This window comes from Nomascus leucogenys, chromosome 4 (genome assembly GCF_006542625.1).
Source record: "Nomascus leucogenys isolate Asia chromosome 4, Asia_NLE_v1, whole genome shotgun sequence".
Taxonomy (NCBI): Eukaryota; Metazoa; Chordata; class Mammalia; order Primates; family Hylobatidae; genus Nomascus; species Nomascus leucogenys.
Genome location: NC_044384.1, coordinates 83,585,647 through 83,790,471, shown reverse-complemented (window position 1 = coordinate 83,790,471; position 204,825 = coordinate 83,585,647). Strand labels below are relative to the sequence as shown.

The window sequence follows — 204,825 nt, the reverse complement described above, 5'->3', positions numbered from 1 at the left end:
GCAGTGAGCCAAGATTGCGCCACTGCACTCCAGCCTGGGCAACAGAGCAAGACTCGGTCTCCAAAGAAAAAAAAAAGAACAGTGCCTGGCTACAGAATAAGAACTACGTGGATTTATTAAATCAAAATCGGTGCACAAATGATCATTCTTAAGAGTGAGTGCTACAGAGAACACAAAAGGCAAGACACAGAGAGATGACCTGGGAGGCAGGGAAGGAAAGCACTCCCAGAGGTGAGTGGTTAGTGAAGGCCTCTCAGAGATGGGGCAAGGAGAAGCCTAGGGGGCACAGGGCGCCACACAGGGCAACAGAAGATGCAAAGGTCCTGAGGCCAGGGCAAATTTAGAATTTTTTTTTTCCGATGGAGTCTTGCTGTGTTGCCCAGGCTGGAGTGCAGTGGTGCGATCTCGGCTCACTGCAACCTCCGCCTCCTGGGTCCAAGCAATTATCTGCCTCAGCCTCCAGAGTAGCTGGGATTACAGGCATCCACCACCATGCCCGGCTAATTTTTGTGTTTTTAGTAGAGACAGGGTTTCAACATCTTGGCCAGGCTGGTCTTGAACTCCTGGCCTCATGATCCACATGCCTCAGCCTCCCAAAGTGCTGGGATTATAGGCGTGAGCCACAGCGCCCGGCCCAGGATTCTCTTTATCTTTTTGGGCCGGGAGTGGGGGGGCGGGGGGCAGAGTCTCACTCTGTCGTCCAGGCTGGAGTGCAGTAGCGCGATCTTGGCTCACTGCAACATCTGCCTCCCAGATTCAAGCGATTCTGCCTCAGCCTCCTGAGTAGCTGGGATTATAGGTGCCTGCCACTACGCCCGGCTAATTTTTTTTTTGTATTTTTAGTAGAGATGGGATTTTACAATGTGGGCCAGGCTGGCGTGAAACTCATTACCTCCAGTGGTCCACCTGCCCTGGGCTGCCAAAGTGTTGAGATTACACAGGCGTGAGCCACCATGCCTGGCCCTGGCCCAGAATTTTTTTTTTTTTTTTTTTTTTTTTTTTGAGACGGAGTCTTGCTCTGTCACCCAGGCTGGAGTGCAGTGGCGTGACCTCGGCTCACTGCAAGCTCCGCCTCCCGGGTTGACGCCATTCTCCTGTCTCAGCCTCCCGAGTAGCTGGGACTACAGGCACTCGCCACCACGCCCAGCTAATTTTTTTTTTTTTTTTTTTTGTATTTTTAGTATAGACGAGGTTTCACCGTGTTAGCCAGGATGGTCTCGATCTCCTGACCTTGTGATCCGCCCATCTTGGCCTCCCAAAGTGCTGGGATTACAGGCGTGAGCCACCGCGCCCGACCTTAGAATTTTCAAGCAACCTAAGGAAGGCTTTTTTGTGCTCTAAGTGTCCTTGCCTGTAAGGTAGGGGGGATGAAGTGCCCTTGACTTCCCAAGGTTACTATGCAGATTGAACAATATAATCCTCCCGGGTTGGCCTTGAGTCTTGTCAGACCTGAAACTTATGACAGTTTGAGAGCTCGCTTTGAGAAAAGAAACACACAAAAATGAGGTGTGTGGCTTTAGAAGGAGCACAGATGGGTTCCCCGATGTTTAAGCTGCTTTAGTGTTACAGTAAAGCCACCTCTGAATACCCAGAAGTGTTAGCTCTTATAACTTCCACCAACTCAGTCTTCTCCAAGCCTGTTGGCGGACTCAGAGGAGGACAGGGAGGCAGCCACTCTGGCCGGCCAGGGCCGTCTTCCCAGGTCCCTGGAACACCAACTACAGCTGCATCCTGGCCTGGGCATCACGTGACGTCCCAGAGTGATTCATGCTGCTATTTCAGTGCTGCTGCAGTCAAGGGTAGGGAGAGGCATGGTGAGGCTGTATCTGGAATCAACTTGAAGGCCGTAGTTCCTGCAGCAATGGCACTGAAGGTACAGTGAGGGTGACTGAGTCTCAGCAGAGCAAATTCCCAACTTTAAAGTTTTCTCAGTATCAGAAAAACTAGAAGAGCTGGATCTCAATGTAGGTGGGGAGTAGAGGATTAGGGAAGGGCTGCAGCTCAGAATTTGGGCTCTGTAGACCTGGAATTTTTGTTTGAAACTCCTAAGAAATCTCTTAATTTCTTACTTAACTGAGTGATCCTAACTTGTAGCTCTTCTGCAAAGATAGAATTGGCATCCTCATTAGTGGGGAAAATAAAGTACTGTAGAGTTCTGTCCAATTTCGAGGACTTGTATAGAGCCAGGCACTGTGCCAGATGCTTCAAGAAATAAAATGATAATTATTATCTAATAATTATTAATCAGAGAACCCTGGAGTCCAGTCCTGGGCCTTGCTATTCACACCCACCTCCCTGGGAGATCCAGCCAGTCTCGTGGCTATAAATGCCATCTCAGATGACTCCCATAATTCTGTCCTCTGCACAGATCTCACCCCCAAGTCCCAGACTTATCTATCCAGCTGCCATTTTGACATCTTCGTTTGGATGGCTGACGGACTTCCCGGGGTGCTCAAATCATAACTCCCAATATCCCTTTCAACCCCGCCTGCCCTTGACTTCCTCTTGCCAATGGCATCATTATTCTTCCAGCGGCTCAGGCTGAAAACTGTGGAAGCATTCTTGACTCATCTTTCACAGCCCACATCCAGTCCATCAGCTAATTCCATCAGCTGGACGCAGACCCCCGGGACCCCCTCAGGGTGTGGGGGGAAGGAGTGTTGCTCCTTGGGCTGGTAAATGGCCAGAGTCAGAGGTGACAATGTGCTAGGACACCCTGCAAGGGGCCCCCTCAGCCTGGGCACCCAGGCCATATATAGCCTCTGTAAGATGTGGGGTTGGGTTGGGGGATGAGAGGAGAGACTCTGTATTTCAGGGGACTGCTGAGGTGAGGCCAACTCGGCAGCAGCCACGGCACACAGTGGATCAGAGCCCTTCCCAAGGGTTAAGGACCATGTGAACTGGGAACGGGATGAGTTCCTCACAGCTGAGTAGGATGGAGGCTTACAGTCAGAACAAGGTGATCCCAAGGCAATGGTTGGTTTTTTTTTTTTGAGACAGTCTCTTTCTGTCACCCAGGCTGGATTGAAGTGGCGTGATCTCAGCTCTCTGCAACCTCTGCCTCCCAGGTTCAAGCAATTCTCCTGCCTCAGCCTCCCAAGTAGCTGGGATTACAGGTATGTGCCACCACGCCTGGCTAATTTTTGTATTTTTAGTAGAGATGGATTATTCCCATGTTGGCCAGGCTGGTCTTGAACTCCTGACCTCAGGTGATCCACTCACCTCAGCCTCCCAAAGTGCTGAGATTACAGGCATGAGCCACTGCGCCCGGCCAAGGCAATGGTTTTCAGCTAGGGTGTCCCCAGCTGTCATTTGGCAATGTCTGGAGACATTTTGAGTTGTCATAACTGAGTGTGTGTGTGTGTGTGTGTGTGTGTGTGTGTGTGCGCGCGCGCACATGCTGTAGTGGCCAGGGATGCTGCTAAACACCCTACAAGGCACAGAATAGCCATCACAATTATTTGGCTCCAAATGTCAATAGAGCTGAGGGAGAGAAATATTAATATAAACACAGCAGTTCCTGCACACCTGAGATTGAGGCTCAAGGGTGAAACCTGCCTGCTACGTGGCAGGCAGATTGCAACTGACCACAGCTAATAATATGACACCCAATGGCAAGAGAAGGACGTCAAGGGTCACTGAGGGAGATGAAAGATGGTGCATATTCGTTGACACCCCCTCATTGTAAAGTGGGAGGTCTGTGTCCCCTCCCCTTGAATTCCATGGAGTTGGGACTACTCTGACCAATAGAATACAATAGAAATAACATCTTGCAGTTTCCAAGCCTTACAAAACTGGCAGCTTCCACTTCCTGTTTCTTGGGACACACTGTCTTGGAGCCTGTGCTGCCACTGAAGAAGTCTGAGTGCCCTGAGGCCACCATGGTGTGGGGAAGCCCACGCTAGCCTTGTGGCAAGCCAACTGTTCTGCAACGCAGCGTGGGCTCCAGGTAACATGAAGGAAGCTGTCTTGGGCCCTCTAGCCCAGCCCAGTCTCCAGCGAATCCCACTGAGTGACCCTAGTCGAGGCCACATGGAGCAGAAGAATCACCTAGCTGAGCCCTGACCCACAAAATCTTGAGATGGAATTAAATGGCTGTTGTTCCCAGCCAGAAAAGCAAGGTAACTTAAGGTAGTTTGTTCCACAGCAGTAGATAACTAGAACAGTCACCCCCAAGGATTTTTACCTGCACTTTCCCCCTTGCCACGTATGGCAGAAATTCTCGGGAATTCTCATGAGCCAGTGTCATGCTAGTGCTTGTTGCATCTGCTCCTCTCCAGCCGCCCCAGCCCGCTGATCCAAGCACTCTCTAAAATGACTCCTGTTGTGTCGACTTCTTCCCACCAGGAAGACGTTTCCTTCACTGCCATGTGCTGGACCCCAGTGCAGAGCCCAGGGCATTGTCAGTGCTTAGTGTTTGTCGAATGAGCCAGTGGAACTGGTCACCCTCCACTGCCCTGGGGGTCCCTCAGCCTCTCCCAGAAGGTCCCTTGGACCTTCCCTCTGGGCTTCCTCACTCCCTTTTCTGCTTATTCTTTTCTGAGCCGAATTGTTGGAGCCCCTCAGATCCAAATGGCCCAACCCCACTGTCTCCTTTCCAGCACCTCTGTTGAGAAATACCAAGTGGTAGAGAGTGTGCCTGTGTGGTCGTGGGTGGGATACGTGCCTCTTCTACACCACCCGTAGGAAGGTACGCTTAGCAATAGCTATTGAAAACACAAAAGTGATTCTGCTCTTAGGAATGTCTCCCACAGGTGATCCTAACCTGGTGGCACAGGACATCTCATGCAGGACTGTCTGGGACAACAAAAGGGTTGGAAACCACCTGAGTCCAACCATGGAGGACACTGGAAAACACGATGCTGCCTCCATAGGATGGGATATTGTCAAGTGTGAAGAAACAACATTTGGGTAGATATTGACATGGCAGTGACATATGGTAGAATGAAAAAAGTTAGCGGTTGTGATATTGTGAATATAATAAGTATGCATATTTGGGTTTCACTTCCAGTTCCTGGCACAGAGCTCCTGAAACACTTGTAATTTCTTGAGTGATAGTGGGAGAGGAGCATCTTTTGTTATTCATAATGAGCCCCTTATTTATGCTAATGAGGTGACTTGGCGCATGAGGGTGGTAGCCAGGGGAAGGGGAACCCAGGAAGTGATTAGAGGGGGGAGGGGAGATGGGGTGGACATTGAGTTAATCACCAGTGGTCAAGAATTAATCAATTACACCTGTATAATGAAGCCGCCATAACACTCCTAAACGAGGCCGGATATAGTGGCTCATACCTGTAATCCCAGCACTTTAGGAGGCTGAGGCGGGTGGATCACCTGAGGTCAGGAGTTCAAGACCAGGCTGGCCAACACGGTGAAACCCCGTCTCAACTAAAAATACAAAAATTAGCCGGGTGTGGTGGCACACGCCTGTAGCCCCAGCTGCTCAGGAGGTTGAGGCAGGAGAATCGCTTGACCTGGGCGGGAGGCAGAGGCTGCAGTGAGCCAAGATTGCACCACTGCACTCCAGCCTGGGTGACAGAGCAAAATTGCATCTCAAAAAAAAAAACAACAAAACACAACAACAACTAAATGACAGGGTTCAGAGAAGAACATATGGAGGTGCTGGGAGGGTGGCGTGATCAGAGAGCACTTGGAGGCTCCGCATGCTGCCTTCCACACCTTACCCTGTGCATCTCTTCCATCTGGCTGTTCCTGAACTTGTATCCTTTATGATAAACCGGCAATAGTAAGTAAGGCTGGGTGCAGTGGCACATGCCTGTACTCCCAGCTACTCGGGAGGCTGAGGCTGGAGGATCGCTCGAGCCCAGGAGTTCAAGGCTGCAGCGAGCACCACTGTACTCCAGACAGAGACACTGTGTCTCAAAAAAAAAAAAAAAAAAAAAAGTAAGTAAACTGTTATCCTGAGTCCTGTGAGCTGTTCTAGCAAATTATTGAACCTGAGGAGGGGGTCATGGGAAGCCCCAATTCGTATGTCAGAAGTATGGGGGACCCAGGACTTGCTCCTGGAGTTTGAAGTGGGGGCAATCTTATGGGACTGGGCCCTTAACGTGTGGGAGCTGATGCCAACTCCAGGTTGATAGTATCAGAATGGATTGAATTGTAGGACACCCAGATGGTGTTGGAGAGTTGGTCAATGTGGAAAAAAAAACCCCACACATTTGGTGTCAGAAGTGTTGTGAGTGAAAAAAAAAAAAAAAAAAGAGCATAGTAGTGGAACAGTGTGTATGGCTGAATCCTATTTTTGTAAAAATAAAATTATGTGTGTATTTCTTCACATATGATTATACATGCAGGGAAAAAATCTACGATACGCAGCCAGTGGCTGAAGGAATTACCTCTGTGGACTGGGAACAGGGAGGTGGTGTGCTGTGATAGTTTGCTGGGGCTGTCATAACAGAATGCCACAGATGGGGTGGCTTAAACAACAGAAATGTATTTTCTTACAGTTCTGGAGGCTGCAAGCCCAGGTTCAAGGCATCAGCAGGTGTGGTTTCCTCTGAGGCCTCTCCCCATGGCTTGCAGATGGCTGCCTTCTTCCTGCATCCTCACGTGGTCCCTCATCTGCACTCCAGCATCCTTAATGTCTCTCTGTGTCCAACTTTCCGCCCCCCGCACTTTTTTTTTTTTATGGATTCCACCCAGACTGGAGTGCAGTGGCGTGATCTCAGCTCACTGCAACCTCCACCTCCTGGGCTAAAGTGATTCCCCTGCCTCAGCCTCCCTAGTAGCTGGGATTACAGGTGTGTGCCACCATGCCCGGCTAATTTTTGTATTTTTTTTTTTTTTTTTTTTGTATTTTTAGTAGAGACGGGGTTTCACCGTGGTCTCGATCTCCTGACCTCGTGATCCGCCTGCCTCGGCCTCCCAAAGTGCTGGGATTACAAGCGTGAGCCACCGCGCCCGGCCTAATTTTTGTATTTTTAACAGAGACAGGATTTCACCATGTTGGCGAGGCTGGTCTCAAACTCTGACCTCAAGTGATCCACCCGCCTCGGCCTCCTAAAGTGTTGAGATTATAGGCGTAAGCCACTGCACCCAGCCCCGAACTTTCATTTTAAAAGGATATCAGTCAGGCCAGGCGCGGTGGCTCACACCTGTAATCCCAGCACTTTGGGAGGTTGAGGCGGGTGGATCACTTGAGGTCAGGAGTTTGAGACCAGCCTGGCCAACATGGTGAAATCCTGTCTCTACTAAAAATACAAAAATTAGCTGGGCGTGGTGGCAGGCGCCCGTAGTCCCAGCCACTTGGGAGGCTGAGGCAGGAGAATTGCTTGAACCTGGGAGGCAGAGGTTGCAGTGAGCTGAGATCATGCTACTGTACTCCAGTCTAGGCAACAGAGCAAGACTCTATCTCAAAAAAAAAAGGACACCAGTCAGACTGGAGTAGGGCTCACCCTAATGGCCTGATTTTAACTTAATTACCCCCTTTTTTTTTCTTTCTTTTTTTGAGACAGAGTCTCACCCTGGCTTGAGTGCAGTGGCGCGACCTCAGCTCACTGCAACCTCTGTCTCCCAGGTTCAAGTGATTCTCCAGCCTTACCCTCCCAAGTAGCTGGCATTATAGGCGCATGCCACCACGCCAAGCTAATTTTTGTATTTTTTAGTAGAGATGGGGTTTCTTCATGTTGGTCAGGCTGGTCTCAAACTCCTGACCTCAGGTGATACACCTGCCTTGGCCTCCCAAAGTGCTGGGATTATAGGTGTGAGCCACCGCACCCAGCCTTAATTACCCCTTTAAAGGCCCTATATGCAAATACAGTCACATTCTGAGCTACTGGGGGTTAGGGCTTCAACATAAGAATTCAGGCAGACACGATTCAGCCCATAACAAGAGCTTTCATTTTTTTTTTTTTTGTAGAAACAGGGTCTCACTATGTTGCCCAGGCTAGTCTTGAACTCCTGGGTTCAAGTGATTCTCCAGCCTCAGCCCCGAGATTAGCTGGGGCTACAGGTGCACCAGCATGCCCAGCTAATATTTTTACTTTTATTTTTTTTTTAGACGGAGTTTAGCTATTTTTGCCCAGGCTGGAGTGCAATAGTGTGATCTTGGCTCACCACAACCTCTGCCTTCCGGGTTCAAGCAATTCTCCTGCCTCAGCCTCTGAAGTAGCTGGGATTACAGGCATGCACCACCACGACCAGCTAATTTTGTATTTTTAGTAAAGATGGGGTTTCTCCATGTTGGTCAGGCTGGTCTCGAACTTCCGACCTCAGATGATCTGCCTGCCTCAGCTTCCCAAAGTGCCGGGATTACAGGCGTGAGCCACCGCGCCTGGCCAATATTTTTATTTTTTGTGGAGTCAGGGTCCTACTATGTTTCCCAGGCTGGTGTTGAACTTCCAGGCTCAAGCAATCCTCCTGCCTTGGCCTCCTAAAGTACTGTGATTCCAGGCCTGAGCCACAGCACCCTGCTGGCTTTCACTTTTTACTTTATTTCTATGCTGTTAAAATGTATTACAATAAACATTACTTTTAAAGAATTTTGTGCACTTCAATCCAAATGTCCCTGAAGCATCTACCTCCTTCCTGGGCCTTCTCTGAAGTCAGAGTAGGGGCAGCTGAAGCCCTCCCTCTGCCGACTCCAGGGCCGAAACCCCCTGGCCCACTAAGGCCCTTCCCCTGGGGAGGGTGGTGTGGGATAAGAATATTCAGGGCCGGGCGCGGTGGCTCACGCTTGTAATCCCAGCACTTTGGGAGGCCGAGGCGGGCGGATCACGAGGTCAGGAGATCGAGATCACGGTGAAACCCCGTCTCTACTAAAAATACAAAAAAATTAGCCGGGTGTGGTGGCGGGCGCCTGTAGTCCCAGCTACTCAGAGAGGCTGAGGCAGGAGAATGGCGTGAACCCGGGAGGCGGAGCTTGCAGTGAGCCGAGATTGCGCCACTGCACTCCAGCCTGGGCGAGAGAGCAAGACTCTGTCTCAAAAAAAAAAAAAAAGAATATTCAGTATTTGGCCCTCTCAAGAGGACTTTCCCAGACAGCTGACATGGTTTTCAGATCACTCTGCCAAACATCATGTAGAGGCTGGGCACAGTGGCTCACGTCTGTAATCCCAGCACTTTGGAAGGGCAACGTGGGTGGATCATCTGAGGTCAGGAGTTTGAGACCAGCCTGGCCAACATTGCAAAACCTCGTCTCTACAAAAATACAAAAGTTAGCTGGGCATGGTGGCATGCGCCGGTAATCCCAGCTACTCAGGAGGCTGAGGCAGGAGAATCACTTGAACCTGGGAGGCGGAGGTTGCAGTGGACAAGGATCGCACCACTGCACTCCAGCCTGGCCAACAGAGTAAGATTCCATCTCAAAAAAAAAAAAAAAATCAGGTGGAGGGGCATCCTCTGTTTTCTAGGCTCCTGGTTGATAGCTTCAACTCTGGACATTTAATACCTTGTAATCCATCCTTCCCTTGTATACCTCTCAACATAATGACTGTACCATATGGCCAATGAAACGGACAGTAAAATGAAACATAGGCAAGTAATAAAGTGAGATATGAAGAGAGTAGCACAACCTGGATGAGGGTGGAATGCAAAATTGTCATCAGACAGAGAAGATGACAGGAGGACCTGAGAGCTGGAGGGATGGACACTTATCTACTCAAATGAGGCAATAAAAAGTAGAAAGATGGCAGGGTAAAAATGGGGGAGAGTTACCACTTGAAAGACTCTCAGGAAACAGTGATGCATCAGACTTTATCATTAAGTCCCAGGGGAGAGGAGTGGATCTGGGGATCCCTTTAGATATGGTAGAATTCTCCTGGGTCCTGCTCTGGTCTTAAATCTCAGACCAGTAGCAGGAAAACCCTAACTGTACTGTGGTCCTGCATGTCACTGCAACTTCAGCCCTGCTGTGATGGTGCATCTGCTCCTCTGGATGGCTTTGCCACCTTGAAAGGTGAGACCATGTGGAGCAGAGCCAAGGGGCCTCAGCTGACAGCCAGCACCAACCATCAGTCACGTGAGTGAGACCACCTTGGACCCCCAACCCCAATTGGGTTGTCAGATGACTATAGCTGCAGGTACAAGAGTGACCCAGTGACACCAGCAGATGAACCAGCTAGCTTAGCTCAGCCCAAACTGCTGACTTAGAACTGTCGTTATGTTAAGCCAGTAAATTTTCAGTGACTCATTACAAAGCAGTAGATAACCGTGACAGTCTAAGAGGATCTAAGTTTGGAAACAGGATTGAATATTTAAGATAACTGATTTGCCACATTTATAAGTTTATTAGTATATAAGAGTTGCTTGGCTGGGCACAGTGGCTCATGCCTGTAACCCTAACACCTTGGAAGCTGAAGCAGGAAGATTGTTTGAGCCCAGTTGTTTGAGACCAGCCTGGGCAACACAGTGAGACCCAATCTCTAAAAAAAAAAAAAAAAAAAAAAAATTAGCTGGGTGTGGTGACACACACTTGTAGTCCCAGCTGCTCAGGAGGCTGAGGCTGGAGGATCGATTGAGCCCAGGAGGTCAAAGGTAGTGAGTCATGATTGCTCCAGACCCTGTAGACGCTGTCTCTGAAAAAAGGAAAAAGAAAAAGAGTTGCTTAAGTGATAAGAAAAAAAAAAAATCCTTGTAAGTCTCTTCTGCTGGGAATTTGAGGTGTTTGAGAGGATCAGCTACTTTAAGTCTGTAAAATATAGTTTAAAATCTATTAGAGGATTTAATTACCTGTTTGTAATTGGCATTAATTTTTAGAAGAATTTAATCTGTTGAACTTATGAGTTAATTAAATATTAAAGAATAAGTGAACATAATTGTTCCTACTTTTATAAAAAAATTAGTAGGCTTATACATAGAAAACTAGATTTACAAATTGCACTTGGATGCTTAAGAAAAACTAGTTTTTAAAATTTATATGTTTAATAAATACAGTATTAATTTAAACACGAGCAGCAGTAGGTAGCTTTTCTCTGCACAAAACCCCCTCTCCAACATTAAAAATCCTCAACTGACAACACCCTAAGTCAGAGCCCCAGCGGAAGATTCAGCATTCCATAGACTTCCACACCTTTGCTTCTGTGGGTCTCTCTGCCTGGAACGCCCCCAACGCATACACACCTTCCATACCTGGCAAAATTTTACTTTTTCCAAAAGGTCCAGCTCAAATTCTATGAAGATATCCTTCCTCACTAATGTTCACAGTCCTGCTGCCTGGCCACGACCACTTACGCATGCGACCCAGGCCTCCAGTAGACCACGGAGAGCTGTTAGCAGGGACCTTCACTATCTTTGTGACAACAGAGCTGAATCCCAGCAAAAAGAAACAGTAGCGCTGGTACACAGTGGGCGTCCAGAGTGCTTCAGCAGCCTGGCCGTGTAGGACATAGGTTTTGGAGATTTCTGAGCAGGTGAATAACACGATATAAATGTTTTTTTTAAAATACATGTTTGTTGGCCGGGCACAGTGGCTCACGCCTGTAATTCCAGCACTTTGGGAGGCCGAGGTGGGTGAATCATCTGAGGTCAGGAATTCGAGACCAGCCTGACCAACATAGTGAAACCTCGTCTCTACTAAAAGTACAAAAATTAGCAGGGCGTGGTGGCGCAGGCCTGTAATCCCAGATACTTGGGAGGCTGCCCCTTGAACCTGGGGGACAGAGGTTGCAGTGAGCCAAGATCATGCCATTGCACTCCAGCCTGGGCGACAGAGCCAGACTCCGTCTCTAAATAAATAAATAAATATATGTTACTTATTTATTTTTAGAGACAAGGTCTCACTGTGTTGCCCAGGCTGACCTCCAGCTCCTGGACTCAAGTGATCTCCTTGTTTCAGTTTCCCAAGTACTTGGGACTGCAGGTATGACCCACTACACCTGCCTTATTTTTTTTTATTATTTTTTTTTTTGAGCGGGAGTCTCACTCTGTCACCCAGGTTGGAGTGCAGTGGCACAATCTCAGCTCACTGCAACCTCTGCTTCCCAGGTTCAAACAATTCTCCTGCCTCAGCCTCCGAAGTAGCTGGGACTACAGACGTGTGCCACCATGCCCAACTAATTTTTTTTTTTTTTTGTATTTTTAGTAGAGACGGGGTTTCGCTATGTTGGCCAGGCTGGTCTCGAACTCCTGACCTCAGGTGTTCTACCCGCCTCGGCCTTCTAAAGTGCTGGGATTACAGGCGTGAGCCACTGCACCCCACCTGAACACCAAGACTTTCTTATGGCTGGGGCCCCTGCCTCTACCTCATCATCCTCACTAGACATTGCCAGGAAGGTTGCACAGGGCAGAATAATGGCCCTCCAAAGATTCCACATCCTAAATCCTAGAGCCTGTAAATATGGTACATTACACGGCAAAGGGGAATGAAGGTTGCAAGTCAGCTAAGTAGAGAAATTGTCACAGATTATCTAGGTGGGCTCCATGTAATCACAAGTGTCCCTGAAGATGGAAGAGAGAGGCAGAAGGAGAGTATCAGAGGGAAATGCCACTACAGAAGAATGCTCAGATGCAAACGCGCTAGCTTTGAACATGGAGGAAGAAGTCTCAAGCCAAGGAATGTGAGTGGTCTCTGGGAATCAGAAAAGGCAATGATACAGGCTCTCTGCTAGGGCTTCCAGAAAGGAACATGTCCTCATGTTCCCCTTGATTTTAGCCCAGTGATACCCACATCAGACTTCTGTCCTACAGAACTTTAAGATACTAAATGTGTGTCATTGAAGCCAGTGAATTTGCGGTAATGGTACAGCAGCAATGGAGAAGTAATATACTGCATCACCCACATGCCTCATTTCACCAATCAGTGACACCTGCTTAACCATTTTCCAGACCACAGATGGGAACCAAACAGACCTGGACCCAAGTCGGGGCTGGGATCCTGACTTGACCTTGGGCCAATCATCTCTCTGCCTGGAGGTGGTGAGAGCTGAGGATGTAACGGGCTAATGGAGGTAGTGGGAATGGACATAGAGGGCTTAGCTCAGTACAGCTGGGACTTCGTGCATGTAGGTGTTGGCTGTCGTGGTTGCAGTCAGCAAGGTCCTTTTACTCTGAGTTACTGGAGGGGCCACAACTAGTGAGGTGACCTGGAGCCTGACTCCTACATCCTGAACCATGCCTTGCTGATGTTTTCAGGAGAGGGTGCAGGCCTTGCTGGTGGTCCTGGAATGCTGGGGGCCGTGGGCTCTTCCTTCCTGGTCTCTGGCTCCCCTTTGCCCTCACTCCCAGGAATGATGACTGCCTACCCTGCTGCTGGCAAGTCTATGCTGATCCTCTCTTGGGCGGATTTAATGTCTGGAGTCCAAGGCTGAGCCCGTGTCACCATCCCAGTGGTTCCATCTGCATCCATGGCAGGTCAGGGATCCTTGTACGGCCATCCAGTGTTGTTGCCACACTCAGAGCCAGAGGCCTGGAGCACAGGAGCAGGTTTGCAACCAGCCAGACTCTCTTGTTCCTAGCTGACAGCTCAAGAAGCTTGAGTCTCAAGGGGCTAGGGCACCCCAGGGCAGCAACACTAGTACTAGAACCTTCTCCGAAACCTGGCTCGTTCCTCCCTGGTATTAAAATATATTCATTATTATTATTACTTTTGAGATAGGGTCTCACTGTGTTGTCCAGGCTGTAGTGCAGTGATGCCATCATGGCTCTCTGCAGCCTTGAACCCTTGGGCTCAAGTGTTTGCCTGCCTCAGCCTCCGGAGTAGCTGGGACTAGAGGTGAGTGTCTACCACCATACCAGGGTAATTTTTTTGTGTGTGGGCGGGTAGAGATGAGGGGGTCTCACTATATTGCCCAGGCTGGTCTTGAACTCCTGGCCTCTGATAATCCTCTTGCCTCAGCCTCCCAAAGTGCTGGGATTACAGGTGTGAGGCACCTATTCATTATTCATTATTACATTCATTATATTATTATAATGGCCCGGCCTGTATTCGTTATATTTATCATAATATTAATAGTACATAAAAATATATAAAAGTACTTAAAAATCCATCCTCGTGTATTTTTTTTTTTGAGACAGAGTCTCGTTCTGTCACCCAGGCTGGAGTGCAATGGCACGATCTCGGCTCACCACAACCTCCACCTTCCGGGTTCAAGTGATTCTCCTGCCTCAGCCTCCCGAGTAGCTGTAATTACAGGCATGCACCACCACGCCTGGATAATTTTTGTATTTTTAGTAGAGACGGGGGTTTCGCCATGTTGGCCAGGCAGGCCTCGAACTCCTGACCTCGTGATCCACCCGCCTCGGCCTCCCAAAGTGCTGGGATTACAGGCGTGAGCCACCGCGACCGGCCGATTTTTGTTAAAAAACAAACAAACAAAAACCCCAAAAACAAAAAGAAAAACAAAAAAACCACACACACACACACACACACACACACACACACACACACACACACACACACACACAGAAACATCACCCCAATCCTTCCACCCTTGAATGCCACTTGAAGCCCAAGTTTCCTGCCTCCAAATTCCACTGTTTCCACCCTCGACTCCCCTCCCCAGCTGTCCTAGATTCTGCTCCAGCTGAGCCTCGGCCCCGGGGCTGTTAAGAGGCAGAGGCTCTGGGGAGAAGTCCCCAAACTGGATTTACCCGTTCGTCGCACCTGTCCCTAGGAGGGCGGGCTGGGGTGTGGAGGCGGTGCGCTGCTGACCCATGGGGAGAGAAGCCCGGGTCTCCCAGGCTGCAAAACGCTCGGCACCGCGGAAGCCGCGCCAGGCTCTCCCAGCTCGATACGCAGCGGCCGGCGCGCCTGCTCCGCCGCGGAGCCGAGCGGCAGAGGGGCCCGGGGCTGCGTGGGAGGCCCGGGGGCTTCAGCCCGTGCCGGGGAAGCTGAGGCTCAGCCAACCAGAAAGTTAGAGGCGGCGGAGGTCTCGCGGAGGGGAGGCACCTGGCGGCCACGGGAGAACTCGGAAGGGCTCAGGCGTGGCTCCACCCGCGACACTGGGAGCCCGGGCGGGCGCGCACGTGTGTATACGAATGCGTGGGCCCATCCGGCAGCCCGGACTACAAGTTCCAGGGTGCCCAGCGGCGCTCCCGGGTTTTCTGGCCGCGCCGCCCGCTGGCTCCGAGCAGGTCGCCGCTGGCTGGCAGTCGCCACCCGGTCCCAGAGTAAATAAGGGAGAGACACTCCCGAGCGCCGTAAATAGAGTCCAAGTGGGCGGAGAGCCGTCCCGCGCCGCCCGCTCATGTCTCTGCAGAGCCGACTGTCCGGCCGCCTGGCACAGCTGCGCGCGGCGGGGCAGCTGCTGGTCCCCCCGCGCCCCCGGCCCGGCCACTTGGCGGGTGCCACGAGGACCCGCAGCAGCACGTGCGGTCCCCCGGCGTTCCTGGGCGTGTTCGGCCGCCGCGCGCGGACCTCGGCGGGAGTTGGGGCGTGGGGGGCGGCGGCGGTGGGGCGGACAGCCGGGGTGCGCACTTGGGCCCCCCTGGCCATGGCGGCGAAGGTGGACCTGAGCACCTCCACCGACTGGAAGGAGGCGAAATGTAAGTGTAAGCACGAGGGGGCGCGAGGGAGAGGGCGGCCTCACGTGGAACTTCCCGGCTGGGCAGCCCCCAACGAGCGAGCAGCCCCTTCCACCCGAGAGACCTGGGGAAGTTGAGGCCCCATCTGCCCTGGAACGGACCCCTCCTCCCCATTCACAGCCCCCCCCGCCCCCCCGCGTGTTCCCAGCCCCACAGAACAATTCACTCCAGACCAGGTCCAAGTGTCCACGCAGGGGCAAGCTTGAGGAAGGCCGCCTCCCATAGCCCCCCCCGCCCCGCCGCGTGTTCCCAGCCCCACAGAACAATTCACTCCAGACCAGGTCCAAGTGTCAACGCAGGGGGAAGCGTGAGGAAGGCGGCCTTCTTTACCCCACTGGCATGGGTCACAGGGCACCCCAGAGATTGTGCAGGACCTACCACCTTCCTCCCCTGTGCAGGAGGAAAACTGAGGCCGAGTGCCACAGCTGGATTCCCCAAGGTCACTCGGAGCTGGTGGCAAAGTGGAGGTTATGATCCTGGACTCTCCAAACTTTGCACAGTGTGGTTCTTAAGTGCTCGGGAATGGGCTGAGGGAAGAGCTCCGAGGCTGGCGTCCCACCTGGCGGGGCACCTAACCCCACAGAGTGACCTTCCTGGGCTGGCCTGGCCTGCCTCCACCCCACCCCAAGCCTGCACTCTGATGCCTTCCTGGGCACGTGGTCTGGCGCCCTTTTCCCCTTCTGGCTGGCCTCTGGCCACTAGTGAGCAGTTTGCTCATACCAGGAACAGAGGGTAGAGGAGCAGGGCAGAGGTGGGGTCTTGTCCCTGTGACAACTGATGACACCCCCCAAGAATCACACCACTTCCTCTTGCTCCTGGAGGGGGCATGAGTCCGGGGCCTGGGAAGGGAGAGAACCCGAGCTGCCGCTGCTGAGCCCCAAATAGCCCTGCCGGGCACCCAGCTGCCCCTGCCTTTCAGGGCCTGCCTCCTGGGATCCTGTGACTCTTCCCGGCTGGATCTCCTTTCAAAAGTGCAGGGAAGTGGCTAATTGGCTGGGCCTCCATGGTGGAGTAGGTGTGACCTCCGGGCTGGGCAGGCAGGATGGAGGGTCCTGCGGTGTTAGGGGTGAAGAGAAGATGGCTTTCTCGGGACCAGAGGTGGAAATCAAAATGATTTACTCCTGACATGAATTGCGTGGGCTGCGCCAGGATCTAAAAGTGACGGCTGAAAGCACCGACTTTAGTCTGTGAGCAGATGGAGAACTTGTCAGGCACTTTTCCCTTGCCCCAGAACAGCAGGAGGAGTTGGGGGCTGGCAGAGACCCCTGGAGGGGGAGCCACTGTCCCCACAGAGACCCCCGCTCCCCTGAGCACTCTCTCAGAAGACAGCAACCCAGGAGGGTGGGAAAGAGCTAGGGAGACAAGGCGCCCAGGCACCCGCTCAAGCGCTGCCGCTGTTTTTAGGATCCAGCCACCACAACCCCACTCCTTGGTGCCAGGAAAGCAGCCGGACTTTGTGATGGGGCTGGGGTTCCTGGGCTGCTGTGTTGTCACTGGGGTCTTCCTCTTTGCTTCAAGTTGGGATTTCCAATCATGCAGCAAACTTTTATTGAACGCCCTCTAGGTGGTCAGGCTGGGGACTCAGACGTGTCAGATAGGCAAGGGCCCTGCCCTCATGGAGCTTGTAATCTGGTGTGAAGATTACAAAGCATCTATTGTAAAGAATGTGTTCTAGAAGCTGAGACAAGGCCGGGTAACCTCAGTGCTGTGAAGACACCATAGCAGATGGGGCCACCTGAGCTGGGGAGATCAGAGGAGGCGTCTCAGGGGTGGTGGCCTGAGAAGAGGCATCCAGCTGGGGAATGATATTCCAGACCTGTTATTGAGTGACAGTGGGCCAGACCCAAGGAGTGGGGCTGGTCTGGGGCTCTGCCTGCTACTGAAGCCACAGTTAGAGGGACCCTTTTGGGGGTGAGACGTGGAGATCTCCCAATAGTTATCTATTTCTGTGTAACAAAACACCCCGAACCTTAGTGGCGTAAAACAGCAAACCTGCATTCTCTCCATCTCTTGAGGGTAGGAAACTGAGAGAAGCTTAGCTGGGTGGTTCTAGCTCAGGGTCTCCCTCCCCTGAGGCCGCGTGGGACTTGGTTAGGGCCGGAGGATGGGCTTCCTAAATAGCTCCCTCCTGTAAAATGGCATTTGGTGAGAGGCCTCAGTTGGTCACTTTGGGGCCTCTCCATGGGGCTGCTTGAGTGTCTCACACGGGATAGATGTCCTAAGCCTTTCCCCCAGAGCATGTGCTCCACGAGAGGGATCGTGAGGAGACCCCGATGGAGCCACAGTGCCTTCTTTGTAACCTCGTCTTCAAAGTCTCTCCTGCTTTATTCTCGGGGTCAGAATCGAGTCAGGGAGTCTGGCCATACTCCAGGAGAGGGAAATTAGGCTCTACCTCTTGAAAGAAAGAATCTCAAAGAATTTGAAGGTGTGTTTTTGTTTTCTTAAAATTTTTTTTTTTTAAAACAGAGTTTCACTCTTTTTGTCCAGGCTGGAGTGCAGTGGTGTGATGTCACTGCAACCTCTGCCTCCCAGGTTCAAGTGATTCTCCTGCCTCAGCCTCCTGAGTAGCTGGGATTACAGGCACCCGCCACCATACCCGGCTAATTTTTTGTTTGTTTGTTTGTTTGGTTGGTTTTTTTTTTTGTTTTTTTTTTGAGATGAAGATTCGTTCTGTTGCCCAGGCCGGAGTGCAGTGGTATGATCTCAGCTCACTGCAACTTCCGCCTCCAGGGTTCAAGCGATTTTCCTGCCTCAGCCTCCCCAGTAGCTGGGATTATAGGCGCGTGCCATCATGCCCGGCTAATTTTTTTGTGTTTTTGGTAGAGATAGGATTTCACCGTGTTAGCCAGGATTGTCTTGATCTCTGGACCTCGTGATCTGCCCGTCTCGGCCTCCCAGAGTGCTGGGGTTACAGGCATGAGCCACTGGGCCTGGCCAATTTTATTAATTTTTTTTTTTTTTTTTTTTGAGATGGAGTCTTGCTCTGTCGCCCAGGCTGGAGTCCAGTGGTGTGACCTCGGTTCATTGCAAGCTCCTCCTCCCGGGTTCACGCCATTCTCCTGCCTCAGCCTCCAGAATAGCTGGGATTACAGGTGCCCGTCACCACGCCCAGCTAATTTTTTGTATTTGTTAGTAGAGACAGGGTTTCACTGTGTTAGCCAGGATGGTCTCGATCTCCTGACCTCGTGATCTGCCCATCTCAGCCTCCCAAAGTGCTGGGATTACAGGCGTGAGCCACTGTGCCTGGCCAAAATTTTTAAAATGAATTAAAATTTTTTTTGAGACAGGGTCTCGCTCTGTTGCTCAGGCTGAAGTGCAGTGGTGTAATCATAGCTAGCTGCACCCTTAAACTCCTGGGCTCAGCGATCCTCCTGCCTCAGCCACCTGAGTAGTTGGAAGTACAGGCGCGCATCACCATGTGCAACTAATTTTTTTTTCTTTTGAGACAAGGTCTGTTGCCCACGCTGGAGTGCAGTTGTGAGATCTCAGCTCACTGCATCCTCAACCTCCTGGGCTCAAGCGATCCTCCCACCTCAGTCTTCCGAGTAGCTGGAACTGCAGGCGTATGCTACCACGCCCAGCTAATTTTTTGTATTTTTTGTAGAGAGAGTTTTGACATGTTGCCCAGGCTGGTCTCAAACTCCTAAGCTCAAGCGATCTACTCACCTCAGCCTCCCAATGTGCTGAGGTTACAGGCGTGAGCCATGGGCTGCTAATGTTTTAAAAACTTTATTGTAGAGACTGGGTCTGACCATGTTGCCCAGGCTGGTCTCAAACTCCTGGCCTCAAGTGATCCGCCCACCTCAGCCTCCCAAAATGCTGGCATTACAGGTGTGAGCCACTGTGCCTGGCCAAGTGTATTTTTTAAGCCGTCACATTATGGGAGATCTGGGGGGCTGCCCCAGCTGGACTCTGCCTTTGATTAGGGTCTGAGCCGTGGCCCTTGAAGACCGCTACACTTTTCATCGTTAATTCAAATCACACTTTTAGCCAAGTTACATGTGACAGTCAAGTGCTGCAAGTGTAGAGATCTTCAGTGCACAGCATATGCAACTGTGCAGCCACTACTTGGATCAAAAGATAGAGCATTGCCATCACGCCAGAAGTCGCCTCTTTTCACTTGGTACTGTCTGGAGCTAATCACTCTTGTGATATCTGTTCGTTTTGTCTCTTCTTGAAGTCTGGCTCCTTTTACTCAATATCCAGCCAGTTCATCCACGTTATTGTATGTGGCAATGGTTCGCTCTTTTTCATTGCTGTATAGTGTTCCAGCATACGAATGTACCACAGCTTGTTTCCCACTCTTTTGTTGTTTTGTTTGGTTTTGTTTTTTGAGGTGGAGTCTTGCTCTGTCGCCCAGGCTGGAGTGTAGTGGCACGATCCTGGCTCATTGCAACCTCCGCTTCCTGGGTTCAAGCGATTCTCCTGCCTCAGCCTCCCGAGTTGCTGGGATTATAGGCACCTGCCACCACGCCTGGCTAATTTTTGTATTTTAATAGAGACGGAGTTTCACCATGTTGGCCAGGCTGGTCTCAAAATACTGACCTCAGGTGGTCTACCTGCCTCGGCCTCCCAAAGTGCTGGGATTACAAGCGTGAGCCACCATCCCGGCCCCCAGTCTTTTGTTGATAGGCATTTGGGTTTCTTATGAATAAAGCTGTGCTGAATGTTTTTTTTTTTTTTTTTTCTTTAGACAGGGTCTCATTCTGTCGCCCAGGCTGGAGTGCAGTGGTGCAATCACAGCTCACTGCAGCCTCCAACTTCTGGGCTCAAACCATCCTCCCACCTCAGCCTCCTTAGTAGCTGGGACTATAGGCATGTGCCACCATGCCTGGCTAATGCTTTTAAAAATGTTTTGCAGAGACAGGGTCTCGTTATGTTGCCCCAGCCTGGTCTCGAACTCCTGGGCTCAAGTGATCCTCCCACCTCCGCCTGCAAAAGTGCTAAGCGCTGAGATTACAGATGTGTGCCACTGTGCCTGGCTTCCTGAACATTCTCTCCATGTCTTTGATGGACATGTGCTCTCATTTCAGGGCTGTACCTAGATAGGTCTCCAAATACTTGTCTGCCTGAATGGATCCTCTCTCAAAGCCTGGCACACAGTAACCAAACTCACAAGAGACTGATGTATACGTCAGAAGGCATATGTGCAGTTTGTGGTGGGGAAATATAATGGCAGTGGGTCTGAAAACTCAGGGGTGTGCCTGAGCAGAGCCTCCTTTCCCTATGGGAAAGCCTCATGGAAGCCAAATTGTAATCTTAGGATTGCTCAGAACATGCGATCTCATCCAGGGCTGGTGGAGTGATTTTGGAAGCCTCGCCCTGGGCAAGGCAAGCAAGCTTCCCTGCTTGAGAAGGGTCAGCCCACCCACAAGGATCCCCTTCCCAGGGCATTTGCTCGGTATTTCCATCTATATGCAGTGCTGAGTGCCTGCTGTGGACCCATGTAAGGATGCCCAGCCCATGGCCCAGCTTGTCCTCCAAGCTGATGGCCAAATTCAGCTTGCCCCTGGACACTCCTTTTCTTTACCTCCAAGCTGATGCTCATTTCCATGGGCCCATTCTCCCTCTAGGTATGTACATACCTTCAGGCTGGATCTTCCTGGCTGGGAGACTTTCAGTCTTTTGGGGACACTTCAGCAGTGTCTGATTTTACTAGCCAGGAGTTACTTTCTCTAGTTTATTTATTTTTATTTATTTATTTATTTATTTTTTGAGACCAAGTTTCGCTCTTGTCGCCCAGGCTGGAGTGCAGTGGCGCGATCTCAGCTCACCGCAACCTCTGCCTCCTGGGTTCAGGCAATTCTTCTGCCTCAGCCTCCCGCGTAGCTGGGATTACAGGCATGCGCCACCATGCCCAGCTAATTTTGTATTTTTAGTAGAGACGGAATTTCTCCATGTTGGTCAGGCTGGTCTCGAACTCCTGACCTCAGGTGATCCGCCCACCTCGGCCTCCCGAAGTGCTGGGATTACAGGAGTGAGCCACCACGCCTGGCCTGTTTATTTATTTGAGACAGGGTCTCACTTTGTTGCCCAGGCTGGAGTGCAGTGGTGGTATCTTGGCTCACTGCAGCCTCCGCCACCCAGACTCCAGCAATCCTCCCACCTCAGCCTCCCGAGTAGCTGGTATTACAGGTGTGTGCCACCACACCGGCTAATTTTTGTGTTATTATTATTTTTTCTGAGACGGAGTCTCTCTCTGTCACCCAGGCTGGAGTGCAATGGTGCAATCTCGGCTCACTGCAACCTCCACCTCCTGGGTTCAAGCGATTCTCCTGCCTCAGCCTCCTGAGTAGCTGAGATTACAGGCCTGTGCCACCACACTGGCTAATTTTTGTATTTTTAGTAGAGACAGGGTTTCACCATGTTGTTCAGGCTGGTCTCGAACTCCTGACCTCGTGATCCACCTGCCTCAGCCTCCCAAAGTGCTGGCATTACAGGCGTGAGCCCCTGCACCCGGCCTAATTTTTCTATTTTTTGTAGAGACGGGGTTTTGCAATGTTGGCCAGGCTGGTCTTGAACTCATGAGCTCAAGCAATCCACCCACCTCAGCCTCCCAAAGTGCTGGGATTACAGGCATGAGTCACTGTGCCCGCCCTACTTTCTCTCATTTAATACCCTCAGTTTTGAGGCACTTCGTTATCCCCCCGGGAGTGCCTTTTCATCAGAAGATCATGGAAACACCCTCACTGTAAAGGCAGTTGGGCATGAGGGACTTACGGTTGGGCCCTTGTCAGTATCTGGCTCTGTGTCATCACAGGAGGGACCTGGCTTTGGGTCCTTGTTCCAAAACCCCCTGCAGGCAGAGCTGTGAGCCACAAAGAGCAGGGACATTGTTGTCGTCAGATGTGGAGATGTGCTGCTGCTTCCTCACTCTCCAAGCCTCAGTTTCCTCATCTATAAAATGGGACCAATGGCACCTGCTTGGAGGTTGTGCTGGGATCACATTAGAAACCACTTTGGGCCAGGCGTAGTGGCTCACGCCGGTAATCCCGGCACTTTAGGGGCCAAGGTGGGAGGATTGCTAGAGCCGAGGAGTTCGAGACCAGCCTGGGCAACATATCAAGACCTTGTCTCTCCTAAAAATAAAATAAAAAAAGGAAAGAAAAGAAACCATTTTATATACCATGGCCCAGAATGGGTCCCAGCAGCCCCCCTTCCTTGTCACCCCTCAGGCCCTCAGGCCTGTCTCCTCTCTGCTCTGTGCTGGCTGTGGTGACACTGGGCTCTTGTAGGCTTGTCTCACATGCTGGGGCCCCGAGCCTGCACAGCCTAAGCCATCCTCTCCTTGGTGACTCAAGGTGGGGCTGCTACGCTCCAGCCTGACACCACACTGTGCAGAAGCCAGGGCTAATTTCAGCCCCCTGGGATTTCATCCAGAGTGGATGGCTTATCTGATTTGACTGCAGCACTGGCAAATTTTCCAGGTACCCCGGGAGTCGGGGGGCTTCTCCCACCTGTCTTCTGGGGACACAGCCTTGCCAGTGCCCTGGTGTGGGCAGAGACAAGGGGGCAGGGGAGAGGAGAGGGGCTCCAAGGTGCTGCGTGCTCTGTGGACTTTGACAAGACCCTGCTCTTGCGGGCTGGTGAGCGCAGGTGATTAATGCCCCTGCCACTGAGTCTAAATGCCGCCACATTCTGGGAGCTCAGCCTTCATCAGCCCTGCCCACCTGGCATTCTCTCTGAGAGGAGCCCCGCCTTGGCACCCCAGCCTGCCCTCACCTCTCTGAACACCATCTTGCAAAGTGCCATAAAGATACTTCTTAAAACACATCATTGAATTCTCGTTCGCCTGCTGCACTTTATGGTTCTGGCGGAGCCTGCTTCCTCCTGCTCGGCTTTCGTGCCTGGGAGCCGCTGGAAGCTTCGTCCAGGGTCAGGCCTCTCCATCAAAATTTACTGCGGACATCTTTTTACAACACCTGTCTCACTGAGCTGTGAAGTACTCTCGCCTCTTCAAAAATGAAAGAAAATGAAAATGCATGTTTTACATCTTTTATAAAAAATAAAATAAAACTCACTTGTGCTTTAAGTCTGCATTTGTCCTTCTTACAGGAGGAGGTGGGAAATGTTAGAAATTCATGGGGCAAGGCCGGGCGCGGTGGCTCACGCCTGTAATCCCAGCACTTTCGGAGGCTGAGGCGGGTGGATCATCTGAGGTCAGGAGTTCAGAACCAGCCTGGGCAACATCGTGAAACCCTGTCTCTACTAAAAATACAAAAAATTAGCTGGGCATGGTGGTGCATGCCTGTAATCCCAGCTACTCAGGAGGCTGAGGCATGAGAATCGCTTGAACCCAGGAGGCGGAGGTTGCAGTGAGTCGAGATCGCGCCACTGCACTCCAGCCTGGGTGACAGAGTGAGACTCTGTCTCAAAAAAATAAAAAACAAAAACACAGAAATGCGTGGGGCATGTTCCTGGCTTAAGGCCCCTGTTTCTCCTCCAGGGGGAATGAAGAGGGGCCTGGCGGGCGAGGATTGCCGATAGAGGGCACGGAGGTGAGATGCTGAATGGGCGTGGTTGGCCTTTTCTTTCTCCATAAATCAGAAACCAGTGTAGTGTGTAGCTCTTTGGGGATCAGCCAGGCCACAGCCTTGTTCTGGTGGTGAGGACACACATGCTGTCTGGCATGCTGGCCTTCTGAGGTATGCACTTGGGTCCATAGACTAGAAGGGACAGGCTGACAGATGTCCTCAAGGTCGGCGCCCAGCCGGCAGGTGGCAGAGCCAGCATGCTGTCTCTGGGAAGTGGAGCCATCCTGTGGACTTTGCTGGAGAGAAGGGGCTGTGTGGGCTGTGGGTCACTCAGGCCAGGCCACCATGCTTAGGGAGGACAGTGTGGGAGCAAGCCCAGGTTCCTCTCACTTGTGTGTGACCAGGGGCAGGTCACTCTGCCTCTTCTCTAGAACAAGGTGGTGGCATCTGCCAGATGATACCTGCTGGGGCACCTGAGGTGTCTCTGGTCACCCTGGTCTAGTTCCATGGGATTCCCAGGGCCTGCCCAGCCAGAGACACTTCAGCAAGGCCTCTGGGGTCTGTCCGGGTCCCAGCCCACCAGTCCCACCAGCATCACTGTGGGTACCTGACTTTCTGGCCACAGGTCCAGCCATCTGGGAGTGCTCACAGAGTGGCATGCCAAGGCCTCACAGTGGGGAGGTCACAGTTGCGCAAGGTGACAAATATGGGGACTCAAATTATTTATTTAGAGACAAGGTCTCGCTCTGTTGCGCAGTCTGGAGTGCAGTGGCACAATCACAGCTCACTGCAGCCTTGACCTCCCAGGCTGAAGCAATCCTCCTGCCTCAGCCTCCCAGGCAGTTGAGACTACAGGCACATGTCCACCACGCTCAGCTGATTTTTTTTTTTTTTTTTTTTTTTGAGATGGAGTTTTGCTCTTGTTGCCCAGGCTGGGGTGCAATGGTGTGATCTTGGCTCACCGCAACCTCCGCCTCCCAGGTTCAAGCGATTCTCCTGCCTCAGCCCCCTGAGTAGCTAGGATTACAGGCATGTGCCACCACACCCAGCTAATTTTGTATTTTTAGTAGAGACAGGGTTTCACCATGTTGGCCAGGCTGGTCTCAAACTCCTGACGTCAGGTGATCCACCCGTCTCGTCCTCCCAAAGTGCTGGGATTACAGGTGTGAGCCACCATGCCCGGCCACTCAGCTGGTTTTTTGTATTTTTTGGTAGAGATGGGGTTGCTCCATGTTGTCCTGGCTGGTCTTGAACTCCTGGGCTCAGGTGATTGGCCTGCCTTGGCCTCCCCAAGTGCTGGGGACCCAAATAATTAGAAAAGCTCCTCCGGCTGCTGTGTCCCCATGTTGGAAAAAAGAGTTCTCCACAATTTTGTCCTGTTTGCTTTGTTCTATTTGGGCATTATTTAGCCGCCAGGAAGGAGTGAGTGCGTCTGGCGTGTAGACCGCACTTTGCAGCGCACAGCCACCTTCTCTTTGACCCTCCCAGCAAGCCTGGGTGTTAGCAAGGGAAGGTCTGCCTTGTCCCTATTCTAGAGATGGGAAAACCAAGGCTCCAAACTGAGCATGATGTTGGGAGGTCATGAGCCCAAACCTGGCGGAACCTATAACAGAAGAGAAGGCGCAGCCTGGGTCTAGGCCGGCTGCCACCAGCATCTGTCCATCCTCAGACGGGGAGGCAGACCTGGAGAGACCGACTGGCCTCACTTTCTCCACCCAAATGCTCTCTCTTTTTTTTTTTCTTTTTTAACTAGAGGATCATCTCTGGTTCCCTCTTACCTCTGGGCTTTTGCACATACTGTTCCCTCTGCCTGGAAGACTCTGTTCTTAGCAAACTCGCCCTCAACCTTTGGTCTTGGCTCATTTATTCCTCAGCACACCCCTCAGCCACCCTCAGGTGCCCACGCACCATGCCAGGTGGTGGGAATCTGATGGCAAACACAACAGATCCCCTATGGAACCTACAGGTCAAAATGGCCAAGATCAAGAAAGGGGGCCGGGCACCGTGGCTCACGCCTGTAATCCCAGCATTTCGGGAGGCTGACACGGGTGGATTGCTTGAGGTCAGGAGTTCAAGTCCAGCCTGGCCAACATGGTGAAACCCCATCTCTATTAAAATACAAAAATTAGTTGGGCGTGGTGGCGCACGCATGTAATCCCAGCTACTAGGGAGGCCGAGGCAGGAGAATCGCTTGAATCCAGGAGTGCAGGTTGCAGTGAGCCAAGATTGTGCCACTGCACTCCAGCCTGGGTGACAGAGTGAGACTCCATCTCAAAAAAAAAAATAAAAATAAAAATAAAGGAATAAATGTAAACAAAAGCAAACTATCCCATATCCTACAGAGCACAGCAGGTACAAAGGGCCTGGGGCAGGAAGCAGCCTGGCTGTTTGGGGAACTGGTGTAGTGGGGAAGGCAGCATTGGGAGTGAGGTGGGAGAGAGGCCAGAGGACTGGCGTTTGAATGCAGTTTTGAACAGAGAGGGGGATGTCACCTGATTTATGTTCCCAGGATCCATGGCTGCTGGTCAAGAACAGATGGGGATGAGATGCTCACGGGGATCAGCTGGGAGTTGGGAGTGTCTGTTGGGATCTAGGGAGCCATGAGGAAGGCTCGGCCCTGGGGGGTGAGAGGAAGGCTTGGTTTCTAGGGTGTCACGGGGATCAATCCAACAGGGCTGTGGCTGGATGGGACGTAGGGAGGAAGAGGATGGAAAGGGAGGGACCCCTGGTGCCGGGCCCCGAGCAAAGAAGGGGGAAGAATGGAGGAACAAAAAAAATGATGTTTTGGGGGAAAGAGTCCAATATTCTGTTTTGCATGCCTGGGCTTTGGGGAATGAGAGCAGGCAGGCGCTGTGGGGGTCAGAGGCTCAGAAGAGAGTGGAGGGACAGCCCCGGAGGTTGCTCGCTTAAAGAGGGTTTTGAATCTGTGCAACTGATTAGAAGACCTAGGGAGGAAAGCAGCAAGGACACATCCTGTCCACAGGGAAGGCAGGAGGGGCCATGGTATGGGGTGTGGTGACCTTGACCTTGACCTTGTTGGAGGGAGGGACCAGACTGCGTGGACTGAAGGGAGCATGGGAGGGAGGAAGTGGACACAGCGGAGGAGGGGGCAGCTGCAGGGGCGTGGAACGCGGGCGTCGAGGGAGGGGATGGGTATTATTTGAGGGCAGGCAGGACAGCCTGGTGGAGGGGTACCTGCAGCAGTGAGTCCTCTGGGAGGTGGGCCTGGCAGGTGGCAGTGCTGGCAGGAGGGACCTTCATGCCCAGTGACCTGAGGGAGGGAGGACAAGGTGCGGGCAGGTGGTGGAGGTGCCCGGCTCGGTGGGAGAGGACAGCAGCTGGAGGAGGAGTGGGGGCAGCTGGGGAGAGGGGGGAAGGTGGGGTCCACTGCCAAAGCAGCAGCTGAGTGGCCAGGCTGACAGAGCCCCCATGGGGTAGGTGAAAAATTTAGAGGCAGCTTTCTGCTTGGTGGTGAGATTTCCTCCAGTGATTTACAGCCCCTGGGACCAACCAGAGAAATTGGGATCACTTCCTCCCTGAAGCTTTCCTGGCCTCCCCTCTTCTTGGTCAGACTCCAGGACCTCACCTTGGTGAAGGTGAGGATGCTTGATAAATATTTATTAACTGACTTATCGGCATTCGAGCTGCCAATGAGAGGTGCAGAGCCCAGATGGAGTGGCCTCTCCTCCCTGGCCTGTTCTTTGCCCTCAGTAGGTGGTACCGGCTGCCAGCAGCTCAGCCCTTTGTCACGTGCCAGGCTAGCCCGGTCCACTTCCTGTGAAATGCAGGAGGTAGCTTCCCACAGCCTCATTATACAGAAGAGGACAGCAGAGGCTTGGGAATGCTCCTTTCAGATGCCAGCGTCCCCTACCCCCACACAAAGGAGTCTTCAGATGGGAGCCCCTGGCCTGCTCCTCAGGTCCTGCTGGGGTCACGTGCCCAGCAGGGAGGCTGGCCTCTTGAAAAGAGGGGGGCAGGGAATGGGCTGTGAGAAGTGAGGGACTCTAGTGATGGAGGGGCCAGCAGAGGCCCCTTAGAAAGAAGGCACATGGCAGCCGGGCGCAGTGGCTCACACCTGTAATCCCAGCACTTTGGGAGGCTGAGGTGGGCAGATCACGAGGTCAGGAGATCAAGACCATCCTAGCTAACACGTTGAAACCCCGTCTCTACTAAAAATGCAAAAAATTAGCCAGATGTGGTGGCATGCGCCTGTAGTCCCGGCTACTTGGGAGGCTGAGGCAGGAGAATCCCGGGAGGGGAGGTTGCAGTGAGTCGAGATCATGCCCTGGACTCTAGCCTGGGCGACAAAGCAAGACTCTGTCTCAAAAGAAAAAAAAAAAAGAGAAAGAAGGCACATGGTACCCTCTTTTTTTGGCAGAGTCTTGCTGTGTTGCCTAGGCTGGAGTGCAGTGGCATGATCTCAGCTCACTGCAACCTCCACCTCCCGGGTTCAAGTGATTCTCCTGCCTCAGCCTCCTGAGTAGCTGGGATTACAGGTGTCCACAACCATTCCCAGCTATTTTTTGTAATTTTAGTAGAGACGGTGTTTCACTATGTTGGCCAGGCTGTTCTCGAACTCCTGACCTCAGGTGATCTGCCCGCCTCGGCCTCCCAAAGTGCTGGGATTACAGGCGTGAGCCACTGCGCCTGGCCAGGTGAAAGCATTTTCAATCTGGTTATAGTGCCCCTGGGATGAAGTCAGTTCCCCACCTCTGTCACCCCACAAATAATTTTATTCTCCTGCGACCTGGTACGTGCTGTTCCTGCTGCCAAACACCCTTTCCAGCCCTGGCTACTTCCCACGCCTCTTCCGAGTCTCCCTTGAGCCTCCCCTGCCGCCCTGCCTGGTCAGGTTCCCCAGGGAACTCCTCTGCCAGCCCCTGAGTGTCTCATAGCGCGTCTCAGAATTGGAATTGCTTGACTAAAGTGCCTGGACCAGCTTCTTCTCCCTGGCTGGGTTGTAGATTCATGAGGGCCAGTGCCAGGTCAGCCCGCTCAGTGCATCCCTGGCACTGAATGCAGGACCTACTTGTGCCCAAACATGTTTATGGAAGAGGGGGCAGAAGTGGCTGCCAGGAGAGGTGGCTCTGGCTTGAGCAGCAGTTGGGGCTGACCAGGGGTGGGCCTAGCCTTTTGTGGTGACCCCACCTTTGCATCCAGCAGGGACTCTGGACTGGGCCGCTTGCATGAGTTCTGTCATCTAATGCTCTTGGCATCCCCGGGCTATCACCATATCACCACTGCCAGCAGTGGTTAGATGAGGAGATGGAGGCCTGGATGATGAAGTGACTCTGGCCGGGAAAACACCCTGCTGTGTGAGGGTGGCCTCCCAACCTCCCTGAGCATTTGTGGAGGGACCTACCTGTCCCCCTCACCGCCATGTGCATAGAAGCTTCCAGGCTGCAATCCTTCCTTTCTCACCACCTCCTCTAATTGCTCTCCCGCCTCTACATACTTTTTGATGCTTTTTGAGTCTCTCAATTGTAGCCTTTACTGTTTGCCGTGGGGGCTGCCCCATCCCGGGAGCCTGTGGTCCAGGGTGCCAGGCTGGGCTGAGAGCCTGGGTGTGCAGGCGGCCTCTGGCCAGCAGGGGGAGCCCGCGAGCTGCGAGCCTGGCCCGGCGCGGTCGGGGCGGGCCCTTCTGAGACGGGTTCCAGGTTTCTGTGCCTGGTGCCACCCCCAAGGGAAGGCGGAGCCCATGGGACAGTGCCCAGGCAAGAGGAGGCGGCCAGGGTGGACCCAGAGTCTGTGAGCGGGTGGGGGGTGCCTGGCTCCTCACTCAAGTCCCTGCTGTGTGAGGGTCGCCTCCCAACCTCCCTGAGCCCTGGTTTCCTCATCTGTAAAATGGGAATGATTCCAGCCCCATTGGTCATGCTGGGAGCCCTCAGCCGCTGCCGGGGGGATGTTGGGGACAGGTGCCAGGTCCGCTTGGTCCTGCAGCTCCTGGAGGAGGACAACTGTCCCGCTGCCTGCATGCAGTGACAGTGAGGGCAGAACTGACTGGCAGTGGGACTGATGGATAATGTCACTGGCTGAGTGCTGCCAACCAGCTTGGCCTTAGTGTGTGGGAGGAAGCTCGGAGCTGTTCCGCAGGGGACATCTTCACCCCCGTTCTAATCAGGGAGAAACGGGGGACCCAGAGAGATGTGGACGCTGCTGGAAAGTGGCAGAGCTGAATTCATCGCAACCCAGGTCTGCGATGCCTGAGCCAGTCCCTCAGCCTCCCCAGACCTCAGTTTCCCTCGCTGAACAAAGAGAGCAGGACAAGATGTTCTAGGGGCCTCTGAGGCTCCCCCAGCATGCCTGCCCTGTGTGCCCAGGGAAGGATGGACAGGAAGGGCTGGTTTGCATTCTTGGATGAGGCAAGAAGGGAGATGTGGGGGTGCAAGCCCTGGGCCCGTTCCTCTGCCCCCACCCTGACCCTCCTTCCTGCCTCTGCAGCCTTTCTGAAGGGCCTGAGTGACAAGCAGCGGGAGGAACATTACTTCTGCAAGGACTTTGTCAGGCTGAAGAAGATCCCGACATGGAAGGAGATGGCAAAAGGTAGGCCCTGCTCGGGGGAGGCCCTGGTGGGCAGGCTCCAGACCCGTGGCTTGGGAGAATCGTGTAGACAAGAAGAGCAAGTCCAGGGGCGTGTATCGAGTGCTTGCTGCAGGCAGGTGCTCTGCGTGTATCACCTCATTCAATTATTTGATTTTATTTTTTGAGATGGAGTTTCACTCTTTTTGCACAGGCTGGAGTGCAATGGCGCGATCTTGGCTCACTGCAACCTCCGCCTCCCGGGTTCAAGTATTCTCCTGCCTCAGCCTCCCGAGTAGCTGGGATTACAGGCATGTGCCACCACGCCAGGCTAATTTTGTATTTTCAGTAGAGACAGGGTTTTACCATGTTGTCCAGGCTGGTCTTGAACTCCTGACCTCAAGTGATCTGCCCACCTCGGCCTCCCAAAGTGCTGGGATTACAGGCATGAGCCACCGAGCCCGGCCACCTCATTCAATTATTTATATATTTATTTATTTATTTATTTATTTATTTATTTATTTATTTTAGTTTTTGAGATGGAGTCTCACTCTGTCGCTGAGACTGGAGTGCAGTGGTGTGATCTCGGCCTACTGCAACCTCTGCTTCCTGGGTTCAAGCGATTCTCCTGCCTCAGCCTCCTGAGTAGCTGGGATTACAGACATGCACCACCACGCCTGGATAATTTTTGTATTTTTAGTAGAGATGGGGTTTCACCATGTTGGCCAGGCTGGTCTCAAACTCCTGACCTCAAGTCATCTGCCCGCCACGGCCTCCCAAAGTGCTGGAATTACAGGCATGAGCCACTGCGCCTGGCCATCTCATTCAATTATTAACACAAGTACAATTTTTATCCCCATTATATGGTAGGAAACAGAGCCCTAGGTTAGGTGAGCCACCTGCCCGAGATTACTTGCTTGTGGGGAGCTGGGGTTTGAAGCTGCGATTTGATTGCTTACAGTGGGGTGTGTTGGTGAGACAGCAGGCCTGGTGACCCGTAACCCTGGGCAAGTCCTTGACCCAACTAATCCCAGTTTCTACCTCTGTGAAATGGGATGGATGATATTGGCACTGTACCTGCTGGTGGCCTTGCTGTGAAGATGCAAGGAGTCCCCGCGTGATTTTAGCACACAGTAGGTGCTTGTCAGCATGGGTTCCTGGTACTGGGTCAGCAGTCATGGTGCTGCAGGCTGCCTCTGGAGGTGGAGGGAGGTCGATAGGGAAGGCCCTGGCCCCTGGGCCCTGGATGGGTCCCTCTGCTGTGGGCAGCCTCTCTGTGACCTCCCCGGCCCTTCCTTGTTCCAGGGGTGGCTGTGAAGGTGGAGGAGCCCAGGTATAAAAAGGACAAGCAGCTCAACGAGAAGATCTCCCTGCTCCGCAGCGACATCACCAAGCTGGAGGTGGACGCCATCGTCAATGCCGGTGAGTGGCTGGCCTGAACCAGAGACCTGGTGGCCGCCCTGTTACCTTTGCTCTGCTCTGCTGTGCCAGGCCTGGGTGGACGCCACCTGGCTCCAGTGAGGCTCGGGTTGCTGGCGAGGACGGCCTGCTGGCGCCATGGCAGCCCAACGCGTCGGCCACTCAGGCTCCTCTTCCCTTGAAACCCTGACCTGCTGTGTCGGGGGCGCCTTGCTCCACTGAGACCCATTAGTGGCCGGGGAAGGAGGAGAGCTGGGCTGAAACTGGGCTGCCCTGCCAGGAAGGCAGAGGCCACAGCGGGGAGGTCTGACCTTGGGGGCCACAGAAGCCCCAACCACCGCCTGCCTTCCTCTGCCTTTGGCCTGGCCTGCCCCCCCTTCAGACCTGGGCAGGTGAGGGAGCTTGCCGAGGGATAGTGGGGGCAGAGAGGTCCCCTGTGGCGCCCTGGCAGCTTTCCAGTGCCTGGAAACAGGAGCTGCTCAGCTTCCTGCACTCGCTTCTTGCTGGCTTGGCAGTTTATTGTGATGAGTATGGGAGCCGGCTGCTTCTTTGTGGGAGGGAGGAAGGGGGCTGCTACTTCACGCAGCTAGTGGTTGTCTGGCAAGGTCAAAGGCGCCAGGAAAGACGCCATGCCTTTGGCATGGGGTGCCAAGGGCTGGTTAAGTCCAGGAGGTGGCTTGTGGAACAGGTCGAGCGGCGGCTGAATCCCGGCCCTCGCCCGCCTGCTCGCTCGCTCCTTTGCTTACCTGGCATCTGCACCAAGCATCGGAGGAAGGGGGGGCTTCTTTCTCAGACCCTGAATGTTGGGGGGCAGATCCTGTCGTCTTGGGCTCCAGCTCACAGGGAAAACCCTGTTGTGCCAGCCCCTCCCTAACCTGTGCAGGCCCAGGGCACCCCCGGGAGCTTCTCGAGTCTCCTTCGTCCCCACTTTGCGCTTGTAGTGGTTGTGCCTGGCCCCAGCACTGTCCCCCAGTGACTCTGGGGCGTGGTGGTGCCAATGCTATGAGCATTTCCGTTAATCTCTGTGAGTGACGGGCTTTAGGATCCGGAGAGGGGAGGTCACTCGGCGGCCCCAGGCCTGGTCCATGGGGTCTGAGTTGTGTTTCCTGAAGCAGCCTTGCTCTGTGCGTCTTCCCACCATTGACTGCAAAGCTGGATAGTCATATGGGGGTGCCTTGCCCACACATTACCTGTCTAGGCACACAGGTGACAAGTTACACGTAGGCAGGAGTTTCTGCTCAGAGTGGCTGGCTGAGGGGAGCAGGGAGAGCTAGGGTCCCCTTGGGCTTCTGCAGGTGGTTCTGGTGTTTCTCTAGGGCCACTAGGATGAGAACTGCTAGTCCATCTGGGTACACACGGCTAAGACAAAGCCACATCTGGGTTGGCAGAAGTTACAGCGGCCTAGGGGAGAAGGGCATTCTTGCTGCCTGTGCCCAGGAGGGGCTGGCCTGGAGCAGAAGGGCAGAGCCTTGGGGCTGTGGCTGAGGGGCGAGTCAGGCAGGCCAGTGGGTACTCCAGCCCTGCCAGTCACTGGCAAGCATGTGAGAGGTACCCCAGCGATACCTTCTTGCTGAGCTGCAAAGTGGCCAGAGGGAAAATGAGGCATCTTGTGAGCTCTGTCCCCCCTGGGTTGGTGGTTGGCTGCAACATGGGCCAGGAGAGAGGGTACAGAGACCAAGGTGGGGTGTTGATGGGTGCAGATGGAACGGGGGCACTCTGGAGGCTGCACCCGGGCTGTGGGCGTGATTAACGCTGCTTCCTAAGTGCCCTTGGGAGTCACAGGCTTTGGATGCAGCAGCTCCATCAGAAGCGCTTTAGTGCCAGCTCCATTTGCACCAGGGCCAGGGCTGGAGCAGTGCTGGCTGAATTTCTCTGGGGACTCCCCTTCTCTGTGTCCTTGCCTAGGCCTCTGTTTCCTCCTCTGCACAATGAGGGTGTCGAAGAAACCATCCGTCAGGTTACTGGGGGCACTCGGAGCTGATGCACGTGACGTGCAAATGATGCACGTAACTCAGCACCTGGTGGAAACCAGGGCTCAGCACCTCGCACTGGTGCTGAAACTGGTGTCATCAGCGCCGTTCTGGGCATCACCCCTGTCCTGGGGGTGCCGAGGGACATGGTACCTCCTGCAAATGATCAGCTTTCGCCTCCCCCTGCTTGCCTCAGTTTACCCACATACCTCTGTGTGTTCTCCTGGGATCTTTTTGTTCTAGACTCTCACAGCCAGGAGGACCCGGTACCCGCCTGGAGTCCCAGGGAATGATGGAGGCAGGGTCTGAACACGGGCTTCCCACACAGAGCCCAAGTCTCCTTTCAGCCGTCCAGGGCTTTGTGGAACCCCAGCGTTCAAAGTGGCCTTGGCACTGGTCAGACTTCCAGGGTCCTGGGTGGCCTTAGCTCCCACCCCAGCCCCTTTGCCCACCAGGGGGCAGCAGAGATTGCAGTTCCCAGGAGCCCATAAATCAGCCTGTTTATTAGTGGAATAAAAGTCGTCGGCAACGGCGGGGCTTTTTGGGGCTGCATAAATCTGCGTCTGTGCCTCGTGAAACCCATATGTGCTTAATTCATATGTAAAGTTTCAAGCAGGAAGAGAATACGTGTCCATTAAATTCTATTTGACTTGATTATAATCATTAGCCGTGAATAATTGCTTCTCAGTGCCTACCGTGGAGCCACCACAATAAGCCAGAGGAGAGAGCAATTATCTTGGGGTGGGGATTTTTAAATTTATATTTTTGAAGCCAGGAGCAGTGCTGGCCCCGCGGGCATCAGTGGCCCATGGAGAACGCCGTGGGTCACACTGGGCTGGGAGCTTGAGATCTGGATTTTGTTGTGGGGGGCGGTTCTCTTTGTTCCTGCTGCCATATGGGAGGGGCTGTCGCTGCCTGGGCTTAGGTCCAGCTGCAGGGATGTGGAGGGGAAGGGTGCAGTGGGAGCTAGGAGATGGCTGTGAGGGAAAGGAGGCGGGGGGAGCTCCCAACCCCCCACCCTCCTTCATCCTGAAAAGCTGTGGGCTTGAAGAGGCCTCCAGCCAGGCTGTGGGCATCTCTCCTGCCACTCAGCAGGGCCCTGGGGATCCTTGGAGAGGGAAGTTGCCAGGTGTCCCCCTGCCCGTTCCCCTCACTCCTTCCCCTCCCTGAAGAGGCATCTGCCTGTGACCTTCCTCAGGCCTTTGAGAATCTGACCCTGGGCGGGACGTAGTAGCTCACCCCTGTAATTCCAGCACTATGGGAGGCCGAGGTGAGAGGATCACTTGAGCTCAGGAGTTTGAGACCAGCCTGGCCAACATAGTGAGACCCTATCTCTACAAAAAAATAAAAAAAAAATAGGCATGGTGGTGTGTGCCGATAGTCCCAGCTAGTCAGGAGGCTGAGGCAGGAGGATTGCTTGAACCTGGGAAGTTGAGGCTGCAGTGAGCCATGGTTGTGCCACTGCACTCCAGCCTGGGTGACAGAGTGAGACCCTATCTAAAATATATATATATAATAGAACATCAGATTCTGGGCCAGGTGTGGTGGCTCATGCCTGTAATCCCAGAACTTTGAGAGGCTGAGACAGGCGGATCACTTGAGGTCAGGAGTTTCGTGACTAGCCTGGCCAACATGGCAAAATCCCATCTCTACTAAAAATACAAAAATCAGCCAGGCATGATGGCACGCACCTGTAATCCCAGCTACTTGGGAGACTGAGGTAGGAGAATCACTTGAACCCAAGAGGCTGAGGCGGGAGGATTGCTTAAACCTGGGAGGTCAAGGCTGCCATGAGCCATGATTGTGTTACTGCCCTCCAGCCTGGGCAACAGAGTAAGACTCCATCTCAAAAAAAAGAAAATCAGACTCTGAGGCTGCACATGGTGGCTCACTCCTGCAATCCCAGCACTTTGAGGGGCTGAGGCAGGAAGATTGCTTGATCCCAGGAGTTTGAGACCAACTTGAGCAACACAGTGGCACCCTATCTCTACCAAAAAAAAGAAAAAAGATTAGCCAGGTGTGGTGGTGCATGCCTGTAGTCCAGCTACTTGGGAGGCTGAGATGGGAGGACTGCTTGAGCCTGGGAGGTCGAGGCTGCAGTGAGCTGTGACTGTGCCATTGCACTCCAGCCTAGGCAACAGAGTGAGACCCTGTCTCAAAAAACAAATAAAAATAAGAAAATCAGATTCTGTTTCCCTACTGATCTCCTGGCATTTGAAATTCAGGACTGGTTTCCACTCTTACATTATTGGGCTATGAGATGTGATTGGGATGTGTGTGATGGTGTGTGTGTGAGGTCAGGAGTTCGGCCTGTGTGTGTGGTGTGTGTGGTGTGTGTGTTTGTGATGTAGCGTGTTTGTGTCTGTGCTTGTGTGATGTGTGGGGTGTGTGTGATAGAGTGTGTGTGTGAGGTCAGGAGTTTGGCCTATGTGTGGGGGGGTACGTATGCATTTGATGTGTGTGATGCATGTGTGTGTGTGTCTGTGCTTGTGTGATGCGTGGGGTGTGGGTGATGGAGGGTGTGTGTGGTGTGATGTGTGTTTGTATGGGATGTGGGGGGAGTGAGGTGGGAGGTTGGGCAGAAGCATAGAAGTGAGGATGCCGGGCTGGCGGGTGGCAGGGTTTGAAGTTACAGGGACGGGACAAACCCCCACACCCTCAGGCACAGTGCAGGCCTCCCTGGGCCCTGTCCCCGTGGGCTGCCAGCTGAGGCCGCTTGCTTGGGCAGCACCCGGGAGAGTCTCAGGCTCCTGCCATCTGTGCCGGCCACAGCTCCTGCCCACAGGAGCATGGCGCATCCATCTTAATGAAATTGGGCTGCCGCGTGCAGGAGATAAGCCAGGGAGCCCTCGCAGGCCCCCTCTTCTGGAGGAGGAGATTCTCAGAGCCGGTGCCTGCCTCTCCAGCCTTGCTTATGACCTCGGGCCTGTTTCTGGGGAGAGCTCCAGTCTCAGGGTCTCCACTAGGGGGTGCTGTGGCTTCCAGGGTGTTTATGTCTCCTTTTCACCACAGGGGTGCAGTGACCTTGACTAGGCCACCTCCCTGCCCTTGAGTTTCCTGGTGCATCAGACCTGTGTGTGTGGACTTCTTGTTCCTGACAGATAGCAGAGTCCTGGGCAGGACATGTCTGGGCACAAAGAAAGATCCCCATTCTTGGCCAGGCACGGTGGCTCAAGCCTGTAATCCTAGCACTTTGGGAGGCCGAGGCGGGAGGATCACTTGAGGTCAGGAGTTTGAGACCAGCCTGGCCAACATGGTGAAACCCAGTCTCTATTAAAAATACAAAAATTAGCCAGATATAGTGGCACGCGCCTGTAGTCCCAGCTACTCAGGAAGCTGAGGCAGAAGAATTGCTTGAACCTGGGAGGCGGAGGTTGCAGTGAGCCGAGATTGCACCACTGCACTCCATCCTGGTTGCTGGGTGACAGAGCAAGATTCCATCTAAAAAAAAAGAAAGATCCCCATTCTTGGCCAACCCAGGGGTCCGGCTGCCTGGCTTTGGCCTTCATGTCATAAGAGGACAGGGCAGAGATGGATGAAAGTCTTTGTGCAAAGATGGAAGGGATCTTTTGCGTCAACGCCAGCCCAGAGCAGTGAGCATGGGCTGTGCGCACCATGGCCAGGAGCAGGTCGGGGTCCCAGCGCCCCTGCTGGCCACTCCGTGGCCTCTACTTCCTCATCTGAGAAATGGCATCAGCATCAGTTCCACCACAGGGCAGGGTCAAGGAGGACAGGAGTTCAGGCCTGTCCAGCCCTGGGCCCAGGGCCTGGCACATGGAGAGTCCCCAGGAAATGATTACTGGAAAGTCAGGAGCGAGAGCAACTAAGAAGAGTATAATGTGACAAAGCGCTAGGAGCAAGGTCTGAACAAAGTGCCACGCAACGCTGCAGGGACCAATTAATTCTGCAAGGAGGTGGCAGGAGGTGAGGCGGGTCGGCAAGCCTTTGAGGGGCCCGGGTGTGCAGCAGGGATGGGTGGGAAGCCATGTTTCACAGCGACAAGCCGACCTCGCAGGGAGATTTTTAAGCCGCTTATTTATTTAAAATAAGTCATGAAGTGGCGTTCTGTCTCCTTAAGTCTTAGGGCTTTGATTTGTGAGAATCTGCTGGCCGCTTATCACCGCCCTCCTCCCAAGCACCAGCAGCCCCTGCCTCATCCTCTCCTGCTGCCTGGAGGGCCCAGCAGAGCCTGGCCTGGTGAGAAGGAGCAGGCCAGGACCTGAGTCGCCACCTGAGCGGCCACCCGCCCCTGCGCCTGGCCGTCCCCGGGTGCCGCTTGGAGTCAGTGATTTAGAGACCGCCTTGATGGACTACCAAGCAGGGGGCCCGCAGGGATGCGGACTGCCTTGTGGGAAGTGATCTGACGCTAAACTGTCGCCGTAAATCGCTTTATCTGTCACTTCAGATTTAAATGTGTTTGCTGAGGCTTGCCGGCCGCCACGACAGCAGAAACCTCTCCGCAGTGGGCAGGGGAGGTGGCCGGGCCAGCAACGAGCCCAGGGCTGGCTGCATAGCAGACTTTGCTGCTGGAACCTGCTAGCTGCACGGGCCTGGCCCTGGGCTCCCTCCTCCTCAGGGGAAGCCAAGCGCGGGTGGGGCCAGGCCACTTTCCGGTGCTCCGGCCACTCTGGATGTGTGCAGTGCTCTCAGAGGCCCGAGAGGCAGGCAGGATTGTTACCCCATTTTCGGGGATCGAATAACAAGCCCCACCTCAGTAGGTGACTTCAGGCACTTTCATCCATGCAACATACATAGATGATACGGCTGCTGTGCACCACTCCGTGGGGTGGGCCTGGGCTGCAAAGGACACAGTCTCTAATTCCAGATAAGGAGTGACATGTGTGAATGGAAAAGGAACCATGGTGCATGAGAGATAGGAGTCTGGCCTGCAGGGGAGGGAAGCAGTGGGGAAGGCTGCCTGGAGGAGAGGGTGCTTGGGTTGGACGGGGTGCTAAGTCAGAAGTCGGGGCAAGAGCATTCTGCGGGGAGAGAGCACAGACAGGGAGGGGTGAGGTGGACAGGACGCTGCGGGGAGGCTCTGAGAGGTCTGGAATGAGCCACGGCCCGGGCCTGAGTTGGGGGGGCTTGGTCAGATCACTTGGGCTGCTGGGTGGAAAAATGGGGGCAGGGAGCATAAGATAGTAAGGACAGGGAAACCTAGAGCTTGGGGTGGGAGGTGTCTCCTTCTAGGTCTAGGCTGCATCCATACCCTGTGCAGTTAGCCTCTCTTGAACTATTTCAGTCTCATTGTGCTAATGGTGAAATGGAGGCTCAGAGATGTGAAGCAACTTACTTAAGGTCACACAGCTAAATGGTAGTAGAGCTGGAATGGGAGGTTTGCCAAGCTCCAGAGCCCCCAGGAAATTGTGTGTGTGTGTGGTGTGTGTGTGTGTGTGTGTGTGTGTCTCAGGGTTGAGGGAAGGAAATACCTCCTCTCTGTTCTCGTTTTTTTGGCTGATGAATTTGAGTTCTGAGAGTGGGTGTGTCCTGTCTGTCCTCATGGCCAGGAAACTGAGAGGTGGGGCAGAAGTTTGCCACAGGGGGGAGGGGTTGTTGTAAAAAAGATAGGACCAACATCTGAATCTGGGCTCCTGGGTCCCCTGAGGCCTCCTGGTGGGCTCCAGCTCCTCAGCCTGCCCGGCATCCTGTGTCCCAAGCCCCTTCAAGTCTCCGGCATGCCCCATGGAGCCCCGGCTCTGGAATGAGGGTAGCCTGTCACCTGCTGCTTGGTACTGAGTGTTCCCTCTGCTCGACACGCTGCATACGTTGCCTGGTGTCTGAGTCAGGCACTGACATTTCCCCCATTATACAGATGAGGACACTGAGGACACTGAGGCACCCACGGGTCATGGCTCTGGGTAAAAGGCAGGGCTGGGAATCAAACCCTCATCTTTCAGATTTGGGGTTTAAGAGAGAGACCATCAGGTTTTTTTCTTTCTTTTTCCTTTCTTTCCTTTCTTCCTTCCTTTCTTTCCTTTCTTTCCTTCCTCTCTTCCTTTCCTCCCTCCCTCCCTCCCTTCCACCCTCTCTTCCTTCTTTTTTTTTGACAGGGTCACACTGTTCCCCAGGCTGGAGTACAGTGGTGCAATCATGGCTCACTGCAGCCTCGACCTCCTGGACTCAAGTGTTCCTCCCATCTCAGCCTCCTGAGTAGCAGGGACCACAGGCATGCCACCCCTCCCAGCTAATTTTTTTATTTTTTGTAGAGACGAGGTCTCGCCATGTTGCCCAGGCTGATTTTGAACTCCCAGGCTCAAGCAATCTACCTGCCTCAGCCTCCCAAAGTGCTGGGACTACAGCCGTGAGCCACCATGCCCGGCCCAGGTTTGCTCTTTCGCTAGCTCCCTCTGGGTCGTCTGGAAGTGAGGGGCAGAGTTGATCAGGGGGGCCAGTCAGGATGCCTGGGGTCCAAGAGGCCCCTTCCCCACATTAGAAAGCCCGGAACACCCAGACACGGCCAGGAGCTAATTTCTACCAGTGCAAGAGGAGGGCGGCTCATCCCCACAAGCTCGGGCAGTGGTTACATAAATTCATAAATGATGGATCCCTCCTGAATTATTGAGATGCCCTCATGGGCTCGCAGGGCCTGGTCCAGTGAGTGGAGCATTGGCCAGGGGGTGGCACTCAGAAAGGACCTTCCAGGGTCCTTCCATCCCAAGGTCTTCCGCCCAGTCCCCTGCTTCTTACCTGAAGTTCTTCTGTCATTTCCACGGGGAATGTGAGAGTAGACTGTGGACCCAGTAACTCTCTGTCCTGGGTTTCAGTAGATTTCTTTTGTAAATTTTTTTGTAGAGGTAGGGTTTCCCTGTGTTGCCCAGGCTGATCTCAAACTCCCGAGCTCAAGTCATCCTCTTGCCTCGGCTTCCCAACATGATCGGATTATAGGTGTGAGCCACCATGTCTGACCTGATGTTTGTTGAATGAATAAGTGACTCCATGCCCGTGAGACTTGGTCAGGTGGTGGGAGGGGCTGCACGAACCAGTGACACCCTCTAAGTCCCCTCCTCCTGCCTAGCCCAGCCCCCTACCCCACCCCCTGGGCCTGAAGGGGCTGATCCATTTTACAGATTAGGACGGTGGTGGGCATTTCTGGGTCCTCGTGAGGTTCCTGGCTCCTTTCGAGGCGCTGGAGGTACAAGGCCCAGTGTAACCCAGTGCCTGCCCTCCTGGCATTTGGAGTCCTGTAGAGGAGGACAGGGGAGGATCTGAAGCCCAGAGGGGGACAGTGACCTGTTCAGGGTCACACAGCAGGAAGGTGGCAAAGCAGAACTGCAAACCCAAGGGCCTTTTCTCCCCCTTGCGGCAGACTCGTAGTTAGAAAGCCCCAGCTAGGAGTCTGCTGCCCCCACATGGGGTGGCCACCCTGCCTCCCACCCTGTGCCCAGTGTCCCGAGCACATCCTCTCTGGCCCCTTCCTGTCCTTGAGGCCTCAGTGCCCACACCTGTGCCCCTGCCTGTGTCCCCGGTGTGCTGTCCACCCGAGCGCTGAGCCGAGAAGGCCGGAGCTTGTGGGAATGTGTGTGTTTTGAAATTAATGGGGACCATTAAATTGGCCAAGCATGAAAAGGGCTGGATCTGCAGCCCTTGGCTCGCTCTCCTGGAATGATCCGCCAGTTCCTTGGCAAGGCGCAGCCGAACTGGTTTCAGGGCTCCCCAGGAGGCCGCGGCTTGCCTGCCCGTTTAACGGATGGGTACTCTGTGTGCCTAGAACATGAAGGGGTCTGGCTGCAACAGCACACGGTGGCCACAGTGCCCCCTCTCCCCGGCTCTGTGCAGATGGCAGTGTCTGTGGGTGCGTTGACTTGAATCTTTGCCCTAGACCTCTAGAGTGGGTTCAGACACACTCCAGACCCTGACCCTGGGGCTTCCTGGATGAGTCCTGGCCGGGCCTGGTCCCAGCTTGGCGTGGATTCCAGGACATAACAGGATTAACAGTCAAGGACCCAGGCCCCGTCTCCTCACCTCCCCCACCGCAAATAGCCCCATCTACTGTGGATTCTCCATGTGGACATTTTCTTAAAGATAGGGTCTTCCTCTGCCACCCAGGCTGGAGTGCATTGGTGTGACCACAGCTCACTGCAGCCTTGACCTTCTGGGCTCAAGCAATCCTCCCGCCTTAGCCTCCCGAGTAGCTGGGACCACAGGCTCAGGCAACCATGCCCAGCTAATTTTTGTATTTTTGGTAGAAGTGGATTTACACCATATTGCCCAGGCTGGTCTCAGACTCCTGGGCTCAAGCGATCCTCCTGCCTAGGCCTCCAAAAGTGCTAGGATTACAGGTGTGAGCCACTGTGCCTGGCCATATGGGACATCTTGTAACTGAGAGTTGGAGTCCTGGGTACAAGTCCTGGCTTCACCATGTACCAGCTGTGTGACCTTGGGCAAATCACTTAACCTCTCTGAGCCTGTTTTCTTGTCTGTAAAACAGGGATAAGAGTGCATGGGGACCCAGCCCCCAGCACTGTGGGTTTGAGAAGAGACCGCTTGTGTAGCATGCTCAGTACAGTGTCTGGCACAGAGCGAGCGCCCAGGAGATGCCAGCTGTAGTTCTTGTTGCCGTAGCTGCTGCTCTGGAAGGGCTGCTGAGACCCGCTGAACCAGGCATCCTATCAGCCAGCACCTGCCCTGCACCCAGCACTTGGTGGGGCTGGGAACAGGGGAATGGTCCCTCTATCCTGAATGGGCTGAAGGCACCTCCTTCCCATATTCGTGGTAGGGAATCGAGTCACCTGCTGGACCTGGCATGGCCGAGGGGACGGCCCTCTCCTGACCGCCAGAGTCTCTTGGATGGATTTCCTGACCATGAGGGCGCAGGGCAGGCAGACTGAGCCCCTCACTCCCCACTGCCAGCAAGGCGCCTGCTCTGCCTTCCATTGGGAAGGATGTGTGGTCACATGGAAACGGCCTGTGCAGTGGGGCATGAGGTGGGCTAGGACAAGGGATGTCCCCAGGGAAGCCATGTGACTGAAGTGGCCCTGTCAGGGCCTGGTTGCCATCTGCTGAGGCCTAAACTGCCAGAGAAGGCCCCTGAAGGCCTTCAGGGGTGGGGCGGAGGGCGCTGGCATGTTTGGTTGGCCAGCTTCGGAGGTCCCACCCAGAGGCCAGGGCAGTGGCTGCTTACCAGACAGAACTGGCTAAGATCTGGTTCCACCACTATGTTGGGCAAGCCCCTGCCTCTTTTTTTTTTCTTTTTTTGTGAGATGGAGTCTCACTCTTTCACCCAGGCTAGAGTGCAGTGGCCCAGTCTCGGCTCACTGCAAGCTCCGCTTCCCAGGTTCACGCTATTCTCCTGCCTCAGCCTCCCAAGTAGCTGGGATTACAGGTGCCCGCCACCACGCCCGGCTAATTTTTTATATTTTTAGTAGACACAGGGTTTCACCGTGTTAGCCAGGATGGTCTTGATCTCCTGACCTTGTGAACCGCCCGCCTCCGCCTCCCAAAGTGCTGGGATTACAGGCGTGAGCCACTGCACCCGGCCATCCCCTGCCTCTTTAGGCCTTGGGGTTTCCCATCTGTTCCTTATGGGGGCATTAATAGGAAAAAAATGCATTACTGCCTGGAAGGCCCAGCACACTGGAGGGGCTCATAAACGGTAGTGATTGTTATTAGCAGTGAGGGATCTCACTTTACCACCCATAGGACTCTGAGCCCCTCGAGGGCAGGGGAAGCTCCATGGACTCTGGGTCTCCGTCCCTGGACAGGGCTCCTCCGCGGTGGGGGCAGCCCAAGCATGCCTGCCCCTGGAAGGACATACAGGAACTCATGATGGCTCATGGCTAAGCAGGCTGCCCTGGTAGGCACGGCTGTGTGGGGGTCTCCTGCTCTGTCCACTCCTGCTCTGTCCACTCCTGGCAGGGGCAGGGATGCGGCTGTTTATATCCGCGCCGGGTGTCAGGAGATGGAAGCTAGGGAGGACGGGAGGATGCAGGAGCATGGAGAGCATGTGGGCTGCAGATCCGGGGGAGGATGGGCTCCAGGACGGAGCTTGTCCTGATGGTGGTGCGGGAGGCAGCAAGCAGAGGCAGGGCTGAGAGGTCACTGGTGGCTTCCTCCACTGAGGCATGGCTGGCATTCCCTTCGGTTCATTAAAACCCATCAGTGGGCCGGGCATGGTGGCTCACACCTATAATCCCAGCACTTTGGGAGGCCAAGGTGGGTGGATCACCTGAGGTCAGGAGCTCAAGACCAGCCTGGCCAACATAGTGAAACCCCGTCTCTACAAAAATACAAAAATTAGCTGGGCATGATGGCAGGTGCCTGTAATCCCAGCTACTCGGGAGGCTGAGGCAGGAGAATTGCTTGAACCTGGGAGGCAGAAGTTGCAGTGAGCTGAGATGGCGCCACCGCACTCCAGCCTGGGCAACAGAGCACGACTCTGTCTTAAAAAAAAAAAAAATTCCCAATCAGTGGCACCCACCTCCTGGCGGCAACAAGTGTCCCTTGAACGCCCATTCCCCACTCTCCTCCTCCCCGCCGCTGCCTCCTCCTCCTCTTTGGACACTGTAATTGCGGTAAAAACCAGAGTCGAGCGAGCAGCATCGCAGGTGGGGAGAGAGGCCCGGCTGTCAGCCATTCCTCTGCCAGCAGGGCCCGCGGCTGTTTTATTATTGCCGCCTGGCTGTATTTCAGGTACAGTTTAAACATCATCAAACGCCACATCCCTTTTGAAAATCAAGAGCTACCTTGCTGAGGACGTTGAGGAGAAACAGGAACATTAAAATCTACGAAGTAAATGGCCCAGAATTGACATTTGTGACGAGAGCTTTGCAGCTTCAATTGTCAAAGGAGCTAAATCCCCTCTGGCAGCCGGCAGGTTCCCCATGAGGGTCACAGGAAGGTGGAGTATGTTTGCCCGGGAGGAGACCAGGCAGTGCTGGGGAGGGGGTTCTGTGAGTCAGCTGACTGCCTCTCAGGGCCTCCCTGGCCTCGGCTTCCACCCAGCCTCCTCTTTCTCCTAACAAGGAGGCAGGAGTCTTCCGGTGTGCATGGGACAGGGCTGGGTTCAAGTCCTGCTGTGGCCACTTGCTAGCTCTTGTGACCTTGGCCAGGATACACCTCTCCCCTGAACCTCAGTTTCCTCATCTGTAAACCCAGGAGAGCGATGTCCCCTCTGAAGGCGGAGGACGGTGCATGCAAACACTTGACAAGTCATTGGAATTCAGTAAATGGTGACTACTGTCACCAAGGAAATGGGCATGTGAGCTGGCATTAATTTTTTAAAAAACATTTACTTATTTCCACCGAAAAATAGGAACAGTAAAATTGAGAACCATTAAAACAGGAACAAAAAGAACCAAGCCACAGCAGGGGATGCTGAGCTGGGTATCTCCTAAGAACTGTGCTCCTGGTCCCACCTGGAATTCTGCGGCCTGGATGCCCTCAGCACGTGCTTTCCAGGCCACCAGCCTCTTGCCTGGTTCCTGGTCACAGCCTGCTCTCTGCCCTGGCACCTGCCACTCAATGCTGGTGTGTGGCCTTCCGAGGAACTATGGCTCATATCTGCCCTTGTAGTTTACACTCTCGATGGCTACTTGGGGGTATCTTGGCTCCTGGTATCCTCTCCTGACCCGGCCCAGATGACACCTCAAAACTAGGCTGAGCAAATCTGTTGCAACTGAATATGAGATGCAGCTTTGAGCTTCCCAGCAGCCACTGCAAAATTTGTAACAAGATTTTAGGATCCATAACTCCAAGCTTGGAAGTCAATTTAAATTTCGGCTGAATGCCTCCTTTTCTTTCTCCTCTTGGCCTTTTTTCTTCATTTTTCCTCTCTAGTATCCTCACCAACTATTCTTTATCTCCCCCAAGGGTGGTTTATCCCTTGCTCCAGAGCCCATCCCAAAGTGCTCGCCCCTCACATGGCTGTGCCCCAGCTCAGGAGACCCCCCCGCCGCTGCCCTCCTACTTGCCACTGTCGATTCCCCTGTGTCGTGCTCATGGCAGCTGGCCTCTGGGCCTCTTGTCTTGCTCAGGCCCACTGGGTTCTGCTGTTGCTGTTTCTCTCAGATGAGCCTGTGACTAATAAGCGTTGCCCCTGGGGGGCTGGCAAAATCTTTCCCTCCTTAATATCGGAGTTTAAAAATGTGTCACCATCGATTTGAAGAAAAGCCTTGTTCCTGCTGAGAAAAGCGGCCTGGAGATTCGTCTCGCCTTAGGAATCACACAAGCGGCTGCATAAATTCAGCACCACAGAGAGCTCTCCATGCAAATGCTGAGATGCCCACTCCAGCCCCGCGCCAGCCCTCCCTGCTGCTCCCGGGGGCTGGCACCCCCACTTCCTTATCCCCCCCATCCCTGCAGAGACTTGGGGAGGCCCCTGTGCAGGGAGGGTCTCCCTGATTGGAAGATCCCCATCTCCCGGATCTCTCCACCTCTTTTCAGAGGCTGATCCCGTAGCTAATTCCACGTCACGATGTGTTCTAATCCCGGAGAAAAAGGAGGATGAGTGACTTCCAGGCTTGAGGCTCCTGGAAGCCATCTGGGTCCCTCACAGGCCGGGGGGGTCCCTCTGACCCTCTCCGGTGGGTCTGCCCTGGACAGGCCTTGTCTCCTGGCCTTGTTGCATCCTTGCCTGGAAAGGACTGTTGGGGTCCTTTGGTGCATCCCCCTGCCTCCAGGCAGGCCCCTCCCCTCTGGACCTTGCCCTCATACTGGGCCCAGCCTTGCAGCTGCTAACGTGTCCCACTCTCATCCAGCAGCTCTCCCAGCCCAGAATAACCATCACAGTCATGGCCTGAGAGGTGGCTATGAGTCCCACTTCTCAGGTTGGGAAGCTATGCTATAGAGACCGTAAGTGACTTGTCTGGGATCCAGGAAGCTTGAACCCAGATCTTTTCCCTATGTATCCTGGGATGTGCCCTTAAATGAATCAATGAATGGGTGAATGGATGAATGAATGAGGAGGTGTGGGCACACGGTGACCACTCTAGGTGTTGTTCTGGTTAGCGAACTTGGTGACAGCCCAGGATGGGTGTGTCTGGAGAGCTTGAGGGAGGGCTGAGGTTTCTGGTCCCTGATGGGATCCCCTCCCACTCTGCCATCGAGGTCATGGTGGCCACCTTTGTGGCAGTGTCCTTTGCATTCCCCAGAGGGCTCAGCCGAGCGTGGCGGGGAGCAGGACGGTGGGTTTGGCTGCCTAGGACTTCCACCGGGCCGCCCGCAGCATGGGCCGTCCCCTGCACTGGCTGCAGCAGGGGTGACTTGGACCAGCTGGGAAGCTGCTCCAGGGGTCCTTGCAGAGAGCTAAGTGGGGGAAGGGGAGAGAGGGCAGGCACGGGGTGCCAACGAGGCTTCCCTGGTTCTTGGGGAACCACACAGCCTTGGGCAGGGGCACCAGGGAAGAGGGTAAGCAGGCAGTTTGCAGTCTCTCTGGCTGCCGTGGGCCCTCGGAACATGTGCTGGGTGGCCATTTACCACCTGGCGTGGGGAAGGCTGCAGGCTGGCCCTGCGCTGCTCCCCTCAAGCTGCAGAAGGGGCCCCTCGAGGACTCCCGGCAGCCGTTACTCTAGGAAAGGAGGGGCTTTATTTTTCCTCCTCCCTAAATGTTATTGCCTTTATAGGCTTTGGAAATCAGTTTTACGGCCTGCGTGTTTGTCCGCTGAAATGTGGGATGCTCTGGAAGGAAAATAAAATGCAGGGATGGTTCTGGCCCTGAAAGGTCAGGTGGCCGAGGGCAAGCGGTAAGGGCTCAGGTGTCTCCTGCAAAGCTCAGGGTGGGGTGGAGTGACTGTGATGGACATGGTGACCTCCAGAGTTGAGCGGCCCTGGCCGGGGTTGCCCTTTAGGGACCGTTGTAGCTGGAAAGGGGGACAGGGAAGGTGTGTGCCAGGACCGGGTGGGGGCCTGGAATTCTAGTGGGAGGGCCGGACTGAGGCTTCAGGACCTGTCCCGTTTGTCATATGGTCCCCGCTAGACTGACCTGGGATGGCGAGAGTCATTCTGTCCTCTGTGATGCCCGGGTATGCCAGCTGGCTCCCCTCAGGTGCCATCTGGGGCACCTTGCCAGCCACTGGCAGTTTAGACTTCTCAGTGTAAGTGAAAAATAAGCCCTCTGGGTTTTACCAGTCAGGATGCAGGCCTGGCAGGGGCTCTCACCTGCAGGAGATGCCTCATCTTCCAGCAGAGTTGGCTGATCGGGAGCTGGGCAGGGGGCAGAGATTCAGCGGGAGCACCCAGCAACTCACACAAATCTTCCTGCCTTCCCTGGGACCAAGGACCCTGGAGGGAGACTCTGAGGGCCCCGCCCTAGGAGAAGGCTGCTTCTCTACTCCTCTCTTAATATGCGAAGAGCTCCTACAAATCAATAAGAAAAATGGGTGAAAGATGTGGACAGGCAATTCCCGGTAGGAGAAAAACAAATGGCCAGTAAACAAGTGAAAAGACGCAGAACTTCGCTAGTAATCAAGAAAAGTGGCGGGCGGTGGCTCACGCTTGTAACCAGCACTTGGGAGGCGAGGCGGGCGGATCACGAGGTCAGGAGATCGAACACGGTGAACCCGTCTCTACTAAAAAAAAAAATAGCCAGGCGTGGTGGTGGGCGCTGTAGTCCAGCTACTCGAGAGGCTGAGAAGGAGAATGGCGTGAACCCGGGAGGCGGAGCTTACAGTGAGCCGAGATTGCGCACTGCACTCCAGCCTGGCGACAGAGCGAGACTCCGTCTCAAAAAAAAAAAAAAAAAAAAAAAAAAAAAAAAAAAAAAAAAAAAAAAAAAAAAGCTAATTGAAATGAGAGACATCATTCTTCACCCACCGGAGAGGCAGGTGCTAGAAGTATTACTGTGTACAGGTGTGGCGCAGCCAGGGGAGGCAGGTGTTTCCTCAGGTGCTGTCCCCCACCCCTGCATCTCACACCAAACCTGCACATAGTAGGTGCCTGGAAATACTTGCTTCATGCCAGATAAACAGGGCTCCTCTCTGCTCACAGCAAGTCTCAGCGGGGCTGCTGCCACTGCCTTTGTATCCTTTGCTTTCACTCCTCCCTGTGGGTTCAGCTTCTAGTCTCACCCCTACCCCCCCAGCTCCCTTGCCCCTGGGGTCCTCACGCTTCCTTGACAGAGGCTGGGGTCTCTGGGCCTGGCCTCTCACTAGGGGAATGCTGCTTCCTGCTTCAGGGTTTCAACTCTCTGCGACCTCATGGCTGGTGCCATGGGTGCACTGCAAAGCTCAGGGTGGGGTGGAGTGACTGTGATGGACATGGGGACCTCCAGAGCTGGGCGGCCCTGGCTGTTATCTTGGCTTCTTTGGAATCCCCTGGAATCCTCCACTGTGAGAAGCTCTAATAGTGACCTCAGCCTTCTTGCCCTGATGACCACTTCCATCATCCAGCCCCAGAACTTCTGCCTTTTCTCATTAATTCATTCCCTCTCCTACCTTATCCATTCTAGCTGGGCTGGGTGACTTTGGGCTTTATAGCTGCATGTTCTGTCTCTGCTCCTGGCCTTTGCCTGGGCACTTACCCCTGACAGGAGCACCCTCTCCTCCATTTCCTTGGCTGACTCCGACCATCCTCCAGGTCCCAGCTGAGAAACCCTCCCCTCCAGGAACTTCCCCAGACCTGGGTTTGCCGTCGCTCTCATGTACTCCGTAACAGTCATTCATTCATTTCATTAATTCCTGCAGCAGGTGCTGGGGCTGCAAGGGGGAATAAGGGAGATGTACCCGGGCAGCTGGGGTGCCCTAGGGTCCTGCAAGTCACCTGTCATGACCGGATCCCAGGGGAAAACCTATCTGAGAGTCAGGGACAGGGGACAAGGGCCCTGGGTCAGCCCGCTCTGGGAGTGGCTCAGCCCCCTCTGGGAGTGGCTCAGCTTGCTGCACTGGGAAGGGAGGCTGGGGTGGGTTGCAGGGCCATGCCCATGGGGTCCGGGTCCAGATGTCTTTCTCTGCCTGCTCCACCTGCGTCCAGTGCTTCCAGAGCACAGGGGAGCTGCCTTTCGGGAGGAGATCAAGGGAAAGAACGCGAGCCACACTTCACACGGCCGCAGCCCCGGGCATCTGGCTCAGCCTCCTGCCGTCTCACTTTGCATGTGCCTTCCTGTGCAAGGCAGCCAGCGGGAGAGCTCCAGCCTGGGATCCCCAGCAGTCTCCTCTCTCGGCTCCCTCTGTCCCTGTCCCCCATCTTTTGAGGCATAGCCTGGCCTATCCTGTGCCCCTGGCTTCCTGCCAGTCTTCTTTCCAGTTCCCCAAGCCGAGGTGGATGCAACCTTCCTTTCTGCATTCAAAGGGCATGAAGTGATTAAGACCCAGTCCCTGCTCCCTGTGTAGCGGGGCAGCAGGGCATAGCGTGGGGGCTCCGTGCATCTGTGCAGGAATCCAAGGCGCTGGGGGGCTGCTCAGGGACGGCTTCCTGCGGGAGGTCTTCCTGGGGAGGTCTATTTCCCCCCAGGGCGCTCTGGCTGGGGCTCATGGGTGTGCATTTCCCTCCAGCTCACTGACCCTCAGCCTGGTCTCTTCATGAGGCCTCATGGGGCCAGGACTCGGGGCAGTGGGGGGAACCCAGACAGACCTGGTTCCAGAGGTAACTCCGTCACCATTGCCTTGGGCAAGCTGCTTAGATCTGGGCCTTGGTTTGCTTGTTTTAAAATGGGAGTAAGCCAGCCTGCTGCGCCTCCCTGCCATGAGGATGAAGCTCGGTGACAGATGCCTGGTGCCTGGCACCACTGGCCCCCGCTGCCTTGCCTCTCGCAGATGGGCGCCCCTTCAGGAAATATCCCCTAATTATGAAGTTACAGATCTGGATGGTCACATGGGGAAGAGCCACATTCATTAGGAGACCCGGGCACACAGCCTGGACTGTGCCAAGCATCTCTCCGTGCCAGCTTCCTGAGGACCGCAGGCTCAATAGAGCACCTCCCTGCATCTTCCTGGTGGCAGATTCCATCTGCCAGACCCTGAGGAGCCGCTGACTGGGGAGGGCTTGCTCGGGACCCGCCCATCCCTGGCAACTGCCCCGAAGCCCTTCACCCTGGGTTTGTAATCTCTGCTTTAAAGAGGACTTCAATCCCTTTCCCCTCCCCCAGCCCTACCCCCAATGACCAATCCATTCGCCAGGGCCGTGATCCAGGAGAAAGCTAATTAAAGAATTTCTGCTCTTGGCTCAGGCTGGACATAGAAGATTCCCTTTGGTATTCCTGGAGTATCTGAAAACAGGTGGAGAAAGGGGGCATCAGATAAGCCCCGGGAGCCTCCATAATAGGATTAATCCCCCCAAAGCCAGCAGGCATCAAACAGCTCTCCTCCCGGGACCACTGAGAAAGGGCTCGAGAGCTCGGAGGATGTGGGGCTGTTCCTAACCCCATGGGTCCCAGACTGTAGGTCCCCTTGTCCCCAGCTCCCCATGAATGGGAGACCGTGTTCCTCATGAGTTTGGATGGAGTATCAGCCGTTTCTGCATAGTTCTCCAGAGCAGGGGACGGTGCAGAGACCTGGCCCCAGCAGCTCCGGTGTGGGGAGGCCCCACTTCCAGGGCTGCCAGCAGTCACTGTGATGACTGGCATGTAGCAGATGCTCAGTCAAGTGCGCCCCTCCCTCCCGCCACTCACTTCCCTCCGGTTCCCCTTGCCCCCCTCGTCAGCTTCTTTTCTTTCAAGGCCCTATTTACCTCTAGGAGACTTTCATCAACCAACCTCAACAGGCAGCACGTGAGCTCCACGGGGCAGGGGGCTCTCGGTCCCATTCGCTGCGTGTTCCCCATCTGAACAGGGCCTGGCATGCAGTAGGTGTTCAATAAAGGCTTGGTTGGCAGTCACATCCTGAGACAGGGTAGTCTCTGCTCCCAGGGAGCTTACACTCTTGCTGCCTTCAGAAAACATCCTGAGGGGCCAGGCGTGGTGGCTCACTCCTGTAATCCCAGCACTTTGGGAGACCAAGGTGGGTGGATCATTGAGGTTGGGAGTTCAAGACCAGCCTGGCCAACATGGAGAAACCCCATTTCTAGTAAAAATACAAAAATTAGCCGGGCGTGGTGGCACACGCCTGTACACCCAGCTACTTGGGAGGCTGAGGCAGGAGAATCGCTTGAACCTGGGAGGTGGAAGCTGCCAAGATCACCTCACTGTACACCAGCCTGGGCGACACAGCGAGACTCCATCAAAGAAAAGAAAACGTCCCAAGGGTCTTTGAGGGATCACAGAGCCCCCACACGTGGGTGGGGTGAGGGCCTTAAAGCCTGCCCTCCCCATCACTCTGAGCTATGGCCAAGCTGGGTGTAACCCTGGAGACAGTCAGGGTGTCCTCACCCGCTTCAGGCAGCTGGCCCCCATTTCCCTCTGCAGTGCCTGGGGCGGGGGTGATAGGGAGCATTTAGACCCGCAGCTCCCTGCGCAGGGACCTCCTGGGGCACTCGCCTGCATCACAAGAATAAAAATGATAAAAACCTGCCACCGAATTCTGGGTGGCAGTAAATTACTTAACACCTGAAACAGGTTGAAATGTGGCCACCGTGGTTTTAATAAGCCCATCTCTGATGCAGTGCTTCCTCGCGGGGCCGGCCGGGTCTCTTCTCGAGGCATAATTTCATCTCGTCCCAGGCTTGGCAGCATTGCAAATAAGATTTCACTTCCCCTGTAAATCTCCGAGGGGGGAAGTGCAGGATTTCATTTGTGCTGTCAGTTAGCACTCCAGAGAGCCTGTTTACTTTGCCACAGGAGGAGAAGGTCCTCTGGAGGTGCTGGACAGGGTGGCGGGTGGGGAGGCAGCAGTGTCAGCACTGGAAGGTGACGTGGGTGCAGCGGCAGGGAGGCAGCAGCATGTATGGGGGGGTCCTGGAAGCACCCCTTATTTGGGGTGCCTGAAAGTGGATGAGCCAACGTCAGACCCACGGAGGCAGAATTTCAGGGCCAGCTGGGTGCCCTCCCATGTGTCCGGGACCCTCCTAGGCTGGGTGATAAGACTCAGCCACAGAACTTGGGTGTGGGGGTGTGGCCTGGGGTGTTAGACCCCTCCCGGGTTTGGACGCCTCTTCTCCAGGATGCTCGGTGAGGCCAGAGACCCCTCCTGGGAAGTAGGGGCAGGAGAAGGGAAGCTTCCAGAACCCAGTGGTAGCCAGGTAAGGGCAGTTTCCAAGTACAGGAAAGCAGCCACGGAGGGTAAGGTATCATGCACTCTTTCTCCCGTTTAAGCAGAAACTTTTTAGTCCTGAGTCTGACAAAACAGATGGAGTCAGATACACAAAGCCGGAGCCCCGGGACTTGAGGTGCCTCTTGGCCGCAGGGCAGCCATTCGGGTGTCTTACCCACACATGCCGCTAATCTCAGTGATAATGCAAGTCCTGAGAGATTTGTGGGGAAGGAAAGGGCCCAAAGTGGCTTGGCTGGAGGGTGGCATGGTGGGGGCTGCAGCAGTGGTGAGGGGTAGGTTTCTTGGGGAAACACCCCATCTCCTGGCATCCAGCTGAAGACATGGTGTCAGGGCTCTTTGGGGCCAGCAGGTCCGCTGCAGTGCCTTTGAGGCACTGGCCAGCCCTGCTCGCTCTCCTGTAAGGACGGGAGGCTCACTGCCCCTCCAACCACCCAGTCCTCTTCAGAACAGGTTATGTTTGGAGGGTTTTCCTTTCATTCCTGAAATGCAGGTCCTGGCATTTCCCTCCTGTGCGGCCCAAACCTGGCTGAGCCTCCAACTCCCCTGGGGCGTGTATTAAAACCTGAGATGTCCCCCACACCCACCCCCCATCCTGAAGCCTAAGGCTGCAGCCAGCCTGTCATCCTCTTCAGCAGGCCGTGGACCTGGGAGTGTTGCGGGGGTGCTTTGGGGAACAGGCCCCACCCTGTACGGATGCCTCTCTGTGCTGGACCTGGGGGCACTTTGCTGCCTGGCTCCGAAGGTCCTGCCAAGAACCTGGGCCTCCCTGCAAGAAGTGCCAACCAGCTCAGCACCTGGCTCCGTCCCTGGTGGCCAGGAATACGGGAGAAACCCCCCAGGCGGCTGTGCTGGGGGTGGGGGAGGCCTACACTCTCCAGGCAAACTGTAGGCAACCCGGCCTCCCACGCCCCCTCACAGAGGCTCCGTCACAGCCATAGCGTCGGTGCGGGTGGTTTCTGAGCTGGGCACTCCCAGTGGGTTTACCTGTGTCGTCCCATCTCACCTTCCCAACAGCAGTTGGGGATGGAACTGTTATCATGTACACATGGAGGTGGAAACTGAGGCACAGAGAGGATGAGTAGCACAGGTGGTAACTGGTGGAGCCCATGGGTTTAACCCAATACCCAGGGACTCCAAGGCTCTGCCCCAGGAGGGCAGTGGTGTTAATCCAGTGGTTCCCAAAGGCCTGTGACTGGGGCCCCTTTCTGGGCAACACCTCTGTTAGCTCCAGGGGCTGAGGAACACAGTTTGAGAACACAGCCCTTCTTCCCCAGTTTTGAGGGCTCCACAGGTGTCCCCAGATTTGTGGCGCTGCCACACTTGGGGAGGGTGAGGTAAAGTCAGGAGCAGGACTTCCTGGGGGAAGGGTGGGTTCACTGGGGTTGGCAAGGGCTGTTATGCTTGGAGAATCATCCTCCTTGTACTCACATGGATCCATGGAGTGATTGGCTGATTGATTTACTGTTTATTGACTCACTCTTCATTCCTGTTTATGGGGCCTCCTGGTGCCAGACCCTCTGGGGATCTGGAGGTGTGGGGGGCAAGACCTGCCAGTCTGGGCCCAGCCAAGCAAGGCGCTGGAAGGGGTCACCTGTGCGAGTAAGAAAGGCCAGCAGAGGCGCGGGAAACTAGCGCAGCATAGACCTGGAGTCTGAGCCACACCGGGCCTGGGGGGCGTCGGGGGTGGTGGGCAGAGGGTGGGACTGCACTGCGGCTGGAGTCTGAGGGGGGCAACGGGGATATGGGGGGACACAGGGCCTTCCTGAGTGGGGCGCAGAAGTGGACCTGCCCTCCTGTCTACCTCAGGTGGGCGGTGTGCCAGGCCTTCCCCATTGCCTCCTAGTCCTCCTCATCCATGGAAACGTCCTCTGTGGAAACCTGGTTCCCCAGAGAGCCTCCCCAGCCCCACCCAGGCTAGGCCCCAACTCAGCCACGGAGATTCCTCCCCACTCCTCCATGAGGCAGGAATACACCAGCCCCAGCGAATAGTAGGCCCTCAGTCAATATCTCCTGGCTGGCTGACTGTGTTCCAGAAAGAGCCCTCGGCAGCTCCAGAGAATGGGTCTCAGGTGAGGGAGTGGGCACCCCTCCTAGGCACCCACTGTGCGCTGGGTCTGAGGGAGAAGTTGGAAGAACAGCCTGGGTCCTTTCCTGGGTGGTCACACTGTGTGCCACACCTTAGAGTGGTCTCTCTTGGGCTGCTCCTGCCCCGGCAGGACAGGAGGTGAGGATGGAGGAGAGTGGGGCAGAGAGCACCTTTGGAGCCCGCGTCACCCCACCCAGGGCCACCTGCCACCGAGAATTAACTTTGCTTCCTTGGAATATGAGGAAAAACCCCTTAACTGTATCCAGACATGAAATCAGATCTCAGGCAGAAGTAATGAGTTCTTGTTTTATGTTAAATTTAGCAGAAACTGCTATTGTTCTCATGGAAATTTTGTTCCTTCCTGTCCCCCTCCCTTTGGGGTGTGAGAGAGGCAGATGAGGCTCCAGAGCTGTGAGTCTAATGGGCACATCTAGGGGATGGGGGACGTCTTGGGTCGTGGCATAAGCTCATGTCCCCAAACTCCCGGACAGTCCCACTTTTATCCCGGAGCCACTTGGTTGCTGGAGCCTCTTCCAGGATAACCCACAGCTCCTGCTGACACACTTCTCCATGTAGAGACCCTGTCGGAGTCTGCGTTCAGCTGTGGGGCCCCTCGTGGTGACTCAGGTGTCAGTAGACCTCTGGGGCCTGTGGGTGGGGACAGAGGGCCCTTCTTCCTGCAGCGGAATCATTTTGGTTGGGACGGTGCCCAAGGGAACAGTCTCCATCCTGCCCGGCCACCGCCTCTGAGCCAGGGCACCCCAAGAACAGAGCTGACCCTCGGGGGCAAGGCCTGGGGAGGGGGTGAGCTGACCCTCGGGGTAAGGCCCGGGGAGGGGGTGGGCTGAGCCTCAGGGGCAAGGCCCGGGGAGGGGGTGGGCTGAGCCTCGAGGGCAAGGCCCGGGGAGGGGGTGGGTCGCTGAGACCACGTGTGCCCCGGACACCTGGCCCCTGGCCCAATGGGTTGCCAAGCCGAGAGTCAGCAGCAGAGATGACCGTAAAAGTTAAATCTTTCTATTTATTTCAAGAAAGAACAAGGCAAGTGGACTTGGACATTTTCTATGAAAACAGACAAACAGAAAATAGGACCAAGTAGTTAATCACATTCATCTCAACATTGAAGTTTCAAGGCACCTACAAGAAGGAGGCCAAAGGGCGGTTCGCAGTGCACTTTGGTTTGTGTTGTTGTCGTGGTGGTGGGTGTTTGTGTGTCTCGGTTTTCTGGAAACCCTTGCCTGGTGGTGAGGTTGGGAGCGAGGCAGGTGGGCATGAGGCCAAGCTGGTCTGGGCCCCGCGAAGCCGGGCCAGGTCAGCCATCTGGTCGCATGGCAGCGGGCGGTAGTGGGGATGGTCGGGCCCGTCACTCAGGCCCCTGAGACCACTTCCAAGAAAAAGAAAGGAGACAGTGCTGCACCCGGGTGGCTGATTCTGGAGGTGAGGGAGGCTGGGGGGCATGGGAAGTGGGGGTACCGGCACAGGGGCCCCTTGGACACCAGACGGGACCTCGGTCACAGGCTTGGGAGAGATCAGGCCTGCTCCCCTTGACCCGGGCGGTTAGCTGGCGGGCTTCTTGCCTTCTGTGGAGCAGAAGGACCCACCTCATTCGCTAGGGGCTGGCCGAGGACCCCTCCCTGGTCTCCTCCTCCTCTTCAGACCACCGGGAAGGGGATGATGCTGTGTGCCACTCCAGAATGCTTTACAACGCCACATGAGATACAAATAACCTGTTAACATCCGGAAAGGAAATTACTGTTGGTGGCTCTTAAGACATTCCTCTGCCGTGTTTATAGGGGGTACGGGCTCTTTTAGATAACTTTCATCTTTGGCCTCCCTGTTCACACTTACCTCCTGGCTCCAGCCACAGAATCCCACAAGCACCCCTCTCTCTGGCTAGCCTATTTCGACGCCACACACCCACTCCACCCTCCGTCACCTCTCTCCACACTTCTCTCACTCTTGGATGACAAGCCCCGAACGCTGCGCCATGTGGCTTCCTCCCCATGGCTCTCAGCCTCTCCTTATGAGCTGGAAGGCACCAGGCAGGGTCCTCGGAACCCCCTGGTGGCTTGCTTTGGGTACCCAGGTGGGCTGCTGGCGGTGTGGAAGTGCGTTGTGTTGGGGAAAAACAGTCTAAGGCTAGTTTTGGGGTTTTGTGGGGGTGTCTTCTCACCTGCGTACTCAGAACTTTTGAAAATGGGACTAGCCCGAGGACAGGTGGGCTCAGAACATTGCAAGCCTGCGTTCCATACAAGAAAGGTGAGAGAGGCCTGGAGCCGCCTGGCTCCAGGGAGATGAACCGCTGGCGGCCCCGCATCCGCCATGGCTTTGATTGTCGGTTTGTGGTGCGTTTGTTTTTTCCCGTCTACAGAGGAAGCCGGATGAGTTCCTCCAGGTGGGTGGCTCCGGGTGCAGGGATTCTGCGGGGGCGGCAGGCAAGGCAGCAGGTGTCGCCTGGGATCTGGATTTCTTGCAGCGCCTCTGTGGGGCCCTCCCCCAAGTCTGTCCCCCTTGTCATCCACTCAAGGCAAGTCTTGGAGAAGGGAAACTGAGTCACTGACGCAGGTTGGGGCAGCCACCGGATCTCTCAGAGTGGCTACATTTCTCCATCTGGCTCACAGCTGGCGACACGTGGATCCAAGGCAGGGTGGAGCGAGGTGCTTCCGAGAGGTAAAGCTGCCGAGATGAGCCCCACTCTGTGCCAGCTGCTGGCAGGGCAGGTGCAGGACGAGAGAAGCCCGTTTGTTGCCAACACTCGTGCCTGGGCCATCCTCACTGAGTGGGCAGATGGCAACTGGGGAGGAAGTGAGAGGAGGAGGCGGCCTCGTTCCGTTGGTGGCAGAGAAAGGATTGAGTACCCCTGTGCGCCAGGCACTGTGCTGGGCCCCAGTGACCCTGGGAAGGGCAAGGCGCTCACTCTGACCATCTACCATGATGAGATTTAGGGCTGGTGGAAGCAAAGACCTTCCTTTGAGGACTCTCTGGTCTTAGGCTTTGGGCTTTCAGGTGTAGGGAGGCGGGGGGGCCAGGGCACTGTGCCTGCTCAGATGGCCACAGTGCTTTGGGGGCTGGCTTTGTTAGGACGTGGGGCAGTCATCCCACCCACAGGTTGCCCTATGCCCTCAGCACACCCACACTCTCTCCTGGCACAGGCCGGGCATTTCAGTGACAAGGGGTGGGAGGGGACAGTGACAATGGTCTCAAAGAGCCAGGCCCTGGCCAGGGTCTCCAGTGGGTACCAGAAGCAGGAGCTGTCCCAAGCAGGGGTCTCTGGGGGAGATGTGGAGAAAAGATGAGGCTTTGGCCAGACGCGGTGGCTCATGCCTGTAATCCCAGCACTTTGGGAGGCCAAGGTGGGCGGATCACCTGAGGCTGGGAGTTCAATACCAGTCTGATCCACATGGAGAAACCCCATCTCTACTAAAAATGCAAAATTAGCCGGGCGTGGTGGTGCACGCCTGTAATCCTAGCTACTCAGGAGGCTGAGGCAGGAGAATCACTTGAACCCGGGAGGCGGGGGTTGCGGTAAGCCGAGATTGCACCTTTGCACTCCAGCCTGGGCAACAAGAGCAAAACTCCGTCTAAAAAAAAAAAGAAAAAGACCAGACTTTGCTCTGTGGCTTCGGGGGTCTCCAGGCACACCTGCAAATCTGTTATGGTGAGAAAGGGGGCCTGAACCCCCCTTTTGGAATTTCCAAAACCAGGGAAAACCCACAGATTAAAAATGCTGAGGGAGGGGGAAGAGCAAAGGGAGGGGATGGAGAGCAAAAAGAATCTTTCTGTGAGTTTTTAAAAAGAAGCAAATATGGGCATTTCAGGCACCTAGTTGGAACATTTCAAAAGAAACAGTAAATGCTTAAAACCACAGAGTGAAAAGTGCCCCAGGCGCCGTCCACCGGTGGTGATGGATGGATGGATACAGTGGCAGCAGCGGCAGCATGAGCGTGTTGGACTGCACGTGGGGTGGCCCTGGCTTAAGAGACAGGCCCAGGACGCAGCCTGGGCTTCGGAGCTGCAGGGCCCGGGAGGCGCTCTCTGTCAGCCCCTCCGGCGAGCCACAGGTGCTGAGTTTAGACTCTGGAAAGGGGGTGGCACATATCTGTACTTTCTTGGTGCCTCTTGGACACTGCGGATGGGTATTTTGCAGCCTCTTTGCTGGCACAAGCGGCTCTTTGGTGGGGTGGGACTGCCCTGGCTTGGGGTTTTCAGGGGACACCAGTGACTTTGAGCAACATGGTGAACTTCTCTTGATATCTGCTCCCTTTCAGTGTCCTGGGGGATGAGAAAGCAAGGGTGGGAACCAGGATCTTCTAGTCAAAGCACCAGACCTTGGGAGGAAAATATCTGCCACGTCCCCATCTAGTGCTTGAATGCTCCCAGTGATGGAGAGCTCACTGCCTGCTTCCTTTGCTGGGCTAGATTTTCTCTTCCCTGACCTTCAGTTTTCCCTTTACCCACTCCCCTTTTACTGGCCACAAGGAGTGGATTGGAGACAGACCCACCCAGAACAAAGGAAGCAGAAAAGCCCACGGCTCTAGAGTCCTACTCTCTAAGGACTGGATGGGCCACTTGTCCCAGAGGCCTGAGCCCCTTCCCCTAGGGCAGTACTGGAGCCTCAAGCCTGAGTGCTCTGGCCCATTTGGTGTTGTCTTCAGAGAGCCTGGCTCCCCAGGGAGCCAAGCCAGGGCAGGTGCCCCCACCTTGCACCCCCACCCCCCCACCCCACCCATCGAGGCCCAGAAAGTCCCTGCTGTGCAGATAGCCACTTGGGGCAGGTTCATAAACCATGAAAAATCCCCCTTTCCCTTCACCTCCAAGGAGTTTAATCTCTCCTAATCAATTTAGCAGACTCGCTTGGTTGTAAACGGTAACGATTTGCATTTTTGAGCCTTTTTATCCCTCCTTAAGAAAAAAAAAATGCCTCCTCTCTGCACTCGGGAAGGCCGATGCACGGCTGCGAATCGCTTGTGAGTGCTCACCCTGGCGCCCATCCAGGGGCAGGCAGCAGCGGCCATCACCTGTGCCGATCGAGTATGAGGAGGCACGTGGACGCCGCCACTGACCCTGGCGGCGTCCTGGCCCTGAGAGCAGGGTCTGGCCCTTGGGGGCACAGGTCCCTGCGCCCGGCCCCTCCTGCCAGCACTGCCCCCGCTCTCCCCATTGCCCTCCCCGCCTCTTTGCTCCCTTTCTGCCGCATCCAATTCTCCTTGTTGTATTTTTCATAAGTGCGAGGCTCAGAAGCCCCAGCCTCCTCTCTGGCACGTTCAGCAGGAAGCAGGTTTCTGAAGTGGGCTGGCTTTGGGACTCAAGCTGCCATTTTCAAGGGGGAGGGTCTGCTCTTTCTCCTCCTCTCCTGGCTCCTTGGCTCTAGGGCCGGAGGTGAAGGAGGGAGGCACAGGTTCGGAGGCAGCCTTGGGTCCCGGCCTGTCCTCCGCTCAGGCCCTGACAAGCCCCTCCAACCCTTCAGGGATCCCTCACCTGACTTGGGCCAGCTAGAACCTTTCAGCACCAGCAGCGAAGAGAGGCCCCCACTTGGCCTCTGGAGCGCTAGTTTCCTGAGTGACGCTGGACCCCTCCCTAGCACACCCCCCACTTTACAGAAGGGGAAACAGAGGCCATATTCTCACCAAACCCTCTTTCCCTGCACCGCTCGAGAAACATCTCCCCGACCCCCTCCCCAGCTCTCTGCCAGGCTTTGTTAGGACAGGGCGGGGCTGGGCTCAGAGGGAGGGTTTCCCAGACCCCCGGGGAAGGAGGAGACCCGGTGCCTGTGTAGAGGGAGGGAGAAGAGGCACACTGCAGGTGTGGGCTTTGGGCTTTGGGAGAGTCAGGTTGGGCCCCTCCTAGCTGCTGCCATCTTCCCAGGTGCTGTCCCCTCCCCTGCCAGCGTCACCCAGAGCCAGGAAGGTGCAATGCCCCTGCTCTTGGCTCCGGACCTGCATCCTGGCCCTGGGTCAGGGAAGCCCCGGCTGCTGCATGCACCATGTTAGTGTGGAGCAATCCCCAGCCTATTTAGAGAAGATGGAGGCTGTGGCGGGAGGCTGTGGGGAGGGGGAAGGAGAAAAGGGAAGAAAACGAGCTTTTGATGCACATCATGTCTGCGGAATTGAGTATGACTAATTAATAGATTTTATTTTTAGTAATCTCTTAAGCATTCCATACGTTGGGCCCCACGCCTGAGCTGAGCTTACAAGAGGCCTCATTCGCAAAATGCAAATGATTCCCGGCCTGCTGGTGCCTTCTCTCTCTCCTTCCTTGCCTTTTCTTTCCTTTCCTTTTTTTTTTTTTTAGGGGAAATTTAAAGGAAAATTGCCATGTAATAGAAAAGAGATTCCAATCACTACATCTAATTACCACGAAGGGTAAACCACTTAACCAAAGAAGTGTCGTGGGCTTTTTTTATCTTTAACTTTAAACCTGCCTTAAATGCCACAAAATGTACTCATCAGTGCTGAGGCTGCTGAGGTTGTTCTGGCTACTTAGAGGCTGTGAGGGTCAGCCCGGCCATGGACGTTCCCTTGGAAATGTCGGCTGTGCACGGGAGCCCGGGAGAATTTAGACAGGCCCGGAGTTGGCATCCCAGGCCTTGCGTCCTCACACATGTCTGAGGCGTAGGGGAGGCTGGGTGTCCTGAAACATCTCCTATCTTGTGGTATGAGACCAGCTGGGAGGAGCTGGGCCAAGAGGGGATAGGGTTTCAGAATGGACCTAGCTTCTGGCCCCTCCCTGGCTGAGGGGGCTGTGACACAGCAGATATTTGGGGGCTTCCTCTGGGAAAGCCCAGAAAGGACCCTGGGAAGGTGTCAGGATAGCTAAGGAGCAGAAAAGATGAGAAAGTCAGCTCTAGAGCTAGGTCCCAGGGCCCTGACTGGGTGGAGCATCCACCTTCATCCACACTTAGAACTCCAGGGGGCGGGTGATCCCCACGATGAGGCAGGCAGGGTCTGGTAAGAGGGGCCGAGTCCCGCCCTCGCCCAGTTAGTGCAAGAACCAGGAGCAGGAGACTCGCGTGGTCCTGGGGCCCAAGGAGCTCTTCTGGGCAGCTGCCAGGGGTCCTGCCTGCCTGGGCCTGCTCTGTGCAATGGGGGGGAGGAAAGCTCATCACCTAGGCCTTGTCTCGGAGGGCGTGGCTGGGCACAGGCTGGCTCCGAGCTCTGCCTGCTCTCTAGCACTAAGTCCCCCGCGCTCCTGCCCCAGCCAAGCAGGACCTTCCCAAGCAGCTCTCACGGTCCAGGCCACCTGCTGTCCCCAGATGCCTTCCTAGCCACTAAGGGCATGAACTGACCTGTCTAGGGTGGGGAGAGGAGACAGGGGGACCCAGGTGAGGTGGGGACAGTGTGCTGGCAGCACTGTGTTGCAGATGGGCGGGACTTGGGGGAAGACAGTGATCAGAGTGGTGCCCTTCAGGGAGGGGGGGTCTCATTTTAGAATCAGCAGAGACCTGGGACTTCTGTCCCCTGTGCCACCATGGCACACCTCGGGCACACTCTCCTCCCAGACATCCCAGGTGGGCCCTTCTGCTCATCTCGGGGCTGGGAGGTCCATGGTCCACTGGGAGGACCTACTTGTTTTTTTTTTGAGATGGAATCTCACTCTTTGCCCAGGCTGGAATGCAGTGGCGAAATCTCGGCTCACTGCAGCCTCTGCCTCCGTGGTTCAAGCGATTCTCCTGCCTCAGCCTCCCGAGTAGCCGGGTAACAGGCGCCTGCCACCATGCCTGGCTAATTTTTGCATTTTTAGAGAGATGGGCTTTCACCATGTTGACCAGGCTGGTCTCAAACTCCTGACCTCAGAAAATCCGCCTGCCTCAGCCTCCCAAAGTGCTGGGATTACAGGCGTGAGCCACCACGCCCGGCCTGGGGCTGACTTTTATACAGACCTGACATTAAGGCCTGGGGAGATTTCTCTCTTGACCTTATTGTGTGAGAAAATGATTCAGGCAGGAAAAGGAAAAACACGTCTAGTTTCGAGTGAAACGTGCCCATGCTGCTCAGCTGTTCCCCAGGGCTGGGGAGTGGACCTATTTTGTGGGCTAGCCCCCCCAGGCCGCGCTGGGAGCCTGCGCCCATTTTTCTACTTTCCACGTGGCTGTCGTGTCCGCTCCTTTCAGCCCCATCTCCTCACTGAAGGCGCCGGTCGGGCCTTTTAACGTAACCCCTGCCCCGCTGCTGCTTCTGCCTTTGCTTTTCGCACGGCGGCGGAGGCCGTTTGAAAACAGCACCACCAGGCGCTCCCAGCCCTCTCATCCTCCTGCCCTCGGACCAGCATCTCCTCTTTGACGTTCCTTTTCCTTGGCGCAGAACAAGCGGCACAATGACAGATGGTGACCCGGGCTCCCCGACTACTGGGACGCAGGCACGTCGGAACCCCAGGCTCCGCTCTTCCCCCCTCTCCAATTCGCTGTCATTATTTCATCATCGTTTTAATCTCATGGCTCACCACACTGCACTGTCAGTTGATAAATGAATGATAGCGACATGGATTCCAGAGTGAGGAAATAAAATCTTAGCTCTTCTGAGGGCCCCAGTCAGGGCCCTTTCGGAGGCTGGCATTTTTAGAAAGAGATCTGGTCTCTCCCTCTAAAGAAAGAGTCCCAGGGGTGGGCCCAGCTGAGTTTTCTACTTTCAGGGAGGGACTGCCATCACCCAGGGTTTTTCCGAGAATTTTTCTTTTTCTGGGCTTTGTTTGAGCAGCCATGGAAACCAATAGGTCTAATCAGCTGATATTTAAAAAAAAAAATCCCTGCGCTAATTACCCATCCTAGGAGGGAACATTCAGCACATGGTAAATGCTCAGAAAGTAGCTGTTAAGGTGATTGCACGTGGTGGGGGAGGGAGACGAGGACACTGGAATCAAATAAAGCTTTTATCTATATCAGAAAGGAGAGCAGCCCAGCGCTGGCCAAGCTGAGCTAGGATGGGACTGGCAGCCCCAGCTGCGACACCTCCCTAAGCCACCCGTCTGAGACATACACACCTCAGCCTTTAGGAACAGCAGTAGCCCCCGGAGACCAAGTCTCCTCCCCCACCTCACTCCCATCCCCAACACATCGTCTACTTACTCAAGGATTTCTAGGAGAAAGCAACACTTTCGCAATTCTATTGTTCAGGAAATGGTAAGAACTGACCCAAGAAGAATGGTAAGGACCGTGCATGTGGCTCTATCTACCCATCTGTACTTAGAGACACCGCGACAGGGATAGACAGGCAGACAGATGCACCTCCAGGTGGCAGGGAAAGCTACGGCTTCCGCCGGGGCTTCTACGGAGCATGTTGCATGGAACTGAAGAGGGCTTCAGCCTAGGAAAAAAAAGTTTGTTGTTTTTTTTTTAATCGACTACATGATTGTTCAAAGAATGCAGTGAAAGACGCCATGTTTCTGCAAATCTGCAAGGGAAATGGTATGGAATGAGCCAGGGGAGAGATTTCAGGACCATATCTCCAGGGCAAAAGATCTTTTCTTCCCTCTCTCCTTTGTGAGGAGCCTGAAAACCTTCCATCGCGTTGCCAGCGAGTGGCCAGCGGTGGGAGAGCTGCGTGGGAGCTTTGAGAGCCGGCTGCTTCTCCCTGGCAGTTCCTTTGTGATGGCCCTGAACAGAGCATGAGGTGTCCACAGATGTTGTACAGGTAGTATCCTTCCAGTTCAGGGGGAAAAAAAGCAAAACAAAACCCAACCCAGCCCTTCCTGTGATATTATTTTTAGTCTTTCCCTCCCCAACTGGCATAACTCAGTATAAATTATGTCTTCAACAATGTCGAATTCCCCCTTCTGCCTTCTATTCTTTTTAAAAAAATTGTCACTGTTGTGTTCTACAAAATCGTCAGCCCTCCCCAAACTTTGCTTTCTGCGGGGGAAGTCACCCGTGGAATTTCTCTTCCTTGCTCTCTCGGATTGCAGCAGGCTGAGCAAAGCCACGTGGCCATGCCAGGGCAGCTGGGGCTGAGGCGGGGCAGCCCGGGTGGGCAGGCATCATGTGTAGGAGTAGTCTATGTCGGGGATGCCACCATCCCGGTAGCCCCGCGTGGTGCCGTAGCCAATGGTGTGTGTGGCCTTGCAGAGGCTGCTGCCGTTGGAGGGGAAGATGGTGTGGACCACGTACTCATCTTTGGCGCGGTACGGGTTGATGGGCAGCATCTGCAGCCCGGGGCCACGGATTTCCAGGATGGAGTTGTCCTTCTTGGTCCCTGACTCCATATAGTCATCCTTTTTCCTGCTGCCCCGGTTGTAGGCCCTCTCCCGGGTCAGCAGCTCGCCAGCCTGGTGCACGTACCAACAGATGGCCCCCAGGACCAGGAAGAGGAAGACCAGAGCCACGGCCCCGCCAATGATGCCGGCCAGGGGCAGGCTCACCATGGGGCCGGCGTTCTGCTCCTGGTTGAGCGTGGTGGTAGGGCCGTAGCTGTCGGCCGTCTCTGCCTTGGCACACACGGGTGTCTCATCAGCTACGTAGGCATTGCCGGTCTCCATGGTGACCATGCAGATGATGTAGGTGGACTTGGGCTCCAGGGCCGTCAGCAGGTACTCTGTCTTGTCCCCCTGCACCAAGGTCTCCGTGATAGAGCCCACAGCCGGGCTGTGGCCCAGGCGCAGCCAACTGAGCCGGAAAGAGGAGGCGGGGAGCGTGGCCTTCCACGTGATGTGGATGGAGTCTGCCGTCAGGGCCTTCACGTGGATGGCCAGGGTCTTGGCGCCATCACCTGTGGCCATGGGGTAGTCAATGTTGGAGTCAGGGAGGCGCAGCCCTGGCCTTTTGGCCTTGAGGGTAAACAGGGAACCCTGGGGCGTGGTGGCGGAGGCGTGGTTGCTGGCCGTGGTCTTGGTGGCCGCGTTGGCCATGCCGCCCTGTGACCCCGTCTCAAAACACTCATCCATCTCGCTGGTAATGTCCTTGATGGCCATGCCCCGGACCTTCTCAGGGCCCTGGCACATGAGGCCCCGCACGTTGACCACGGCTGCCCGTGCCTTCACCCAGTCCCGCAGCCACATGAGGTTGCAGCCGCAGAACCAGGGGTTGTTCCTGAGCAGCAGCTGGGCCAGGTTCCCCAGGTCGTCGAACAGGCCACGGGGCAGCGTGGTCAGGTTGTTGTTGGACAGGTCCAGCCGCTCCAGCTCACGCATCTTGGCCAGCGTGTTGTAGGGGATGTGGCTGATGGCATTGTCCTGCAGGTAGAGCTTCTGCAGGTGGGCACTGGGCAGGTTGAGGGGTGGCGCGGCCAGTGAATTGCGCACCAGCGAGAGCTCCGTGAGGTTCTGTAGGCGGCTGAAGGTGTCGTCAGCGATGCGCTGGTTGGCCAGCAGGTTACCATCCAGCACCAGGCGCCGCAGGCTGTTGAGGCCCTTGAAGGCATGCAGCGGGATGGTGGAGATGCGGTTGTCATCCAGCCGCAGCTCCTCCAGCGTGTGCGGCAGCCCCGAGGGGATGCTGCTCAGGTGGTTCCGGCTCAGAAAGAGCAGTTTGAGCTGTTTGCTGTCGGCGAAGGCGTCCTCCTCAATGCTGACGGTGGACACAGAGTTGTCATCCAGGTGCAGCTTCTCCAGCAGCGGGATGCGGGCCAGCGAGTCCCTGGCGATGGTGCGCACGTTGTTGTCCTGCAGGTGCAGCTCCCGGAGGGAGCGGGGCAGGTTGATGGGGAACTCATCCAGGTCATTCTCGTATAGGTAGATGACCTGCACGTTGACCTTGGTCTTGAGGTCCTGGGGAATGCCGGCATTGTTGATCTGGTTGTTCTGCAGGTAGAGGGTGGTGGCGTCGTCAGGGATATCCGCGGGGATGGATGTGAGTCCCCGGTCATTGCAGTAGATGAAGCCGTTGTCACAGCGGCACACCGAGGGGCAGGTGGTGCTGTCGATGACCTCTGTCAGGAAGGCGATGAGCCCGTAGCAGAGGAACAGCCAGTCCCGCAGGTCCATGGTGGCTGTGGTCATCACGACGGTGGCCGTGACAGTGGCAGTGGGTGTGGTGGTGGCAGTGGCAGTGGGGTGTGCCACCACCATGGTGGATGGCTGGGGGCGTCCGGCCCCACCTGGCCTGCAGCCTGAATACCTGCAAGGAGCACAGGACAGGGGCAGTGAGAGGGAGGCGGTGACAGCGACCCCAGGAGTGAATCGTGCATTCCCTCCCACGTGCCAGCCTGCACCAAGGGGTGACCGAAGTCCGGTCCTGCAGGGTGAGGTCAAGCTGGAGGAGTGGCCTTTGTGCCAGGTTTATGCCGCAGGTGATTGCTCCTGCCAAGGTCAGACTCTAACAACATCTGGCTGACGTTAAATCGTATCAGGAGCCAAGAGGCTGCCCATTAATGAGACCTGTGCTGCTGTGGCCCTCCTGGAATGTGATCCGGAGCCTCAGGGAGGTTAATTTAGCGAGAGCCATGAGGCAGGTTTGGTTTCTTCTCTCAAGACTTCACACAAAGCCACTTTATGGCCAACGCTAAAGGTACCAGTCAATATGGATGGGATGGATTTAGGGCGTGTTCATAGCTGCTGTTTCCCTGGCACTGCACGAGGAGCAAGCATTGCTATCTGGCTCGGACCCAGGGTTCAAAAGGAAAGCTTGTTTCTGGAAGGCCCAGGAGCTCAAAAGGGGGGCGTCGCCAGAACCTGCGGGAACGAAGCTGTCAGTGCCATCATTGGCGAGGAGTGGAGAGCAGGGAGCTTCATTGTCTGGTGTTAAAACATGTCCTGTTGTCACTCGTACATTCTACAGACAGAAGAATGAGGTGTCAACAGAATCACTTTCTCATGTATTTACAGAAATCTCTTTTCATCAGAGGTGCCTCCCTGGCCCTGGGTTCCGAGCTGTGTGGGAAATTATCCCACACCTTGCCCCTTTCTCAAATCATGAACTTTCAGCTATTCAAAAAAAAAAAAAAAAAAAGCGGTCTGTTTTCTTGCATTTAAAGGAATGAGACAAATAAAAGGAGGGAGGCATCGCATCTGTACTCTGAGGGAATTGGCTGCAAGGTGTAATTTTGGATTTCACAAATGGAAAAATTGCAACATAGATTTTTCTTATATTATTTTACTGTTCATAGTGGTAAAAAATCAATTAAAGAGAAATTGTCTTTCAGTCTCAGTGAGGAAGGTGTCTTCATGCAGCCAGCAAAAGTCTGCTGTAAAACACTGGGTTCACGGAGGCTTTTCAATGATGGGACATGATGGCCTCTCGGAGCCTGAAGTCCCAGCCTGGGAGGGCAGCCCTGGTGTGCAGAGCAGAGCCGGCACCTGCTCACTGAGCCAGCAGGGACCTTACTTTCATGCCCCAGGGACTGAACATCTCTGTTTCTCAACCAGGCCGAACTTTCTGTCTTCTCTGTCCTTCTCTGTTCCTGAGCTGCTTTTTCTTTCCATCGAGCAAGCCACTCTTGCAGGACCCAGCTCAAATGTTACCTCCTCTGCTAGGTTTTCCTGAGGCCCCAGATAAAGCTTCCCTCTGCTCTCCCCATCCATCTGTCCACCCTCCCATCCACCTACCATCCATTCATCCATCTGTCCACCATCCATCCATCCATCCATCCATCCATCCATCTGTCCATTCATCCGTCCATCCATTCAGGCATGCACCTGTCCATCCATCCATCTATCATCCATCTACCTGTCCATCCATCCATCCATCCATCCATGCATCCACCTGTCCATTCATCCATCCATCCATGCATCCACCTGTCCATTCATCCATCCATCCATTCAGGCATGCACCTGTCCATCCATCCATCCATCCATGTATCCACCTGTCCATCCATCCATCTATCCATCCATCCATCCATCCATCTGTGTATCAATCCATGCATCCACCTGTCCATCCATCCATCCATCCATCCATCCATCCATCCATGCATCCATGCATCCATCCATCCATCCATCCATCCATCCATCCATCCATCCACCTGTCCATTCATCCATCCCTCCATTCTGGCATGCACCTGTCCATCCATCCATCCATCCATCCATCCATCCACCATGCATCTATCCATCCATCCATCTGTATATCAATCCATGCATCCACGTGTCCATCCATCCATCCATCCATCCGTCCATCCATCCATCCATCCACCTGTACATTCATCCATCCATCAATTCAGGCATGGACTTGTCCATCCATCCATCCATTCATCCATCCATCTATCCACCTGTCCATTCATCATCCATCCATCCATTCATGCATGCACCTGTCCATCCATCCATCCATCTGTCCACCATCCTTCCATCGTGCATCTACCTGTCTATCCATCCATCCATCCATGCATGTATCAATCCATGCATCCACCTGTCCATCCATCCATCCATCCACCCATCCATCCATCCATCCATCCATCATGCATCCAACAGAGCTTTATTGAGCATCTACTATATTCCAGGCCCTGTTGTAGCCACTTGAGATTCCATTCTGATGGGATGGATGATAGTTCACACTATAATAAAGACTTTGCTAAGAACTTTCCTAATATTTAAGTCATTTAACCCTCCCAGCAAACATGAGGTCAGTGCCCTTAATCCCATTTAACAGATGAGAAAACTGAAGCTCAGAGATCTTAACTTACTCAAGACTACTTGAGAACCAGGTAGGAGGAACCCAGGCCATCTGGGGAGGAGGCCAGAATCTTGGCAATCTTGAGGCTTGCAGCACTCTGTGGGTTGCAGGTCACACTGTTTGGTGACTGGTGTTTTCATGTCACCAAACTGCAAGGGCAGGGACTGTGGCCAAGCTTGGCTTTGCATCAGTGACCATCCAACGACAGAATGGGCCCTGCCATGGTGAATGTCTCTGCCACTCACCCCTGCACACTCAAACGCTCCCTTCACACTTACAGGGTCTCTGCCCAGGCAGCCACCACAGTCATCAAGGTGGCTGCCAAGGCGCTATGCAATCCTATGTGGCACCCCTGTTGGCCTTGTCCACTCCATTCCCCTCTCACTGACTGCAGCAGCCAGGCACCCCCCGGTATCCCCAGGGCCCTTGCACGTGTTATGCTCTCTGCCCGGACAGCTCATCCCCAGATCCATGCCTGCATCTCCTTCCAGTGAGGCCTTTCCTGGGCACGCTATCGAGAATTATAACTCCCAGATACTCCTCTCAGTTCCTTGCTTGCCTATAGTATTTACCACCAACTAACACACTACGTGTTTTGTCTTTTTTGTTTTGTTTTGTCTTGTTTTGTTTTTTGAGATGGAGTCTTGCTCTGTCACCAGGTGGGAGTGCAGTGGAGTGATCTTGGGTCACTACAACCTCTGCCTCCCAGGTTCAAGCAATCCTCCTGCTTCAGCCTCCTGAGTAGCTGGGACTACAGGTGCGCACCACCGTGCCCAGCTAATTTTTTGTATTTTTAGTAGAGACGGGGGTCTCACCATGTTGGCCAAGATGGTCTTGATCTCTAGACCTCATGATCCACCTCCCTGGGCCTCTCAAAGTGCTGGGATTACAGGTGTGAGCCACCGCGCCTGGCCCTTTTTTGTTTTTATTGTCTGTCTCCCCACTAGAAGGTACGCTCTACAAGGGCAGGGATTTGTGCATCTTATTCATGGTGTTTCCCACGTGGCAGATGCTCACTGAAGATTTCAAAGGAGAAACTGTGATGGACTCGTTCTGTAGATGAGGGAACAGAGGCACAGAGACCTGTCCATGGTCCCCTGGCAGGAGGAGGTGGGGTCTGGATTCCACCCCAGGGCTGTGTGGCTGCAGGACCCCAGTGCTTGACTCCACACCGCTGAGGGCTGTGAGTCCCTAGCCAGCCCAGACACAGTCCTGCGGCCCAGGCTGAGCATTCTCAGACCTTCATGGAGGTGCCCACTCTCCCGTGAGCCTCCTGCTTCCTTTGCCCGGGGCATCCCAGGCTGCCCTGGCCCTTATCTGACCACCTCACCTTTCATCACATCGGGGACTGGGAAGGACACTGGCCCAGATCGTGGGAGAGGATGGGCTTGAAGGCCAGGTCAGCATGCAGAGCTAGACACATCAGCCTCCGGAGGATCAGGAAAAGCCTAGGCAGTGGGTTGACCTCTCTGGCCAGACCTCACCCACTCCCCTTCACAGGCAAGGGTGCAGAGGTTGCCGCCTACACACAGGTCCACAGCCCTCATTTCACAGCCCAGCAGCCTGAGACTCAGAGACATGAGGGGCCCAGCCAAGGTCACAGCCAGCCCAGACTTCCCACTGCACATCTGTCCCTTCTGCACCAAGCCAGGCCTATGAAGGTTATGGAGCCGGAGGTCCTGCCTCAAGCCACTTATGAGCAGACAGGTAGCACAGGGCAATGCTAGAGACAGGAGGACACAGGCCTGCTCACGGGTCACCTTGCCTCAGTCTCCAGGGTCAAGTCTGAGTCTAGGAGCACCTCTGCCAGGGGGCCCCCAGCATCTGGCTGGAGGATTACCCCCCACCTGGTCTGTTGGCTGCTGAGTCCTGGCATAAGGGATACAGGTGGCCTTTGTACTCAGCTGTTTCTGAGCAGTGCCCTAAGTAGGGGGCAAACTTGTTAAGGCCAAAGCCAAGGCAAGCCACCGCATTCCCTGGCATGAACATCTGTTCCCAGCACCCGCTCAGCTCATGGCCACAGTCCTCAGCCTTCAGAGGCTTCAGCATCATAATAGAGTCTAAATTGCACCTTTCAGAGATGCTTGATGGATAACCAAGAAGCATTTGGGAGGCAGGGACCCAAGGCCTTTCCGCTCCACTGTCCGTAGGCCTCATCCATCTTGGCCAGAGGCTCCCCTGCTGCCCCCATCCCCAAGGCCAGCCTGAGGCTGAGCCCTCTGGCTCCAGGAAAGTAGGGCGGGACTTGGCGGGGGGAGGAAGATAGCATGCCTCACCAGAGGAGTCTTTAACTGCCTGGGTGCCTGGTTGCCTTTTTATTCCCTTGTTGTGTGTTTCATAGTTTATGTGGCCATCAAATTAAACCTGGTAAATCACCCATCTTTTATGGGATCGCTTGTCGCCCTTGCATGGATCCCTCAGACTTCAGCATGGTGTGAGTTACGACCTGCCAGCTCCATGACTGACAGCCGGATCCTTGGCGGGCCACAGGGGTGGGAGAAGGGAGTGGTGGGATGGCTCAGGCTGTAGGTGTCCAGGACTCCTCCGCTTAGCTGGGGGCCCTGGGGCATTATTCTTGGCATTACTCTTGGCTGTATCAGTCATTGGCCCCTGCCAACCTCCAGGACAGAGAGGCCTGAGTTCAAGTCCTGCCTCTGCCACTTTCAGGTCGTATGATTTCTTTTTTTTTTTTTTTTTTTTGAGACAGGGTCTCACTCTGCCACCCAGTCTGGAATGCAGTGGCTCGATCATGGCTCACTGCAGCCTCGACCTCCCCAGGCTCAGGTGATCCTCCCACCTCAGCCTCCTGCGGAGCTGGGACCACGGCCTGTACCACCACACCCGGCTAACTTTTGTATTTTTTGCAGAGATGGGGTTTTGCTATGTTGCCCAGGCTGGTCTTGAACTCCTAGGCTCAAGCAATCCTCCCACTTCAGCATCCCAAAGTGCTGAGATTACAGGCGTGAGCCACCACGCCGGGCCTCGGGCTGTGTTATTTTGAGTAAGCTGCTTGCCCTCTCTGAGCTTTGATTTCCTCATCTATAAATGTGGTCATAATAGGGGCCCTTACATGGGAACTTACAATTCAGGATTCAGACATTATATGTGCAGAGTACCCCCTCCTGAGTGCGATCTGGATGCCCCCAACACATCCAGTTTAAAAGCTGCCCCAAATCTCTGCCTCCCCAGACACACAGCCTAGCTTCTGCAGTAGTTGCCCGTCTCTACTCCCCTGCTCCTGCTGTGCCTTCAGGACAGGCTGACCCCTTATCAGCCTCTGTGAAGCTGAGATGTTGCCCCCTGCCCACCTCAAACTGTGTGGGTGCAACCCTGCCCCTCCCCCAAGCCATGCTGGCAGCCTTGACCCTATGTCTGGGCCGCACAGAGCTGGTGGATGGGGCCATCAACCATCCCCTCCTGTGGGGCCGCACCAGCCTCCCATGGGAGGCCCTCAAGGCTGGGGGCAGAGTGGAGGAGTCCGGGGAGGTAAGAGGGTTTTAAATGGGCCTTCGTCACCAGGTCATCCAGTGGCCAGAAACAGTTCACTACCTCCTCCACGCCACACTCACTCCCACCCCTGAGAAGTCCTGAGGCTTCTGTCCCTCCCCTTTCCACCCCCTCTGCAGCCCTCCCCAGAAGCTGTGCTCAAGGTGCTTTAGACCCTTTGTGGAGCTGCTGCCCAGTGTCACGAGTGGGGAGAGGCCGGCAGCCTCCCGAGTTTCCCAGGTCTGGGGGAGCAGTAGGGAAGCTGAGTGTGGGTGTCTGCACCCAACTGCAAAGCCTTTATAAGCCAGTGACACCAAGCTTCTTCCCCACCCCTCGTGGTGGCTTGTGGCCCACTGTCTGCTGCTCAGCCTTTGCTGGGGACCCTGCTGCTGGCTCCTGGCCCTCATGGAACCTGGGGATGCTATTTTCTATTAACAGACATGTCCCAGGAGCTTCTGGAAGCCAGCAAGGAAACAGCCCCCCATCCCTGTTTAGCCTCGCTCCCAGGTCTCATCTTTCTCCTGCCCCATCCCTGGGATGGGGGCATCTCAGGCAGGGCCAGGTGGGGAGAGGAAGTGTCCTGCATGTAAACTCTGTGTGTAGGAAAGACAAGCACATGCTCATGTGCATGGATGCTGGTCACGTCTCCCCCACCCCCACTTGCCTCTCAGCTTCCTTCCTGCCCACCTGCCTGCCGCTGTCCTCAGGAATCTGGCTGCCCATGTGGCCTGGCACTGGTATGTGGCCTGGCACTGGCGTGTGGCTGCTGCAGTCCCTGGGGTCCTTTGGTTTTTCCCCCACTTCGCAGCCCCCAGGTGGGGTCCCTTGCAGGTGTCTTTCCCCTGCCAGTCCCTCCCTTCAGCAATAATTCATGTGTCTCCCTTAAACCTTGCCGGGCCTTCAAGTCCTCACTGAGAATGCTGTGCAGGCAGACTGTGGGCAGAAGCAGTTTCTCAGCCCCAGAGCGGGAAAGGCCAGTGGGACCCCAGTCCCACCTCCCACTAGACAGGAAGCCCTACCAAGGCACAATCATCTCCAGCTCTGTGATGGGGCTTCAGCAAACCTTTGTTTAAATTAATGAGAGACCCCAGCTTCCTGGGGGCTCAACTGCAAACAAGACAGAGAGGGAAGAGGGCCAGGAGGTAGACAGGGCAGGCCGCTGCCTCCTGGTGCTCAGGGAGACCCAGGGAGAGCTCCCCTCCTTCTCGCCAGGAAGCCCCTTTCCTGTGAAGGCAAGTAGCCCAGTGGTCTGCCTGGCTCAACCAAGCTGCTCAGCCTACTGTGGGGTGGCCTTGGGTCTCAAGTCTTTTTTTTTTTTTTTTCTTTTTTTGAGACAGAGTTTCGTTCTTGTTGCCCAGGCTGGAGCGCAATGGTACGATCTCAGCTCACCACAACCTCCGCCTCCTGGGTTCAGGCGATTCTCCTGCCTCAGCCTCCCGCGTAGATGGGATTACAGGCATGGCTGGGATTACAGGCATGCACCACCACGCCCGGCTAATTTTGTATTTTTAGTAGAGACGGGGTTTCTCCATGTTGGTCAGGCTGGTCACTAACTCCCGACCTCAGGTGATCTGCCCGCCTCGGCCTCCCAAAGTGCTGGGATTACAGAGGTCTCAAGTCTTTATCTGCAAAATGTGACCATAAATGATCTACTTCCCTGGGCTCTTGTGAAGATAAAATAAGGTTACTTTCAATGTTTAGCAGAGTCATATTCAGAATGAGGGAACTATTACCATTACTAGCAATGAGCCATGCTTCCCCGAGCCCCAGACATGAACTGCAGGAAGGGAGGGGAGCCTTGAGTCGTGTGAGTGGGGCTTTTCCAAGCCCTAGTTCAGGCAGATGCCCCAGGGACTGCAGGCCCACCAGAGGCATCTCCTTAGGGCAGGGGCTAGATGCCATGACCCTCAAGGACCTTCTAACCCCAGCTCCTGCCAGGGTAGGGTGCCAGCCAGCCACACCCATCACCCTAAACAGCTTTGCTCCTGGATCCCATCCACTGGTATCATTTAGAGCTTGTGATGCATGGGGGCTGGGGCGGGGATTCTTTTAAAACCTAAAGTTAATTATTTTTCTAATTTCATGCTGCATGCATTATGCATCAGCTGTTATCACTGGCGGTAATTGCAGACAGGTATGCAAATCCACTATAAATGCACCTAACCACATAGGCCGGCTGGGCGGCGCTGGTGCCAGGCGGCGGGATGTCCTGAACTTCAGAGAATGTAAATCGCTTTTAAAAAAACAGGACTTTAGAATTGTGTCTTAGGAGGTTAATTATATTGATAACAGCGTTCGATATTAAACCATTCAAGGTCAGGAGGGGGTGGGGGGATGAAAGGAGACACGTGTAATTTTGTTCCTTTCTCTCTCGGCATTATTTAATAAGATGCTCCTACACCTGATATTTCTGTCTGTCTGTGTCCATTTTTAGTAAAGCTGCCTAAACTGAGACTTAATTCCTTTAGGGAAGGGAAAAGGAAAGCCCAGTGGGCTGGGCGACGTGGCTCATTGTAATCCCAGCACTTTGGGAGGCTGAGGCGGGTGGATCACCTGAGGTCAGGAGTTCAAAACCAGCCTGGTCAACATGGCAAAACCCTGTCTCTACTAAAAATACAAAAATTAGCTGGGCGTGGTGGTGCGTGCCTGTAATCCCAGCTACTTGGGAGGCTGAGGCAGGAGATTCACTTGAACCTGGGAGGCAGAGGTTGCAGTGAGCCAAGATCGTGCCACTGCACTCTAGCCTGAGTAACAGAGTAAGACCCTATCTCAAAAATAAATAAATAAATAAAATAAAGCCCAGTGGAATTTCAGAGGGAAGGAGAGGGGCTAAAGGTCTTTATTTTGGGGGATGAGGAAAAGGAAGAGAGGCAGCACCAGCAGGGCTGAGGACAGTCCCCCAGAACAGGACTGAGGCTGCGGGCTCTGCGCTCCTTCCCTCCTCAGCCTCCTTTAGGATCCTGGGCCACAGCAGACAGCCTGGAAAGGAGCGGTGTGACCAGTAAAGGCTGGTGATGGGCAACACTCACTGATCGTAGATCAGAGGCTTGGCGCTGGGCTCCGAGGGCAGGGCCTCTCAGGGGCTGAGAACAACCCTGACAAGGCGGGAGGCAGGCCCTGCTCCCAGTGGGACCCTCCCTATTTATTTATCATGAGTTTATGGATTGTCTCCTACCCTAGAATGTAAACTGCTACAGTTAGGACATGGTCTGCCTTGTGCCTGGCATGGAGCCTGGCACAGAAAGTGCTCAGTAAACATCTGATGAATGAATGAACAGGGCCACCAAAAGGGAGGCCCCTGAACCTAGACCCGGGGCCGGGTGGTGGTAGAGAAGAGGGAGGCTGGCCTTCCTACCGCCCACCCCAGGACGTCATGGTGACCCAGGGTGCCCTCACCACAGCAGCCCAAAGAGGCAAAAGGAAAGGTCTGGATTGTGCAGCAGATGGCAGAGGGGTGGCCACAAACCCAGGCCTCAGATTCAATGTCCGGAGCTCTCCCCTTCCCAGGTCTCCTACTGCCTGTCTCAGCTGCCCAGCAGGACCTCTCTGGCCCCAAAGGGAGACTCTTGGCCGTCCGTACTCACCCCCACTGATATGGATGCTGGCCTGGCACTGCCCAACTGCCTGTCTGTCTCCAACTATCAGAGGTGATCCTCACTTTCCTACAGAGGGCCTTTTCCCCTCCCGCCCACCCCACAGATACACTCACGGGTGGAACCCACCACTCAGGACCCTGGAATCATGAGAGAAAGGACCTCAGCGATTGTCTGCTTTTTGCAGATGAGGAAAATCTGAGGCCCTGCATGGATGAGACAAGCTCAGGGTGTAGACAGAGCCCTCCAGCAGCTGTGGGCAGCCTCCCCACCCACCTCCTGGGGCCTTGGCGCCCAACTGTAACCCTTTCCCAGGGGTTTGGCACAGGGAGGGTGCTGGGGAACAGTGTCCCAACTCCAGCAGGGCCTCATGGGGGCCGCTGTTCTCCACCAGCAGGTCCGCAGCCCCTCAAGCCTGTCAGGTCACTCACACCTGTAGGGTCACGCCTGTTAGCATTAGCAGTAGCTGGCAGGGCTGGGTGCCTGAGTGTTGGGCACGTCATAGAATGCTCTCTCCAGCTGGCCACAGCCTGTGTGGTGGGGAGAGGCTGAATCCCCAGTGCAGAAAGGGGAGGCACACAGGGAGGGGCAGACCTGTCCAAGGTCACACGTTCACAACCAGAGGGCCAGGCCCCAACCCAGGTCTGTCTGCCCAGAGCGTTTGTTTCTTGCCTCCCTTTGCACAGAGCCACTGAGCAGACCTTCCATGGCAGCAGTCCTGGGGGACAGCAGCTGCTCTCCTCTAGCTTGGCTTCAGCCTAGGAATGACCCCCAAGCCCTCCTAGGGACTGGAGGGGCAGTAGGGACCAGGGCTGGGCACTGGGAGAGAAGCAGCCAGCCCAGCTCCGGCTCAGGCACGCTCGCAGCCCCGCTGTCGGGCTGGCGCACTTTTATAATAAATAACAGCAAATAGCCCATCCACAGGGCATCTTTCACGCCAGTGGCTAATAACATGGCTATTAATGCCCCCGCAGACGGCGTGCATGCTGCGCTGCGCTGACGATTGTCCCAGGCCCTGGTGCAATCATAAATCAACCCCTCTCCTGAGGAAGAGCGTGGGAAGTGTCATTTTCCATCTTGGTAATGAATTGGGGCTTCCCTGTCCTGCCCAGGGCACCGCGGCTTGAGGTTGCTGGGATTTGTGTTTTTGGAGGTGCAGTCTCTCCCTCTGGCCTCCTGGGATCCCTGGAGGAGTCAGCCCCGCCTCAGCGGGAGGGAGCACTCACTGCCTGCTGTGTGACCCTTGGGGCACTCTCTGCCCTTCTCTGGGCCTCAGCTCGCTCCAGTAACCAACGAAGAGGTTGAACTGGAAGCCAGCGCAGATGGTGCCCAAGGGCCAACAGGAGCAGGACCTTGGGCAGTAGCTTTGGATCAACCCACCCTAGGTCCCCCGGCCAGAGCAGGGGCGGGCCCTGATATAGACTTGTGGACTCCCTCCTGTTCAAAGGCAGCAGGCGCCAGGGCAAGTAGCCTAGGTTACCAGAGCTCCTGCCCACCGCCCCGCCAAGGCCTCACTGCTACCACCTTTAGGGAGGGGGCTCAAAATGAGATTCCTCCACCCTGCTGCAGGGCCATTTACTCCAGGAGAGGCCACTCCATTACATCCTGGGTCCAGCTGCTGGGCAGAGCTGGACCAAATGATGCTTATGCCGGCAAGCATACACCTGCAAGCAGAAGCCGCCAGCTGCATGAACTGCGTGAGTGGGTGGGTGGGATGGAGCTGCAGACCCGTGGAGACCTGTGGAGCTCTGGCTGGGAAAAGGGGCCTTTGGAGGGTGCGATCCAGCTCTCTGGGTGCGAGGAACCCTGGGCCACCCTGGAGCCCTTCCGAATTCACATCCCTCTTCCCTCGTCCTTGGGCCTTACCTCCTTCGTCGCTGTAGCCCAGGAGCCCTCTGGTTCCGACTGGGGTCACAGGTCCGGAGGCCCCCGCCAAAGTCACGAAGCCGCGACTCGGGACACCGTGAGCTCGGATGGCGCTCACATTCCCGGCCCCGTGGTCCTACCAGGCCTTGCACCACTAGGGACGCAGACCTCAGCCCTGGGGTGACTGGGCAGCACTGGGGCTCCCCAGGGCACAGAGAGGGGATCCGGTGCCTCGGTCTTCTGGTCTCCTGGCGTTCAGATGAGGCTGCAGGCCACAGTCAGCAGCATCCTTGGCAGCCTAGGCCACAGGCACAGCTGGCTTATCCCTGCAGAGTGAGGGTCCTGTGTGCAAGGGGTACAGGGACACCCCTCTGGACCCCAGGACTCCCGAGGGTGGCCTGAGGGGGTTCCGACTCCCTGTTTGTCGGGCATGCCCTGTGGCCTGGCACCCAGCCCTGAGCAGGGTGGCCTCTGCTGCTTGCTACTGCCACGGCCCTTTTCAACTCTTGTCCTTTTGTCTGCAGGCCGCCACCTCTTCTGAAAGGCCTCTGCGTGGCTTTTACCCCCTTTTTGTTTACCAAGTTTTTTTTTTTTTAATCCCTTTAAGTCACTTGGCAGAATGGGCTGGGTGCAGAGAGCGTTCTTGCGTGACAGAGCTGAGAGGGAGCCACTCTCCAAAGGCTCTGTATTCCTGCCACTCAGGCTGTGTCTCTGGGGGGAAGGAGGGGGTCCATTACCCCGCTGAGGAGTTCAGATGTTCATGGTGGGGCTGGAGCTGCTGACACATACAGCTGAGCTATCAGGCCCCCACATGCCCTTCTTTGGGAAGATGCTTGGGGGGCGAGGGCCTCAGTCCTGCTTGGCTGCTCCTGTTTGTAGAGGTTTCCTTGCTGGGGAGGTAGGGAGGATGGGTTATTCCCGCTTCACTCCCTGGTCTTGTCTGTCCAAAAAGGAATCCATCTTCTCGCCCACTGCCTGCTTCCTCACCTGCCAAAAACAATACCAGTGATTAAGCCCAGAGACATGAGGGACCGCACTGGGACAACATCCACCAGGGCCACTGGGCCACAGCCCCCTTTGCTTTGGATCCTGTGTTTTGTTTTTTTTTTTGGAGATGGAGTCTCACTCTGTCGCCAGGCTGGAGTGCAGTGGCGCGATCTCGGCTCACTGCAACCTCTGCCTCCCAGGTCAACCGATTCCCCTGCCTCAGCCTCCCAAGGAGCTAGGACTACAGGCGTGAGCCAACACACCCGGCTAATTTTTTTTTTTAATTTTAGTAGAGATGGGGTTTCACCATGTTGGCCAGGATGGTCTCGATCTCCTGACCTCGCCCGCCTCGGCCTCCCAAAGTGATGGGATTACAGGCATCAGCCACCGTACCCAACCTGGATCCTGTTTTTTTTCTTAATGCCACTTGCCCATGAGCCGGGGAAGGGGCTGGGGTTATTCTCCCTATCTCCTGCCTCTTTCCAAATCCTGACAACAGTTAGCCATGCATAGTGCCCAGCCTTGCAGCTACCTGGTTTTCCCTCCCTGGGGGTGGAAGGACTGGGAAGAGAAAAAAAAATGAAGTTTTTCGAGCTCCTGGCCGTGCAGGGCCACCCGCCCAGCCCAGAGCTGGCTCCAATTCCCCCGGCACCTGCTCTTCTTGCTAAATGTCATTCAAAGGCTCCAACTGGGCCGCCATGGCCTGGGCTTCCAGAACAAGCACTGCCTTTCCCCACCACGGGAAGCAGGACCATCAGGGAACTGGGGAAGTTGGGTCTCTGTGTTCCTGGCCTCTGTCTGGTGCCCACCCCACTTTCTAGGTGGGGGGGTCAGTCCTCAACACCGGCAGCCGCCCTCCTCTTCCGCACAGATGGAGGGCAGGGCAGGCTGTTCTGGAATCCAAAACAAAACCCCGAGCCCTCCCCAGCACCTCTCATTAGCGCGGCATGTGGAAGGGCCGAGGTGCCCTGGTGTCTGTATTCCCCCTGCAGGAGCCCCTCTTTGGAAAAGGGCTTTTATTACACATCTGAGAGTGCTCGCTCTGGTTTGAAATCAGATCCAGATGGGCTCAGCTGCATCTAGGCACTTTTCTTTGTAGGGCCTAAGGTGGCTGATTTGAGAAATGCTTGTTGTCGGAGGCCGTTACAAATAAAAACAGGGATATTAGGGTTCATGTTTTAATAAGCCTAGCACTCAGATGGGGGGTGGCTGCCCACGGGGCTCACAGCCTGGCAGAGAAGGCATTTGGGAAGGGTGTGTGCCAGCCAGGTGGTATGCAGGCTGAGTCTGATGGGGTGGACAGGGTGGCGGGGGGAATTTTCTTGGGACAAGCTGCCCTAGGAAGAAGGTTTCAGAGCCAGCAAGCCCCATGGGACATCGATTCTGAATGGCCAGTGCCTGGTGAATACTACACGTGGGGCAGAGGCCCTGGAAGGGGTACGGTGGGGCTTACGCAGGAGGGAAGATGAGGACAGAGTCCCTGTATGCGGGGGGGAGGGCGGCCGGCTCCAGCACAAGCCCTTATTGCTATTACCACCCGCGTGATTTCATCCAATTATAAATTGTAATTTCTCCATGAAAGCGAGAGATGGAAAAAGTCCAGTGAGGTCATCTGCCTCCCTGGCCAGGGCACAGAAATTGTTTTATACCGATGGGGGTGGGGCAGGGGCAGCGGGCCTTGGCATTTTGAGAGGATGACGGCCGTGTCCTGGGAGCCCAGAGGCTCCAGTCAGCTGTGGCTGCTGCCTCCCCATAAAGAGAGAAACCACTGAGCTCTGCTTTTGAAATTAAGAATTCAAAAAGGAGGCAGGTTCATCCCACTGGTGTGTTCGCCTCAGACCCTTCCCATAGCTTCTCGGCTTTATCCTGAGACTGTCCCATAGCTCTCAGGATAGAGGTAGTGCTCCTACGGTAGTTTCCAAGGGCCCTGCCCAGCCCACCAGCCGTGTCTCCCACTACTGCCCACTAATGCCCCGAGCTGACTCCAGCCTGGCCCTTCACTGTACTTTTCCCCTTCTGTAAGAATCCGTGCAGACGTCATCCCTCCCTCCCTGCAATGGGCCACCCTCCCCTTGGCTTGTGTGGTCCTGTGAACCATGACAGCAACGACATAGCATGAAAAGAATTGTCTCCCTGGCTTCAAGGGAGGACCTGAGGCTGGATCCCCCAGGGCCTGGCTCAGTGCCTTGCATGCAGTTGGTGCTTAATAAATGCACCCATCAAACTCTCCATCTGCTCCCTCATTTAGAAAACCAAGGCACTAAGCAAGGCTCTTGGTGCCTGTCCAGCTTTGTATGTCCTCAGTCCACCTTCCCTGCTGCAGCCCCCACCCCCACCTTCCCTGGGGCCTGCAGAGCCTCCTGGAACCCCAGTGCTGGGATACTGGGCTCCTCAGCGTCTGTGCCCTGGATAAGTGGGGCCTCTCAGGCTTCTGGGGTGTGTATTGGTTTTCCAAGTGAGTCTGGCTGGCAGTGGTTGGGAGGTGTGAGCTCTCCAGCAGCACTGTGGCTCTTCCCTTGTGTGGGTGCATAATGATGATCATTAGTAGCCACCTGCATTCACTGAACCAAAGGAGGCCCAAGAATAAATATGTAAATGCGTGTGCCTGGCAGACACCTCCCGCCAGAGCCATAGCGCCCCCAGTGGCCGCCCTCCTGGCTCGAGTGAGTGGAGACCATGCCATGTGAAGTTAGTGGTTACACTCCTCGCCTTGGCCTCCCCTGTTCCCACAGGCTCCAGGTCTGGTCTCTGTGCTTAAAACCAATAAACCATTTTTTGAGTCAACATCATAAAAGCTGCCATTTTGAGTAAAAGTACTTTGAGACGCTTACACAATTCTACTTTTGTTGTCGTCAATCACATCACAACTGTATTAAAAGAAATTTGAAAGGAGGGAAAGAAAGCCAAGTGCCCAGTCTCACATCTCTACACCACCCTCTGCATTTTGGCCGAATCTGCCCATACACATATGCCAGGGGACAATGCACCTTGTCCTTTCCCAGTAATTTCTGCCTTGCCATCTTCCCTGAGCTTGGGAAGACAGCATGGCTAGCAGGTCAGGGAGGACCACTTCCATTGTGTGGACTGAGAAGAGGGAGCGGGACTTGTCCAGGGTTATACAACCTGCAGCAGTGTCAGGGCCTCAAACTCCAGGCCAATTTCCTTCTTGCTGCACTACTCCAAGACAGTGCAAGAGAAACGGACCATCCACCAAACACTGCACTGAGGGGCCCTGGGCTTCTCCCGAGGCTCTCTTGTGCACCCCTCCATCCATCCATCCCTCCATCCTTCCATCTCTCCTTCCATTTCTCTATCCCTCCATCTCACCATTTCTCTATTCATTCATCCATCCATCCATCCATCTATCCATTCATCTCTCCATCCGTCCATCCTTCCTTCTCATTTCTCCATTCACCCATCCATCTCTCCATCTGTCAACCCATCCATTGACCTCTTCATCCATCCTTCCATCTATCTCTCCATTCATCCTTCCATCTCTTCATCCATCCATCCCTCCATCAATCTATCCATTCATCTCTCCATCCATCCTCCTATCTCTCCATCCATCCATCCTTCCATCTCTGTATTCATCCTTCCATCCCTCCATCTCTCCATCAATCCATCTATTCACCTCTATCCATCCATCCATCTCTCCATCGTTTCATCCATCCATCCGTTTCTCCATCTATCCATCTGTCCATTCATCCATCCATCTCTCCATCCATCCATTTCTCTCCACCTATCCATTTCTCCATCTTTCCGTCTACCCATCTCTCCATCCAGCAAACATATTCTGAGTGTAATCATGCTCCAGGCATTGTACAAGACATTGGGGATCCAAAGAGATGCCCCCATCCTCCAGGAGCTTACAGTCCAGTGGGGAGGGCACTGGTTTTCAGAAGGCTACGGTGTGAGACGCACACAGGGCAGTTTGGGAGCCAAGAGCCCCGCCTTGCCCAGCCTTCGGGGAGTGGGGTGGATCACGGAGGCTTCTTGGAGAAGATGACGCTGTGCTGTGGTTCTGAGGTACTCTCATGTCATGACAATCACATGTGAGCTCATTGGCAATCCAGAGGGGGGCAGGTCTGGCTGGGTTTTCCCTTGACCACCTGCCTATCTTCTAGAGCCACTGCCCACCCTTGGCCCTCAGGGCTTCCTCCCGAAGTAGAAATGATCCTCAGGCCCTCAGCTTTACAATTCATAGCTGCCTTAAAGATCGGAGCTCTCTGATATTAATTCCTATATTGGCAATTAGCCCTCCTGTTTCATTTCAACCTTTGGCTCTTCGGGATGGATTTTTATGTATGTGTCATTAATCAGATGGCTGGTGTGTGCTGCTAGAAACCCAGGTGGGCTTTATGGCTGGTGACTTAGTGAAGTGGTGTTTTAAATGAACAACATGCCTGCCCCCTCCCTGGGCAGAGGTGCCCTGTGGCAAAGAGGGCAGAGTTTAGATCATTGTAAGCAGGTCAGAGCTGATGCGAGCTAGGAGACCCAGGATTTTCTTTCATTTTGGACTTCCAGGCTGAGGTCAGCATCTGTATCTGACCTTTATAGATGAAAAGGCTCTTTGTGACTCAAACTGGAGTTTGTTCCATGGCTGCTGACTTCCCCCTACCAGGATGGCCGTCCACAGAGCCTGTTCCTTTCTTTCCCATTGCAGAGAGTGGTCTGGGGGCTGCTTATTCCCTCTCTCCCAAGGGCACTGGAGACAGAAGGCTGGGGGCAGGGAGAGCATTGCCGTGTGGGGGCTAGGACCACTCCAGTAATGGGCTCAGCATGTAGGGAGTGGGATGGGAAGAACATTTCAGGCTGAGGGAACAGCCTATGTGAAGGCTGGAGGTGGGAGGGCTTGGTACAATGAGAGGTCAGTGTCCCAGAGCTCTGAGTGAGTGGAGGGCCGTGATCCGAGCTGAAGCAGGGCCCGGAGCCTGGTCTTGGGGGAGCTCTGAATGCTACGCTGAGGGGCCTGGTCTTCGTACAAGGGCAGCGGGGAGGCCGTGAGGGTGCCGAGGCATGGAGGAGTGTGACCAGACTTGCAATTTAGAAAGAGCGTTCTTGCTGCTGCATGGAGACCTGGAAGGTGCCCGGGTGCATGGAGAGGACCAGTGAAAAGCTGGGACTGCGTCCTCAGGAACACGGGCAGGGACCTGGGCTAGGGACCTCACACAGTGAGGGATTGAAGGGAAGGGGCCAACTTGGGAGGCCCCCAGGCTTTACTCCCTGAAGACAGGCCTGGGTGCTGAGTGGGTTCCCACCTCCTTCTCCTCACTGGAGGGCAGCTGAGTGCTCCCAGGAGCACCACCAAGAGAGCCATGGACAGCCAGCTTGCTATGGGCTTCGAGCCTGGTCCTGATCTGCAGCCTGCAGCCTGCAGCCCCGGGCCTGAGCGGGAGCAGGAAGGCCACTGGTGGCTGTGCCTTCTGCTCTGTGAGATGGGCCCACCCCATTCCCTGCCCACTCGCTCCCGGCCCCCAGGCTTGGCACCGCTGCATGGCACCCGAGTAGCAGGGTGAGAAGAGGCGGAGGCGAGAGCCTGCTTGTGTGGTGCGAACCCTTCCAGCCTCCGCTCTGCTAATTAAACCATCTCCTGACAAAACCCAGACTTTCAGGGTATTTGCAAGTGTGTGAGCCAGGCCGTGGGTGGCTTCAGGAGTTTGTGCCGCCTGGCCGGCAGGCCTGGGCCTTTGCCAGCGCCCACCCTCAAGATGGCCATCAGAGAAACTCAGCAGGCAGCGCCCAGAGCAGGGCGCTCCAGGGGTGCGGGGCCCACTCACCCAGGACAGAGCTTCTCTTGCCATGGGACATCTCTCCTTCTTTATTCTCTTCCTTCCTTCCCTTCACACGTGGGCAGCTCTGGCCAGAGGTGGCCTGGGAGTTCACCCATCCCCTGGTGCTGAGTTGGCAGAGAAGCCCAAATTGGGCACAGACTGTAGCCACCTGCCCCTCCCTACCTGCCCCACTGGACCCAGCAGTCCCTCCCTGTACTGTCTGGGGGGTCTGGAGGCCCAGTTCTGCCAGGCTCAGGGTGCTGCAGAGGGGGAGGGTTCCCTAGCTGAAGCTGCTGCCCTCACAGTGCAGCTGAGCAACAGGGGACCTAGAAACGGCTGCCAGTGGGCACCGCCATCCCCGGGCAGCAGGGAGACAGGAGCAGGCAGGCGCCTGAAGAGTCCTCATCCGCCTGGAGTGCTCTTGTGCCTTTGAAATCTCCTCCCAGCAAGGGCAGGCAGGAACTCCCAGGCCCAGACGCTGAGAGAGTGGGTGAGCGGGGGACCAGCAAGGGCCGCTCGCACCCAGCTCACTGAGTGACAGGCATCGGCTCTCAGCTCTGCGGGGGGAGGCCCTCGAGGGGACACAGCCGGCAGTGTGCTTGGAGGGTATGGGGACACGGCAGCCCCCCACAGGCCTGCCCTCTTCACTTCAGGGAGAGGCACTGCAGCCAGAGCCTGCCTCTTCACAGAGCAACTCTAGGCACAAAAGCGGACAGGGCAGGGTGCGGTGGCTCACGCCTGTAATCCCAGCACTTTGGGAGGCTGAGGCAGGCCGATCACTTGAGGTCAGGAGTTCGAGACCAGCCTGGCCAACATGTTGATACCCTTGTGTCTACTAAAAATAAAAAAATTAGCTGGGCATGATGGCAGGCGCCTGTAATCCCAGGTACTCGGTGGGCTGAGGCAAGACAATCGCTTGAACCCAGGAGGCAGAGGTTGCAGTGAGCCGAGATCATACCACTGCACTTCATCCTGGGCAGCACAGTGAGACTCAGTCTCAAAAAAAAAAAAAAGAGGGGACAGGAACGACCACTTGCCTGCCAGCTCTACCTGGCAGACCTCACTGTAACGCGTCGCCTGTGCCCATTAGGGCCCGTGTCCACCCTAGAGGAAGCTCGGGGTGATGAACCTGGTGCCACCAGCCAAGGCCGGAACCTCTTCTTTCAGGAAATTGGCCTGCTTTTGTCGGCAGAACAGTGGCTGTTCAACCCCCTGCCTGCCCATCACAGTGCTCTTGGCTGCCCCTTGGCCGAGGCAGGTGGTGGAGCCAGCAGGCAGCTCTGGTCCCCTCCTGGCCTCCAGGGTCTGGGCACTCTCACAGTGTCTCCTGGCAGCCTGGCTGTGAAGTGGGCCCCACGCTGTCCCCACACTAGAGCTCTTGAATGGCAGTTTGAAGCAGCACTGTGCTGGCTGCAGCGCAACACATCCTGCAGGCTCATGGGCCCCTGGGGGGTAGGGGGACCACTGCTGGAGACTCCCCAGGGAGAAAGCTGAGGAGCTGTCAGAGAACCCAGGCTCTGCCCAAAGGCAGTCAGCTCCCTCCCTCAGCTGCCCCTTCCCCAGACCCTCCCCTCAGCCTCGCGCTCCTCCATTCAGGTCTCAACCCCTGACTTGGAGCCCCTCTTGGCCTATTTCAGGAGCCCCCTGCTCACCTCCTTCAAGGGCTCTGTGCTAGTGCTGGGGGTCCGGTTTGCAGCACCTCCCTCCGCCTGCTGCATCTAGAAACCCAGCTCTTCTCAGACCTCCGCTGTGAGCTGGGGATTCCAGGCCACGCGTATGCCATCATCCGAGTTACTCAGGTGCAGCTGGGGGAAGCCGCCTTTCCTTCCAGAAGCATCCACTAGCAACCTCAGTTCTCTATTTCCCTCCCACCAGCTCTGCCAGCCTCCAGGCCCCAGGGACAGGTGCCCTCTCACTCAGCTCCCAGCTCTCTGGTTTCCCTGCACCAGCAAGAGCCTGTGCCAAGGGATTTTTTGCCTGTGTTGGAAATCTCCCACCCTTTCCCTCCTTCCCGTAAACATGCTCTCTCTGGCCGAAAGCGATGCTGTGCGCTCGGCCCAGGCGGCCAGACTTTGTTAATATTTACAGCGAGTGGCTCAGGAAGCTATTAGCTTCCTTTTCTTGTTGTTAATTGAAAGAGGAGAAAATGGTTGTAACACTTCAAAAGAACTTAAAGCGCAGCCTGAGAGACTAGCTGAATTGGGAGGAATGGGGGAAAAAGAGAGAGACTATTTTAAATAAATAAAGCAAGCAAGCCAGCCCACACCTCACACGGGAGTGGAATGTCATTCCTTCCCCATCTTTGCAGACGCCTGGCTTTCCTCTGAGGTTTCCTTAGTGCCTCTCATTGTATATTTTCCTTTTCATTCGGGAGCCTGCCTTAAGGAGAGAAGGAGGAAGAGAAAGGATTCGCAGCACACTTTTGTTAATAACAAGGCTCTTTGAAGCCACAGCTAACGAGGCCCCTGCTACCTTCACTTCTGGAGCACACGGGGCTGGGCGACCTGTGGCTGCCTCCCCTCCTGGGACACAGGCCCAGATGGGACATTCAGAGAAATCCACTCCTGGGCCCCACAACCTGGATGTGACCTCTGAGAAGTGCTTCGGCCTCAGTTCTCCTGTGAACCCCAGGCACAGCCAAGGATGCCGTGGTTGTGGGGTCGGGGGTGACTTTCTGAATCCTGGTAGATAGGGGCCAGCATTGAGAGGCCTCTGGCCTCTGTGGTCAGCCTCCCTGAACCACTTTTCCCAAAGACAAATGGTCCCGCCCGCAGCAGCCACACATTGAGCTTCCAGAGTCTGCCCCATGACGTACGCGACCAAATGGCTCTGCCAGTCACCCTGCGGTTAGGCAGGGACAGGAATGGATGACTCAGGAGGCCTTCACTCCAGGAGCCTGCCATTCATTTCTAACTGACAACTGTTTCTTCCTCCAAGAAGCTTCCCTGACCCTTCCTTGTCCCCAGCCTGCTTAACTTTGTTTTTTGGGATTTTTTTTTTTTTTTTTTTTTAGATGGACTCTCACTCTGTCACCCAGGCTGGAGTGCAGTGGCATGATCTCAGCTCACTGCGACCTCCACCTCCCGGGTTCAAGCAATTCTCTGCCTCAGCCTCCCAAGTAGCTGGGATTTCAGGCGCCCACCACCATGCCCGGCTAACTTTTTTTGTATTTTTAGTAGAGACGGGGTTTCACCATCTTCCAGGTTGGTCTTGAACTCCTGACCTCGTGCTCCACCTGCCTTGGCCTCCCAAAGTGCTGAGATTACAGGCGTGAGCCACCACGCCCAGCCTAAGTTTTGTATTTTTAATAGAGATGGGGTTTCACCATGTTGGCCAGGCTGGTCTCAAACTCCTGACCTCAGATGATCTGCCTGGCTTGGCCCTCAAAGTGCTGGGATTACAGGCGTGAGCCACCGTGCCCGGCCCTGGCCTGCTTAGCTTTGGCCTCTCAGGCTCCCCTGGCACCCTGCTTTCTATCAGCGGGCTCTTCTCTGCTTTTGCAGAGCAAGATGGCTCACTGTACCAGACACAGAGGGATGCCTTGCCCCCAGCTTCTGGTTGCTGCACAGGCTGCATTAATGGAGGAATCAACAGCATATTGAAGGAGGTGATCACTACACCACCTCCTCCCTCCTTCCACCCTGGTCACGCCAGACTAGAACACTTTTCTGTTCTGGGCTCTTAGAGACACACAGCCACACTACAGAGCGGGAGGCCCAGCGAGTGGGGAGTGACCTTGGCCATGACCAAGAAGGGGTGGGGCTTGTTCAGCTCTGTCCAGGGAAGAGGGCAGTCTCCTGTCCTCAGCAGAGAAGGAAGACCGACCTGTTCTGGGAGGCCCAAGAACTGGAAGGACTGGGAGGGAAGGACTGGGAGGGATGGAATTAAGAAAGAAATCTGTACCAGGCAGAGATGCCCAAAGGTGGGCCAGGCTGCCCCCGCCAGGGGCATCCATACCTAGTCTACATGGCCACTGGCAGAGATGCCAGGCAGCGGTGAGCATGCCAGGTGGAGGCCTGGCTTCCCGGCTCACTCAGCCCTTGCCCACTCCACCGGGGAGTATAACTGTCTTTTCCCAAAGGGCCATGAGCACTTACGGGTAAGGACTGTGTCCACAGCAGTGACAACACCAGCAGCTGACTCGATTGAGTTCTAGATGGCCCAGGCACACAGAGCTGAGATGTTGATGTGGATAATAATAATACTAACAACAACAGTAGTGGCCGCCCTGTGTTGTGTCCGAGGCAGACACTACTCACACGTCGCCTCACTGAATGCACAGGCATTGTTATTACCATTCCAATTTTCCACCTGAGAAAACAGATACTCAGGAGCCTGCCCAGGGTCCCACAGGGGGTCTGCTCCAGAGCCTGGATGCAAACTCACTCCTCTCTCCACTCTGGGTCCTCAGTGCCACACCAGCCACTCCAGTCTGGCCAGGGACTAAAGGTCGGCAGGAGGCTGCAAGCCGAGCTCCCTCTGCAGGGTCACAGGGCACATTAGCATATTAAAGGCTCTGAGAAGTCCTGCGGCAAAGATGCCAATTGAAGTTTGTTCACTCCGGCGGTTACCAACTGACTTTGTCTTTGGTGACACCTGTTAACCTCCCAGCGTTCGTGTCTTCTTCAAACCATGCTTGGGGAGATGCTGTGAGTGTTCATGCACCTGTTTACTCAGGCTTTTGGTAAGGGGCTGCTGTGTGCCACGCAGGGGCCTGGTGCTGGTGACATGCAGTGGTGAGGACAGGCCTGTCCCTGCCCTGTGCCTCCCTGGTGCCCAGCTGGTGGCTGGCACACAGTGGCACACGTGCCTGCAGCAAGTGAGGCCTGAATGAGAGTGGGAGTGGACGGGGCAGAGGAGCCAGGCTGGGCCACGGGAAGCCACGTGTCATGACCACACGCAGTCTCTGAGCCGCCCCATCTCCTGCCATCGTGGATGCTGTGTCAAGACCTCTGGCCACACCCAACCTCAACCTCTCCAGTGGCATATAGGCCAGTGGCATATAGGCCCCTGGGAGGCCCCACCAGCCCTCCATTGGCAGGGTCAGAGCCCTCTGCCCCCACCCCAGGACCCCTGCCAGGTCCAGCACCTCTTCCCTTCCCTTCAGGCCCTGTCTCTCTGGACCTGACATTCTGATCACATCCCCTGGCCTGCCTGGAATACTAATTCTCCCCATATGAAACCATCCGTGTTTAATTTTTTTAAGAGGCAGACAGAAAGACAAGAACAGGGGAGATGTCAGTGGGTAGGAATTGGAGCCCTCTTTGGAGCCTAAGACTGTGCAGTGACTCCAGCCACTCAGGATGCCACGGCGACCCTAACACAGGCCAAGCTTGGAGGCCGGGAAGGACGGTGGCCTTTTGAATACACCAGAAGGATGGTGGCCTTTTGAATGTGCTATGGTCCTGGCTTGGGTGGGAGGATTGTTTTTTGGGACCCTCAGGAGCTGAGATCACGTGGGGATAGAGGGTCGGCAGCCCCGCTGTCCTCTGTACCACCTGAGAGCCCAGAGTGCCCCACCGCCCTCAGTATGCTTCCTGCAGTCCCAGAGAGAGGCCTCGGGTCACAGAGAAGAGTGGCCAGATGGTGGGATTGGCCCAGCAGCCGCTCTGGTGCTCCTGCCTTTGGCTGTGCCGGGCCTCAGCAGCCTCTTGGTGGACTGGGGTAGTGGCCCACTGTCAGGAGGGCTGTTGTGGGAAGAACAGGTAAGCCTTGCTGGAGGGGACAGGGCAGTGCTAACGGCCGGTGTCCAGGTGGGGAGTTGGGGCCCCTCATGCAACTTCAGCAGCTGCGCCCCTTGGGCTGAGTGTCTTCTGAACATCAGTCTCCTTATCTGTCGGATGGGGGCATGGTGGCGGCAACATCCTAGGCTGTGGCGAGGACTCCAGGAGTTGCTGTGCAAACGCCCGAAGGACTGGCCCAGCTCTTCCTGGGCATGCACCTCAGCTACTGTTCTAACCCACCAGCCCCGACCCCACCCCAGCCTCACACCTATAGGCTCGTCCCCGACATCCACCTCCCTGGCACCGGTGCAGCCCTGGGGCAAAAGCTGTGGTGGTACCACCCGCCCCCCAACCTCCCTACCTGGCATCCTCATGTCCCCAGAGGAATGAATGAGATTGTAACAGCAGGAAACTTGACAGAAAATGAAACGTGATGAAATCAGCTACGTGAATGATGAAATCCAAATTCCAGCCTCCCTGTGAGGGGGGGTGAACGCTGTCCCATGCTCTGCGGGCTGCAGACCCTGCAGCGGAGCCTGCCACTGCCCACTTCCCTTGCCCCAGGAGCTGGAATCTTAGGCCCCCTCCCCATCCCACTTCTATCCTCCTCCTATGCCCCCTCCCCACCCTCTCTTCCCTCCTTCTCCTCTCCCTCCTCCTCCCATGTCGCTCCTCATCTTCTCTTCCCTCCTCCTCCTCCATCTTCTTCCTCCCCTCCCTCCTCCTCCCATGTCCCCATCCTCTTCCCTCCTTCTCCCCTCCCTCCTCCCCTTCATCCTCCCCTCATCCTCCCCTCATCCTCCCATGTCCCTCTCCATCCTCCCCTCCCTCCTCCCCCTTCTCCTAGGCAGTCAGCAGTCAGTGACCAACTGACCCAGAGGTCAGAGGTCAGTGCTGCAGATTCTGCCAGTGCCCCCTGCAGAGCAGACCAAACTGAGACCACCCTGGCTGGCACTCCCCCTGCCCTCTCCTGCTTTACTTCCTCCCTCAGGGCTCCCTGGGAACGCAGGGCTGGACCCGACTCAGGCTCTGCTTCTGCAGAGCCCCAGAGACAAACCCCAAGTGCCTGATAGACATACGCCACCACCCCTGCCCCCATTTTAGTCTTGGGACGCCCTTGCCTCAGAGAAGGGGTCTATCGGTGGCTGGGGACAAGGCCTGGGGCTGCGCAGTGCTCCAGCTGGGACCCCTTCCTGCGGCGATGGCTGGCCACAGCCTCCACTTCCTGCCTCATCCCGCAGCCTCCTGGCCCAGCCACCTGTGAACAGGCAGAGCCGGTCGAGGGAGGGCCCAGGGAAGCAAATGTGATTATTTGGCCTCCTCCTCCTCCTCCTCCTCCACCTCGGGGGCTGCCTCATAAATTATTATCGACCCACTGCTGCCCGGGCTGGAGGCGAGTTGAGGAAATAAAGCACCGGGCTCAGTAATTGTGCCCTGCTGCCTGAGTTTACTTATTTGTGGCTTTCCTACCCACTAAGAAACGAGACGATAAATAACTGCTATTAGGCTCCCAGACGGGAAAAGCAACGCACAATGCATTTCCCGAGGACGAGCAAAGGCTGGACACCCACACGCCCGTTGGCCTTTCCCACACCCTGTCACCCTGTGGACTCAGGCTGTTCAGGGCCTGGGAAGACAGGCAGAGGATGAGTCCCCAGCCCCGTGGGGAGAGGGTGCATATCTTCCCCTCCCCCAGCCCCATTCTAGAAGGTTCTGGGCTCAGGATGACACGGCTGTTGAGTCCAGTCACAGGCTTTGTGTTTCTCTTTTGTTTGTTAGTTGGATGGAGGGCCTTGTCGTAAGTGCTGAAAGAATGAATATGCCACCTTATCCAACCCTCTCACTCTACAGGGCGTGGGGGGCAAACTGAGGCTCAGAGAGGTGAATGCCCTGCCCAGGGTCACACAGGGCAGAGCTGGTCTCGACTCCAGCACCATCGTCCTCCTCATTCTTTCCCTGGGGGCAGGACACCTACGAGCGGGCACAGAGACTGGCATCAGGGGCCCTTACCCTCCTCTCAGCCCTGCCCCCACGGGACTGGCAGCTTCCCCGAAGGCACCGTCTCAGGGCCTCTCACCCTCCCTCAAGAGCCCTACTTTGTCCAGGCCCTGGGCCGGCTTCTCTCAAGGCATCACCTCCACCCCAGGAGTGGGGCCAGGCTGGGACTGGAGAACTTCTTGCTCTGAGAACAGTCTCCCCAAGTTTTTAGCCGCTTTCTCTGGTCCGTGGCTGCTGACCTGGCAGCTGGGAAGGAAGGTGCATGGATAAGAGGAAGAGGCTGGAGAAAGCCCCTGGGGAGTCAGGGGAGAGGGCTGGACCCACACCCGTGTTGAATCCCACCCCTGCTCCGTGAGGCAATGACTCCTCCATGTTACAGATGGGGACTCTGGGCTCAGAGATGATGAGCCTCCTGCCCAGGTCTAGGGGACTTGCGGGCCCTGTTTTGACCGAGTTTGGGTACGAATCCCTGGCACACTGGGACACTTGGCTGCCCTACCCCGGTCTCACAGCTGGTAAACAGCAGCACCAAGCCCTGCTCTCCCACCCAGAGCCCGGGGCCCTCACCTCTGCGGTGCAATGCCAGCCCCTCAGCAGAGCACCTGTCCCGTCAGATCACTCCCCAACCTGCCCTGTGCCTGGAAGGCTGCTGGTCACCAGCGGGCTCCTGGGCCCCTGCCTTCCGGCTGGGTTCACAGAGGAGCCACAGCAGCAGGCCGGAGGAAGGGAGGGCAGCCCGGGGGGCACCAGTCGCTGAGGCGTCCCTCTCTTGTCAGTGGCCCTCCCAGTGGCTTCGGTGGCTCTCTCTGAGTCTGGTAACCTCTGCCTCCTCCCCAGCCTCCATGGTGACAGCTGCCCACCTTCCGCTGTTGGTTTCCTAACCCTACCCATGACTTTGTGAACGGCGCCTTCAATACACTCGATTCCGCCTGCGATCCTGCCTAGTGCCCCTGCCAAGTAATAACAGAACAATCGCTCCCACCCACCAAGAGCCCACCATGTGCCAGGCTCTGTTCAGTCTCTTACTGTCTGCTGTCGTTCATCTCATGCTCTTAGTGACCCCAGGTCACACACGATTATCCCCATTTCACAGACAGGGCAGCTGAGACCCAGAGAGGTCGAGTGACTTGCCGTGGGTCACACAGCCAATAAGGGTGAGCTGGTTGTGTGTGCTGATGGAAAAACAAAACCCGGGGAGGAGGAGGAGAGACCTGCTCCAGGCCAGGAGAAACAAACTGTAAAGGGCGGCGCCACCTGCAGGTGAGAGGAGAGTCAGCCTCTGCCATCCTGGGTGAGCAAGGGGAGGCCAGGCAGCCAGCTCCTGAGCGCCTGCCCTGCCCCAGGCCCACGGCCGCACCTGCAGGGTTCACAGGGAGGATGCTTATGCCGGCCTTCTACAGGTGAGGACCCCGAGGCTCCTGGACAGTCACGCGCAAGGCCCCACTGCCCCCTGGTCTGTGCTGCCCCTCCCTGGCCCCGCCTGGCCACCGAGCCTAGTGACGAAAGGTCCCCCCATCTCCTGGCTATGGCTCCCCTGGGTGCTTGCCTGGTCCCTCCCCAGAGGAGGCAGCGACTTTTACCAGCCTCCCCACCCTACACCCCTGGAGGAGTCTGGCTGCTTTGGGTCCCTGCGGGATTCGACTTTATTTTTGCAGAGCACTTTCTGAGTAACAGAACCCCCGCGGCCCTGGGGTGGAGACAGAGGGGCCAAGTGCCTATGGGAAGAGCCAGGGGAGGCCCAGAGAGCCAGTGACAGGGCCACCAGGGCCTCCATCGCCGGGGTGTTTCCACACCACAGCCCCTCTCGGGGCCCTCCCAGCTCTGGCCCCTCCAATAGCTGAGGAGGCCTGGCCTCCCCTCCTGACACAATCCAGGCCTCTCCACCTCTCCCCTGTCGCAGAAGGAAGGAGCTAAGCCCTGTGCACCCGCTGCCTTCATCTCCTGAAACAGGCCCCAGGAGAGGTGGTCTGTGGACCCCACAGTGCAGAGAAGCCAGCCCTGGGCAGGCATCCAGCCTCCGGTCATTCAGACATGCACAGCGTGCTCTGTGTCCTGGGTGGACAGGGTGAGGGACCACAAGGGCCAGGCCAAGCATGCACCATCATGAGATCATCACAGGAGAGTGAATGTGAGGACGAGGACCTGTGGCAGCATGTCCTGCAGGGTGGCTGGGGCCGCGGGCAAGGCCAGCCTTGCAGGCCGCAGCGAGTGAAGCTGCAGGATGCTGGTACCAGCTGCGCCCATTTCTTGGGGACTGCGTGCCTGCCCCCAAGCCCAGAGCTCCAGCAAGGGGTGGCAACTGTGGAGAGGTGTGGCCAACTGGACCCTGCCCAGTCTGGTTCCCAGAAAACCTGGCTTTCTTGGGAAGCAGATGCACCCTGGAGTCTCCTCGGGCTGGGGACAACTGGCCTGTGGTCAGAGCTGGGCAGGACCTACAGCCAAGGCAGGGGTGGCAGGGGTGGCAGGGTTAGGGTGAGGTCTGGGTGGCGGACCCTGTTCCCACATCCGAGGTGACAGGAGCAGGTTGACTTCCCTGCACAGAGGCCATGGAGCTGGGGCAGGGGCCCAAGAGAGCAGTGGGGGCGCCGCGCAGGCGCACTTCTGCTGGACCCGAGAATCGAAGACCTCACTGAACTGTGCCGTCATTTATTTTAATGCCTCTGTGGCCCACATTTGGGTGCAGGTGAAATATGGCCCCACATCATTTACTGGTGGGGATGTGAATTGTGCTTTGCTGTGGGAGGACAAACACATCTCGGGGGTGTTGGTCACTGTGGCAGCTGCTCAGGGTGGCCATGTGGCTGCTGTGTGGGTGGAGGCCGGGGAGGGTTCATCTCCCTGCGTCAAAAGGTTTCTCTTCATACCCTGCCATCAAGGAGAGAGGCAGTGACAGCTCCTGCCAGGACAGGGAAGGGCTAGCGGGCTGCCTGCTACCTCCCCTCCCAGCTCCATCCCCAGCCTCCACCCCCAGCACCGCCGGTGGAAGTCACAGGCTAGTTGGAGGAGCGGATGAGGGCTCACGTCCAGCTCCACAGCTGCTTGGGTGATCTGGGTGTGTCTACATCTCTGTACTGTGAGCACGAGAACCTTCCTTCCTCATGCTCTTCTCCCCCTCTCTGTCTTCCTTGAACACACGACGTGAGTCCCTAGAGCATGAATAGGAGTCTCAGACAGAAGTGGGGCTGCAGGGGCTGGAAAAAGCACCCCCAGCTGCAGAACCGCTGTGCAAAGGCCCGGAGGCAGGAGGAAGGCTGGCTTTGTGGCTGTCCTGAGAGAACTCAGCCTGGGGCAGGGCGGTCAGCCAGGGGACCTCAGGGAAGGGCCTGGAGTTCCTCCTGAGGGCATGGGGAGAGCAGAGGGACAGGTTTGGACTGGAGAGTAGAAAGCTGGGGGTGGGGAGAGAATGTTCCATCCTCTGAGCTCAGGGGTAGTCACAAGGGCACCACATGCATATGTAAGATTCCCAGGTCTTAGAGCTGCGCACTCCAGGCTGTGCAGGTGCAGGTATGCACTTTACGCCTCCTAAAACCACAATTCAACAAAGGAAGCCTCCCTCTGGCCCCGAATGCAGGACCTGGGGCAGGGTGGGCTCTGAGCTAAGCCCCTCCTCCCCACTCCAGCCCTGGGGGATCCCAGTGTTGAGTCCTAGCTTCCTCTGAATGGCTGTGTGTGCGCAGCCACCCACCCCACCAGTGCTGACTGCTCATGGCCTGGCCCAGCCGACTCAGCTCACATCCCCCAGGGCTCCAGAGGGAGGGAGGGCAGGGACAGGCTGTGGCCACCTCCACCCCCACCCTCCCTCCCTGAGCCTCCTTTGAGGCTGCAAGGCCACTAACCATCTGCTGAGGCAGGGGCTGGGGGCACAGGAAGGGCACCTGAGCCTCCCTCTCTGAGGGGGTGGGGTGGCCCTGAGAAGGGCCCCCTTTCCTCACCCCCCAGGACTTTGCATCATCTCTTATTCCTCCTGCATCCCTGCTGGGGATGCTGTTATTCCTCCACTTGCCCAGCTGAGGAAACTGAGGCCTGAGAAGTTAAGGTTGCTGGGAGAAGCAGGCCTCCAACGGATAACACTGAACTTCCTCCTGGGACAGCCTGCAGGTTGCCCCGGGCCTGTCTGTGGGTGACCGTCCCACTTCCCAAGGCAGGTAGGCCCAGCCTCCCTACAGCCACGTGGGGCAGAGGAACAAGGCTGTCGCTGTGCTGGCCCACGCTGCGGCCTGGGGTGGACCCAGCGGGCGGCAGGGGACGTACTTAGTGGAAGATTTATGAGCTGGGTTAAAATTTAATCTGGGTGGACAATCCTAGCCAGCTAAGCCAGCCACCCCAGACACGGCCTGGTCCCGGCAGCCCCGTGGTTGGGCCTGGCCCCCCTGCCAGTCTCCCCTGCCCTCCGTCCCCGGAAGGCAGGCAGCCCGCCGCCCGCAGAGAAATATTAGCACGAATTCGATTTGGGGCGGGAGCAGCGGGTGCTGAGGCTTGTTTGCACTTCAGTTCAAAATTGAACAGGACAGAATCAGCTTTGGCCAGGAACCACCTCCGTGGTGCCCAGGGACAGCGCTGCTCTCCAAGGAGCCCCGCTAAGCCTTCCAGCTCCCCACCTGTCCACTCGGGCGTGCCCCTCCAAGCTGCCCTCTGCCCTCAGGCCCCATCCTCTGCCCAGAACTCCCAATCCTCCCTAGTGCCCCACTGCCTGGGCTTGAAACCTACTGATATGTTGGGGGGTCTGTGCAATGACCGAATCTGAGCCCCAGTTTCTTCATCTGTAAAATGGGGATAATAATAGGACCCATTGTTATAGTAAGGCAGAGTTAGAACTGTGTCTGCACATGGCCTCCCCATAGACGGAAACCCTCGCTGTAGGAGGGCAGCACCAAGGCTGGCTGGAGGGAGCAGGGGGACTGCAGAGCCCCCACACACGCACATCTCCCTGTGAGTCCTGTGGTCTTGCGGCCTGCCCAGGCCGGGGCATTACCTCTTTGGACCTTGGGGCTACGGTTCTTGGTTGCCCAGTTTGGGCTGGTGGGTGAGGGAGAATGCTGGGGTCGCCAAGGCACGGAGTGTGGCCTAGGGCTGAGCCGAAGCAGCATGGGCACGCGGACAGCCCAGCACTCCTGACTGGCCCTGCCTGACCTGCCCATCACTCTTTGACCACTGCCATGTGCTGGGTCCCTTCTAGGCGCTTTCCTAAGTGGGTACTGTCCACCCATTTTACAGAGAAGGAAAGTGAGGCTCAGGGAGGCAAAGAAACTACCTCAGGCCTGTAGCAGCAATGACCCAAGCCCAGGCCCCTTGACCCCAAGGCTCACTGTCCTCCCACCCCCGCTGCCTCTTCGCTGCTGCCTCCACAGCACCTGCCCACAGTGCAGGGAGGGGGCTTCGCGGGAAAGGCAGGCAGATCAGGCAGCGGGGGCAGAGCAGGAAATGCACGTGGGCAGAGCACGTGCCAGGGGCTCCTCGAGGCTGGGGGACAGGCATCCCCCACTTTCACACATGCGTTCCTGCTGCCTCTGGCCAGGATCCAGGCCTGGAAATAGCCGTGTCACCTTCGGAGGCTGAGTCCCTGTCACTGCTTTGCCCCAGGCCTGGGAGGGGGCTGAGAGGAGGGGGAGGCAGCATCCTCCAGGACTGCAGAAGGCGCGTGTGCCATGCACTCATGTACAGGTATACCTGCATGCACACCTGTGTACACGCACACGCTCATAGATGCACACACAGGCCCGTGTGCAGGATGGCAGGGACATGCTATGGAAACCTCAGTGTCTGCCTCACCACCAGCTCCGCCTCCTGAGGGACCAGTGAAAGTTAGGTCGGAACCCGGCACCTGTTCCAGTTGTGTAAATGACACTCTCCATGTCAGCCCACAGCAGCGCCGGGCTGCTGCACATGTGCCCCTACCCATGGGGCCGGCCGCACGCCCGCCTGCACGCTGCTCACACTCGCCCAGCACCCCCCAGGGCAGCGCCCCCCACCGGCCCTGGCAGGTCCGTCGGTCTATTGATGCCCACCCCTGCTGACTCACCCCTTGACCTTGGGAATTTGGGGCTGGGATCCTTCAGGAGTCACTGAACCCCCATCCCACACACTAGCAGAAGACTTGGAGCCAGTCTGGCGAGTCCCATTCCTATTTTGATACCAGGTCCTAGCTCTGACCTGGCGTCAGCATCTCACTGCGGCCTCTCATTACTCACTTACATGCTTATTTATTTATTCCCGGCTCGTTCTCGAAAGGATTTGTGGCAGCTTACAGAAATACAACATAATACAAGAGGATCAAGAGGCTGAAGGGGGGAGACAGGATGGAAAAAAGCCAGGCATCCGAAGCGGACAGGCTGGGGTTCAAATCCCGCCATTTACTTCTTTTATTTTTGGGGGACAGAGTCTCACTGTGTTGCCCAGGCAGTGTTGCCCAGGCTGGAGTGCAGTGGTACACTCTCAGCTCATGGCACCCTCCACCTCCTGGGTTCAAGAGATTCTCCTGCCTCAGCCTCTGGAGTAGCTGGGACCATAGGTGCCCGCCACCACACCCAGCTATTTTTTTGTATTTTAGTAGAGATGGGGTTTCACCATGTTGCCCAGGCTGGTCTCGAACTCCTGAGCTCAGGCAATCCACCCACCTCAGCCTCCCGAAGTGCTGGGATTACAGGCATGAACCACCGCGCCCAGCTCCATTTACATATTATACCACTGTTTACGCATTCATCTTTGGCCTGTGGAGTCACTTTGCCCCCCTGAGCCTCAGTTTCCTCACCTGTGAAATGGGGATGATGATACCCACCGTGTGGGTTGTTAATGGGATATGAGAAAATACCAGGGGAGACTAAGCCAGCACTTGGCACACAGGAGGTGCCAATGGCACACAGCAGCTGCTGTGACGAGGAAGGAAGGCAGAGAGAGGTCAGGGCGGGGACAGATGAGGGCAGAGAGGCAGGGGGCCCTGGGTTGGAGCAGGCACAGCCCTGCCTACCTCTGTGTCTGGTGCCCTGTGGGTCGTGGTGAAGTCTGAGCTGAGGGAAACAGGTGAAATGGGAGCAGATGACTTTCAGGGGCCCCAAATGCCAAGGCCCAGGAATCCCCTCCGAGTCCTCTCAGAGGAGGATGCTCCACATTCCTTGTGTGAGACCCAGGGGCCTGCAGGGTGGAGCAGGACAGGGGTCTGGGGCTCCAAGCTGGGGGTCCCCACCCTCCCACCTGGTGCCTACACTCAGAGGTTTGGTCTTCAGCCCAGGGACCCCTGAGCTTCACCTGAATCCGAACCCCACTTCTGCCTGGAGCTCTGACTCCCACGGCCACCACCGTTAGGCATTGAGCCTTGTTTCGCCCCCCAGGACCAGCTCTTGGCCCCAGCCTGGCCCTCAGTCCCTCAGCCCTGCCCCCCAAGCCCCTCACCTGCCTGCCCCTCACCTTAGGGCGCCCCCACTTCAGCCTCCCTCCCAGCCATCAATCACTCCAGCCATGCTCCTGGCCCCTGTCCTGCCTTTCACAGTCCCCCCCGAATCATCCTCCACCCAGTGTCCCCACTGGCTGCTCAGAGCAGGAGGCAAGATTTTCTCCACGCCCCAGGCTCAGCCACCCTCTGCTAAGCAGGGGCCCAGTGCTGCCGAGAGCACCAATATTTAAGGGATGTTTCGGGCCTGCTCCTGGCTCTGGCCTCCCTCCTGGGGGACTCCAGGCGCAGCCACAGGAGGGCCTGGGGAGATAGGCACAGCCCCATCCGTTCTCGCCACAGCCCCTCTGCCCCAGCCCAGGACGCTGCAGCTCACACACTTTTCAACCCTGTCATGGGATCCGGCGCCCGCTCTGTAAATGGCTGATTTATTGACACAGCTGTGGGGATGGCATGTCCATTTAGAACACAGCAGGTGGAACGCGGCACTCGAGAGCCAGGAGTCCAGAGGGCTGCAGGATGCTGCCAAGCCCCAGCCCCACCACCAAGCGGCCACTGGAACCATGGCCTCAGTCTTCATGTCTGTGAATTGGGGAGAACGGACCTGGACCTCTCTCTGGCAGCTCCAGGAGGCAGTGGAGGGGGGTTGTCAGGCTCGGCTCTGGACGTGGAGTTGGGATGTTGTGTGGCCAACCCCCAAGCAGGAAGAGGCTTCAGCCACACGCCCTCACCTGCATGGTTCAAGCAGAGAAGCATGTATGGGGCGCCGACTGAATACCAGAGTCTACACCCAGAGTGGTCCCCTCCCTCGCCTTGCTCCCCGTCCTTGGCCTGTGCCTTCAACCACTGCTCTGATAATACCCATGATATGTGTGGTTTGCAGTGGGGTGGCGGGGGGTGTTACGCTGATGTTCACAGAACCCCACGTCCCGGGCAGGGCCTGTCCTGAGCCCTTGCTGGCACTCTGCCAATCCCTGTATGAGGGTCACAGCTGGGACAGGTCCCAGGACCACAGTGCTGTTGTAACATCCCTGAGCACGCCCAGCACTCTCGACACCTCAGGATATGCGAGTTCATGGTCATTGATTTTAAAATATGAAGTGTAGGCTGGGCATGGTGGCTCACACCTGTAATGCCAGCACTTCGGGAGGCCGAGGTGGGCAGATCACCTGAGGTCAGGAGCTTGAGACCAGCCTGGCCAATATGGTGAAACCCCATCTCTACTAAAACTACAAAAATTAGCTGGGCATGGTGGTGGACGCCTGTAATCCCAGCTACTCCAAAAGCTGAGGCAGAAGAATTGCTTGAACCCGGGAGGCCGAGGTTACAGTGAGCTAAGATCATACCACTGCGCTCCAGCCTAGGGGACAGAGCAAGACTTCGTCTCAAAATAAATAAAATAAATAAAATAAGAAGTGTAGCCTTTGGGGGAAGATGGCAGAATGTCCCCTCATTAAACAGACTTCAACAATGTCACATAATTCCAACAGAGTGGAGGGACTTCAGGAGCAGTGGGGATCCCCTGAAGGTCTGCCTGCAGCCCGAGTCCTCAGTGCCAGAAACAGCCACTGATGGCCGCTCAGGGCGCCTCTTCCCTCCCCATCACCCCAAGAGTTCTCCCGTCACTAAGCCCAAGGACACTGCCGGTCCTTTCTGAGCACCGCTGGCTCTAAAAGCCACCCCTGGATCCAGCCGGGGGCCTGTCCCCTCTGCACGTCCTCCTTCCCCGGTCCTGGGTCTGAGAGGTCCTCAGTAGTTGAGGTCTGTGTAGTAGATGCAGGGAGGGGAGGCTCCCCAGGGCCATCTAGGATGGAGACACGGGGAAGGGCCACATTTCTGCATCATAAACGTAACCTTCCCTTGCTGAACACCTATGTGTCAAGCACTGTACTGGGTGTCTTGTGTTCAACCCTCACCACCTCCCTTTGACTTAGGTGCTTACTTTTGTCCCCACTTTACAAATGATAAACCTGAGGCTTCTTTTTAGGGGATGAAAGTGTTCTGGAATTACATAGGAATCATAGTTGCATAACCTTGTAAATACACACAAAAAACCCGCTGAATTCTACACGTTGAAGGGGTGACTTTTATGGTATGTGAGTTATATCTCAGTGTTTAAAGATGAATTTGAACTAAGCTTATAAAGAAAAATATTCGTGGCCGGGCGCGGTGGCTCAAGCCTGTAATCCTAGCACTTTGGGAGGCCGAGGTGGGAGGATCACGAGGTCAGGAGTTCGAGACCATCCTGGCCAACATAGTGAAACCCTGTCTCTACTAAAAATACAAAAAAATTAGCAGGGCATGGTGGCAGGCGCCTGTAGTGCCAGCTACTCGGAAGGCTGAGGCAGGAGAATGGCGTGAACCCGGGAGGCGGAGCTTGCAGTGAGCCGAGATGGTGCCACTGCACTCCAGCCTGGGGGACAGAGCCAGACTCTGTCTCAAAAAAAAAAAAAAAAAAGAAAAATATTCAGCCAGGCACAGTGGCTCACGTCTGTAATCCCAGCACTTTGGGAGGCTGAGGCAGGCAGATCACTTGAGGTCAGGAGTTTGAGACCAGCCTGGCCAACATGTTAATACCCCGTCTCTACTAAAAATACAAAAATTAACCGGGCGTGGTGGCACACACCTGTAATCCCCGCTACTCGGGAGGCTGAGACAGGAGAATCGCTTGAACCCAGGAGGCGGAGGTTGCAGTGAGCAGGGATGGTGCCGTTGCACTCCAGCCTGGGCGACAGAGTGAGACTCCATCTCAAAAATAAAATAAAATTCCAGGCTCAGAGAGGGGAAGCAACTTGTTCAAGGTCTCAAGTGAATAACACAGCTGAGGCCTGATCTCAGGTCAGTTTGCCCCTTCCTGTGATACAACCCTGCTTCCCTCATTTACGACTGAAGACAAGCTTCTGTCTTGGTACTTCCTCACCCCGGAGCTGTCGCTGGCTCCCTGTGGCTCCTTCCTGGGGTCCAAGTGGTTCCCAGGCCCAGCTATACCTCCAGATGGAAGTGCCTTCTTCTCCCTCCTTACCTCCACTCTACATTTCCCTGAGCGTGCGCCCCACTCTCTCCCTGAACCCAATCCCCAGTCCTGCCTGTCCCCAACCACACCTCCTCCACCTCCTCCAGGGGTCTCTGCTCCCATAGGCTTTGAGTGAGGGGCCTCTGGGCCCAACTCTGCCTCCGTCTAGCCCATCTCCCACCCCACGCCCAGGACCCTGGACTCCTCTCTGTGCCTGTGGCGGCTGCGGTCTCTCTCACCTCCAAGCCTTTGCACTTGCTGGTGACTCTGCTTAAGGCACAGTTCTCATCCCTACCCCATTCCTGCCCCTGCGTGCCCAGCTGCTCATTCCTTGGATCTTGGCTTCAACACCCACTGTCTTCTGCACACCCCCCCATCGACCCCCTTCCCTCCTATCATCCCTCGCTCCAAATCTGTCTCCCCTTTAACCGTAACCTCCCAGAGGGCAGACCCCTGTCTGTCTCATTCCCAGAGACATCTGCAGCGCCAGCTGCACACAGCACGGGTGGGAGCCCCTGTGACCCCTCAAGCCACATGCCAGAGCAGGAAGGGGCCATAGGGCTCCCTGCACACCCTCTTCCCTCATCCTACACACAGTTGTCAGCAAGTCCTTTCCAAATCCATTGAATCCAACCACCTCCCTCCCGTCCACCGCCCCCCACTGCACCATCTCTTGCCAGGAGACAGCAGCGCCTCCCCACCGCCCCCGGTCTGTCCGCACAGCAGCTCAGCAAGCCCCTGGGAACCCAGCCCCATCACCACCCTCCCTTCAGAACAAATCCATGTTCCTTGTCAGAGTCTACAGACCTCTGTCTCCGCCATTCACCACCCTTAACCGCACTGGCATAAAGATATGTCCTGGAACCTGCCACACCCCCACTCTGAGTTCTCGCTGTCCCCTCTGCTGGGACAGTCTCCACAGCCAGCTCTGTGTCCTCAAGCTGGCCCCTGCCCCCACACTCCCTGCTCAGAGAGGCCTCCCGCCCCCTGCAGTCACCTGCCTTTCGGGTTTCCTTGTGGCCTGTCTCCCCAGCTTGGGGTTCCCTCCCTGAGGGCAGAGCCTGGCTCCCCCTTTGCTGCTGGGGCACCTCAAAGCCTGGTGAAGAGCACATATTTGTAGGACAAAGATGCAGGAGCCATGATCACCTCAGGAGAGGGCCAGGCAATCCTGTGGCCACCCCCCATGGGACCCTGTGGGGCACGGGGCCACGCTCACACCACTGCCCACCCAGACAGCTCCCCCCCACCCCGGGTATCCCTCCGATGCTGCCAGGGGAGGCCGGGGCGGAATAACCAGATTAGCCTAAGCGGCTCCTCTTGTTTCCTGGCATAATTGGATTGAGGCCATGTTTCGGTGCAGCTGCATTTAATATTGTAATTCTGCAGCCGCTTAGTCCCCTGAGAGCAGCCGCTGAACGCAGACGGGCCAGGGACTGGGAGGGGAGACAGGCCTGCAGGCAGGGGTCCAGGCTGGAGAAGAGGCCAGGGTAGGGGTCTCATGCCTGGGACCTGTGCTGAGAGCACACCTGCCCACCTCCCTTCTGGAGGGCACGTCCTACTGGGCATGGGCATGGCCAGTTCTTTCTGCATCTCCGGGCCGGGCACAGAGCTGGGCACAAGGAGGGTTGAGGGTGGGAGGAAGGAAAGGAGTGCTGCCTGCAGCCCGGAGCCGGCAGGTGCACAGGGCAGCATGACTGTGAAAGGGAAGGCCATTCCCAGAGCCGCGGTACCTCCCTGTGCCCTGATGCCTGGGCCTTGGGCATGGGGAGAGCGGCTGGGACCCCTGCTGAGGAGCAGGCAGGGGAAAGGAGGCCAGGCTGAGCACAGGCCCATCAGGGCTTAGCTGGCTGCAGGCCACAGTCCCCAGAGGGTCTAAGGGCCTAAACATATCTGCTGTTGCCACCAAACAGGGGGCCCTGGGCTCCTGAAGCCCACCCATAGCCAAAGGAGACTCCTCGCCCAAGTGTCCGAGTGGCAGCCGGAGGCCCAGCCGGGCCCAGTCCAGTCATGGGTTGGGGACTCCTCCCTCGGCAGTGCAGTAAGGGGTAGTGAGGCCCTGAGATCTGTTTGAATGCTGATGCCCTCAGAGACCAAGGGGGCACGGCAGGTGGGGGCATGTCAGCGTGTGCCTCTGAGCGTCCGTCTGTGAGTTCTGTTCGTGTGTGCCTGTCAGTCTGTGTCTAGGCGGAACGTGTGCGCATGTGCACTGGGAGTGAGGGAACCCCCCCCACCCCCGCCCCACCCCTCACCTTCCCACATACGTCCTGCAGCCCACTCTCTCTCCACAAATGCCCATCAGTACCTGGGTCCTGAGGCCAGGCTGATGGGTCTTTAAAAACCAAGAAGCTGGGGGTGGAAATCTGAGGACGGGGCACAGCTGGGGAGGGACAGAGGGCACGGCAGCCCCGTGACAGGGGCCCCCAATTCCTAGACATTGCTTCTGGAAGCACAGCCCCTGAGAGATGGTGCTGGCCTCCCTGACCCCCTGGATGCAAACATTTCCAGCTGGCCGGCTGGGGTACCTGTTGGGCAGATGAATCACTGGGTCCCTGTGGCTGGTGCCTTTCCAGGTAGCTCCTCCTGGAGGCTCAGACCTAGTTCTGAAGACCTCAGCTGCAGAACAGTTTCTCCCCCATCAGGGAGTAGGGGTTCGGGGCTACCCTGGGCTGGACTGAGGTGGAGGGCACTGGGCTGAGGCTTGTGGGGTCTGCGGTCTGTGGACCCCCCAACCCTGCCCTCTCTCCCTCCCTCCCATCTACTCCCCACAGCTCAAGGGCCTAGCGACAGCTCCCATCCATCACTCAGCCCTATTTTTAGGAGGTGATAACCCAGCTGTGAAAATTCTCTCCGTGCTGATCCCTTCCACATGAAGAAGTCTTAGCCCCATGCCAATGAGTGAGTGTGGCAGCTTGGGAAGGCAAGGGATGGAGGGCCGGGGGGCTGCTCACGCAGTAGGAGGCATGGGAGCGCAGATCCTGGGTCCCACCTTAGCTCTGCCAACAACCACATGCTCATCTCAGTGTTGGCCTGGATCAAACCTCCGGCTCCTGAAAACATGGAGGACCAACCTCTTTCTGAGCTGTGTGTTCTTAGGTGATTTTGTCTCTCTCTGTGCCTCAGCTTCCTCCGTTGGAAAATGGAGATAATGATAGTATCTGCCCAATAAGGCTGTTGTGAGGATGACATGAGCCAACACTGGCCGAGAACTTAGAGAAGCAACTATGTCTCCAGACCCCAGTGCCAGCACAGGGCCCAGCACAGATGAGACATCACCCATCCATCCATCCATCCATCCATCCATCCATCCATCCATCCATCCATCCATGCGTCCATCCATCCATCCATCCATCCATCCAGTACAGTTGACCACCTGTGATGTGCCAAGCACTGCTGTGGGCACTGGAGACAATCAGGGTCTCCAGGCTGCTCTGGGCACCAGGGAGCCTCCAGACCTGTCCCTGTCCCTAACCCCAAGTCAGAGTGTAGCATATGGGGTCTTTTGACCCATGGAGTGGAGGGTCATGGGGGCACCTGGTGAGGGTCGGAGGGTCTTGCTAAGGAAGCAGGACCCTGCATGGTGAGATGGAGGGGCAGGAGCACAGCAAGGGAAGAGTGATGGATTGGGATCTGGGAAGGTCACTGGGGTCAGGGCAGGGGCAGGTGACTGGCAGGGCCAGCCTGCGCTTGAGGGAAAGGCCTCTGGCTGCAGGCTGGATCTGCCAGGAGGCTGTGGGAAGGAGGGATCGAGAGAGCAACTTGGAACCAGGGCTTCCTTCACCCCAGCCTGAGGTAGCAGCATGCTAAGAAGACAGGGCCAGGCTGGGCGCGGTGGCTCATGCCTGTAATCCCAGAACTTTGGGAAGCCAAGGTGGGTGGATCACTTGAGGTCAGGAGTTTGAGACCAGCCTGACCAACATGGTGAAATCCCGTCTCTACTAAAAAAATACAAAATTAGCTGGGCGTGGTGGCTCATGTCTATAACTCCAGCTACTTGGGAGGCTGAGGCAGGAGAATCGCTTGAACCTGGGAGGCGGAGGTTGCAGTGAGTGAGATTGTGCCACTGCACTCCAGCCTGGGCAAGAAGAGCGCAACTCCATCTCAAAAAAAAAAAAAAAACAAAAAAAAGAAGCCAGGGCCAGATTTGGGGTCCCCCTTCTTCTTGGTCAGAGCTGTGTAGGTTGTCACTCCATATCAGGATGGAATGGGACAAGGATCTGGCTGCTGAGGGGAGGAGGGCAGCAGGCCAGATCATCCCTCCACCTCCGCCTGTTCCTCGGTTTGAACCTGGCTGGGGCTCTGCCACCTACTAGCTAGGCAGCTTTGGGCAAGTTACTTAGCCTCTCTGAGCTTCGGTTGCTTCCATCTGTAAAGTGGAAACAATATTGGATTGCAATGAAGAAATGATGGGTATAAAGTGTCAAGCTTGGGATAGTGCCCAGGGAACGGTTTAGACCCACAAAGATGACTTCTGTCTAAACAGGGTGATGGGATGTCACCTGGAGGGAGGGGCCAAGGGCCAGCCAGGCAGGTCCCAGCCTATCTAGACATGGTCCAGGAGTCCCTGAGAGGCTGGAGCTGGCATGTGGATCAGAATGGTCCAGGCTCATGGCCTCAGACCCTCACGTGCTGCCCTGTGGGGTCAGCCTCACCAACCATTTTCTCCAACTGAGAGAAAGAGGCCCAGAGAGACCAAGGTGCTTCCTGAAGCCACAGTGGAACCCAGGCCTTCCCCAAAGCCAGAACCCCCTGTCCCCACACAGGTGGCTAAGGTGGGGTCTTGAATTCCTGGACCTCCCTTTTCAATCCTGAGGAGAGGGGTACAGTGGTCAGGAGCCGAACTGATTTAATGGGAAGTGACCCCTTTGGCCACAGGGTGGCATCTCCCTGACCCTGCAGGAGGCTCCCAGATGGAAAGGGGGGTGTTCAGGATCCCAGAGTGAGGCCAGAGATCAGCAGGCAGGCCACAGGCTTCCCCACCCCAAGCCCCAGGAACTAGGGAGTGACTTCATTCAATAATCTGCTTGTTTCATGAGAAGCCTAGAGCCTGGTCACCCCTGGGCCTCTGGGGCAGCAGCTCAGGGACCCACAGGGCAGTTTGGTGGTATCTGGCTCCTGGGAGGAAGGGGGTCTCACTACCTGGACATGCTGTAAGGGCACAGCCCCCCTTGGGGAAAGCCCAGTTCAGCAATGGGAGAAGGGCTGCCACGGAGGGCCTGCGGGGACACGGAGGTGTCATCGGAATTGCTTCTCCACACGTTATTTGCTGCGTGACCTTGGGCCAGAAACTGAACCTCTCTGAGCTCTGTTCCTCATCTATAACATGACAGGTCCTCCCCCTCCCACGGCTGTTCCTAGGGTCACATGGGATCCTGTGGGTGGACCACACCCCTGGAGCTCAGCATAGGAAGCTGCTATTAGAAACTGCAGAGGTGAGAGGGCAGTGGTTGGGAAATCCTCCCAGAGCGGGGCCTTGCAGAATGCATAGGAGCTCGGCAGCTAGGAAAGGTGGGGAAGCCTTCCTCATGAGCCTCACACCCTGGGAAAGAGGAAAGAACCCCACGAACTGCATTCTGGGGCCTTGGGGGAAGCCCTTCCTTTCTCTGTGCCTCGGTTTCCCTGTCATAAAAGGAGACCATTGCCCTGAACCAGCTTCATGTCTACTTGTGACATTTTAGATGACTCTTTCTTTGAAGGGAGGCAAGGCCAGAGTGGGGAGGGGGTATTCCCCCCACCCCCATCCCCAGCTGGCTGGGCTGACAGTGGCCCTGGAGCAGATATGCTGGGGACTCAGGACCCGGCCAGACGCCTCTGCCTTGTGCCTGGGCCTCCAAAGCACCCCCGGGGGCTCAGGGCCCCAGCCTCCCTCCCTGACCCTCAGCCCAACCAACCCTCCAACCCCAGAGCCACTAAGTGACTGGGCTGGATCCGGGTCCCCAACTGCATGTCTGGCCCTGCAAGGCCCTGGGGGCCGTGGGCCCCCCTCTCCAACACAGGGCTGGACTCGGCTGCTGGGTTTCTCAGTGGGAAGCTCCAGTGTTTACCCTGCCGAGGCCCAGCTTTTACTCCCCGAGGACTGTGTTTGGGAGGCGAGAACCCACGCGCATGCACGCTCTCACATGCCATCTGATGTGCCAGACCGCACAGGCTCCCAGCCCAGACGCAGATGTGCACCCCCAGCGCTGGCTCTGGCCTGCACCTGCCGTACCTGGGCCAGGCCGGTGGCCTCAGCATGGCAGGCAACTGGCACTAATTTTGAATTAGTAAGTTAATTAGTAAGTGCCACAGAGGACCTCAGCTAATCCTTCCACCAACCTCCAGTTTCATGCTGTCCACCTGACAGGTGCCCAAACTAAGGCTCAAGGGAGTTAAGAGTAGAAGCCAGAAGTTGCAAGTGGGGTTCAAAGACAGGTCTCTGGGACCCCCAAGTCTGGTCTGGGCTGCCTCAGAGCGAAGCCAGGATGGGCATGGGGGGAGTGGGAGTCTGCTGAGGGCACAGGACACTGGTTGGGTGACAGCCGGTTGATCACGGCCAGCTCCAATCAGCACAGAGCAGGTACCCAGAAGTGTCTCTGAAGAAACCGATGGCCAGATGAGGGGGTAAACTGAGGCAGAAGCAGGCAGCCCTGAGAGTCTGTGCCTGGTGCCCCGTGGCTCTCAGAAACCCACAGTGGGGGTCTCTGGCCCCCTCCACAGCCTCTCTGCATGTGGCTGGGCGCCCTGGAGCAGGGACAAGTGGCTCTGTGCCGTCAGGAGCTGGGCCTGCCGGCTCTGCCTCTGGCCACCTGTGGGTGGGTCCCGACCCCTCTCTGGGCTGCAGGACCCTTCAGAAGACAGGGCAGTTAGAACAGATCAGAGGGTTCCACTGTGGGGAAGGTCACCTTGAGAACCTGACTCTTTTGAGAAAAAATAAAGCCCCTGCCCCACACTTAGGTTCATGTGGGAGTCGGGGTTCACAGACCCTTAGACGCTCAGGTTGGGGACCACTGAGCCACACGCAGGGTGGAGCTGCAACACAAAGCAAGACAGAGATCAACCCCAGATTCCAAAAGCAGTTGCTTCTTAATGTATTTCTAGTGCTTTAAGACATTAACTCCTCTAATCCCCAGAACAGCCGTATAACCAGGGCATGGGGAGAACAGCCCTATAACCAGGGCATGGAGGCGAGGGGGCCTTGTTATCCCCATTTGATGTTTGTGGAGGCCAAGGCCACACGTCAGGATGCAGCGCAGCTGCTATGTTATTAGTTTCTGTGGTGGGTTCATGGAGCCTGGTTTATTAGCAGGCTCGTAACTTATGGAATGCCACATGTACGTTTCATATTTATCCAATGTTATATAATTATTATTATTATTTTTTTTTAATGAGCCGGATCAGCTGACCTTCTAATTTTGGCTTCTGGGATTCCTGCATTGCTGGCTTCCACGGCCTCTGCCAGAGGCAACCCCCAAAGGCTCGCCCTGGTGCAGCCACAGGCTGCTACAGTTCCAGGGCCTGGCTCCCCAGGGCCGGCATCACCCCTGCACCTGCATCTGTGGGTTGGGTGCAGAACCAGCCCCTCCATCCCACAGCAGCTGAGGATGAAGCAGACCCTGCTCCCGGTCCCCACGTCCCCCCCAGGCCCAGCCACAGCTCCCACTCACTCCCACCCCTGGCTGCCAGCCGGGGCAGGGCCCAGCGGTTATGAGTTCAGCAGTCGATTCGATTTGGGCTCACATCATCTTGTCTGCCGGGAGGATTTAGTGCACACGGCGGTCAATAGTGTGTTTGTTTTGCTATCGACCTGCTGGAGCGGCTCAGGAGCCAGTCCGTCCCCCTCGGCAGCTGAGGCCTCTCCAGGCTGCAGAGCCAGGACCTGAAAGCGTCACTGGGCAGATTAGGGGGTGCTTCTTGAGGCGCCCTCCCAGGGCTCTCGCCACTGCCGCCCCCAACCCACAGCCTGGCCTGGGTGAGTCTCGATGCCCCTTAAAGATCTATCCCTACCCCTTAGCCTTTAGGCCCCACAGGCCCTGAGGAGGATGGGGCAGGCCAGTCTCCTGCCATCTGTGACTCTAGGGCCTCCTGCTTGACAAAGGGCCTTGGTCTCATGACCACCCCATAACCAACAAGCTGGGGGGCTCTGTGGTTCCCACTTCACAAATGGGGAAACTGAGGTCTGGAGAGGTGATGCGACAGAACCTGTAGTGGGAAGAGCGGTCATTTGGGGAAGGAAACTAAGGGACAAGGTTTCCCACCCTGCCCAGAGTGGGCACCTGGTCTGGGATGGGCCCCAGGGTGACTCCTGGGAGAGCTGGCCAAGGGGACGACACTCTCCTTGGCCTCAGCCCAGCCCCAGCCCTGGCCATACCAGTTAAGGGGAAGGGTAGACACTGGGTCTCCATCCGTGAGTTTCACTCATTCATTCAACAAACATTGCTAGAGAGCTGCTCTGTGCTGGGCCCAGAGATTGAGACCACAGGTCTGGGATCCCAGCTGGAATCAGGGAGCATCTGAGTACCCCACACAGGCCTGTGCTGGGTGGGAACCCTGTGGGTTCCCTGAGAGAGAGGTACCTGACAGGGTCTTAGGGAGGAAGGCTGGGAGGGTGGCTTGCAGCTGGGGGAAACCAGGGGTCTTAGAGGAGGTTTTTTTGAGGGGGCTCTGGGGAAGGATGAATCGAATTTTGACAACAAAGGCAAAAAGCCACCCCAGGTGGAGGTCCCAGCAGAGACAAAGGCCTGGTGTCCCCAACAGGTACACAGAGGAGAATAAAGAGATGAGTATGGCCGCTCTGTGAACCATGGAGGTCTGAGGATTGAATGGGCAAATCCTTCAGAGCCTGTAATAAAGACAGCCCCTCCTTGGTCTACTTAACCAACCCCTAGAAGACGTGGACCCATGGGTACCCCTTCCCCAAGTGTCCCAGAGGGGGGCCCCACTCACTCCTCCTTCCTCCTCTCCCACCTTCCAAAATGAGAAAGAGCAAAAAACTATTATTGTTCACGCCTCATCTCCCACCAAAGTTATTAAATTTCATTCCACGAACAAATAAATCCATTTTTATTGCAGCGGGAGGAGCAGGCAGCGGCTTTGCTGTTTTACCTTTTTTATTTTTCAAAGTCCTGTTAAATCTGCCCCGATCAGCTGGGAGGCCCCTGAGGCCCCAGCCCTCGTGTTAGTTATGGTGCTTTCTCCTCCTCGGGGAAGGGGGCCCCTCCGGGGGAGCGGGGAGGGTGAGGCTGGATCCCACCTGACTTGCTCCGAGTTCTGGAGCTCTCGGGCTCTCGGGCAGCCTTCCCATGGCCTGCATTCCTGCAAGGAGGGTCCGAAAGCTTCCCACCAGCTCCTATTTGTTTGGCGTTTTATCCCTTGCGGTCCCTCCCGGACGCCTCTCCTGGAGAGGCGTGGCCGGCTCTATTTTATAGGAGAGAAAGCTCAAGCTCAGAAGGGCCAGGAGGATCGCTGGAATTCTCAGTCACAGGTCCGAGGGCCCCAGGGAACATGAGGAGGCTCCAATTCCTTCCCCAAGGCTGGGCTGAGGACTGGCAGCCCAGGTAGGGCTCTGATCAGCAGACTCAGATGCCCCACTTGGTGCAGCAGGGATTCACCTCACATCTCTGTCGCCCAACCAGCTGTGTGACCCTGGGCACACGACCTGGCCTCTCTGGGCCTCAGTTTCCGCATCTGTGTAAGGGGTATAATAGTGATAACAGCATCCATCTCTCAGGCCGCCCTGAGGATTAAGAGGCTGCAGGGTGTGCTTAGCACAGAGCCTGGTCTGGCGGACACCTCTCGACACCCCCGCCCGTCCCCCAGCTTCCTGGCCCCCTGCTCTGCCCCCTGCAGAGGGACATTGATCCCACTGGGGGCGAGTCCGGCTCAGGGTGACATGTGCCTTCTCAGTTGAGGTCTGGGAGGGGTGCCCAAGATAAATCCTCATCGTGGCTATTTTTTCTCCCTGAACCATTTGCTAAAGACTTAATGACTGTCGATAAGAAGCCTGTTGCGTCTGCTGCGTCTGCAGTGGCCGGCAGCGTGCGGAGGTTTCCTGGCGAAGCATTTAGGTGACACAGCTGCCGGGGCCGGGCCCAGGGGTGTCACCAGCCCTGCCACCGCCTGCTCTGCCTGTGCCCCTGCAGGGAGGCCGTGGAGGTGCTGCCTCCCCATGCCCAGGATGGGGTCAGGCCAATGCAGGAGGCATCAGCAGCCTTGGCCCCCTCCACACCTGGCCCCACAGCTAGGGGCACCACATGGGAAGGGAGAGCCCCCCTTCCCCACAAAGGTTTCCTGTGGCTGTGCTCGCCCTTCCCCCACCCCAGAGCCCGAGGCTAAAGGGGACCAGACTGGCCAGCAGCTTGTCCTTGGGGAGTGGGCTCCAAGACCCCCAGGGTCCCTGAGCCAGATGGCAGGGAGAAGGTCTGGCTCCTGGGGCTTTGGGCCAGAGAGAGACCCCCTTCCTCTGGCGGCCTCCTGTGCCCCCCAGGCTCTGCGGCTGACAGCCGTGCCTCATCCAGGCCTGGCAGCACCTTCCCCTGTGGTTCAGAGCTGTCTCTGGTGTCAGGTAGAACTGCGGATCCAGGTGAAGGCGCCCACCTCGGCCCCCCAGCCGCGCGCAGCGGCCCTCGTGCTCTGCTTCCCCCACCTCCCCCTCAGCCCCTGCAATCGAAGGTTGGGAGAAGGGCTGGCCACCATCACCCTCACACCCCTAACTGGTTCTCCAGGGCTCCGTCTCCTGCCCCCATCCTGCCCCACCCCCACCTGCCACTGCCCCCAGGAGAATCCCTCTTCTTTTCTGTCCCAAGCTGATTAGTGAGTGGCGCTATCAGGACAGGCAGCTCTAGATAATGTTCCCAGTGCTGTCTGTTGGCACCTGGGCCACTCTGGGGTGGGGGTTCACACGGATGCCCATTTCCCGCCAAGCCCCCACACTTCTGTGAACCTCCGGGGAAGCCGAGGCTGACTCAACCAAGGTGGGAGGGCTGCTCAGGGACACAGGCCCACAAAGGATGGGAGGGGCATGCCCACGGGGGTGCTCCCAGGTTCTGAGCCCATTATCTGGGCTCCCAGGCTAGCAGCTGGCCCAGCTGCAGCTTCTCTGCCCTCAGCTGGGAGAGACAAAGACGTGAGATCAGGACCCTTGGAGCAGGCTGGAGGGAGTGGAGACAAAAGCCCCTCTGCACATGGAACCCTATCTATTCTGCCTGGGCCTCCCTGGCTTCAGTTTATCTGCCAATCAAATGGGAATGCGGGGCTCTGTAAGAGTCAATCGGCAGTAAATATGTGCAAGGGAGACAACCATCGTTATCCTAGGACCTCATGCTTATGGAGGGCTCCAATCTGTGCCAGCCCTTACCGTGCCCAGTCTCTTTTATTGCTTGCTAGCAGCTGGCGAGGTCAATGCAGTAGATACCTCCATTTTACAGCTACTAGGGCGTGCGGGGAGCTGGGCCTGAGCCTGCCAGGGCCTGGTAGGCGTGACTGTCCCCAAAGGCGGAAGAGTGGGACAGGTGGGTGCTGGGTGGGGTCGGGGTGGCCTTGCCACCAGCTCCCCAATGCCTGGGACTGAAGGGGTTTCTGGCACCGCCTGGAGGTGCCACGTCACCTGAACAGAAGGCAGAACCGTTGCCAACACTCCCGAAGCGTGAGTCCTGCCAATTCGAACGCTGTGTCTTAACGCCATTAATTTACATTTTGATTCAACTTTCTTAATTTTACTTCAACTTCGCCCGGCTCCGGTTTGAGAATCATTTTAATGTATTTATCTGTGAGGCAATTTGTTAAATAACCCCCAAGACTCGGCGGTTTTCCGTCTGAGCTTTTATTGCAAGGCTGTTTTAAATTAAATTAGTTGTCAGGGTCCCTGAGTGCATTGTAACGGGGATGGGTTCACCGCCAGCCCCCTCCTAAAAGCCGAGCGAACTGAACCGCTGGCTAAATGGATGGCAGCAGGAAGTGGGCCGCTCAGCTCCTCCCCAACCCCCTCTTCACCCATTTCAGGAGTGTGGGGGTGGCACAGCCGCCCCTCAGTCAGGGAAAACAAACAGCTCTGGGGCCACCCCCAGTTCACAAGCTGGGGGTGGCAGCCTGCGGTGCCTCGAGAGGGGCGTGTCCGAATCACTGCAGGCGGGGCAGCTCCAGGCACCCCAGCTCTCCAGCTGCCAGCTTGGGGACCCTGTGTGTGCACCGGAGGCTACGGGCATGTTGGTGCGTCACCCACCTAGGGACAGGAGGGAGGCAAGCCTGGGTCCTGGTCCCTGCTTTGGGTCCCTGAGCCCCAGGGGGAGGGGCTGGGGAGTTGGGGAGGTGTCATCTGTCCCTGTCCCCGACCTGTCTCCTCCCTTCTGTTATCTGAGCCAGGCGTCTGTGCTGGCTGTCACCTGGGCCGGGGGCATGATTTGTGAGCTGAAAGGCGCAGGTATTGAATCTATATTTCATTTTCACGTCAGCAGCTGCTATTTTGCCCGATAATGGATTCCCCCTCACCATCCTCCGGGAGAGGCTGAGCAGTGGGGGGGAGGCCGTGTCCTGTTAATGATGCTCCTTCCCTCCCTCTTGTGCCACACAGGTAGGAGTGGGTGCCATGCAAGGCCTCTCCCCACCCCTCCCGTCTGCCATCTCCTTGGAGCCGCATGTGCCTACAGGTGGCTATGGCTGGCCTCCTGCCCCCACCAGCCCTGCCTACTTGGCCCTGGCCTGTGGTGTAATGAGAATGGCTTCCATTCTGCCAGGCCTTAGTTTACCCAAATGAGCCAGGACATTGGGCATGGGGAGTCACTGAGCCCCTCATCCAGTCTCCCCAGGGATTGCCCAGCACGAGGGCAGAGGCTCGGGATGCTGGCTGGGCTCTGTGTGACCCTCTGTAGCGCACTGGGGTGGGCAGCACCGGGGCTGGGGTGTGGGCTCCGGAGCTATAGCCTGAGCCTGAATCCTGGCTCTTCAGCTTCCAGCAGCCTGACCTTGGCCATCTGCTTCACAGTCTGCGCCTCAAGTTGCCTCTCTGTCTAATGGAGTTCTCATAGGATAGTTGTTAGGATTAAGTTGATCTAAGTACTCAGAAGGGCCTGGAAGGTAGGAAGGAAGCCTCATGCCTGGGGGCTCTCATTGTATTCCCACCTTGCAGGCAGACATCTCAGAAGGAGCGTGATTATTTACATTCATTTTTTTTTTTTTTTTTTGAAGACACGGTCTTGCTTTGTTGCCCAGGCTGGAGGCTGGAATGCAGTGGCTATTCACAGGCAGGATCATACTGCACTGTAGCCTTGACCTCCCAGGCTCAAGTGATCCTCCTGCCTAAGCCTCTGGAGTAGCTGGGACTACAGGCGCATGCCACCACACCCCGCTAATTTTTTAAAATTTTTTGTAGAGATAGCGGGGGTCTTGCTTTGTTGCCCAGGCTGGTCTGAAACTCCTGGCTTCTAGTGATCCTACCACCTCAGCGTCCTAAAGTGCTGGGACCACAGGTGTGAGCCACCACGCCCGGCCTAACCTCATCTTTTTTTTTTTTTTCGAGACAGAGTCTCGCTCTGTCACCAAGGCTGGAGTGCAGTGGTACAATCTTGGCTCACTGCAACCTCCGCCTCCCAGGTTCTAGCAATTCTCCTGCCTCAGCCTCCCGAGCAGCTGGGATTACAGGTGCCCACCACCATGCCTAGCTAATTTTTGTATTTTTAGTAGAGACAGGGTTTCACCATGTTGGCCAGGCTGCTCTTGAGCTCCTGACCTCAGGTGATCTGCCCACCTCGGCCCCCCAAAGTGTTGGGATTACAGGCGTGAGCTACCATGCCCAGCCTAAATTCATCTCTATAGCCACTTGGCAAGCTTCTTTTTGTCTATCAAGACTCATCCAAAGGTCACCTCCCCTGGGAAGCCTTCCTGAGGCAGGATTAGTTGTGCTCTTCTCCCTGCCAACCACTCTGCACTGGAGTGAATGGTTGTTGCGATCTCCCACCTGCCTGCCTGTGCATGGAGAGAGGGGGAGTCTCCTTGTTCATCTTTTAAGTCCTCTGTAGCTCAGGACAAGCACACACCCTGCCAGGCTCTCTGGAGCCTCAGTAAATGTTCTGTTTTGGAGCGGAGGTAGGGAGGGAACTCTTTGTACATGGCAAATCTATGAGGACCTGGCTTAAAACCCTCCAAGCCCCAGCCGCCCTCAGAACAAAGCCTGGCCTCCTGCACGTTGAGGCAGCCGACGCCTGCCCACCACCTGCCTGATCCTGCCCACCTGCCGCCTCACTGCTCCGATCGCTCAACACTCCACCTGCTCTTCATCTCTGGGCCTCTCTGACCCCAGGCCTGCTTCCTGAAACTCTGTCCTGTACCTGTTTCCTGGGCCACCTCTACCTCACCTCCAGGCCCACGTGTAGCCCATTCTCCTCTGGGAAGTCTCCCCGAGGTCGCTGAGTCTGGCTCAGGTGCCTGTGCTGGGCGCCGCTGGGCTCCTTCACCCATGCTCATGTCCCTAGCACCAGCACTGCCCATCTCTGGCTTGTTCCCCCAACTAGCCTGTGCTCTGGAGTGGAAGGAAAGACCCTGGGTCTGTCTCAGTCACCATGGTGGCCCTCCTGCCTGCTGCCTGCCGCCTTCCCTGGCACGTCATAGGTGGGCTCTGGAAGCACTCATCAAATGAATGAATGAATGAATGAATGAATGAGGTCCCTGTGAAACTCTAGCCTCTTGGCCACTGGGTGCCCAGGTTTTAGTTGGCAGCCTCCCTTCGGTCGGCCTTTGCTGGATGGTGGGTCCAGGCCTGGCTGCCTGCTGGGGGGCTGGCAGGGAGGGGAGAGGAGAACTCAAGGAAGGCCCCCCTCCCTCTATCGAGGTGCCGTTTAACATCCTGCCAGAGGCCCCTACTCTGCATCCTGCTCCGATGCTGTCAGGATACATTCTGGGTTTTAACAGGGCCAGAGAAGAAAGCCAGCTCCATGTCAGCCAGCAGGCAGGACTCAGGCAAGGACCATGCCAGGCACATATGTACATATGCACCCTGCCTGCCGCCCATCCAAGGCAGGCCTGAGGCCTCCGATTCTTTGGCCAAGAGAAAACAGCGATGGCCTGCCCAGTGCCCAGAGGAGCTGGAGTCCCAGCACTGGCCCTGAGCCTCCTCCATCCTCCATCCAATGCCTGTGGCCCCATAGGATCTACCTGGACAGGCAGGCCCCTCTTCTGATGAGACATCACACCCCTACCCGCCGCCTGAACAGGGCTGCACGTGAAGACTACAGTGTGGCTTGGTTGCTTTTTGTCCCCAACCCTAGGCTGTGCAGTTTGGGATTTTTTTCCCCTACACTGATGTTTTATTCATGTAAACCCAGCCTGCATCTGTCCTCAGAAGACAAGAGAGAGAAGATGCTGAAAGGGAGAGTGGGAGAGACCGAGGGGCTCAGAGAGATAGGGGGCGCAGAGAGAGAGACCTCAGGTTTGTGTGGGTGTCGCTGTTCAAAGCCGGCTAACCTACAAAGATCCAGTGAAGATGCGCTCTCTCCCTGCGGCTGCCTGACAAGAGGAGCCGTCACTCGGATGCGATTCATTGTCACCTCTTAGTCTATCACCGGTTCCTTTCAAACCTCTCCACAGCTCACTGGGGAGGGCCCGGCTGGTCCCCCTCCACCAGCCTCTTTGGGGCCGGGGAGGAAGCGGGAGGCATTGTCTGTGCTAATTGCATTGTTAGAGTGAAGGTGCTCCTGTTCGGCTGTCTCATTTGGGGCCTTTATTAGGCATGATTGCTGGCTGACAGCCGGGCGAGGACCGCGTGGCTGCCCATGGAGGGGGGAGTAGGTTTCAGCACCCGCTGAGGTGTGTCCCTTGACACCCCCAGGCTTCTGCCCATCCAGCACACACTCCCACGTCACCCAAACCCCACTCCTCCAGAGGTGGTTTCATTCCTACATGAGCTTCACCAGGCAGAGATGCAGGGGAAGAGGCCGCATTGAAGGTTGCTGGCTGCTGGGCAGTAACGGAGGCTTTTTGGGGGCACCTGGGACTTTGCCAGGATGCCCTTCCCCACCCCTTGATGAACTGTTCATCCTTGAAGAAAAGCAAAATTCGCCACCCCTGGAAGTCCTCCTCCTCTCCCTCCATCACTCCTTGGGCTTCCCTGACATCTGGCATGGGTCTCTGCTGGATTTTCAGTTGACACGTGTGTGGCACCTTCCTGCACCCAGCAATCCTCTAGGTGTTTTACAACTGTTAACTTATTTGGCCAATATGAACCCTAGGAAGAGGGCACTAATATTGCTCTCCATTGTTCAGATGAGGAAACTGAGGCACAGAGAGGGTAAGCGACCTCTCTGTGTACCCTAAGCAGGGCACACAGAGCCGTAACACACCCAGCTCCTGCATCTGTGCCTTTGATCACCACAGGGTGGCCTCTCCACTGCCCGCGTTGTTCTCTGAAGTCTCCACTCATATGGAGACTAAACTAGAACGACTGTCACCAGGCATGGTGCTTTTGCTCAAGTTATCTCACTGAATCCCTCACAGCTCAGAAGATGGGCCGGGAGCCCTGTCCCCTTGCAGCTGTGTTGTCCCAGCCCCAGGCCATGCTGGAGCACGGAGGTGGCTCAGGTGTTTGTGGGGAACGAAGGGTCACACTGAGTGCAGGGCTGGGAAGGACTGGCCTGGGAGGCGGGGCCAGGGTGGAGGTGCCCGTGCTGAGTTCTGCCCCTGCTGTGTGAGCTGTGTGGGCAGGCACCTGATAAAGCCAGGCACCCCAGACCTGCCTGGCCTGGTTTTGGGGTGGGCATCTGAGGCCTCAGCCTGGGTCAGGCTACACGGGGCAGGACGGGCACACTGGAAGCCTTCAGCACTCTGGCTTCCCTGAGAAACCTCGCTGCAGAGCGGGAGACTGAGGCAGGGCCACGTGCCTTTGCTGCTCCATCCCCAGCGCCCAGGACAGCGCCTGTACCTGGTGGTGTTCAGGAAACAGAGACCGAGCTTGTACAAGAGTCTCACAGTCACCTCTGTTTGGGTGCCAGAGTGCGGGAGGAGGCTGCACCAGATTGGCTGAAATCTGTGATGCTTCCGTCAGCCCTGTGTGAGGTGAGTCTTCCGCCTATGCCCAGTTGGTTCCGGGGTATGGGCAGAGGGCTAGGCAGACATAAGACCTCCAGGTGTGGGAGGGCCTCTGCATATGCCTAAGCCAGCCACAGACGCAGGACTCCTTCTGGGAGACACCCAAGGCTCGTCACTCACTCACTGATTGATGCGTTTACTGAGCACCTACTGTGTGCCAAGTATTATGCAAGGCACAGGGGCTACTCCAAGAAGCAAAGGGGAGGTGGAACCCTCATAGTGTGGCAGGACCAGGCCCCTGGGGGTGCTCGGCCAGAGGAATCCCTGTCTCAGGAAGTCCAGGAAGGCTTCACGGAGGAGAGGGGCATTGCAGCATAGCTAAGCAGACATCCCCAGGCAGAGAAGGGGCAAAGGCATGCCAGGCAGAAGCTTGGGACAGGACAGAATCTCAGGACAGGATTTGTTTGGGAAAGTAACTAACAGAAGCAAGTAGAAGGGGGCAGGGGGGTGGGGGTGGCGTGGTGGTGGCAGAGGCCCAGGAATTTGAGTCCAGCCTGGGCAACATAGCGAGACTCCATCTCTACAAAAAAAAAAAAAAAAAAAGCCAGCGTGGTGGCACACGCCTGTGGTCCCGCTACTTGGGAGGCTAAAGTGGGAGGATGGCTTGAAGGATGGCTTGAGCCCAGGAAGTTGAGGCTGCAGTGAGCTGTGATTGTGCCATTGCACTCCAGCCTGGGTGACAGAGTGAGACCCTATATAAAAAAAAAAGTCTCATTTACTCCTCTAAAAATTAAAATTGGACCTTGATAGTGTAATATCAAAAGTGCCCTGGCTGCCTAACTTGGAGCCAGAGAGAGGCATGCTGATTCGGACCCCATCTACAGATAACCCAATGCAGCAAATAGGGGGTGGTGCTCAGAACCCTGAATGGTGAACAAGGCCGGTGATCACAGTGCAGAGCCGGGGAGGGGCTGCCTGGGGGGACTGCGGGGTCAGTGGCAGGCGACTTGGAAAGCCCACGCTGCTGTTGGGCTCAGGAGGCACCCCAAGGTCCTGGGAGGCCGGCCTGGGGTCTGGGGGGGCCAAGCCCATTCCTCTTGCCTAGCAGAGGGCCCTCAACTCCAGGCTGCGGGCTGGGGGCGGAGGCTCAGCGTGAAGGAAGGGCAGACGGCTGCAAAGTCGGCGCGCGGAGCATCCATCTGCCCTGACAGCCAGCAATTACACCGTGTGATCGCCAGATTACTCCAAATGCATTTATTACAGGGGTTAGAAGCGGGGGACTTATTTACTGGCAAATCCATACTCATTACAAGACTCAGCCTAGCCTAGACTGAAAACAGCTCAACTGAAACAAATAATTACCAAAGTCCTTCCAGCGCGAGGCTCTCAGGTGGTTGGGAGTAGGGGGGACGCCAAGCCCTTTCCATCAAGACAAGGGAGGAGGAGGCCGCGGTTGAGGATGCCTGAGTCGGGGAAGGTCGACGCCAGCCCGCCCCGTCGCCTGGCCGCCCTGGAGCCCCGCCGCCGCCGCGGTGCGCATGCTCGCCAAGGTCATGAATATGCAAAGAGCCTCGGGGGCGGGGCTGACACGCCCGGCCTGGAGGGCTTTGGCCCCGTTCACACCCGCCTACTCCGGGAGCCGGGCGACCCGGGGGCTGCAGGACTCAAAGACTGGGCATTCGAGAGGTAGAAATGAAAGTCTCGCATTTTCCAGTGAAAACACATTGGGCTCGGCACAGAGCACAGCCCCGAAGTTGCTGAATGAATGAATGAATGAATGAATGAAAACTAATGAACTAAAGAGAAGCGCAGACAGGCCTTGCCCCAGGTCACGGCGTCCGGAAGAGAACCCAGTTTCACCAGTTCTAATCCTCAGGCTGTGGGCGCATGGGAGGCCACTGCCCAGGGTATCCCCAGGCTGGGGCCTGCTCCAGGTACCCCTCACAGCACACACAGCTTCGACCTCGGAGCCGCCAGGCATCTGTGAGGGCCTGGAGTCGCGGGCAGCCCCGACAGGGGCCCCAGGTCCCACATGCCTCCCGCACCTGCCTGGGACTCTAGGGATCCGGAAACAAAACCAATTCGAGGCCTTCTGGGTCTGGCAGAAAGGCTGGTGTTCTGCTGGACTCCTGCTCCCCATTTTACAGATAAGGAAACTGAGGCCCAGATCGGCCTGCAGGCGGAGGAAGAGCTTCCGCCGCTCCCGGAGCTCTGGGGCCTCCTGGGCGCCCGCGTGGGGAGCTGTCAGGCCGCTTGAAATGTGGGCCCGGCCTCTCTGCCCGCTGGGCAGATGCTGGCACCGCCGTCTGCGCCTTAAATATTCATTCACTTGACAGAACACTAATTAAACAAAGTAAGGTGCATTATTACTTGATTAAATTTTTTATTGGCAGCTTAATTGGTCTGTTAGTTGCCCCTTAGGGAGTTGTTCGCCATTCCCCCCTGCCGTGTGGGAGGGGGGCCCCTGGACGTCCCGCACCGCCCTTTCCGGCCCTCAGTGCCACAGGGTGCCCCGGCCCCCCAACATCCCCCAAGCGCCCCAGCTGCTCAGGAGGTCGCGGTTGCCAGCCTCGCCTTGCTGGACCCTATTGGATCAGTAGCAACCAATCAGCGCCTAGGGGCGGGCCTCTCGGGGTCAGGACCCTTGGAAGACCCAAAATGATTAACTGAGAAACTCAGGAGAGGGAATAGACCTGGACTCAGAGGGGAAGGCCTGCGTTTGCTTCAGCTGGGAGTAGCTGAGTGACCTGCCTCTCTCTGTGCTTAGGCCTCAGTTTCCCCATCTGTACCACTGCAGGGCTGGGCCTTTCTGGCCCACCATCCATCCAAGAGTCCAGGTACCCCGAGACCCTTGCGGAGGCACACACAACTTCCTGCCCACGGCCTCTGAGCTGCCTGTTCCCCAGATGAGAGCGGAAGTGCCCTGCAGGGGGGCCTGGGTACCCAGGGTCAGCCTGTGGAGGGGCATGGGATGCCCTCTCAGAATAGGTGGGCCCACCCTTCCCTGTCCAGCCTCCAACCCTGGGGGGACATGTCTTCCCAACCCCACTACAGGGAGCAGGGCAGCCTGCTGGGCTGCGAGCCTCTTGGGATAAGCCCACAACGCCTCCCATGTCAGTGGCTACACACATCCACCTTCAGTGGAGACAGGACCTGCAAGACCCTCTTTGCAGGGCAGCACCTCTCACCTGCTTCTCCCCTCTCCCCGCCCGGCAAGAGGAATCTGGAGCCAGCCTTTGCCCCTTTTAGACAGGCTGCCCCTCCTACTGCTCCCCAAGTCTGTCCTCTGGGGGAAACACAGAAGAAGAAGAGAAGAGGCCGGGCGCGGTGGCTCACGCCTGTAATCCCAGCACTTTGGGAGGCCGAGACGGGCAGATCACGAGGTCAGGAGATCGAGACCATCTTGGCTAACACGGTGAAACCCCGTTTCTACTAAAAATACAAAAAATTAGCCGGGCGTGTTGGCGGGCGCCTGTAGTCCCAGCTACTCGGGAGGCTGAGGCAGGAGAATGGGGTCGTGAACCCAGGAGGGGGAGCTTGCAGTGAGCTGAGATCGCGCCACTGCACTCCAACCTGGGGGACACAGCGAGACGCCGTCTCAAAAAAAAAAAAAAAAAAAAAAAAGAAGAGGAAGAAAAGGACCAGGGGCTGTTCCATCCTTTTAGCACTAGTCAAATTTCCATGTGAGCCTCAGTTTCCCCCAGTGCAAATTGGGTGCCCATCCTTCCTCACTCCATCCAGACAGCATCAGGCACTCCTCAGCCCATTCAGTAGACAGTGAGTTCCTGTTTTGAAGGTGGGGGCAGAGGGGGAAATGGACCCCTCCCAGGGTAGCCTGGGTCCATGTGTTACTCACCCCCACCTCCAGCTGTGCCCAGGTGTGGCCCAGGCCAGAGTGAAGATGGAAGCTCCCCTATCGCTGGTCCTCCCCGCCCTTGCCGGCTGCCCTCTTCATGCCCTCCCACCCTCCAGAGAGGATCCAGGCCCTGGCCGATGACAGAGGAATCGTCTAGCCACCCCAGAAGCTGCCGCTGGCAAGCAGGAGGCGAGGTAATTGGCATCGCTGGCCAGGGAGCAGGAAATGAGCGGTTGCAGCCGGCGTGGAGCGGGAAGCTGTTCAGTGTCATGGGCCTTATCTGGGAACAGGCTGCCCAATTACAGGGCCGTGCCCGCTGTACCCGGCAGCTGCCGGCTCCTCCACCACCCCCTCTTCAGTGTCCTCGTGGCATCTCTCAGGCCTGGGCATCTGCTGCCCCTTCCAAAAGGCACAAGGCAGCTGCCTGGGAAAAGGCCTGACCTGCTCTTCGCCCACCCAGGTGGCAGCTACAGGTGCCCCCTCGTCAGGCCTGGCATACAGGGGAGGCCCCCCCCCCAGCCCTCCTCACCTGAAGGTGACTGTCTGGGCTAAGCCCTGCCTGGGCTGCCTCCTATAAGCATCCCTTCGGGTGGGGGCTGAGATGGGCACCAAGGAGCACAGCAGAGCCGACAGTAGTCCCCAGCTGCTCATCCGAGAGCACCCTCGGGGCAGGAGCAGGTTACCCTGCTCAGATGCCCACCTCTCTACCAGCCCCAGAAAGAGAGGATTAGTCATTTCGTGGGTGGACAGCATTCCACCGTCTATCCCAGAAACACAGTCGCTGGGGGCTGCAGTAAGGTGTCATGGATTAGGAAAATAGGCCTGTAATGGGTTCGCAATTGTTCCTAGCGCAGCCCAGTGTCGCAGATTACACTGCGCATTACTCAGTGGCTCACAGATGGTGGCAGGCCAGCTGTCCCAGGAGGCTGAGCACAAGATGGGGTGGCAGTGGCAGCGTTGTCTTGGGAGCCCAGGGATGGCACAGTGGAAAGAAAACTGGCTTTGGAGTTAGACCCACATGAGTTCAAATCCTGTGACCTCACGAATTCGTGCCTCGGTTTCCACATCTGTAAAGTGGGGGTGCTGCTGCCTGCTGGACCCGCGAACATGCACAGCACTGAGTACAGAGTAAGCGCTCAATAAGTGGCTGTCCCCTTCCTCCTCCTGGGCCATGTCAGGCACCCCTTTGTGGGAAGGTCTCCCTCAGGTCTGGGTACAGATAGAGTGGGGGAGCAGACACCCTGGGGACCCTGTAGCCCCCTCTCTTGACCTTGACCTTCAAGGGGTCCAGGCCCTTGGGTGTAGGTCCTGCTCGGGCAGTGACCAGCCAGATGGCCTCAGGATGCCAGCCCCTCTCTCATCTGTAAAATGGGTGTGGCAGCTCTTTGGCCTGGAGAGCTGGGCTTGCCTCCACACCAGCCTTCCTGGCTGGCTGGGGCTTCCTGAGGGGAGGGACTGGGTCTGGCCTCTCTCTGTCCTCAGAACTGGCATGAGCTGGCACCGTGTGGGTCACTTCCCATGAGGTTTTAAATCTGCCTCGGTAGGTGAAACTGTTCACCAAGCAAGAGCTGTGCACATACAGGGTGGATGAGGGGTCCTTGCGGCCTGAGCAGAGGGACCCCACCTGCTCTCAGTCTGCAGGGAGGAACCACCAATGGGCTGTCCTGTCCCCTACGTTCAGCCCCCAGCCAAGCTGGTCCCAGAAGCTGCCCTTTCTCCTAGCCTTATAAACACGGGGCTGGCTGTGGCCCAAAGTGGCACAGGGGCACCTGGGTCCAGCAAGCACTCAGGGAGCCGATGAACACACAGGAAGCCCTGTTTCGTGAGAGCTGGTGTGACGCAGGCTGGCCTGCAGGGAGGCCTGGAGCCTGGGAACCCAGGGCAGGCTTGCTTAGGGGGGTGACACGGGCGCAGAAGCTGAAAGGAAGGGCCAGGACTGTCCCCGGGCTGGGTGGGGAAGCTGGGGGCAAAGGAGGGGCTGTCCTGTGGCAGTGAGCCTGATGGGTGCAGACCAGCTCCAACCCTAGTACCTTGGGTCTAGGGAGTGTAGATGAGTTTAGAAGGCAGAGTGGGGGTCGTCCCAGGGAGTGGAACAGGCCTTCCACCAGCCAGACCCCTTCCTTCAGCCCAGGGTTCACACTACCCCATCCCACCCCAAGGGGTCCCCAGGATGGACCTCACACCTCTGCTGGGTTCTCAGTTGTCCCCTATGAGTGCTGCTGGTGGGCACAGCCCTGGGTGGTGCCTGTCCCCCGTGACCTGTCAGCCATGTTTCTCCATCACAACCAGCCCTGGCTGCTGCCGTCCAGACTCAGGGCTGGCCAACCTGGCCGCAGCCTCTGGGGCATGAGGTTTGGGCCGGGTCCCCGGCTGCTGCCTACAGATGGAGACCCAGGCTCCGTCTCTCCGTCCGTCTGTCTTCTCTCTAGTAGAGCCTCCTGTTCCCGCAGCTGCTCCCCCTTCCTCCCCACCCTCCTCCCCACAGGCAGCCTGGTTGGGCTGTGGGTGTGAATTTCCACTAGGAGAGGGGGCCTGTTCATTCTGGCACTGAAGCAGAGCCTAGGCAGGGGTAGGGGGTAGCGGGAGGAGCAGGAAGCAAAACGGGAAGGGGCTGCAGCAGGGACCCTGGAGACAGGCTGAGGCCCAGCTCCCTCAGCCTCTCCCATGGGCCCGCCTGCTGCAGCTCCTCCAGGGAAGCCAAATGGGCAAAGACACCCAGGCATTTTTGCCTGCACAGCCCAGAAGATGGGAACAAAGTGGGCGGGGGTCCTAACTGCCGGGGCTGCATATTGCCAGGGGGTGGAGCGGACTCCAAGCTCCCTTCCTCCTCCTGTCTTAATACAGCCTCCTGCCAACCCTGGCCCACAGGGAGGACAAACTGTGCTCCCATTCTGTGGACAGGAGGCCCGAGGCCCAGAGGACCAACAACGTGTCCCTCCCGGGAGCTCCCCGGGTGCTGATACGGCTGTCGGCTGCAGGCAGCATGGCATCTGTCCCCCACCTGCTGTGCCCTGCCTGCCAAAAGCCCTGGAAGGACAATAGCAGACCCAAGAGTCACCGGCCTGGCCTGGCTCTAAGAATGGTACCCAGAAATAGGCTGAATCCCACCAACCAGCATCCTCTGTATGAAAGGGGAAACTGAGGCAGTGCAGAGGAGCAGGGAATCCCCCTGCCACTCCCTCCCATGGCCCATCATCCATCCATCCATCTGTCCACCCATCCATCCGTCCAGGCTATTTATTCCTGGTCTAACATGCAGACCCCGGGGAACAGAAGCAAGAGATGATGTCCCTGCCTCTGCTGGGCTGGCTGCCTCGTGGAGGGACAGATAAAGTCCCCTTGTGCTCCGTGCTGGAAAGGACACCAGTGAAAGGTTCCCTAGCTCCTCTTTAGCCCCCTAGTGGGGCAGGGGAGCCACTTAGGTTGGGGACAAGCAGACCCTGGGCCCCAGGAGCTACCTGCCCTGCCACTAGCTCCCATCCCGGCCTATGCAAAGCACTCATCCCCCATGGTTTCTTGTGAATGAAGGGCAACTCCACCCACCCAGAAACCGGGCTGCTTCCAGCTGGTATTTAAAGAGGTGTCTCTGAGTGTGATGATGGCATTTGTTCCTGTCTCCCGCCCACTGCATGGTGTCCCACTCAAGGCAAATTCGAGGCAAAGCTACTGGCTGCCCCTCACCCTGCTCCCAGCCCAGAGGAGCACCTCCTGCAGGCTGGGCTTCATGCCAGGCCCTGTGCTGGGCATGGTGGATCTGAGGACAACTAAAGCCCAGGGCTGCTCTCAGGACACACAGGTTGGCAGCGATGAGGGTCACCTTCTGGACCAGGCTAGGGGAATCTGGGAAGGCTTCCTGGAGGAAGGGCTGTCAGCATGGGAAAGAAAGGAAAAGACCAGTGGAGTCTGGATGGTAGTGGGAGTAGGAAAGGGCTGGTAGGAGATCTTGAGCCATCCTGAGAAATTCAGCGGTGAAGAGCAGGGGAGAAAGAGGGCAGTCACCAAGACAGAAAGAGTAGTGGGGGTATTTGTCATGGGAGATGGCTAGAATTCCCTTAAAAGCTGGCTGGAAAGTACCACCCAAGGAAGGGGTGGCCACTTGAGGAGACAAGATGAGTGACACAGGAGGACCCGTCGAGGCAGGAAGGGGCTGGCCAGGCGGGGGTTCAGGCAGGAACAAGAAAGTTTGTTGATTTGGCAGCAAGATAGAGGGGAATGTCTGTCTTCTTCGAAAAGCAGGAGGTGAAGTTGTCTCTCTCCTCAGCAAGTACTCCACCCATTTTAAAGATGAGGAAACGGAGGCCCAGGAACCATGGCTTGCCCTGGTAGATGGACCAGCCTGGGGCCTGCTAGTTGGCTGTCACTCTGCATCCCATCCAGCATTCTGAGCAGAGAGAAGATGCAAGGGGTGAGGTCTGCTGAGGGCACTGCACAGCGAACCCAGCACCCACTTTGTTGATATTTACTGGAAACACCCTGGATTTATAGTGCGGTGTTTGCCGAAGAGCTCAAAGCCTATCAGGCTGGCTGCCGAAAGCACTCAGTCTCCTGGAGAAGTGGCCGCTTCCTTCCTTTGCGAACTTGTTAATAATCCCCGTTGTCACGCAGTTCTTCCTCTGTCTAACCTAAATCTCTCCTGTCATGACTTGAGCCAACTATCTCCTGAGCAAGGTGTGGTCTGTCTTCTCAACCCCGGGGAGACTTAAAGACGTCCCCAGGGAGGTTGGGGCCTCCCTTCCACTTCCCTGCCCTGACCCTGGCTAGCTGTGGGGCTCCACACTCCTGCCTGGTAGGAGAACTCAGGGGCCGTGGAGCTGGGCTCCTCATCCCCATTTGCAGGTGGAGGTGACAGCTGCTTGCTGCCACCAGGGCCAGGGCCTCACTTTCTGAACCACGCCGGAGTGAGGAGTCAACTAGATCACAGTGCAGAGCGCCCAGCATGGTGCTGGAGCGCAGGAACGGCTCCATGCCATGCAAGGATGACTCCGGGCCAGCAGAGGTGGTGGGGGGGATGACGGAAGGAACTGGGGATGCGGCCTTGCATCTTAGCCCTGCCCCTAGCTCCCATGTGACCTTGAGCACTCCCCTCCCCATCTGCAGGCAGGCAAGGGGCTCGGGATGCTGCTATAGGGCTCAACCCCACTGGGCTAGAAGCAACCAAGGCCCCAGACAGCGGAAGGCAAGGGAAGGAGAAAGTAGGGGCTCCAGGCCCCCTAAGCCCCTTCCCCCAGGCAGTCACACCTGCTGAGGACCCCGCTGAGCTAGTTGCCCCCTGTAGATCCCCAGGGTAGGGGCCCCACATCCCTCCTGCTTCCTGCTCCCACTCTGGCCCTTGCGTGCTGTGGTGTCTGAGTCCAGGGTTGTCCCTACAGCCTCAGACCAGCCTTGCCTCCCCAACCCAGGCCTGAGTTCCTGGCCACACTCCAATGCGGGCCACAGACATCCCCGCCCCAGCCTGACCCTGCACCTCAGCGCCCCTGGAGGGAGGGCTGGCCTCTAAGTCCAGATCTGCAGGAAACCATGGGCTGTGACAGCCCCAGTTAACAGAGCCCAGCCTGCTTAATCTGCTTCATTAAAGGCACTAATTAATTGGCTTAATTAAAAGGGTAACCTCAAAGCCAGGAAAACTACCTCCTAACGAGGCCCAAGGTGTACTGAGGCAGCCAGCCTAGCAGCTAAAGAGGGGAGCCTCACCCCACCCTGCTCCCCAGCACACCCGCCCCGGGGCCCCAAGCCCAGCCCCAGCTCTCAGCCTGGGGCCTGCATGAGCCTGGTGACTGCACCTTCTTGGTCCCTGCACACCCCTCAGGCAGGCCCAGCGTGCTGGAGGGAATCGGAAGCCCCACATTCGGAGGCTGCAGCGCACTGTTTGGCTGCAGTTGAGAGCCCGGGGTGTAAGCGACCGAATGTAATTAGACCCAAGCACAGGCAGGTTGCAGCCGGGGGTGGGGAAAGAGAGATGGCCGTGACCGTGAGGCCAAGCCTGGCCTATCTGGAGGGTAGCTGGGTGCAGTAGTGGTGGGCTCTGGCAGGGGCATAATTAGGGCTGCTGGCACCACGGCAGAACCCCACCTGGGCAAAGGGCCCCTGGACCACCAGCTTCTATGATCACAAAGTTCTGGAGTTGGGAGAACCAGGCTTACATCACAACTCCACCTCCAGGAGCTGGGAGGTTGGGCAGGCTACTTGGCTTCTCTAAACGCCATTTCCTCACTTGCAAAACACTATCAGGGATGCCCAGGTCGGGTGCCTTCCCAGGTGGGCCCTCCCTGGACTCAGCAGGAGACAGGGCTGGGATTGATTGGCCATGTCTGCCAAGGGCAGCGGGTGAGGAGTAGAAGCTCAGATACTGTCCTGCTCCTGACCATCCTGCCAACCTCAGAAGGGCTAACTCTGCATGTCAACATTTAAACCTTCCCACGAGCTGGGCCCAGGCCTGCCCCTATAGTCCCAGCAGCTGGGGAGAGAGACTGAGGTGGAAGATCGCTTGAGGCCAGGAATTTGAGTCCAGCCTGGGCAGCCTAGTGAGACCCCCATCTCTTTAAAAATTTTTAAAAACTCTTTCCAGGGTCACAGGGAAATAATTCTCACAACTTCTCACATTGTTTCAAGGCCTCACAGCAAAAAAAGTTGTTTATTCCCCCGCCCCGACAATGCTTATTTGGGCTTCCTGCCATCCTTCTAGATTTAGAACTGAGCATCCCTGGTTGGCACCAGGGCTCTGGGTGCCTTGTTGGGAGCCATCCTCTGGCCCCAAGGCCACTCTTTCTCACTACAGGGAGGAGAGCCAGGGCTTCCTCCAAGGGATTTGCTCCAGTGCAGGGACTCTGCCTTCCTCCTTCCCAAAATGCCCCCCCTAGATACCAGCCAAGTTCATTAGCAAGCCCCCAGCTCTCGCCTGGACCCCCTCTCATCCAAGCAGGAATGGCATAAACACATAACACTGTCCGGGCACCAGTGGCCTTGGAGTATCCAGTCTCTACCTCTCTTGCAGCTCCCCCAGAGAGGAAAGGCAGGGCCCCACGATGGGATGGCCATGGCCCCCAATATCCAGAGGATCCTAGCTAGGCCCTGATGTCCCTGGGGGTGGACAGGGAATGAAGCCATGGGCAATGGGCACCCTCAGAAGTTGTCCTGAGAGGGACTGGGCTGCAGGGCTATCTGGCCAGCCCACTGTTCAGGGAGGAGCTCACCAACCTCGGCCCCTGCCCCTATCAGCTCCGGGCCGTGAGCTCGGAGAGGGCTGATGTACACACTGCCACCAGCCCACCGCCTGCTCCACACAGGAATGGCAGTGGTGGCACAAGGCCGTCTGTCAGACCCGGACAGATTTAGTCTCTGCACAAACAGCTGTTAGCCTGCCCGGCCGACAGCTCTGCCGCCCAGGAGCCAGGAGCGAAGCTTCCGAGAGGGTGCCCCCACCCCACAACGATGAGACTCAATCAGTGCCACCCTGGGGAGGGTGGGGCTGCCATCGCTGTCACCACTGAGTGTCAGGCCAAGCCACCAGAGTCCCTGCTGCCTCCTTAGCTCGTGACCACACGCACCCACCCCACCACCACATCAGCACCCAGAGGGCTGTCAAGGCTGGTGTCTGCCCAGAGCTACTTCAAAAGAAGGACCAGCCCCTCCCCTCCCCTGATTGGGCACCTACATGGGGTAAGGCTGCTGCCCACATCATCCTGTCTTGGCGCCCCTGGCCCCATGTCACAGATGACAAAACTGAGGCCTAGCAAGGTGGCTAGGTGAGTGGTCAGGGGGCCTCAAACCTGGGGCTTTGGGGGCCGCACCCACAGGCAGCATCCATGGAGTGAACCTCTCCCCCAGATGTGTGGGGCACAATACTTGAGCCCCAATCCTTGGAACTCACCAGGCTGTCCCCCTGGGCAAGGCTGGTCCAGAGGATTCAGGAGTGGGGCTCAGGGGACGGGCTTGGCTGCCTGCAACAAGAAAGTCTTGGAGGATCAAGAAAAGCAAGGCTGTGGCCGGGCGTGGCGGCTCAGGCATGTAATCCCAGCACCTTGGGAAGCCAAGGCAGGCGGATCACCTGAGGTCAGGAGTTCGAGACCAGCCTGGCCAACATGACAGAACCCCATCTCAACTAGAAATACAAAAATTAGTGGGGCATTATGGCATGCGCCTGTAATCCCAGCTACTCAGGAGGCTGAGGCAGGAGAATCGCTTGAACCCGGGAGGCAGAGGTTGCAGTGAGCCATGATCGCGCCACTGCACTCCAGCCTGAGCGACAAGAGCGAAAGTCAGCTGGGCCATGGTCACCGCTGGACAGCCCTCACTGTGTGCCAGGCTTGTCCTTAGCGCTGTGAGGGAGGGCTGTCCTCACCAGGTGACCCTTGGGAACGGAAGCAATAGAGGGTATGGGGGCCAAAGCGTCCATGGCCACACAGCCAGGAAGGGGCAGAGTGGGAACAGTGCTCGGGCATCTGGGTCCCCAACACTGTCACACTGAGGGCTGGCCAAGGGCCTGGCCCCAGGACCCCTACGTGTCTAGCTGCCCCTAGGTGGCCTGCACATTTCAGAAGGGTCAGTGGGAAGAGCACTAAACTCAGTCAAGCTCTGGGCCTCGTGGTAGCTGTGAGTCCTGGGGAGCCACTCATCTCTCGGGGTCTCAGGTCCCTCCTCCTGTGGGGATGGGTCATCGGCCCTCCCTGCATCCCCAGGCTGGGGTCCAGGGAGGGAGGGAGGGGTGGGAGCGGCAGGGTGAGGACGGAGCCTGCACCCGGCTTCCCTGTGGGGCATAAGGGCCAAGGGCCTGGTTTCCCAGCCTCCGGAGAGATCTCGAGGGAAGAGCAGGCCATCACCCTCATCATCACTTTACCAGGCCATTTTTTATTAATATTAATAACATTATTTATAATCTGGCATCCAGGCCTGGGCTGGCCCTGTGCGATCTCTAGGCCAAGAAGGCTCTGAGAGAGGTTTGGCCTCCTCCCCAGGGCCACAGCGTCTTGGTCTGGGACACAGCCTTTCTAGAACAGAGCTGGGGGATGGTGAGGTTGGTCACAGCTCAGCCAGGCCCCAGCCCTAGCAATCAGGGAGTCTGCAGAGACGACTTCACTTGTGGATCCCCCACAGGCTGGCGCCCATTTCACAGATGGAGAAACCAATCCCCCTCGGGATGAGAAGGCAAGCTCAGTGGCAGGACACTGGGCTCTGGGGTGCGCAGCCTGCCCCACAGATCACTGAGCTGTCTGTCTGCACCCCCAGCCTCCACCCCCTTCAGCAGGCACCTCCAACCCTGAACCATCAGGATGTCTGTGCAGGAGTCAGCAGGTCCTGCAGGACAGGAAGCCAGTAGAACCAGCTGAGCTAGGAGACCAAGACCGCTGGGAGAGGCTGACCTTGGAGGTGTGGCTTGGGGAAGGGGCCTCAGTTTCCTCGTACCTCCCCCATAAGGTTGTGAGGATGAAGCGAGTCATGCGGGTAATGCTCAGAACTGGGCCTGGCGCACAGGAAGTGCTCAGGGGGCCTGCTGACCTCCCTGCCCAGGACCGGCCGTGGGCACCGCTGTGAACAGCACAGCCTTTGGCCATCGGTAGGACCCTGTTCAATCCCCAAGGCTTTGGGGATCCTGGGCCAGTCCCTTTTTTGCCTCTCTGTGCCTCAGTTTCCCACTACACAATGGGGTGTTAACAAACACAGTGGTCTCTGGGGGTCCTTCCAAGAGTGGGACTATGAATGGGGTGGCTCAGCCCTGAAGTCCCCCAGACCTCTCAGGGGCTCTGTCACTTTTCCTCCACTGTTCCCCACTCCAGTGAACGCAATACCTCATCCACAAAGTGCAGGCAAAGGCCCCACCACCTGAAGGACAAATATGTGATCTGCCCATCACCCACACTCAGGGCAGGAGGCAGCCGGCACCCCAGTCCGTCTCCATGTGATCTGCCCATCACCCACGCTCAGGGCAGTAGGCAGCCGGCACCCCAGTCTGTCTCTCTGAGCATCAGTTTCCTTGGCTCTAAAATGGGATGACAGGCTCTCCCTCACACCAGACTGCTTTGAGGGTCTGGCGAGCTGGCTGGGAGCTCTGTGGGGACAGGGCAAGGGCGGCTTTGGGTCGGCACCATGGGATGGCCCTGGTGCCTGCCCCACCTCGGGTGCTTGGCGGGGATAGCAGCCCCTAGGGCTCAGAATGGGTTCTGGAGTGGGATCCAGCTCTGCCCTTAGAGTTATGGGATCTGGGTCGAATTTCCTAACCCTGCAGAGCCTCAGTTTTCTCATCTCTAAAATGGAGCAAATAACTGCAGGCACCTTGTAGGGCTGCTTTAAGGAATCGGTGATAATGCATAAAGTGCTTAGTGGCAGGAACAGTAAGAATTCCGCTGGGGCCGCAGCCCCTGCTGCCATGACTGTTATTAACCATCCTGCTTGACTTCTGCACCTCTCCAAGCCTGAGTCAGGCCAAGGGCCAGCCCCCTCCATGGCTGGATCTGGGAGCTGGAAGGGCTCCTGGGTCCCTGGCAACCATAGCCTGGAAACACAGACCACACCCGTCCCAGGCCAACGGAGGGTCCAGGGCAGCCCCTCCCCGGGAGGCCCCCAGCCTCCACAGACAAGGGCCTCTGTCCTGCTGACCCTAGGTCAGGGCAGGGACAGTGCACTGGCACAAAGGCTGAGCTCTGTCTGTACCTCCCATGGGGGCAGCTGCCCATGGCAGACTCTCCTGCCACAATGAGGCCTTTGAGTAGCTGTCGGCGGGAGCTGAGCTCTCCTCGAAGGCCCCCGGCTCTCACAAGCCCTGTCTGTCTGAGAGGCCAGTGCCAGAGAGGCAGCTGTCGTGGGGGCAGGGCCCCCGCCCGGCCCTGCTTCTGGGCCCACTGCCTCCCACCGGTCAGAGCAAGCTGCAGGCCTGAGAGCCAGGCTGGGCCTCAGGCGGGCAAGGCCTGCCAACGTCCCCACTCTGAAGTGGTGGCCCAGGCCCAGCACACAGGGCACTGGGAAAGCTCCTATCCACCATCAGGGTCCCAGGAAGTTGCTGCAGGGCTGGGGCTCTGCCTCCCTGCTTCCTTCCTTTTTTTTTATTTTTTTTTTTTTTTTGAGACAGAGTTTCACTCTTGTCACCCAGGCTGGAGTGCAATGGTGCAATCTCAGCTCACTGCAACCTCTACCTCCCGGGTTCAAGCAATTCTCCTGCCTCAGCCTCCCAAGTTGCTAGGATTACAGGCACCTGCCACCATGCCCAGCTAATTTTTGTAATTTTAGTAGAGACGGGGTTTCTCCACATTGGCCAGGCTGGTCTCGAGCTCCTGACCTCAGGTGATCCACCCGCCTCGGCCTCCCAAAGTGCTGGGATTACAAGCATAAGCCACCGTGCCCGGCCTTCCTTCCCTACAGATGAGTTTCCTCATCTGTAAAATGGAGCCTGTAAGTACATCTGGGCCACTGTAAAGATAAATGTGATCCTCTGTGAATGCCAGGCAGGTGACGAGGGCTCAGGGAATGCCAAGCTGGTCACTCCTCCACCTGCTTTACGGCTGCTGGGGGTGAAACGGAACAGGACAGGGACCCTATGGCATGGACCTGGCTTCATCTCCTCCGATTGCTGGGTGACCTTGGCCCAGTGACTGAACCTTCCTGAGTCTCAGGTTTCACCTTCTTAAAATGGGCTCACGCTACCCACTCCCAGGGCTGTTGTACAAAGAAATCCATTTATCAGCGAATCTTGGGCCGGGAAGGCTTGCTGGGAGGAGTTGAGGAATCTGACTGCTTCCACAGTTCAGCAGCACCTCGCTGGGGCAGGGGGCTGGCACCACAGGTGGGTGGAGGCAGGCAGTGCCACCTGCACCGCCTTTCATGAGGCAGCCAATGTCACCTGCACCGCCTTTCATGAGGCAGCCAATGTCGGGGAGTGAGGGTGGCCTTCCAGACACAGGGAACAGCACATCGAAGGCTCAGAGGTGTGAGCATGCTGGCCGGGGGAGGCACTGGGGCGAGGCTGGTGCATCAGCCAGGGCCATGCTGGGAAGGTCTGAAATGCCAGGCTGAGGGCGCTGGACTTCTCAGGAACTAGGGAGCCACTGATGGTCTCAGAGCTAGTGCGTGACTTGACTGAATTCAAGTTTTTTAAAATGTCCAGCAGTGTCTGGCTAGAGGATGGGGAGAGGCAGGGATGGGGAAGACTTCGTATCACACCGTGAATTCCTGCCTCCACAGCTTAAAGAACGGGCCAGGCCAGGTGCAGTGGCTCACGCCTGTAATCCCAGCACTTTGGGAGATTGAGGCGGGCGGATTACTCAAGGTCAGGAGTTCGAGACCAGCCTGGCCAACATGGTGACACCCTGCTTCTATTAAAAATACAAAATTAGCTGGGCATAGTGGCACACGCCTGTAGTCCCAGCTACTTGGGAGGGTACATGATCTTGTACTCCAGACTGAGCGACGAGAGCAAAACTCCGTCTCAAAAAGATAAAAAGAACGGGCCAGTCAGGAGTGTGCATGAAGCTGACCTGGGCTGGAGCACAGCGCAGGGTCCCAGACAAAGGCCAGCACTGTCTAGGGTCCAGGGCAAGGATAGGACCCAGCTCCCTCCTGTCCCCTTGGGCAGCCTCGCACCCCAGCACAGGGGACATTTTGGGAACCCAGGGCCAGCCTGGCTCCACCCTGCCTTTGTCACCTCTGTAAGGCTCTGTTTCCTCATCTGTGCCCCACCAGGCTCTAGTAGCAACTAAGTTTGCTACTAGAAGGTTCTGTAGGAGGTGGCCCCTGTTCCGTCTTCTGGGGCTTCCTCACTTTGGATGAGAGGCACCGGGGACCCAGTGGGAGTCGGCTGCTCTAGGGGACAGAGGCTCAGGAGGCCAGAAGCAGCAACCGTGCTAAGAGAAGCCGGGTTCCCATCCTACCCCTGCCGCTCAGAACCTGCGTGACCTTGGCTGCCTGTAACTCAGTTTCCTCATGTGTAAAAAGGGAATAATAACAGTATCAGTGCCCACTTACGGGGATTAAATGAGATACAGTACTGTACGTGACATGCTTAGCACACTGCAGGTCCACAGTGAATGCTCAGTCATGTTAGCCGGCATCACTGCTGTTATTGTTTTAAGAGATGGGGTCTCACTATGTTGCCCAGGCTGGTCCCAAACTCCTGGCCTCAAGCCATCCTCCTGCCTCAGCCTCCCAAGATGCTGGGATTGCAGGTTTGAGCCACCATGCCCACCTGTCATTACTATTATTGTTAGTTCTGAATTCCTTCTCATCCCCCAGAAAAGTGAGGTCTATTTCTGGCTTTTGGCATCCAGGGGTACAGTGGCTTATGCAACCACATGGCTGGCCAGGAGCAGGGATGCGAGCCTGCCCTTGCGACCCCAAGAGTAGTCTCTCCAATCTGCACCCTCAGGACGCAGCAAGGTGGCTACCCCAGCTGAACGCCGCTGGTCCCTCGGCAGACCCTCAGCCCCCACCTACCAAATTGGGTCCCATAAGTGACCCAGAGGCTGGGATAGGGGTGGTAGAGCCCCCTCTCCAGCTGCCCCACGGCAGGGCCCATGCTGCAGAAACCAGGCTGAGTAAATAACGACATTTCCTCCTCTCTCCTGCGCTCTTCGCCCCTTTCCCTTCCACAAATAAATTATCAACATGCCCAGGTCCCGGCGGAGCAGAGCATAACGCGGGGAACAATGAAAAAGCTTTTAATAGGATTCCAGGAGCTGCTGCCACTGGCTCACGGGCCCTAATGGAGATTGCTCCGTGACCGCAGACCGCCAGCACCCTCCCGGGCCCCCTCGCCCACCGCCCGCCCCACTCCTCCCGAGGGCACCAGCGGGCAGCGAGGCCCAGCTGGGCCACCTGCTGACGTCACAGGCCAGCGTCTGGGCTGGAGAGAAGCGCTCGGCCAAGGCAGAAGCACATGCCACCCACCACATGCACCCGGACTGCTCCCCCTCAGCCCGCACAGGCCTGACCGCTCACAATGCCTCTGCCAAGGCTGTTCCTCTCCAGGAATAATGCCCTTCTGCCTGGCTCCAAGGTGCAAATGACACCTCTCCTATGAGGCCTTCCCTGATTCCTCTCTGACACATATGTTAAATGACATCACCTACTGTCAGTACCAGCCCCAGGCCCAGCACACAGTGGGGCCTCAGGAAACGAAGGCAGATTCCAGGCAAGGAAGAGGAAGCATGAGGCTCTTAGACCACAGGAGACAGCCCAGAGGTCCTGGGCAGGTCCCCAGCTTGGGGAGGGGTCTGGTGAGGGGGGAGCATGACAGATAGCAAAGCTCAGGCCCTGGTGACCTCGGGCAGTTACATGCCATCTCCATGCCTCAGTTTCCCATCCTCCTTTGTAAAGGACCCAAGTTCACCCTAATGAACGTGGTTCCCCTTCCTCTGTGTGACCTTGGGCAAGTGACTTCGCCACTCAGTGCCTCAGTTTGCCCCTGGGGTAAAATCAGGATAATAATAGTGCCTACTTCAGAAATTGCTGGGGGAGCAGGTGCAGTGTCTCACACCTGTAATCAGGAGACCAAGGCGGGAGGATCGCTTGAGGCCAGGAGTTCAAGGCCATCCTGGGCAACATAATGAAACCTTATCTCTGCCAAATTAAAAAATTAGCCAGTGTGGTGGTGCGTGCCTGTAGTCCGAGCTACTTGGGCTGCTGAGGTGGGAGGATCACTTGAGCCCAAAAGTTAGAGGCTGCAGTGAGCTATGATTGTGCCTCTGCACTCCAGCCTGGGCGACAGAGCAAGACTCCATCTCAAAAAAAAAAAAAAAAGTTGTTGGGGGAACTGCCAACCACCAGGTACATAGTAAGTGTGACATAAATGTCAGCTACTACTGCTGTGTCGATTACTCTCATGTGTTGTAGGCCGGGGGGGTTACGAGCATATGCTTTAAGATGCCATGTCCTGGGCCGGGCGCAGTGGCTCACACCTGTAATCTCAGCACTTTGGGAGGCTGAGGCGGGTGGATCACCTGAGGGTCAGGAGTTCGAGACCATCCTGGCTAACACGGTGAAACCCCGTCTCTACTAAAAATACAAAAAATTAGCTGGGCGTGGTAGCGGGCGCCTGTAGTCCCAGCTACCAGGGAGGCTGAGGCAGGAGAATGGCATGAACCCAGGAGGCAGAGCTTGCAGTGAGCTGAGATCACGCCACTGCACTCCAGCCTGGGTGACAGAGTGAGACTCCGTCTCAAAAAAAAAAAAAAAAGAAACCCCGTCTCTATTAAAAATACAAAGATTAGCTGGGTGTGGTGGTGCACACCTGTAATCCCAGCTACTTGGGAGGCCGAGGCAGGAGAATAGCTTGAACCTGTTGCAGACAGAGGTTGCAGTGAGCTCAGATTGCACCATCGCACTCCAGTCTGGGCAACAAGAGTGAAACTCGGTCAAAACAAAAAAAAAAGATGCCATGTCCTGGCTACGTGACCTTGGTCCAATCACTTTATCTGCCTGAGCCTCAGTTTTCTCTTCCGTGCAATGGGGCTGTTGTGAAGCCTCAGTGGGATTCTGCAAGGTAGAGTCCTTAGCATGGTGCTCTATGAAATACGCATCCTATGCAGTAAACACTCAATAATGGCTGCAGTGACCTCTCTGCCACCCTTAATGAGCAGAAGGTGACATTTGAGCCCCATGTTTTCCCTGTCCATGATTTGACCTCTAGCCCCTCCCACACCTGCTGCCTCCTAACCCTTGCTGCTCTCCAGAGCCCTCCAGAGCCCAGCTCTCCCCAGCTCCCCGAGGAGTCACCCACACCCCAACTTGCCCTTTTGTCACAACCAGGCAGTTAGAGTCCACTGCTCCCTGATGCCTTCCACCTGCTACTGCATGGGCCCCAGACCTCGGGGCTCAGCAGTGCCCCACAAGCCTTCCTGCCAGAGAGGGTGGGGACCTGAGGGCGGAAAGCTAGCCTGTACAGCCCCTCTCCAGCCCCTGAGCTCCTCAGAGCCCCGAGCAGGGTCATTATCCCAGCACTTCTCTGGTGGGGCCTGTCCAGTGATTCGAAGTAACTACTGGTTCCCACAAAGCCCTTCTGTGGACACAGTCACGTGGAGTCTTCATGCTAACCCTGGGATGTGAGCACGTGTGCCATCATCCTGTTTCACAGGTGTGGAGACTGAGGCACAGAGAGGGGACGTGAGGCGTCCAGGGTACTCAGATGATAAGTAACAAAGGTGCGCTTCGAGCCCGAGTCCATCGACTCCAGAGCCTGGCACTTTCACTTCACAGCCCTGCCGCCCCGGGGTGTGTCCTGACCACCACATGGCATTGGACAGGGCATGTCTCCACTCTGTGCCTCAGTCTCCCTGCTCTCACAGTGGGAAGAAGATAAACCAGGCAGAGCTTGTCAAGCCAGAAGCCCCTGGAAACTGGGAGGGCTCAGAGCCATGGTGCTGCTCTGAGTGGCAGCTATTAGGGACCTAGTGGTCCAACCCCTTTTCCAGTAGTGGGGAAACTGAGGCATGGAGCACCCCACTGTGACTGGGGGGTCAGGGGAGTGTTGTATGATCTATCTCCCTGGGACCGGTGGACAGCCTAGGAGGCATGCAGCCCCAGTGAGGCAGGGAAGGGCTTCCAAGACCCTCACAGGCCTGGGCACCAAGCCAGCCCCCCATCGGCTGGCCAGGGGGGTGGCCTTACCCAGAGCCTACCTGACTGCTGGCTCCCTGGGGTCAAAGGTTACGCTGCAGGGCTGGCCATCACAGGGCCTCCTCCATTGGAGCAGGGCTTAGGGGAGGGGCTGTCACTCCCACTTCTCATTCCTTCGCACCCACCCATTCCCCAGAGAGGGGCCTGGGCAACAGATGGCCACTGTCTGGGGGCAGGAAGGGCAGGGGACTGCACGGGAAGGGTGGGGCAGCCACTCCAGCCCCTTCCTCATGGCAGCTTCCAGAGGTGGGGGTGAGATGTGGGTTTCATTCACCTCAGAGCCTGGCTCAGGCTGGCTCAGGGAAGACAGGAGAGGAAGGTGGGTTAGGTGTGAGCATGTGTGTGCAAGAGTGTGTGCATGAAGGTGCATGTGCGCCCACCAGAGGTGTGAGCGTGGTGCGCATCTGTCTCCCCCTCCCGCCTGGTCCCACTGGACTGGGCCGCTGCCACCTCCCCTGTGGCCAGCTCCAGGCCTGGCCCACTGTGGCCGCTGCCTGAGAGAGTGAGTGGGCAAAGAAGGAAGGGTGGGCCCCTAACTGCCCCCCACTGAACCCAAGTCCCCACTCAGGGTGGGGCAGCCCAGCCCAGGCTAGGAGCCCAGGGACTCTCAGCCCACCGAATCTCACCCCTGTGCTTTAACTGGGCGGGGCACCCTCAGCCCTGAGGTCAAACTCCCGTGACCCTCTGCGACTTGCCATGTCCCCAGGGCCAGACACCCACCCCCTAACAGCCAGATTCCCTGAACCAAAGCCAGGCCCCCTCTGGTCTGACCAGAGAGAAATGGAATTGGATCCAAGACCCAAGATGCTATGTCGCTTGAGAGACAGCTCAGTCCCTCGGATTTTGTCCCTAGGAATCCTGATGGGCAGGCTGGACCCTCCACTGCCACCACACCAGCTCCCAAGGCGGTCATTCGGTCCTGGCTGCACCCCTTTTTCCATTCATTTATCCGTTCACTCGCTCTGCCCTATACCAAGCCCCAGCCCTGCCACCACTCAGAACCAGCCAGGCGTCCCCTGACACACCCTCCAGAGCAGCCCCGGGCACCCTCCACACTCCCCTGAGCTCTCCTCTCCTCCGCAGCCCCTGGCTGACCTCCCCCAGGAAAAGCCCCTCCTGGCTCCAGCACCCGGCAGCATTTCTGAGGACATTTTCCCGAGCAGCATTTCCCAGGCGTCACGGGGGGTGGAGGGGTGGGGGGCGACAGGAACGGTTCAACAAGAGCAATTTGCTTCTGGAGATAAATGCCGGCTCCTCACGGAAGGCATTCCCTCCTTTCTTTTCTCTCTTCCTCTCTCACTCATGCTCTCTCTCTCTCTCTTTTTTTTTTTTTTTACAGTTTGCTAAATCTGTTGTAATCTGGTGCCAACAATTAATTCAGGCAGAAGGAGGGAAAGGGGCGTGAAAAAAATACTGCCACAGAGCTGCCTCTGGAGAGGGACGCGGGCAGGAATGGCCAGGACCAGCGCCCTGTGACCCCAGTTTTAATTAAGTATAAGCCATCCCCAACCAGCCTGGCCACTGCCTCCCTGCCAGCCAGACAAGAGACCCCCGTCTGCCCATGAGGACTCCCCTCGACCCCTCGAAGCAGAGCCTGCGGCACCTGGGTCCTGGCCGGACGTCGGATGCCTGGGTCCTGCGGTCTGCCTGGGAGGCAGTGTCCCCTAGTGGCTAGCTGAGCCCCATACAGCCGGGTCCGGGGCCCTCCAGGACACAGCCTCTTCACTCCCTTCTCCCTCTGCCTGCACCCCAGCCCGCTTCCCTGCACCGGGAACATTCAGGGCTGGGGAGGGTTTCTGCGGACTCTTCTTCATCACTAATAGCTTTCGGTCCACCCAGGGCTACCGCCCCTGTCATAAACAAGCCCACATTTGTCTCACAGCCCATCAGATGCTGGGGCAACCTGTCTATGCAGGTGAACACACAGCTCTCAGGAAAAGGGGACCTGGCATCCTGGGCCTAGGAAGCCCACTCTTCCAGAGGCCCACCTACAAGGACAGGCAGAGGGTCCCTGAGGCAGACCCAGGAATCCTGAGAGAGCTGGAGAGGGATAGGCCATAGAGACCCAGGGAGACAGCCCACCAGCCCCAGCCCTGGCCAGGTGCCTCGAGCCCCTCTGCCCTCCTGCCAAGGGGTCTCCATGCAGCCCTCTCTATCCATCCTGTCCTCCAGGCCCTTGTTTCTGTCCCTGCCCTTCCCCGGCTCCAGCTCACTCTTCACATCTTAAGCACCCCCTTCCCTGGGAAGTCCCCATCAATCCCAGCCCCCAGCAGGCCCCTCTGTTACTTGACCTCACCACTTTGTGCCTTCAGAGCCAAGGCTTCACAGGGAAGAGGTAGATCTGACTAATGTCTGACACCACATCTGACTGGCAGCGCCCTGAGGGCAAGACACCCACTGCTTTTGCTCCCCACTTTTGTCCCAGAGCCCAGCACTGTGCCTGGCAATAGCTAATGCTCAATGATTATCTCAAGAATGAATGAATGAATGAATGAGCAGGAAAGGAGGGAAGGAGTGAGGGAAGGGAAAACAGAAGAGCCAGGGAGCCAGGGGTGCCAGAGGAGCACTGGTGGGCCAGCCCATTTATTCTCCATGGCTTCAGCCCCAGACTCCCACCCATCCTCCTCCCTGCCCTCTCCCCCACCCTCACTAGCCACCAGCTCTGCAGGTTGTCAGTTTAAAACCCAGGGCTGCAGGAATCCAGCAAACAATCTCCACAAAGCAAGGAGAGGCCCCCAAACCCTGACATCATCTGCAGAGCCGCTGGCCCGGGGGAGCAGCAGTGCTCTGGGGGCCTCGAGCGATGGTAAATACACAAACACAGGCCTGCGCAAACACAGCCTGCTCCGTGGAACCCTCTTGGCGGCTCCAGCTGCTGCCAGAGAACTCCAGGCAGGCTGTCCGGGGGGAGGAGGGCAAAACAGGGGTGCTGTCCTTTCCCATCTCCCGGCCATCCAGTCTGCCCCACACCGCAGCCCTGGCCCTCTCAGGGTGAGTGTCCCATGGCAGAGGACAGAATGCAGCTGCCTCGTGGGCCAGCCAGAGCCTGAACTTTGTCTCCAGGAGAACAACACAGGTTCTGAGGAGGGACCCCCCGCCGCCCCGACCTCAAACACACTCGGAGGGCAGTACACCGGGGGCAGCAGCCAGGGCCTGGGGCCTGGGCCTCCCAGAGGCTGGTGCTCTCCTCTGCCAGTGAGCAGGGAAAGCGACCCCCTGGGGCAGTCCCCACCCATCCCACTGTAGGCAGTTAGCACCCTCGCCACACCCACGCCCCTTCTTGTCCACCCTTGCTCGCTCACCCACATGCCTCACGCACCCCATCCTATAAGGGACCTCAGCAAAAGCCCTCCAGCTCCCCCTTGCTCTGGTGCATTTCCCACTGCCCCTTGGGCCGGGTACCAGAGTGGATGGCCCCTGCCTGCAGGGGATGAGGGCCACCTCAGTCCTCCCTGCCACCCCAAGGCCTGAAGAAGCTGAAAGCCCTTGGCCCACAGTGAACGAGGGGTGCAGACCAGGCAAGGGCCCCACATTGCTAGGCATGAACTCTGCTAGAAACTCATACGCATCCTCTCAAAGTGGGTGTCTCCCCAAGGTAGGTATTGCTGTTACCCCACCCTACAGATGAGGAAGGCAGGTCACTTGCCGAAGGTCAGCAGGCCAGGTAGAGAAACCCTCCCCAGGAACCGAAAGTCCTTAGGACCCTGTGATGGCATTCTAGTGTCCCAGGAACATGATCAACAGAGGTGACTAGGTGGTTGATATCATTTCCAGACTCTAGAGCAGAAGGGCCAGCACAGCCAGACCCACACAGCCCCAGACAGGCCCCATCTCTGAGATCAGGCCATGTCCAGCCCTGATTCTGGGGATGTCTGGCTGGCTGGGGACGGGGCTGCTAGCCCCATGACTGGGCAGAGGTGGCTGTGCCCAGCTGATCCCAGAGGCCTCACCCTCCCCCTGCACCAGAGCAGCCACTTGACAGCTGCCACCTCGTCGGCCTCTGGGCTCTACACCCACCTCTCCGTCCCTCAACACCCGCAGGGTCAAGGCCACCTGGAGCCCTAGTCCTCTCAGCTAACTTTGAAGCGAGCACAGATGCCACCTGCTCATGTGTGCACCGCCCTTCCCTGTGCCCACACGCAGAACACCCAGGCATCCTCTCTGTGGGGCAACTGCTGTAAACCCCTGCGCAGGCAAGGAAGCCGGTCCCAGAGGGGAGGCTGCAGGCCCAGGGTCACCCAGCGAATGCGACACAGGCTCAGCCACCAGGCATCAATCTCTACAGAGCTGAGTCTGTACAGCCCTGGCAGTGGGTGACCGGTGGGGTGACAGCACCCCCTCCCCATCACCTCCTTAGAAACAGGCTGGGCGGATCTCCCAGGGGCTTCCATGGGAGGCCTCGGAGATGGGGAGGAGGGGACACAGGGTGCTGCCGCTGAGGGCCAGCGTGAGGATGAAGTCCAATGACAGCACACTGGCTGGGGGTGGGAAAATCCGACTCCCCGACTCTCTAACGTCCCTGCAGGTACCCTCAGCCCTTGAGAATCCTCCAGTCCAGGAGCAGGACCACTGACAACATGCGTCAAATGCACTTACAAAGCAGCACCCTGGCTCAGGCTCAGGAGGTGGCACTATCAACCCTATTTTACCAATAAGGGAAACTGAGGCACAGGGAGGTGGAGGGACTGATAAATGGTAGAGTGCAGACGCATAGACCCAGGTCTAGGTGAAGTCCAGCAGGCCACAGCTGCCTCGGGGGTGTGGGCTAGGGAGCCTCCATGCTGGGGTCAGGGTGCTTTTTACTGAAGAGTACCCAGTCTCTGTGTCTGGGAAAGAACATGGGACCGGGCGCACGCACACACACACCCTGTGCCCATGGCCAACCCTTCAGCCAGATATGACAGCCCTCAGCTCTTCCTGGCTCTCACACCTACCAGGGCCCCCTCACTGCTGGCCCAGCTAGGCAGCGTCCCCTCCCAGGCACTGGCCCCGTCAGCTCAGGCCATTTCCATTTTAAACCTTCTGAGGAAGCCCTGAACAGTCGCCCACGGAGTCAGCACCAGCTGACAGGTGATGTCTGTGTCTCTCCTCCCTGGGCTGGCGGAATAGATGCAGTAGCTTTCAACTCCAGAAACCGGAATCTGGAGCCCCTGAGCGCGGCTGCCTCCCCCGCGGCCGCTGGGCAGAGACAGGGTGCCTCAGCCACATCCCTCCACAGTGGCATCGTGGGTTCCCCCCACAGGCAGCCTGCTTCCTAACTCCTGAGCCACCTGGGGAGGGGGATGTAGAGGGGCTGGTTTCCATCCAACCCGAGGGCGTAGGGGCCGCGGTGAGGCAGGGCTGTTCTCAGTCACCCTTCACCTCCGTCCCCAGCCTTGGCTGTATTTATTCACATCAGAGCTCTGGCTTGGGCCTCGGGGGCCTGGCACACCCCAGCTGGGCTGTATTCTCTCAAAACTGCCCACCCTGGAGGGCCTCGAAGGCCTCCCGGGGCCACCGGGAAGGCTGTGGCAGCTCCCTGGTGTCCCTGCTCCACAACTTTCTCCTCCTCGGGGAGCTCTGATCAGCCACGGTTCCCTGCAGCTGGGCGACAACACTCCCCAGCCTTCCTCCCCGGGGCCTCCAGTGCCCGCGAGGAGGGGCATGCTCCGCCGGGTCGGGCCGCCTCCTTGTCTTGAGAGCTGGGGGATGGGGGGTGCCCGCCGCTCCCCGCCCAGGCACAGTGGTCTCACCGTTCCAGCCGCCAGGTGCACGGCCCCAGCCCCCGCCTGGCTCAGGGCTGACGGTCCACAGCACGCACAGGGAGGGAAGTTGGAGGCTGCTCATGCCCCCCTTGAAGTCGTTTTAAAAATAAAACCTCGCTCCAACCGTGACTCACGCGGCTGGTGGGGACGGGAGCGCGGCGCCCGGGCCGGCTGGCTGTCCCTGGCCGCGCGCCCTCCTCCGGTTCCCGAGTGCGGGAGCTGGGACCCACATGATCGGCCTGACGCCCCTCACGGGCCAGCCACCCTCCCTGGGGGCGCAGCGAGGGCATGGACTAGAGCTCCAGCTGAACCCCCGCCCTTTCCAGCCTCGGCTCGGGAGAGCTGAGCCGCCGGCCGCGCACCCCGCGTCTCCCCGCGGCGGGGCCAGCGCCACCGCCACTGGCGCTTGGCTCTTGACTCAGGGACCCCCACCCCAAATCCCAAAGGCTGGGCGTCCCGTCTCCCGCCGCTCTGGGGCAAAGCCAGGCTGCCTGACCCCGTGGCGCCTCGGGGCCCCCAGGCCCCCGGCCCCCGCCCCGCCGGCTCCGGCGCCCTGTCCCAGACGCGCGGACCCCGACCCCCGCCCGGTGCAGCCAGCCCTACCTGCGCAGCGGCCGGAGAGGCGGGTCTCCTCGGGAAACTTTGCGGTGACGGCTGGAGCCTCAGGGGTTATTCCAAGGAGCGGGCGGGAACCAGAGCCGGAGGGCGCCCAGGGGGGCCCGGGAGAGGAGCCCCCGGCGCGCGGCAGAGCACGGTGGCGGGCCCGGAGCGGGGGGCGCGCGGCGGCGCATCTGCCCGGCTCGGGCGCCCGGCGGAGCCGCGGGACGAGTGCGGGGGGTGCGTCCAGCAGCGGGGTGCGTGTGCCCGGGCGGGTGCGCTCGGCGGCGGGGCGGGGGCCAGCGGCGGTGCCCGCGCGAGCGGCGGCGGCGAGCAGGGCGCGGGGAACCAGGCTGTGCGGCCGCCTCTCCCCTCGCGGCGGCGGCGGCGGCGGCGGGGGCCGTGCGTGCAGGCGCGGAGCAGGGAGGGAGGGGAGGAGGAGGGGGAGGCAGCGGGCTGGGAGGAGGTGGCGGAGGCGGGGGCGCCGCGCTGCGCACTGGCCGGCGGGACCGGCGCGGGAGGCTGCGCCGCCGCGCGGGGACTCTGGCCCAGCCCGGGAGAAGCGGCCTCCGCGCCCCGCTCCCCCGCCCTCGGCTAAACTGCCTGGGGGGAGGGCGGATGGGGGAGCCGACCCCTCTGGGGAGTGGGGGGAGGGAGGCTCCCAAAGCCAGCCTCCACCGCGGAGGCGGGGGAGAAAGGGGTTCTAGCTCACGCGCCGCCTCCGCAACACCCTCCTCTCCGCACCCACTCATTCAACCATCCCTCCATCCATCCATCCATTCATTCATTCATTCATCCGTCCACCCATGCATTCATTCACAAACAGGTACCCACCGCCTACTCTGCATGCCAAAGTAACCCCTTCCTTCCTGCCTGGCGCCCCTTCCCTGGGCAGACCCTCTTATCCGCCGCGTGCTGTAAACACCCGGGCGCTCCCCAGTAGTACCCCTCCCACCTATTAAGAGGGCAGTGCCAGGGTCCCATGCCAGCGCCCCCTCCCATCCCCAGCTGACTGTGACCTTGGCCAAGTTGCTGAACCTCTCCCAGCCTCAGTGTCCTGGATTGTGAAATGGGAGCGTTACTACCTAGCTCCAAAGGTTACTGTGAGAGATCAAGAAGACCTTGAATGGGAGGGTGGCTGGCCCGGTGCCTGGCACCTGTTAGAGACTAGGAAGATGTTCATGCCTGTGGTGTGGCATCTGGGTGGGGCGAGGGAGTGTTTAGACCAGACAGCCTCCTCTTAGCCTGAAAGTCCCCGTGCTCTTGCCATTCGCTGGGACACTAAGTAAGGGACTCTCCCATATACCCAGCCTGGCCTGCCCTGGTCAGACCTCATCACCTTGTCAGTGGCTGCTCTGAGTCCCAAGCCCCCCAGAGCCCCCACCAGGGCCCCAATGCTCCTGATCCACCCTCAGACCGCCCACAGTCTGGCTGGGACCCTCTGCTGTCCATCGAGGCCTGGAGGCCACCTCCCCTCTGGGGTGCCTTCCCAGATCCCCCTGGGGAGGGTCCCCCACAGAGACTCCAGCACCTCTCCCCCTCCTTTCCCTGTGCAAACCCAGCCCTCTTGTGTCCAGCCCTCTTGCGCCCAGCCCGGGGACAGACTGGGGCCTAGCCTGAGGCTGCCGCCTCTGGTCTCTGTGCGCTCTGCGCTCTGCGTGCGCCTGTCTTTGCCCTTCCTGCCTCTCCCTCCTCACTTCACCCTTCCAGATTTCCCTTCCCTTAACTCCCTTTCTTCCTTCTCCCGATTTCTACTCAGTTCACCAAACAGCTATTTTTTCCTCCCAATTTTTATTTATTGCCCAAACAGCATTATACCAACAATAAAAGAAAGAAAAATCACCCACAATGCCACCGCCCTGTGGCGTCAACAGCTTCCGTTCCTCTGCTCCCTTCCAGGCTTGTCCATGCAGAGACGGCTGTAATTTTTACAGAGCTGTGGTTTCTGTTCCGCCTTCCCAGACCCCCAGATGGACGTGTGGCCCTGGGGCTCCGTCATTCCTCCATCATGACGCTTGGCATGTGGCTCAGGAATTATGTTCAAGCCTTCCTCCTCTTCTGAACCAAATGTCTTGAAGAAGAGACCCCTTTCTATCCCTGCCACCCCCATGCCAAGCCACGGAGCTCGCACAGAGCACGGGTACTCAGTGCCTCGCAGTGGAATGGATTGTATGATTGTAGCTCTGTTTGACATGTCACACTTAGATATCAAAATGTTATCTTCAAGCCAGCCATGGTGGCTCACACCTGTAATCCCAGAGCTTTGGGGGGCTGTGGTGGGATGATTGCTTGAGGCCAGGAGTCTGAGATCAAAAATAATGTACAAAAAAATACAAAAAATAATTTTTTTTTGAGATGGCATTTCGCTCTTGTCGCCCAGGCTGGAGTGCAATGGCATGATCTCGGCTCATGGCAACCTCTGCCTCCCAGGTTCAAGCAATTCTCCTGCCTCAGCCTCCCAAGTAGCTGGAATGACAGGAATGCGCCACTACGCCTGGCTAATTTTTGTATTTTTAGCAGAGAAAGGGTTTCACTATATTGGCCAGGCTGGTCTCAAGCTCCTGACCTCAGGTGATCCGCCCAACTCGGCCTCCCAAAGTGCTGGGATTACAGACGTGAGCCACCGCACCCGGCAAAAAATAATTTAAAACCAATTAGGCACCTGTAGCCCCAGCTACTCAGGAGACTGAGGCGAGAGGATCACTTGAGCCCAGGAGGTCGAGGCTGCAGTGAGCTATGATCTTGCCACTACGCTCCAGCCTGGGCAACCTTGTCCCTAAAAAACAAACAAAAATCATCTTCATAATTGTGGTTTTAACAGCTGCACGATATTCCACAAAGCTGATGGAATAACCTGCTCAGCCATGCCTGGTAGCTGTGCACAGTTCAGGGGATATGGCTGGAAGTCCACTGTGTGCAGGCGCTGTTTAGGGCACCAGGGACCAGAAGTGAATCGCGCCCTGCTGGATCTCGCCCTGGCAAAGCTGAAACTCTAGCATGGGGGCTGGGCACCTAGACAGTTATGGCTTAGCAAGATCTTGCTGAAGTAGGCATTACCTAGTGACCCCAAGACACAGGGCCAAGTCGATTTTGACATCAGCTTCCCCAGGGAGGTGCCTCTTGATCTGGGTCTTGGAGGGGCAGGAGGGATGTTCATGCAGACAGCAGAAGCTCACAGTTGCTGTGACGTGAAACAGCCTCGGCTTTGAGGCTCAGGAATTCTTGGTTAGAGTGGGGGACAGAAGCCGGGGGGGCATAGTGGAAGATGAGGTGGCTGGTGTCAGGATGGGTGTGCAGGGTCTTAGACAAACCTGGAGAGCCTCAACTTTATCTTGGAAGGAGTAGGGCACCACGAGGGAGTGTCATTCCAGGAAGGGGACAGTGGGCTCTGAGAGTCAGAAAGATCGCTGTTCAGTCAACAAACGCTTGCCGAGCCCCTGGGAGCTGTGGGCTCCAGGAGGACACAGGTGACTGGTAAAAGCAGTGTGGCCTTGGGCTGGAGGACTGGGCTAGTCCCTGCTGGGCACTCATGGGGGATGCACTCAGCCACGAGGGCAGCTCACGTCACCCGGCGATGATTTGTAGGTTCAACCTTGAGCTCACCAAGCCCTAGCTTCCCGGCTCCCAGAGGGGCAGTAACCCACGAAGCCTGGTGTGGTGGGCCTTACCACCGGGCAGCCAAGGTCACCCTGGCCCTGCGGGAAGCATCCTTACCTCTCCAGCTGCCATCTACCCTCTCGGAGCCCCTAAATCTGGGTCCTGCTCACCATCCTGCAATTCACCAGCCATCGGCCCTGGGCACCATCCCAGCCTTGCTGTGCCTCCATTTCCTTATCTTAACGGGGCCATCTCAGACCTCCTAGGGCTAGCGAGAGTCCAGTGAGGTCCCAGGAGGAAAGTGCTTCGTATACAGTGAAGTATACGAAGTATACGATACGACTCACCATTATTAGACTGTGGTCAACTAAAGCTGGGCCACCGCTGGCTTCACTTGGGCCTGTTCTCAGCTGGGGGCAGGGGAAGGAGGTGACTTGACTCAAGGGAGGAACAGGGTCTTCCTCACTGGGGGTGGGGTCTGTGGTCATCATCAAGGACCCTTAGCCCCAGGCTCTGTGCTGGGCATCCAGGCATGAAGCCATCCCAGGGCAGTGGTCAGGGGTTGGCACCAAGGCAAGGACAAATTGCAGATGTTCAGAGGGCACAACCCTGGCCTCAGCCTTTCCCACAGGCCCCAGCCTGGGTATCACCTCCAAGGAGGGGTGGACTCCTAGCCCAGGGCCCCAGTGATGCCCCAGTATACTATGGGATGTTCACACGAATGCATGGATATGTAACCTGTGGGTAGGCAGGCTGTGCGTGCCACTTCAGGGACACCTGGCCAGCACACATCAGAAAGCTCCAGCAGCAGCCGGGTGCGATAGCTCACGCCTGTAATCCCAGCACTTTGGGAGGCTGAGGCAGGTGGATCACTTGAGGTCAGGCATTCGTGACCAGCCTGGCCAACATGGCAAAACCCCGTCTCTACTAAAAGTACAAAAATTAGCTGGTGTGGTGGTGGATGCCTGTAATCCCAGCTACTGGGAAGGCTGAGGCAGGAGAATCACTTGAACCTGGGAGGCAGAGGTTGCCAGTGAGCAGAGATTGTGCCACTGCACTCCAGCCTGGGCGACAGAGTGAGACTATGTCACAAAAAAAAAAAGGAAGGAAAGAAGGAAGGAAGGCAGGCAGGCTCCAGCAGCTTCTCTGATCCAAGTTCTAACTCCACATGTGTTCCCCTCCCACCATTATGCACAACTCAGAGGGCTGGGGCTTCTCTCCTCTAAGCACAAGGTCTAGGACCAGGAGGGTGGGCCCTGGCAGAGAGCTTCAGGGAGAGCCAGAGAGCAAGACCTCCAGCCGAGGAGGAAAGTCCCAGAGAGGGTGCCCCAAGGAGCAGGCACAGAAGGGACAAAGCCAGGTAGGGTGAAGTCAGCAAGCCCCAGGACTGGTGCTGAGAGCAGGGAGGGGCCCAAGGCAGGTCAGACCAGGCCACTGGCACTGGGGAGGCTGCCAGCCAGGACAAGAGCACGCCTCCAGCCCTGCTCCAGTGCCTGCCTCCTCCTCGTCCTCATCCCTCCCCTCAGCATGCTCCTGCCCCCAGGCCTTGAAACAAGGGTCTCACTTCTCTGCACCCTTCCACCTCTCCAGTCCTAACTACTCCTCCTCATCAGCCCAGGGCCTGGCCAACCTGTCATCAGAGAGGCCTCCCTAACCCCCACATCCCCACCACCCACCCACCTTCCTTTTTTTTTTTTTTTAAGAGACAGGCTCTACTATATTGCCCAGGCTGGATTCGAACTCCTGAGCTCAAGTGATGCTCCCACCTCAGCCTCCCAAGTAGCTGGAATTGCAGGTGCGCGCCACCATGCCCAGCTTCTAACCCCACCTTCCCGATTAGGTCACCTTCTTCTGTCTCCCTCCTCCACTTCTGTTTTGTAGCACTCAGCTCGTTGGTGATTGCTTATGATTTCTATGACTCCGTTTTTCGTCTACCGGCCAACATGTCCACATCTCTAAGATCCGGGTGTGGCTGATTTTTTCTCTGGCGGTGTGTTTGCTTCCTGGGGAGTACACACAATAGTAGCGTGACTTAGAATCACAGGCATCTGTGCCCAGTGATGCGCGTTTTGTTAGTATTCATCTCTCCAGCAGACTGTGGGCACCTTGAGGGCACAGCCGGGCCTATTTGGGTTCCTGCGTGTCCCCAACCCCTGCTACAGTGTCCAGCATGTGGGGACAGCATGGTCAGGCATTGGTGAATGTGGCGAATAAATGAATGGACAGAACATTAAACAGGAGCGAGCATCAGGCTGACAGAGCCCTTCAAGGCAACAATGACGGAGCTGTCCCAAGGCCAACCATGATTCATAAAACTGGGAATTGCCCGGAGATGATGGCTCCTGGGGTTCTGGGGGGCCAGATGCACATCCAGCTACTGGGGAGTGGGTAGAGTCTGGGTGTGAGTTTGGCGGGTGATGGAGACATGACGGGGGAGATCAGGTCTAACCAGCTGCCCCTGGGTGGGTGGGCAGACAGACAGGGTGGGAACGCAGGCCTGGGCAGAGGCAAGACTGTGTCACCCGGTGGGGGGTGGTTCCACGTGTTAGCTGGTCAGCCCCCGGCCCCAGCAGGACTGAGGCGGTTGGTGGCCAGGCTTCTCTCATGGGCCCCTCCTTCCCTTGGGAGCTTCCTCTGCTCCCCATCAGTGACATCACCTCCCCTGCCCCCATCCCTTCCAGATACTCAGGGCTGCCTCTCCCGGCTCCCTCCCTTCTCAGCGATCATTCGCAGCAGAGGATATGCTTTTTGCGGTGATTTAGACCTTCCTTTACTCCAGCTGTCATTCACCTGTTACACACATCCCAAGTTCAGGAAGGAGATGTAAACTGTGTCCTGAAAGACAGCCCTGTGGAGACACCAGCCTCAGCCAGGGTAGGGAGGTCTGTGTGATGAGCAGCTCATGGGCATGGGTCCGAGAGGGGGGTGGGGGCGAGGCCAGCTGTGCAGGGTGGGCTGGGAAGGGCCTCCAGGAGAGAGACTGGGCCTTCTGGCCGGTGCAGAGTCTGTAGCAGGTGGAAGCAGATGGGGGCTGGAGCCCGGGACAGTGAGAAAGGGGATGCCATTGGGAGTGAGAGGTGGGGCCTGATCCAAAGAGAAGGTGGCAGCCCCAAGACATCAGGGAGCCAGGGGACGGGGTCCCTGTGACTGCCCAAGGTTGAGGATGTAGGAGGCTCTGAGATTGGTGCCTCAGAGACCTCTATTGGGGATCCCCCCACCCCATCACTGTGCCTCTTCTGCCGGCCGCCAGATTCCTGTTTCAGGGGCTCCAAGTTCTGCAGCCCCCTCATCTCCCCTCCCGTTCCTCTGCCCCAGTGTGAGCTGCTTTATGGCCTCAGCCTCCCCCACAGCGCAAAGGCTCTTGAGGCCCAGCGCCCACATCCCAGCACCCGCACCCGGCTCAACCAACCGCAGCAGGTGGCCACTCCCCACCTCACTGGGAACTCAAGCGGCTCCTGGCCCTTCCCCTTGGGTTGTCCCTGTCCCCCAACAGACGCCAATAAAGCTAAGGCCACTGATGGTGCCCTGGGGCGGGGAGGTGGGGATGGGAGAGTCTGAGGTGGGGTGCCCTGAGCCCAGGGTCCCTCTCCCAGAGTCCTGGGGCTGCAGAGCTGGGGTTGAGGAAACAGATGGCATCTTCTGGGACCCCTCACCTGCCCTTGCCTGCTGGCCTAGGTGCTCCAGGGGCAGGGAAGTAAGGAGAAAGAGTGTCCTAAGCCCGGGGTCTCCCTCCCTGAGTCCTTCCTGGGAGGCAGGGCTGTGGTCCAGAGCTGGGGCTGGATGTAGTCACTCAAAGCCCCTTACCTGCGGGGCACAGGTGTCCCCAGCAGCCAGGCCTGGCAGGTTCTGAGCTAGGAGCACCAGCGCCGCTGAGGCTGGGCACTGGGAGGAGCTGCGGGAGGAGGGGGAGGGGAAGAGGGCCAGCGCCAGCGGCAGGGGGCGGGGCGCGATGGGGTTGCCCAGCAACCAGCACGCTGCCGCTGCCGAGGAGGGATTCTTAAAGAGCTGAGCAGAAAGGCTGGGCCGCGGAGGGAGCAGAGGGGCTGAGGCCAGGCCTCGCATACCAATGGCTGCCACAGTGACCTCCTCCTGCGTCCTGCTCCCACCTCCCTCCACCCTTCTCCCTCCTCCCTCTCCCTCCTCCCTCTGCAGCGTGGAGCCCAAGCTGGGAGGGCAGGGGAACAGAGAAGAGGAGGCGCCCAGGCCAGGGGAGCCCTAAGGTAGGCAGGCAGGCAGGGACCAGGCTAGGGTCCTCTCGTGTCCCCACAGGACAAGGCCTGGGAGGGGTAATAACACAGGGCAAGGGGCACCCTCGGCTCCAGACCCTCAGCACAGGCCCTGGCGCTGGGGACAGCAGGGAACTAGAAGGCCTGGTCCCCACCCCACCCGGCCCTTCCCATGCGCCTCCCAGGCACTCCCCACTGGGGAAGCACTAGTTTTAGAGTCAGACACAACTGCTTCTTCCGCCTGCCCAGCCCCGTGTCCTGAGAGTCCTGGGCAGCCTCAGAGAATGAGCAGCCACTGGCTGCAGAGAGGCGGCGGGTGCCCGGCAGGCAGAGGACGGTGCTTCCTGGTGTCTGACTTAGATTCCCTGTGCAGCAAGTGGCTGCTGCCTTTCTTCTGTCTTTACTGAGAAGGGAACGTTTTTGGCCTTGGTGCAACACTTCATATTCCAAAAAGCAAAGTGACAATTCAGCTGTGCCACCTTCTTCCAGTTCCTTTCCTTCTAGGGCGTTGGTTTCAAATCTGTGGTGGGGGAGGGGAACATAGGTCAAGGGCTCCTTGCTGGGGGCCCCGGGAGGATCCGCCCACGGAAACTGTAGGCCCGGTGTAGTGCTTACAGGCAGCGTCTGGGGAAGTGTTCAAAGCAGTCACTGGGGGCCAGGGGGAGGCTATAACCCCAGAGGTTAAGACCTGAGCCTCTGGGTGGGCTAGACATGAATGAGCCCCCTCCCAGCTTCTTGCAGAGGGTGGTGGAAGCCAGCATGGGCAGGAGGGTGGGAGGGCTACAGCTACCACTGTGTCTTCATAGACAATGTGCTCTTCCATTGACTGGATTGAGCCACAGTTCTGAGCCAATCGCATCCTTGATCTAGTCCCATCTCCATGGTCTTCTCTTTGGTCCCATGGGCTCAATCATGCCACCTCTCCCAGCCCTCCCTCAACCCATCCTCAGCCACCACCATCCCTGCAGCCCCTGCCTCCATCCCTTCACCTGCAGCCCCTGCCTCCAGGCCCACCCCTTCAATCTGCTCCCTTCCCCAGCTCTAAAGAGGGTCTTTCTAAAGGGCAAGACCAACCCTGCTACTCCCAGCTCCAGCACCCGCCATGACACCCCATGACTGTGGGAGAAGGATCAGGGAGGGCCCCGTGGGCCTGGTCACCTCTCTGCCCTCCTCTCAGCCACAATCCCCTCTGCAAAGCCCTTTCCCCACTGCTCACCCTCTGTGACATCGGTGACCTCATCAATGTCTGTCGAATGAATGAGTAGTCCTAAGAGGAACTCTTAGGTGCCAGGCCATGCTGGCCTTTGGGATCCAGGAATGTACAGAGCAGATGAGGTTGTCCCCCCAATAAACCAGCAAACACATCAGAGGATGAGGTCGTTATGGGCCCAGGGTGTGGGCTCCAGAGGAAATAAAGAGGCTGATAAGAGGAATGGGGCAGAAGGCCCTTTAACTGGGTGGTCAGGGGCAGCCCCTTAGAGGAGGTGACATTTTCATTGAGTCCTGAAGGATAAGAAGGAGCTCAGCTTGGGAAGAGCTGGAAGAAGAGTGTGCCAGGCAGAGGGAACTGTATGTGCAAAGGCCCTGGAGCGTGAAAGAGCCAGACCTATTGAAGGAAGAGAAAGGAGGCCAGGAAATTGTGGGGGAGGGGTGTGGGATACAGCCATGCCTCCATGGAGGGAAGCGTGGATTTTATTCTAAGTATAATCGGAAGCTATTGGAGAATTTTAAGCAGGGAAGTGACATGATCTAATTTATATTTTAAAACGATCATCTGAACAACCACTTTGCAGAGCAATTTGGCAATAACTAGTAAAGTTAAGATATGCGCACTCCACAACCCAGCAGTCCGCTCCTAAGCGTGGACCCAAGAGAAATTCTGGTGCATGTGTGCATGGGGCGTGTAAAGATGCTACTGCCACTGTGTTTGCATGAGACAAAACCAAGCATGCTTGACTGTGGGTCAGTGGGAGAATGGGTGGCTGGGCGTGGGGTAGTTCCACCATGGAACATTAAACACCAGTGAACAAGAGGCCGAGCGCAGTGGCTCACACCTGTAATCCCAGCCCTTAGGGAGGCTGAGGCAGGAGGCTCACTTGAGCCCAGGAGTTCAAGACCAGCCTGGGCAACATGGGGAGATCTTGTCTCTGTGAAATTTTTGTTTGTTTTCCCGAGATAAGTCTTGCTCTCTTGCCCAGAGCTGGAGTGCAATAGCACGATCTCGGCTCACTGCAACCTCCGCCTCCCAGGTTCAAGCAGTTCTCCTGCCTTAGCCTCTCGAGTAGCTGGGATTACAGGCACACACCACCACACCCAGCTGATTTTTGTATTTTTAGTAGAGACGGGGTTTCACCATGTTGGCCAGGCTGGTCTTGAACTCTTGACCTTGTGATATGCCCGCCTCGGCTTCCCAAAGTGCTGAGATTACAAGCATGAGTTACCGCGCCCGGCCCGAAAATTTTAAAATTAGCCAGGTGTGGTGGTGTGTGCCTGTAGTCTTAGCTACTTGGGAGGCTGAGACAGAATGATCTCTTGAGCCCGGGAGGTCATGGCTGCGGTGAGCTATGATCCCACCATTGCACTCACTCCAGTCTGGGCAACAGAGTGAGACCGTCTGAAAAAAAAAAAAAAAAAAAGGGTGAGGGGCCCATGAGAGCAGTGTGGGCCTGCCCAGATAAATCTCACAAGCATTGCAATGAATGATAACAGCAAACCGGGAGCTCTTGTTTATACAAAACTCAAAGACACAGAACCTGTCTTACCTTGTTGAGGGGCACGCATAGTAAAACTCTAAAAAAATACATGCCAAATCCAGAATAGTGGATACCTCTGCAGGGAAGGGGCTTCTGCTGTTTTGTAGGGTTGATTTCATGCATGTGGGAAATGCGTGGAAAAGGCTCACCAGTTGCTGGGAGAGGAAGGCATGGAGGGGTGAGGGGCAGCTGAGGAGCCGCCTAGGTAGGAGACCACAGCAGCCAGGCCTCCTGGGATGGGGATCGGGGAGTCAAGGGGAGCCCAGGCTGGCCTGGCTGTTCAGAGCTGGTGCTCACTCTTTCCTCTTGCAAACTCCTGCTTTGTTTTCTACTAAAATAGCTCCGGCTGGGTGTGGTGGCTCCCACCTGTAATCTGAGTACTTTGACTTGAGGTTAGGAGTTCAAGACTAGCCTGGCCAACATAGTGAAACCCCATCTCTACTAAAAATACAAAAATCAGATGGGTGTGGTATCGTGTGCCTGTAGTCCCAGCAACTCAGGAGGCTGAGGCCTGGCAGAATCTCTTGAACCTGAGAGGCGGAGGTTGCAGTGAGCCCAGATAGTGCCACTGCACTCCAGCCTGGGTGACAGAGTGAGACTCTGTCTCAAAAAAAATTAAAAAATTAAAGAACAATAAAATAGCTTCTGGTTTTCTCCTTTTAGAAGAAAGCTGAATCACAGAGAGGCAAGGGGCTTTCTGGGGTCACCCAGCAAGCTGGGTGCAGAGGAACCTGTGACCCTTCCTACGGAGCAGTCGGGCCTGCCCAGCTAGGGCTGCGCCTTGACCTTTCCTAGGGGTCAAGGCTGCCTTCAAGACCCACACACTGAGGGGTCCATGGCCGTCCTAAGGCCCCCCAACTCCTCCCTTATCTTCTCTGACGCTCTCCACCCTCCCACCCGCCAAGGCTCCCTGGATCACCAGCCCCTCATTCTTGCAAGGATGGAGACTGCCCGGCTGGCTGGGGCCCAAGCCATCTCCTGGTAATTGAGTTTTAGGGATGCTTATGGTTATGCTAATGTGGGATGCTGAGTGCCTGCCCCATGGTGCCTGGGAGAGGGGAGGCCCAGGCAGCAGCTCAGTCCTCCCGTGGAAGTCAGACAGCCCAATTCAGACCCAGCTCCCCACTCCCCAGCTGCATGAACTTGGGCAAGTCACTCAGCCTCTGCGAACCTCTATTTTCTCATCTGTAAAGTGGGAAAAATCATAGGACCCCCTCAATGGGCTCTTGTGGGGAGGGCAAAATGAAAGAAGCCACTGGAAATACTTGGCCCAATGCATAGCACGGAGAACTTGCTTGATAAATGTGTCATCAGCTATTTTTTGTTTCGTTTTAAAGTCTGGAAGGTCCTTCGGGGCCATGGGAATGGGGCGAGCCGAGTCTGCGCCAAGAGCGAGCAGCTGACTTCGTTTCTCTTGTGTTTGTGTTGCATGCTCATGGTATTCCATTCGGTGGAATGAACATGAATTTCTTACTTAGCAAAATACCAATACGTGGAAGGTGCTTGGGGTCAGGACTTGGAGAGGGGGTGTTGAGGACCTCCAATGTTGCCAGGGGTTTAGGGGCCAGCTTGGGGTGGGACTGGCCAGGAGATTGGGTCTCCAGGGGCCTAGGCAGCCAGGCAGACAGAACCCAAGAAACCCAGGCAGGAAGCAGACAAGAGAGGCCGAGGCCAGCTGGAACTGCAGCCACGTCATTTTAAACAGTGAACTGTGAGGCTTTTATGGGGAGAGGCGTGGGGGTGGGATGCCTCGATTGGACCAGGAAGAGGGGCTATAGAATGGAGTGGATGTGGGCGAACGGGCAGGGAGCACCTGGAGGTGTGTGGGAGTGAAGGAGGCTGCTCTGAGGTACAGGGGAGTCAGGGGAAGGAGGGCCTGGAATGGGCCCAGGGGGAAGGAGGAGACTGAGGGGAATCTAGTGGGGATGCCCAGCTGGGTACCACCCCCAGCAGCTTTGAGCAGCTCCCAGGCTCCTGTCAGAGAAGACGTGGTGAGGGGCTTAGCCCTGGACCAGCGGGGTTCAAATCCTTCTCCCTGACTTACCAGGGGTGCTGGGACCTTCTGCTCCCAGGAACCGCTCCCCCTGCTTCGGGGCCCACTGCCACAGTGAAGCCCTATGAGGCTGTAGGTTTTACGGGCATTTTTAACTTTATCATCTATGCCTCACAAGGGCCTCAGTTAAATGATCACCCCCCCTACAGATGAGGAAACTGAGGCCCCAGGAGGTGGGGTCTGACCCGAGATCACAGCTGGGGGTTTCAGGACCAGGGCTGGCAAGGCATAAGGATGCTGGCTCCTCCCACTGAAGTCTGTGGCCTTGGGCAAGTCATTTCGCTTCTCTGGGCCTCAGTTTCCCCATCTGTAAGTGGGGCAGGAGGGTGTGTGAGCACGTGCAAAGATGATGGTCAAAGATCCATGTGGAGGCCAGGTGTGGTGGCTCAGCTGTAATCCCAGCACTTTGGGAGGCTAAGGCAGATGGATCACTTGAAATCAGGAATTTGAGACCAGCCTGGCCAACATAGTGAAACCCCGTTTGTACTAAAAATAGAAAAATTATCCCGGCGTGGTGGCACATGCCTGTAGTCCCAGCTACTCGGGAGGCTGAGGCAGGAGAATCTCTTGAAACCAGGAGGCAGAGGTTGCAGTGAGCTGAGATCGCACTACTGTGCTCCAGCCTGGGCAACAGAGCAAGACTCCATCCCAAAAAAAAAAAAAAAAAAAAATCCATGTGGAAGCTTGCTGGGGATGCACTTGGTGCCCATAAATGGGAGCCCTCACCCTCCAGTGAGGCCCCTGCTCCCCTGGATCCCCAGTCTGGAAAATGTCCAGGAAGTCTCCCACCTTCCACCTGGGCCGCCCCACCACGGAGGACAGTGACCTTGGCCTGGGGGGACAGAGCTTGTCAAACAAGCAACTGCTCTCACAGCTTGAAATGCCTTTGAAGTCTCTTATTTTATCTTCAAAATCCAGCACATTTCACATTTTATTCCATCTGCGGGGTGTTTCTAATATAAAACATGTTTTAAACGACTCGCCCTCAGGTCACACGGATACCCACCGCTGGCCTGCAGGAAGTGGGGCATCGGTTTCCAAGAACAAATCCCGCTCCCCTAAGCCCCCTGTGGGGCCAGGCCTGCCAGCTGGTCAGATGATGGGACAGTTGGCAGTCACGGAGCCCCTTGGAGGTGCCAGGCTCTGTGCTGATGGGCAGGATCTGGGCTCGGGGAGGGTGAGGAGGATGCTGGGGACGCACTTTGCGGGAGCACCCAGGAGGCTTGCTATCCCCAGGGGAAGTCTGAGAGGCATCCCAAAGGCAGGGGTCACCCGGACACTGCAGTAGCCAGGAGGCCCCTCCTGCTACCACCTGTGCCCCCAGTCCCTTCCCTGTGAAGTTCATCCCTCCTCTGTCTAAACCCCCCAGCAGCTCCCATTTCTCACTAAGGCTTTCAAGGCCCCCCAGGGGCTGCTGCTGCCTGACCCCCCTCACTTCTGTCCTCCTTCCCTGCTCCTCACTCAGCCCCCAGGCTTCAAGGCCTTTGCTCCTCATCCCCCACCCCTGCCTGGCTGTACTGCTCACACCAGCTCCAGGGTTCAGCAGGCCCCGCCCACCACCCCTCCAGATCCACTGCCCGCCACCACCACATCCCCCACCCCCCCACACTCCCTTGCATTTCCTGAGCAGCCTCTGGCACTCACAGGGATTCTTGTGCAAGTTGATTCTCATGCTGTCTTTCCTGATGGTCTCCCGGCCAGATGATGCACGTGCCAGCAGGGCTGTGCCCATCCGTGTCCCAGCACCCGGCACACGGTGGGGCTGGCTGCACACTTGTCAGAGGACAGAAGGCTGAGATCCGGCTCACAAGGGGGAGGGGAGAATGAAGGCCAGGCCACGACGCTGGGTGACTTAGGGGAGCAGCCCCCAGCCCCCCACTCCTGGCTGGGGCCCCTCCAGGCAGCTGAGGCCAGGGTGAGGCGCAGAGCAGCAAGCAGGGGGAGTGGAGGCAGCCTCCAGGGACATGCAGGTGAGCCGTGCCCGCCTCAAAGTCACCGCTGTGCCTGCTCACCCGGCCTCTCCCTGGCCCAGGAACCTGCTCAGCGCTTTCCTCGGGTCACTGCATCTCCTCTGATGTCCTGGCCCCCACACAGCGCCCCTCACCGCCCTCGGCAGCCCCCCTCCCTGGGCTGGAGGATTTCGTCCCTGTCAGGGAACAGCAGAGGCAGCTCCTGCACCTGAGCACCTTCGTGGCTCGGTCCTCCTGCCACTGCCCTTGGAGCAGCTGCTGTCGCCTACACAGCTCCCGGCCCAGGTCCTGCCTCCGGAGGGCCCCAGGGTGGGCTCCCCTGCATGGCCCATGGTAGAGAGCTGAAGCTTGGGAGTCAGGCAGGCAAACCCAGCTCAAATCCAGCTGAGTGACTCTGGGCACCATCTGTAATGTCCATGGGATCCTTCAGGAACTCATTAGTGGGCACCTGCTGTGAGCCAGGGGCTGTGCTGAGAGCCGAGGAAGAACCATGGGGGAGACACCTGAGGGCAGGAGTGGGGGTGTCAAGATAAGCACCTGGGGGCCAGGCGCCGTGACTCATGCCTGTAATCCTAGCGCTTTGGGAGACCGAGGTGGGTGGATCACCTGAGCTCAGGAGTTCAAGACCAGCCTGGCCAACATGGTGAAACCCCATCTCTAAAAATAAAAAAAATTAGCCAGGCATGGTGGCTTGCACCTAGACTTTCAGCTACTCGGGAGGCTGAAGTGGGAGAATCACTTGAACCCTGGAGGCAGAGGTTGCAGTGAACCGAGATCAAACCACAGCACTCCAGCCTGAACGACAGTGAGACTTCATTTCCAAAAAAAAAGATAGGCACCTGGGAGGGGATTCTGGAGGCAGTGATAGCGATTCATGGCCCCCATGGAGAGCATCACCGGGGGCCAGGAGACCTGAGGAGGTGGGAGATGATGAGGGTCTCCTCCAGGCAGAGGTGCCATGGCAGAGTCTATGCAAAGGGCCTGGGGCTGGAGAGTATGGGGCAAGTTTGAGGACCATATGTATGGCAGAGGGAGAGGAGGAGGGGAGGAGATGGTCGATGGGGCCTGGGGGTCTACAAGGAGCCAGTCTTTATCCTAAGAGCAAAGGGATTTCTCATTTCTCACTAAGGCTCCCAAGGCCCCCAGGGCTCCCCACTGGGAGGGTTTTCATAGGGCAGCTGGGGCAAAATAGGAGAGTTTACCTCCTTTCCGAATGTACATTGTGAGAGGATCACTTTCCATGGCTCAGCGTCCTCATCTGTAAAACGGGTTTGTAATCACATCTTCCAAACAGGGAAAGGATTAAACAAGCTGTGCAAGCACCAAGCTTACCCAGCCTGGGCCCAGGCATTCCACCCTGTTGGTCCCTTTCCTCCATAAAAAATATCTTAAATTATATTTTATGACTTGGTTAGCATCAAGACAAATGTATTAATATTGTATCTGATAACATTGTTTTTTGACCTAAAAGTTCACTGTTTTCTTCTGATTTTAAAAGAACTGCAACATCTTTGTGGGCCCCTAAAAGTGTCATGGGCCCTAAGCACGTGCGTACTGTGCCCAGCAGGGAGGCTGGCCCTGCCTGGGCCCTAGGAGGCTGGCGCTGCCCTCTCAGTGAGGTGTTGGCTGGTAGGGTGCCCTCCTCATGCACGTCCCGGTGCCCCTCCCTCCATGCCTTTCCTTCTTATCCCTCAAGCCTCAGCTCAAATGCCACCTCCTCCGAGAAGCCTTCCCAGTCTGCAGACTTCAGTAGATCCCACACACCCCCATTCCCCTTGCCACGGCATTTAGCATGCCCAGGGCAGCTCTCAAGCCTGCTGCCAGCTACCCCTCTGGTCAGGACTGGAAGCTTCCAAGGCCCAGGGACTACATACTGTTCTTTTCTCTGTGCCTGCTGCCCAGCACAACCCTGTCACCCAATTAGCACTGAATTCAAATGTTTTGTGTGGAGCATGGAGGAGGGGCCGGGTGCCACCTGTGCCTCGGGCCTCCTGTGACCTGTCGTTTCCAAGTACTCAGGTCTGGCCCTCTCCTTTTCGCTGGACAGTGGACACCTGCCAGCCTCTAACTAGGCTGGGAGCAGGGGCACAAACTGGGGAGCTACTGCACCTGCCCTCAGGGACAGCAAGTGCTGGGGCAGAGGAGGGCCAGGAGGAGGGGTGTGTGGGAGACGGAGACTGAGGCTTCCAGGCCCCCAGTCCCCAGGGACCACCAGCAGGGGACAGAGGACTTGGCAGTGATTGGCATTGAGGGGTGCCACCCCAAGGTCACAGGCGCAGCACCGGGCTCAGAGCCAGTTAATCAAGTCCCAGGGAGCATGGCGCAGGCACGTCCTTGGGCGGGGGGATCCCGATGGGGCCAGGCTGCCTCAGCCTGCAGTGGGGGCCGACAGGCGACTCCAAGAGCAGACCACAGACTAGGGCGCCCCACAGCCTCCAGGGTGTGCTTGCTGCCGGGAGGCCCCACCCACACCCAGAGCCAAAGCAAACTGTGCCCCTCCAAGCTCCCAGGGCCAGGCTCGGGTCCCCCACTCAGCCCCGCATGGCGTTCAAAGACCCCTGTTTGCTGGGAGCAGGTCTGGGTCCCTTGGGTGGGGCCGGGTCATGAGCCCCAGCTTGGACTCGAAGTCCAGTGCCCATCCCCCACCTCACGTGGCCACCGCCTGCCCGAAGCCACTACGCCTTCAGCAAGAAGAGCCCTTTGAGATGGGCATGTTGGGGGTCAAGAAAAGGAGCTGTGACAACCAGTGCTCCTGGGCCCAGCTGCATCTCCCCCACTCCCCGGGTACTCTGTGAGCCTCAGTTTCCTCCTCTGGAAACTGGGTTGATGACTTGTTGTATAAGGACCAGAGCCTCTCAGCAAACTGAGGGGGGTGGTGCAGTACAGAGGGGACTTAGAGGCTCAAGCCGGTGGCCAGGGACTAGCTGAGGTGAAAAGGGCCGGCCACGGGCCAAGATGTTGGGGTGCACGGAGGCCTGAGGAGCAGGGAGACCCGAGAAGCCCTGCCCTGGGCTGGGCGGGCTGGGTGGCCACTCCCGGAAGGCTGTCTGTTGGCGTCGGCTGGCACAGCCGCCCTAGGCTCTTCTCTGCAAGCCTCCAGGCCATTCCTCTGCACGGCCTGGCCCAGCTCTCGGGCCTTGGAGGCAGCTTTATGGGGAAACCATGTGGCCGGGTGTCGAGGCCCAGGGGCCAGAACGGGGACCCAGGGAAAAGAGGAGCTGAGGAACTGGGTCCCAGCCATCAGATTGGCCACCTGCCCCCCAGAGCCCCCACCCGTGGGACGTCAGGCACAGGGGGCTAGAGAAGGGGGCACAGTAGACTGGCCTCCCGGGGCACCTACTGCGCGTGGCTCAGGCCTGGGACCAGGTCCTCTGTGCATCTGAGTCTGAGCCCCCAGCACTGGGCCGCAGCCACTCTCTCCCACCTGTGGCAAATCACATCTCCTGGCCTGGCCTCCCCCAGCTCCACCCAGCGAAGTCTTCCCTCTGCCCCCAGCTCACCCCCTCCTTAGGCTCTGGCCCGGTTGGCGTCAGGTCAGTTCACCCCACTCACCTTGCCAGGCACAGTGCAGGCCACACACAGTGGAGTTTGGGGGTGCCAGGTGGGCAGGGGGATGGCATCACCTTCCCACAGGGGCCCGCAGAACGGTAGGTCAGCACCCCTCCCCTACCACCCCTTCAAGGCTCGCTGCCAACCTATTTGGCATGGCGCCCTCTTTGAGCAGGAGCCAGGTCATTTGTGGCTGGTGTTAATTAAGAGAGAGAGGTGATGGGGGGAGGTGGGGAGGGGCCAAGGAGGGCAGCTGCCAACCGCTGCCACGACTGCCCAGGCCGAGGGGCCTGGAGCTGGACCGAGACCTGAGATGCCCCCTCCTCCCTCACTGGCTCTGGGGTCGCACTGCCCAGACGCCAGCCCTCGCCTCTGCGGCTGGACCTGCTGGGGTGGGGAGTGGGTGGAGGCTGCATCTGGGGCTTGCAGGGTGCTCTGCCTGGTTTCGAGAAGGCAGGCCCCACCCCTGGCCAGGAAAAGGCAGTCCCTCTGACCGACCCTCAGACAGTGTCACTGGGGTCAGCTGGCTTTGTGGCTTGGCTTTGGAGTCAGACAGACTCTTCCAATTCTGCTGCTGCCACCCCATGAATCAAGCTCCCTAAGCCTCAGTCTCCTTCTCTGTAAAATGGGAACCATCACACCTCCCTTGTGGCTTTGTTATGATAATAAATGGGCCCATCTGTGCCCAGCACCCAGTCTACACCCAGCAAATAGTCTTGGTCAGTAGAACTGTACATTCGTGCCCAGGCGCGGTGGCTCACACCTGTAATCCCAGCACTTTGGGAGGCCATGGCGGGCGGATGACTTGAGGTCAGGAGTTCGAGACCAGTTCAACATGGTGAAAACCTGTCTCTACCAAAAATACAAAAAATTAGCCAGGTGTGGTGGCGCATGCCTGTAGTCCCAGCTACTCAGGAGGCTGAGGCAGGAGAATCGCTTGAACCTGGGAGGTGGAGGTTGCAGTGAGCTGAGATGCTGCCACTGCACTCCAGCCTGGGCCACAGGGCCAGACTCCATCTCAAAAAAAAAAAAAAAGAAATGTGCATTTGTGGGCGCAGGCCCCACCCAGAGTCATTGAGGGGCCCACCCTTCTGCAGCCTGTCCCGGGCCAGCCTGGGCACCCCATTGTGGTCCGGCTCCTGCTCTCCCTCCGGCTCTGGCTCCGGCTCCGGCTTGTGCTCCTACTGCCTCGCTGGCACCACTCAGCTCACCTCCCCCTCACTTCCCGCGGCCCCCACCCCTGCTTTGGGAGCGCCCAGCCGCTCCTCGCCTCTCCATCTTAATTAGCTGCTTGTATTAATCTCGCAAGTAACGTGGCAACTTGCAGCCCTGGGTTTTCGGGCTGTGGAATTAATTATTCCCCAAGCGAAGAGCTGTCAGCTCTGGGAGACCAGCCACTCGGAGCCGCCCGACACCACTTAGCAGCGTCCATGCCGTCCTCACGGCATCTTGGGCCTGCAGCCTGGCTGGCCCAGCTCAGCTGTGTGTCCCCCCATCCTTTCTACAGAAAGGGCTGCAATGGGCTGGGCAGATGGGGTGGGTAGCAAAGCTGTGTGCAGAGCTGAAGGCCCTGTCTGGGAGCCAGGACTCCTCGGCAGAGGGGCGGGCGCAGCTGGCCTCCCACCTGGGCAGCATCTGGGCCTGGGCGGCACCTGCCTGGCCTCGCCCGCTGCTTTCCCTGATGAGCTCTGGCAGTTACCACGGACGCAGGCTGCAGATGGGGGCTGGAGCCCAGGCTGGGGGCAGCGCTGGCATGCACAGCTCTGGCATTCCAGCAGAGAGGGGCTGCCAGCCTCACTTTGCCCCCATGTCAGCTGCATAGTGGCGGGGGGCAGCCGGTCGGACAGACTGAGATGGACAGGGCTGTGCAGGAAGGTGGCAGCCACAAAGCTGTCCATCAGTCCAGCTCTGCCTGGCAGCACTACCCCTAGCCCAAGGAGGGGACAGGGACCCAGGTCTTCCTGCAGCGGGGCTCAGAGCTGAGGACCCCCCTCCACTGGCCTTCACACCAGCTGGTGAGGTGGGGCTATTCTCCCACATGGGGAAAATGAGGCACGAGGCCACATGGCCCCAGTCACCCCGATGTTGATCCGGCCTTGGCTCCAGTGGCGGTGCTCCAGGCCCCTTATCCGGCTCGCCTTGTCCCTCTCACGGTTGGGCGCCCCCGCCCCTGCCCCCGCCTCCTTCTGCAGCCCCCAGCGCTGCTCCGTGTTCTCAGTCCTCCAGCTCTGGCCCTGGGCAGCAGCGCTTAGCCCGGTTGCAAAGGTGCAGTTTGCTTCCTAGTGGCTTCAAGGCTGTGCCCTGCCGGAAGCTGTGAGCCCTGGGGACGGGGACCTGTCCTTTCCTCCCCACATCCCTGCACCAGGCCTGGCGCTGACCGGCCTCAGGAGATACTGTGGGCGAAACAGTGAAGGAATGAAAGGGCCGTGGCGGGAGCCATCTGCCTCTCTGGACCCCCACATGTGTCTGCATCCAGGTGAGCAGGCAGGCTCTGATAGCTCTCCTGTGTCCCCAGCCCTACCACCCTACAAACCCCAGGCCCATGAAGAACCTCCTCCCTCTTCACCATTGTCTACCACCACCCCAGAGGGCTGGGAAGACCCTGTGCCCAAGTCTGAAAACCTAGCTGGCAGCTCACTCCCATCTTGACCTCACCCTCCCCTCAAGGCTGATATTCCTGCCACAGCCCCTTCCCCACTGATCTGCCTTTGTCTCCCTCTCTCTTGCAGCCAACAGCTCCCTGCTTGGAGGCGGTGGCGGTGAGTGGAACTTCTGTCTTGATGGGGGTGGGGGTGGGGGTGGGGGTGGGTGTGGCATCTCCCCTGCTGGGTCTGCTCCTCCCCTGCCCCTCGCCCTCGGCGCCCAGCTCACTGCCATCCACCTTCCCCGCTGACATCACAGGGCGCCTCCCTTCCCCAGAGCTGGAGACCTGGATGGCAGGCCTGGCACCCTCACCACCAGGCAACCTGGGCCAGCTCCCCACCGCTCTGAACGCAGGCCTCCTGCTCTGTAACTGGGCAGGGGCCACAAGTGTGGTGGAAAAAACCCAGCCCTGACCTTGATCTCCCTGTGACCTTGGGCAGCTCTGTCCCTCTTGGCCTCAGTTTCCCTACCTGTGAGGGCAAAATTATCATCTCTGCCCTACCCTTGGACCTCGGGCTCTGCAGCCAGGACAGGTCTCGGAAAGTCAGGGAGAGAGCTGCCAGCTCTCAGCCCTGCGATGTCTGCGTTTGCCATTGTTAACGACCACCACGGAGCAGGGGTTCTGGCAGGGCCAGGCAGGCAGGAGGTTAGAGGTCAGGGTGGACCTGGCCGCAAGGGATACAGGCCAGGTCACAGGTACCAAGCAGGGGTGTCCCTGTACCCCCAGCACCTGTCTCCATGGCCAGCCCACCTAGGGCAGACCACACCAGCCCCTCAGCCCCGTCCCTCAGCCCCCAGCTGGCCAGGCTGCCCGCTGTCTGCACAGGCAGCAGGATGATTGGTGAGCCAGGGGCCAGGGGTTAATGCGCCGTCGGATAAATCCCGGGGTCGGTGTTTACGGCAGCGGTGGCGGGGCCCAGGCCAGGTTTTAAAAGGGGGAAAAATAAAAGGGGCATGAAGGTCAGGAATAAATAAGAGCAGCGTTAAGAGCTGTCGGTGACCAGCCAGGATGCAGAATGGGGGTCTGTTTGTGGCTGAGATGTTTTCCCTCCTCCCCATTCTCCTCTAGCTGTCCCCATGGAGGTCACAGCTCCCCAGAGGCCTCACAGAATGAGGGGCTTTGCCAGGGACTGTGGTCCTGAAAACAGGCCACCTAGGACCCTCTTCCAAAGCCTGTCCTTTTGGAGGACACTTTGCAGACTTGACACCTGTGTGTCCCACCCACAGCACCCTGCCCTTCCTCCGTTCATTCATCACCCCTGTGTGCAGGGCCCTGAGCTGGGTGCCAGGACAGGTACTGCCGGGCACAGATGGGCCTGGTCCCTGTCCCCTGAGCTCCCAGTGCAGTTGAGAGCACCACCAAGACACAGGGTGATCTGTGGTGTGGGCGTGGGGGTGGGAGTGGCACTGTAGGAGCTTGATGAGGAGTGCCTGTCCCTGCTTGGGCATCAGGAAGGCTTCTACAAGGAGGTGGTGCCTCCTCTGCAATCTGAGGGACGCGTAGGCGTGAGCCCAGTGAGGAGTGCTGGGAAGGGTGTCCCGGGCAGAGGGAACAGCGCAGGCAAAGGCCTGGAAGTGGAGAAGAGGGAGGCTCTGACAGGAATGGCTGGCCCCCAGCCAAGAGGTGGGGAGATGGGAGATAGCCCAGGATCCCAGAGAGCCTGTGAGGAGCGAGATCTTTAGCCATTCAGTTCAGGAAGATAAAGGATCACAAAGGGGGTGGGCCTTTCAGTCCCACGTCAGCTCATTGAGTCCCTTCTGCCCACCACCCTGCCAGGGTTCTCATCTCACTCAGGGCCTAGGCCAAGTTCCTAGCATGGCCCGTTAGGTCCCCAGCCACCTCTCACAGTCACCTCCACACTGCCACCCTCTCCACTTTGCTCCGGCCACCCTGGCCTCCCTGGACAGGCCCCGCCCACTCCTGACTCCAGGCCTTTGCCCTGGCAGTTCCTTCTGCCTGCAATGCCCTTGCTTCAGTTGTCCATGCGGCTGCTCCGTTCACTCCAACAGCCTTGATTTGAATGCCATCTCTTGGGGGGGCCACCCTGGTCCCTAGCTGAAATTGCAGCTGCCTCCCCTGCCCCATGCTGGCACTCCCCCAGCCCCCACCCTGCTCTGGTTTTAATTTTTCTGAGCACCTGTCTCCTTCTAATATGCTGTATAATTTACTCATATATTGTGTTCCTTGTCTTCTACCCCCTGAAAATGAAAGACTGTATCTCCTGCACCCAGAACTGGGGCTGGCACTTAAAATAAGTGCTCAATAAATGTTTGTAATCCCAGCCTATAATCCTAGCACTTTGGGAGGCCGAGGCAGGATTGCTTGAGCCCAGGAATTTGAGACCAGCCTAGGGAACATAGTAAGACCCCATCTCTACAAAAAAAAAAAAAAAAAAAAAAAAAAACCAACCATGGTAGCATGCGTGCCTGTAGTCATAGCTTGGGAGGCTGAGGGAGGAGGATCACTTGAGCCCAGGCAGTTAAGGCTGCAGTGAGCCATGATTGCGCCACTGCACTCCAGCCAGGGTGACAGAGTTAGACCCTGTCTCAAAACACAAGGAACAAGGGGCCGGGCATGGTGTCTCATGCCTGTAATCCCAGCACTTTGGGAGGCCAAGGCGGGTGGATCACCTCAGGTCAAGAGTTTGAGACCAGCCTGGCCAACATGGTGAAACCCCGTCTCTACTAAAAACATAAACATTAAGGCCAGAAGTGGTGGCTCATGCCTGTAATTCCAATTCTTTGGGAGGCTGAGGTGGGCAGATCATGAGGTCAGGAGTTCAAGACCAGCCTAGCCAACATGGTGAAGCCCTGTCTCTACTAAAAATACAAAAATTAGCTGGGCATGGTGTTACACACCTGTAATCCCAGCTACTCAGGAGGCTGAGGCAGGAGAATTTCTTGAACCCCATAGGCAGAGGCTGCAGTGAGCCAAGATCATACCACTGCACTCCAGCTTGAGTGACAGAGCGAGACCCTGTCTCAAAGAAAAAAAAAAGTTTATCGAATGAATGAACTACAGGTAAAGGTGGAGATGACCCTACACATTAAGCAATGGACTTACCTAAGGGCAGCAGGTGGAAACCAAAGATGTTTTGGCAAATCCAGGAGTGGCTCACAGATGGCCTGTGACCTCACTCTAGGAAGTGGAGGGGCCCTGCCCTGGCCACTCACAGGTATGGTGGAGGTCTCTCTGGTTCCCCTTCCAGCATTTAGGGGTGAGGAGCAGCTGGCACAGGCCTCTCACACAACCTGACTGATGCAGAGATGGACCAGGCGGGTGCCCCTGGAGGAAGTAGGCCTGGAGTCCAACCTTTTAACGTGGGCTGAGATTTATGGAGCCGCCGCCAGCACTTGTTGGGACTGTCATTCTGCTAATGTGATTGGAACACAGTGGAGGTGGTGGGGAGGGGGCTGTGGTAGGGACGAGACTGGGGCTGGAATGGAGCCCAGCCTGGTCCCCGGAGGTGCTCTGCCTTCCCCTATATCCCTGCTCCTCCCACCATCCTTTGAGTTCATCCAGTCCTAATCCCCTACCTGACCAAGTTAGACCCCATCTGACTCTGCCCAGACACACCCATCTTCCCATGGGGTCCCTAGACATCCCTCCTACAGAAGTTCAGGCCTCTACCCACGCCCCTCCCATGACCAGCCACCCGTTGTTCGAACAAGCACAAGGGCCATCCTGCCTGCCCTGGCCACTCTGCCCAAAACCCTGATGCACCCCCCTGCTCCATGTCTTCGTCCTGCAGCCCTGATTCCCTGCTTGTGTTTTGTGTTTGTTCTTCATTACCTGCCTCCCCACCGGAATGGACTCTCCCTGAGGGCAGGGTTATGAGAGATTCTGAGACCCTAGAAGAGCTTCCTGCTCTGAAGTAAATAATTAACATCTGTGATGCAGTGAGTGGCACCCTCTGTGTGCCCTGGGAGCTGGGGACACAGATCTCAGTCTGGCACCCCCATCCCATCCCCTCACCCTGGGGACTGCCAGCCTGCCAGTCCCTCAGTGGAGAGGGGCAGCAGGCAACACCCTGGCCAACACCCCAATCAGCATCCTAGCCAGCCAACACCCCAACCAACATTCCAGCCAACACCCCAAACAACACACCAGCAAACACCCCAACCAACATGCCAACCAACACCCCAACACCCCAACACCCCAACACTCCAGCCAACACACCAGCCAACACCCCAACCAATACCCCAACCAACATGCCAGCCAACATCCCAACCAACAACCCAACCAACTTGCACCAACCAATATGCCAGCCAACACCCCAACCAACATGCCAACCAACACCCAAACCAACACCCCAACACCCCAACCAACATGCCAGCCAACACACCAGCCAACACCCCAACCAACACACACCAACCAACATGCCAGCCAACACCCCAACCAACATGCCAGCCAACACACCAGCCAACACCCCAACCAACACCCCAACCAACACCCCAACCAACACCCCAACCAACACACCAACCAACATCCCAACCAACACCCCAACCAACACACACCAACCAACATGCCAGCCAACACCCCAACCAATATGCCAGCCAACACCCTGGCCAACACCCCAAACAACACACCAATCAGCACCCCAACTAACACCCCAAACAACACTCCAACCAACACCCCAGCCAACACCTCAAGCAACATGCCAGCCAACATCCCAACCAACACCCCAACCAACACATGCCAACCAACATGCCAGCCACCACCCCAACCAACATGCCAACACCCCAACCAACACGCCAGCCAACACCCCAACCAACATGCCAGCCAACACCCCAACCAATGTGCCAGCCAACACCCCAGCACCCCAACCAACACTCCAACCAACACCCCAGCCAACACTCCAACCAACACACCAGCCAGCACCCCAACCAATATGTCAGCCAACATCCCAACCAACACTCCAGCCAACACCCCGGTCAACACCCCAGCCAACATCCCAGCCAACACTCCAACCAACACTCCAACCAACACCCCAAACAACATACCAGCCAACACTCCAACCAACACCCCAACCAACACTCCAGCCAACACCCCGGTCAACACCCCAGCCAACACTCCAACCAACACTCCAACCAACACCCCAAACAACATACCAGCCAACACTCCAACCAACACCCCAACCAACATGCCAGCCAACACCCCAACATGCCAGCGAACACCCCAACCAACATGCCAGCCAACACCCAGCCAACACCCCAACCAACACCCAGCCAACACCCAGCCAACACCCCAACCAACACCCCAGCTAACACCCTGGGCAACACCCCAACCAATATGCCAACCAACACTCCAGCCAACACACCAACCAACACCCCGGGCAACACCCAAACCAACACCCCAGCCAACACCCCAACCAATACCCCAACCAATACCCCGGGCAACAACCAACCAAAACCCAGGCCAACTCCCTGGCCAACACTCTGGTGTGGGTGGTGGCATGGAGTTCCTGCCAGGAGGGGCTGGCGCCACGGGGGCTCAGAAGATGGGGCTGGGCCTGGCCTGCAGGGCTTTGGGGCCCGAGCAAATGTGCGGTGATTCAGAGCAGGAGAGGGCTGCAGTCTCAGGGGAGCAGAGCAGGGAGTCTCCCGGGCACCCCCAATGCAGTGAGAGCCCCCAGGGGCTGCTGGGGCTAAAGGGACTTAACCTGGAGGGCACAGGACTCCTGTGCCTGCCTCACTCTGGGCCTGGACCCCCACCCTCCAGGCCCTGGGGCCGAACTAGATGGTGCTGGCAATGCAGTGAGTCCCGGGGAAGTCCTCCTACTCCCCTACTACCCATTCTTCTCTGGGGCTCTCTCTCTGAGTTGAGGGAGCTATGCCAAATGCCAAATGCTGGGACTCAGGACTTGGCTCTGCCTTCAGGGAGACCCAGTTTGGTAGGAGGCTTCCCAGCAGAGGGAGCACTTGACTTGGGTCCCAAAGGCTAAATAGGAGTTCTGCAGGTAGAGCAGGATGGAGGGGTCCCCCAGGGAGAGGGCCTGTGTCTGCTTCAGGAAGGCTTGATGGGCTTGGGGCAGCCACCAGCCTTCCCGACAGACCCTTGGCCTGGTGTCTGCCAGGCCCCCTCCTCTCTCCCACCTCCCTCCTGGAAAGCTTTTACTGGCTCAATAAAAACATTTTTTAAAACACTCCCCTATTGTATGGTAAGAAGGGAGGCAGGTCCTAAATCAGGATGGGAATCGACAGAGCCCTGACGCGTGTCTCTCCTGTTTATTAGGACTGAAATGTTTACTCGGTGATAAGGAGCCAGCTTTCTCGGGGAGATTTGTGCGCTCTTTTTCAATTACCCCTCGTCTTTCTCTGCCACTTTTGCACTAAAGGGATAATAAATGTATCGGAGCGTTTCAATTATTCATCTAAATCATGACTGCGCCTGCCACGGCCAAGCTTTAGTGACAGATTAATTCAGGGCCGCCTTCCTCTGGCTGCGTGGCCGCCATCTCTACTCCGGCCTGGCCAGTGCCCCAAAGGGTCGGCTCCTGGGGTGCGAGGGTGGGTGGGAGGGAGTCAGGCAGGTCCCCGGCAGGCGGGCAGGAGAGGATGGAACCCCATCCCCACCCTCCCCACATTCTGTCCAGGGCCTTCCTGAGGTCAGCGACCCCACTCAAACTGCAGGAGCCGGGCCTGCCTATGTGGGTGCAGCTGCCCCTGCCCCCATGCCGTCGGCCCTGTGCACCTCTGCACCCTGCGCCGGCAGGGCAAGCCCATGTGTGTGTCTCCTACACCCGGGCCTAGCAGCTGCTTCCCGCCCAAGAGAAGCTAGGGTGGCTGGGCTTCCCTCACTGTCTTCCCCTAGCACCCGGCCTTTGCACATGCTGCTCTCGGGCCCGAGCGATCCTCTGCCCTCCTGCCGCAACCCTCCCGCCTAGTTTCGCCTTCCCATGTCAGGGCAGCCCCTCGGACACCTCGTCCACTGCTGTGTTTAGTGAAGGCCTGCCATGTGGACAACACTCCCTGTCCCGCACCCGCACCCCAACCCTGGGCGCCTGTGTGTGCGTGGGACCTCGCGCCTCTCCCCAGGCTCCACCGCAGACTCCCTCACCTGCTCAGAAGCCGCCACCCAGGGCCCGTCCCTCCTCACACACATGCTGGGACCCTGGAGGCCAGCCGAGCGCCCTCCCCGACAACCCTGCCTCTCTCCCTCAGGTCTTTCTCTTGCCACCTCCCTCTCTCCCTTGTTTTCTCCATTTCTCCCTCCACGCTTTGCCTCTCTCTGGCTCCCTCTCCCTTCTCCTGTCGTTCTTCCTCTCTGGCTCTGGCTGGTTCTCTGTTCGTAGACCCGCAGGCCCGGGAGGATTCGCCCAGGCCTCTAAGTATTCAGCACTCGACTCCTGCCCGGCTCGAAAGCGCTCCGCGCCCTGCTCTGGCACTATCTCCCATCGCCCGGCCGCTGCTAATCCGTGATTGCTTCCCGCGGCCGCTAGGAAAAGGCTCAGCTCCGGCTGCTCCGATTAGCCGTGGCCTTGCTCTGCGAACAGATAAACGTGACCTCCGTGGCCTGTGGCCAGCCTCGGCCCTCTGGAGGCGGGAATGTGTGCGGCCCTCCCCTCCCCAGCAGGGCTGAGCTCAGAAGCAGCAGGCAGCCCGAAGGGCTCGGCAGTCCCCGCACCTGTCCCTGTGCCAGTCTGGTGGGTGTTGTGTGTGCAGGGTGGGCGTGCCGGGACCCTCTGGCGTGGGGCTGTCTGGCAAAGGGCAGGGGTGGGGGCTGTGCTTCAGCATAGAAGGGAAGGGCGTGCCAGGAAGAGGGAACAGAAGAGGGTCCAGAGGCCGAACCAGAACACATCCCTCCACTGCTGGAAACTTCCCACCGTGCTCGAATCAGTTCCCAATTGCTCGTTCCTCACACCTCCCAGGAGGTCCTGTGGAGGCAGCGCTCCCTCCCAGCCTCATCCGCCGGCCTGTTCCCGCCACAGGGCTCTGCCCTTCCTGAGCTCTCCGCCCAGACTCTCATCCAGGACTCTCCTCCCCATCTCCTTCCAAAGCCGCTTCTTTCTCATTACTCAGGGCTCTGCTCAAACGCCACCTCCTCGGAGGGGCCACCTCATCCTCTGAACAGCGCCCGCCCCTCCCTTCTCCCTCGGGTCCAGCTCCATTTTCCCCTTCTCCTTTTTCACCACGCCCACAACTTAGAGTTGCGTGTCCCATCCCTAGAACTGCAGCCACAGGACTCCTGGCCCTTGCATAGGGCTGGCACGCGGCATGCCGCCCCTCAGCCCTGGTACGCATTTTTTGAACGGCAGAGTTTGGAACCAGTAGGAGGGGTGCGGGACGTAGTGAATTCATCTGAGAGGGAAGCTGCAGGGAGCCCCAGAGAGTCCTTGAAAGCTTTGTTAGAGTTGAGGATTTTATTCCATGTACCCTTGGGAGCCATGGGAGGTTTTATGACAGGTGGCACGTGCCCTTCCCCAAGGAAGGGCCCCCAGGCCTTCCTGCCACCCCTGCCTGACCCCAGTTGATGATGATGGTGCCAATGGCAGCCAGGCATTCTCAGTATTCACGACATGGCCACCAGCACCCTTTGAACCTCTCCCTGCAAAATCTCATACACCCTCACCCAGCCCTATGGGAGGCATCATTAGCATCTCCATTTTGCAGATGAAGAAACTGAGGCACTAAGTCCCTGGAGCTGAACCTCACTTCCCGCCCCACCCCGCAGCTGGCCCCTGTGTAAGAGGGGTGCTGGGACTTGGGCCCCTGTCCCGTGGCCACAGCTTTGACCAGGCAGGGCTGTGGAGCTCCTGCTCTGCCCCCAGCAGGCACGATGCCACCAAGCCCCGGCATGCAGCTGCCACAGGCATTTTTAATAACGGGAGTGATTTTTGCATGATGAATGAGGCACTGCTGTTGTGTACATAATGAAGCCCTAATGTTTTCAAATCCCCATTTAAGGAGCTGATCTCACCCCGTAATGAATTTCAGATCACATCACAGAACTGTCGTCCATCCATCTTCTCCCTGGGGCACCCACCCGCCTTGGCACCGAGAGGGTGGGGCCTGGTGAGGATGGGCTCTGCACCCCACTGGGCTGAGCCCAAGCCTAGCACAGAGCTGGGGCTGGCTAGAGTTTGTTGATTGAATGGCCGACCAGGAGGGTGTGAGCAGAAGCAAAGATGGTTCCGGCAATGGGATATTGCTCAGGTCTTGGCCTAGGAGTTGAATAGAAGCCAGAGGTGGAGCATGAGGAATGGGCTGAGAGAGAAGAGAGCGCAAGACCCTTGGGTAGGTCACTTATCCAGGCTTTGTGGCTAAACCTTCCCTCTGCAGGGTTAGAAGCCTGGGGCAGCAGGTCAGATGTCTGCCCTTGACGCAGTTGGTACCCTCTCAGAGACTCAGCTTCCCCCATTTCCCTGGGGATCCTGGCCCCTTTCTGCCTTGGCATCTGGTATTTCTGTAGCCCTCCTCCGGAGAGGGAAACCAGCACGGGCTGCACCGAGGTTCGGCTGCCAATGCCCTCCAGGCTGTGCCCAGCCCGTCCAGGCGGGAGTGGTCCCTGGAGCCCAGACCCCTGGTCCTTTCTGGGCTGGAGGGGAGACACACCCCTCCCTCAACCCCCAGCTCACACCTCTGCCTCCAAGGCCCTCTGTCCCCAGCCCCCCCTGCCTGCCTTCTCAGGGGCATCTCCACCCTGGCAGTTCGGCCAGTCCCTGGGGTACAAGGCCCCCAAGACCATGACAAGGCAAAGGAATCCCCTGCCTGTGAAGTCCGTGGCTGAGCCTCAGCCTCCCATCTGTAAAAAGGGAATCCTCCCAAACAGCCCCCGAAAGCTCATTTCAGAGGCGTGAGGTTGAGCCAGAGAGGTATGAGACTCGGCACCTGAGAGGCAGAGCCAGACGCTGCAGTCACAGGGCAGCAGGCCGGAGACCCAGCCAGCCCAGGCCCCATTCACCCTCACAACCTTGCCCAGGCCCCCCTTCCTGCTCACCTCCGTGCTCTTGGGGCCCACAGGAGTCTAGGAAGGTGGGGGGCAGGGGCGAGAGCTGCCCAGGCAAGGCCTTACACTTTGCTGTGTGGCTCTGGGAAAGTGGCTTTGCCTCTCTGAACCTATCATTACTTCTGTAAGATGAGGGTTAATAATGTGGGTCTTGGCCGGGAGCGGTGGCTCACGCCTATAATCCCAGCACTTTGGGAGGCCAAGGTGGGCGGATCACGAGGTCAGGAGTTCAAGACCAGCCTGGCCAACATGGCAAAACCCCATCTGTACTAAAAATACAAAAATTAGCCAGGCATCATGGCACGTGCCTGTAATCCCAGCTACTCAGGAGGCTGAGGCAGGAGAATTGCTTGAACCCAGGAGGCGGAGGTTGCAGTGAGCTGAGATCACGCCAGTGCACTCCAGCCTGGGCAATGAGCAAAAAACTGTCTCAAAAACTAACTAACTAAATAATGTGGATCTTAGTGTCTGCTCCTTTTCTTACTGTGGGGCCTTGGACAAGTTGCTTAACTCCCCTGGCCCTCAGTCTCCCATCCCCCTTGACACCTCCCAGTATATCTCAGTGCTCCCCACCACTCTTATTTCTTTTATTTGAGATGGGGTCTCACTATGTTGTCCAGGCTGGTCTCAAACTCCTGAGCTCAAGTGACTCTCCCACCTCAGCCTCCCAAAGCACTGAGATTACAAGCATGAGCCACCCCTCCCACCTGCCAGCACTCTCTTGAGGTCAGAGCTCAGAGACTCAAGTTAAGTGACTTGCCCCAAACCACCAGCAATCTCATGACCAGGAATTTTGAGAAAAGAAATCCCAAAGAGGGCACACCACAGATCAGCACCTGGGATGGTAGGGGAATGGGGGAGCAGAGAGAGACCAGGAGCAGGTCCAGACCTGCAGGTTAGGGTGCCCTGCCCTCAGCAGGGGCACAGCTGCCCTCCTGGTCCCCCGGGCCACAGGCCTCCTCATGTCCCTGTAAATAATTAATTAGCCCCTGCCTGCTTGTTTGTTTAGCATGAGGAATGCTCCCCCACTGAGACGCATTTATTGCTGAATAAATTTAAATATCTAATCTTCCCTTCATGAATATTACAGCACCCTAAATAGCGGCCAACTCATCCTAAGCGCCTTGGCGGATGGCCCCACTGGAGGCTGCCTGCCTTCCACCTCTGCTGATTTTGAGGACTGCCCACTTCTGGTGCCCTCCACTGCCCCAGGAATGCCCAGGACCACGGGCAATCACTTGGCCCAGCCCTCCTTCCTTCCTCAACATCCTTCCATGAGAGGCACACAGAGGCTGGGCTGAATGTTGGCCACGGAGGCTGGAGGGCAGGGCTTTACCACAGCAAAGCCGGGAGATGCCTAAGATGGGGCGGAGGGCCAAGGGCTGCTCAGAGGCCAGGGCTTGAAGCAGAGAGAGGTTCCTCCGGGCTCAGGCGAGGGCAGACAGAGCCCCAGTGGCATTTGAGGAGCGGCCTGAGGAACGAGAGCCCACGAAGGAGACGGGAGGGCCTGCTGGATGGAGGGAGCCGTCAGCGCTGGGGGCAGCCAAACCGTCCAGAAAGACAGTGGCCTCAGAACACTGTGCAACAAGAGGCCACCAGGGCAGCCCCACTGCTGGGAGGGGACGTGCTGATGTGGGGAGACACTGCCTCCCCAAGAGCGTGGACAGGGGGCCATTCGAACCAGTCAGCCAGGGTGGTTCAAGGTGAGGCCCTTTTATGGTCCCAGAGGAAGCAGAGCCACCGAGGTTGGGAGCCCAACGTTGCAGCCATGTGGGCAAGTTTCCCTCTCTGTGCCTCAGTTTCTTCTTCTAGAAACAGGAAAAATAATAAGACAGCGGCTGTAAATCACCATGCAGGTGCTTACCCAACAAGAAGGCTGACAAAGGCCACGGGGGGTGAGTCATACCAGCTACTTAGGAGGCTTAGGCAGGGCAACATAGCAAGAGCCTCAAAAAAAAACAGGCTCACATCTGTAATCCCAGCACTTTGGAAGGCCAAGACAGGTGGATCACGTGAGGTCAGGAGTTCAAGACCAGCCTGGGCAACATGGTGAAACCCCGTCTCTACTAAAAATACAAAAAATTAGCTGCGCATAGTGGTGCGCCCCTGTAATCCCAGCTACTCGGGAGGCTGAGGCATAAGAATCACTTGAACCCAGGAGGCAGAGGTTGCAGTGAGCCAAGATTGCGCCACTGCACTCCAGCCTGGATGATATAGTGAGACAGAGGGCTGACGTGAAGGAGCCCGATCAGGGGGAGCTTAACGGTAGAGGAGGGAGGAGGGAAGAAGGGGCTGCAGGGAGGAGGCAGAGGGGCCTTAGGGGCCATCTTCTGGCCACAGGTGGAAGAAGGCTTCATCTTTGACCTGACGGAGAAACATCTCAGGGGGGCCCTACCACCCAAGTGGGCTCTGTCTCCCCAGGAGTGACCACAGGTTTTCTGCTGACTTGGGGTGAGGGTTGAGCTGGAGCCTGGAGGTTTGTTTTGGTGATTGAGGGCCCTGGAGAGGAGACTGAGGGTTGGTCAGCTCCTGTGAACTGGGAATACCCCACCTCCCACCAGGTAGCCCCAGGGACCAGGGCTGCTGGTGGGGTGGGGTGGGAAGAGGGAAGAGGGAAGGAAGGGCATCTCCCCTGAATGGGACCCCAGGAAGCTTGAGTCTCTAGGACCTAGCTTAGCCCCAGGTAAGAGCCAGGACAGGGCCTGGAGGGCAGAGCTAAGGGGGCTTTGGGAGTGTGTGTGGGAAGGGTCCTTTGGGCCTATGGCTAAGGAGAGCAGAGTGGGAGGGTTCCCCTCTGCACTCACAGGGGAGAGAGCGAGAAGGCTGGTGTGTGGACAGGGAGGGACATGCAGGCAGGAGGGGCCAGGCTGCACTCTAGCTTGTTGGGGTAGCAGTGTGCTGACAGTGACCTGTCCCTCATCTCTGCTTTAGGGAGCCCCTCCCTGGGGCCCCTGTAGAGCCATTACCTGGCCCAGGCCCTGTTCTGGAACTGCTGGGGGTGAGGAGGGGGCATCCGGCCTGAGCCCTCTGCCAGCATTGATTCCAGCTCCCTGCACCTCCCTTGCGCCCCCAGGTCAGCCCCAAAGGCCTGGCTGCAGGCCCGTCCACTTCCGCAGGAAACATTAAATCCCTCAAACACTGAGCTCCACTTCCGCACAGCCCCCACAGCTGGCCGAGGTCACCTGCAGGGTGGTTAGCCCCCAGAGACTTCAAGCAGCCAGGTGCCAGGTGGCTGAGGCCTTCAGGGCAGAGCCCGGGAGGCTCCTAGGAGAGCCAGCTCAGACAGGTCCCTGGGCTCACCCACACACACTGTGAACACCCTGTGTGCACCCACCTCCCATCACACTGATGTACACATACCCGAACATGCCCACACTGTCACACTGTTGTTAATAACAGGATACACTCACATGACCTCCATTCTTGCCAAGTACTGCCTTAAGCACATTACAAAGTTAGTTAACTCAATCCTTCCAACAACCCAGTGAGCTCTGAGGTGGGTGCTATTATCCCATTTTCCAGATGGAGCAACTGAGACCCAGAGAGGTTAAATGATATGTGAGGAGTCACACATCTGTGGCTGGCAGAGCCAGGATTTGAACTCAGGCTGCCCAGCTCCACAGCCCAGCCACGGCACCCCATTCGGAACACTCACTTCCCAGCACTGGGAGCTCCAGCCTGGACGCCCGCTCTGGGCCCTGCCTTCTTGCTCCATCTCAGCCTCACCCTGGGCTACAGCTGCCTTTCTCCCTGCAGAGGAGAGGAGCAGGTGGAAAGGATCCAGGCCTGAGCCGTTCTCAGGGTGCCCCTAACCTCTCTGCCCTCCCATCCCTGGGACGCTCTGGGAAATTGCCTAGTGCCAGCTCTGAGTAAAGTTGCAGAATGAGGTTTAATTGCGCCCCCAGGGCACAAGAGAAAACAGCAAAAGAAAGGGGCGTGAGCCAGCTGGCATCCCTGGAACTGTGCCGAGACTGAGGTGATGAAGAAGGGGGCCTTGGCTTGTCCATCTGTAAAATGGGGAATGATGGTCCTCTCTTGATGCCCGCCTGTGAGCACCAGGCAGCTGGTGCCTGAGGAGCTCCTGGCGTGGGCGATCAGAGCTGCCAAAGATGGGCCGTGTCCTCCCGGCCAGCACGCAGCGTTTTCCTCTGTGGGAGGGTCGCTGTCCCGGTATTCCAGATGAGACCGTGGACGCCGGAGAGGGGAAGGGGCAGGATCTCACAGCCTATGAGGGGTGAGCCCGGGCTGGACCCAGGCCTGCCTGAGGCCGCGCCTCTCCTGCACGGTGCCCTGGCGAGGCTGGGCTGCTGGAGCGTTTCCTCCACGCCTCCCGCTGCGCCCCGGTTGTTTATCTGTGCCCAGGTCCCCAGGGTCGCTCGCGAGCCCTGGAGCCGCCCTCGGATAAACAAGCCCAGGCGGGGCCGCAATTAAGCCGGATGCGCTAACGAGGCGGTTCATTAACCAGCAGGGGTTTGCGCGCCAGGAGACCCGGGCCCGGGCGTCGGGCTCACCTCCCCGCGCGGCTGGAAGACCCAGGCTCCAGCTACAGATCTGATCACCCTGTAACAACGTGGCCTCTGTTTCCTCATCCGCGAAATGGGTCCTAGGGTTTGCCGCCGCCCCGTGGTGGGGCGCCGCCTGGGGAGGTGGGCCTTGGGATCGCACCGACGCTGAGGCCCGGGCGGAGACAGCGACTGGTCGCGGGCCCTGCAGCGCGCCCGGGACAGGGCTAGGGAGGGGCGTCGGGGAGGAAGGCGAAGCTTCCCCGTCACCCCGGCTCGGACGGCGGTTCCTGCCCCGGCGGCCCTCGCCTCCCGGAGCCGCCCTGCCTGGGCCCTGGCGGCGCGGCCTGGAAGGGACAGGGTGGGCCGGGTGCGCCCCCTGCCGGCCTCCTTGCGCCACTTCCCGCCAGGCCCAGGGCCGTCCCGCTCTGCGCCTCGGTTTCCCCAGATGTGAAACACTCCGGGCGGGGGTGGGGGCAGCGGCCGGAGGCCACGGGGTTGGGGCGCGGCGCCGCATGGGTCCTCGCACCGCCGAGGGGCTTCTCGGGACTGAGGGTGCTCACCCCGGGGCCGCAGCCTTGCCAGGCCGGCTCAGTCCCGCCCGCCCTCCCCGCAGTGGACGGCTGCATTCACCGGGCCGCCGGCCCCCTGCTTACCGACGAGTGCCGGACCCTGCAGAGCTGTGAGACTGGCAAGGCCAAGATCACCGGCGGCTATCGGCTCCCGGCCAAGTGTGAGTCCCCGACGCGCCCCCAGTTGCGGGGCGCAGACAGGGCGCCCGTGTGTCACTGGGACATCAGGGGTGAGGCCCCCACAGGAGTGCTGGGGACCTCCTCAGGGGGCCCTTCTTAACCTTAAGGGCCAAGACCCGGCCCCCACCCCGCACCCCTCAGGAAGCAGATGGGGGAGACCGTGCGCGGAGGCTGAGGATGCAGCTGGGGGGGCAACGCCTTCGCGCCCACACTCGCCCTCAGGTCTCAGCCGGGCCCATACAGATATGGGGAGGGGGCGCGGGGCGCTGTGCGCGTGCGGATTCAGGCTCGAGGGGGCCCACAGGGGTGAGGGCCTTCGCGGAGGAGGCTCAGCGCTTGAGGGGAAAGGTGTTTCCTGCCCCCTTCTGCCCAGGCCGGCAGGGGGAAGCGAGGGAGCTGAGGACCTTGTAGACCCCCGCCGGTCTGACCCCGTCGTCCCCCGTAGACGTCATCCACACAGTGGGGCCCATCGCCTACGGGGAGCCCAGCGCCAGCCAGGCTGCCGAGCTCCGCAGCTGCTACCTGAGCAGTCTGGACCTGCTGCTGGAGCACCGGCTCCGCTCGGTGGTGAGGGACGGCCCGCGGGGGAGGGCGGGGGGCGGGGCGCAGTGACAATGTTCCAACCCCCTCTCACCCCTCCCCGCCCAGGCGTTCCCCTGCATCTCCACCGGCGTGTTTGGTGAGTCTGGAAGGGCAAGGGCCAGGAGTGGGCGGTGGACCCAGACGCCGGGAGGGGCCAGGGCGGACGAGGGAGTGGGCGGGGCCGAGCCTAGGACTCACTCCCGCCCCACCCGCCTCAGGATACCCCTGTGAGGCGGCGGCCGAGATCGTGCTGGCCACGCTGCGAGAGTGGCTGGAGCAGCACAAGGACAAGGTGAGTCCTGGGCCCGGGCGAGGGTGGGGCCCGCATCCCGGCCAGAGTGACCAGACCCCGTCATCGCCCAAGGAGTCAGGGTGCAGAGCGCAGGGCCAGGCCCGCCCCTTCCTTCCCTACTTCTCCTGCGCAAGGGCGCCTGGCGGTGGCGAGATGGGGTTGATGGCACACAGCCGTGAACCTCCGTGAAGGGCGCGGGGCCAGGCAGGTGAAAGCCTGCACCGGGGCAGGCAGTCACAGGATCCTGGGGCCAGGCGTGGCGGCCCGGCCCAAGCTGAGCAGCCCCTGGCGCAGGTGGACCGGCTGATCATCTGCGTGTTCCTCGAGAAGGACGAGGACATCTACCGGAGCCGGCTCCCCCACTACTTCCCCGTGGGTACGTGCCCCGCACCGCCCCACGGCCCGCCCCTGCCCCGGTCCACCCTGGGGGCGGGTTCTCACTGTCCTCTGCCTTCCAGCCTGAGGCTCCCGCAGCCCACCCTGACCGGGACTGGTAAGCAGGGCCTTGCCCCGTGCGGCGGCCCCGGCCCTAGACTAACTCGCCCACTAACCCCCGCTCACCCCCAAGCAAGGCGGGAAACCACGGGGCAGCCTGGGAGGTCGGGAACGCCCACAGACACCTCTGACTCTGCTCTGCCCTCAGACCCGCCTTCGGGACCCCGCTCCCAGCTCTGAGAGGTCGCCAAAGCCTGCAGCCTGGCCTGGGCCTGGCCACCCCTTCTTTCCCTCCGCGCCCCATCCCTGAGGAGCCTAATAAAGATCACGTTGTGGCAGCTCCTACTGTCTGAGCTCTGACTGGGGGGAAGGAGGCGGCCCAGGTGTTGGATGGAGCCCCGGTCAGATGCTTTCGCTGAAAGGGGCTAGCAAGAGCTCTCGGTGAGCCAGGCGGGCAGAGGCACAGGCGGACGGCAGAGGCGGCAGCAGCAGTTCACATTTATTGAGGGCCTGCCCCCAAGGAGCTCACAGCCTGGGGGCTGAGACCCCGAATGTGCAGGGGGCGGGGAAGAAAAGAGGTGAAGGCAAAAAGGCAGGCAATGCAGAGACACCGTGGCCCAAGCAGAGGGGGTGCAAGGCAGGCACAGGCAGGGGGCCTGGGGCAGATGGGGAGGTGGAGAACCAGCAGCCCCGAATAGACCTGAGGACTGTGGACCCCACACGTTTGAAGGCTGCCCTCCCCCACCAGGATGGCGCTGCCGGGGCACCCTGTGGGAGGCCCAGCTCCTCCACCTGCCCTGAGCCAGGTCCAGCCTCACAAAGGCCCCTCCACCCAGGACTCCCGACCATGCAGACCCCTGGTGGAGGGCAGGAAGCTGGGGTCTGGGGCCCAGCCGGGATGTGGAGGTGGGGCCTATGAGGGAGCAGATGAAGTGTGGGTGGCCCTGGGACCCTGGGCAAGTCCCCAAGGAACTTCCAGGATCCCATAGAAGCCCCTGAGCCAGCTAAGAAGGGAAGGGGGGCCTTAGGGAAGGAAGCAGAACCCAAGGAAGCAGGAGGGGCCTCCAAGAGGCCTGGCCCCTCAAACCTGCTCCTGTTGGGGAAGCTCAGGGGTGGATAGGTGAAAAGCAGGGGGACCCACCTGGGGGGAGGGGGCAGCAGACAGAGCAGCCAGGCGGGCAGCAGAGCAGGGACACGCACACACGGCTCACCACCAGCACCCCCTTTAATAAAACATGGGGGGGTCATGTGACAGGAAGAAGGGGGTGAAATAGGACCATTTACAACCACAGAAAAACCTCTGTACATGTCTAGCGCCTGGCAGAGGGGGGCAGCAGGGCAGCAGCGGGCCGGGGCCAGCCCTATTTGTAGAGGATATCGTAGTGTCCAGGCCGGTAGAGAAGGTAGACCTTGGGCTCCGAGCCCTCAGGGAAGATGTGCGGATTAGTGGTGCCGCCCTCGCCGCGGTCCATGTACTCCACCTGGATGGACACGCTGAGGGCCTGGGCCAGCGCGATGATGTGGATGTGATCGCTCTCCTTGCACATGGGCTCCACCTCCTGTGGCATAGGTGCGGGTCAGGCCCCGGTCTCCGCACCCCGCCCCAGGCCCTGTGGACCCACTGCACTCCCCCAGCCGAGAGTAAAGGGGAGGGGGACGGCACCTGCTGGCAGAACTCCTTGACAGTCCGCCCACCCTCGATGAAGTGCTCGAAGAACTTGCTCTCGCGCTGCAGGTAGCCCGAGGTCAGCAGCCGCAGGTAGACCACAAGGTAGTCGGAGGTGCTCTGGTCATTGAAGGAGGCCAGCAGGTCAGCGACAGAGGTCTGCTTCTCCACCTGCTCAATCAGGTCCATGAACTGCAGCCGCGGAGGGAGAAAGCGCAAGATGAGGGGGAGGAGATGGGTGGTCCTCACCAGGTGAACCCCTCCACCCTGGCCCAGCCCAGACAGGCGCCAGGGCTCACCGTGTTGTGGAAATCCTCAATTGTGAATTCAGTGAAGCCCTGGGACACCAGGTCCTCCTTGCTCTTGGCAGATACAGCCTTGAACCTGGGGATGGGATGGAAAGGCGGGCCCAGCATGGGCTCCTCGACCAGCCCAGATGCCAGGGCCCAGACAGCACCGCCCCGCCTGGCAAGGCCAGAGTCCAGCCCATCGCCTGCCCTCAGGTGGAGCTGCACCTCCTACTCGCCCGGGGAGGAGGGAGACACCCACCTGCCTCGGTGCCCAGTGCCCACCCTTCTCACCGCTGCAACTCCTTGCTGTCATCCAGCAGTGCCTCCAAGTGGGAGAATCCGAAAGCCCGATAGAAACAGTTGCCGTCAGGCCTGGTCTTGCGGATGTACGAGTACTTTTTGTGGAGGTCCTGCAGAGGCAGCCCCACCCCGACAGGTTAACATCAGGCCAGAACTGGGGCTGTCCAAGGAAATGTCCCCCAGCAAAGGTCACATTCCAAACGTGGCAAATGAGCTCCCAGCAGCCACCTGCCACCCTGGGCCCCTGAAACAGGCTGCTGAACGTGGCAATGGGAGCAGCCCACTGCCCAGAGTCCTCCCAACAGATGGCAGGAAGCTGGGGACTTAAGGACAAACTAGTTGCATGGGTCACTAAAGTGCTGCGGCGCCTACAGGACTGTACAACAACAGGCGAGTGAATCTGTCCTTGAGCAATGCGTCCTCTCCGGTCTTTCAGCCAAAGAGAACTTCAGGGCAAGCAAGTCAGGGCCAGGGTGGAGTGCTGGCCTCCACGCCTCAGCCAGGCGGCTGGGGCCCTCTGCACAGCCCAGCTCAGCCCCGCTCCCGCCACACTGAGAAGAGTTCCCCCACCTCCAGGCCTTGCCTGCAGCCCTCCTGGGGCTAGAAACAGCCTCCCTCCTCTTCTTGTTTTTTTGAGACGGAGTTTTGCTCTTGCTGCCCAGGCTGGAGTGCAGTGGCGCGATCTCGGCTCACTGCAACCTCTGCCTCCCAGGTTCCAATGATTCTCCTGCCTCAGCCTTCCAAGTAGCTGGGATTACAGGTGCCCACTCACCACGCACACTTCACCTGGCAAGCACACTTCACTCCCCTGGCCTAGGCACCCTCCCCCCTCCCCTACCCATCTTGCTCCCACCCCCAGCTGATGACCTTGTCTTTTCTCCTCAGCCCCCACCAGCACATCTGCCCTTGGCCTCCTCCCACAATCCTCAGAGGATCTGTTCCAGCTGCCACCTAAGCTGCCTCTCCACTCCACACTAGCCCACCCCCACCCTCAGGCTCAAGCACATCATTCCAAGCTGGGCGCCATGGCTCACACCTGTAATCCCAACATTTTGGGAGGCCAAGGTGGGAGGACTGCTTAAGCCCAGGAGTTCAAGACCAGCCTGGGCAACACAGTGAGACCCCCATCTCTCTAAAACAAATAAGTAAGTGGCTGGGTGCGGTGGCTCACGCCTGTAATCCCAGCACTTGGGGAGGTCGAGGTGGTTGGATCACCTGAGGTCGGGAGTTCGAGACCAGCATGACCAACATGGCGAAACTCCATCTCTACTAAAAATATAATATTAGCTCGGCATGGTGGTGCATGCCTGTAATCCCAGCTACTCAGGAGGCTGAAGCAGGAGAATCGCTTGAACCTGGGAAGCAGAGGTTGCAGTGAGCTGAGATTGTGCCATTGCACTCCAGCCTGGGCAACAGAGCAAAACTCCATCTTGAAAAAATAAATAAGTAAGTTAGCTGCACACGGTGCTGCATCCTGTGGCCCCAGCTACTCGAGAGGCTGAGGTTGGAGGACTGTGTGGGCCCAGGAGGTCGAGGCTGCAAGTGAGCTGTGATGGCACCATTGCACTCTAGCCTGGGTGACAGAGTGTGTGAGATCCTATCTCAAAAAAAAAAAAAAGACATCATCCTAGTAAGTCCCCACCATGATCAATTTTTCCCTCCCTACTGGTTTAGACCCAACAGCATATACACATTCGGCTACTTCTTTAAAAGCAAGGGAATCCTGAACTTTACGTTTCTGTCTGGCTACCCTTCAATTTCTCTGCTTTCTTTACAGCAAAACTCCTCATGAAGCTGTCCATGCTGTCTCCACCTCTTTTCTCCCTCGGGAGGCTTTTGCTCTAGCCAAGGTCAGCTGAACACCCTCAATCAGAGGGGGCAAACCCAGCCCCCCACCCCCACTGGCCCCTTAGCAGAACTGAGGCCACTGACTGTGGCCCTGCCTAGATGCCTCCTTCCCTGGGCTGGCGCCCCCACCCTCTCCTTGTCTTCCTCCTGCCTCCAAGGCCACTCCTCATCTCTCTAAGCTCTGAGGATCAGGGATGCCACCAAACCATACAGCACCCTTCAAGACATGGTGTGTCACCTGTAAGAAAACAGTCACTGAGGCTGGGCGCGGTGGCTCACGCCTATAATCCCAGCACTTTGGGAGGCTGAGGCAGGCAGTAATCGAGGTCAAGAGATCAAGACCATCCTGGCCAACATGGTGAAACTCCGTCTCTACTAAAAATACAAAAATTAGCTGGGTGTGGTGGTGCACACCTGTAGTCCCAGCTACTTGGGAGGCTGAGGCAAGAGAATCACTTGAACCCAGGAGGTGGAGGTTGCAGTGAGCCGAGATCGCACCACTGCACTCCAGCCTGGGCAACAAAGCGAGACGCCGTTTCAAAAAAGAAAAAAGGAAAACAGTCACTGCACATTTAGCCACTGTGCCTGCCATGTGACCACGGGCATGAGGGCTGTCTCCCATGTGCCTACCCTGCCCTGCTCAGGCCGGGGACAGCTTCCACTTTTTTCTTTCTTTTCTGAGACAGGGTCTCCTCTGTCACCTGGGCTGGAGTGCAGTGGCAAGATCACGGCTCACTGCAGCATCAACCTACCAGGCTCAAGCAATTCTCCCACCTCATATTTCAGAGTAGCTGGAACTACAGGTGCACACCACCACACCCATTTAATCGTTGTATTTTTTTGTAGAGATGGGATTTCACCATATTGCCCAGGCTGGTCTCGAACTCCTGGGCTCAAGTGATCTGCCTGCCACAGCCTCCCAAAGTGCTGCACCCGGCCAGCTTCCTCTTTGAAACTACACTCACTCTCGTGGCCAGGTACAGTGGCTCACACCTGTAATCCCAGTGTTTTGGGAGGCCAAGGGGGGGAGGATCAAGTTGAAGCCTAGCCTGGGCAACACAACAAGACCTCGTCTCTACAAAAACGTAAATTATACTTGCTCTCTTGACGACGTCAGTCTCAAGCAATTTTTGTTTGTTTGTTTTTGAGACAGTCTCGCTCTGTCGTCCAGGCTGGAGTGCAGTAGCATGATCTCGGTTCACTGCAACCTCCGCCTTCCGGGTTCAAGCAATTCTCCCGTCTCAGCCTCCTGAGTAGCTGGGACTACAGGCGCGCGCCACTATGCCCGCCTAATTTTTTTGTATTTTTAGTAGAGACGGGGTTTCACCGTGTTGGCCAGGCTGGTTTTGAACTCCTGACCTCAAGTGATCCACCCACCTTGGCCTCCCAAAGTGCTAGGATTACAAGCATGAGCCATTGCCCCTAGCCAAAGTCTCAAGGATTTAAATAGCCCCAAGTGTGAATCTCAACTCTCAACTCCATTTGCGATCCTCCTATCTACCAGCCTCACCACACCTCCTCTGAACTGTCCAACAGGCATTTCCACTGAGTGCAGCCTGAGATCAACCTCCGAACAACTGCTCCTCCCCAAGGCTGCCCCACCTCAGTCACCCACAGCACCTTACAGTCACTGCCGACTCCAACACCATATCCATCCCTTCAATATGTCTGGTATCCAACTGCTTCTCACTCCTCACCTCCACCACCCGCTGCCCACCTCCAGCAGATTTTACTGCACAAGCCTCCTGGCAGTGTCCCTGCCTCCACTTCACCTTCCGGAGTTTATTCTCACCCCAGCACGAGAATGGCCAGGGTTGGCTTGGCGTGATGGCTCAGGCCTGTAATCCCAGCACTTTGGGAGGCCAAAGTGGGTGGATCATTTGAGGTCAGGAGTTCAAGACCAGCCTAGCCAATACGGTGAAACCCCGCCTCTACTAAAAATACAAAAATTAGCCAGGCATGGTGGCGGGCATCTGTAATCCCAGCTACTCAGGAGGCTAAGGCAGGAGAATCACTTGGACCCGGGAGGCGGAGGTTGCAGTGAGCTGAGATGGTGCCATTGCACTCCAGTGCACTCCAGCCTGGGTGACAGGGCAACACTCTGTCTCAAAAAAAAAAAAAAAGTGACCAGAGTCACCTGCTAGATGCACCCCATCTCCCTCAGAGTCCTTTCTCTCACCACAACACCCCACCCCGCCCTGCCCCGCTCAGTTCCCCAGCCCTAACCCCTAATTCTGCACCAGCCAGCCACACTGGCTTCCATGCTGGCCTCAAACCATCCAGGTGCCCTCTTGCCTCGGGCCTGGGTGGGCACTGCTCTCCGACGCCTGTGACTCGCTCCCCGCTCTTTTTCTGTTCATTACTCAAATACCACCTCATCAGCAAGGCCTTCACCAAGCCGTTTAAAATGGCAAATGCTCCCACTCCCCTCTTTTTTTTTTTTTGAGGTGGCGTTTTGCTCTGGTCACTCAGGCTGGAGTGCAGTGGCACAATCTCAGCTCACTACAACCTCCACCTCCCAGGTTCAAGAGATTCTCCTGCCTCAGCCTAAGTAGCTGGGATTACAGGGATGTGCGACCACACTCGGCTAATTTTGTATTTTTAGTAGAGACGAGGTTTCACCATGTTAGTCAGGCTGGTCTCAAACTCCTAGACCTCAGGTGATCCACCTGCCTCAGCCTCCCAGAGTGCTGGGATTACAGGCGTGAGCCACCACGCCTGGCCCCGATCCCCTTTTCATTTTTCTCCACAGCACTCACTGCCTTCTGATACCCCACATGTCCTAGAGCCCTCTTTGGCTTATCATGTCTTTCCACCCTGAACTGTAAGTTTTGTGAGGGCAGGACTTTGTCAGCATCGCTCTATCTTCAGTACCTAGAACAGCGCCTGGACCACAGTCCATTCTCAATAAATGTTAAATGAGTAGCACACCAGGACCACAAAGAGCCCAAATCACCACTGCTACTGTAGCAGCCACCATGGCCATTGTGAGCACACTCTCTGTGCCAGGCACTTGGCACAGGGCGAATAAACGTCATCCTAATTGAGCCTCACAAGAGCCCATTTAGAGAGAGAGGAGTTCTCTGCAACCAGGCCTGCTTGGGCTCTGCTGCCACAGCTGTCTCTGCCCAGGGAGAAAAGGTGGGCTCAGGCACAGCACACAGAATGCGGGTGCTGGGGGCACAGAGAGGCCTCTTAGACAGCATGCTCTGGACATCCAAATGTTTGATGACTCTGTGGGAAGAACCTGGGGCCCAGCCTGTCCTGTCCACTTTACCAGGGTGATCTAGCATGAGCGGCAGGCCTTGGCATGGGGGGGTCCCGCTGGAGGACAGTGACATAAGAGGAATGAATGAATGAAGCTCACCCCCTGTATGGGGAGAGGAGGTTTGTAACCCACTGCTTACAACCCCCCGTAACATCTCCTTCAACCCTCACACTTGCCCTGTGAGGAAGACAATGTCCCCGCCCACAGAGAAGAGAACAGGGGATCCAAGAGCTTCAGGGTGTTGCCCGAGATCATGCAGCTCGAAGTGGTGAGGCCAGGACTGGAACCCAGGCCCATCAGGCTCCACAGCCAGTGCCTTCATCTCTCCACAGGCACCCTGAGGAAATCTAGCTCCCTGAGGAGGGGGCCTCAGGAGATCACAGAGCACAGACCTCACACAGCTGGATCTGGCCTGCAGGTGTGTTTGGCCCACACATTTAAAATCTGAATTAGCTGCCAACTGTTAGAAGTCAGGAGCTGTGGTTACCTCCGGCTCCTCTTGGAAAAACAGATCTGGAGACAATGGAGTCACAGGTATGGACACTCCCATTTCCCCCAGGGGCCTCTGCTCCCTATTACTGTCTGGCTGATACTGAGCTGTGCTGCCCTCCTTGTTCACCACCTGACTGCCTGGCCACCTTCAATCACCTGGGTTACCTACCTGGCCACGGAGGCCTCCCCTACCAGTAGAGGACTCTTAAGCATCTGTCATCTTCCAGGGGAAGAGAAATATTTACTAAACACTTACACTGAGCCTACCAGATACGGTTTCCACACACCCATTGTCACATTTCTTTTTTTTTTTTTTTTTTTTTTTTTTTTTAAGAGACAGGTCTCACTGTCACCCAGGCTGGAGTGAAGTGGTATAATCATGGCTCAACTTCTTGGGCTCAAGTGATCCTCCAACCGCAGCCTCTTGAGTAGCTGGGACTACAGGCATGTGCTACCACACCCAGGAATTTTTTGATTTGGAGAGACAAGGTCTCACTATGTTGGCTTGAACTCCTGGGCTCAAGCGATCCTCTGGCCTCAGCCTCCCAAAGTGCTAGGATTCCAGGCTCGAGTCACCATGCCTGGCCCCATTTCACATGTCAACCTCCCAGCTCACAGACCTAGAAAGTGGGTGGTAAAGTTTGCCTCCGTTTGAGTGATGCAGCACGGCCCTTCGAGGAAATCTGTGGCTGCTTGACCCCACTGCTGCCTGCCTCTCCACAAAGATCCAGGAGGCAAGCTGTGGGAAACGGCCCTCTGGCAACCCTTCTGCCCCACTGAGCACCAGCCTGGTCAGCCCCTGTATGGGCACCGAGATCATCAGCTCCCGCCCAGCCTGCACCTCCCTCAATCTCACAATCGCCCTATGAGAAGATGCTTTTTTTTTTTTTTTTTTGAGACAGAGTCTCGCTCTGTCGCCCAGGCTGGAGTGCAGTGGCACAATCTCGGCTCACTGCAACCTCCGCCTCCCGGGTTCACGCCATTCTCCTGCCTCAGCCTCTCCGAGTAGCTGGGACTACAGGTGCCCGCCACCATGCCTGGCTAATTTTTTTGTATTTTTAGTAGAGACGGGGTTTCACCGTGGTTTTGATCTCCTGACCTCGTGATACGCCCGCCTCAGCCTGCCAAATTGCTGGGATTACAAGCGTGAGCCACCGCGCCAGGCCTTTTTTATTTTTTTTATTTTTGAGACGGAGTCTTACTCCGTCACTCAGGATACAGTACTGTGTGAGATCTTGCCTCACTGCAACCTCCGCCTCCCAGATGCATGCAATTCTCCTGCCTCAGCCTTCCCAATAGCTGGAACTACATGCGTGCGCCACCACTCCCAGCTAATTTTTGTATTTTTAGTACAGATGGGGTTTCACCATGTTGACCAGGCTGGTCTCGAACTCCTGACCTCAGGTGATCTGCCCGCCTCAACCTCCCAAAGTGCTGGGATTACAGGCGTGAGCCACTGTGCCTGGCCAGAAGATGCTTTTATTGTCCCTATTTTATAGATGAGAACACCCATTTTAGAGACACTAAAGGACTTGCCAAGGATACAGCTGCTGAGTAGCAGAGTCTAGATTTGAATCAATGTCTTTTTTTTTTTTTTTTTGAGACAGTCTTCTTCTGTTGCTCTGGCTGGAGTGCAGTGCCGCAATCTCAGCTCACTGCAACCTCCGCTTCCCAGATTCAAGCAATTCTCCTGACTCAGCCGGGCAAGTAGCTGGGATTACAGGAACCTGCCACCACGTCCGGCTAATTATTGTATTTTTAGTAGAGATGGGGTTTCACCATATCAGCCAGGCTGGTCTCCAACTCCTGACCTCAGGGCATCTGCCCACCCTGGACTCCCAAAGCGCTGGGATTACAGGCGTGAGCCACCGTGCCCGCCCCGCACCCCCTTTTTTTTTTCTGAGATGAAGTTTTGCTCTTGTCACCCAGGCTGGAGTGCAATGGTGTGATCTTGGCTCCCTACAACCTCCACCTCCCGGGTTCAAGCGTTGAATCAGTGTGTTTTTGAGGCCTCAGCCTATGCACTTCAAGAACCAGCAACGAAAGGTGTCCTCCAACACCCTACTCCCTCAGGTGACAGACCCAGCAGGAAGCAAATCTGAAGCAGGCACCCTCCTGCCCCACCCCCAGGGTGCTTCCCACCCGCTCTGGCCAGGCTCCCACCTTGATCTTCTGTTGATAGATGTTGTCATCTTCAGCATACTCCTTGTATAGGACCGAGAGCTCCAGCCGCTCTGACACCAGAGGGTTCTGCACAGCAATCTGGAGGAGGCAGGGATCTGTCATGTCCTAGCAGGGAGATGGAGTGACCCATGCCTAACAGCCAGAATAACTACAAATGGGCTGGGCTGGTCACCCGGTGGCCCAGCAACCCCCAGAAAAGCACCAGTACCTAGCACAGCCTAGGGAGGAGGGAGCTTCCAAAGTAGAGACAGACAATAGGCTTCATGCCCAGCCTATGCATTTCCACAATGGGGCTGCTGGCCACTGCCTCCCTCACCCACTGCAGCCCCTCACCTCTTGCTGAATTCGGTCCTGCTGAGCCATGATGGCTTCATCATAGGCCAGACAGTTAACACCTGGGAAAAGGAAAAAAGCCAAAGATTACAGGGGGTCCTGGCTGTCTCCACTGAAGGCAGCTGGGCCAGGGACAAGAGCAGCCCAGGAGCAGGAAGACAGGCTTAGAATCTGGAAGCAGGTATGTTACAGATGTCCCAGATGCAAGCAATTCTCCTGCCTCAGCTTTCCCAATAGCTGGAACTACACGCGTGCACCACCACTCCCAGCTAATTTTTGTATTTTTAGTACAGATGGGGTTTCGCCATGTTGACCAGGCTGATCTTGAACTCCTGATCTCAGGTGATCTGCCCGCCTCAACCTCCCAAAGTACTGGGATTACAGGCGTGCTCCACCTCAACTGTGTCATCTTGGCAAAGTCCCTTCCCCTTCTGGGCTTTCATTTCCTCATCCTTAAAATGAAGGGGCAGAGGTATACCGTGGTACCCCTAAGGTGCGCTCTTCCAACTCTGACACCCGCTTCCTCCCGTTAACATCACTTCCCAGCGGCCTGGGAATGTTCTGGGGCCAGGCGTGGTCTCTTGCGGAAAGTAGGATGAGGAAGCAGAGTCCTGGCCTGGAGGAGAGCTTCCTGTGAGCCTGCACTTTACTCCATCACCGCCTTCATCCTCTTGTGGTCCTGGATATTGTTAATGGTGCCCATTTTACAATTAACAAAACAAATGCAGAGAGGTGAAGCAATCTGCCCAAGATCACAACTAGCAAAGACCTGTGATCAAACCCAGGTTTGTCTAATTCCAGGCTGAGCTCTTCAGCACAATACCTCTCCTTGGCTACCACATGGCAGAGACCTTTCCTCAACTGTAAAATGGGGCGAGTACCCCCGCCTTTCTTAGAGGCATACCAGTACGTGCTCTAGTATTATCAGCCAGCTGGGCAGGTCCACCCTATGGACCCCACTGTGAGCAGCTATCGGTGAGGAGCTAGGACAACTGAATTTTAGTCCTGGCTCTCTCTTAATGTCATCTTGAACAAGTCCCTTCCGGGGCCCAGTTTTCCCACTTCTCGTTCCCTCAAGTATTCGGTGAGAATAAGGTGCGTGTGCTGATGACTTTAAAGGTCAACCCTTTTGGGGCTCGCCATCCCAAATTCTTGGCTGGGCGTCGACCTACCCTTTTCGCACTACTCTGCAAAAGATCTGTCCCTGCCACCCAATGACCTACGCGGTCCCCAGGGCCCAACTCATAGGCGGGAAAAGACAGAGTGGGACCATTTTTGAAAGGCCCATCTCCTCAGGAGACTAACAATGTCTAGGCAGGCGGAAAGGGGCTGCAAGGCCAGAAGAGGCGGCTCTACCAGAAAAAGTCGCAGGCCTCAGGGACAGATCCCGCAGTCCCCTCACATCCCAGGGCCGCCTACGACATCCCGAATGGCCCGCCCGGACCTTTGTGCTCCGTAGCCCAGCGAAACTCGAGGCCCTCACGGCGCGGGCCGCCGCTGGAGCAGGCCGGGGGGCTCGGCCCTGGCCTAGGCCTCAGCCTGACTGCAAGGACAGGGGCGGCAGGGCTCGGGGCCCCTGGAGCCGGGAGCCGAGGGGTTGGGCAGAGGGTGGGGCGGCCCAGGCCCCGCCCCGGGCGCACACGATGGAGAAGGGCCGCGGGCCTTGGCCCGCCTCGTCCGTCCTCCCTCCCGGCCGGGGGTCGCGGCGGTAGCTCCTTCCATTGTGAGGGGGAGGGGAGGCAGCGGAGGTGGAGGAAGGGACCCCCGCGCACCTCGACCCCAGAGCCGGCGGCCCTGCCTCCCCTCCCTCCTCGGGAGCAGCTGGCCCGGCATCGCCCCCACTAGCCCGGGCCGGACATCCCTCCTTGGATCTGTACCTTCGGAGTCGCTGCCCAGCGGCTCCTGCTTCTGCTGCTGAGGTTCCTCCGCCGCCATCTTTAAACAGCGCCGCACTGCCGACCGCTTCCGGGTTGCCAATTGCCGTCCTCCCGGAAGTGAGCCCCTCCTCGTGGCCCCGCCTTGGCAACAGCCCTAGCAACGGGATCCCCTCAGACGTTGTCAAGGAATGGGCTTCCAGTCCCGTGGCAGGTGCTGGCACGCCAGGCCTGCTGACCTGAGACCTGTAGGAGAGGCCGGCCGCCCCAGGTCCGCACCTCCACCCCACACACTGGTTTGGCTCCATCTTCCCAGCCTCCCAAAGTTCCCGGTGGTGATTGCAGATCCTCCTGGAGCCAATTCCGTTTTCTTTTTCCTGGAGTTTGAAACGCGGATTGTGTTATTGAGAGAAGTAGGAAAGTGAAATTAAAATCACCGAAGGCAGCATTCCTGCTGCGGGCTTCGGCACGCACTGCATGCGACCATAGCTGCAGTGCGGAGCGGCATCTGACCCAGGAGACAGGAAGTCGGCTAGCGCCGGGGCGCCCGCGGAGCCCCACATCGTGGCCCCACGGAACCTGGGTTCTCTGCCGGCTTTGGTGAGCTGCTTCCGGCAGGGAGACGGCATCCCTTGGTGTCAAGGCCAAAGCCTCATGACCTAACTTTGGGCTCTGTGTCCCTCTGGTTGTGACAAAGCAGGACCTTTAAAAAAAAAAAAAGAAGAAAAGAAAGAGTCTCGCTATGTTGCATGGGGTAGTCTCCAACTCCTGGGCACGAGCGATCTTCGGGCCCTGTCTGAAGAGTAGCTGAGACTCCAGCCGCGAGCCACCACTAAAGCAGGGTCTTTATAAAAGCAAAGACTTCACAAAAAAGGAAAATAATGGTTGCCAACAGTCAAGCAGAGGTGCTGGAGGGAAGTGGATGTGGCTGTGAAAGGGAAAGTCTGGATTCTTGTGAAGGTGGAAATGCGCAATACCCTGACTGTGTCAGTACCGTGGTGTATGCTTTACTACATTTTTGCAAGATGTTAGTGGGGGCAGGGGAGACTGAGTAAAGGATACATGGAATCTTTATAATTTCTTTAATTTCCCTGTGAATTATCTAAAAATTACATTTAACATTTTTTTTTTTTTTGAGACAGAGTTTCTCTCTGACCATCCAGGCTGGAGTGCGGTGGCACGATCTTGGCTCACTGCAACCTCTGCCTCCCGGGTTCAAGCCATTCTCCTACCTCAGCCTCCCGAGTAGCTGGGACTACAGGCGCCTGCCACCACGCCCGGCTAATTTTTTGTATTTTTAGTAGAGACAGGGTTTCACCGTGTTAGCCAGGATGGTCTCGATCCCCTGACCTCATGACCCGCCCACCTCGGCCTCCCAAAGTGCTGGGATTACAGGCGTGAGCCACGTTTAATTTTTTAAATGGCAAAGATGGCTGGGTGTGGTGGCTTATGCCTGTAATCCCAGCATTTTGGGAGGCCAAGCTGGGAGAATTGCTTGAGCCCAGGCATTGGAGACCAGCCTGGGCAACACAGGGAGACCCACCCCCGCATCTCTATAAAAAACATTAAAAAAAAAAGTAGCCAGGTGTGGTGGCATGCACCTGTAGTCCCAGCTACAGGAATGCAATAGTGATCTCGGCTCACCGCAACCTCTTCCTCCTGGGTTCAAGCGATTCTCCTGCTTCAGCCTCCCAAGTAGCTGGGATTACAGGCATGTAGCACCATGCCTGGCTAATTTTGTATTTTCAGTAGAGACGAGGTTTCTCCATGTTGGTCAAGCTGGTCTCGAATCCCAACCTCAGGTATCCACCCGCCTCAGCCTCCCAAAGTGATAAGATTACAGGTATGAGCCGCCGCACCCGGCCTTGCCTAGCTCTTTTCAATGATGGTTTATTTGGTGGTTAATAACTGTTCTCTTGGCCAGGCACAGTGGCTCACTCCTGTAATCCCAGCACTTTAGGAGGCCAAGGCAGGTGGATCACCTGAAGTCAGGAGTTCAAGACCAGCCTAATATGGTGAAACCCCGTCTCTACCAAAAATACAAAAATTAGCTGGCTGTGGTGGCGCATGCCTGTAATCCCAGCTACTCAGGAGGCTGAGGCACAAGAATAGCTTGAACCTGGGAGGTGGAGGTTGCAGTGAGCCGAGATCAAGCCACTACACTCTAGTCCATGCGACAGAACGAGACTCCATCTAAAAATAAAAATAATAATAAATAAGTAAATAACTGTTCTTATCCCCATTCCATCTGTCCTGTTAATTTTACTGTGTGAGGATTTTGGTTCTCTATCCTGAAGCATCTAAATCCCACCTGCAGGCCGGGCTCGGTGGCTCATGCCTGTAATCCTAGCACTTTGGGAGGTTGAGGCGGATGGATCACCTGACATCAGGAGTTTGAGACTGGCCTGGCCAACGTGGTGAAACCCCGTCTCTACTAAAAGTACAAAAAAATTAGCTGGGTGTGGTGGCAGGCGCCTGTAATCCCAGCTGCTCGGGAGGCTGAGGCAGAAGAATCGCTTGAACCCAGGGGGTGGAGGTTGCAGTGGGCTGAGATCATGCCACTTCACTCCAGCCTGGGTGAAAGGGGGAGACTCCGTCTCAAAAAATAAAAAAATAAAACCCTTGGCTGGACACGGTGGCTCAGGCCTGTAATCCCAGCACTTTGGGAAGCTGAGGCGGGTGGATCATGAGGTCAGGAGTTTGAGACCAGCCTGGTCAAGATGGTGAAACCCCGTCTCTACTACAAACACAAAAATTAGCCAGGCACGGTGGCAGGCGCCTGTAATCCCAGCTACTCGGGAGGCTGAGGCAGGAGAATCGCTTGAACCCGGTAGGCAGAGGTTGCAGTGAGCCATGACTGCACCACTGCACTCCAGCCTGGGCAACAGGTGAAACTGTCTCAAGAAAAATAAATAAATAAATAAAATTAAATAAAATAAAACCCACCTGCAGATTCGCCAGGAGCCCCTGGCACAGCCCCAGACATTTGTCTCTGCTCCCCAATTTGCCACCCTGGAAATGGTCCCATGCTGCTGGTCCTTGCTGTCAAGGGCCTATAATGACACAGGCAGCACAGGCACTTGGTTGAGGCTGTATGTCAGAGACAGTCACAGAGGTGACAGGTAGCAGCCAAAGTGCCAACATGGCACAGATGCCTCCTCACACCAACCTGCCAGACTGGTGCCTGCCCAGGCCCCACATCCATGTCCATGGGATTCCATCAGGTGGAGGGAGGGGAGGAGACCCCATAGTGGGTCTCAGGGACTGTGAAACTTCAGCTTTAGAGGAAGTTTACACAACAGCCCAGAGGCCCCAAGGGGCCACATGGCTCCAGACCCACCCAATCTCGTCTGCCCCTGCCTCTCAGGGAAGGGAGCCAGGCTGAATGGACCAAGACAACAGGGGCATGGCATGGGCCCCGGAACAGCCACAGTCCTCACAGGAAGGCATGGCCAGCCGAAAGCCTCGAAGGGTGGGCCACACATGGGGATTAGGCGACCATTCTCGGTGCAGGCTTGGGAGTCGGGCAGCTGCCCAGACAGCAGGAGTAGGGGCATGCTTGGCCCCCACATGAATCTTGCATTGTACCCACAAGAGTCTCCAGGCAGCAGCCCTGAAATCGTGGTCCAGGGAGGCTTTGACAGCAGCAAAGGCTGATGCAGCAGAGCAGGGTCTATGCCTCAGGGCCATCAGTTGGGCTGTGAGTCACCTGCAGGATTCAGACCTCCTAAGGCCAAAAGCAAGCAGAGGGGCAGAGGCAATGCAGGCAGAGCCCCTCCCAAGCAACTCCCACCACCCCAGTCCCCACTGGGGCACCCACTATAAGTGCTGTACATTCACTTCACTTTATGCCTGCAGAGGGTCCCAGCAGCTGGTCCCAGCCCCTCCCCAGGGCCTCACAGCACCACATGATGCATTACTTTCCTTATTGCTTCCGTAACGAGTCACCACAAACCTAGCAGCTTAAAACAACAAAAATTTATTCTCTTACAATTTTTTTTTTTTTTTTGAGACAGAGTCTTGCTCGGTCCCCCAGGCTGGAGTGCAGTGGCGTGATCTTGGCTCACTGCAAGCTCCACCTCCTGGGTTCAAGCAATTCTCCTGCCTCAGCCTCCTGAGTACCTGGGATTATAGGCACCCACCACCACGCCCAGCTAATTTTTTGTATTTTTTGTAGAGACAGGGTTTCACCATGTTGGCCAGGATGGTCTCGATCTCTTGACCTAGTGATCCACCTGCCTCAGCCTCCCAAAGTGCTGGGATTACAGGCCTGAGCCACCATGCTCAGCCTCTCTTACAGTTTAGGAGGTAAGAAGTCTGGGTTTCACCAGACTAAAATCAAGGTGTCTGCAGGCTGCATTTCTTACAAGAGGCTCTAAAGGAGATCCACTTCCTACTCGTCCAGGTTGGCAGAAGGTAGGACCAAGGTCCCCATGTTCTTGCTGGCTGTAAAAGAGGGCTGTTCCCAGCTCTAGAGGCCCCTGCAGTCCTTGGCTCATGGCCCGCTTCCTCTGTCCTCAAAGCCAGCAACGGTAGGCTAAGTGCTTCTCACTTCAGGACTTACGACGACATTGCGCCCGCCTGGATCTCCAAGGATAGCCTCTCATTTCAAGGTCATGACCTTACATCTACAAAGCCCCCATACCATGTAAGATAACATACTCACTGGTTCCAGGGAGTAGACCATGGGCATTTTCGGGGGGCCATTATTCTGTCTGCCACAATATCTTCATTTTACAAAACTGAGATTCAGAGACCAGATGACTTGCCCAAGGTTGTACAGTTCAGTGGCCATGCCAGGCCTCAAGCCCAAGCCTCTCCACTCCCAGACCACTGTTCCTGACATTACAGTACCTGCCGGGACTTTAGCCTCTCCAGTCAGCATGCACACCAGGCACAGAAACCCACACACGTGGACACAGAAAATGTTTGGGGTACAAGGATCCTTGCTTTCTCTATAGGGAATTGCTCCAGGGCCCTGAATTGGTTGGGGATGAGGGTAGGCCAGTGAAAGACCAGATTTTAGACCTAACGGCCACACAAGGGACCAAGGAGTTTGGGGTTTAAACGTGATAGGTCACTCAAACTCTACACTCTCCTGCCCACCCCTATGTACATCACCCCACCCATCCCCACAAATGCAGGACATGGCAGGTTGTGGGAGGAAGAGGGGCTGGAGGAACAGCCGGGCTTGCTGAGGGCTTCTTCAGACCAGGGTCCTCAAGGACTTGCCTGGAGCCATTGGTGTTGCACAGGTTAGGGCAGTGGCTCAATCAATCGAACTTTGGGCTGGAGCAGTCCTCCTCGGAGGGGGACCATTACCCATCATTCAATTCCAGGGACACAAAAATGGAGGACACCCAATCAAACCCTTAGCAGGGCAGTGGAGTTACCATAGAAACTCAAGACAGGCTGGGCGCAGTGGCTCACGCCTGTGATCCCAGCACTTTGGGAGGCTGAGGCGGGTGGATCACGAGGTCAGGAGATCAAGACCTTCCTGGCTAACACAGTGAAACCCTGTCTCTACTAAAAATACAAAAAATTAGCCAGGCGTGGTGGCGGGTGCCTGTAGTCCCAGCTACTCGGGAGGCTGAGGCAGGAGAATGGCATGAACCTGGGAGGCAGAGCTTGCAGTGAGCCGAGATTGCGCCACTGCACTCCAGCCTGGGTGACAAAGCAAGACTCCATCTCAAAAAAAAAAAAAAAAAAAAGAAAGAAAGAAAGAAACTCAAGACAACAGGCTGGGTGCAGTGGCTCACGCCTGTGATCCCAGCACTTTGGGAGGTCCAGGTAGGAGGATCACCTGAGGTTAGGAGCTGGAGACCAGCCTGGCCAACATGGTGAAACCCTACCTCTACTAAAAATACAAAAATTAGGCAGGTGTGGTGGCCTGTGCCTATAGTCCCAGCTACTTGGGAGGCTGAGGCAGCAGAATCGCTTGAACCTGAGAGGCAGAGGCTGCAGTGAGCCAAGATCGTGACACTGCACTCCAGCCTGGACAACAGAGCGAGACTCTGTCTCAAAAAAAAAAAAAAAAAAGGAAAGAAGAAGGCCAGGCACGGTGGCTTATGCCTATCCTAGCGCTTTGGGAGGCCAAGGCGGGTGGATCACCTGAGATCGAGAGTTCGAGACCAGCCTGACCAACATAGAGAAACCCCTTCTCTACTAAAAATACAAAATTAGCTGTGTGTGGTGGTGCATGTCTGTAGTCCCAGCTACTCAGGAGGCTGAGGCAAGAGAATCACTTGAACTCGGGAGGCAGAGGTTGCAATGACCCAAGGTCGTGCCATTGCACTCCAACCTGGGCAACAAGAGTGAAACTCCGTCTCAAAAAAAGAAAAAAAGAAAAACTCAAGATAACACTTTTTCCAGTGCCACATCCTTGCTGTGTGCAGCCCCGTGGCTATGAGACCAGCACCTCATCTGTGCCCACAGCCAGAGGAAAGCAGCCCTGAGTAGCAGGCCACTCAGGGCCCTCTACTCAGGAAGCGAGGGATTGTTGAGAACGCCCCAGCCTCCCACACTGCAGTGGCTGGTCCCCAGATCCAGGGAGCTGCCAGCCAGGCCAGGAGATGGGCTTGAGAGGACAGTCAGGGGGCACTCAGGTTCCACCTCCATAGGGACTAATGTAAGCAGAAAAGCCTCCCAGAACCATGCACAGAACAAGGGGTGGTCCTGCTGTGTGGAAGATGGCCATGAGGCCCCTCCATCCAGAAACAAGGGAGCTGTTGAGATACCCGTATGTGGCAGATGAATTCTCCTAGATCAGCACCCCATCCTGGCTCCAGATCCAACACGGGCTTGCCCCTCCCCAGCTGATGCTCCCACCAGGCACACCTGCAGCATTCTGAACCCCACTAGGGGCAACAGGCCCAGGCAGCTTCTCCCCGGCCCTCCAACCAGGCCGTGACCCTTCAGCCTCATATACAAAGTCTGGCTTGTGTGGAAGGAAAGGAGCCACCTAGGAGGCAGAGGACAATTTCCTAACGCTCAAGGAAACAGCTATGGCAGGAGCTGAACCCACTACAGTATCGGACACTGGGCCCCACAGGCTTCCCTGGGCATCACGCAGAAAAGACAAGCAAGACCAGGCTACGGCAGGAGAGTTGGGTCCACTCTCAGCTCTGTCAACATAAATCAGGAAACAGCCTGCAGAACAGGAGCTGGGAAGACGTGTGTTCAGACACTCAGGGCCTGAGGCCAACCACAGCCCTCCCCTCTCACCTGACATCTTTGCCCACTATTCCAGGCACAGGCGTCCTGGCACCCTCAGCCCCACAGGGGAGACCGAACCTGTGTCTTTTCAGAAATCAACCAAGTCACCCCAGCAAAGAGGATGCAAAGGAGAGGTAAAGCCATGTCTTCCTTGAGGGTGGGACCCGGCACGTCTGAGTGTTCCTTCCAGACGCTGGCAATCAGGACTCCAGCTCAGCTCGCAGTGTTTCGGAACATCGCCACTGCTGAGGTACTTCCTGCCCCTCACACATCAGGAGAAAGAATCACTGAGGAAGGACTCCTGGGGACAGAGGAATGGCAGATTCCCCAAGTCAAACAGAGGAGGAGAAAGGGAAGCTGGCAGATAGAACAAGGAAGGACAATTAGTTCATAACCATGTATGGAAAGTGTTGGAAGGAAAGGGGCGCTGGAATTGACATTTAAAACGCAAGCAGGGGCCGGCGGTGGTGGCTCATGCCTGTAATCCCAGCATTGTGGGAGGCCAAGGAGGGCAGATATCGAGGTTCAAGAGATCAAGACCATCCTGGCCAACAGGGTGAAACCCCGTCTCTACTAAAAATACAAAAATTAGCTGGGCGTGGTGGCACACGCCTGTAGTCCTAGCTACTCGGGAGGCTGAGGCAGGAGAATCACTTGAACCCAAGAGGCAGAGGTTGCAGTGAGCCGAGACTGCACCACTGCATCCAGCCTGGCTACAGAGTGAGACTGTCTCAAAAAAAAAAAAAAAAAAAGGAAACAGCCAGGCGCAGTGGCTCACGCCTGTAGTCCCAACACTTTGAAAGGCTGAGGTAGGAGAATCACTTGAGCCCAGGAGTTTGAGATCAGCCTGTCCAACATAGTAAGACCCCATCTCTACAAGAAAATGTTTTAAGAAACTAGCCAG

General features: G+C 57.0%; 3 protein-coding genes and 1 long non-coding RNA gene across 14 annotated transcripts; 1 reads left to right on the top strand and 3 right to left on the bottom strand.

The window, feature by feature from the left end:
• Nucleotides 1-10,457: 10,457 nt before the first annotated feature.
• Nucleotides 10,458-14,657, bottom strand: LOC115834769. Of its 2 annotated transcripts, none has more exons than XR_004029684.1 (3): nt 14,548-14,657; nt 13,200-13,363; nt 10,458-10,535 (listed from the first exon to the last, which is right to left on the bottom strand). It is a non-coding gene; the product is annotated as an uncharacterized LOC115834769 (long non-coding RNA). The 2 variants fall into 2 exon arrangements; XR_004029683.1 differs by having other exon boundaries at nt 14,561-14,657.
• Nucleotides 14,658-15,007: 350 nt separating this feature from the next.
• On the top strand, nt 15,008-184,789 carry MACROD1 (mono-ADP ribosylhydrolase 1). Of its 5 annotated transcripts, none has more exons than XM_030811035.1 (11): nt 15,008-15,441; nt 30,396-30,497; nt 31,779-31,895; nt 168,026-168,055; nt 183,007-183,123; nt 183,588-183,709; nt 183,791-183,821; nt 183,943-184,016; nt 184,311-184,392; nt 184,475-184,509; nt 184,660-184,789. In XM_030811035.1, exons 1-10 carry the CDS (start codon nt 15,144-15,146, stop codon nt 184,477-184,479), a joined length of 978 nt encoding a protein of 325 aa, XP_030666895.1. In that variant the 5' UTR covers nt 15,008-15,143; the 3' UTR covers nt 184,480-184,509; nt 184,660-184,789. The 5 variants fall into 5 exon arrangements, with proteins under 5 accessions (XP_030666895.1, XP_030666898.1, XP_030666897.1 ...); XM_030811038.1 differs by having other exon boundaries at nt 184,347-184,392; nt 184,660-184,752; XM_030811037.1 differs by lacking the exon at nt 184,475-184,509 and having other exon boundaries at nt 184,347-184,392; nt 184,660-184,783.
• Nucleotides 56,025-147,344, bottom strand: FLRT1 (fibronectin leucine rich transmembrane protein 1). 6 transcript variants are annotated; one of them, XM_030811030.1, is made up of 5 exons: nt 147,155-147,344; nt 78,494-79,480; nt 64,083-67,064; nt 56,623-57,815; nt 56,025-56,405 (listed from the first exon to the last, which is right to left on the bottom strand). In XM_030811030.1, the coding sequence occupies exon 3, from the start codon at nt 67,013-67,015 to the stop codon at nt 64,991-64,993; it is 2,025 nt and encodes a 674-aa protein (XP_030666890.1). In that variant the 5' UTR covers nt 67,016-67,064; nt 78,494-79,480; nt 147,155-147,344; the 3' UTR covers nt 56,025-56,405; nt 56,623-57,815; nt 64,083-64,990. The 6 variants fall into 6 exon arrangements, with proteins under 6 accessions (XP_030666890.1, XP_030666891.1, XP_030666887.1 ...); XM_030811031.1 differs by having other exon boundaries at nt 56,025-56,748; nt 57,195-57,815; XM_030811027.1 differs by having other exon boundaries at nt 56,025-57,815.
• Nucleotides 184,790-184,929: 140 nt separating the features above from the next.
• Nucleotides 184,930-197,734, bottom strand: OTUB1 (OTU deubiquitinase, ubiquitin aldehyde binding 1). Its single transcript, XM_030811026.1, has 7 exons — nt 196,710-197,734; nt 194,833-194,894; nt 194,479-194,577; nt 186,699-186,817; nt 186,417-186,501; nt 186,115-186,309; nt 184,930-186,010 (listed from the first exon to the last, which is right to left on the bottom strand). The coding sequence occupies exons 1-7, from the start codon at nt 196,765-196,767 to the stop codon at nt 185,813-185,815; spliced, it is 816 nt and encodes a 271-aa protein (XP_030666886.1). The 5' UTR covers nt 196,768-197,734; the 3' UTR covers nt 184,930-185,812.
• Nucleotides 197,735-204,825: the final 7,091 nt, after the last annotated feature.

Excerpts from the sequence above, each read along its gene's own strand:
- FLRT1 (XM_030811027.1), bottom strand. The coding sequence starts at position 67,015 with ATGGTGGTGGCACACCCCACTGCCACTGCCACCACCACACCCACTGCC.
- MACROD1 (XM_030811034.1), top strand. The coding sequence starts at position 15,144 with ATGTCTCTGCAGAGCCGACTGTCCGGCCGCCTGGCACAGCTGCGCGCG. Across the intron at positions 168,056-183,006 it reads CCTGCTTGGAGGCGGTGGCG|TGGACGGCTGCATTCACCGG; the intron begins GTGAGTGGAACT and ends CCCTCCCCGCAG. Across the intron at positions 183,124-183,587 it reads CTATCGGCTCCCGGCCAAGT|ACGTCATCCACACAGTGGGG; the intron begins GTGAGTCCCCGA and ends CGTCCCCCGTAG.
- OTUB1 (XM_030811026.1), bottom strand. The coding sequence starts at position 196,767 with ATGGCGGCGGAGGAACCTCAGCAGCAGAAGCAGGAGCCGCTGGGCAGC. Across the intron at positions 186,502-186,698 it reads GACAGCAAGGAGTTGCAGCG|GTTCAAGGCTGTATCTGCCA; the intron begins GTGAGAAGGGTG and ends TCCCATCCCCAG. Across the intron at positions 186,310-186,416 it reads TTGAGGATTTCCACAACACG|TTCATGGACCTGATTGAGCA; the intron begins GTGAGCCCTGGC and ends CCGCGGCTGCAG.